Below are 269,956 nucleotides of genomic sequence, written 5' to 3'. Positions count from 1 at the left end.
CCATCTAACCACAGCCCCTCCATGGAATTATAGTCTGAAACCTGGAATCTTTCTAGATAAAAAGGCTTAAGATAGGAAGCATGGTACACTTCCAACAGCACAAAAGGGAAAGTATGTCTCCTGCCCACCCCGTCTCCAGCCACCCACCTCCTCTCCGAAAGGCAACCACCGGTCCCCGTGTCCTCCCTGAGATACTCCATATGCATGTATGCACATGTCTACAACCCCCTTCCATCTCAACCCTGACCACAGCATAGTCAGCTCCCCGGACCAGGGCTCATAGCGTCAGGTCAAGATGAACCTCGGGGGACCCTGGCATCTGCGGAAATGGCATACAGAGTCCTGGTTAGGCACCTGGACACTGTTTCCAGGAAGAAGGGACACGTGAAAACCCCCTGGTCTAGTCCCGCTCTTCATTGTACAGAGGAAATGGACGCCAGAGAGGAGAAGGCCTGCGGCCGGGACCCTCAGCACGGCGGAGCCCCCGCCCCCGCCCCCGCCCCCACGCACCAAGGAGCCCAGGTCCCCTGCAAGGACAGGGTCTCAGAGGGTTGACCAAGGCCCAGGACGCAGCCAAGAAGAGGCCATTCCATTTGTACCATGATGTGGCTTATTGAAGAGCCTGAGACTGAGCCTGGGCTCCCCATGCCTGGCCCGCGCTTCTAAGGTTCCCAGCCCTCCTTTCAGGACCCTTCCTGCTGTCCGGCCTTGCAAGGACCCCCCGCAGCCCCCCCCACCCCCGGGACGGCCTCTGGGGAGGAGGGGTGAATGGAGACAGGGTCTGGGCCTGGGGTCAGCATGAAGGAAGCTGCTGGGGGTCCGCCCACCCGCCGGCCTGAGCATCAGTCTTCACAGCCTCCTTCCCCTCTGGGTTTTGGGGGCCTGGGGGGGGAGGGAGGCAGCCAGTGACTGGGGTCAGCCCTGTGCCTGCACCGGTGGCCTCCCAGCCTGGAAAGGAGCCTCCTGGTGCAGGCACTGGGACACGTTCTGTGCACCGGAAGGAAGGGCAGGGCACGGCACAGCGGGTGTGAGAGGGGCCACGGAGGGTGGGCTGCCCTTTGGAAGCAGAAAGACCCAGACCCAGACAGGGGCAGAGGGGTGGGGGCCCTCCCTTGCCTGGATGCCAGCACTGGGCTGGGAGGGGCCAGGCGGGACACTCCGGAATGTGCTCTCAGAGTCCCACTGAGCATATGCAGATGAGGCCGTCTGTATGCAGATGAGGCCGTCTGTATGCAGATGAGGAGAAAGGGCATTCTCTTCCCAGGGTTACCATAGAGCCCACCCCACCCCCTCCCTCAGGGCCCCAGCTGCAGGGCAGCCTGGGAAGAGGCCCGGCTGGGGAGAGGCAACCTGCCACAGAAGGTCAGACTCCAGGAAGGACTTACCGAAGGAAAATGGGCCGTTCTGGGAAAGGAGCTGAAGAGGAAATGGGGAATGGAGAGGGGCGGCGGGGCGAGCCAGCCAAAAAAGATGGGGGCGGACCATGACAGAACACAGCCAGAGGGGAACAGGCAGGCCGGCGGAAAGCTGGGAGCAAGGCAGTGAGAGGAAGAGCTTGGACTGGGGGCTGGGCATCCACTCCCTGCCAGGCCCGCTGGGTCCCCTCGGCTCCTGCCCATCGCCCCGTGAGCCTTTCACAGACAGGGAGGACCCCCAGCATGACGGACACGTGCAGGACCCCCTGTTTGCAAACGGCAGGGCCCTGGCCTATCCAGCTCCGCGGCAGCTTAGAACCTTCCCCCGCCTTCCGGGCAGGCCGACCCGGGACAGCTCCTCCTACCCTGAGGGAGGGTGAGAGGTGTTCAGGGTCAGGGGCTGTGCCTGGCCCAGGGGCCCTGGCTGGGAATTACTGGGAACTGGCAGCAGAGGGTGGGGCGGGCTGCTGGGAGCAGCAGAGAGGACAGATACCAGGAGGGGGGGACATCAGGGTGGGGGAGGACGCCAGGGTTAACGCAGTGGGGGAAACTGAGGCCAGGACACTGGGAGGGTTGCCTTCCTCCCTCAGCAGATCCAAACCCCAGCTGGGCCCGAACCCCGGGGCACTGGGCCCCCAGCCCACGGCCCCTTCCTGGGAGCGCAGAGGCCGGGAGTGGGGGTGTCTTTGAGAATAGCCTCTCCTCCTCCTCCGGTGGCCCCCGGCCCCCCGCATCCAGTGGTGTAGCCAAGGCCTTTGTGGGGAAGCCGCGGGGAAGAGAGGCCCCCTTGTTGGCCTGTTCATCTTGCCGGAGGCTCCACCAATGCCAGCCCCCGGCACCGGCTGGGCTCTCCTTCCTGGGGGTGCCGGTCGGCCCCCACCCGCCGCTGCTGCCCACTCCCCAGCTCCGTCGTTTCCTGGAGCCTCAGGGCTTTGGCCCCAGTCCCGGCTGGAGGATGGCGGGGAGCCCCAGACCCAGCGCCTCCCGCACCTCCCCTTTCACATACTGGCACCAGAGCCGTGGGAACGCCGGGCAGCAGCTGGGCACCGGTGCCCGGCTCTGCCCACCCCCAGCCCAGCCGACCTCAGGGAGGGGAGAGGGGCAGGCTGCCCCAAAAAAGCCCCTTCAGGACGGGGCCCTAGAAATCCTTAGCACTAATTATGAATCTGGGGACAAACAAGGCATTTGCAAGTCAATTAGTGACAGAACTTTCCCAGGAAAGAGCCTCATCCAGGCTCAGCTTCAGACTGGGCCCCATGCCGGGTCATCTTGTCCCTCCTCCTGTCTCTGCCCTGCTCAGAGCTCAGGCGCAGAGGCCGGCCCGGTGTTCTGCCAGCCCCTCTGCAGCCGAGGGTGCCAGAACCCGGAGTGGGCAGGAGGCTGGGGGGCAAGGCCGTGCTCTGCGGAGGGCAGCCTGAGGTCCCTCCAGCTCTGCCCCCCGGGAGGGACGCAGGTTCCACCTGCAGCACAAGCCCGCGGCTCCTGCGCGGGATTGCAGGGGAGCAGGCTGGCCTGGCGGCGGGCAGGGCTGGGTGGACAGGAAAGGAGGCGTCAGTGTGAAGGGGCGGGGGGGGGGCGGGCAGGAGGCAGCCCAAGGGGGTTCAGCTACACCTATGGGAACTTCAGGTGGGCCGGCCGCCATCTGGGGCCACTTCTCACCGACGGGAAGACAGGGCAGGATGTTGCTCCTCCCAGGCCTGGGAAAGGCGCTCTCTGCCTAGAGGACCCCTTAATTGGGGGAACTGGGGCGGGGGAAAAGGGGCTGTTGGGGCAAAAGCCCTAGAGCTAGCCTCGCTAGCCATCTGAGGGAGATTAAGGGATTACAATTAAAAGGCGTTTGCAGACCGAGCAGGTGGGTTGGGGCTGGTGCTAACGATCTAATTGCCGCCTTGCAGCAGTGCTTGAGCGGGGCTCTAATGAGCGGGGTGGGTTCTCCGAGGGGCGGGCGGGAAGAGGCGGAGTGCAGGGCCCGGGGGGGCGGGGCCTCACCTTGAACGCCCCAGCCCCAGAGGTCACACCGCGGAGACCCCCTGCTGCCCTCCCCAAGGACCTGAGATGAAGCAGCATCACGGGGCTTTGGGGGCGTGAGAAGGGTTTTGGGGCCAGGACCTAAGCGCTTAGGTCCCGACAGAAAGGAGCCGTTACGACAGGGGTTGGTTAGGATGGACTCTGTGTCAAGTATTGTACTAAGTACTTTATAAACATGTATAATCCTCGCAACCACAGTAAAGCCATGTCCCCCTCAGGACGAGACTCCGGAGCTAGGGGTCCCACCGACCAGGGGCCGCTCCCTTCAGACCCGTCCTTTCCAGGAAGGGACAGAGGGGCAAAGCCTCTCCAGACTCTGAGAGACCCCAGGCTGAGGGTCCAAGCGTGCAGGGTGCAGCCCCCAAACCCCTGCTCGGGGGCCCAGTCTCCTCCCCTGACTCTCGTGCAAAAAGAAACCTGGACACGGAAGGTGCCACACAGCTGAGCCCTCGCACGTACTGCTCTGCTTCTGGAGAGCCAGCCCTTCCGCTCCTTTTTAAATGTTTTTAAAGACTTTATTTATTTGAGAGAGAGAGAGAGAGAGAGAGAGAGAGAGCACAAGCAGGGGAGAGGGGCAGAGGCAGAGGGAGAAGCACCTTCCCGCCGAGCAGGGAGCCCGATGCGGGGCTGGATCCCAGGGCCCCGGGACCATGACCTGAGCCGAAGGCAGACGCCCAACCGACCGAGCCCCCCAGGCGCCCCCCTCCACTCCTTTTCTGCCCTCTGAGGGGTCTTCCTCTCTCCCCTCCATCCCCAGGCTCCCCTCACTTAAGGGTTATCTCTGGCCGAGAGGGTGTTACACACATTCAGGAAACACAGGGATGGTGTTTACTTCTAGAAACTGAAGGGCCTGACCCGGAGTAGCTCTGGGAGGATCCTGAGCAACCAGGGATGTGGTTGTTTCTGGGACAGGACCTGGGGTGGAAACTGAGGCACGAGGGAAACTCTGTGCTGTGTAGTTTACCCTTTTGTGCCTCCAAAGTGTAGTGAAGGAATTACTCATTCAGAAACAATTAAACTTAAAATATTAATTGTTGCATCTTTTTTAAAGGCTGGGGAAGGATAGTGTCTCACCCCAAAGGCCAGAGCATAAGCAAAGCCCGAGACGCTTCATCTGGGGGGCGAATGGGATTTCAGTTCCTTCTGTGTGCCTCTCCCTTCCTCCGGCCTCTGGCTGCTTCCGCCCGGGGTGCCTGGGCCTGGTCAGCGTGCCCTGTGCTCCGCCCGGGTCCCCCCAGGGCCTTTCAGGACTGGCCCCCAGAGCGGCAGCACCCCCTCCCCAGCCAGCTGGCGTTGAGGGCAGAGCCTGGACTCTCAACGGCTCCAGGTCCCTGGGCTCCCAAGCCGGTATCGGCCCCGTGAGGGGACAGTGGTGGCCTGGCGGCTCCGGGCCTGCCCCCCGCCCCCGTCGCTGCTGCCTGGCCGGCGTGGGCCCCCTTGCCCTTCCCGCACGTCTGTGTTCCATCCGGGGCCTGGGCGCATCCCTGCCGCCCTTCCTCTCCCGGGACGGCTGCGCTGAGGGGAAAGGGGGTCTGGCCCCGGAGCCTTCACAGTCTCGTCTGGAAAATGGGGCTGCGGACCGTAGCGCTCTGCCAGGGCGGGGGTGGGAGTTAACTGCGGTAGCGGATGTGGAGTGCCTGGCACCGCACGGCCCGAGCAGGGGGCTCCACGACGGCTGTCACTGCTGTTATTAAATGGGAGGGACCCTGTGCAGTGCACGAGCCGGTGGAGGGGACTCCTCATTACTGCTCCGGCTGGGAATAATGAAGCCGTGGTAATAGCCCCTCACACTCCCAGGCCCACCGACAAAAGGCCCCACAAAGTGGGAAGTGAATGTGCATAATGGGGCCCTTGGGGGCTTCGCCCAGGCTGGGGGGCACCAGGAAGGACCCTCTGGCTGTGGCCCCAGGTGCTGAAGGACCTCGTGCCGGCAGGCCGCCCTTTCTCGGCCTCGGCGGGGCCAAGAGCCTGCAGATACAAACCTGGGTCGTGATTGGGGGGGTCCCTGGCTGGCGCACCCAGCCCCCAGCACCTCGGGCCTCCTGAGGCCGGTGCGGAGACCGACAAGAACCCAAACGAATAGCTGAGATGCGTCCTGCCTCTGCTGGTCATAAAGGACCTGGAGAAAAATAGAGCAGGAAAAGGGGAATGACAGGAAGGACTGGGGTCAGCAGGTGAGTCACAAGTTGAAACAAGGAGCTTGGGGAAGGCCTGACCAGAGCTTGTTCAACTTTGTCTTGTGAAAAGTTGTCCATAAGCACGAAAGTGCGCAGGCCAGTGTGGGGAGCCCCCCGGCTCCCCTCGGCACCTACTCCCCGCACCTCCCCCGAGCTCCCAGGTTAGGCTCAGACCCGAGGTTTTGAAGGACGCCCCACGCCTCTCCCTTCACGGATGGTGTGGTTTGAGCTGGAGCAGCAGGGCCGTGGGAGGCAGCCACGGGGCCACTGGGGAGGTGGGTGTTCCAGGCAGAGGGACAGCAAGCCTGGAGCCATGAGCCTGGGCTGTGGAAGAGCGGCTCCAATTTCAGGGGCTGTGTAGCATTTCACGAGTCTCCTAACCGCTCAGAACCTCAGTTTTGCCGGCTGTGAAAGGGGGCTGGTTCCTTATCCCACAGGGAGTCTGGAGGAGCGGGTGGAGTGTGTATCCCTGAGAGGGTTTACCCAAAGTGTGGTATGTCTTGGTATGTGGTATGTCTGCGGCATGTGAAAAATATGTGGTATGTCAGGCATGTCTGACCCCAGAGAAACTCAGTGACTCGGTGGAGGTGAGACTAGACGCCCCCACCCCCCGGGGCACCCAAGACAAGGTGGGGGTCGGGACGGGGTGCAGGGGAGGTCTCCTACAGAAGGCTACCCCCGGCTAGCAGGCTGCAATGATGGGGAGGAGGCCGAGCCCCAAGCTTGGCCACGCCCGTGGTCCGCCCCTCATCCCCACCCCCATGGATGGGCCACCGGATCCCAGACTGCTGGAGACAAGGGGAGCCCGGAGCTTGAATGGCCACTGTTCTCTGAAGAGGCTTGGTCCCCTTTAAAGACCCTTATCACCACCTCCACCTCCCTCCCAGGGTGATTATCACCCAGAGGGGCCTTTCCTAGGGGACATAAAGAGACCCTCAACTCCCATCCTTTAGGCAGGATAATGGGCCATTCACACTGAGGGGACCCCAGCCCCACACCTGGCCCTCTCAGGCGGCCCGACTCCACCGCCCCATTGTCCCAGCGGCAGGGGGGCCCCAGCCCCCAGCTGGAGCCCTCCTGGCCCTCCCCCCACCTTTCCAGCCGCCCGGACTGGGGCTTGATTTGGGGGAGGTGGGCCTGCCATTCACCCCACCCCCTCGCTCAGAATTTCACTCCTCTCGAAAGCCCTTACAGAGCGATGGGAAAATGGGAGGGAATAATTAGGAAAATCATTAGCGTCTCAAGGCCCATCTGAGAGGGATTAAGGGATTAAAAACCTTGCAGCCAATCTCTCCTAGTTTAAGGTTGTTGTAGGGGTTTTGTTTTCAGGACTTTTTTCCCCTCTTTTCTTCTGAGTTGGGGCAGACTAAAGTCTTGGTGGATCCTTCCTTCAAAAGCTAGAGGAAAAAGTCAAGACATTGAAGTCCGAGTGGAGAAGAATGGGGGGGGGGAAGCAGGTGTGTGGGGGAGGGTCTCTTCCCAAGCTCTCCTGGGCCGCCTTGGGCCACATCTTGGGGCATGAGTGCGCGGGGAGGGGCTGCTGAGGCCGGGCTGGGCCAGAGGGGCACCCAGCCCTGCCTGCCAGGCCACCTTCCACCTGCCCCCAGTGCTGGCTGAGGACTCAGCTGGCTCTCCTGCCCCTGACTGGGTCTGGGATGTTCCTCTACAGAGCACCAGGCAGGCGCTGTCCTTGAGCCGCCCACGGTCCATTTGGGGTGAACCTGTAAACAGCTCGTTACAACACCCTGTGAGGGGGGGGGTCTACAGAGGAGGCAGACCCCGGGCAGTCTGGAGGGGTTAGGAACCCTCCCCTGGAAGAGACGGCCGGCTTCTACGTATGGGCGTTCCCGAAGGCCTGGCACCAGTAGGCCTTCCACTCAAGCACATCATCCCCTTTCACGGGGTCTCGCTGTCTCGCCGACATGGTCCCCCAGCCACAGGAGGAGAAAGTCAAATACTGTGCCACCTGCTTTAAGGCAAACGGGGACACTGAGGGCTGCGGGTCGCTGGGCGCAGAGGCGCCCCTGCGCCCGTTAAGTGTTAGAGTCTTCGTGCCTCCGTCCCAAGCCACCCCCGACTGCTCTGGGACGAAAGGTCCTGACGTCACCTGCTCACACCGGTCCTCTCTCTCACACAGTGGCCTCCCTGGTCCCAGTCCTGGGGCTCCCTGGAGTGAAGCTTGCCCCTCCACTCCTCTGGAAGGCCCAGCTAACCCCCTCCAAGCCTCTGTGGCCACCAGCTCCTGCTCGAGGGGCCCAAGGCGAGGTCGTGGGCAGTGAGATGGAGCAGCCCAAGATGGAGGCGGCCGGCGCCCGGCCGTGGCGCAGGAGATGGACGCTGGCGGCATCAATAATCGCGTTTATTAATGGTCTTAATTAGCAACTGCCAACCAGAAGCCCAGTGCTAATTCCGCCAATAATCGAGGCTCGCGGGGCGTGGACGGAAGGGCGGTGCAGGCCGGATGGCTGGCAGGCACCGTGTTCGGCGTTGGGTCCCGCTCGGCAGAAGCCCGCCAGAGCGGCTGCAGAGCCGGGGAGGATGGGGACCCTGCCCCCCGGCTGCTCCCACTCCAGGGTTCCTTGACCCCCTGTGGGGCAGCCTCCTCAGATGGTGTTGGGACAAAATGAAGCGTGAGCAATTGCGGCGGGGGGTGGGGGTGGGGGTGGGGAGAGACCTCTGTGCCTTCAGAGCCAGAACCAGACGACAGCCCGTGGGATGAAGGCGAGTCTATAAAAGGCCGAGTGAAATGAGCTAGAAGGGGATTGGGAACAAGCCCCGCAGTGTCCTGGAGCCACATTCCTCGCTCTGGGGAGACGGAGGAGGTGGATGGTGTGAGCAGGGAAGGAGGGGATGCTGGGGGGGGCAGCCCCTCCAGCTGACGGCTCTCCTGCCAAGAAGAGCAGGGTGGGAAAAGCGAGTTTAAGAACCCAGGCGATGCCCAGGCACAACAAAGCCGCTTCCTCTCCCAGCCTCTGAGCCAAGCGGGGCCTGCTCAGGGCCCCAGAGACCAGCTGAGCAGGCCCGAGGAGCCCCGGAAGTCCGAGCCGAGGGGAAGGGGCTGCTTTGGGGCGGGGAGCTCTGCCCAAAGCAAGGGCGCCATCCACAAACCCCCTCGTGGGAGGGAAGGTGTGCTCTGGGGTTCGGGCCGGTGGGGGCTCCGGCCACGTGTGGAGATGTGTGAGGACACGGGTTTGCCTTCTTCCTGAGGTGGCGAGAGGAGTTTCCATGAGGCTGGGCAGCCCAGGTCAGAATGCTCTGGAGGGATTCTGGGTCCGACCAGAGACCCGGACAAAGAGCAGCTGGGTAAGGAGCTGCAGAAGGGCCCGCTTCCAAAGGTGGGGGCCTGGGGGCGGGCAGAAGTCTGGCTGCTTCCCTGGCCCCGTGAAAGCCCTCAGCTCTCAGCCCTGGTCCCCTGACCCTGACTCTCCTCTTATCTAATAGCGTCCCAAATGCCAGCCAAGGAGGCCAGGGTCCCCCCTACACCCCCAGGATGAGGTTACTGTGCACATTGCACCTGCATCCCCAGGGAGGCCAGGGGCACAGAAGGGAAGAGCTGCACTGGAGACGGAAGACTGGGCCAGCCCAGAGAGGAACGGGCCTAGGAGGGGGCGGCAGGACCCTCCGCCAGTGTCTTCTCCCTCCTCCCCCATACAGCCCTCTCCTGCCTTCCTGGGACTGGAGGAAGTCTGGGTTTCCTGGGACAGCTGTCCTTTTGGTGTTGGCCTGACCGATTCTGCCCTGAGAGCCTGAGGAGTCCCAGATGTATCACTGATTTGAGGGCCCAGCACCAGCTCTAAAAGAGCTTCTCACCTGAGTGGCATTCGCCCTCAGTCATGAACCTGTGTCGAGGTTCAGGAAAGATGGACTCGGGCCCTGCACCTCGTCCAGCCTCAAGCCTGCGTACCGGACCTCAGCCTGCACGTGCCCAAGAGCAGGGCTCCAGGCTCCTCACTGGGATGGACTTTGCGCCCAGAGCTCCCTCGCCCACCGTCTCAGTATTTTTTTAAGTAAACTCTATACCCCACGTGGGGTTCAAACTCAAGACCCCATGATCAAGAGTCTGAGCCAGCCAGGCACCCCCACCGTCCGAGCATTTCAATCCAGGGTTTGACCGGTTCTGTGTGTTAGCGGGACACAGGCCCCTGGGCTGGGGGTAGAGGGGCGCACCCCTTTCACTTGTGGGAGAGGACTGCGTCTCCGTCATCAGACAAGTTTCTTTCAGTCCTGCCATGGTGCACCTTTCTCCCAGGCCAGACAGGGCCCCAAACTGTGGCAACAGCAGAGGGAGGCCTGCACTAGGCCTGGGGCTCGGGGGTCAGAGAGGACCCCTGTGCGTGTCTCTGTCCAGGAACCTGCTTTGGGGAAACCATCAGCATTTCCCTCGGGGCTCTGGACAGGAATCAGCTCCAGGAACACCTGTACAAGTCCACTGGGTCACTGTGACGTGAGAGAATGGATGGAGATAGGGGAGAGCGGCTCAGTGGGCAGGTCGGGAGAATGGGAAGAACACCAGCCACGGGGCCAGGTGTACCCTCCAAGGGAAGGCACCCCTGCAGGCCAAGCTAGTGAGCAGGGGAGGGAAGCTGGGGGCCTGCCTCGATTTGACCCCTGAGTTAAGCCCCTCTGGGGCAAGGGTAGATATGGAGGGGACAGGTTTGGGGCACCCCTGCCTTGGGCTGGGGCTGGCGATCAGACATTGGAGACAATGGTGCTCTGTCCCAGGGCGCTGGGGACGGCGGCTCCGTGTGCAGTGGCTGCGGCCCCTTTCAGGCGGCGGAAGCCGGCCGCCGAGGGGAATTCTCACGGCCACTAGCATTTGCATAGCCGGCTCGCCCGCCCGAGACATTGGCTCGCATTGTTCCCGCCGGCGCTGGCGGCGGCGAGCACGGGCCGGGGCGCGCGGGGCGGGCGGCAGGGCCAGACAAAGGGGCCGGGGCGCAGAGCCGGGAGGCGGCGGGTCGGGGTCCTGACGGTGGGAGAGAAATATCGGGGTGAGGCGGGGCGCCTGCCGAGTCCGTCTGCCCCGGTGCAGCCACCGACCCCCGCTTCGGACACCCAGGCCGTGTCTAATTCCTCCCCGAGCCGGAGCCGTGCGCCGTGATGTGAATCCCAACGGCACAGCTCAGGCCTTTCCCAGGCGGCGCGGTTCAGGCCAGGTCCTCCAGAGGTCAGAGGCCCGGAGGTACCCCGGGAACCTAGCAGGTACCCCCTTGCCGCTGACACAGAACAGTGGCCACTTCCAGAAACCCTTCCCTCAGTTCCCTGCGGGCTTCCACGCTGACCTCAGTGCCGCCCGTCTCCCCCATCGGTGGGGCCCTGGAGGAGAGCGAGGGCCCCATGTCCTCGTCCATCATTGTCCCCAGAGCTCAGGCGCTGGGGCTGGACAGAGTTCATGAGTGGACAAGCATCTGATTGTGCTGCATTGAGAGTAATAATGGTGGTGATCAGAGGGGCTGTTCCTGAGGGGCAGAGGCCTCATTGTCCTGAAGGGGTGAGGAAAGAGCCCCCTTGGCCCCTGTCCCTGCCGTCTCCTTGACCGGCTCATCGTCACCCTGTTGACCCAGCCTGAATGGATGGGCCACCGTGCCGAGGACCAGCGGTGCTGAGCCGGGCTGTAGGGAAGATGGAGGAGGGGCTCCAGGGACACCTGTATTTTCCTGCCCTCTGAGCTCCCCGCTTGACAGCAGTGATGGTACCATCACCCCGTTCCCCATCACTCCCATCTCCCATCCCCCTCCTGCCCCCATCCCCAAACCGCAGGTGATGGCTGGCTTCATGGCAGTCTGTAGGGTGCCCAGCAGCTTGCTGGGCGCTCAGGACCCAGTACCGGAGGGAGAGGGGGAAAAGCAATGACAAACCAGGCCTCTGGCTCGGGAAAGCTCAGCCCTGGACTGAGTCCCCTGAGCCAAGCTCAGCACTGTCTCCAGACCATGGGCGGCTCTGTGGGGGTGATGGAGCTTGGAACCCTCTGTCCCAGGGTGCTGTTGCGGTGCGGTCCCCACCCTGCTCCTCCATTCTCAGGGACCTCTGGGTGGGCCACCCCACAGTTTCTCCCTTGGAAGATGGCTGGCTAGCTGCCTTCCCCCAGAGAGGGGCTCAGTTGTCCCTTCCTCCAGGAAGCCCTCCTCCACTGAGCGGGGAGCAGTGGCTGGGATAGAGCAGGCCATACTTTGAAGCCTGGAGGAGATGTGGCAGCAGCGTGCCACAATTCTGCCCAGACTGAACCGGGGCACGAGGGGCTCGTCCTTTCGCTGAGCCTCCCTTTCCTAACAGGTTTTCAGGTCCCCTTGAGGACTGCTGGGGGCTGGGGGGTGTGTGGGGCTCCAGTTTAGCGGCTGAGGCCCCAGGGGGCAGAGGGGGGTATGTGGCCTTGGCTCTCCCCCCGCCCCGCAGGGGCTGACAGGACAAGAGACCCTATTGCCATCTAGGCAGTCACCCTTCTGCCCCAGCTCAGGGGCCTCCCCACGACACACCCACCCCGGCCAGCCGTGGGCGGCTCCCAGGAGGAAGGAGGAAGCCGATGGGCCTCGTGGGCAGGGATGGGTCCCCTGCAGCGCCTGTCCCTCGGGGTGCTCCCTGTTTCTCCCCTTTCCCTCAGCTCAGTGCTTGGCCTCCTTCCGCAGCCAAACTCAGTCCCCCAAGATTCCTTGCTGAGGGTGCCCTCTGCCCTTGACCCAGGGCCAGGCCCCAGGAACCTCAAGCCCTCACGTCCCTAGGTCTGAGTGGCTGTTGGTCTTGAGGGAGAGGTCTGTGGTGGGGCCCAGCTCCTGCCAGAAGCCTGGAGGGATGCAGGTCAGGCTGGTGGGGGGTGCTTCTCTGCTGCACAAGATCTGAAGCCCTAGAACCTGCCTGCCATCCGGGGGGAGGCTGGGAACTCAACCAGGCCCAGGGCAGGAATGCTGGGCCGCAGAGCGGAAGCAGGGGGAAGGACACCGGATTGGGGAGAGGGCGGAGGGTCAGGGCCGAGGGCCCTGCGCCGGGGCTGGAGCGCGCTCTGGTGGCCAGAAGACGTCAGGTGGCCAGGGCCTGCCCCCGCCCCCCCACAGCCAGGTTCCTGGCCCTTCCCACTGCCCTCGCCTCACACTCACAGGGGCAGAAGGCGTGCCTGGAGGCTGGCTACTTCCAGGGACTCAGTGGCAAACAACCCCTGTTCCCCTTCTCGGCCCCTGCAGGCTCCCGCGCAAGTCAGCAGTGGGAGCAGCTGCCATTCTGGGGCAGGAGGACCTCGCCAGCAGCGCGGCTGTCCCAGGACAGACTTTCTGGGAGAGAATGAGCTCCCTGTCCCTGGAGGCAAGCAAGCCCAGACTGGGCACCCACCTGGTAGAATTTGGCATTCTTGAGGGAGCGCCATGTGCCCAGTGAGGCGGAAGCTTGTTGGCACCGAGGTCCTTCCCCCCGGCCCCTGGCCCCCCCCCAGGTTTCCAACTTTATGCGTTAGAGCCAGAGAGGAACTCCCCACATTCCCAGTGCACAAAAAGAAGTCGGAGTCCTTGGTACGGGTGGTATTTATCACCCCGACTGCAGGGCCTGGCACACACTTCGCTATAACTGCCATGTCGGATGCCTCGCTAAACAGGCCCCGAGGGGTGGTGGTGTGGGGGGGGGGGCTGAGTTCTCCCCCGACCTCTGCCAGGTGCGGCCCCCCATCTCCCCACCTTCCACCGCCCTGGCCCCAGAGCCGCAGACACTCAGCCTTTCTTGCAGCAGGAGGGACGGCCTCTAGAAAGGAACTTCCCTCTGGTAGCCGGTACCATCTTCTTAAAGGAGACCATCCTCTCTCGAGGGCTAGAAGCAAGTTAGGCCCGGGTGTCTGGCTCCTCTGCCCTCAGGGGGCCCTGGGCTTCATCCTCAGGCTCCCCAGGCACCTGGAGGGCAGGGGTGGGGGAGCAGGTGAAGGGGCAGCTCCCGGGGGGCTGAAGACCACAGCTGGGGGGGTAAGGGGTCCCCCAGAGGAGACTGAGCGGGCAGAAAGGAAAGAGGCAGGTGGGATCATAGAAGGGGAGGCCAGGAGGGAGGGCTCGGGTCTGAGGGGCTGCAGGCACGCTCACCTCCCAGTAAACCTGGTCCTCATAGCACTGGGGGTCCGGAGGGGAGCCCAGGAAGGGCAGCCTCAGCAGGAGCCCTGGTGGGGGGAGGGGGAGGGGGAGGGGCTGGGAGGCATGTGGTCTCCAAGGACACCTGCCACAGACAGAGCACAGCCGGATTTGGGGAGCATCTACTGTGCACGGGGCCCTGTGCCAAGGGCTCAGCAAGTCCCTTCCTGAGCACCCACCGCAGCCCCGCAAGTTGGACCTGACCCCCAGGTCACTGTGAAGGAAACGAGGCCAGAGAAGTCCAGCGCCTCGCCGGTTCCTACAGACAGTCATGGGCCCACTTGTGATGCTGCCGCAAACACCGTTCCTGAGCTTTCTGTGGCCTCCTCCCCAGGAGGGGGGCAGACGGTGTTGATTGAGTAAATAAGGAATTACAAGAGGGAACGAATCCAATCCTGTTGGGGAATGAGAATCTGGGGGGAGGAGCAGGGAGGGGTGGGCACACTGAACCGCAGGTTTTATTTTGAAGGCCCCAAGGAGCGAGGCCAGACACCGGGAAGGACTGTCCGACCGGGCATCAGTGGGCAGTCTGTGTGGGTGGACGGATCTGTGTTCCCGTCCCCGCCCCGCCCCCAGCCGGCACCTACCAGGAACCCGAGCTCGGCGGCCCCTTCAGAGCCTCAGCCTGAGGTCGGGCTGCCCTCTGGTGGGTGGAGTGGGCAGTACAGGGAAGCCAAGATCCCGAGAGGGACCCTGCTCAGCCCCTAGGGCGCCCCGCCCTCCTCTGGGCACCAGAGGGAACAGGTGCCCACTTCCAGACGAGGTTACCCCTGAACTCTACAACCCCAGCCCACACCTGGCACAAGGCAGGTGCTCAATGATTATGTGAGCAAATGAACGTCAGGGAGGTGGGATCCGGTGGCCCTTCCCTCCCCCCCAACACGCTCCTCTGTCTTCTGCGTCCCCGGAGCTCCTGCCAGCCCCCGCCCCAAGCCAAGGTCACTCACCTCCGAGGCCCCCCCCCACAGAAGCAAACGTCAGTGTGACAAACAGCCCGAAGAGCTGGTGCATGGCCTGCGACGTGGCGGTGCGCTGGCCCACGGCAACGAGCGGAAACACGCTGTCTAGGCTGCAGGGAGAGGGGGTAGCTGCGGACCCGTGGCTGGAGCACCAGGTCAGCCCGCCAGCGCACTGCACTACCTCGTGCAGCGGCCAAAGGACTCACGGGAGCCCAGAACACCCTTTCACCCTCATGGGCCCGCAGACACCCAAACGCTTTTCAAGACTCAGTCTGAGGATTACTTTTGCCTGCCCTCTCCTCCGACCCCCGATGTGCAAACTGATCCTAAGGGTCATTATCTCTTCCTGTCCTTATCCATGAACGAAGGAATGAAAATAGACACTGCTTTTTGTGTTGGTCCACAAAAGGAGGAAGAGAGGGAGGGAGGTCACCCTGGGGGGTAATGACCTCAGGGCGGGTCAGGGATGGGGAGGACTCACCCTTCTCCGTAAGCTTCATGGGTGGCCAGCCCAGCCACAAGGACCCCCAGGAGGGCTCCCAGGACCCCAGGCATGCCATGGAGGTTGTGGACACCACATGTGTCTTGGACTTTGAATTTCGCCTCAAGGATGGGCTGGAGGACAGGACACAGTCATGAGTGCCCCTCCCCCCCGCCCCCCCCAAGCTGGTGGAGAGGTGGGAGGGAAGGCGCTGAGGACCCCCTGCTCTGCCCAGGGCGTGGGAGGTGTCTATACCGTGAGGAACTTGTACCCCAGCGTGGAGACCGTCCCAGCCAGGAAGCCAGCTGCCAGGGCCCCAAAGGGTGTCAGCATCATTTCACCTGCTGTCCCCACCACAACCCCTCCGGCCAGTGCGGCGTTCTGGATGTGGACCTGGGGGAGCACAGGGGCGGGGGGCACGGGAGGCCCTTCCAGATCGCACGCCCAGTCGGGCCCCACCCAGTCCACCACAGCGGCATCTCCTGCCTCTGGAAGTCCCTCTGCAATTTGATCTCTAACTCTCCTGCTGTCCTGTGGTCTCCTCCTGCGAGGACCCCACACACCTGGGCCCCGGGCCTGTGCCGCGTCCTGTTCCCCTGGAAAATGGGCCTTGCTGGGTCTCAGATCGCTCCTCCCCCGACCCATCCCTCGGCCTTTCCTCAGCCTCCACCCCTACCATGTCCAGCCGTCCGTGCTCCCCGACCAGGGCCGACAAGGCAAAAGTGCCAAGGGTGCTCGCCGTCAGGGAGTAGTATGTGTTGAGGGCTGTTCGGTGCTGCCCGTCCCCCAGCGTGGTGGGCGCAGAGTTGAAGCTGGGCCAGAAGATCCACAGGAAGATGGTGCCTAAATGGGGGGCAGGCCGGCAGAGTGAGAGGCAGCAGGTTGCCCCTGAGCATGCTCGGTGTCCTCACTCGTGACGTGGGGCTAACACCCCCCAGAGCCGGGGCCGCGTGGGGTGACGTGTAGGAAGCGCTCAGCCCATGGCCTAGCGGCCATGCAGTACCCAGCCAGGGGCTGCTACCAGGGGTACTGAGACAAGAGCCACTCCCCTGAGGACCACAGATGGCTGACATTTTCTTGTTAAGCATCAGAACAGGAAAGAAAAACAGGCAAAGGGCGCTACATGTCAGGCACCAAACTGGGAACTTGATATTCATATTAGGGAAATAATGTGCTTTAAAGCCTCACCCACCCCCTGGGGAGGTGGGCCCTACAAGGTGCAGGAGGGGGCCTCTGTCTGTGGGGCACCCGATGGACAGTCCTGCGCATGCTGGGGGAAGAACCCGAGGTCCATATGTCCTGCCTCCCCGTGTGGGGTTCCCAGGCCAGTCCCGGAGGGTGGGGCGGAGCCAGGGGACAAGGTGAGGGGAAGGCTGGGGACCCCATAGGGTCGGGAGGCTTGGGAGACTGCCCCGCTGTCCTGAGTGGTCTTGGGTGTGCAAGATCACTTCTCCCTGCGGCCCCACGGCCTGCCGTGGAATCCAGCACACTCACACGTGTGTCCTCTGAGCGGCAAGCAGGGGGAGGGAGGAAGAGGCAGGGCTTCCTGCCTGGAAGGAGGGGACAGAGGAGAGCTGGGGTGTAAGCCTCCTGGGGAAGCACGCCTTCTTCGGGGAGCCCCGGACTTCTAGCCAAAACATCCACCTCATTTCACCACAGACCTGGAGGTGAGCAAGAAATACAAAACCAGCCTCTCTTTTTAGTGTGGGAATGGGCACTTTGGTCATTATTCAGGACCACCTATGAAAAAATAAAATCTCAATTTCCTTTCCTGCCCCGTTTGTGAAGGCAGAGAGGGGGGCAGAGGCCCAGGTAGGGGCACATGCTTGGAAGAGAGAGGTGGTGGGGGTGGTCAGACCCGACTGCTCCCAGCAGTGACCTGCGGGGGCCTCTGGGAAATCGCCTGGGGGGGGGGCAGTGAGAGGGGCAGAGTCCTGGAGGTAGGAGATGGGGAGAATGGCAGGGGCGGCTAAGTCTGGCTTCTGACTTGGGGTGGGGGCTGAAGAGTTTTAAGCAAGGATTGGTGCAGTCAGACTTGGTTCAGAAAGGCCCCCCCAGGAACGGGTCTGGGGCATGTGCATACTCCAGGGCTGAGTTCCAAGAACCTGTCAAAAAAAAAACTGCTGACAATGATGAGCACAGATCTGGGGCTCTTGGGACCCCAAGGACTATAGGCAGCACCCTGAGACCTCGCCTGGAGGTGGTCCTCTCTGGCACCCCCGCCCCCGCCCCCCACCCAGGCAGGCCTCACCAATCATGGCAAAGAGGTCGGAATGGTAGACGGAGCCCTGGAGATGCTTGCTTTTCTCCAGCTGGGGCCGGTAGAGGACCCGCGAGAGGACCAGCCCGAAGTAGGCCCCGAACGTGTGGATAGTCATGGAGCCTCCTGCGTCCTTCACCTGGGGACACGGAGCGGAGGTGGAGGAGCAGCCCTCCGCCTCCCCCCTGGCCCCATGCTCTCCCTGCTCGGGGCCTGGCCCTGAAGGTCCCCACCCTCACCCCAGCCCCACCCAACTCACCCCCAGGAGACTGAGGAGCACAAACTCATTGATGCCAAACAGCACGGTCTCCAGCAGGGTCATGAGCAGCAGCTGAGCCGGCCCGGTCTTGCCCAGTACGGCACCAAAGGAGATGAGCACAGCCCCGGCACAGAAGTCTGCGTTGATCATGCTGGGGAGGCAGGACGGAAGGGTGAGAAGGGCGGGCGAGGGTGACTCTGCGGGGCTGGGGCTGGGGCTGGGTCAGGGCAGGAGGCAGGGAGCCTCAGCGCCCGGGCCCTTCCCTGGTAGGCAGGGAGGGCTCATATTGTCTTGCTCGGGGACGAGGAAAGCATTCTCAGGGAGGTTCTGTGACATAGAGAGCAAAGCCCACAGGGGCGGAAGAACCAGATCCTGAACCACCAGCGCCTCTGAACCCCGTCCTTTTCCAGGAAGCTGTCCATCCGCCCAACAGCTCTTGGGTAAGAAGGGGCTTAAAGAGACGGGCAGGTGTGGCTGAGTGTGTGGGCAGCCGCGGGAACAGGCCGCACCTGGGACACATCCCCTGCAGGTCAGGGAGCTGACGGACAGGGCTGGGGCTGGCTCCCCCCACCGGGCAGGGGCCTCCCAGCTAGCCCAGGGCAGGGGAGGAGCCGGGGAGGCCACCGCTGCCCACCTCTCCACGCCAACATGGATGTGGCCCCCGTGCATGGAGTGAAAGAAGCCCTGGACGAGCGTGGACCACTGTAGGGCAAAGGCGGCCAGGAGGAAGGTGAAGCCCACACTGCTGAAGCCATAACGCTGCAGGAAGGCCATGAGGAAGCCGAAGCCCACGAAGACCATAACGTGCACATCCTGGAAACCTGCAGGGGACATTCGGGGCTGCTCCGGCCTCCACCCATCCCATCAGCCACCCTGCTGGGGCTGGGAGGGGGGGAAACTCTCACCAGCTAGGGCCGCCTGGAGGCTGGAGCTGAGCCTCTGAAACTCCCCAGCTGCGGCAGGGCCTCCCAGCCTGGGTCGCCCGTGCAGAGCTGGCCGGCTCGGAGCAGTGGGACCCAGACCCTCTCTGCTGTCCCCGTGTTGGAGCCGAGGCTTCTGCTCTCTTCTCTGGCGTGTCCTTGGGTCTCCTACACCTGCCTGGCAGGCAGTCCTGCCCGAGCTCTCTCCTGCTGCGGTCCCTGCCCCTCCAAGCTCCAAATCATCTCCCCCTTCAGGCTTGGTCCAATTTTCCCTTTCTGCTGGATAGTCCTCCTCCACGTCTAATCTCCATCCCTCAGACTTCAGAATCCGTACCTCTCCATTTTTTTTTTTAAGATTTTATTTATTTACTTGGCAGAGAGAGAGACACAGCGAGAGAGGTAACACGAGCAGGGGGAGGGTCAGAGGGAGAAGCAGGCTCCCCGCGGAGCAGGGAGCCCGATGTGGGGCTCGATCCCAGGACCCTGGGATCATGACCCGAGCCGAAGGCAGTCGCTTAACCAACTGAGCCACCCAGGCGCCCCCGTACCTCTCCATTTTGAGGATTTTAAACTTTTTAAAAATAATTTATGAAATAGCTTTATTTATTTATTTACTTATTTTTGGAAATAGCTCTAATTGTGAACAGGGATTTCCTTGGGGACAGGAACGGAACGGAGCGGTGGGGGTGGGGTGCTGCGGGCACACCAAGCTATTGGCGACCCCTGGATTTGTGCGATATAGAGGCTTGGGGAAGGAGGGTTCCGCTTTTCCGTGCATTTCTTTCTATAATCTGAATATGTTAATTTTATAGACGAATTAGTTGAATTTTTTTAAGTGTCAGTGAGGTTCCTGGACAGGGAGACTATAGCCTTTCTGTTTGCTTTCTGTGATGCATGCGTGATAGACGAGGCTAATACAAATCATCTACGGTGATGCTGGAAATGAGATACATACAAGGAGTTCGCTTCAGTATCCGTGTGTTCTGCACCCCTCCCCCAGCCGCCGTGTAAATAGGGTTTGAGACGTGACCTAGTGAGACCCTCAGCCCGCCTGGCCCTGTGAGCTCTGCCTAGAGTAATTCCGTGCTGTATCTTTGGCTTTAACTGAGAAATGCTAGAGAAGGAGTCTCATGAGTGCTGTCAGAAGTCACAGTGTAAATAAGCTATTGAGAAACAGGGTCAACTCTGACCCTAAACCCCCCTTTTATAGTTCCGCGTGAGAAATTTCTCTTGGAACTTAGTGCTGGCAAATGTCACTTGCCCCAGGAAACCCAGCGGCTTTCCCTGCATTCCTGCAACGGAACTTTACCAGGACCTGGAGTGCCAGGCTCTGGGGACACGGCTGTCACAGCAGCCCCTGTCCCTGCCCTCATGGAGCGTGCAACACAGACCTCAGGGACCCAGGGAACCACTCACACGAGCCTTCCTAGCCTCTGATGAGAACACATGATTGATCATACTTCCCTTTTCTCTTGGCTGCCTGGAAGCTCGGAGCCACACTGGCCTCGCAGCTGGGACGACTGAGGCACTTACTAATCACTGTTCTTCATTATTTATGTTCTGCTTCCCTGCTTTTCTTTTCTCGTACTCGTCACGTTTTTGTTGTAAATGACCTCAAACCTCTTGTAGAAAGAGGCAGATCATAAAGGGGAAAAAATTATGGTCACCTTTTTGTTTCATCTGAAGAAGCACCGACAGGCCAAAAATGTATTATTGAACCGTAGAATGTGACCCATAACTTCGAGAGATGCAAACTTTTTTTGCTTTTTTGTGCTGGGTGTGGGCTGACTGGGAACGGGTTTGCAAGCCCCTGGCAGAGGGTTGGGTGGGTGCTGGAAGCGGGGGTCTGCAGCTCAGTTGCCCCCCCCCAGCTGCCATGGGGGGTAAGGGTCTGGAGGCCCACTGGCCTTGCTAAAAGTCCCCAACACCGTGCCACTTCTCCAGCCCTGTGCACTCCCGAATCACCCAGCTCTCTCTTCCCTCTCAGATCTTAAAACCCAAGAGAAAAGAAGCATCACCTATAAGTCAGCCTGCAACCTAAGTTCTTTGAGGCCTCACTGTCTGGCTTCTTTTCTTCTTGTGCAAACAGTAAAGTTCTTTTGTCCAAGGACAGCAGGACAGCAAAGGCGGCTGGGTTGCCGGGCTCTGTGCCCCTGACGTGCAGAAACTGCCCCAGAGCTTGTCTTAAGTGGCAATAATATTTACATCTCCCACCCTGGGCTTGTTTTCAATCAAAACTCAGTCCCTTGACCTTTCAACTGGGGGAGTCTAAACACTAAGAAATCTCCTTCACTGGGGAACATTCTGCAGACTGTCCATCGGCTGTGGCCACCAAACCTAAGCACCTCTGGTTGGAGAGAAGATAAAAGTCCCCTAGAGATACCCATTACCCTCCCTCCTTCCCTACTGCCTCTCCCTGACCCACTGGATGGCTCCTGAACAAAATAACAAGGAACAAGGGGACCGTTAAAGCTGGATTGTGGGTGGGGCGACTGGGTGGCTCAGTCGTTAAGCGTCTGCCTTCGGCTCAGGTCGTGATCCCGGGGTCCTGGGATCGAGCCCCGCATCGGGCTCCCCGCTCCGCGGGAAGCCTGCTTCTCCCTCTCCCACTCCCCCTGCTTGTGTTCCCTCTCTCGCTGTGTCTCTCTCTGTCAAATAAATAGATAAAATCTAAAAAAAAAAAAAAAAAAACCGCTGGATTGCGTGGCCACGGACAAGCCACTTAACCTCCTGAGCCCTGGTTTCCTCATCTGTAAAGTGGGGCTATAAACATGAGGAGCAGAGAAAAGGGAATGGTGAGCTGGGGAGGCTGCCTCCTCTCACACTCTGCTCCCTCCTGCCCTATTCTCCTATTAGAGGTCACACCCCCTCCCCCACGTCTTCCAGTTAGATCCTGATTCCGAAACCCCTGTCCCCGAAGGTAAGGTCTCAGAGGTGTGTGACACAGGACCCGTCCATACTGCTTTCTTAGACTCTTTCTCATGGTTGCTGCTGTGTCCCATCAACCTGTCTTTTCTCCTCTTTCTTATTTTCCATGACTAGCCTCATGGGACAGGAGGGGCTTGCGCAGCTGGGCAGCCAAGAGCCCTGGCTCTAGCCTGGCTAGCTGGCTAGCCCCATGACCTCTCTGGCCATCTCTCCACACCTGAGGGGAGTGGACCAGACGGGCTTTGAGGGCCCTTCCTGCAGTGAGAGGCCAGACAGAGCCTCAGAGCAGCCATGTCCTTGGCACTGGCTAGTCCCACAGCTCAACACCAGCTGCAGAACTCCTTTCATCTCCCGAACCAAAGGGCCGTGGCTACACCTCCCTCTGGCCCTGACCCCTTCCCCTGGACTCAGGGGCAGGGGAAGACCCGGCTCATCAAAGCCCCAGGCTCCAGAGGGGAGCTTCCCTCCGCCCCGACCTTCCCCCACACCAGGGTCCCAAGTCCACAGGGATAGAAACCTAGGGCAGCAAAGAGGTAAGATCCCCACTCCATTCCCTTTCCTGCAGCCCAGGGAGAGCTGTGTGTCCCAGGAGAGCCCCCCCCCCCCGCTGCAGCAGAGGGGCGACAGGCTGGGGCGTTTCGGGGGGAACCTTGAGACAAGCAGGGCGTCGAGGCCTTGAGTGAGGCCCAGGGGAGGAGCAAATGCGGGGTCCTGGCGGGCAGCCAGGTCAGACCCTTGGACAAGAGCTTACTTCTCTCAGCCTGGGGGCTGTTCCCTCCCAACTCTCTACCTGTCTGGACAAATGCACCCCCTGGGAGTCTGCCATCCCAGCCTCTGTGGCTCACCTTGTGCAGACAGGGCTGACGTGAAACATGGGAAGGAGGAGCTGCAGACCCTCTGCCGAGGACAGCTGGGGGCCTGCGGGTCTGGAGGTCTGGCAGTCTGGCACTTCTTGCTCAGGCCCAGTGCCTCTCACCCTCTATGTCCTCAGCATCAGGAACCTCATTGTGTCGGGGTTGAGACTGGGAGAGGGTCAGGTGGGGGCAGCCTGCCACCAGCTCAGCGTATGAAAAGCAGGGTAATGACAACCTGGAGTTTTATAGGAGACTCACACTCTGGGCCTTGTTTGAATGTACATCCCTCAAACTGAGGCATCCTTCTCCCCATTGCCCTGATGCGGAACACTGAGGCTGAGAGAAGCCGTGCCCAGGAGTGGTGATGAAGTCTAGAGATCTGGTATCTTTGGTCCCAGCTGCTCAGGGCCTGAGCTGCAAGAGGGGGGGCCCCAATCTCTTGTGAGAGGCTCTGTCCCCAGCAGGGGATGTTGCTTGGGATGCTTGAGTCCTAGTCCCTGTTCTGTCATTCACCTGGTGGGCGATCATGAGCAAGTCACAAGCCCTCTGAGCCTCAGCTTCCTCCCGGAGGAAGTGGGCTAATGGCCCTGCCATGCTTCCTTCTCAGGACTGGGGGCTGAAGCTCTGCGGCTGAGCTCGGACTCTGACTCTGGAAGGGCCCGTTTTGAGTGGCTGGGGAGGAAATGCCTGAGTGTCACGAGTCTTGGCTGCCTTCAGAGCGAGCACCTGCCATTACCACCTCCTGCACACCACTCCCTACCTCCCTTGCCAGGGAGGATTCTCTTTCCTGTGATCAGGGTGGAGGCCCTGGAAAGGCAGTCTCTGGAACAGCCCTGCAAAGCTCAATTAGGCCAACGGGGAGGCGAGACGGGGAGCACTTAAAAGCTCAGATCTGGTTTTGAATCCCAGCTCCCTCAACTTGGACAGCCCGAACCTTAACCAGCCACGTAGTCTCCTCGAGGCTGGGTTTCCCCATCTTTGTCTACTTCATGGACTAAATGAGATAATGCATGTGCCGCCCTCAGCACAATGCCTGGGACACCGCAGACACCGAGAAAGGCTGTTATTATAAATCTGGGTCACCTTCCTCCCGGAGCCAGAGGGTTGCCCTCCTGGGGTAGATACAGACGCCCGAGACACCGCGGACCTCGGGCTCTTTGCTCCCCGCGCCCTCACCCGCACTCACTTGGGTAGCGAAAGTAAAATTCATTGTCCGCGTTACTGTGGTTGCCCCAGTGCCAGAGGGCGGCGTCGGTTTCGCGGTTGTAGCGGACGAAGACCGCAAAGAGGATGGCGGTGGCGCCCTGGAGGAGGAGGCACAGCAGGGGCAGCTGGAGTCGCCGGCCCGTGGCGCGGCGGGGGGACCCGGCCATGGACAGGGGCTTCCAGTCCCCGGCTCCGACTCCGGCTCGGGCTCCGGCTGGGGCTCGGGCGCACAGGGCAGACACTCCCCCGCAAGGCGGGCAGGTTCCCCCGGAGCCAGGCCCCGCCCACCAGAGCCAAACCCAGCCCCGCGCCGAGGCTCAGCCCCGCCCCCAGAGCCAGGCCCCGCCCCCCGGAGCCGGACGGAAGCCCACGCCAAGGCTCAGTACCGCCGCAGCTCGAAGCCCGAGCCCCGGCAGGTGCGGAACCAGGGCGGCGAAGGCCTGGGCCCAAGGCCTGAGGTGGGGCAAGGGCCGGGCGGGGAGGGGGCGTCAGGACCCCCAGGTCCTGTCTCCCTTGGCCCAGGTGCGCCTCGCGCTGTTCGGGTTGGGACAGGTCCTTGGAGATGGCCTGTGACCTGCCCTGATGGGGCACAGCTGAGGGACCTGGTGAGAATGGGGGGGATGGGGGAGGACCCTGCCCCTCAAACGTGGTGTTAGTTTAGAGAGTGTTTCCCAAGGAATAAGAGGCCCTTTAAGGCGTGGGCCTGGCCCCCTCCAGGGTTAACACCAGAGACAGTTGAGGGATTACTCAATCTTTTCCCAACTGAAAAAGCCAGACGGAGGAGAATGGAGGTAAAGAGGCGCTGTCCAGGGGCGCCTGGGTGGCTCAGTTGTTTAAGCGACTGCCTTCAGCTCAGGTCATGATCTCAGGGTCCTGGGATCGAGCCCCACATCGGGCTCCCTGCTCGGCGGGAAGCCTGCTTCTCCCTCTGACCCTCCCCCTGCTTGTGTTCCCTCTCTCGCTGTCTCTCTCTCTCTCTCTCTGTCAATTAAATAAATAAATCTTAAAAAAAAAAAAAAAGAGGCGCTGTCCAGGCATTGATGATTAACCCGGCCTCAGCAGCAGAGTCTCTCCCCTGGGCCCCAAGCCTCCTAGGCCTCCCACCCTTGTCTGCACCCCAGCACGCCCAGCAGCTGGCCAGGCTGACAGCTGGGCTCCCTGCGCGCCTGCGTGGATATGAGGAGACCTGGCCTGCCTCAGCAGCTGGAAAGAAAGGAAGCTGGATGGAGAAGGGTCTTCTCGGCCCCGAGTCAGGAGCCACCTGCAACATGAGCAAGGTCTACATCGGCCGGGGTCCAGGAAGAGAGACGGTGAGGACACAGACTGACACCTACTGAGAGCCAGGCTTTGGAGATGAACCATATGACCCCTCCCTCCAGGAGCCACTGTGCAGTTGGCAGACCAACACCTAGGAGGGAACTGAATTCGCAGTGGGGTGAATGTGTGACCTTAGGAAGTACAGAGGCCACGGGGGCCCAGGAGGAGAGGCAACAGAACCCATGGCAGCGGGGATCAAGGTGGGCACAGATATGAGCTGCTTCCTGGGAGGTCATGTCTGCAGGCAGTCTAGAAGGACAACCTAGAAATTGGACAAGCAATGAAGGAGGAGGGGACATTTCAAAAGGGGACCTGCAAAGACAGAAGCCTGCCATGGGAGTGTCCAGTGTGTTCAGGGACTGAAGCTGGGGAGGGGGGGAGTCTAGAAAGGCCTTGAAGGTGCTGCTGAGGCACGTGGCCTCTACCCCGTGGGTGCGGGGCCCCTGGAGGGCTCTCACGGGTGGAAGACCCTGGCACTATTGGTTCTGACACCGGTGGGCCACAAGGGGCTTCAAAGAAGAAAAGCTGAGGGGTGTCTCAATGGGGCTGGTGGGAGGGGAAGCCCTCCGTCCACCCTGCTGCCCAGCCTACTCTGAGGGGGCTGTTGTGTGGGAGGGGCTTCTCAGTGTTTGCAAAGAAGTACCAGACCCCTGTGTGAAGGAAGAGCTACCATTCCCAGAGGATGTGGTCTAGGCTCACAGCGACCAGCCACCCCCCAGAGCAGATGCAAAGTGGGGCTCCTGCCAGCAATGTGCAGGGACAGGGGTGACAGTGCAGTCCCTGACCCTCCTCCTTGCTTCCCTTTCTGCCTTTTGTGCAGTTCATCTCCTCTCCCCTTCCTGCCATGGGTTTTAGCCTCCAGCCTAGCGTGGACTCTGGGGGACAGCTGGATTCTAGGTGTCTAGCTTCCTGAACTAAGTCAGTGCCCAGCCAAGCAGGCCTGGAAGGGCAGGGGTCAGCCTCTGTGGTACGGCTCCCAGCAGGCCAAGCAGGCTCTCTGGCCTTCAGTGGCCCCTGGCCCTTGGCCCAGAGGCTCTCTGTCACTACTTGGTCAGCAGGAAGGCTGTTTTCTAGCTCCTTCTGCAGGGGTTGGGGGTGGGTGGGAGATGTCTGGTCAGCAGCCTTTGGGTAATAATTCTTCGACAATTCATCTGGGGTATGCTCCCAGGCCCAGCCTTCTGCCCCAGGGATGCGGCTTGCTTCCTGGGCACTGTCTGGGAGTGGGGGCTACTCTGGGTTGTCCAGGCAGGGTCTGGACAGGCCCTACAAGGGGAAGAGCCCTCATAAGCTGCAGAACCAGGGAGAGCAAGGAGGAGTGGGCTGGGCCCTCCCAGCATCTTCTGGGAGCCTCTCCCCTCTCTGTCTCACTTGTCTCTCTTAGTTTCTGAGTGCCTCTGGATCTCGGATTCCCCCTCCTCTGCTGGTTCATTCATGCATCCAACAACTATTCACTTACTACCAACCTTGGGCCAGGGCCTGGGTCTATGACCCGAGATTCTAATCAACATGCATAACTCAGGGGGGTCCAGTGGGTCCTGGAGGTCGAGAGGGACCTCCACTGGATCTACTGGATGTCGGGAGGTCTAGAGGGAACCCCCAGAAGGGCCAGAATAGGTGGGCCAGCCTGTGGAGAGTAGACATCTGGGCAACATCTGTTTGCCAACCTGTATGGAAAGATCATTATATTTTAACAACTAGTGGTACCAGCTTGGTACTACCACCCCTGGCCCAGCAGAGGGCAAGATCCTGACAGACCTCCCCTTCTGAGGGCCCCCCTGACAGGCCTCCACCTGTGAGGACTCCCCTGGCCCACTACCCAGAAAGAAGAGGCTCCATCCAAGTGACGTCAGGGCCCCTGCCTCCTCTGGGCCTGGAAGCTCTGGTGGAAGGGGGGGGGGCTCTGTTTCTCAATCCTCCCTCCACCTACACCACCCCCGAGGGGCCCCTGAGTCTGCTACCAGCGTCCATCCTGCTGCCTGGGGGTCTGTCCCATCTCGGACCTCCCTTCTCCAGTTCCCACCCGTGGCCAGCTGGGCGCCTGGAGGGTGGCCAAGGGGACTGCCATGGGCTGCCTGCCCCAGGCTGGCGGGGCCTGGCGGTCTGTGGGGACCGAGGCTTGGGTTACTGAGTAACGCAGGGGTGCATGCAGCTGCTCTCCACGGGGGTCACCTCCTCCTGGCTCCCTGTTCTCTCGGCTCAGGAACCCCCAAAGCCACCTGGCTCCTGTAGCTCCCTGAGCTATTCACAGCATCATGGGAGCCAAAGAGACAAGTGGCAAAGCACCAGAGCCTCTAAGACTCGTGTTGGTGCATTCCTTCACCCTCCAGAGCCTCAGCGGGGCCCCGGGCAAGTACTGAGTCCTCTGTGTCCGTTTCCTCGTCTGTAGGAGCGGTTTCGAGGAGGCCCAGAGTGGATGTCGAGTGCTGGCGTCTTGTAAGCTTTGGCAAGTGGGGCCATCAGTACTGTCCGGAGTGGCTGAGCAGACAGAACAAACGACCGACTCCAGCACACTGTGGGGCACACAGTGACTCGGGAGAGCAACAGGCGGAGGGGCAGTCTCCACGCATGCTCCTCTCGGAACTGGAGGGGGTGAGTAGTGGGGGCCAGGGGCCTGGGAAAAGCACATTCCGGAAGGGCCATCCGACCAGCAGCCCCAGTGACAGGACAACTCATGGACAGAGGAGATCCGGGGAAAGGCAGAGCCAGCCTTCATTCCACAAACACACTGAGCACCTGCTGTGTGCCAGGCGCTGTGCTCGGGGTTGGGGGGCGGCTGGAGAGAGAGAGAGACTGAGCCCCTGCCCTCAGGGGATGTAAATGAACTGGCTGGATCAGGCTGCAGAGAGCTGTCCTGGGGACAGGCGGGGGGCACTAACCCGTGGTGGGGTGGTCAGGGAAGGCTTCCCAGAGGAGGTGATGCTTACTTTGAGATCTAGCCTAATTTCACAGCTGGGGCAGAGGAAGGGGTTCCTTTTTGTGCAGCGCTCTAGTATGAAGAGAAAAGAGGCTATATTAGAGAGCTCCTCGATGCCCATTTTCTGGGGCTGGACGAACTGCAGACCTCAGACCCTCCTGAAGACCACCGCCACTGCAGCGCCGTGTAAAACATTGCTGTATTTACATACACAGCATGGTGAAACTTAGACATGGCTTTCTCTGCCCAGGGCCTCACCATCTTAGTGTGCACATAAAAGACCGTCAGATCGTTTTTGCTTAAGCTTCCTTCATCTGTAAAATCAAAATGACAGTACCTTGAAAAAAGTTTGTCAGGAGGCAATGATCTCAAGTCCCGTTTTTTTCATGCATTTAACACTCTACCTGCATTCCTGTGATGGGCCAGGTGCTGTGCTGGATTCTGGGGTTCTGGGGGTTGTCCCTGACGCTCCGCCGCCACCGCACGGGACAGAACTGAACTCTGTTCTCAGGACGCCAAGACGGAGGAGACAATGTCTCAGTTGCTAAGGCTTGACGGTAGCCCTGTTTCCGAAATACAATCCTAGCCTTTCCTGCTGGGGGTCTGGGGTCAATTCCTGACAGTAGAAGTTTTGGGAGACAGCAAAGTGCAGAAGGTAATGGCATAGCCTTGGAACGTGGGGACATAGGTCAGAGTCTCAGCTTTGTCCCAGAGAGATTTTGCACAAGTTGCTTACCAAGCCTTGAACCTCGCCTGTTACAGGGAGAGAACTCACCTCCCAGGGGTTGTTGTGAGGATGAATGTCCATGAAGCACGTGACCCGCAGGGTGTCCTCAGCAGCAGAGCTCATGGTAATTACTGTTGTTAATAAGGAAACACTCAAGTAAACGGTATGGCCATTTCTTTGCCTTCCGTTCCTCCTGCTACCTGCCTTAGGGGAAATCTGTGCACTGGTAGGGATGTCTGGAGGCTGGCCCTCAGTCCTTAGTTTTGAGCACAAAACGAAGGGTGTTCATCTAACCCTCAAGTGCCTGAGTGGGGCCCCTTAAGAGAAAAGCCAGGAGGGAATGTGGCATGCGGGGGCAGGCGGCTTGCTCAGGGTAATGGGTCGTGTGGGTGTGACCGCAGTTAAAGGGGCAGGGGACAGAACACCACGTGTAGTCTCTCCCCCTCCCCCCCCTTCTCTTCCTCCCAAGTGCTCCCAAGGACTCCACCACCACCATGGAACCAACCAGAACGACAGTCCATTCCGGACCGGCCGGCAAAGCTGGCTCACATCCTACCGCTTTCCCCCGCGGGGAGTCCAGGGACTCCCTCTCCTGGGCCAGCCCCATGCTCCCTGCCAGTCTTCCCCAAACATAAGTTTTGACGAACACCTCTCTTGTCTGGAAAGGGAGCAACTGAGCAGAAATGTTCTTCACATATGACCCAGGACGGAACGACTGTAGAGCAGATTTCTGCCCGGGGCCTGGTGGGGGACGTCCACTGCAGGGCGGGAACAGCCGGGATGGAGGTGGTGAGGTGTGTCCCTTCCGTCTGACAGGGGCTGCTGCCTCTAGGAAGCTCCTGGCTGCAGGAGAGGGACTGGACTGGGCCGTGAACACCGGAGAACTTCTCCTTGTCTAGTGCACACTTAGGACAAGGGCTGCCTGCTCTGGGTCTCCGTCCTGCAGGCCTGCCAGCACACCAGGCCCCTGAGACATAGGCGGGATGTGAAATCTGGAGCTCTTGATGCTGGTAAAAGCAAAGTCATAGCTGCTCTGCCTTTCATTCATAGCTGTTTATTGAGCCACACTTTGTAAGGTCAAGCAGGCCTGGCTTTGCCCCTGGGGATACAGCAGTGAACAAATAAAGACACTGACCTTGCCCTCAAGGAGATGCTTTTCTAGAGGGGGAGACTCAGGAAACACACACAAATAGCTATATAAGATGCCCTAAGAGGTTTGATGTAGGTTGAGCGAGAGGATGGAGTGATGGAAGGGAAGGGGGTGTGAGGCCAGATTGCCGGGGAAGTCCTCGGGAGACGCAGGAGATGCAAGCAGGAAGCCGGAAAGGGGCTCCTACAGACCCCTGGGCAGAGGGAACAGCAAACGCACCACCCCTGAGGTGGAACAGCATGGAGGGCAAGGAGGCTAGTGTGGTGAGCAAGGAGGCAGTGCAGGGAGGCATGGGCCAGACACGTAGCACTCAAGGCCCTGGTAAGGAGTGTGACCTTCCCGTGAGGATAATGGGGAGCAACTGAAGAGTTAAGAGCAGAGGAATAATATGATCTGATTTACTATTTTATTTTTTTTTAAGATTTTATTTATTTATTTGACAGAGAGAGAGAGAGACAGCGAGAGAGGGAATACAAGCAGGGGGACTGGGAGAGGGAGAAGCAGGCTTCCGGCTGAGCAGGGAGCCCGATGTGGGGCTCCATCCCAGGACCCTGGGATCACGACCTGAGCCAAAGGCAGATGCTTAATGACTAAGCCGCCCCGGCGCCCCTGATTTACTATTTTAAAGGACCTTCTGGCTGCCCAGGGGGCATGAGTGTAGGGATAAGTGGAAGCAGGCAGCCAGTCCAGAGACCAGCACCACAATCCAGGTAAGAGCCGGTAGTCATGGTAACATGGAGAAGACAGAAGCAGTTGGGCTCTGGGTAGATTTGGAAGCTAGAACTGACAGGGCTTACTGAAGGACTGGACATTGAGTGAGAGAAAAGGAGTCCAGATTCACGTTTTGCATGGGGATGTCCAGTTGTTCAACACTACTAAAAAGACTATCCTTTCTCCATTGGATTACCTTTCCTCCTTTGTCAAAGAGGAGTTGGCTATATTTATGTGGGTCTATGTCTGGGCTCTCCATTGTGTTCCATTGGTCTGTTTGTCTAGCCTTTCACCAATACCACACTCTCTTGACTAGTGCAGCTTTATATGAAGTCTTGGAGTCAGGGAGCATCTCTAAGATGCTCCAACTTTGTTCTTCTTCAATATTGTGTTGGCTATTCTGGGTCTTTTGCCTCTCCGTACATACCTTACAATAAGTTTTTCAATATCAACAAAATAATTTGCTGGGATTTTGATTAAGATTACATTTAACCTATAGATCAAGTTGGGAATGGGGTGCCTGGGTGGCTCAGTAGGTTAAGTGTCCCGACTCTTGATCTTGGCTCAGGTCTTTTTTTTTTTTTTAAAGATTTTATTTATTTACTTGAGAGACAGAGAGAATGAGAGAGAAAGCACATGAGATGGGGGGAGGGTCAGAGGGAGAAGCAGACTCCCTGCTGAGCAGGGAGCCCGATGCGGGACTCGATCCAGGGACTCCGGGACCATGACCTGAGCCGAAGGCAGTCGCTTAACCAACTGAGCCACCCAGGCGCCCTTGGCTCAGGTCTTGATCTTAGTGTTGTGAGTTCAAGCCCCGCATTGCGCTCCACACCCAGCGTAGAGCCTACTTTAAAAAAAAAAAAAAAAGATCAAGTTGGGAAGAACTGATGTTTTATCAACACTGAGTCTTCCTATCCATGAACATAGATTATCTTTCCATTGAGCATGACTTAAACTTTTTTTTTTTTTTAAATTGAGGGGCACCTGGGTGGCTCAGTTGGTTAGGTGACCAACTCTTGATTTTAGCTCAGGTAATAATCTTAGGGTTGTGAGATCAAGCCCTGCATCAAGCTCCGAGCTCAGTGCAGAGTCTGCTTGAGATTCTTTCCCTCTGCCTCCCCCCACCCCAACTGGCTCTCTCTTTGTCTCTCAAAAATAAAAATAAAGGGGCACCTGGATGGCTCAGTCAGTTAAGTGTCTGACTTCAGCTTAGGTCATGATCTCATGGTCCTAGGATTGAGGCCTGTGTCAGGCTCCCCCCTTAGCAAGGAGTCTGCTTCTCCCTTTCCCTCTGCCCCTCCCCCCACTCATACTCCCTCTCTCAAATAAATGAGCAAAATCTTTTTATTTTTTTAAAGATTTTATTTATTTTTTAAAAAGATTTTATTTCTTTATTTGACAGAGAGAAGACAGCGAGAGAGGGAACACAAGCAGGGGGAGCGGGAGAGGGAGAAGCAGGCCTCCCGCGGAGCAGGGAACCCGATGTGGGGCTCGATCCCAGGACCCTGGGACGATGACCCGAGCCGAAGGCAGATGCTCAACAACTGAGCCACCCACGCGCCCCAAGATTTTATTTATTTATTTGAGAGAGAGAGAGAGAGAGGGAGGGAGAGCACAGAGGAAGAAGCAGACTCCCCACTGAGCAGAGAGCTGGATACGGGGCTCAATCCCAGGACCCTGAGATCATGTCCTGAGCCAAAGACAGATGCTTAACTGACTGAGCCACCCAGGTGGCCCAGCAAAATCTTTTTTTTTAAGATTTTACTTACTTGAGAGAGCACAAACGGGAGGGAGGGGCAGAGGAAGAGGGAAAAGCAGGCTCCCCGTGGAGCAGGGAGCCCGATGCGGCTAGATCCCAGGACCCTGGGATCATGACTTGAGCCGAAGGCAGACGCTTAACCGACTGAGCCACCCAGGCACCTCGGGTAGCTCCACTTTTAACTTCTTGAGGAACCTCCACACTGTTTTCCAGAGTGGTTGCACCAGCCTGCATTCCCACCAACGGTGTAGGAGGGCTCCCCTTTCTCCACATCCTCCCAACACCTGTTGTTTCCTGTCTTGTTAATTTTAGCCATTCTAACCGCAGCCAAGAATTCTTAATCCAGCAAGGCTGTCATTCAGAATGGAAGGAGAGATGAAGAGCTTCCAGGACAACAGAACCTGAAAGAATATGTGACTACCAAGCCAGCTCTGTAAGAAATATTAAGGGGGATCCTGTAAGCAAAGACAGACTCCAAGAGTCACATAGACCAGAAAGAAACAGAGACAATCTCCAGAAACAGGGACTTTACAGACAGTACAATGGCACTAAATTCCTTATCTTTCAATAGTTACTCTGAATGTAAATGGGCTAAATGCTCCAATCAAAAGACACAGGGTATCAGATTGGATAAAAAAGCAGGACCCATCCATATGCTGTCTACAAGAGACTCATTTTAGACCTAAAAACACCTCCAGATTGAGAGTGAAGTCCTCTTCTTAATGATTGCTTTCTCTCCTCCTCACCTCTGCATCCCAACCCAGCTCTTTCCCTGCGTTCCATAGGAAAAGAAGGCCTCTGTGGAAAGAGGACCCAGTCTCAAAAGTAACTTGCCAACACATCTGTAAGAAAGTGACGACTTAGTGTGGCTCACGTGGCTAAGCTAACCTCATGTGTCCTCTTCTCAAAGACTGGAAATTTATGACTGGACTTGACCCCTCACTAAAGCTAAACTGACTTCCCAGTGGAGAAACTTCCAGATGCCATGCCTTGCTGTTTCAAGTTCGAAGCTGGCAGTCAGTCGTTCTCTGCAGTATAGCTCAAGATTCACCCACTCTGTCCTGCGGACATTACTTGTCTTCATTTCTAAGCCCTTTATCCAGCCCATGGTAGTTTCACATCAGGTTATCAATTTATGCAGGTCTCTCAAGCGCCATTCTCCCTCCACCCCAAAATGCCTGCCCATGTGGTTTCTATGACTTTACACGTGCCCCGCTGCTATTGGAAAGCTTCCAATGGCTCTCCAGTGCCTCAAATAAAATCAGAGCTTCTAGTGACCGCCGTTAGTACAATTGCCCCGGGAAAGCTACCTTGTCAGTTCTCAGCTGCTCTCCATTCTACCTCACACCCTATATTCGGGGTGGGGAGTGGGGGAAGCCTCTTCTCCTAATTTCTGATGACTTATTCTCCTACCTCAAGGTCTTTGTCCAAGCCTCTCAACTGACATGAAACCACCTTATTTCATCTATCTATGCCCCGCCCCTTCATCACGTGGCACCATAAGACCACTTCCTGCAGCCAGAGTCCAAGATGGGTCCAGCTGCCTCCCCCTAGCAACTCCCCTCCCCCTCAAGGCCCCTCCAAGGACCACTACATTTTGCAACGAATTATTGGTCTTAGCTGCGTTGTTAGACAGTAAATCCCCAAGATGGTCTTTACCGTGATACGTATCCCCAAGTGCCTTGTCCAGTGCTTTGCACCCAACAAGTGCTTACTGCGAACTTGCGAACTAACCAACCATGTGCAGAATACCTATGCCCAGGTTCCACCAAGAGTTTGCTGGGGAGAACGGAGAAAACATACACAGTAACTTTGTTCCACAATTCATTTACTGAACTGGGGCAGGTGATTTAACAACAGATTGTGGGATAAGGCTGGGAGAGAAGAGTTCTTGCTTCCCTTCCCAGGAGCCAGCTGTGTCATGGATGCTTGTAAATTTTCCAAAATAGCCATCTGTTGTTGGGTGAGCTGGATCTGGAGCTGGAGATTGGCATACATACATTCTAGGAGTCCCAGGCATTCCTTGGGCTTGTGGTCAACTCCTGAAGGGAGAGCAAAGGAGGTGCAAAGGGGGCAGGCGACTCTGTAACTGCACTGGGGTGGGGAGGGCTCTAATCTTTCCTGCACAACTCGACACACACATACCTTTGCTTGCCTGTCGCCTACCTGGCCACCCTATTTTTTTTTTTAAAGATTTTATTTATTTATTTGACAGAGACACAGCGAGAGAGGGAACACAAGCAGGGGGAATGGGAGAAGGAGAAGCAGGCTTCCTGCCGAGCAGGGAGCCCGATGTGAGGCTCGATCCCAGGACGCTGGGATCATGACCTGAGCTGAAGGCAGACGCTTAATGACTGAGCCACGCAGGCACCCCCTGGCCACCCTATTTTAACTGGGAAACCATCACTGGGATTTGATACCTTCCTAAATTTTTTATAGAATTTGTGATCATACAGCATGTTCTGTGATTACTTATTTAATTGTTGTTGAAGTCCCCTCTCTAGAACTGTAAGCTCCAGGAAGGCAGGGAGTTTTGTCTGATTGCTCACGGTTGTATCCCCAGCACCTAGAAGCATGCCCTGGTGCCTAAGTATTCAAAACATACTTGATGAGTGAGTGCAAAGATCCGACTGAGGCCCCAGGGAGGCCTCAGCCTCCTTACCTGACACAGTGTCGGATCAGCGGTGACCTGCAGCCCCTCCTTATTGCCTCATTTCAACCAGTCTTGCTGCATTAGCCCAATTTTTTCTCATGTTTTCAACGACATTACATGCAGCCAGCTCCTAGGTAACTTTGGGAGTCATTTGCCTATTTTTTCGTGTATTTATCGGCCTTGACTTCTTTGTCAAACTCTGAGGTCAGCAAACACTGTTGTCACGACTGTCTAGCGCCTGGTTAGGCTCCCCGCCAGTATCCTAAATGCCCACTGATTTCCCTGCGGGAATGTGAATAATTGATACGCGACAAACTGAGCTAATGCCTACCATTCCCTTCCCTAGCCACATTTTAACAACACTAGCAAGACTAGTAAAAGTGCTAATAAGGAAACCAGCACAAATTGGCAGAATCGGGAAGAAAATGAAATGAGTAGACCTGAATAATCAACAAGCTGCCAATGACCCAGAGTTGGCACCAGATCAATGGGAGAAAGCTTAGGCCACTTCCTCCATGCAACCCCTCCCCATCCCACATGGGGTCCATTTGGGGAGCCTGCCCTGCATCCTTACCTGAGGGCAGCTTTGTGTTCTGGATGTTCAGGAAAGTGGCCGGTGGGGAACTTGCTTGAAGATTAATAAAGCTAGGGGAGGGTTTGGCTCGACAAAGAGGCACAACATTACTTTCCTCTTTGGCTGGAACAAAATCAGAAGCAACTAATCAAGAGTTATTTCTAACAATTTCTAGCCTTTCTAACTAGATCTCTGCATTTGGCCTATGAACACAGGTGCCAAGGCCCTGCCCTTAGTAGCTCCAACGGAAGTTACATAAGACAAACAAAAAAGAAACCATAGTCGGAGTAAGGGAAACCAAGCAGGGATGGGTTCAGCTCACACCTGACAGTTCTCATGGGCGTGTGCCACATGCTTTCTCCTGTGCGACACTCGGGCATCACAAGACCTCGAACTCGTGGTTTCTCAGGTACTATCTCTTCGGGAGACAAATAGGGCACTGATGAAATGTGATATATCTCCACCTAAGGACCTAAATGATGCGTCTGACAGTCTGGGTGAAAATGAGACCTTTATTATTACTAAGATTTATTTATTTGAGAGAGAGAATCTCAAGCAGACTCCAGCGTGGAGCCGGATGCAGGACTCAATCTCATGACCCTAAGATCATGAGCTGAGCCAAAATCAAGTCAGATGCTTAACCGACCGGGCCACCCCGGCACCCCGAAACTGAGGTCTTTTATCTGAGTTATCCAAAGTACGTGATTGAACACAGAAATAGATGCTTGTGAAAAGGTGCAAGAGTTCAATATGAGTACGATAGAGAAGAGTCCAGGCAGGTAGAAGATATTTATTGGACCTTGAACACAGGGTGCTTTTGATGAGTGGAAAGATGTTTCAAGTGGGAGAAAAGAGGAGCACAGGAGAGCAGGATGAGCCACAGAAGGCCCTTCACGATAGTGAGTCTGAGACTTCAGGCTTTCTCTTGAATACAATGGAAAGCCATTGAGCCTTTTAGGATTAGAAAAATGTGACAAAAACTGTATTTTGTTAATCTACAGTTATTAAAATAGGCTGGATGTGAAAGAAGTTCTTGATGGGAAAATAACCTTTGGCAAAAAGAATTAAGTCAGAAGGAAAAATGGATTTGTAGGAAGAAGGTCATCAGTTCTATAGAAGACATATGCTACTTTTGTCTCGTGAGCAACACTTCCTCTGGAAAACCACTCTCCCCAGATTCCAGGCCATACTGGTGGGACCACACCAGGCCCTGCTCCCCAGGAGGAAGGGGCGTGTGACACAACACAGGCCAACCCCGGTATCTCATCCTCCTTGGCAACTGTGAATGATCCAAGGAGTAAGCACAATGGGCAAGTTGGGAAACCATATATGGATTCTGTTGTCAAAGCAGCTTGCTTTCTTCTGATCTGCTATGCTGGGAAAACGTAAAGTTGGGGCAGATGAAAGCTACTGAATTTGGCCAGCATGCCGTAAGGAGCAGATACAAGCAAGAGGGTACAGACAAGAGCATAGGAGAGAGATGGACAGACATACAGGTACAGGCACTGTGTCCCCCAGTACAGTCCCTGAGACCCCAGCTCTTGCAGGCCTCCTTCCTGGCCTGTGACCATCTCAGCCTCCCTCCCAACTGCACAAGCCTCTGAATTTCCTTTTTTACTCAAGGGAGTCTGAGTTGGGGCCCCATTAGATTAACATAAATCGTATTTTGGACATACTAATGAGTGGAGACTAGGCAGTCCAGGTAGAAATACCTACAAAAACAGGCAGAGGTGGCACTGAGCTCAGGTGAAAGGTCAAACTGCCAGGCCAACCACAAAGAGGGGGTAAAGAAACTGCAAAAACAAATCAGCTCTCCAAAGTAAAAAACTGAGAGAGAAAATGGGACCTTGGGGAGCTCTTCCTCAGGAGTTTGGAAGATGAGAAGGAAGGGGCAAAGTGTACAGAGAAGCAATGGATGGAGAGGCAAAGTGGCTGGGCCTCTGAAGGAGCCTGCAAGTCACTGCGAGGCCGAGGTCAAGGACAGAAGAACTGAATCCACTCATTCTAGGAGACAGCTAAGTGTCTCTGAGCGTCCCCCACTGACGATGCCACAGCAAGCCAACACACGTGGTGGCGACTCTCACGGAACTGACAGTCCTGAGGTGCAGACCATCACTAAGTGACCAAGCATGCACTTTATTCCACCCCAGAAATGCGAGAGAGCACCTAACCTAGAACCCATCTGTGCAGCCGGGGAGTGTGCTCCCCGGAAGTGATCCTGTCTCTGCTGGGATTTGGAGGATGAAGGTACAGGCTGTCTTCATGGAAAACAAGCCTGGCGGCAGAAGTGTGACAGGTAGGTTGTATGAAGGAAGACATCGTATTCTTGTTCTTAATTCCAAGTGCAACAGAGGAGTGGCCCGGAGCGGGGGGGGCGGGGGGGAGTCCTCACAGGTGCCAGGCTGAGGTGCTTTCTACTTGGAAACTCACTGGGCCTACGAAAATGGAAATCTGTTTTATTCCCTATTACTCCTGGTGAAGGAAATCTGTCTTGTAGGGTTTTTTTAGGCTGGGTTTGTGGATTTTCCAAGCCCTGCTGTAGACCCTCCATCTTCTTTTCCCTTCATCTCATCTGTCATTTGATGGCTCGTGCAGAATGGTAAGGAGACAGAAGCTGAAACTGGGGTCTCGAGATTATTTTCACCACTGGAAAAATTTAACTTTAACTTCCATACAAATGCACTTCTCAACAATTCAGGCCCATCCTAGGTACAGGAGGGTAATTTTCTACCAGGTTGTAAGGTGTGAAGGTGTGAAGGTGTGAAGAATACTTACACACAATGCATAAAGAAACCACACCTCTGACAACACAACAGAGGAGGAGGTTGGGGAGCAGCAACAGGAAGCAGAACATAGAAAATAACAGCAAAAAGTGCTTTATGTACATTATCTATTTCTCACAATGACCCTAAGAACTAGGTAGGTTACTCCACATTTTATTTGACAAAACTTAAGTTAGGAAATTTGCTTAAGATTCCACAACTAGCCACATGGCAGTGCTGGGGTTAAATCTGGGCCTAGGGGCTCCACCATCACGTTCTTTACCAGTCACAACATTCTGTGAAAAGATAGTCGGCCTCTCAGATGGATGGAGTCACCTACTCCGGTGGTGGCTGGGCTCTGGAGTCAGTCCCGCCCCAGGTACTTCCCTGCCCGCTGAGTGGGACCGCCCCCCCCCCCCCAAACAGAGTATCTGTTTACTCTGGTCAACATTATGTCTCCTGGAATCCCTGCACATGAAGTCTTGTTCTGAGTAGTAAGAGGGGAAACAAAGGAAGAATAATGTATTCACTCAACATATCATTGAGCAACTATTATGTAACAGATCCAGTTCTAGACACTGGGAATACAGCAATGTTCCCATCTATTTATTTATTTTTAAAGTAAGGTCTACGCCCAACATGGAACTCGAACTCACGACCCTGAGATCAAGAGTAGCATGCTCTACGGACTGAGCCGGCGGAGTGCCCCAAATCATAGAACAGCTACAAATACGTTCCAATTAACGGAGAAAATGGAAAAAAAAAATACATACAACTAGAATGACTTCCCCAAATTCTGAGCAATTAAGGTCTGGCTTTCATGAGAGAGGGAGCAGGGCCTCGGACACACACCTTTTCCGTTGGGATGGCTAGCATGCTGCTCCATCGAGACACCAAAAGGTGTGGTGCCTGGGGAAGAATCACAGCGTTACAAGACCAAAAACCCGTGCTATTACTTTACTACTGACAACTTCTCTCCAGCACATCCGGGGCTGCACCAATTTGGGGAGGAAGAAGTGTGAAAGAAGATACTGTTCTGTTTCATGACCAGCTTTAAGCGACTGTTGAGTTGTTCGTGCTCCCATGGTCCCTTCACTAGTTTGGAAAACAGAGGTCTGTTACTATTGCTTCCTCTTTTCTGGACAAAGTAGTCATTTAACTGAGCCCAAACCTTAAAGAGTCTCGCACTAACGGGGGTTCCCTCCACTTTCTCTTCCTGCCCCACCAGCCCTTTTCCTGCCCTGCGAAGTAACTTCCACATCCTGGCTCCCCATCATCTCCAATGGGCTGGCAGTGGAGCGCAGGAGGAGGGCGCGGGGCCCGGGGGCGTGCCCCGGGTCGGAGACCGGGCTCGGCCACCGCTCCCCCCGTCTGCGGGTAGCACCTGCGTAAGGAGGGCGAGGGGCGCGCTCGGGGAGAGAAGGGCTCTGCCACCCAGCCGGCCCCAGAGACCAAGCTCCCAAGGTGGCCCGCGCCGCTATTCCTCCCGCAGCTAAGGCTGGAAAGGGACCATCGCGGCCCCGGAGGACCCGAGACGCCGGCCAGCTCAGGGACCTCACCTGCGCTGTTACCCTAAAAGCTTCCGGCCCGGCACCCACCCACGTAGTTGATACACATGCGCGGTGGCGCGCCGGCCAACTGTCCCAGCCTCCGCGCTTGCGCCGACCTGCGCGCAGCACGCGGCCGGGAGCGGCCACCCTACTGCGCAAGCGCCCGCGCCCTCCCCGTTCCATCATCGCGCGCTCTCTATCTAGCTTGCCCTGCCGTTCTTGCGTAGAGGGCGGGGCTGACGAAGTCGATTGGCCGGTCTTCGTGCTGGTCAATGAGCTGGCTGCGGTGATTGGCAGCGACGCGGAGGGTAGCGGGTTTAGGTGTAAGCCCTGAGGAGGCAGCGTTTTCTGGGCTTCTTTCTGGTTCTCTCTCCAGAAGGTTCTGCCGGTTGCCCCAGTTCTGGGTACCCGGCTCTGCATCGCGCCGCCATGATGGGCCATCGTCCGGTGCTCGTGCTCAGTGAGTTGGGGGGAAGCAGAGGCAGCGACCCCCTTTTCGCTCCTTCCCTCCACACTTTGCCGTGTGGCCCCAGCCGGGTCCCGCCCTGGTCCGGCCGCGCAGGCTTCCCGTCGTTGTTCGTTTCGGAAGCCCCCTTTCCCGCGCCTCTCGGTGCCCTGAGCCCGGACCCTTGTCTCCCTGCCCCTGGCCGAGCCGCTGGTCCGCGGGCACTCGGCACTCCCCCCGCCGCCGCACCCCTGCTCGCGTGGTTTTCGGTGCGGGGCTGGAGAATGGGTTTGGTCTGGCCTGGCCTCACCGCCGTGGCCCATGGCTCCATGGCTGTGTGGCCCCGCCGGGTCACCTGGCTCGAGCGTCGCGTCCTTATTGGGGGGCTTTAAAAGTCTTTCCTCGTGGGATCGGGAGGATTAAGTGACAAGTGGGTAAGCTGCCGAAAAGGGGGTCTGCGCACAGCGAGTGGTACCCGTGGTCACTTCTCAGTGACAGCCCCCCGGGGTCTCCCTTCAGCGACCGCCGTGCGACGGGTCCGGCTTGGATGTAATTCATCCCGCGGTGTCCTCTGCGCTGAGATGTTTCCTACTGAGAGAGTTTTCCTAAATTTCTCTCTAAGGAGGACCACTTCCATTGTCTTCCCCTGGGGTGTTCCCTCTTTTTCGCGTAACTTCTGTACCCCATCTGCAAGCTCTTGTCCCTCCCTTACTATTTTCTGTATACGAAATGCAGTAACGCGATTTCTCTCTTATTTTCCCTGTACCCAGGAAATAACTGTTTTCAGGGAAAAAGAATTCACTTAACTGGGGAAAAGCCCTGTTCCTTCTGATGAGTCTACCAGAACAGTCCATGCAGGATTTTGGTTACTGCTGCCTGAAATAGGAGTCTAGATTCTGAGGGTTGTGAGCGTGTAGATTTGATGGGACTGGTTGAAAATTTTACTGATTTAAATTGTAGGGAATGTGTAATTTGGAGAGAGGAGGGAAATTGGCATTATGTTGGTTTGGTTATAGCCACTGGCTTGTCTCCATTGGAAGGGCCCGGGGATGAGTGGTGCATTGTGAAGCCTTTTTCAGGTCTGCATTCATCCCTGGCACTAGTGGCTAGAACCCAGTAGACTCCCTGTTAACATATGTACTCAGCTCTGATGGTAGAGGGGTTATTGAGGCATTCTTACTATATCCAAGCGTGGAGTGAGTGTATCCTGCAAACTGAGGCACTCTGAGAGGGTGTTCTCGTTGCACAGCACACTGGAGGGGCTCTGTCAGTAATTATGCTGGGACTGTCAGTATGATTCCCCCTACCCAAGTATGAAAATAGGAACCTCCAAACTCCTTCCTTTTTCACATAAAGCAGTGATTGATGCTTTTTTTAGGTCGCCAGCCCCTTGAGAATCTGATAGCTGTAGATCCTCTTCCCAGACAAGAACGCAGTATCTCCCCATTTTCTCATAATCTGCAGGAGTTCACCATTCCACTAAGGCTCATTCGTGGACCTCAGGTTATGAATCCTTGCTGTAACTATGTGAATGTTTGGTTAGTGGGAAAGCGATGACCAGGGTTCCAAAGTTGAAGTGTTAGGGATTGTTTGTATGCCAGGGGTTGACATAAAGAAGTAGCCGTAAGTAAATATGCTTATTTTTTTTAACAGTTTTTTAAGGTGTGTTGACATACAATAAGCTACACATATTTAGAGCGTGCAGTTTGATGAAGGTTGATCTTTGTTACATCCATGAAACCTGAGTGTGTTTTTATTTTCAAAGGTCAGGGAATAAATAGTTTCTATACAATGGGCAAATCCTGGTCTATTGCATTTTATTTTATCTATTTTAGGCCAGAACACAAAGCGTGAATCTGGAAGAAAAGTTCAATCTGGAAACATCAATGCCGCCAAGGTACCATATCTTTTAAGTAGTTTAAAGTTTATTAGTTTGCCTCCACCTGCCTTCCCTAGTATTTTTGTATTTGTTTGCAATTAGGCAGAAGGAAAGTTTGACTTCCCTTCTTTGAGGACATTTCTCTGATGGTGGTAGGTAGAAGGATGCCCTCCCGCAATGAGTTAGGCCTAATAGTTTTCTCATATTTACTTGTGCATAATTCTATTAGTGTATATTGTTTTGTAATCTGTCTGTGTTTGCCTCCCATACTACACTGAATTACTTGAGGGGAAGGACTATATTCCTGTTTGTATTCCTAGTGCCCATTGTAGGTCCTGGCTGGGTGTTCAGTAAATGTCTTTTGGATTTAGCATGGTGTGGAGGCCACTATCATGGAAAGAAATACTAATACACGGACTTGCAGTTATCTGAGTTACGGGGACCTGAAGCTCTGGAAGCCACGTCCCCTCTTTTCCTGTGAAAAACTGTTTATGCGTCCACTCTGAAATCATTCCTGAAGGGGAGAAACAGCAGCATCTGGACACATGGTGTCCTGTACCTAACATGTCTTTAACGCACACATTCACACAGTCTTCTGATTGGTGGTTACATGTCTTATATCTCATTTCTGATAGACCATTGCAGATATCATCCGCACATGTTTGGGACCCAAGTCCATGATGAAGGTAGGCCGATCTCTTACTGAACTGTTTGACTAAAGATTTTCCCTTTCTGTTATCTGGAACACGTGTAACTAGGTATAACTTTTGCTTTTGTCCTAGATGCTTTTGGACCCAATGGGAGGCATTGTGATGACCAATGATGGCAACGCCATTCTTCGAGAGGTATGAGTTTTCATTTTGCTTTCTAATAATTTTATAAAGGACCCGTAAGGTTACGTACATGATTGTTAGTTCCTTAGGACCGCTGTGGCTTTAAACAATAGAAATTTATTCTCTCATAGCGTGGAGGCTAGAAGTCCAAAATCAAGGTGTCAGCCGGGTCCTACTCCTCCTGAAGGCTCTTGGAAAGAATCTTTGTTGCTTCTAGCATCCGGTGGTTGACCACAGTCTTTGACCTTCCTTGGCTTGTGGACTCAGTCTCCTTCTCAGTTGTTATATGCCAATCTCCTGTTGTGTCTCTTAGTATAGGGGCAACAGTGGTTGGATGTAGGGCCTACCATAATATCTTGTGTGATCTAATTTGCAGATCTTGATTACATCTGCAAAGACCCTGTTTCAAAAACATTCACATTCACGGTTCCCAGAGGGCAGGACTTCAGCTGTCCTTTTGGAAAATATAATTCAACCAGTGGGTGGGTCTCTCAGTAAATAAGCTATGAAAGAGTACTGTTCTGTTTTCAAGAAACTTTAAGTTGGCATCTGCATTTTCCTCTAAAAAGAGGGGGACTTGGAAAGAGGATTCACTTAGATATTTTGAGGACCACTGAAATTCTTTCAAGCTGTGGTAAAACAATAACGGATAAGGGAGGGAATATGGAAGTAAGAAGCTCGAGAGTCAGGACCGAGGAGAGTGGGTTCCGAAGGCTTGGAGTAGTGCTGATTCCGTGGCAATCTGCATTTTCCTTTTCAGATTCAAGTCCAGCATCCAGCAGCCAAATCCATGATTGAAATTAGCCGGACGCAGGATGAAGAGGTTGGAGACGGGACCACATCAGTAATTATTCTTGGTAAGAGGAGGACGGCAGTGCCAATAAGGGAAAGCGGATTGAAACGCGAAGATTTTTGTCAGAAATAACATCTCTGTCCTATTTTAAGGAAATTGTTACAAATCCACTAATTACAAATATTTAAAATAACTTATTGCTAATTTTCTGTGTATTTTCTCCAAGTGAGCATAAAACATTCATCATAGCGCAGGATGAACTAAAAATCTGGTTGAATAAAATACAGCGCGTTCTTGTCATTCACAGTAAGTTATATTCTAGAGAGTCACCAAAGACACTGAATTAGCAAACACTAAACCATTTCTACTGGGGGAAATAGGGGTTAGGCTCCAGTGAGTCTCTTCACATACTCTTTAACTGATAAATATGAACCTTGTTTTATTTATTTGCGGGGGGAGGGGCAGGGGCAGAGGGAGAGAAACCCAAGCGGAGTTCCCTGTGGAGCCTGGAGCCTGATACAGGGCTCCATCCTATGACCCTGAGATCATGACAGAGCTGAAATCAAGAATCAGGCGCCCCTCTACCTTACTTTATGTGAGTTGTTTTGTCTTACTTATTTTTAATTTTTATTTGACAGAGCGAGAGAGTGAGCGCTAGCAGGGAGGAGAGGGAGAAGCAGGCTCCCAGCTGAGCAGGGAGCCCGATGTGGGGCTCCATCCGAGGACCCCGGGATCATGACCTGAGCTGAAGGCAGACGCTTAACCACCTGAGCCAACAAGGCGCCCCTATTTATTTTTCTTAAGTAATCTCTACTCCCGGGACACCTGGGTGGCTCCGTTGGCTAAGCGTCTGCCTTCAACTCAGGTTATGATCTCAGGGTCCTGGGATCGAGTTCCGAGTGAGGCTCCTTGCTCAGCAGGGAGCCTGCTTCTCCCTCTGCCTGCCGCTCCCCGTTTGTGCTCTCACATGCACTCTCTCTTTCTGTCTCTGGCAAATAAATAGAACCTTTTTTGAAAAAATAAATGAGTAAAAATAAAGTAATCTTTTTTCCCATCGTGGGGCTCGAATTCACAACCCTAAGATCAAGAGTTACATGCTCTTCTGACTGAGCCAGCCGGGCGCCCCTTTTCTGTTTGTTTTTTTGGGTTTTTGTGTGTGTGTGTGTGTTTTTAAGATGTTATTTATTTTATTAGAGTGAGAGAGCACGAGCAGGGAGAGTGGTAGGCAGAGGGGGAAACAGGATCCCCGCTGAACAGGGAGCCCGATGTGGGGCTCGATCCCAGGACCCTGGGATCATGACCTGAGCCGAAGGCAGACGCTCAACCATCTGAGCCACCCAGGCGCCCCTTCTGTTTGTTTTAAAGACACGTTATGGGAGCTCCTGTGTGGCTCAGTCATTTAAGCATCAGACTCTTGGTTTCAGCTCAGGTCATGATCTTATGGGTCTTGAGTTCAAGCCCTGGTCAAGCTCCATGCTGAGTGGGGAGTCTGCTTGAGATTCTCTCTCTCCTTCTCCCTCTACCCCTCCCCCGCACTTGCGCACGCGCATGCACACACTCGCTCGCTCTCAAATAAATTTTTAAATAAAAATAAAGGCACGTTATGTAATATATGTTGTTGATTCATTGACATTGAACTCAGCTGCCAGTAGCACTGTAACTCATGCCTGAATGAAGCTTGTATAATGTGTTGTTTTCTCTGTAAGGCACATCACAGCCTTCTTGCACTTAGGAAAGCTGGACTGTACTTTATTGCTACACTTGGGGGCCAGTTTAAATAGTGAAATCAACAAAATGCACAAAAGTGTGAAACTATACCACATAAAGTATGAGAGCTGAAACAAGGCAGAACATTGCATTGGGTGACTCAAGTTTTTCATCTCTGTACCTTTGTGTGAATGACCATGAAGATGCCCCAAATGCTGATTTGGGGTTCACAAATAATATTTTAGCCAGTAGTTCAGTTGACAGATGAATCTTGACAATGAGTCTTGACCATATAAATTTTAATAACTGATCTTCCCATTTTCTATAGGATCATAAAGGATCACTTTTGAAAATTTGACATTGCCTTTATTTCTCTATATGTTTTAAGTCGGTGGAGAAATGTTTATAATCAAGGCATTTGTTTTTTAAAATCTGATTGCACATTGTTAAGGAAATGAGAACTGTTTCAAGGGATGCCAATTTATAATGTTGTCCCACATGCCTAAAAGTAGAGTCTATACAAAATTATTATATGAACTTTTAAAGTGACGTTTTCGGTCATTTTTAGAATGCGTTGGGTCAGGTAGAGATGTACTGGAGTCACCACCAACTAAGCACTTAGTTATTTTATTTTTTGAGAGAGTCGGGGGTGGGGGGGTGGAGGGGTGGAGCAAAGGGAGAGGGAGAATTTCAAGCAGACTCCCCACTGAGCTCAGAGCCAGACCCAGGGCCCAGGTGCCCACTAAGCACTTCTTTAGACCCAACTCTTTTGAGGAGTGAAAACTGGGTATGGCTAATCTGTGCCTTGAAGAAAAACTTGGGGGATGAAAGGGAGGACAGACTTTATATGCTTTCTTACCATTTTTTGGTTGAAGATGAGCAGTAGTCATCAGAATTTTCTGGCTAATAATCTCAGTTAAATCTCCTGGAGAGATGAGGTGAGTTAAGTATCCATGAGTCTAGGTAGCTCTGAGAAAGAAAACACTGCCATTCCTAGAGCCATTTTTCTTCTAAGTTATCCTGACTGTTCTCTAGCAGGGCATACATATTCTTTCTTTTTTTTTTTTTTTTTTTTTTTTTACATATTCTTTTTTAAGTGAACTTACTCCAACATCTTTTAAAATGCTTGATTATCTTTGGAGGCACCTGGGTGGCTCAGTCAGTTCATCACCTGACTCTTGGTTATGACTCAGGTTATGATCTCAGGGTTGTGGGATCGAGCCCCATGTTGGGCTCCACACTCAGTGCAGAGTCTACTTGTCCCTCCTCCCTTCTGCCTCTCCTGCCGTGCATGCACGCACTCTCTCGCTCTCTAAAAATGAATAAACAAAATCCTTGAAAAATAAATAAATGCCTGATTATCTTTTAAAATGCATGATGGTCACTTAGGAATTAGTGTGAAGTTTTGAACTCAAACATTTGAGCACATGCCAAAGAATACACTTGTGAACCTTGACACTTTTGTGTACATTTTGAAAATCAGTGTTGGTGGGCAGGTAGTACAAGCAATTTGTGCAAAGGCTTTTTTTTTTTTTAAACTAAAAGTACTTCTGTCTCTTGAAACTTTTTTTTTTTTAAGAAACAGGCTTGTGTGTATGTGTGTATCTATGTATGTATGGATTTGTGTGTGTATTAGAAAGTAAAGACAAATTTTTTAGTACAGGGACATTTCACAAATAATCTTTCAATCAGAGCGTAAATTTTGTAAATTTTTGTGGGTATGCTTCCAGACATAAGGTTTTATGTGTGTTTTGTTTTGTTTTGTTTCACTGCATCCTAGGTGTTGAGATGATCATAAACAAGTCCGTTTTCCTTTATGCGTTTTTCCTTCTAGAGTCTTTGAAAAATAAAAATGTCTCTCTTTGTTTAGAAAACTGGTGACAAATACTGATCTCGAAAGATGAGAGATGAAAACTGTACGTTCAGTCTTTGATCACTTAAGATTTGTCTGATAAGGATATTTCCTTTATGAATTGCCTTGTATAAAGTATAAAATTTGGATTACAAAAATCAGATTAACAGATAATTGGCATAGCTTTTGGGACAATCTATTTTAGGAAAAAAGTTAAGGTATTTTTAGAAGCTTCATGAAGTTGCCTTGAAATCCCGGCGCTTTAAAAAAAAAAAAAACATTGTGGCATGTGTATCTTTTTTTCAGCGGGGGAGATGCTGTCTGTGGCTGAGCACTTCCTGGAGCAGCAGATGCACCCAACAGTGGTGATCAGTGCTTACCGAAAGGCGTTGGATGATATGATTAGCACCCTTAAGAAAATCAGGTATTGAGGAGATCAGAAACACACCATCAGCTAAGGGGGGCCTGGAAGACTCGCGTGTTCTGAGCTGGTGCAGGAAGGCCAAGCACATCACTAGTTTACACTCTGATGTCCTGTATGTGAGGAAGAGAGGAGGAGAGCGGAAGGAACAGAGGATAATGGCAGGATGCAAAGCAGACAAAAGGAGCTGGGTTCAGTTCTTCGGAGTATCTTTGGTTACATGCTATTTGCTTGTTTCCCTGTCAGGTGCTGCCGTGGAAAATGTGTAGCAAAATAGACCTAGCTTCCCAAAGTTTAGTTTCCACTGGGGGGAATTAGTTGAAGAGTTAGGTAACTAATTATTCAGGACTTAATACTAAAGTGTCCTACTATCACGTATGATTATGACTGATGCAGTCAGTTCTCTCATAAAATGACGTGGAGGGTGGTAGCCGGCAGTTTTCCATTAAAGTCAAGAGGAGTAGAACTGAAAATGCTGTTTGAATCCCGTCTAGGAACCAGAGAACTTGTTACTTGTCTGAGTACTAATAGGGTAATGATAGGCGTGTGGAAAGGCAGGACTTCTGACGTCAGAGGATGTTAGGTCATGACAGAATGCAGAATGTCTTCGATTTAAAAATTTTGCTTAAAATAAAACCTATAATGTTCTACTCTGATGTGGTTGGGTCTTTGGGTATATAAGTCTCAAGTAACTTGGTGAGCTCTGTATTATGTGCCTGTTAAGAAACAGCATGTGATAAAGTCTGTCCAGCACTCTTAGGAAATGTGGTGTTTGCCTGAAATTATTTTTATGAAATAAGCTGTGTAAGAATGTGGAGCTAACCAAAGGATTTCTTGAGTTTGTGGTGCTGAATTGATAGAGAGTTTTTCTTACCAAACAATAATTGTCTAAATATCTCAGATGATACTTCTAGAGGTGTTGCTTTTCTAAAATCCATAATTCAACAACTATGCAATGATAGCATATTATGTGCCTTACACTGTTACATGAAAATTTGGACAAGATGGTATCCAAGGTTTTGTACAACTTCATTTTTATGGTTGTAAATAGTCTTATCACATACAAATGTATGCTGTTGTTAGGAAAGACTAAACACATAAACACAGCACCATGTGGTACACCATGTAATAAGGTGCTGGATAGAATAGAATCAGGTGTTCAAGGATAGTACAGACTGATTATCAGGATGAGCTCTCAGAATTTTCTAGCTATGGGATAAGGTATCAAAGACAAAATGTGTTTTGACCCAAGTTATAAAAGTTGAGTTTATTTGGGCGCCTGGGTGGCTCACAGTTGGTTAAGCATCTGCCTTCAGCTCAGGTCATGATCCCAGGGTCCTGGGATCGAGTCCCACATCGGGCTCCCTGCTCAGTGGGAAGCCTGCTTCTCCCTCTGCCTGCTGCTCCCCCTGCTTGTGCTCTTTGTCAAATAAAATCTTAAAAAAAAAAAAAAAAAAAAAGTTGAGTTTATTTGGTTGAAGCAGAAGGTAAAGAACACACTATTTTTCTGTAAACCCTTAAGTTTGGAGGGTTGTCAGGCATGAGAACAGATTACTCAGGGATTCGAGACACTTTCCAGGGATGGGTTAGTTGTAATCTTGTTGAAAGGCAGAGGGGGATGGACAGTTCTGCCTGTTGGCCTACTCTGGTCCCCAAGCTGTGGATGAGGGACTTCGTTGAATATCCAAGGTCTCTGCTGAGCATACTACCTGTTTCTCCTTTCTCCAGTACCCCTGTTGATACCAATAACCGAGATACGATGCTGAACATCATCAACAGCTCTATTACTACCAAAGCAATCGGTCGGTGGTCCTCGCTGGCTTGCAATATTGCCCTAGATGCTGTCAGAACTGTGCAGTTTGAGGAGAACGGTCGCAAGGAGATCGACATCAAGAAATACGCAAGGGTGGAAAAGGTAAGCTCTTTCAGTGTGTGTTTGGAAGACAGCTTATTTCCTAGTATGAATCAGCTTACTTGTGGAGGACATAGGTTTATGTCTTTATAATTAGAACAATATTTGCTGCTTAGAAAACAAAAACCTGAAAGAAAAAGGGTACCAAGGGCGTTTTCCCGAAATAGTTGTTACTTTCACTGCTGTTCCTACCCAAGGTTTACAGGAGCTAGAGAAAGGCTTATTGGTGTTTCCATGTTTGTGCGTTTGCATACACATCTGCCACTTGGTGAAGATATGAACAAGGGCTCCATGCTGTCTCGCTAATAGGCCCCAGAAAGCACTCTCCGTTTCTACTCATTTAAGGTCGACAAGTAGTATTAGTAGCTTCTGGCCCATAGGTGGAGCCCCAAGCCTAAAAATTCTGTGGGAATCTTTTCCAGGAAGTAGGAGAGAATCTTTGCCAGTCACTGAATTTCTTAAGAGTTTCAGCTGACCTTCAGATTGGGGTTCTGGTCCATGATTGGTGTGCCTCCTAGAGGGAAAAAAATGTGATTGCAAACTTTTTTTTTTTTTTAAAGATTTTATTTGAGAGAGAGAATGAGAGAGAGAGCATGAGAGGGGGGAGGGTCAGAGGGAGAAGCAGACTCCCTGCCGAGCAGGGAACCCGATGCAGGACTTGATCCCGGGACTCCAGGATCATGACCCGAGCCGAAGGCAGTCGCTTAACCAACTGAGCCACCCAGGCGCCCCAACCATGTTTGTTTTTGACGTTCAAGGAAGAAAGCTATGTTAGAAACCTGAAATAGTGCTCATTTGGGAAAGCTGAGTGTCTAGGAAGGGAGTTGAGAAACTGGCTGTGGATGAAAGTGGGTCTTTTGCTCAGATACCTGGGGGCATCATCGAAGACTCGTGTGTCCTACGGGGAGTCATGATTAACAAAGATGTGACCCATCCACGAATGCGGCGTTATATCAAAAACCCTCGCATTGTGCTGCTGGATTCCTCTCTGGAATACAAGAAAGGAGAAAGCCAGGTAAGGTTCCTGCCCTCTTCCTTGAAGTTGGTGTAAGGATCTGACTGCTGATACGGACAAGGGAAGTAAGGTATGTTCATTACATTGTCTATTGTTGTGTCAGTTAGTGACTTCCATATATATTTTCTGCTTCTTAAGGGAGTTCTTTAACGTAGCTAGTATTGACTTCAGTTTACAGATGAGGGATCTAAAACTCAGAGAAGTTAGGTTAATTGAGGAACACAGCCATATTGACCAAATCAGGATTTGAACCCAGCACTGTTGGCTTCAGTTCCACACTACCATGCCACCTCTCCTAACGCAAGAGTAGGGGGTAATTCAGCTGAGAAATGCCAAAGAATTTCCAGAGGAAGGAGGTTCACCAGGCTCTATTACCTGTGCATAGAATAACTGAAGCTTGTTAACACAGGGATTGAGAACAAGATGTAGTTTATTGGTGGGAAGAATTAAGACCCAGAATTACTATGCACACTGACAGGCCAGAGGTAACATTGCACTGAGGGTCAGGGACCTTAGGCCACAGTCTCCACTGATAGCCTTTGACTTTGAATTCCACTTAATGCGTAATTAAATGAAGGCCTTAAGCTGGAGCGCTGGAGCTAAACTAGCTTACAGAGGGGCGGGCTCCTGGCTTCAGCAGGCCTCTAACGGACACCTTTTGGGGTGCATGAGAGGACTGGGTAGAGGAGCCTGATACTCAGGATGATTCTGAAGAGCTTCACTTGTCCAAGATTTTTGTTAAGTCCATGACTTTCTCCACCACACAGACTGACATTGAGATCACAAGAGAGGAAGACTTCACGCGAATCCTCCAAATGGAAGAAGAGTACATCCAGCAGCTCTGTGAGGATATTATCCAACTGAAGCCTGATGTGGTCATCACAGAAAAGGGCATCTCAGGTAGGACTGTATTCGCTTTCCATCCTCCTTTTGAGGTAGAAGAGGGTGGGTTGACCTCCCCTCCCCCACTGGCATAGATAGCATAGTAAACGTGTGATGGTTTAGGATACATTGAGGATGAAACCAGTTCAGAACCCAGGAATTCTGGCTTCCAGTTTGACACCTCTACTCTTGGGTTTACAGATTTAGCTCAGCACTACCTCATGCGGGCCAATATCACAGCAATCCGCAGAGTCCGGAAGACAGACAATAATCGCATTGCTAGGTGAGTAGGCCACGTAAAAATAAGATTCTTCCTTCCCATGTGTTTCCCTTTTGGAGCTTTATAATGCAGTTACCATTTCCTGAAAAGGTTTAATGTAGGACCCAGTCCGCCAAATCAGGTACAGGTGGGAATAACCTGGGTTTAGCTGTGTGCCCTCTTCAGAAATCCTCCAGTCCAACAATTATCTACTGCAGGAGTCATTTTATACTGCTGCTAACCAGGAGTGATCAGCTTATGCTTAGACATCTGTGGTCCCCATCTCAGGGTCTATTATAGTCTGTTTAAACTGTCTCAGAATAGAGCACAACCAGTGGTTTCCCTGACTGGATCTTCAGCTGCTGTTAATGCAATTTAAGATTGCACTCACCTTAGATGAACCATGAAAGACTATGGACTCTGAGAAACAAACTGAGGGTTCGAGAGGGGAGGGGGTGGGGGGATGGGTTAGCCTGGTGATGGGTATTAAAAGAGGGCACGTTCTGCGTGGAGCACTGGGTGTTACACGCAAACAATGAATCATGGAACACTGCATCAAAAACTAATGATGTGATGTCTGGTGATTAACATAACAAAAAAAACTATTTTGAAAAAAAAAAGATTGCACTCACTTTTTCTGCACTGATTCTGTGTTCACATACCATTCATTTTTAATACTAATTTTTATTTTAAAAAGATAAGTCTACCCCAGTATCACGTATCAGATCCAAGTCGAGTTTTATACTTCTGCTAGTTCTGAAATGGCTCTGAGCATACATGGGTACAAATAGTGGACTGCATGCCCCTGAGTGGGGAAAAAGTGACAGGTTAGTTTTGTGTTCAGTGAAACTGAGTCAGACATACACTAATGTACTTATTTTTCTTTTTGCTTGGCTTTTGCGTTGTCTTTAGTACAGTTCTTTTACCGGCCTTGGGCTCTAGTTGGGCAGTACAGGACAAATTCTATCTAGAAAGGACCGTTCTGTGGTGCACACACATTAGATATGCTTGGGAGCGCGTTTGTGCAGCGTCTAGTACCCACAGAACATACTTGACTTAAACCGTACTGGGTCGCAGTAGCTGCTGTAGGTATATACACTCGCATTTATAAAGCTCTGTTAGTCTAAGGAAACTTCACCTGGATATATTTGAGAATCTAATTCTGCAGGCAGCCAAGACTTCCGAGTTAGGTAGCAGTGTTTTCCAGCAATCCACTTTTGGCCTTATCCCCAGCCACAGACCCTAGGGACTGGGAAGATGAGTAAAACTACCCGAAATCACCTGCCCCCCAATCTAATCAATAGAGCCTGTGGGGCCCGGATAGTCAGCCGGCCGGAAGAGCTGAGAGAAGAAGATGTTGGGACAGGAGCAGGGGTGTTGGAAATCAAGAAAATTGGAGATGAGTACTTTACATTCATCACTGATTGTAAAGACCCCAAGGCCTGTACCATTCTCCTCCGCGGGGCCAGCAAAGAGGTCCTCTCGGTGAGTCTGCCTCAGAAGTGTGACTGTGCGCACTGGTGTGATTGTGTGTCGTTCGGTTTCTCGAGAGAGTCCCAGAGACCTGGAATCCTCCTGTTGCCCACTCGTAGCTATTTGATTTTTGATATGTGGCCACAGATACCTCTCTTTTTTTTTTTAAGGTTAAAAACCATTTTTTAGGGACATGTGGTTGGCTCAGTTGGTAAAGCACGCAGCTCTTGATCTTGAGGTCATGAGTTTGAGCCCCACCTTGGGTATAGAGATTATATACATGCGTACATAATTTAAAACAAAAATCTCATGATTGTCGGAAAAAAACAAAATTTACCATCTTAACCGTTAAATTTTAAGTGTATAGTTCTGTACACATTCACATTCTTGGGCAGTAGATCTTCAGAACCTTGACATCTTGCAAAACAAATAACCCATTGAACAATGAGTCAGCATTTCCCCGGCAACCACTGTTTCCTTATTTTTTAAGTTGACGTTACAAATACCACTTTTTTCTCGGGTTAAGTAACTTACCCAAAGGTGCACAGGCAAGTACCTATACCACGCAGCCTCCGAGGCGCTGCAGTTGGGATGGGACACAGTGGGGTACTGCTTCGTGTAGTCTGACATCGCACCCCCTGGCCCTGTCGTGCACCTGTAGTCCATGTGTTCCTCCAAAATCCAGGACATCTCCTCTGCCCCATAGGGCATCCAGGGACCTTTCCAATTGCCCTCCTTGATGGTTTACCAAACTTGGCAGTTAGGAAGCCCTTGAGTACCTCTGATGTGTTCCTGAGTCATCGTTTTGGCTTCATATTGTCTGTTTGCTTTCCCAAGGAAGTGGAACGCAACCTCCAGGATGCCATGCAAGTCTGCCGCAATGTCCTCCTCGACCCCCAGCTGGTTCCGGGAGGTGGGGCCTCTGAAATGGCCGTGGCCCACGCCTTGACAGAAAAGTCCAAGGCCATGACAGGTGTGGAACAGTGGCCGTACAGGGCTGTTGCCCAGGCCTTAGAGGTCATCCCCCGTACCCTCATCCAGAACTGTGGGGCCAGCACCATTCGTCTGCTTACCTCCCTTCGGGTGAGTTCCTTCCCAGGCTTTGCTCCTGACGGGGTGGGGAGAACTGCTTGGCCTAAGGGGATGGTTCACATTGGTATGTCTGGCTCTCCTAACAGCTTGTGCCTTCAGGTGTCCTCTCTGAACACTCGACCTGTTTGCTGTCATTGTCATCGCCTTTTCTCACTTCACTGTTCTTGGTTTATTATCTAACGTTCCTGCCCACTTCCTTGTTCTTGGTGTCTTTTTCCTTGAACTGTTGACGCTTCTTCTGACCATAGGCCAAGCACACCCAGGAGAACTGTGAGACGTGGGGTGTAAACGGTGAGACGGGCACCTTGGTGGACATGAAGGAACTGGGCATCTGGGAGCCACTGGCCGTAAAGCTGCAGACATACAAGACGGCGGTGGAGGTGAGGCTCCTGGCACCTACGCTGTGCTGCTGATTTGCACAGAACCAGAAACCACGTGCCGGTCTCAGTCTTGAAGGGAGGGGTGTAGACGGCAGAGTGTTCTTGGAAGGTCTCCCGAGGAATCCATCCCCCTACTTACCTTTAGCTTGTAGAGAAAGCAAGGTGACTGCATAAGATGCTTCCTTGCTGAGGGAGAGCTGAATTTTCCACGCCAGGCTCTGAAAAGGCAGATCTCAGATAAAATGCTAATTGTGTGGGAGGAGCTAGGTGTTCTGTTTTAAAGAAAACAAGTATCCCTCCATTGTCTGCTGGCCTCTTTGGGGCTGTGGTTTCTCCCTAGACGGCAGTTCTCCTCCTGCGGATCGATGACATTGTCTCGGGCCACAAAAAGAAGGGTGATGACCAGAGCCGGCAAGGCGGGGCTCCCGATGCCGGCCAGGAGTGAGTGGAGGGCAACGCCAGCTCGAGGCGCCAAGCCGGCAGAGGCTCCCTCTTCCCTGAGCCAGACTGCCAGGGGCACTGTGGATGTCTTTGTTTGGAAGGGACCGGGTTGAGGGGCAGCCTCAGCCCCTTTCTGTCTCAGCTCAGTTTGCAAAAGGCGCTGACATGTAACTCTTCTCTATTGTAAGCTTTCCATTTAATTTAGTTTGCTTCCGATGATTAAATCTAAGTCATTTGAGACGGTGGTTATGTGTTTTGCAACCTTGGGTCGTGTCTCTGCCTCCTCGCAAAGGGGGAGGAGGCAGAGGACCTTGCTGGGGAGGAAGGGAGGTGAGAACGAGGTGTAAGTCTCTGCCTCCCTGAAGGTATTTTCTAGACGTCCCAGTAGATGCCGGTTGGGAAGACTCTTGGAATTGAAAGGGTCACACTTGAAAGCTCAAAGAAGCACGGCTTTGTACTCACAACCCAGAGAAGCGGAGGAGCCGTCCAGACCACAGGTGTCCCATGGGCGGTTGCGTGGAGAGCACCGCCCAGCACGCGCTAGGGCTCGGGCGTTTGTCCTGAAGAACACGAGCATGGGTTGGGTTTTTGCTGTTGTCTCCTCTCACTTTGGGAATCCCTGCTGTCTTACCTGGAGCGCTTTTCTGCCTGACTGCAGGCCGTGCTCTGGCCTGCTGGCTGGTCCTGGTGGGCTCGTGTCGCAGGGGGGCCCTCCCTGCTGGCAGACATGGAAGGGTTAATCGCAGTTCGCACTTTGTTCTTATCAAGGGAGGAAAATAATGGTGGGACGCTGGAGGCCGGGTGGGGCCGGCCTGAGATTTCCTCAGTGTCCTTCCTCTTGGCTCCTGGGCCCTCCACGTCCCCCTGGTCCTTATGACTCATACAGTGAGCCTTTATCTCCTCCCGACCGCAGGCCTTAGTCACGTTGGGTTGAATACCAGGTAGAAGAATAATAGCACACAGTGCCTGCTGCGTAATAAACACACTTTAGTCATGGTGCTCGTACTAACTCGTCCCCGCAAGGACTCTGGGATCAGTAACATCCCCCATCTTATGTTGGGGCATCTGTCTGGCACAGATAAGGTCATGTCAAGGGCCACAAAGCTGGCGAATGGCAGACGGGCTTCCTGTGGGCGGTCTGGCTCCCAGCAGGCCGCGCTCACTGCAGGAGGCGCGAGGGGGCTCTGGAGGCCTCTGGTCTGTCTGCACCTGGGGTACGGCGTCGCCTGAGTGCCCTCAGAGGTCCTTGCTCTTCCTCCGGCCTGAGGGGCTCTGGAGTCAGCCCGCCTGTCCTGTGCTGAGATCCGTGCCTCTGTTTATAATCAATCTTTCAGAGTTCTAGGACCCTAGACGAGAGGTAAGTGACTAGATCTTGACGAAGTGGTGCTCATGAAGACCCTGTGGGTCTTTGTTCCCGTTTGATTTCCCCCGACGTCCACTCTGGCTGCAGTTGTCCCCATCGGGCACAGGGCTGATTGCTGGGGGAGCGTGTGGTGGCCTCCCTGCTGTCGTCGGAGCCCCTTCTCTGAGCACCTCTGTGAGCGGGAGTCCTGGTGAGCTCCACCGGTCCGTACTCTGCCCCGTTCTGTGCTGGCTGCCTTGGTCACTGTGGTCCATGGGCCCGTGAACACAGTTTGCCACCTCCTTGACTTTGGGCATGGCCCTGCCTGCTGTCAGACTCCTAGATTCGCCAGAGCCCATTTTCCTCCTGTGAAGCAGCATCTTTGTGGGTGGCGGGGAGGCTTGAATTCCCGACTACTCAGGCCAGACTCTTGTTTCTACTTTCCCGTCAGGGTCCGGAGTTGATAGCTCCGACGATTCAAGTACTTGTCTCAGAAATGAGTTTTTGCTTTGTTTTGTTTTAAATATTTTGTTTATTTGACAGAGACAGCGAGAGAGGGAACACAAGCAGGGGGAGTGGGGGAGGGAGAAGCAGGCCTCCCGCCGAGCAGGGAGCCCGACGCGGGGCTCGATCCCAGGACCCCGGGACCGTGACCTGAGCCGAAGGCAGACGCTTAACTGACTGAGCCACCCAGGCGCCCCAAAAATGAGTTTTTTGAGAAAACTTGAATTCATCCCAGAGTAGCCATTTGGGGGAAAAATGAAGTCGGGTCCCTACTTCATTCACTGTTTGCAAAATTAATTCTAGGCAGCTGAAAGGTTTCAATATAAGAAGGTGAAACCAGAAGAAAACATGACATTTTAGAAAACATTAGAGTGGGGGAAAATGATGCATACGTAAAACACTGGCATCGTGAAAAAGACAAGCAGTAGGGCATTGGGGGATGTGGGGATAGTTGTCCCCATACAAAAGTTAATTCTTTAAAGAACTTCTAGAAATTAGCAGGAAGAGAGGCCACAGAAAAATAGGCCAAGAGTGTAAATAGCTCAAGGAGTCAACGATAAATGACAAAACACAAGGAGCTGGCTCACCTTATTCGCGGGGACAAGCAAGCGTGGTAAATGCTTAGCGAGGATGTGGAGAAGCAGGCCCTCTGGCACGTGGCCTGTCGATAAACCTCACAGGTCAGTTTGATGTGGCTGTTTATCTTCCATATTTGGATTCAAGTGTGTATGACATGCTGTACATACAGGGATATGCATTTCAACGTCCACCCTAGCAAATTGTAAACTACCAAGGTTCTGGGTAGATGTATCCATGGGACATCCTCCTGTGGTGAAATACTTCAGTGGAGAATGAGCTCCGGGTGCAGAGACGGTCCTCGGCGCGCACATGTAAAAGCAAGCTGCAGAACGGTGTTCGGATGCCGTTGCGTGGCGGGGTGTGTGTGTGTGTGCGCGTGGGCGTTATGCACAGAAGAGCTTTGGTTTTTTTTGCTTTATTTAAAGCTCTACACCCAGCGTGGGGCTTGAACTCACAACCCCGCGACCAAGAGTCGCACGCTCCCCTGCCTGAGCCAGCCGGGCACCCCTGCATAGAACATCTTTGGAAGGACAAACTTACGCAATAGTGGTGGTCTCGGGAAGGACCCGGGTTGCTGGGGAATAAAGATGATACCCTTCCGGACCTTGTGAAGTTTGTGTCATACGCATTATTATTCGTCAAAAAAAAAAATTTTTTTTTAAAGATTTATTTATTTGACACAGCGAGAGAGGGAACACAAGCAGGGGGAGTGGGAGAGGGAGAAGCAGGCTTCCTGCGGAGCAGGGAGCCCGATGTGGGGCCCGATCCCACGACCCCGGGATCATGACCTGAGCCGAAGACAGACGGTTAATGACTGAGCTACCCAGGCGCCCCTTAAATATTTTTAAGCAAAAACACCCAAAAGCAACAAAAAGGGGATTTATTCATCCAGACATGAACTCTTTTTGACAAATTTATTCATCCCGACATGAGCTCTCACCTCTTACTGAAGTACCTTTTCTCCGCAATAAAACTGTGAGCTCTTCTAGGACAGGAACCTGCATACCTGGGGGCCCAATAATAATTGGCAACCATCTGGGGTATGCTGTCTCCCACCCCGAATTCTGTCAAATTCCTCTCTGTCATCCCTACAACACAGCGTATTGGGATCCGCTGGGATCTTGACTCCTGACATAGCGGCCCCTTATGGGCTGCCAGCGGGGCCCGTCGGGTAGGAGAGGTCCGGGGTGCGGCTGCACACCTGTCTAGTCCGGGGTGTCTTGCTTGAAGCCGCACTGGGAACGAAGAGCTCCTAACCTTTCTGTGTATTCTCTTCAGCCTGGATCTGGGTTCAAGGAGGCGGTCTCTTTAAGAACTGGCGTGAGGCCCCGCCCTGCACCGAGATCAGCTGAGGGTGCGAGTCACATGACTCTGGAGTCTCTTCCGCCCTCTCAAGTTGGGGCCCCATGTGCTGCCGCGAGGGGCCCCGCTGGGGCCGGGGGCACTGTGCCCCCAGCCCCACGCTCCTCCTGGGTCTTCTCATGTCTGCAGCCCCGCTTGGCCTGCTGGGGGAGGAGACCCGCCAGGTGAGGGGCCAGAACTGTGGGTGCTTCGGGAAATGCTGCCCTGGGAGGGCACCAGAGCAGCGGGGCGTGGGGCGGGGGCGGGCACAGGGGCCCACGGCACAGGATCGTGGAGCGTGGAGGCTCCCTGTCTTCGGGGGACACCTGCCGGACCCTGCTGGCCCGGGGTGACCCAGGTGGGGCTTTTTCTGACCCCTCCCCCAGCCCCGCGCCCTCATCTGCCGCCAGGGTCAGGGGGGTTGTGGCCCTGCCCACCTCTGCGCCTTCCAGATTCCTGAGCTCCCACACCGCGCTTCTTGCCTCTCTGCATCCTTCCCAAGCGGCTTCGCCCTGTGTCCCTTTCCCGACCCCGTGCCTTTGACCCTCCACGACCCCGTGTTCCAGGTGTCTCTGGAGGTCATCCCTGACTGGCCTGGCGCCCCCCAGAACCTGCTTCACATCCGGGCAGTGGGCACCAACTCCACCCTGCACTACGTGTGGAGCAGTATGGGGCCTCCAGCAGTGCTGCTGGTGGCCACCAACACCCCCCACAGCACCCTGGCTGTCAACTGGAGCTGCCTGCTCTCCCCGGAGCCAGCCGGGGGCCTCACCGTGCTCCCCAGGGACAGCGTCCAGTTCTCTTCCGCCCTTGTCTTTACTAGGGTGAGGAGGCTGGGGGAGAAGCAGGCAGAGAGGCAGGAGGGGTCATCCGGATCGCAGGGAGGGACTGAAGACTCGAGAATGGGAGCCTGGGGATGGGGGCCCGCGAGGGGGTGGGGGTGGTTCCGGGGAGAGCGGGACTCAGCAAGCCCCGTCCCACCTCACCCCGCCCCCCAGCTGCTGGAATTTGACAGCACTAACACATCCGAGGCGTCAGCCAAGCCTCCAGGAAAACCGTATCCCCCGTACTCCCTGGCCGAGTTCTCTTGGAACAACATCACGGACTCCCTGGATCCTGCCACTCTGAGCGCCACATTTCGAGGCCACCCCATTCACGACCCCACCGCGGCTTTTGCCAACGGCAGCCTGGCCTTTAGGGTAAGGTGTGGGGAATCAGAGTAAGTCAGAAGGTGGCTTTTGAGGGTGGGGGTGGCCTTCCAACACAGGCGCCCGCTTCCCATGCCTCCCCCGCCTCCCCCACTCCAGGTGCAGGCTTTCCCCAGCTCCGGCCGACCGGCCCAAGCCCCGCGTCTCCTGCATTCAGCGGACACCTGCCAGCTAGAGGTGGCCCTGGTTGGGGCCTGTCCCCGGGGAAACCGCTCCCTGTTTGGGCTGGAGGTAGTCACCTTGGGCCAGGGCCCTGAATGCCCCTCAGTGCAAGAGCAGCGCTCCGTTGATGATGAATATGCACCTGCTGTCTTCCAGGTCAGGCTTCCAGCGGAGAGGCAGGGGGATGGGGGAACGTAGGAGGAGCCCTGTGGGACCTCAGAGACTCGTATGACCATTTACTAACTAGCAACGTAGTTCAGCTCCTTTAAGTGCTGGTCACTGTGCTTATGAATGTGGCCAGGCCTCTGCCTTCAGTGCAGAAGAGAGAAGGAAGGCGGGCCTGGGGGCCAGGGGGCCTGGGGGCCTGGGGCTGGAGCTGAGTGCAGGCTTGCAGAGGGGCAGGCCTGGGAGAGGACCCAGTGCTCCCGATCCAACTCCGCCTTCTATGGAGGAGAGACTCAGCCTTTGTGCAAGCAGGCTTCGGTCCTGGAGGCAGGCCCAGGCCCCAGGACAGCTAGTGACAGTGGGAGGCAGGGAAGGGTGAGGAACAGAAGGGTCGGCACAGGTCGGTCCTCCTCATCCTGTTGTGTCTGTCTTTCTCCCCAGTTGGACCAGCTGGTGTGGGGCTCCCTCCCATCGGGCTTCGTGCAGTGGCGGCCAGTGGCTTTCTCCCAGAGGCAGAGGGGCCGGGACTCAGCCTTGCCCTGCCAAGCTTCCCCAGTTTGCCTCACCTTGGAATACCCTCTCCCCCAGTCACCCATTGTTCGAGCCTTCTTTGGGTCCCAGACCAACTTCTGTGCCTTCAATCTGACATTTGGGGCTCCCACAGGCCCTGGCTACTGGGACGAACACTACCTCAGCTGGTGAGGGCCAGGGCGGGGCCAGGGCTTTGGGAGTGGACGTAGGGCAGCCCAGCGTCCCGGTCTTCCTGCCTAACCTGCTTACCTGTCTTTCTCACTCTGCTTGCCCTAGGTCGATGCTCCTGGGTGTGGGCACCCCTCCAGTGGACAGCTTGTCCCCACTCATCCTGGGCATCATGGCAGTGGCCCTGGGTGCCCCAGGGCTCATGCTGCTGGCAGGAGGTGTGGTTCTGCTGCTGGGCCACAAGCAGTGCTCGGAATACCAGCCTATAAACTGAGGCCCGCTCACTGGAGGGTGGGACATGAATTTCCGGGCCTGCCTCGCTGGTCTGCTGGATGAAGGGTCAGTTGCTCCCTTCTTCCATCTGGCTTCCCTGCAGAACCTCAGAGACCACCCTCAGCTTCCTGGAGGCCCCCCAGATGGGGCTTCCTTCATACTCTGGGGAGGGACCAGCAACAGGGTGAATGCTAGAGGTGGAGAAGTCCCTTGGTGATGCCTCCCTGCCCCACCAGCCCTATTTCCCTGAATGGGACTCACAGGCCTAAATGAGAGGCCTTCTGACTTGTTGGCTGCCCTGGAAGGCATGAAATGGACTCATTTTCTCCCCAGGGCTCGTCTCTCAGTGTGTGGGTGTTGGGGGCGGGTGTGGCGCTGGTTCCAGGAACCAGAGGCTGAGACGTGGGCGTTGGAGGCACATCTCCGTGTGCGGCCCCCTCTCCTCTCCGGCCTGCCCCTCTCCTGTGGGGCAGGGGGTTCTGGACCAGTCTGCGTCAGACAAGGAAGGGACGCCTGAGAGTGGGGGTCCAACATGAAGGAAGAGCCAAGGAAGACCGTGGTGGTCATTTATTGTCACACACACGTTCACACGGGGTTCACATCAGCCACCGTGCCCTGCAGCCACCCGCAGCCACCACGTGTGTGGGCATGCACACACACACCCCTACCCCTCTCCGGAGGCAGGCTTCCCCTCCCCTCCGCACCTCCACCCCTGGGACAGGCATGTTCTGAGCAGTTTGGAGGTGGGAGGTTACCGGGCCTGACTGGGTTGGAAGGGAGAAGGTATTAGCTCTGGGCTATGACAGCTTTAATCGTCTGGACTGAAGCTGGAGGTTGTGAGGGCCAGCGGTGGTGGGTCCTGAACCCAGGCCCCCAGGAAGGTTTCCACCAAACGTGCAAGTCCTGCGCGATCGGATGCCCAGCCTTTATCTTTGGCACGGGCAATGTTTCCAGTCTCCCTGCGGCCCTCTGCTCAGACCGGGGACAGAAATGGTCAGTCTGGCTGTGGCTCACGGGAGGCTGGAGGGTGGGGCAGAGGCCAGCCGCAGTGGGTCCCGGAGGCAGCACCCGCCGGGGGCTGCTCAGGAAGGAATCTCACCCCTGCTCCCTGTCGTGGCTCCCCGTCCTCAGCACGTATAAGGGACACGGCCGTCCACCTCTTTCCCTGCAAGACACCCTCCCCCCTGACGGCCCCAGGCCCCCGAGGTGAAAGGCCCACTTGGACTCGGGGGAAAGCAGGGGACAGTTGGGCAGTACTGGGGCTCCATCCCCCGAGGCACCAGGGCTGGGGTGGGTACTCAGCCCCAGGGCCGAGGCCTGTGGTCCAAGGCAGAGTGGGCGTGGTCGGGGTAGTCCAGGCGGCTCTCGGCAGCAGTGAGCATGCGCTCGGGCTCCACCACGAACATGTAGTAGAGGTTCCACACCAGCATGGAGAGCAGCGGCAGGAACGTGAGGCCGTAGCCAAAGCCTCGGAAGGAGCGGCCCACGGCGAAGGTCAGCCAGTATATCAGCCTGGGGCCAGGAGAGGGAAGTGCGTCAGCTAGCTGGCATACGGTCTGATGGGGGGGCAATGGGTACGACAGACACGTCTAAACACAGCCCGAGCTTATGCACTTACCGGGCTGGACACCGCACTACGTCAGGGCCACTAATGTAGACATCCCAGCATCTCCATGAGGCGAGTATATTATTCCCCTCCCTCTCTGCTGACTTTCCAAAAGTTTAAAACTTTTGCATAGGCAGGGGCGCCTGGGTGGCTCAGTTGGTTGGGCAACTGCCTTCGGCTCAGGTCATGATCCTGGAGAGTGCCGGGATCGAGTCCCGCATCGGGCTCCCTGCTCGGCGGGGAGTCTGCTTCTCCCTCTGACCCTCTTCCCTCTCGTGCTCTCTGTCTCTCATTCTCTCTCTCTCAAATAAATAAATACTTAAAAAAAAAAAACTTTTGCGTAGGCAGCATACGTCCCGTGGTTCAAAGTACAAAAGCCCCAGTGAGTATATAGTAGAAGGTCTCCCTGTCTCGATCCTCGCCCCTCAGCCCCCCACCTCCCCTCCACCCCTGACTCGGATGTCCAGTATCATGGCGGTTCGTGCGTCAAGCGCTCTATGTATAGACGAGCAAGCAATGGACGCATGTTTTCCTTTTCCCCTGTTTTGAAGTTTGGTAGCACACCATACAGACTGGTCCACACACAGTTTTCCCCTATTAACTGTATCTTGGAGATTAGGGTTATAGCAGTACATAACCAGCTTCCTCATCTTTCACAACCAGATTACATCCCACTGTATTGGTTTCTCCTTTTGCAGACGAAGAAACTAAGACTCCAAAGGGGTTAAGTAAAACTGGTCCAAGGTCGCACATCAGGGAAACAGAAAAACCGTGATTTGAACCCAAGTCCGATCGTCACCCTCTCTCCTGTCACTTTAGAGGGGCAGAGGGACAAAAGAGTAAGGAAGCCAGCTTCAAGAGGGCCTGGAGCCCAAAGGGATGAGTCTTTCCCCTCTTGGAATATCCACTCCAAATACACACCCCCAACGCCAGGAGGGCAGCAGCTTCATCTTAATGGGTGAAGGACCACTTAGTACAGAATGGCCGTGCCTCCGCTCTCACCCATGGGATGAGGGGAGAGCCTCGGCACTGCACCGGCAGGCACAGTGGGACACTAGGTTCCAGCTGCTGAGCCCTTCCCAGGCACCAGACTCCTGCAAGCTCTCTGCATGAAGTCACTCATTTAACCCCCACGCTCTGCAGAGGATGAAGCCGGGCACAAGCGCTTGAGCACCTTGCCCGCGGTAGGGAAGGAAGGGCCCTGGGGACACCCGAGGGGGTGCATTCCAGGCCCTGCTGCTGGCCGGCCTCAGCAGCTCCTCTCCCCTGGTCTGTTGGCTTTCCTGGCTGTGAACTGGGTGAGAAGGGCAGACAAGCACGAGGTCTGCCTAAGCCAACTTCCGTCTGAGGCCGGCGCTCCCCCAGACGGACCTGGGAGGGGGAGTTACACAAGTAGGAACAGGAACGCGTTCATCCGGGGCAACATCTGGGAGAAGACAGGCCGCACCACGGCCAGGAGGCTGGTGGGACAGACGGCCACTAGACTGGTCAGAAGTGACAGCACAGAGATTCTAGCTCAAGAGCAAGAACGTTTGGGGCGCCTGGGTGGCTCAGTCACTGAGCGTCTGCCTTCGGCTCAGGTCATGGTCCCGGGGTCCTGGGATCCAGCCCCGCATCGGGCTCCCTGCTCCGCGGGAAGCCTGCTTCCCCCTCTCCCACTCCCCCTGCTTGTGTTCCCTCTCTCGCTGTGTCTCTCTCCGTCAAATAAATAAAATATTTAAAATAAAAAAAAAAGAGCAAGAATGTTCTAGCAGTGAAAGGGACCCGGAATCCTGCATCAAAAGTAATAAAAGGAAATACGTTAGGGAAAAAACGGAAAGATCTGCATGCGCCTTCAGAAATTCAAAAGTGCTTTCTAGGTTAACAGCAGTTCACGTGGAAATACCCCAACGGGTTTCAGGTGACTTCCAAATGAAAGCAGAAGAAGGAGGCTGCGTGAGAGCCAATGTGGCTCCATTTGTATGAGCAGGAGGCCAATGCCAGTGACCACGGACAATCAGGAGGCTCTCCTGCCCGGAGGGAAGGTCACAGGACACTGAGAGACGAGGACCATTTGGCAAAGTAAACCGTGGAGGAGCAGGGTGTTGGAGTGGGGACATCCAGGGCTGTTGTCAAATATCTGAACTGTCCTGGGCAATTCCAGAGTCAAAGTCAGGACAGCAGTTTACAGCACAACACGAAGAAAGTCTCTCTAGTAACTGGGACTTTTGAAAAATGAAACACCCTGTCTTACACAGAACTGAGCATTGGTCACAGGAGGTGTCCAACTAGAGGCCAAAGGCCACCTGACCAGAGTCTCACAGGGGAGTGCCAGCAATGGGTGGGATGATGATCTAGGTGACCCCCGGCAGCCCTTCCAGTTTTGGGTTGGTCTACGGCTCCCTGAAATCAACTTCCTTTGGGAAGACACAGAGCTGATCACCTGCTACCAGGGGAGGTAAGGTGCAAGGAAGAAAGTGGACTCACGGATCCAGGGTGCAATCCGGGCTAATGCAGAATCCAGAAGGCTCCCTGTCCCCGTCTCCCCAGACAAGATGCCGGGGGTCCCTCCAGCACCGTCCCCTCCCCTGGGCCCCACCCCCCAGCCAACTCACCGGGAGACGGCAAAGAGACCAGTGAGCAGAGGGAGCAGTTTGAGGGTCTCTTGGGGCAGGTAGGTGGAGAGCACGGCCAGGTTGAAGAAGTACAGGATGAAGAGCTGGACCGACTGGGCCACGTAGCGCCGGTGGATCTCCACCTCCCGCCGCGGCTCCCCAAAGGGCCGCAGGGCCGAGAAGCACAAGAGGCTCAGTCCGTACACCAGCAGCCCTGGCGGGGTTGGAGAGCACGCAGGGTCAGCCCGGGAGCAGCAGGCGGGAAGCCAGGGAGGGCTCGCGGCGGGGCTCCCACCCGGCGAGGGCCGGGCGCATGGGGCCCAGGGGAGGGGAGCTCCCGCCCCCAGCCCCGCTCCTTTCTCCCGGCCCGGCTCACCCAGTACGATGGGGAAGGTGGCAAAGACCCCGCAGCGCAGCGTGTAGATGAGGCGGGAGCTCATGGTAGGCAGCCGCGGGGCGTCGAAAGGCAGGAAGGCGTAGGCCCCATATAGCAGGCAGGGGAAGAGAATGAGGGCAGCTCCCACTGAGGCCACGGCCTTCAGCCCCTCACGGCCTCCGCAGCTCCCACAGCCCCCGCAGGAGTGGCCAGGCGGCCTCACCACGGCCTCGGCCCACTTGCGCTCACAGGGCTCGGGCTGGGTGGCCCGGGCCGGCAGGCAGGCCCGGCGGCGCTCTCCCTCGCCTGCCTCACAGCGTACAACCGGGTCCTCCTGGGGCCGCCGCTCAATGCACTGGAGGTCGATGGGCACGAAGGCCCGGGCCGCCTTCTCGGGCAGCAGGTTGGCATCATCTTCGGACAACTCCTCTAGCTTGGTGGGTGGCTCTGACTGGAGGGGCTCGGGCTCAATGTCCCGCCACCCGGGCGGGTCTGGGAATGGGGCACTGGGCTGGGGGCCAGTCCCCCAGGGCAAGGTGGCAGCCTCACTCACTGTGCTGTCGAGACCATCCTCAGCCCCCTCTCCGGCCATGGTAGACCCAGCTGAAGACCCCACCTTGGCGGACTCAGCTCCATGGGACTCAGCCTCACCTTCCCCTTCTGGCTGCCGGCCATTGGGGACCAATGCCTGGGGTGGGCTCTTCTCCAGGGCCTCAGACCCTTTCACTTCCAGCAGGGCCAGGGCCTCAGGTTCTGTCATCCTGGGGCCTCAGTTCTGGGGTCTCCCATGAGGTCCTATCACCCTGGAGGGAGCAGAAGAAAGCTCTGTCAGAAGTTCCTGGCTTCTGGCCCTCGGGACAGGTTGATGGGATTGGAACTGTCTGGGGCAGCTGGTCTCATGGGCTTTCGTCCCTTCTGGGACCTTAGGAGAACAAGGTAGCCAGGAAGGTGTTGAAACAGAAGGAGGTGGGAAGGAAGTGAGCAGGTGAAATGGAGACACCCTTTCAACATCAAATGTCATCCAGCAGGAGAGGGTGAGTCAGGGGGCACAGGCGCTGGCAGCTGTGGCCTTGGCCAGCTCCCGCCCACGCCTTCTACCCCCTCCACCAAAACCCCTGGGGTCATAGCCACCCTAATGCAGAAACGGGAGGAAGAGGGGGTGTCTAGAGCTTTGCCAGGAGTTCCCTTCCCACCAGGGGCCTCCTTGCGTGCAGAGAAGCTGCCTCTTCATTTTCAAACCGCCCCTTCTCCTTGTAGCTCCCTGCCTGGAGCTCTCCTGGTAACTGACACCAATGATCTGCCAACGAATCTGTCCCAAGGATCTGGCAGTGGTAGCGCACCCTGCTCGTTTGTCTCCAAGGTGGGCACCTGGGCAGTCTCCACACTCGTCACCAGCACCTGTCCTCTATCCTCCATCTCCAGGGGGCCTGGGTTGTCCCTTCTGATTTCTAGGTCTAGTCATGGCTGTTCCCCATGCCTCCTCTCCTGCCTTTCTCCCCTCCCTGTTTCCTCCATCTCACTGCTGCTGGATGGGGCTGAGTCCCTTCCCTCCACCTCCTCAAGGGCCTTCTGCCCCTTGCCATGTGGACCCATGACACCCTCTTACTTTCCATCTGGAGAGGCGGAGGGTCTCCAACGTCTGGGAAGGAGCTGCCCGGCTCCCTGCTGGCTCTGCAAGTATTCCTCTCCGTCTCTCTCCCTTTGCCTGTGTCTCCAAACCTGTCTGACCAGAGCAGGTGGGGCCCAGATTAAAGGGGCAGGCCCCGCCCTGCTGAATCTGCCAACAGAAAAAGCATTGGCGGAGGACGTCATCATCCTTTCTGAAGGTGGGGGTGCAGCTGAGCATAAAGGTAAGCATGTGGTCCAGGCACATGGGATGTGTAGGAGCTTGAAGCTAGGGAAAGCAGAGGGTAAAGAGTGGGTCTGGGGCGCCTGGGTGGCTCAGATGGTTAAGCGTCTGCCTTCGGCTCAGGTCATGGTCCCGGGGTCCTGGGATCGAGTCCCGCATCGGGCTCCCTGCTCAGCGGGGAGCCTGCTTCTCCCTCTGCTTCTCTCTCTCTCTCTGTCTCTCATGAATAAATAAATAAAATCTTTAAAAAAAAAAAAGAGTGGGTCTGTACATGAAAGGGTGCTTGGAGTAGGTTGGGATACCCAGAAAAGAAGTGGAATTTCCACATTTAGCCATTCAGTTGTTGAGCACCTGTTTTTAGCCAGGCACTACTCTAGATACAGACAGACGTAGAAGACAAGGTGACAGGCAAGGTCTCTGCTCTCGAGGAGTTTGTTTTATCGGGGTAACAGTTAATAAAGAGCCTGATCAATAAGTCAATTCGAGGAGAGAAACCTGTTTGCCAAGATGACATTTGGGCTGTGACCTCACGGGAAATAAGGAGTGTCCCAAGGAGGGGGCAGCAAGAGAAAGGCCAGCTTAGGTGATTTCAGGAACAGAAAAAACGTTGGTGGCTGGGACCAGGAGGTGGAGGTGGAAGGGAGTTTATGTTCCTATTACAACTTACACAGACCCCCAAACACCTTGCTTTTTAGCCTAGGTGTAAGGTTAAGAAAGCAATCAGAATCCAAGGTGAACTTTCCAAGGCAGAAACGTGAGAGAGTGGCTGCTCGTTCCTGTGGGACCTTACCCCAGAAGACATCTGAGCTTTGTGAGGGCGGGACAGTGTCTGGATTGCTCATCCCTGCATCTCCAGAGTCCAGGCTTGCGGCTGGAAGACAGCAAGTGTTCTACGAATGTTTGCGGGGCTGCAGGTGTTAGTCTTCGCAATGGGGAGCCGAGCTCGGGCCGAGGCGCCCGTTCAAGGCTCAGGTCTCGCAAGGCCTACTCTTGCGTTCCACCTTTCCGAGGGAAACTTTCACATACACTTTTGTTTGTTCAAGTGGGGGATACAATGAGAAGAGGAATCAGCAGTAATCGGAAAGAGGCGCGGCTCAAATAAGGGGGGCGGGGTGAAGGGTCGGAGGGATGCACCAAACGGCCCCTGCGGCACAAAGCAAAGCCTCGCTCTTAGCTGTGGGCCCAAGTGCCGCGACCCAGCCCAGCTTCAGCCCCTCACGGTGTCCACTGTCCATTCTCTGGCGGCTTTGTCAATAAAGTTTTCCGCAAGGACTTGGAGAAGCCGGAAGGAGGCCGTGCTGCCCAGAGTTAGTTCTGGCAACTTCCCGGGAGGGAAAACGAGCTTCGCGAGATTTGGCAGCACTCAGGCCGCCGGCCCGCAGCTGGGCAGCTGCTATCGCGAGACTTGGCGGGCGGAGGAGGAGCTGTCGCGGGCAGCCTCCTCACAGCGATGGCGGCCGAGCAGGGCCGGCGGCGGCGGCGGCTGCGGCTCCGGCCGGACACGGCAGTGGTGGCGGTAGCGGCGGGCGGCGGGGGCCTGTGACCGGGAGCCGCCCCGGACCCGGGCACCATGAGCCAAGGCCCCCCCCCCGGGGAGAGCAGCGAGCCAGAGGCGAAGGTCCTCCACACCAAGCGGCTTTACCGGTGAGGGGCCGGGGCGTGCGTGCGGCCGCCGGGGGAAGTGGGCGCCGCGGGGGCGGGGCCGGAGTGCGGGCCGGGGCGCTGGGAGAGCGGGAGGGCGCGGCCGCGCCGCGAGCGGGGCGGGCGCGGGGCCCGGGCCGCGGCCGGGGGGGGGGGGGGCCGGGCGGCCGGGGGGCGCACGTGGAGGAGGCCCCTCGCCGGGCGCCTGGGGCGGGCCCCGAGCCGTGCGGGCCGCGGAGGTAAGGGTGGGGTCGCAGGCGGGGAGAACCCGGAAGGGAGCGGCTCTCCGAACCTCGCCGGACGCGGAGGGGAGCGCCCCGGGCTGCAGCCCGGAGAGCCGGGTGCTCCGTGTGACCTTGGGCCTCGCTGTCCGCGTCCTGGAGAGGACGGACTTGGGTTGGATACACTCGGAAGTTCCTCTGGCTCCAATTTTGCGGAGTTTGAATGAAAAGAGAGAGGCTGAAGACGAGTTGTGTTGCTCTGGAAGGGCCACGAAGCGCTGTGAGTCCGGAGTGTTCCTAGGTCATGGGAGCCCGTTTCAGGGCACCTGGGTGCTGCTGATCCCGAGCCTCGCTTCCTCCCAGCCTCATGACTGCGGTCTCTTGCCAGGCACCTTCCATTCCCGGTTTCTGGTTTCCGCAGCGCCGCTCGCCCTCCGCAGGTCCTGTCTGCAGCCCCCGTCCCTCCGTTGAGGCCGCTGTGCGCTCTTCCCACACAGGGTCGAGGATTTTTTTATGGGGGGCAGCGGGGACGTGGTTTCTAGAACTGGGGCAGAATGGAGTGAAGTGTGAGACCAAGTTGAGGTTGCTGCTTTCTAGTAGGGCGTAGGGTTTGGGATTTTCGTTTAGCTCAGCCTCTGTTGAACAGGGCCCTTGGAGCGGTGGGCCCCATCTTGGCAGTGAAAGAGTCAAGAGCACGTTGTCTTTTCCTCCCTGGAATAGGCATCCTGCCTTTTCGGCCTTTGTAAGTCAGAGGCAGAGGGGAGTATAGGCTGCTCCAAAAATAGAAAAGTGATCCAATGCAGCAGCCCCTGGGCGCCCACTGTGGGCTGCCCCTAGCCGTCTCAGGCGGGTGAGGAGCTGGCTGTGGTTGGCACATGTGCGGTGTCACGCTGCTGAATGTCAGCGCTGCCCGTCAGAGCGTGGGCCCTGCCTGCAAGATTCCGTACTTGTCTCCAGCTTTTGGTAACGGCCCTGGTCATCCTTCTGATCGTGTGCAGGCCTAGTTCTTCCTCAACCCACTACCCTCACGGGACTGACTGACTTAAGGTGATGTGTGTGCACACATGGCTTACATGTGTGCATGTGGGTACCTCTGCCTGTGATTGTGAGTTCTTGGCTTTGAGCAGGGTGGAAATGTGAGGCAGGAGGACTCTGTTTTTATTCTTTTTTTAAAAGATTTTACTTATTTGACAGAGACAGCAAGAGAGGGAACACAAGCAGGGGGAGTGGGAGAGGGAGAAGCAGGCCCCCTGCGGAGCAGGGAGCCTGGTGCGGGGCTCGATCCCAGGACCCTGGGATCATGGCCTGAGCTGAAGGCAGACGCCTAACGGCTGAGCCACCCAGGCGCCTCTGTTTTTATTCTTTATGAGCGCGGTGGTGACTATTGGAAGCAACTGGGGAAGGAAGGTCTGATTTCTCTGCCCAACATAAATGTGCTGTTAGACTACGGAACTGTCACTCTAAGCTTCAGTAAATTTGGGAAATTCCCACAGTCTGTTTATAGAAATGAGATTCTGAAATGTTTTAAACCCCTCAGAAGAAAAGGCAGCAGTAGAAGGGATGCTGGGTGGGCCACAAACACCAATTAATTAATTAGGCCGATTAACTATTTTTATTTTTTTAATTCTTTTTTTTTTTTTTAAGATTTTATTTATTTGACAGAGAGACACAGCGAGAGAGGGAACACAAGCAGGGGGAGTGGAAGAGGGAGAAGCAGGCTTCCTGCGGACCAGGGAGCCCAATGTGGGGCTCGATCCCAGGAACATCATGACCTGAGCCGAAGGCAGACGCTTAACGACTGAGGCACCCAGGTGCCCCCGACTAATTATTTTTAAAAAACATTTTTGGGGGCGCGTGGCTGGCTCAGTCAGGAGAGCATGCAACTCTTGATCTCAGGGTCATGCGTTTGAGCCCCAAGTTGGGTATAGAGATTACTTAAAAAAAAGAATTTGCAATCAGAACTTCCTAGAGCAATGGTTATTAAGCTTTCTTGGATTGAGAACTAAGGAGAGCCGTGGAGTGGTCCATAAAGACGTGTACACACTCCTGAGATCTGTCCATGGCACGGAAGTTCAGAACCCCTGCCCTGGGGCACTAAGCAGGCCTAGAGTAAAGTCCCTGATGGCTGTCTGATGGCCCTGGCATCAAGGGCCAGGCTGGCTGAAAGGGCTTGGCTCCCTTCTCTGGGCAGCCCGGAGGCATTTGGAGAAATGCTGAGCTCTCAAGATTGCCTGTGGGAAGGCCTGATTACCCTCCCACCCGTGCACCTGGGTGCTGGTGGTCACTTTTCCCTGGGCAGGGCAGCTTTTGCTGGCGTCCCACCTGAGCCACCACGGGGAGTTCGCCTGCGGGGGCGCCCTGGCCCAGTAGCCCATGTCTCGGTATTCTGAAGCAATCTTGAATTGTTTTGGGAATCACCAATCCCCCCTTTCTTTGTTGCTTTTGTGCCTAGAGCTATGTGTGAGTTTACCTGTTTTCACAGCTGCTATCTATCTTCCAGTGGGTTTTACCTTTCTGGAGGTGACACGTATCTCTGGCACTTCTTAGCCATCCATTGTAGAGTTTCCTTGGCTTTTTCTCATGGTGTCTGGAGTCTCCTCCTTAGCCTTATGACAAGAAAGATGGAGGCTAATGTTTACTGAACGCTCCGCATGTACGAGGCACCATTATGAGTGCTTTGTGTATTAGCTAATTTAATCCTCACACGGTGGGTGATAATATTACTCTCATTTTGTAGATCGGAGAACTGGGACATAAGGAAGTTAGATATTTTGCCCAGGACCCAGAGCCTCTAATATCAAACAAAGAATCCAGAAGACCTTGCGACTACGCAGTATACAGCTCAGCCCCCCCCCCCATTTTTCCATACCTCAAGTAATTCAGAAATAGAATTTTATGCTAGGAATGCCTTTCTTTTGTGTCAGAGACAATAAGCCCGTGCACAGTAATTAATTCATGTCACCGTTATTTGTTGAATGGCTGCCGTATGCCAAGGCCAGCTGTAAGTTCTTTCAGTTCATCCTCACGGTCCTCTGAGGCAGCTGCCATTCCTGTCCCCATTTTTATGGACAGGACAGCTGAGGCTTGGAGAGCTCAGATAATTTGCCCAAAATTACAGACTTAGACACAGCCAAGGGTCAAAGCCTGGACCTGCTGGCATCACAGCACAGGCTCTTTCCATTAAGAGAGTCTAGCTTCTCATATCACAGGGTTTCTCTACCTTGACACCTTGGACATTTGGGGTAGGATAGTTAATGTGGTGGACTGTCCTGTGTATTGTGGGGTATCTGGCCACACCCACTGAATGCCAGTAGCAACTCCCCCCACCCCCTCGAATCTCTGCCGCAAGTAGTGATAGTCAGAAATGTCCCCCAGGGTAGGGGGCCTTTCTGTCGGGGGGGGGGGGGAGCGGAGAGACTGTTCATCTTGTTGTGTGCAGCCCAGCCTGCAGCCTTCCCATTTCCCTGCCCCTAATTCTGCAGCTTCTCCCCTAGGATCAGTGGCCCCCTCTCCCCCCCCCAGCCTGCCTGGATATATGCATGGCTCAGGGGCTGTTTGCCTGTATTTCCCTCTAGGGCTGTGGTGGAGGCTGTGCATCGACTCGACCTCATCCTTTGCAACAAAACTGCTTATCAAGAAGTGTTCAAACCAGAGAACATTAGCCTGAGGAACAAGTAAGCTGGAGACTCTAAACCACAGATCCTTACGGTTTCTCTCCCTTTCTCCCCCCGAAACGCTGTCACATGTAGACGCACGTTCTCTCTTACCTCCTGACCTCATGGTACAATAATGGGCTGTGAACTCTGGCCCTCCTGAGAGAGGAAGTGGGGACCCCTCAGTCTCTCTGCAGCTTCTGCATCTAACAGACTGGTGCCATAAGGATGACATTGGAGTTGGGGGAGCTGGCCATGCTACAGAATGACAGGAAAGAAAGATGGGGTTAAAAGGCAGGAAAAAAGGAGAGAAGTGTGCAGGGGAAAAAGAAGATTATTAAAGTTCTTTCTGCTTCCGCCTCTTTCCTTTGGGGCTCCCACTGCTTTCTAGGATTGCTGTTTGTCCCGGGTCATGCAGACTGACCCTGGATGTCCCTTGGGAGGCACAGGGATTTGTTGGGGTGTTGGCAAACGCCTCCTTGCCCCAAGGATGGTCGGTCTCTTGTGCTCCTCCGTACCCTCAGGCTGCGCGAGCTCTGCGTCAAGCTTATGTTCCTGCACCCAGTGGACTATGGGAGGAAGGCTGAAGAGCTGCTATGGAGAAAGGTATACTACGAAGTTATTCAGCTTATCAAGACTAACAAAAAGGTAAGGGGAGGTCCTAGATTTTGAGAAGAAACGTTGTCTAAAGAGGGAAGCTGAGAAAGGAAGAGATAGCTAGGAAGCTGGGCCAGGACGTGGTTGGAGGTAGAGGAACCAAGGAAAAGGTGGCAGGAAGGAGGGAGGGGGCAGATGTAATTAGGATTTGGGGAGGGGGGAGCTTCGTCCCAGATGGGAAGTTCAGAGAAGTGGATCTGAGGGCGTGGGGATAACTCGTGAGTGAAAGGAGAGTAGATGAAGTTTCAGAGCCAAGAATCTAAGTTCACTTCCTCGTGAGAGGAATGGGGTTAGGGAGGAGGAACAGTCCTCTGAGCTTACTGCTTAGCAGCCCCTTCGCTTTCCCGACGTCCAGCACATCCACAGCCGGAGCACCTTGGAATGTGCCTACAGGACGCACCTGGTCGCTGGGATTGGCTTCTACCAGCATCTGCTTCTCTATATCCAGTCCCACTACCAGCTGGAACTTCAGTGCTGCATCGACTGGACCCATGTCACCGACCCCCTCATAGGTCAGTGAAATCTGAAAGGTGGGCTTGAGGAGAAAGGGTATATGCCTCCACATCTGGCCTTCTTAATCTTCTGGGTTCTGTAGCTTGTGACCTACCCAGGCAGAGAGGATTCTAGCAAGACCTTCAGATGGTCCTTGGACTTCAGGTTTATCCAAACAAGCACATGAGGTAGGGTGAAGATCTGAAGGAAAGAAAGAGGTTTCTGTTGGTTGGGACTGTAGACTGAGTCAGAAGGAGGGATGGAATGATCTAGAGCAGGTCTGGCACTGGAGGATGGTATTAATAGCATTTGTTTTCTTCTTGCAGTTGAATTTAGTTGGTACCGTTTCCTTTTTCTTTTAAGTTTTTATTTATTTATTTATTTACGTTATCTCTACACCCAGCATGGGGCTTCAACTCACGACCCCAAGATCAGGAGCCTCCCACCTCCCCGACTGAGCTGGCCAGGTGCCCCTAGCACTGTTTCTTTTAACTTCAGAGATTGTTTCCCAATTTTTTTTTTACAGGTATTGAAAGTTTTAGAAATGTTTGGGGATTTACAGACATTCCTGCAGGATAGCCCCGGTCTCTGTGCGGCTGCCTGAGGTGTCAGCGGCTCTGGCTGACACCTTGTCTGACCTCTGGCCCCTCACGCTCCTTCCCTCCCCTGACTCTGCCCCCGCCGTTGCTATAGACACTCTGGGCCCGAGCTTGTGTCTCTGCCGCCATAAGGCAGTCTCTGGTCAGAAGCGTAGCACCGCATTTGGTGCATTTACAAAACATGATTTAAAAACAACAGTGTAACCTAAGACCGCCCTCACAGACTTTATACCCGATGGCCAGAGAGGTCCAGAGCCCCCAAAAGTGAAGGACAACAAATAATGTCTCACTTCAGAGAATCAGTTCCCCAAACTCCCGTTTTCCTCCTCGTTGATGTTTTTGCGTTCAGCCAACTACGCTGTTCAGTCCGCTTTTCAGGGTGGGAATCACGCAGCCGGCAGTGTGGCTGACGGTGGCGTGGACAAGGAGGGAGGGGCTCTGGAGCCAGTGTGCCTTTCGAATCCTGGCTCTGCCACTTACCGCTGTGTGACAGTCTCCTTGACTGCCGCGTGTGGGCAGTGAGAGTGACCACCTCGTGAGGTTGCTGTGAGGATCCGTTAAATTGACAGAGTGACACGTAGACCAGTACCTGGCACGTGGGAAAACTGCCTCCCAAAGAGCTCAAGCTCTCTGAACTGAGGCTACAAAGTGCTTGGGTGAAGGGGGAATGGAGAGCCCAGCAGATCAGGCTCTGGCCACACCGGTCCTCAGGCATGATAAGCTCAGCTGTCTCCCTCATGGGCAGACCCTCCAGTAGGCAGCCTTCTCCGTACGCCTCCTCCCCAGGGAGAAGCCTGGGGCACCTACCTTGGCCTCACATACAGGTTTCCCATCTCTACTCAAACCTTTCACCCTTATGTGGGGAGCTTCTACCCAAGGCACCCAAGACTGCCCTGACACTTGAGCTTCACCTCTTCTTCCTTTGTAGAAGCCCTCCTATGATGACCTTTCACCTCACCTTCTCCCAGGGAACTGTCCTGGCCCAAGGACCCTCGCCCATCTCCTCCATTTCCTTCTTCTCTTGTGAATGACCCCTACCTGTGAGCCTCTGTCTCTCTACCTGGGTCCTGGATGCGTGTCTTCTCTGCCCCCTAACACTGTTTCAGGACGAGCTGTGGATTCTTGATCTCCTTTCTCCACCTAGGAAAGGTGTTTCCCATTAGGTAGGGGGCCGGGGAACGGGCTTCTGAGTGTCTCTGTCTGTCTTTCTCAGGATGCAAGAAGCCAGTGTCTGCGTCAGGGAAGGAGATGGACTGGGCACAGATGGCCTGCCACCGATGTCTCATGTACCTGGGGGATTTGTGTAAGAATCGGAACCTTTCATTTTTGGTTTGGGCTCCAGGACAGGTGGAAAGCTGCTTCTGTTGTTGATACCACCGTGTATGTGATGGGAGAGCAGGAGGAGTTTGGCTTCTGTAACCGCCCCCATCAAACGATGTGCCCTTGTCACTGCTCCTCCGTGAGCCAGAAAGGACCAGTGACTATGGAAGAAGGAAAATGAACTTTGAGAAAGTCTGGGTGATTAGTCAGTTTCAGTAGCGGGTTAGGAAGACCTTAATTAGATACTTTTCTCCTTCTTTGGGGTTTTTTTCTTTCTTCATGGACTCCTAGAGGAATTGAAGTTAGGTCTCATGGAGGACTTCCCTGCCTGACAAATGTTCTCAGAATGGAGGAGTACTCTCTTGCCTGCTGGCCCCTGGGCCTCTAGTCCTGGTAGCTAAAGGTTTCTCATTAGGCTGTGGGATGCATTACCTTTTGTCACCTGAGGCTCTTTCCCTCCCTGCCCCGCCCACTCCTGGTCCCCTCATGAGCCCTGTGCACAGAGAGAGCCAGCTGCTTCGTGTAGACTGGCCAGGGGTCCTCAGTAATGTCTTCACTTCAGAATCAAGCAGCTATATTCTAGAACCCAGTACCAGGGGTCTTCCCAAGCGGTTACGTCTGCTGCAGGTCCCCTTCATTGGGAGGAGATAAGCAAGAGTCTTTTTACAAACACTGATCGTTCTCTACGTTTTGAAGCTACCAGCAAGGAAGAGAGAGTTGGACAATTTGCACATAGTCAGGCAGAGTTAAGATTGTGCCAGAGGCCCAAGCAGCCTGCCTCCCAGCTCAGGTATCTTCCTCCCAGGCTCTTACTACAGCTCCACAGAGTGGACTCCCAGACAAGGGGAGGTTTTTCTGAAACAGCATCATCACGTTTCCTTCCTTCTGTCTCCTGCAGCGCGATATCAGAATGAATTAGCTGGTGTAGACACTGAACTGCTAGCTGAGAGATTTTACTACCAAGCCTTGTCAGTAGCTCCCCAGATTGGTAAGTGGCACCCCCACTCAGGCCTCCCTACCAGGCAGCATTTTCCAACAGGAAGACAACGTTAAGAGGGCAGGCAGGCCGCACTGGCTTCCCTGGGTCCTTCCCATACTCGGTCCCATCAGACTTCACCTTGCTTGTGCATTCTCCCCCTCGGAACACACGCTCAGGAGAAATGCAGAGTCCTGAGGTCTCTGTAGAAAGCGGAACTTCTGCTTCAGCTGTTCGCATGGCCTGCGCGGCGGGAGAAGGGCGATGGCTCTGTTACAGGCAGAAGTGGGGATTAGCTCGTAGTAGGGGAGCTCAGGGGTGAGAAACCGAGCTGGGGTAGAGGAGAGGGCTCCATGGCATTCCATCAGCCTTGGAGGGGCCGCAGCCACCGCTGACGGAATGGCGCCCCTCGGTGCTGAATCCCTTGGCAGGCCAGGCCAGCAGTGAGTCTGTAGTCAGTCCCCTGGGGAAATAGGATCGGCTGCTCCTCCCCAGGGACGCCGGTGTCCGCTGCAGACCCGGTCCTCCTCCCCACGAGTACCCAGTGCTCAGCAGTGCTGCGTCGTGGTGGCGACGGGTGCGTGTCGTGGCCCCAGACTGCGTGACTTCTGTCTCCCTTCAGGAATGCCCTTCAACCAGCTGGGCACGCTTGCAGGCGGCAAGTACTACAGCGTGGAGGCCATGTACTGCTACCTGCGCTGGTGAGTGCCTGCCTCTCCCCTGTCCCCCCAGCCCGGTGGCCTGCTTCTTCACGCCCCCCCCCCCTTCCTGCGCTGGGCTGAGGTAGCGCTGCTTGTCAGAGATCCCACTGGATTTGTAGGCTCTCGGGCAGCCAACATAGCTACCCGCCGTCTCCTGTAAGTTCAGGATTGCTGTCTGGAAGGAGGAAATACATGGGATGTGGGGGGTAAAATGTTATCAGGGTAGTGGCTGACAAGAAGTGCACAACTGTCGAGCTTCAGTGTCTCACACCACACCGTGGTGACAGTGTGGGAGGACCAGCTGAGCAGCAGGGTGGCCCACTGTTTCCCTGGTGCTGATGCTCCCCCAGAATAAGAAACCTCGGTTTCAGCACAGCTGAGGCTGAGTGGGTTTAGGTCACTGAGTCGGCAGAGCCAAGTGCACATGTGCCTGATAGGTCGGCCGGTGCCTCTGATGACGTTATAGTCAGGAAATAAACTGCCTGGGCCCCCGTGGCAGCCTCATAGGGGTCGACAGCTCCATGAGAAGCCAGACATTTGCAGAAGACACTGCTGTGAACTGGGCTTCAAGGCAAAGGGAGTAAAGTAAGCTGACCTTCATAACTGTACTGGTCATGTGCCAAAGTGTAAAGATTATGCCTTGTAATTCCCTGGGCCATGATCCTTGGTTCACCTGGTCCAGGAAATCTTTTCCCTTGAATCAACACAGTATCTGCTCTTGGGGTGCCCGTCTCCTTTCTTGGATCGGTACAGACTGGCCCCCGAGGCCACTGTTTTCATTCTTAAGTACAGTTACCAGGATTGTAGGTTTCCGTTGCCTCTTCCCCAATTCTCTTGTGCCTTCTGGGGAATGCCCCCTTGGTCCCTCATCACACCCATGACCATGATTTAGGGTGAGTCACTTCCAAAGACAGCCCAGCATGTCCAGGTTTGGGAGGTACCTGCTGAGGTCCTGCCCTACTATGTTAAAGCATTCACGTCTCTTGTCCATGGGTTAGGTATTTGGGTGGGGCTCAGTCTGGCAGTTCTTTTCCCCCCAGTGGCCTTGTCTAGGATCAGTCACTGGTATTCAGCGGCCCTGGAGGGCTGATCTATCTGGATCGAGGCATCTGGGCTCATCCCCCCTCCACTCCATGTGGTCTCTCTTCCTTGGGAGAGACGGATTTCTTATGTGGTGGCTCAAGGCTCCAGACAGTGGATAATGACCCAAGAGATTTAGAATCTGCCATTCTCTTATGACCTGGGCCTGGAAACTGGCAGAGTCACCTGCATGGTGTTCTGCTGGTCAGAGCAGCTGCGTTGCCTGGTCCTCCCCCCGGCCCCCCTGGTCCCCCCGGTTCCCCCGATTTAAGGGGAGGAGACACAGAACCCGCTTCTGAACGGAAGGAGGGTCAGTGAATTCATGGCCATCTTTTATTCGCCATTAACATATATTTCTTCTTTTCTATCCCTTGCTTCTTAACAACGAGAAGGTTGTTTTCCCCAGAAAAGACATTAAAAACGGCCCAGTGCACTGTTGGTGTCCTAGGTACTGCAGTGAGGCAGGCTGGGCTTGGAGATTCTGCTCTAGCTTGTGTTCACCGTGGGCCTGCACAATATTCCTGCTCTTCCGGGCTCCACGTCCTCATGCGTATGTGTGGACAGTATATCGGTATGGGGCCTGGCACATGGTGCACACACGCACATCCGAACCAGTGTCGTGAGCCCTGAAATTGTGTGTACACTCCCTTGTATGCGGCCGGCCTGTTAGATGCCACCTGTTAAGTACTCTGCTTCACAAAAGACGGAGGCTGGTGTATTTCAGGGATGGTAACTTACTTAAGTCCATAACAGAGTAGAAGCAATCATTCCACTTACAGAGGAAGCGAAGGCATTATATGTTCAGTATGTTTATCTGGAAGTTGTGTCTGTGTGTTTTATCCGGAAAGATGGCCTTCACCCTGAGTCTGTATATGAAAGGCGAGGCTGGGGGCAGCGTGCATTGGCCAGAAGCATTGTTCCCTAAAGCGCCAGTAGAGCACCGTCCCCTGCCGAGACTCCACAGCGTTCGTCTGTATCTCCTTCAGCATCCAGTCGGAAGTGTCCTTTGAGGGAGCCTATGGGAATCTCAAGCGGCTGTATGATAAGGCAGCCAAAATGTACCACCAGCTGAAGAAGTGCGAGACTCGGAAACTGTCTCCCAGCAAGAAGCGGTGCGTAGGGCCTGTGGGGTGGAGGGGTCTCTGTGGCTGGTGCGGTGGGACCGGAGGGCTCGAGCTATTTGCCATTTCCCTTGGGCTCCTCTCCTTCCAGATGTAAAGACATCAAGAGGTTGCTGGTGAACTTCATGTACCTGCAAAGCCTCCTACAGCCCAGGAGCAGGTGAGTACAAGAGGGCAGGCCCTTGAGCTGGGTCCCGTGGGTCCCACCAGCGCAGCTCTCTGTGGCCTCCCCCATGCCCGCGGCTCCTTGTGCCTGCCCCAGACGGAGTCACGGACCTCCCTGTCGCTCCTGCCCTTCTGCAGCCCAGTGGACTCAGAGCTGACGTCACTCTGCCAGTCCGTCCTGGAGGACTTCAACCTCTGCCTCTTCTACCTGCCTCCGTCCGCCAGCCTCAGCCCAGCCAGCGAGGGCGAGGAGGATTACGAGGGCGGCTACGCTTTCCTCCCGGACCTCCTCCTCTTTCAGATGGTCATCATCTGTCTCATGGGCGTGCACAGCTTGAAGAGAGCAGGTAACTCCCCGTGCCCTGCCTTCTCCCCCGGGGCGGCTGGGGGCCTCGCTGCCCAACTTCCTCCCACGAGCGTTTGGCTGTGGGTGTGAGGGCCGGGGGACCCTACCCCGAAGGAGCTGCCGGTGAAGGAACAGAGGCCACGGCCCATCCCCACTCCCCCTCCCCTGGGCTCCTCCCAGACACACTCCTGGCCACAGCCCGCAGACAGGAGAGGCAGGGTACTTAGCCGATGACCCAGACAGAATTCAGACTTCGCTGTGGGGGCGCTCGGGCAGTTGTGCGGACCTTTCTGGCAGCGGCGCGCGCGGAGCCGGCTCGTGAGGGAGGGGGCGGCAGGGCCGGGTGTGCGGTGCTTGGGCGCTGAGGAGGAGCCCGCGTGAAGGCGTCCGAGCCGGGGGGGACGGCGTGGGGCTAGAGGGGACGCTTACCTGGGGACGCGCAGAGCGAGCTGATGCGTCCTAGACGGCGGGATAATCACGCAGAGACCTGAGAAGTCTTTTCTCCATAGAAGAAGCTTTGAGAAGTAGTTGGATCCTTGGAAGGGTGGAGACCAGGTGAGACGGGGCCGGAGCGAATGGCACCTCCTCCTCACAGCCCTGGGCCCCTGATGCCTGGCTCTCCTGGCTTTAGGGTGCAAGCAGTACAGCGCGGCCATCGCCTTCACCCTGGCTCTCTTCTCCCACCTGGTCAACCACGTCAATATACGGCTGCAGGCTGAGCTGGAGGAGGGCGAGAACCCCGTGCCGGCGTTCCGGAGCGATGGCACAGGTGCAGGCGGGGGGGGTGTGACCAGGGCCGGGCCGGCCTGGGGCGCGGCGGGGGGTGGGGTGGGGGGAGGGCACGGGCGTGGCTCGGGAGGAGGTGCTGAAGAGCACCTTCCAATTTCGGGGCTCCACTTTGTCCCGAGGCCCCTCCTGACTGTCCTCTCTGCACAGATGAGCCCTTGGAGAAGGAGGAGGTGCCAGGCCCTGAGCCCCCTCCCGCAGCACCTCCCTCAGGTGAGATCAGGAAGAGCCGGAAGTTCTCCCGTCTCTCCTGCCTCCGCCGTCGCCGCCACCCACCCAGAGCTGGAGAGGATAGTGACCTGAGCGAAGGCTTTGACTCGGACTCCAGCCACGACTCAGCCAGGGCCAGTGAGGGCTCAGACAGTGGCTCCGACAAGAGTCTCGAAGGTGGGGGTACAGCCTTTGATGCTGAGACAGACTCAGAAATGAACAGCCAGGAGTCCCGGTCAGACCTGGAGGACATGGAGGATGAGGAGGGGACGCGGTCCCCAGCCCTGGAGCCCGCTCGGCCCAGGTCAGAGGCTCCCGAGTCTCTCAATGGCCCCCTGGGCCCCAGTGAAGCTAGCATTGCCAGCAACCTGCAAGCCATGTCCACCCAGATGTTCCAGACCAAGCGCTGCTTCCGACTGGCCCCCACCTTCAGCAACCTGCTCCTCCAGCCCCCCAGCGAACCTCACACCGTGGCCAGCCGCACGCCCTGTGTCAACGGAGATGCGGACAAGCCCTCGGAGCCAGGTAGCTCTTCGGGCTGCTCTGGTCCGCACTTGCCGCCATCGCCTGCCTCCCCACACGACCACCGGCCCTCGGCCCACCAGGGGACCTCTCCCGAGGCTCTTCCCCACACAGGAGGCGCCCAGTGCCTGCTCTCTCAGGCGCCGGACTGTTGGCTGTTGTCTTGTTGAACTTTCTCAGCACTCCTGTGGGGGAAGAGTTCTCATCCCTCTTCTGAATGCTGCTTCTTGCCCCTGGCCTGTCGCTTGGCTCATTCTTAATTTGCCCTCTGGCTTTCCCTTAGAAATCCCGGGGTCTAGGGTTCTTTTGAGGCCAGGGGAGATTTCCTCCCTGTGGGCTTCTGTAGTCTCTGCCCTGCCACAGCCTCTAGGCCTCTCCCACTCAGGCGTACTTGTCGGTTGGCTTGTCTGTCTCCCCAGCGAGACCATGAGCCTCTTGGGGGCAGGACGTGTGTGCTTGGTCTGTCCTTGGATCCTCAGTTTCTCATGCCGTGCCTGTGTGTGGGTGGGACGCAGGGAACGCTTCAGGGATAGAAGCAGCTAGGGAGCCAGGGTGCAGAGCTGGAGCGGCCTGCTCCGTGCTCTGACCTGCTAGGTTAAAGAGGTAGGAGGTGGGATCGTCCTTTTTTCTTTTTTTTCCCCAAGATTTTACTTACTTATTTGACAGAGAGAGACACAGCGAGAGAGGGAACACAAGCAGGGGGAGCGGGAGAGGGAGAAGCAGGCTTCCCGCCAAGCAGGGAGCCCGATGCGGGACTCGATCCCAGGACCCCGGGATCACGCACGACCTGAGCTGAAGGCAGACGCTTAACGACTGAGCCACACAGGCGCCCCGTTTTTTTTTTTTTTATTTAGTTTATTTATGAGCGTGAGCCTGCGTGAGGGGGGAGGAGTGGAGAGGGAGGAAAGGGGGAGAGAGAATCCCAAGCTGACTCCATGCTGAGCACAGAGCCCGACACGGGGCTCGATCTCACAGACCTGAGGTTGTGATCTGAGCCGAAACCAGGAGTCAGACACTTAACCGAGTGAGCCACCCAGGCACCTCAGGGGTGTTTCTTTTAATTCTGTATGCCTTTTCTTCCCCCCCGACAGCTCCCTTCTGATTGTCTGCCCTGCTTTCTAGCAGAGAGTAGGCCTTTCATAAATGCTGGTTGAGGGAAGAGCTGTAGATCGTCCTCCCAAGTTAGCTTGAGACAGAAAGAACTGTATTTTGTTTGTTTTTGTTTTTGTTTTTTAAGATTTTATTTATTTGACAGAGACATAGTGAGAGAGGGGAACACCAGCAGAGGGCGTGGGAGAGGGAGAGGCATGCTTCCCGCGGAGCAGGGAGCCTGACGCGGGGCTCGATCCCAGGACCCTGGGATCATGACCTGAGCCGAAGGCAGACGCTTAGCGACTGAGCCACCCAGGGGACCCAGAAAGAAACATTTTTTGTTTTTGTTTTTAAGATTTTATTTATCTGTCAGAGCACAAGCAGGGGGAGGGGCAGGCAGAGGGAGATGGAAAAGCAGGCTCCCCACTGAGCAGGGAGCCAGATGCAGGGCTCGATTCCAGACCCCTGGGATCATGGCCTGAGTCGAAGGCAGACGCTTAACCAACTGAGCCACTCAGGCGTCTCAAGAAGGGTGGAGACACCAGTCTCTTGGCTTAAAAGCATCAGGTTAGTGGGCGTAGAAAGATTAAGCAGGAGTGCGTAGCGAGTTCCCGATCTTTCACATTAGAACTCTGCTCCAGAGGGCAGGCAGGGAGAGTATGCCCCCCGGCCTGGAGCTGAAGCCCGATGCCGCGTGCCTGCTGTTCATCCGGGCTCTCTGTTCCCCACCCCCAGCCTCCGAGGAGGGCTCCGAGTCAGAGGGCAGCGAGTCTAGCGGGCGCTCCTGTCGGAATGAGCGCAGCGTCCAGGAGAAGCTACAAGTCCTGGCGGCCGAAGGCCTGCTTCCCGCCGTGAAGGTCTTCCTGGACTGGCTGCGGGCCAACCCTGACCTCATTGTCGTGTGTGCACAGGTGCGGCGCTCCGGGCGTTGGTGGGGGAGCACAGCCAGGAGGTCCCTCAGCTGGTTCCGTCACCACAGAAGTTATGGCAGGCATCTGCTTTGGGTGGGCCCTTAGGCTTTTTACAGGGAACGGATTAGACGTGACCTCTGCCCCCAGGAGCCTGTGGCCTGCGCTGGGCCCCACCGTCCGCGGACAGGGAAAGCAAGAACTGCTCAGTCCACTTCGTGCCCCTCGCACCGGGAGGACTGGGCTCGACGAAGGCGTGTGTGTGAGGGCCGGCCTCGAGCCTGGTCCCGGAGTCCAGAGGGAGGAGGGGGCACCGAGTGGTGCCGGGGAGACGGGACCCAGGGACGGCGGGACCGCCAGACAGGGTGGAGGCGTTGGGGCAGGGGAACAGTGGAGGGCATGGTATCAGGCTGGCGCTGTGGAGGCGGGGGGCCGCGGGCGCCTTCTCCCCAGGTTCGGTCTGTCTTGAGCCTTGAGGGCCCCGGGGTGCTTGTCCAGTGTTGCTTTATCCCAGGAGCACATCTGCTGTGCCGTGGAAGACCCCTCCCCTGGAGGTTGCCCTCCTCCCCAGATGAGATTTGGGGTTAGGGGCCAGGCACACCGTTGGGTGTGTGCTGAAGTGTGCTGGCAGCGGGTTACTCACCACCCTTAGTCGTCAGGTGTGCTAGAGATGGGGTCCCCACACAGGTGTCCCAGGATGGGCACACGGAAGGCTGAACAATGGGGAGAAGCCGCCTCCAGCCCTCTAGCTTTTCCCACTCCCAGAATCCAGAGTGTCCTTCCTGTGGCCTCACGCCTTCTCCCCACGATCTTGCTGCTGGTGATGCAGTCGAGCCAGGCCCGTGGCCCCCCTTCATTCCTCATGGGGTCAGCTCCCTGTTCTCCAGGTCCCCCAGGCGTCCCACCCCTTGGCCTCTAGTTAATTTTTCTATCAGGTCGCTCTAGGCCTGTGGCCATAGCCCCTAGATCCCCCAGGCGTCCTGCTTTTCTCGCCCCCCACTCTGCTGAAGGCCTGCCCTCTCCCCAGAGCTCTCAAAGTCTGTGGAATCGCCTGTCTGTGTTGCTGAACCTGTTGCCAGCTGCTGGCGAGCTCCAGGAGTCTGGTGAGCGGGTGCCCAGCACCGCCCCCCTTCCCCTCTCCCTTGTGGCCCCACGAAGCCCAGCCGCCTCCCTGGTAACCCAGCCTGGGGCGAAGGCGGTCAATGGACTCAATGACTTGCCACCCTGACACACAGCGGCCATTGTGGTCTCTGCGTCTCCGGTTTCCCCCAACACTGCCTCCCTGTGGGCAGGTGGCCTGGTTGGCCAGGGAGTGTGCTCCCCGGGGAAGGCCGTGGGGTGGGCAGGAGCAGAGAGAGGCGAGCCTGGGAGCCAGCCCCCGTCGCTGAGAGTCCTCCTGGGGCTCCAGAGCTCATCCCCTCCTGCCACCTGCAGCCATACCTGTTCTCTGGTTCCCAGCTCTGGCCTCACCTGAGAGGTGTGCATGTCCTCCTCCAGAGCCCTCCTTGGGTCCACCCTGGTGTCGGGGAGCCTCTCACATCAGAGCCCATTGCTCCCCGTGCCTGCCCTGCCCCCCCAACCCCACCAGCTCTGCTCTCCGTGAGCCGTGTGGAACGGCCCCGTGTGCCCATCTCCCTGTTCTACAAGGGGAAGGGCTGCGTTCCTCTGGGGGCTTCCACAGGGCAGGTGGTCTCACGTGTCTTCTCCCCAGGCCTGGCCCTGTGTCCCGAGGTCCAGGACCTTCTCGAAGGTTGTGAACTGCCTGACCTGCCCTCCAGCCTGCTGCTCCCAGAGGACACGGCCCTTCGTAACCTGCCTCCCCTCCGGGCTGCCCATCGACGCTTTAACTTTGACGCGGATCGGCCCCTGCTTAGCACCTTAGAGGAGGTGAGGATGGTGTTTCTGACGCCACCAACTCTGTTGTTCGTCCAGCCCCGCAGTGAAGCAGGTGGCCCTCCCGTCCAGACAGGCAGGGTGTCCTCAGGGTTGGGCTGGCCATGCCTCCTTCGTGAGCCGCGGAGCTTGCTCTCCTTCCTGCAGGCTGCTCCTTTATGGGTGTCTGCTCGTGGGCTTCCCTCCACCATGTCCACCTTTTGCAGAGGGTGGAACGGGGGAGCCATTAGGGCTTAGGAGCTGTTCTCATGCTCTTTTCCACTCTGGGTGCAGTGTCCTGTGCGCTGGACAGGAGGCCGTCAGAGAGCTGGAAGGGGGAATGCTGCCCGCCCAGGCCGGTCACCCTTGCGTCTGCGTTCCCGAGCGGGCCGTCTGGGGACGGCAGGGGAAGCCAAGCAGACAGGCTCCCAGCGCCCTCGCTGGCACACGCATAGGCCTCTTGCTTGTTCCTCTCCAGCCAGAGCACCTTGGCTCTAGTCTGTTTCATGTTTTAGGGTTCTAGAGAAGATTTTTGTTTGATGGGGAAGAATTGTTTTGCCAACCAAAAAAATAGTTCAGTCCCCTTGTTTTTCACATAAGACCCCAAGGAGGGAGGTGGCGTGAGCGCCCGGATCCTCCCGCTCTCAGCCCAGTGCGCTGCCTGTTCTGTCTCCACCTGAGTCCTGGTTCACCAGTCCTGCCTGCAGTCTCCTTTCCTGGCAACTCGAGGCTCTGGGTCTTGGGGCTCCCCTCTCCCACCCCCCAGACCACGGGCCTTTCCAAGGAGCCCCCGCCTGACTGGCTCCCACATCCCCTCACAGTCGGTCGTGCGCATCTGCTGCATCCGCAGCTTTGGCCACTTTGTGGCCCGCCTGCAAGGCAGCATCCTGCAGTTCAGTGCGGAGGCCGGCATTTTCGTGAGCATTGCCCAGTCGGAGCAGGAGGGCGTGCTGCAGCAGGCCCAGGCGCAGTTCCGCATGGTGAGTCGTCCTGCCTCCCCTCCCTGTCTGCTCTGCTCCCGCTGGGCGCGCTGAGAAAGCAGGCCTAAGAGGCCCCGATGGACCGGGGGCCCCTGATGGAAGAGCTCAGGGATGGGGGCTGCAGGGTGGGGGCTGCGGGACGGGCCAGCAGACAGGGAGGGAGCGGTGCTTTGAGTAGAGGCAGCAGGGCACCAGGCCTGTGTCCAGACTGCCTGGGCTTAAGGGCCATCTCTGTCCCCCCCCGAGTCTGAGCTCCTTGCTAAGCCTGCTTCATAGGGTAGTCGTGACGCTAGATTGAGTGTGCATCTTGGGCACCGTGTGTGCTCAGCAGGTGCTCCTGGCCCTTCCTCTCGGGGGAATGCAGACTCGGGCCAGGGGGAGTGGCAGGATCCTTCCCTCCAGGAGCCCCAGAAAATAGGAGGTGGCCGGGGTTACCTCCTCTCCATTCAGAATCTGGTCCCCACACACTGAGCGTCTGCTCTGTGCCAGGCCTGTTCATTCTGTAGGTACCCGGGTCACAGCAGCAAACAAGATAGTCCTTTCTCTTGTGGGGCTGACGCTCGGGGAGCAAAATCCAGGCTCTGCGCCGGGGCTTCCAACGCTCCGAGCGTGCTGTCCTCCCCGGCCGGCTGGCGGTGCATTCGGTGGGGGGGGTGTCTGGCACTGAGGCACGGCCCACGTGTCTCTGCAAACGTCCATGGTTCTTCTTCGTTCCAAGCTGCAGGCCTCCCTGCCTCTCTGAGCACCCCCTTCCTGCAGACGTTGCACGTGGCTGGGAAGGGGCACAGGCTCACCAGAAACTACCTTCTTTGCAATCTTAAAAGCAAGCTCGTTTTGTTAAAAAAAAAACAAACCACTTTTTGTGTTAAGGGTTTTGTTGCTGTTCTGTAGAGGAAGACACATAATTACAAAGATAATCATGGGGAAATTACACAGCTTTAAAAAGTGGTAGCTTTTGGAGGCATTTCCTTTAGCTTAAAGCTCCAGGACTCTTCCTCAGGGACAGGGAGCACCTGAAAGCCCCTCGCAGGTGGTGCTGGACCCCGAGGTCACACTGTCTGTCGGGGCCGCGCCCTGCGCTGCCGGGTGGCACACGTCCACCCCGAGGGCTCGTCCATTAGCAGCAGTTGTGGCCCTCCCCATATTGACAACTGCCATCACGTATCGAGAGCTTTCTGCGTGCCAAGTCGAGTTGGCCCAGGACAGCTCATTCGACCCTGGGCGCAGCTCTGCAAGGGGCGCTTACCCTCTCCCGCGCTCGCCCGGGGGACACAGAACCACGGAAGACAGACCGTCCATGGCAGCGCCAGGGCTCTGAGATGGGGCAGACTGGCTCTTCTAAGCTGCTGTGGGGCGCGGCTTCTCTGCAGGCCCGCTGGGTGCCAGGGCCACTGCTCCTGCTTCGGGACGCTGGCATCTGCCCGGGTTAGGGACCCATCTTTCCTGTGGTTCGTCAGGTGTTCCCTGAGGACGGCAGAGGCCCGCATCTCTGAGCCACTGGCCCAGGGATGCCAGAGCCCGAGGGTGGTGCGGCTCTCCTCTTCCTGGATCCAGATGGATGCCCGCTCCCCCTCCCACTCTCCCACTCCCCCACCCCCCGACCCCCCGGCAGAGGGGCCGTCACAATTCCAATTCCAGCCTGACAGGCTGTTCCTGGGCTTGATTCCTACAGACAGCACTCCCCGTCCTTGTCAGTCTGCCGGCAGGGCCTGCTCGGGTGCCTCCTCTCCTTGCTGCACCCGGGTTTCTCCAAGGGGCCATTCTGTCGTGCAGGACTCTGCAGGGGCGTAGATGAATCTTGCACAACTAAGACGTCGGGACAGGTGCAGTACTGTTAACCATAGATTTTATTCAGTTTTCACTATATTTTCCACTGACGTCTGTTTTCTTTTTTGTTTTTTTAATTACTTGAGAGAGAGCAGGAGGAAAAGACAGCACAGCAGGGAGAGGGGCAGGGGGAGAGGCTGAGCAGGGAGCCCGATGCGGGTCTCGATCCCAGGACCCTGGGATCATAACCTGAGTCGAAGGCAGACGCTTAACCGACTGAGCCCTCCAGGCGCCCCTAATGTCTGTTTTCTTTCCCAGGCTCCCCCATTATGTAGGGTTGTGTGTCTCCTGGGTCTGCTCTAGGCTGTGACGGTTCCTCAGTTTTCCTTTCGTGACCTTGACACTTCAGAGGAGTATTGGTCAATTATTTTGTAGGGGGTCGCTCAACCTGGCTTTGTCCAGACACGGCCATGTGTTCTCGTTGTTAGAATGTGATTATATGCTCAGGGTTAATGTTGTAAAGCACCGCTCTGAGGCTGTCACTTTGCCCATCAAAGAGCCTTCGGTGGCCACCCCTCAGCTGATATTTAAGGATAAGTCCCCATCCTTAATTCTCGTCTATATTTTTTTTTTAAGATTTTATTTATTTGACAGGCAGCGAGAGAGGGAACACAAGTAGGGGGAGTGGGAGAGGGAGAAGCAGGCTTCCCGCGGAGCAGGGAGCCCGATGTGGGGCTCGATCCCAGGACCCTGGGACCATGACCTGAGCCGAAGGCAGACGCTTAACAACTGAGCCACCCAGGCGCCCCCTTAATCTCATCTTTAGTCCACGTTAGGGAATTTGGGCTTCATCCAGAAGACAAAGGGAAACCATCAGAGAACTTTTAATCAGGGCCACCGGTGCACAGCAGATAGTGTCTGGTTGCCGGTGGGGAAGGTGGCTGGGGGTAGGGCCAGGGGCCAGGGAGGAGGAGGTGGGAGGAACCAGCTTAGACGGGGTCACGCAGTGGAGGGGAGCGGAAGGGTGTGAGCAATTTTTAGGCGGTGCGGTCGGCAGGACGGGGAAGTGGTAACTTGGGGAGCCGCTAGGGAATGGTCACAGCCCACTCTGCCGCCGCCTCGCGCACATGGTGGCTGGTTTCCCACGTCAGGGACCACCAGAAGGGGAGCAGCAGGTTTGGAGGAGCAGAGGGGGCTGTGTGGGCTGGAGCTGCGGATTTGGAAGTTGGCAAGTGGATGGTGATAGAAGGTCGGGTATGCGGGCACCGCACGGAGCAGAGGGGCAGAGCAGGAAGCCTGATGTGCAGCCACGGGCACCTGGGCCAGCGAGAGCTTCGGCGCGGGTCCCAGGTCCTTCTCTGCCAGAGGAGTGGTTTGTCTCCCGAGCCTCCCTTTCCCTGTCTTAGCGGGAGCGAGAGAGCTGCCTTCACATGAGGGCTTCCTGTGTCAGACCCTGGGAATTCTTCTCGGATAATCTGTTATACCTCTTAATTGCTGGGGAAAGGACTGTGACCCCAGCTCTTGGTCCCAAGCTTAGCATGTGTTTTGCCTCGTAGGCACAGGAGGAAGCCCGTCGGAACAGGCTGATGAGAGACATGGCCCAGCTGCGACTTCAGGTAGGCAGTCGGGACTCAGCTGCCCCTGCTCTCACTCTGGTCGTGGGCCAGGCCCCACCAGCAGACCGTCCCCCCCAGCCGCTGCCCCCTGCCCTGTGGCACGGCCCCTGTTCTGTTCCGCTGCCTCCCCTACCCCCGTTCCAGTGTGCCCCCCCAGCTCCGTTCCGTCTCCCCGCTGCTGCGGTGGCCTTCACTTTAACCGCGTCACCTCCCAGACCACCTTTCCTCGCCCATGTCCGCACTGAGCCTTGATGGCCCCTTTCTGCTTTCTCTGTCGTCTCTCCTTTCTCCTTACTTTTCCTTCTTCCTGCTCCCCTCTCCTCCAAGGCATTGGTATAGGGAGCCCCCTGCCCCCCTTGCAGCAGAAGACGCCCCACGAGGGCCCCCTTGGGTTCCATCCTCTCCGTCCAGGCTGCAGGGCCCGTGCAGCCCCACACTCTGCCCTCTGTCCCCAGCTCGAGGTCTCTCAGCTGGAAGGGAGCCTGCAGCAGCCCAAGGCCCAGTCGGCAATGTCTCCCTACCTCGTCCCCGACACCCAGGCCCTCTGCCACCACCTCCCGGTCATCCGCCAGCTGGCCACCAGCGGCCGCTTCATTGTCATCATCCCAAGGACGGGTAGGCGTGCTGGGAGGTGGGGGGCAGGGTGTGGCTGGGAAGGGACTTTGGGCCTGCGATGGAGACGCGCTCACGGGGGCCCAGTTGCCATATACCGTGGCCTCGGTCGAGTGCTGCCACCTTTCTGAAGCTCGGTCGCTTCGTCTGTGGGACGCACGTGACAGTCTCTTATTAAACTCTGACTCACGAGATGGGTAGGAGACAGGAGAGAAAAATCTAAGCGAACGCACGTGCTGAAGTGCCGGCTCTGTTGCTCGTGGCAGGCCGTGCTTCGGAAGAGCTCTGGGAGCCGTGTAGGAGCCCCGGGCCCTGCTTTTCTCCTGCAGGGGCGGGGGGGCTGGGGGACCCCCGCGAGCTCAGCCGCTTCCTGCGCAGCCCTGGGCCCCAGCAGTGAGAGCTCAGCTCCTTCACCCTTCCTCACCCCCACCTTGTCCACCAGTGATCGATGGCCTGGACTTGCTGAAGAAGGAGCACCCAGGGGCCCGGGATGGTATCCGATACCTGGAGGCAGAGTTTAAGAAAGGAAACAGGTGGGTGTGGGCCTGGCTGGGCCTCTCCCGAGCCCCGGGCCAGGCTCCCCGACAGCAGTGTTTGCCCCTGGCTCCCCATGGGGAGATGTGATTACAGGTCGGGGTCTCAGGTGTGGGTGGAGGGTGGTCACGGGGGACACTGACTCGCTGTCTTTTTGCTCCTGGGGCAGACACGAGGTCAGCATCAGCAGAGAGATGGGGGCAGGACCCTCCCCCCCCCAGCTCTGGTCTGTGGGCTCCTTGGCAGGAGTTTCTGCCGTTTTAGGGCTGGGCCGTGTGATCAGGGGTACCAGGGTGCTATCCCCGTTGCAGCTAGCGAGGGGCCGGCAGGTGGCGGCGCGCCCGGTGCTCGGGCCCGCACAGGCCCTCCCTTCCAGGCTCTGGGGCTGGGAGAGGAGCAGGCGGTGGGCGCAGTAGAGGGAGAAACTGGCCCCTGGTCCCCGGCTCCCCCGCTGCCTCTGCCCAGCCGGGAAGCCGCACAAAGCCTGCTTGTTTGGACCTTGTCTGCAGAAGTCCTGACTTGAAAAGCATCTGCTGTTCCTCCCTTCTCAGCTCCCCCCCTCCCCCCGGGAGGAGCTGAAGGATCGATGTTATCAGGAGGAGGAAAAGCGAGCTGGGCTCAGTGGCCAGGAAGTTCCTTTGAAACGGCTCCCAACAGAGCTGTGATGGGAGACACTGGGCCCCCTCCCCCTGGGCCACAGCGAGATGCTTTGTGGGAGGCGCTCCACCCCCCTGACCCCCCCCCCACCGCCGTCTCCTTCATAGGTATATCCGCTGCCAAAAAGAAGTGGGCAAGAGCCTCGAGCGGCATAAGCTGAAGAGGCGGGATGCGGACGCCTGGTAAGATGCTGGCCCCGTGCTCCTGGAGCCGCGGCCGGATCGCCCGGCCTGCCCCCGTCTGAGCTCTCCCCGGGCCAGACGGCCCTGCAGCAGCTAGCGGGCCAGCCCAGTCTCGCCCGGCCCGCCAGGGCGTCCTGCACCTGCCCCCTGCGGGGACAGAGAAGGGGCTCTAGCCCCGGAGCCCCTGTGGCCCTGAGGTGCCGGCGCTCGGTGTCCCGCCTCAGTGTCCCTCCGCCCGCTCCCTGCAGGACACCCTCCAGAACCACCGCCCCGGCCGCCTGGTTTCTCGCGCTCCTGCTGCCCTCCCTGTCTCCAGCTTCCCCTGGGCGCCGGGGACCCTGGCGTCCGGGCTGCGCTCACGCTGGGGCTTGGCCCACCTCCTCTTCCTCCCAGGACTCTCTATAAGATCCTGGACAGCTGCAAACAGTTGACTCTGGCCCAGGGGGCAGGCGAGGAGGATCCGAGCGGCATGGTGACCATCGTCACGGGCCTTCCACTGGACAACCCCGGTGCGCTCTCCGGCCCTATGCAGGTAGGTCCGTGAGGTGGGGAGATGGGTGAATGGGGAAGAGGTGCCAAAGTGGACTCCCTCCTCAGAACACTCCACACACTTGCTTTTCTCGCTTCCCCCGTCCCTTAGGCAGCCCTACAGGCCGCTGCACACGCCAGTGTGGACATCAAGAATGTTCTGGACTTCTACAAGCAGTGGAAGGAGATTGGTTGAGACGGACCCCCAGGCCCTGCAGTGGGGCTGCATCCAGATCTCTCCTGCCCTCCCTGGCAGCCAGGACCACCACCTGTAGTCACCCCACCACACGCAGACTCACGCACGCACGCAGGAAGGAAGCCCAGCTGCACACAGGCCGCAGGGAGGGCCCGGGAGCCGCAGGGAGGGCCCAGAGCCGGCTGGGAGGGCGGGTCCCCCTGTCGCCAAGACGACGTCAGGAAAGCGGGGGAAGTGTTGGGAGCAGGAGAGGCCTGTGGGCCCCCAGCCAGCCCTTCTGCCTCAGCCCCCTACTGTCCCCAGGGGCAGGTGGCAGGCATGGGCGTCTGCGTTCCATTGGAGTGGTTTGTGGACCTCTGAGGGGAAGGGACAGCACAAGGGCCCCTCTTCCTCACTCAGGACGCAGGGTGGTTGGCGCTAGGAGTTGGATCCTCCGCTGCCGGGGGGGAGGAATTGGGTAACACCAGATGTGTGGGTGATTCTCTGCAGACCCTTCCCCTCCTGGAGGACCCCTCCCCCCGTCCTCCCCTCCCTTTGCACAGGGGCAGCTCTGGAGCCTTGGGGACTCTTCCAGAAGAGGGGCCTGGAGCTGCCGGCACCAAGAGCAGGGCCAGGGCTCGCCCCCTCCTGCTGCTGTGGGGGCCATGCACCCAGCCGCCCCGCTTCTGCCCTTGCTCTGTGCCTGCCCAGCTTCCGGGGCACGGAGCAGGCCCCTCTGACGGCAGGCTGCACCCCTGCATGGGGCGGGGTGCGGTGCCAGGCCACCAGCCCCCTGACGGTCTGGGAGAGGCCTGCGTGGGGGTGGGCCGCAGAAAGGAGGGGCCCGTAGAGCTGCCTGGTCAGGGGCCTGCTGTCCTGCTGGGGCTGAGCGTGGGACTCGCTCGTGGCCAGTGGCGAGGTGAATGTGGGAGCCGAGATCATGAATCGCTCAGGGCGGGGGGTGGAGCAGCAAGGGCAGGCTGTGGGGGAGGCTCTGGCCAGGAACGCCTCTGCCCCTTGCCCTGGGGCTGGCCAGGAGCTCGTGGGGGGGGGGGCGGGGAGGGGGTCTCGGCTCTGCTGCCCCCACCCCGGCGCTAGCCTAGCTTCCCAGGCTGTTCTCAGAGGCAAGCAGGCTTCTTGCCTCCTTCCTCTAAGACAGCAAGCCTGGGACGACCTGGGGGGGAGTGGGGTCACCCGGACTCCCAGTCCCTGGCAGAGACTGAGACTAAAGTATCACTTAATAAAGACCCCTCGAAGCCCACCCCGTCTCCTGGTGCTGTTCTGTCCGTTGTACTGGGATGTGGGTGCTTTCTTGCTGAAACGGCGTTTCGGAAAGGTTTCTTTGAGGTGAACCCCTCGAAGCAAGAAGCCAGCAACTCGGGCGGAAGCTCTGGGGATGGTTTTGTGGAAGACACAGTCGCGTTCGCTGGCCCTGTGAGCAGCCGGTGCCTTCGCAGGGGTGTTAGGTGCCAATTCTGGTGAAGACGGAAGCTCTTCCTCCAGGGGGCCATGGGCGGGAGCCTAGAGAGCAGCCTCTGGAGCCTCAGCCCCCGTCTTCCTGCGAGGACCGGCCCGTCCAGTGTGTCGGGACGAACAGGCTCACGGGTTACGTGGACTCTGCCCAGCACCAGGCGCTAAGAGGCACCAAAGCCCAGGGAGAGGAGCTTTCTGAGGTCACAAGTCAGGATTTGGATTCCTGTGCCCAGCCTAAGGCAGAGCCCCCCCCCCGCTCCTGGCAGGACCTGACCCCTCCCGCGGCCTGGTCTGAGGGGGGCTCTGCGGCGCCCTGCCTGTTGTGGCCAGTCTGGTGTCCGCGGGCTTGGGTCAAGCTGGAGGGGCTGGCTGTGTGCAGGAGGCCGCGTGAGCTGCCTGCTAATGGGGCTGGGCCACCCCACGCTGCTCCCTGGGGGCCGGACAAGGCTGGGATTGTTCCCCGGCTCCCCTTTGTCTCACTCCCCGCCCGGGCCCGGCCTGCCCGCCCACCCACCACTCTCTCCCTCCCGTCAGCCCGGCTGGCTGGAGCCTGGGACTCTGCCCGAGGAGCCCTGGGCCTGCCGACCCACCGGCTTCGGAGCGCCCGCCAAGGTTCGGGTAAGGCAGCGCACCTGGGGCATGACGCCTGCTCTGGGGCACCAGAAGTAAAGCGCCTGCTCCAGCCCCCTCCTCTGGTCCCATGGCCACGGCACACAGTCCTGCAGAGACCCTAAGCCCTGCCGCTAAGGGAAGGGACCCTGAAGGGAGCTAGGCCCCAGCGTCTTCGCTCCCACCCGTGCCCCAGGGAGGTGGGCAGCACGCGGGATGGGTCAGACCACCCCGATCCTATTCCTGGGAGGGGCGGGGATACCCGGGAGGCCTCGGGAGGCCTCGTCTAAAAGTTCAGCTGGGGCCCAGGGACTGGAGACCAGGTCTGCCTCTGCCCCGCAGGGCTGCCAGCACCCAGCTCGAAGGCGGAGAGGGCCTGGCAGGAGCAGAGGCTTGGGGGACCCGCCCACGGAGTGAGGTCCCCAGTGCGCGGCACACACGCAGACCGCCACCGGGGGAGGCAGGAAGACGGGCGGGGCCGGGCTGTATTGTTGCCGCGCGGTTTTGGCCGGGACGGGGAGGGTCTTATTCTCCCTCCCCCGGGGCGGCTCCACCCGCCCGGCTGGCCCAGCCCCTCCACTGGTGCCAAGGAATGTGCCTGGGAGGGGCGGGCGGGGCAGCGGAGCCGCGGCCGCCTGGAGGCAGCGCACAGGTCTGCAGCTGAGAGGTACGGGTCTCAGGAGGGCCGGGGACCCCCGGGGCACATGAGAAGTCCTTAGAGAAGAGCCAGACACCCCGCTAATTCGTTGCCCCTCCCACAGCCATCTGGCCTCTCCAGGAGTTCTCGGCAGCATCATCCGCTGGCTGTGCTCAGCCCCAGCTCTGTGGGCCAAGGGGCGTTCTGGTGGGGGGCAGGGGGTGCGTGAGCGCTCTCCACACTGACCTCCCCGACTCAGGCTTCCCTAGAGACAGAAACTGGAGGCTGGGGACCCGGATCCAGGGTCTGGGGCTACTAACAGAAGCCGCCTTCGGGCTGGGGAGCACCCTGCGCTCAGTCTGTCCTGGGCTGAAGCCGAGCAGCCCCTGGGGCCGGGGGCGGGGAAACGGGGGTGGGGTGGGGGTGGTGCTGAATAGTCCAGGCCGGGATGGAGAGGGGGTCACGTGGTAGGAGGACGGGGAGGCCAGCTCCCACCCACTCGTACGCGGGCGGGCACATACCACCCTGGTTCCCAGTGACCAGGTCCGGCCTGGACCAGGGTGAGAAGGGGCCTGTGGATGGGGACAGATACCTGATGCCCTCACCCCGCACTTTGTCTCTAGGTCACAGTGTGGAGGTGCCGGGCCACCATGCTCAGTCTCAAGCTGCCCCAGCTCCTTCGAGTCCACCAGGTCCCTCGGGTGAGGGGCTTGACCCACCACCTCCCACTCCCAGGCTACTGACGGGGGCAGAGGCTCTTCCCTTTGAGCAGTTGGGCATGGGTGAGGGGGGCTCCTTCCTGCAGCCCGTCTTATGCCTGCCATCCCTCTGCTCTCTAAGGAACCTGGGGCCACCCCTCCCCAGAGCCCAGAATTCTCCTCCACCCAGAGTCCCCTTCTTCCCCGGCGCCCCAGCCCATCCGTCCTCTCTGGGCCCCTTCCCGCTGCCTCCTCGCTTTCTCCTCTGCTCTCTGGGTACTTGGGACTTGCGGTAAGATGGGGGTCGGATTTGGTTTGGCTTTGGGGCCGTGGTGCCCTCCAGCCCGTTCTCTTCGACGCCGCTTGCACAGATCTCTCACGGGGAGGAAGGAGCGGGCCCAGTGACGCCCCTCCTGTGTCCACCCCCCCCACCCCGCCACGCACAGGTGTTCTGGGAAGACGGCATCATGTCTGGCTACCGCCGCCCCACCAGCTCAGCCCGGGACTGTGTCCTCAGCTCCTTCCAGATGACCAACGAGACGGTCAACATCTGGACTCACTTCCTGCCCACCTGGTGAGCGGCGCCCCGAGGGGGTCCTCGACGGGCAGGGGCCGGCGGGCCCGCGGGCGTGGCGGGTGGGCGGCAGGCCTGAGCTCCTGCCCGCCGCAGGTACTTCGTGTGGCGCCTACTGGCGCTGGCGGGGGGCCCGGGCTTCCGGGCGGAGCCGTACCACCGGCCGCTGCTCGTCTTCCTGCTGCCCGCCTGCCTCTACCCCTTCGCGTCGTGCTGCGCGCACACCTTCAGCTCCATGTCGCCTCGCGCGCGCCACATCTGCTACTTCCTGGACTACGGCGCGCTCAGCCTCTACAGCCTGGGTGAGCGCCCCGGGGTCGGGGCGGGGCCGGGGCGTTCGGGGGCGGGGCCGGGGCGGGCCCCGACCGCTCTAGGGGCGGGGAGGGGGCGGGCCCCGGAGTGCTGGGGGCGGGGCCGGGCGCGGGCACTCGGGTGTGGGGCGGGCGCGCCCTTGGGGACCCCAGCTCCAGCCCCGCCCCTTCCTCCCCAGGCTGTGCCTTCCCCTATGCCGCCTACTCCATGCCGGCCTCCTGGCTGCACAGCCGCCTGCGCCAGCTCTTTGTGCCTGCTGCCGCACTCAATTCCTTCCTGTGCACCGGCCTCTCCTGCTACTCCCGGTGGGTGCTCCGCCGGTGCGGAAGGGGAAGGCGGAGGGACAGGACAGGGCACGCCCCAGACACACCGGAGCCCGGCGATGGCGCATGTGCGCCTCCGGCTCTGGACCGACAGTAGCAACAATGGCCCGGCTTATTGAGGACTCACCGGGTGTCGCTCCGGCGGGCCAGCACCATACCTGCGCTGTCTCCTTGAATTCTCACAGCCAGCCTAGAGGGCGCAGGTGTCTACCAACCTCACAGATGTGGCCATTTCCAGGGGGGTCACATGCCCTAAGGGCTTTCACAGCCACTAAGCTACAGTAACATTCCATCTTGGCCAAAGGACCCCTGACCTTCGGTGACCACCCCCCCGAGAAAGGATGGTAACCAGCCTTTCCCTCCCGCCTCCCAGGTTCCCGGAGCTAGAAAGCCCTGGGTTCAGTAAAATCCTCCGCACGACTGCCTTCGCCTATCCCTTCCTGTTCGACAACCTCCCCCTCTTCTACCGGGTAAGGGAGGCTGGGGCTCCTGCTCTCCCTGCGCCCCAGACCCTCACTCCCAGAGGCCCTCTCCACCAGCTCTGCTTGTCCTCTGCCAGCTTGGACTGTGCTGGGACAGGGGCCCCAACTGCGGGCAGGAGGCGCTGAGCGCCAACCACCGCTACCACCTCCTCTGTGCGCTGCTCACTGGCTTCCTCTTCGCCTCCCACCTGCCCGAGCGGCTGGCCCCAGGACGCTTTGACTACATTGGTGAGAGCTCAAGAGTGGTCCCCATCCAGGAAGGGGTGAGGGGACACAGCGTCCCAGAGCACAGAGTGAACAGAGTAGTGGGGTATCACAGCCAGGGAGAGTGCCCGGGCTCCGGGCTTCCCCCCTCCTCAGATAAACTAGTAGCGTGTGTACCGGGGGCCTTGTAGGTTCTCTTATTCCCAGTTCAAGGGGCAGCCCGCCCAGACAATGAAGTAGGGCAGCTGTGGGAGCGGGGCCCGTGCCCTGAGCCGCCCACCCCACCCCCACCCCCAACAGGCCACAGCCACCAGCTCTTCCACATCTGTGCCGTGCTGGGCACCCACTTCCAGCTGGAGGCAGTGCTGGCTGACATGGGATCTCGCCGAGCCTGGCTGGCCACGCAGGAACCCCCCCTGGGCCTGGCGGGCACGGTGGCCACGCTGGGCCTGGCGGCGGCCGGGAACCTCCTCATCATTGCTGCCTTCACAAGCTCCCTGTCTCGGGCCCCCAGCACCTGCCCTCTGCTGCAGGGCAGCCCCCTGGAGGGGGGCATGAAGGCCAGACAGCAGTGAGGCCCTATCTCTGAGCCCGCCCTGGGGGAAGGCAGAGGCCAGGCCCCGGTGCTGGGGAGGAGCCCCAACCCGGGTCTGACGGAGGTGGGGCACGTCGGAGCCTGGAGCCAGGAGTGGCTGCGGAGAGAGTGCCGAGGAGAGGAGGGGGCGGGGCGGTGCCGAGGAGAGGAGGGGGCGGGGCGGTGCCGGCAGCAAGCAGGAGGCTCAGCAAGGGTGCGCTCAGCGGGGCCGGGGCAAGTGCTGAGGGTCTGAGAGGGGCAGTGCGTGTGTCCAGGCTGGAGCTGGGGGCAGGGAGGTGCCGGGATCCTGACACCTGGTCCTGTTCCTGCCTGCAAGTCTCTGCCAAGCCCGGGGGATCCCTAACACGACTAACCTAGGCCCACCCCGCGTGCTCGTGCGCCCGGCCCGGAGACCCGCGGCCGTCCTCGCCTCCCAAACCGGGCAGCACCATCTCCTGACAGCTCTCGGCCCACCGGGAAGAGTCTGTCTGCCCTGGTCACAGCTGTGTGCTCAAGGTGTCCAGGCCTTTGGGTCTATGTGGGTGTCCCGGGTGGTGCGGGGGGTGGGGTGGGGGAGGGGTGCTGGGCTAGAGGGGGAACCCTAATAATTAGACTTTTACGAAGCTCCTTTCGATGCTTCCAGACGAGGCGGGTACAAATAAATCAGTCGACAGCAGACTTGGGGAAGTACTTTCTGAGACTGAAGAGGGTACACCTCCTTTCCACTCCCATCCACAACCATCCCCCCAAACTCCACAGATGGACAAAGACTCGCAGCCCCACAAATTCCTCTTCCGGAGTTTATTCTGGAGCAGCTGGGATGATGGGGACCCCACACTTGCGGGGCAGGGGGGCCAGGGAGAGGGGAGGGGAGCCGGGGTTGGGGGGGTTGCTGCCCTCTCTAGACTGTGCCATAGAAGCGCTGGTAAGCGTCCTGGAAGCCGATGTGGTCAGCCAGCTCGTCACAGTTGGGGCTGAGCTCGCAGACTTCCCTCTTGGGCTCCAGGGGATCCGGGTAGGGGGCTGGGGCTCTGACACACCAAGACAGCGGCATCAGCCTCCACGACAAATGCCTGCCCTCTCCTCCCATGGCCCTGGGGGGGGGGTCCGCCGAGCCCCGGGCAGGGGGCTGCCCTCTCCCTGCCCATCCCCCAGGCTGGGCCCTGGACAGCACTCACCCCAGCCCGGAGTCCAGGTAACACCGGAGCCTCCTCACCAGCTCGCTGCCCTCCTGCTTGGACACGAAGGCTGTGGAGCAGAAAAGGCAGGGATCAGGTGGCTCAGGGTCTGGGAGGCACGTGGCGGGCAGCCCCATGGGGTGATGCGCGCCCGCCCCTGACCAGGCCCTGCCTCATACCTGCACCTCTGCAGGACTCCACACCGCTGGGCTTCGCATCTGCAAAGGAGAGGGCCCGGTTCACCCCTGCTCGGTCCCTGGGGTTCCCCCACCAGGACAGAGCCTGCAGGAGGGTGCTTGGACCGGAAGTGGGGGGAGGGGAGGCCGGGCCTGAGCCGGGGCACTCACCCGCCATGCCAGCCAGGCACAGTGCGGCCAGGGCCAGTAGGGGGAGGACTGTCACGGGCCTCACGGCAGGAGTGTCCTGTCTGTCCGTGTCTGGGGGCGGCTGCCGGGCTGCTGCTGGGCCTCAGCTGGTCCGATTCTGGCCGTGCGGCCAGCACCCTTTATACTCTGGGTTGTGCCCTGGAGGCGGCGGGGGGGGGGGGCGGCGGCGGCAGCGGCACCCACCATATTGTGGGTGGGTCACGGGGGGATCTGCCAGGGCTACTTGGAAGCCATCCGCCCCAGCTCTGAAGGCCAAACCCCAAAGGATGTTGTGGTTGGAACTAGAGCTGCCTGGGCAGGCCCAGCCCCTCCCCAAGGGGTGTACCCCGTCCCCAGCTCCAGCCTCAGTTTGAGCACCAGCAGGGCAGGCCGGGAGAGGCGGGAGGGGAGCCTGGGGAGAAAGGGGGCTCCAGGTCTAAAATAGACTCCAGTAGAGCCGGGCTGCCTCTGGAAGGCTGGGATTTGCACTGTTGGCCCTGAGGGCAGGAGCCAAACCGCAGGGAGGAAGGGGCCGGAGGCAGCGATGGTTCATCCGGAGGCAGAGGTGCCCTGCCCCTGCGGCCAGCAATGCCCAGTAATGGCAGGCCAGGGACCCGAAACCGTCCGAGGTGGGCTGTCAGATAAAAGACAGCTCTTCTGTTCAGGGCAGTGGGGACCCTCTCCCGGAATCCCTCGCATGGGGGAGAAGCAGGGCCTGTGAGGAGCTGGGAGACGGAGCGCGCCTCTGACCCTCTGACCCTCCTTCTGCCCTGGCGGCCTCCTCGAGGTTAACAACTGTAGGGGCCTGTCTATCAAGACACAGACGTCCAGCCCGAAAAACCCCATCCCAGCACAGCCGAGGGCCACGTCCACTCAGCCCCGCCTGCAGGGAGGGTGTCCTCGAGCCCGGCCTCACTGCCCACCCCACGGCCTGCGGCCGGGCATGAGGGGGGTCTCACGTGTGAATGCTGCAGCCCCACTGGGCTCTGGTCCAGGCAGGAAGGTGGCCAGCAAGGGCCCCCTGACATCTGCCTGAGTGTCCCCAGTGCCCCCAGACAGACCCAACCAAGCCTCCGCGGGGTGAGGCCCTCTCCAGGGAAAACAGTTTTGCGCCCCACGTGTACCCATCCACTTCACCGGCCGGTCAGAGGAAGCGCCCATCTGCGTGCGCGTGTGCACGCTCACCATGCGCAAGACTGAGGGAGGCCCGCCCGGGGCTTTCTCACAATGAGTCCGAGGGGCAAAGAGAAGAGGGTGGGACCCGGGGGTCCTGGTCTCCACGCCGAGGGGCTCGCCGTTCCCCTGCACGTGACGGTCGGGTGAGCCCCCGCCAGCCCAGCCCAGCCCGGAGGCTCTCAGAGCAGCGCTGGGGCCTTGCGGGGGGCCTTGGCCCAGGAGAGGCTGGAGAGGCCCGGCAGAAGCAGCAGCCTCACAGATTACAAGGGAGGAAGTGGAGGAAGTTTATTTATGGATGTGGGGAGAACACGGCACGGTCCCTCGGGCTGACTGGCAAGGGGGCAATCAGGGCAGACCGAACACAGACTCCCGGAGCCAGGTCCGGGGGCGCTCAGCAACGGGCGCGGCAGCCGGCTGGCCCTGACCCGGAGGACAGAGAGCCCGGTGCCTGATTCCCAGCACGGGAGCTGGCCGACAGTCCTCAAGTTAGAAGAAAACAGGGAAGGGTCTGAAAGGGGTGAGGGGCTGCGTGTGTGACCCCAAGGGAGCCCCAAAGCAGGAGAGACAGTCGGGTCTCATCCCCCAGCTCATTCCATCCCTGCTCAGGGACTGGGCATGATTTCAGTGGTCCTCAGAGGCAGCTTGCCCAGGCCCTTGACCCCGACCGCCCTGGTCTGGCCGCCGCCTCCTCACTCGGGCTCCCCCAGCACACCCAGCAGCTCCGTCTGTTCTCTGCGCAGGGCCTGGAAGAGGAGGGGACGAACGCGGCTCGAGAAAACCCAAACGCTTCCTCCCACTCGGCTCGACTCCAGGCCTCTCTCCCCCGGGACGGTGTGGAAGGAGTGGCTGCCTGCTGCCCAGGGCCCCGGAGCCGGGGACGGGGTGAGGACAAGAAGAGCCACTGGGCCTGCTCCTGCTGCCGGCTCTCCAAGGCTCGGGGACCCGGGAGCCAGGGATCTGGGGACCCACTGCTGTGAGGAACAGGAAGGCCCGCCCCAGGAATGGACCCACCAAGTGGTTATAAGTAAACACAAGTCGGCCATCCGGATGACGGAGCGAGCCCAACAGTGGTGCAGCCCCTCGAGCCCTGCCCACAACCCTGGACTGGAGCCACTCTTTGAGAGAGAGGAAGGGAGAGAGGGAGAGAGGGAGAGGGGGAATCTCAAGCAGACTCCTCGCTGAGTGCAGGGCCGACATGGGGCTCGATCTCATGACACTGAGATCACCACCTGAGCCCAAACTGAATTGGACACTCAACTGGCTGCACCCCCCCCCGGGGCACCCCCTAATGTGCACGTTTTAAAGCTCCTGGGGATCGGTCACGTGGAGAACCCCACAGCCACGGAGCACTAACCCTAACGGGAGGAGCCGGTCCCTTGGGCCGGGGACCATGCCTGGGACACTCACCTGCCAGGCCTGCTGCCGCGCCCTGCCCTGCCGCCGCAGCTCCTGCACCCGCCCCCGCCCGGCCAGGACGGCCTCGGCCAGCTGCCTGTTCTCGGCCTCCTGTCTGTGCACACGGCGCTGCAGGGCGTCCCGCTGCTGCACGAAGTAGGGCACCAGGGCGCTCCGCATGTCTTCCTCCGGGATCCCACTGGGGCGCCTGCGATCCCACCGGGGCCAGTGGACGGGGTGGGGGGGCGTGTGTGGGTGAGGCCACCGTGGCCTCCCACCTGCAGCCTCCAGTGGGGCGGGCTTCCACTGGTACACTCACCGGCTGGCGCTCAGCTCGGCGCCCAGGGACCCCCTCTCCCCGCTCTCCCTGCCCACGTCTGCACCCAAGCCGGCCCAGCTGCATGCACCGCCCCCCATGTCTAGCGCTCCAGGACCGGAGGCGACCTTCCAGCTACTGCCTCTGTCCGTGGGACCCTGCGCACCCGCTCCTCAGACAGTGAGCTGGAGACTGGGGGACCCGGAGGGGCCCCAGCAAGTGCTGGCTAACGTGGGAAGATGAGGCAGGCGGGTCTGGAGTCAGGAGGACGGGGGTCCTGAAAGCTCAGAGCGAGGGGATGGGTTGGTTCCAATGGGCAGTGGGGTGGAAGCCACCAGAGGTTCTTTAAAAAATTTGTTTTCAGCTCTAAAACTCATTTCTCTTATGTGTTAAGATCACAGAGCATAAAAAAATTGGAAAGCAAAAGGAAGGTGTTTCCTGGCTCTGGCCTAAGACAGTTCAGGCAGGGAAGGTCGGGGGAGGCAGGAGCTCGGCGTGGGACGCCCCAGGCCACAAGGCTGCCCGCAGGGACGTCAGCCCCCAGGGCAGCAGCTCTGTTCAGCACTGAATCCCAGGCATGTAAAACCGTTTGGGGCGTACAGTAGGTGTCCCCTAAATACTGTTAAATGGACAAGTGAATAAAACCCAGACGCCAGGCCCGCCTGACAGAGACTGCAAATCCACCCTTCCACCTCCTGCCGACGGGCAGATGGGTCCTGAAATGAGCCCCCTGCAAGGACGGCCTCCCCCGGTCGGCCCCAAGCCCCAGACAGCACGCGCCGGCTATGGGGCTCTTCTCCTTCCCCGGAGGGGAGGACGGGCTTGGCACGCCCCCGAGGCCCTTCTCACCAGGCCGGCTCCGTGCGGTCTTTGCCTTCTTGCACGATCTTGTCCAAGGAGCTCAAGACCGCTTCCAGGTTCCCCTCCGCTTTGATCTCAGAGATTTCCTCCTGAAGAGCAAGCAGGAAAGAGCTCTAATGACACCAGACAAGGCCACAGTGAAAACAGACCAAGCCGTGGGCAGGACTCAGTAAGATCTGGGCTGATTCCGGTGTCTTTGTCCCAACATTCCAACTTCCCTCCATGTGACTTTAATAACTAAAAACAGGAAGTATCAAATGGAAAACATTTGAGAAGAGCCTGCCCAACACCTTGGGATGCTGCAGCCCCAGGCCCAGCTGCTGGTGCCACAGACACACCCTGGTGCTTCCTGCCCGTCCCCCCCCCGCCCCGCCCCGGAGCACGAGGGCACGGGAATGGAGCCCTCCGAAGAGATCACCATATTCCTTAAAGACACGAACACAGTCCTGTCATCTTTGGTACTCCCTGTAGCACACAGCTCCACGGAATTGCACAGTTAAGTGTCTCCTCTGCACCTGGCCCTGCACCAGGTGCTGGGGATGCGAGGAGGCCAGGAGCCCCTGCGGCAGACAGCACGGGGACATGGCACTGGACCACGAGAGGAGGGACACGCCGGGGAATGGACGGCGGCCACGGCGGGCAGCTCTGAGCACTGAGGACCCAGACGGCCCGAGCCAGCGCCCCCTGCTGTGTTCCTTGCCACTCACCCGGACAGATGTCTGCAACTGGGTGACGAGCTTGTCATAGATTCGCTGTGTCATCTCAGGCTGCAGCTGGTAGAGGTGCTTGTAACAGTCAGTGAATCTCTGGTAGCTGGCAGGAAGGAGAGACAGTAAGATGGAGGGTCACATGCACAGCTAGCCTGCCCCCCCCGGCCGTGGGGCTCGGGGTCCAGTCAACTCCACGGCCCTGGGTAATGGCTGTGGGTGCGAGAGGCCTCACCTGTCCCCAGGGAGAGAACCCACAGCCTCCTGACTCCAGACCCGCCCGCAGCCCTGTCCCTCAGCAGAGCCCAGCCGAGCTCAGGCCCCCCCCCCCGTCCAACCAGCTCCCAGGGGGCGCTGCTGCTGGTGCGGGCCGCGGTCCTTGAGGAACTCTGGTCGTCCCCGCCCCCTCGCCGGGCTGGGCCAGGGCAGGGCACGCGGCCGCAGGCAGAGGTAGCCTTCGTCCTGGAAGGAGCCACACGGGAGGGATGCCCCTTTTGCAGGATGTGACTACACGTGCTGGAGGCAATGTCTCCAGCTCCCAGCCATCGTGGGGGCCCTGGCCTGAGGGCAGAGTTCATCCCCTAAGGAGGCTGAACGGAAGAGAAGAACTGGGGTGTCTGAGGACATCATCAAGCTGCTGAAGACACCAAACTAGAGCCACCCCACCTTGGGGCTGCTAGTTAGCAGGGTAATGGATTCCTCTTACTGTTCACGCCATTTAAAAAAATTTTTTTTAATAGATTTATTTATTTGAGAGGGAGAGAGCGTGAAAGAGAGCGCACAAGCAGGGGGAGTGTCAGGCAGAGGGAGAAGCAGGCTCCCCGCTGAGCAGGGAGCCCCACGTGGGGCTCGATCCCAAGACCCTGAGATCAAGACCTGAGCCGAAGGCAGACGCTTGACCGACTGAGCCACCCAGGCGCCCCTGTTCATGTCTTTTAGAATCAGGCCTCTGTCACTGGCAGTTGAGAGCTGGGTCCCTGATCCACCCTCGTAGCTGGGAAGGTCAGAGGGTACCCAGGACGCTCCCAGTGGCTTGCTCTCTTAAAAGTCTCTTGCCTTTTGTCTCCCCACTCCCTGCGTTCTTGTGTCTCTACCTTCTCCCTCGGGCCCTTCACCTTCTGCCAAGGTTCGGCGCTGCCTGCTGTGCTGGCCGCCAACCAGGTACTGGGTGTTCTGCGGGGAGGGAGGCTGCACGGCCCTCCTGGAGCTTCAGGCAGAGAGAGATGCCAGCAGACACAGAAACACACGTGACCATGGGGACGGCCACTTGTGGAGGGCGCTTTGAAGGAAAAGGGTCTTGGGATCATCTTTAAGCCGGGGTGGGGGGTGTTCAGTGACCTGCAGGAAGTGTCTGAGCCAGGGAGTCCCCAAGCACGTAACAGCCCACATCTGTGCTCAGCTGTGGGTCCGGATGCTCCTCAGCTGTGTGGTCAGGCTGGGGGGCCATGGGACACACAGGGGATTGGGTCCCTGGAAGCCGGCGCCTAGCCCCCACCCCACCCGGGGAATCACTGCTGGTCCCCCCTTCTCATGGCTCTCGGCCTCCCTGCCCAGGTCCTGCCCTACACAATGTCTGTGGAGCGGGTGACACTCGAGAGCGCACAGGGGCTTGCAAGGGACACCTGCTATGTTTTCAGGAAATCTGTGAGCCTGCTGTTCAACACGGCCGCACTGAACACTAAGTTATATAATCTGGCAGTAAATGTTAAAAGAAATGGTACTAACTACTCAAAACACACGACTTCCTAACGCAGCACATCCTCGGTGCTCTGGAGACAGCTGACACCCTCTGTGTGGAAACACTCTGTAAGGTCCACCACCACCATCTCTCTGGCACTCTGGATTGAGCGTTTACACCTTGGCAACTGGCAAACGCAGTAAGCCTGGGCTTTATTTTTGGAGGGTGGTTGCAAGCCTCTGCCGGTGGCTCCACAGGAGGGGACGGTCTCTCCCTGTTGTGACGGTCCACACTGGACGCCGACACCCCGTGGGGGCTAAACCTTGGCACCCGTGGCCAGGGCACGGGACGGATGGCGGGCACCCTTCAGCCTCGGTGGGGCCCCAGGCATCTTGTGTGCCGCCAGCCCCCCTCGCCACGCAGTCTGTGGCTACACGAGGAATGTGGGGACGCAGGACGCCTGCCCAAGTGGGGCTGGAACTGAAACTGGGTAATTGTGGCTTGAGATGGGCTTGGCTTGGACACTGGAGATCCTGTTCCTCCACCCGGCCCACTTGACGGCAGAGGGTCTGAGTAGGCCCCTGTCCTGCACTCAGGCAGCCAGCAGCGGCGAGGGCCCGGGGCAGGGGCCGGGGGCCAGCCGTCTGCGCGCCAGTGCTGCGCGGAGCTCTTCCCACAGCCCCGATGGGCTCTGAGGACTCAGTGAAAGTGAAGCCCGTCCGCACAGATCCCCAAATGGTGAATGCCTGCTGCACGGGCATGGAGGGAAGGCAGCCAGACTGGAGGCTGGTGTCAGCGAGACAGGAGGACGGGATCTTCGCTTTGTTTCCAGTCTTACTGCGATATAATTGCCTCCTTGTATAAGGCACACAGCATGATGCTTTGACTCACATATACAGTGAAGTGATGAGCACAGAAAGTGTAGTCAACACCCATCACCAGCTCACAGAGACACAAAAAACAGGGAAGAAAAGCTTTCCTCGTGATGGGAATTCTTGCAACAGACGCTCTTCCCAGAGTGGCGTGAGCTGCGGTCATCGTGGTGGACACTGCACGCCCAGGGCTTCCTCATCCTCTAGCTGGTGCGCGTGCCTTTGTCCACCTTCCTCCAACCCCCCCCCCCCCAGGAATTCCCTTCTCGAGAGCCAGGGCAGGCTTGGGAATGGTTTAAATGCCCTTGTCAATCTCCTAAAAAAATACTCTAAGGGAGAAGCAGGAAAAGTGATGCATTTTAGAAAACATGCCGGGCCGCCCTGCCGCCTGCAACGTCACTAGGATCACTGGGATTTCCGGGTGCCCAGAACTGTCTGATGCGGCTGCGGACCAGCCCCGCCCCCAGCACCCTGGACTCCAGGCCAGCAGGCACGCACTGCTGGGGCGGGGGAGCCCTCGCTCATGAGCAGCCCCGGTGGCCCCTCTGCAAGTCCCCTTTGGCTCTCTGTTGGAACGGTGCCCTGGCCTTGGCCTTCCAAGGGTACGCATGGGGCTACCCAGCTGCGTGCTGGCTACGTGCACTGGGTCTGCGGAATCTGGCCTGCCTGTCTGGGTTCAAATCCTACCTCTACCGCTCATCAGATGAGTGATCTGTGACTACTTCTTTACCTTTCCCAGCCTCAGGTTCTGCTCTGTCAAGTGGCGATAGTAAGTGTGTCCGCGCTCACAGAATTACTGTGAGGTCACATATGTAAAGTACTTAGAACAGTGCCCAGCTCACTGACAAGCGCCACGCTAGCTACAATTAGTATCCCTAATTTCAGGAAAACAGTCCTCACTGCCCCCCTCAGAGGTGCCGAACAGTAAGCTGGCTTCCGGGATGGGGCGCCTGGGTGGCTCAGTCGTTGAGTGTCTGCCTTCGGCTCAGGTCATGATCCCAGGGTCCTGGGATTGAGCCCCGCATCGGGCTCCCTGCTCAGCAGGAAGCCTGCTTCTCCCTCTCCCACTCCCCCTGCTTGTGTTCCCTCTCTTGCTCTGTCTCCCTCTGCTAAATAAATAAATAAAATCTTAAAAAAAAAAAAGTTAGCTTCCCAGAGTTGAGAAGTCTCCTTGCAGAAGGCAAGTGCTTTGTAAAAGGGTCCTGGTGGCAGATGCCTGCACAGAAGCCAGCCCAGTGGCAGGAAGAACCCACTGGCCCCACGACAGAGAGATGCTAAGTTGTGCCCCCCGCAAAGAGGGCTACATTTATCATCAAAGTTACTGTTTCAAATGTATTTACTGAATTTATTAATGGATTTTAATCTAGTTTTTCTCTTATACTTTTTTGTTAATTTTTTAAAGTAACCTCTATGCCCCATGTAGGACTTGAACTCACCACCCCGAGATCTAAAGTGGCCTGCTCTTCAATCCTTCCTACACAATATTTCATTAACTGCACTAAAAACTCACTGTAAACTGAGTTATCACACATTTATTATTTTATTTTAAGATTTTATTTACTTATTTGAGAAAGAGGGAGAGAGCACGAGCGGGAGGAGGGGCAGAGGGAGAGGGAGAAGCAGGCTCCCCGCTGAGCAGGGAGCCCGATGCAGGGTTCGATCCCAGGACCTGGGACCATGACCTGAGCCGAAGGCAGATGCTTCACTGACTGAGCCACCCAGGCACCCCATTAGCACATAAGTTTAACTTAAAAAAAATTAACTTCAAAATACTGAAGCTCAGGGATGCCTGGGTGGCTCAGTCAGTTAAGCGACTGCCTGCACCAGGCTCCGTGCTCAGCGGGGAGCACCTGCTTCTCCCTCTGCCAGCTGTTCCCCTGCCTGTGCACACGCGCGCTCGCACTCTCTCTGACAAATAAATAAATAGAATCTTAAAGAAATATACTGAAGCCCAGAACCAAGCCCTCGTGGTCTGTCAAGGTGGGGGTTTGCAGGTGGCTCCGCGGGTTCACCCGGGCTCTGCTGGCCTGGTGTGCAGCCTGGCGGATTGCGGCCCCGCCGAACGCCCCTTCACGGGCTGCCCACCAGAGGGCGCCTTGGTCCCAGCCCAGGGATGGGGCGCACAGCGCCTGGGACAGAGGCTGGGGTGCCCGACACAGCAAAGGTCTGCACACTCCCCACCACCCACCCACGGGAAGGCTGCCCCGCTGCGCTAGCAGGTGCTCTTCGGTCAGCTCCTTCCCGCTGCCCTTCCTCAGGCCCGGGTCTGCTGGGCAGCCCTTGCCTAAGAAAGAAAAGGGAAGCCAAAATGAGAAATGCTCTTTGATGGCAGCACAAGTCTGTGATTTATGACAACCGTGGCAAAAAGTTACCTTTTAAAAATTAATCTTCATTAGGGGCGCCTGGGTGGCTCAATTAAGTGTCTGCCTTCACCTTGGGTCATGATCTCTGTGTCACCCCCCCCCCGCCCCCCGCATCGGGCTCCCTGCTCAGCGGGGAGTCAGCTTCTCCCTCTGCCCCTCCCCCTGCTCATGTGCACCCTCTCTCTCTCTCAAATGAATAAATAGGCCCCCTGGGCTAACCTAACCCTTTATTGCTTGGATTCCCTTTGGAAACTACTAGAAACTTAATAGTGAGAACCTGAAATTGAGATACTTTTTCTGAAAAAGACTTCTGATTTGATAAATATTAACACAAAGATACAAAAAAATTCCATCAAGATAATTGTACAGTAGTCTCCCTTATCCACGGGGATACATTCCAAGACCCCCAACAGATGCCTGAAACTGTGGATAAACCCGACCCCTATATATACTATGCTTTTTCCTGAACATTCATACATACCTATGATAAAGTTTAATTTATAAACTAGGTACTGTAAGAGATGAACAACACTATAAAAATAATTGTTCTATAAAATATACTTATAACAGCATACTGCAATCAAAGTTGTATGAATGTGGTCTCTCTCTCAATACGTTTTTCTTTGGTGGGGCAGAGAGGGATTTATTGGGGTTTCCTGAAGAGAGCTGGGATTGCTGAGGTCTGGAATCACTCATCCAGGCCATCCAGGGAGTGGCAGCGTGTTCCCACGTGCCAGGGGCTGCACAGACCGTGATAAAGATGAGCAGCAGCATTCCGGGCCCGCGGGTGGTGCTCAGTTGGCACGGGGACCTGAGCAGTAAGGTCTGGGTGGAGGAAGAACCACCTACTCCTTGTGGCCAGGCGTTCAGTCACCAGATGGTGGTGGGGGGCTTCCTATGACACACAGTACTCACACACTTGTCACGCCTAGAACCTCAGGGATCCGAGGCATGCCTCCCACCGGAGGCGGGGTCTGGGTCACTGGGAGGTCTCTCTCTCAATATCCTACTGGACCACATTCACCTTCCTTCTTCTTGTGATGCTGCCCAATGATGAGATGCCCACGTGGCGAGATGAGGGAGGTGAACACCGTCAGCATGTGACAGACTGTTGGGCTACTCCTGACCGTCTGGCCGGACGTCAGAAGGAGGGTCATCTGCTTCCGGGCCACGGTTGACCATGACTGACCCCGTGGATGGCCATTCTGGGGACACGGGGGACTACTGTATTCGTGGATTCACCTGACAAACACCGAGCATCGATGGCGCGCCAGGCCTCACTCAACGTACAAACGCACAGATGCCCAAGTAGGATCCCTGCCCTCAAGGGGATACTGTGACAAAGGGAAGACGGGTCCATCCCAGGAAGACAGGATAGCAGAGGGGGCTCACAGGGAGCTCAGGGAAGATGCCTCGGAGGAGGCAAAGTCTGAGACCCAAGCGGGAAGCAGGAGTCGGCCAGAGGACAGGAGGAGGCCCAGGCGGTGGGGGAGCTGCAGCGGACACGTGAGGAAGTCGACTGCAGCGCATGGAGGGAAGGAGGTCCTAGCAGGGAGAAGCGGCCAGTGGAAAGAGCAGATCACTGCAGAGGAGCTCATGGGCACGTGTGTGTGTCCACGTGCATGTGTGTGTGCACCCACGGCCCTGACCACAGCTGAACAGGGAGGGGCCGAGGAGTAATGGCCCCGTGTGCTGAGCTGATTCTGGAAGCCATCCTGAGCCAATTAACCCGTTTAAGTAGGAGAAGGACATGCTTCAAAGTGAGCAGTACGGGAGGGGGCAGGACTGGGGCTGGAGGGCCAGGCTGGAGGCAGTGGCAGCAACGGAGTGAGATGGGGGGCCTGAACCTGAGCACTGGCACACAGGAGGGGAGGAAGAGGCTGAGAGCGAACTGCTTCAACGGGGCTCGGTGGCTGGCTGGAGCGAGGGATTAGTGAGCACGCCCAAACCTCTGGCTTAGAGAACGGGCACACAGTGGTATCTTCTACCAAGCCAGAGACCGCAGAGGGAGCAGCTGTCCTGTCTCCACCATGCTGAGCTTAACGGTTCTGTGAGACACCAAGGACAGTCCGGGAGTAGACTGCTGGAGCCTGACGCTTGGCGGAGAGATGCAGCCTGGGAATCCTCATGGACTCCCCAACTATCTACTGTGTGTCTCCTGGGCGCCAGGCACCGCGATCAGCTTGAGTGCAGAGCGGTGAATCAAACAGACCCGACCCTGTCGTTGTGGTTTACGTGGGGGACACGGACAAGGGAACTGTGCACTGTCAGAGAGCTAGGGGGGCATAAACTAAGGTGTCGTGATAAAGAGAGTAACCAGGGGAGGAAGGTGGCTTTAAAGAGGGTCACCAAGAGATGGAGGAAAACCATTCCTGGCGGAGCAGACCTCAATTGCAAATGTCCTGAGGCAGAAAGCTCTTGCTCTTCCAGAAGAGGAGGAGGTCTCCCCGAGGTAACAAGTCATAGGCGGGGGCCGGAGAGCGCGGGGCCTTGGAGGCCAGTGCAAGGAGCCGTGCAGACACTCAAGGGCTGTCAGAAGCAGCAAGCCATCCAATGAGATGTGATCATTCACGTGTGGAGGGACATGAGGAAGGGCCAGCGCTCACATATTCAAGGACGAGGAGACAAAGAGGAGCCCAAGAAGGTAGAAGGGCAGAGACTGCGGGGAAGCCAAGGGACAGTGTCAAGGACAGAGGAGTGGCTAAGCAGCGTCAAATGCGACAAGGAGAGCAAGTAGACAAAATATGAAAAAATATCCACACTATTTAGCAACAAAGAGTTATTTTTAGTTTTTAAAGATTTTATTTATTTATTTATTTGACAGAGAGAGACACAGCGAGAGAGGGAACACAAGCAGGGGGAGTGGGAGAGGGAGAAGCAGGCTTCCTGCCGAGCAGGGAGCCCGATGTGGGGCTTGATCCCAGGACCCTGGGACGGTGACCTGAGCCGAAGGCAGACGCTTAACGACTGAGCCACCCAGGTGCCCCTAGCAAAAGAGTTATTAATGACCTTGAAAAGAACGTTTCAAGGGAATGGCAGCAGAGCTGCTTCCAGCTGAGACAAAAACCAGAGATGGGGGACTAGTGCCTAGAAGAGAGAGGCCTGCAGCCACAGCCTTGGATGTGAGGGGAGTGACACCGAGAGAGTGACACCGAGGGGTACGCAGGACTGGGCGGCTCTCAGCCAGATCCACAGACGCAGGAACTCCTCCTGGTGACCTCAGTTTTCTCTACGGACCAGGTGCTGGGGATCATTCTCACGGCCAGGGCACAGGGGCAGGGCGCAGGGGTGCAGGGGAAAGGCCTGAGGGGCACGATGGACATTTCCAATAGCTGCTGTGGAGAAGGGGAGAGGACTGGCGGGGTAGGAGGGGCGGGGGTAGGAGGAGAGGCTCCACTGAGCTGCTCCACCGGCTGGGGAAGGGCAGAGGGTGAGGGCGGAAACTGACCTGGGCTTGGCCAGGCGCTGGGAGGAGGGAGCAAAGGTGCAGAGAAGCCCGAACCTGTACAAACAGCTCTTAACCCCAGGCCTGTTTCTCCCCCCAGCTCCTGATGGATGGCACCACCCGCCACCCAACCACCCCAAGGGGGGGTCCTGGGGTCCGCATCCCTCCTCTCTCCTGCATCCCACCCCCAGTCGCCTCCGTCTACCCCACCTCGGCAGTTAGGCACGGGACTCCGGGATGACAAGCTTTTTAGGGTCAGACGGAATGCTTCAGACTTTAAAAAAATGGAATGATTAAAAAAAAGAGCCCAGACTAAATTAATAATTGTCATTTTTAAATGACTATAAAATGTGGGGCGCCTGGGGGGCTCAGTCGTTAAGCGTCTGCCTTCGGCTCAGGTCGTGATCCCGGGGTCCTGGGATCGAGCCCCGCATCGGGCTCCCTGCTCCGTGGGAAGCCTGCTTCTCCCTCTCCCACTCCCCCTGCTTGTGTTCCCTCTCTCGCTGTCTCTGTCAAATAAATAAATAAAATCTTTAAAAATAAATAAATAAATAAATGACGATAAAATGAAACATGTCGCAATTTTATTTTTTTTAAGATTTTATTTAAGGAACGTCTATACTCAATAGACAGGCGTTTGAACCTACAACCCTGAGATCAAGAGTTGCATGCTCCACCCACTGGGCCGCTAGGCAACCCTAGTCAACTGCAATTTTAATACAATTAGAGAAAAATCATATTCATGTGGGATCTGCATGCTTCCCTCCATAACCTGATTTTAAAATTTACCATTATGTGATCATTTTCCCATGATTAGACGTTATTCAAACTAGAATTTTTTTTTTTAAGATTTTATTTAAGAGAAAGAGAAAGCACAAGGGGGGGAGGAGCAGAGGAAGAGGGAGAAGCAGGCTCCTGGCTGAGCAGGGGGCCCGATGCAGGGCTTGATCCCAGGACACTGAGACCACAACCGGAGCAGATGTTTAACCAATTGAGCCACCCAGGCGCCCCTACTGGATGCTTTTTAAAGACATTGACACACAAGGGGCGCCTGGGTGGCTCAGTTAGTTAAGCGACTGCCTTTGACTCAGGTCATGATCCCGGCATCCTGGGATCAAGTCCTGCATCGGGCTCCCTGCTCAGTGGGGAGTCTGCTTCTCCCTCTGACCCTTTCCCCTCTCATGCTCTGTCTCACTCTCTCTCAAATAAATAAATAAAATAAAAAAAAAAAGACATTGACATGAGTTGGAGTCTCAAAAAAAATCAGTCTAGAGCCTCTAGAAAGACCGTAGATAGTCCTGCCAACAATCTATTCCTCTGCAAAGCAGAGTACCTTTAAAGTCATTGTATTCAGAGCATTACAAATAAATGAATAGAGATTTTTAAATCGGTGGAGATATCTCAAACATGAAGAAAAAAAAAAGGATCAGTCATGACTTTAAGAAACATCAGGGGCATCTGGCTGGCTCAGTCGGTACACTGTGTGACTCTTGACCTCAGGGTCGTGAGTTCCAGCCCCATGTTGGGAGCAGAGATTACTAAAAATAAATAAACAGGGGCACCTGGGTGGCTCAGCTGGTTGGGCGACTGCCTTCAGCTCAGGTCATGATCCTGGAGTCCCGGGATCGAGTCCTGCATGGGGCTCCCTGCTCAGCGGGGAGCCTGCTTCTCCCTCTGACCCTCCTCCCTCTCATGCCTTTCTATCATTCCCTCTCTCTCCCAATACATAAAAATATTTAATTAAAAATAAATAAATAAATAAAACATAAATTGTGACTGGAGATTTTGAAAAGAAATGGATGGCTCAATCAAAAAGATTTTCTTAATGAGCATATAAAAGATTTTAATAAAACTCAAAAGTTGAAACTGATAGTAAGTATAGAATTTTACGCCCAGGAAACAGAAACCACACATTCTTTTCAAGCACACATGGAACATTCACAAAAACTGCCCACATACTGGCCATATGATTTCAAAGTGTCAAAAGTTCCCCCCAAAATCAGTGTCATACAGACCATGTGATCTAACCATAATGCGATAAAATTAGAAGTCACAACAAAAGGATAACTTTAAAAAAAAATCACATGTCTGGAAACTAAATAACATACTACTAAATAATCATTGGGTTAAAGAAGAAATCATAAGGAAAATTACAAAGTCCATAAGTTTAAATGACTACGTCCACATATGAAAGAATGGAGTTGAACCCCTTTCTCATACCACACACAGAAACTAAACTCAAAACGGATCAAACATAAGATCAAAAACCATACAACTCATTAGAAGAAAACACAGGTGTAAGTCTCCATGACCTTGAATCAGACAGTGGTTTCTCACATATGACACTAAAACCACCCGCAACCAAAGAAAAAATTCTCTGCAACTTTTTATCTAAATAAATACACATTAATAAGTGATCTAAATTGGACTTCTCAAAATTAGAACTCTTACAAGTTAACAGTAAAAAGACAGCCCACTTAAAAAATGGGCAAAATATGGGGCACCTGGCTGGCTCACTCAGTGGAGCATGCAACTTGATCTCAGGGTTGTGGGTTCAAGCCCCATGTTGGGTGTAGAGATTATTTAAAACTAAATAAAGGGGCCCCTGAGTGGCTCAGTTGGCTTTCTTCGGCTCAGTTCATGATCCTAGTTTCCTGGGATCGAGCTCTGCATTGGGCTCCCTGTTCAGCGGAGAGTCTGCTTCTCCGTCTCGCTCTGCCCCGCGTTCGTGCTTGCTCTCTCTAGCGCTCTCTCTCTCAAATAAATAAAATCTTCAAAGACAAAAATAAAATGAAAAAAATTATATATAAATAAATAATGGGCAAAATACATGAATCAACATTTCTCCAAATAAGATACAAAAATGGTCAATAAGCACATGAAATGTGCTCAGCCTCGGTAATCCTTAGGAAAATACAAATCCAAGGCACTGTGAGATACCACTTTATGCCCGGCTACGGGCTATCATCAAAAAGACAGACAGTGGGGCGCCTGGGTGGCTCAGTCGTTAGGCGTCTACCTTCGGCTCGGGTCATGGTCCCAGGGTCCTGGGATCGAGCCCCACATCGGGCTCCCTGCTCCGCGGGAAGCCTGCTTCTCCCTCTCCCACTCCCCCTGCTTGTGTTCCTTCTCTCACTGTGTCTGTCAAATAAATAAATAAAATCTTAAAAAAAAAAAAAAAAGACAAACAGTAAGGAGCGTGGGTGAGGATGTGGAGAAATCGAAACCCTTGCCACACCTCAAGCTGGTGGAAATGTAAAATAGCACAGCTGCTTTGGGAAAGTCTGGCAATTCCCCCAAAAGTGAAACCTAGAGTTATTACATGAGCCAACAATTCCACTCGTAGGTGTATCCCCAGGAGAGCTGGACACTTGTTCAGTGATGCTCTCCGCAGCATTATTTTAACAGACAATAGGGTGAAAACTGCCCCACCTGGGTGTCAGTCAATGCAGGATAAACGAAATGTGGTAGGGAAAGCCACACAACAGAATACAATTCAGTCATAAAAAGGAGTGACGTATTGACACGGGGGACATGGACAAACCCTGAAACCATTCCTTATGCGAAGTGCGAGAATGTGGACACATCAAGCCAGGTGTGGTATGCTCTGTACAGATGAAATGTCCAGAACAGGCAGAGGCACACAGACAGAAGGTAGACGGGTGACTGCTGGGAGCTGGGATGAGGAATGGGAAGTGACTGCTAACAAACACGAGGGGCAATGAAAATGTTCTGGAACCAGAGAGTGGTGATGGGTGCACAACTCTGTGAATGCGCTCATTGTGCACTGTGAGGGTCAATTTCATGGTATAAGAATTTATATCTCAATTAAAAACTTAAATGACTATGAAATATGAAATACCAGAATTTGTAGAAACCAGCAAAAGTACTCATACGAAAATTTATAGTTTTTTTTTTTAAGATTTTATTTATTTTGACAGAGAAAGACACAGCAAAAGAGGGAACACAAGCAGGGGGAGTGGGAGAGGGAGAAGCAGGCTTCCCGCCGAGCAGGGAGATGGATGCGGGGCTCAATCCCAGCACCCTGGGATCATGACCTGAGCCGAAGGCAGACACTGAACGACTGAGCCACCGAGGCGTCCCTATAGTTTTTCTTTTTTTTAAGATTTTACTTATTTATTTGCCAGAGAGAGCGAGAGCACAAGCAGCAGGCAGAGGGAAAGGGAGAAGCAGACTCCCCACTGAGCAAGGAGCCTGATGATGCGGGGCTCGATCCCAGGACCCCGGGATCAGGATCTGAGCCCAAGACAGCCGCTCAACAGACTAAGCCACCCAGGTGCCCGGAAAATTTGTAGTTTTAAGCACATTTTTCAGAAAACAAAAAAAAGGCTGAAAAAGAAAAGAGCTAAATATTCAACTCAAGAACTTGGGAAAGGACTAACAAACCTAAAGAAATAAAAACAAATAAATAATAAAGATAAAGATAGATTTCAAGGATATAGAGACTCATAATAAACCTCAAAAGTTTTTTTTAAAAGCCAATTCTGTAAAAAGATTAGTAAGACAGAGAGAACTCTGCCTACACAAAGTCCAAAAAAGAGAAACAGCATATAATGGAAAAGGGGAAAATAATAAAAATTTAATTTAAATAAAAATTTAAAACATTTTGAAAAGTCAGAATATAACAGACAAAGGAGACAGATTTGGGTCGGGGGGATGCCTGTAAAACAGCAATTCTGTCACAAGAAGAAATCAAATCTGAGCTGACTTGTAGCCATTACAAGAAACCGCTCCATGCCAGACGTCTGCAGTGCCCTCTGGAGGACACATCCAGCATCACGGCTCTTAACGCCCGCTGTCCTCAACCACGCCCAAAAGTTCTTGGCCTAAATGAGCTCTTGCAAATTTTTTCTTTTTAATGAAAGATTTTATTTATTTATTTGAGAGAGAGAGACAGCAAGAGAGGGAACACAAGCAGGGGGAGTGGGAGAGGGAGAAGCAGGCTTCCTGCCAAGCAGGGAGCCCGATGCGGGGCTCGATCCCAGGAGCCTAGGACCATGACCTGAGCCGAAGGCAGACACCTAACAACTGAGTCACCCAGGTGCCCCTCTTGCAAACTTTTAAGACACAGATAATCCCAATCTTATATAAATTGTTTCAGAAGAGGGAGTACTGTCCAAGTCCTCATACATGGCTAATAGATCTTTGATTCTATAAACAAATAAGGACAGTAAAAAAAAAAATTATAGGTCCATTAACTTACTAGCATACGAACACAGATCTAACTAAATCTAACAGTGTATTTTTGAAAAGATTTTATTTTTAAGTAATCTCCACCCAACGTGAGGCTCAAACCCACAACCCCAAGATCAAGAGTCACACGCTCCCCTGACTGAGCCAGCCAGGTGCCCCCTAACAGTGTATTTTAAAAATGCACCATAATCAAGTACATTTATTCCCAGAATGCAAAGATGGTTTAACTTCCACAAAATCAACCAACGGAGATCACCAATATTAATGAACTAAAGAAAAATTCAAGATCATCTCATTAAAGGAAGAAAACATTTGATAAAGTTCAACATCTAATTATGACTCTTCAGGGGCATTTGGCTGGCTCAGTCAGAAGAGCATGTGACTCGATCTCTGCGTTATGAGTTTCAGCCCCATGTTGGATGTAGACATTACTTACATAAACAAACACACTTAAAAAAATAATTGTGACTTTTTAAAAACCTCTCAGAAAACTAGAAACACACAGGGACTTTCATAATTTTCCAAAAATACGTACCAAAAACTTAAACACTGTGGAGAACTTTAGGAAAAAGGCAAAGATGATTACATCACTGTTTGCTACAAGTCCTTGATGACAATGTGGGTGAATCTCACAAAGGCAATGTCAAGGAAAAGAAGTCAGACATAAAAGATTACAAACCACAGGATTCCATTTAATAAAGTGGGGGAGGAGGGGCGGAAACCCAGGCAAAACTAATGTCTGGTTAACCGAAGTCAGGAAGGTGGTTACCCTTTCAGCTGAAGGAAAAGATGGGAAGGGGGCATACGAGCACTTCCTGGGGTTGTTTCTTGATCTGGGTGCTGGTTACATGGGTGTGCTCGTTCGTGAAAATGCTATCAAGCTGAACATTTATGATTTGTGCATTCTGAGGGAAGTTATACTTTAATAAGAGTGGAGCAAGACTGCTAGATACAACTATCTTACAAAAAGCAACAGTTTCTCTGAGTCATCAGTAACTAATGTTAAAAAAAATAGAGAATATTCACAATAGTAACAGAAACTACGAAGGACTAGGTAGTGACCTAGTAAAGAATGCATGAGTTCTTTTTTTTTTCATTTTTTTATTGTTATGTTAATCACCATATATTACATCATTAGTTTTTGGTGCAGTGTTCCATGATTCATTGTTTGTTCATAACACCCAGTGCTCCAAGGAATGCATGAGTTCTTTAAAGAACTTTAAAACTCTACAGAAGGGGCGCCTGGGTGGCTAAGTCAGCTAAGCGTCTGCCTTCAGCTCGGGTCATGATCTCAGGGTCCTGGGATGGAGCCCTGAGTTGGGTTCCCTGCTCAGCGGGGAGCCTGCTTCTCCCTCTGCCTCTGCCTGGCGCTCCCCCTGCTTGTGCTCTCTCTGTCAAATAAATAAAATCTTAAGAAGATGAGTCTGGGGGCGCCTGGGTGGCTCAGTTGGTTCAGCGACTGCCTTCGGCTCAGGTCATGATCCCGGAGTCCCGGGATCGAGTTCCGCATCGGGCTCCCTGCTCAGCGGGGAGCCTGCTTCTCCCCCTGACCCTCCCCCCCCATATACTCTCCCTCTCTCTCTTTCTCACTCTCTCAAATAAATAAATCTTAAAAAAAAAAAAAAAAAGAGTCCAAAAAAAAAAAAGCTGGAGGAAATGAGTAGGCAGCTGTCGGAAAAGAAAGCCATATGACTGACAAGCGTAATGAGGGTATGTCCCAAGCTGTGAGGCAGCAGGGGTGTTACAACCACCGTGGGGCAGCCCTCTCCACACCTTCAGAGCGGCAGGAGTTAGAATGGTGGACCCCGGTGCTGGTGAGGATGGAGAAGACTGGAACAGCCTCTCTGGAAAGCAATCTGACAAGCCACAGGTAGGTGTAAACCCCAGAATCCAGGGGCCCCTCTCCGTTATCTAGGTCCAGAAATGCCAGCACTTGTGCAAGAGCATGGACAAGGACAGTCACCTGGGCATGACCTGTGGAAGCGGGGTCCGGAGGCAACCAGGGGTCTGTGACCAGGGGATGGGGAAGCGCTGGATGCGAATCATGGAATGAAAAGCAGCCTGAGAAGCCCTGAACCACATGCACTTACAGGACGTGGTAAGATCTTTTAAAAAAAAAAAAAATGGTGTTGAGTGAAAAAAGCTGTATGCAGCTCAATCATCATTCATATAAACTTAAAACATGCACAGACAAAACAACATATTTTACAAGGAAGCGAACATACTCAAATGTCACTTCTTGCACTCATGCTAACCCAGACGCCCCCATCCCACTGCTCTATTCCTTTACCCTGATTTAGTTCTCTTTATGGCACCAGTGCACCTTCTCCAGGAGAGCAGGGACCTTCCTGGCCCCTTGATCACAGGTTCATCTCCAGCTCCCAGAACATAGCCTGGGACACTGTAGACGCAAATGAATAATCGGAGGACATAGAGCCAATAGAAAGTGGGGCCTATGGAGAGGGGAGAGGAAGACAAGAACGAGCGGGGCGGTGGGGGACACTAAAACCAAGAAGGGACCTCGCCTGGACAGATCTTGGTGGTGTCTTATGACGGCTCCATAAAAATAATTACAAATTGTTTTATCAAATTAATTACTCTGGAAACTAGGTCCTGCACGAAAAGGCCGCTACCTCCCCTCCCCCAGCAGACCTGACTACCTCAGGGCCTTTGCACAAGCTATGTCCGTCGTCTGTAGGCTCTCCCCCATCCCTCCCTGCTCCAGGTTCCACTCAGTGTCACGTCCTCGGTGGGCTCCCTTCCCCGAGCTGCCCTCCACGCCATCGCCTGCCCGCCATCTCAGCAAGCGCCGTGCCTACTCTGCCCCCTGCCCGTCTCCACCCACGGACGCGCGCCAGGAGGGCGCTCGTACGTGCGCGGACTGAACCCGCGGGCGCAGGGACGGCCGCAGCTCTGTGCCGGACTACGGCGCGGGCCGCGCGGGGAGCACGGCCACAGCACCGCCCGCGGGGGACACGGCGCGACCCCCGCGCGGACGGCCCACGACCCGCCTGCACTTCCGCCTCGGGTCGTGGACACCCCACACCTCCCCAACCGCCGTCCCGCACAACGGGGCCCGGGCCGCGGGTGAAAAGAGCGCCGAGCTCCCCGCTCCGCCCCCGGACGGAGCGCGCGAGACCACGTGACTGTCGGCACGCCGGCCAGTCACAGCCCGGGCACGAGGCCCCGTGACCAGGCCGCCGCCAGCGCCGCCGCGCCCCCTCCCCTGGGCCTCTCGCACGCCCGTAGCTTTGTGCCCCTTACCTCCCGGCGGCGACCAGCTTCTGGAGGAAGGTATCCACCAGAGTGTCGAGGAGCTTCACCCTCGGGATGGTGGCGCCGGGGGGCCCTGATTCCGGACACGACCCCTCGGGCCCCTTTTCCTCACGGCCGCTCTCTGCGTTGACGCTGCGCGCTGCGGCCATGTTGAAGCCAGACCGCCAAATCTGACGGGCTCGGCCGCCCCGCCCACCGGGGCCCCCGATTGGGCGGCCTCGGCACCGGGCCCCCTCCGGTTGGAAGCGGCGGGTGTCCATCACCGAGCCGCTCGGGGGCGGGGAGCCGCGCCGGCAGCCGCGCGCCCCGCCCCCGCGTGCTCCTTGGGCGGGCAGGCGGAGTGAGAGCAAGCCACAGCTCGGGGGCTCTCGATAGAAACTTTTAATTACGCGCCAGGGACTTCGTACAGTGTAACAGTGAGTGTCCGCCGCTAATGTCCCCGGAGTCCAGTCCCGGCGTCCCACGTTCCGTCCCGTTCGGGCCACGGCCCAGCTCACCCCACGAGTCCAGCTGACGCGGCCTTCGGTCCGCTCCGCACGCCGGCGCCGGACGTGCTGGATGCGGGAGCGGGGGCCCGGGCTCCCCGTCGGAGACGCACGGCGACCTCTCGGACCGCCGGTGCGAGACGGGGGGGGGGGGGGGAGAGCGCGGTGGGCAGAGGGGCGGGGGGGAGGGCTGCGGCACCGCGCCGCACGGGGGAGCCGGGGGAAAGCGGTCCGAGGGCACGAACACCCCACCTCCTGAGACGGGCGGGGCCGCACGCCGCCCCTGCCACGGCTCGGCCACGGCTCGGCCACGGCTCGGCCTGCGTGGCCGGTGTGCGGCGGGCCGCGGACGGGCCTCTGGGGGGGGGTGTGGGACTGAGGCGCTGCGGGGAGAGCGCAGGGGCCCTGGCCTCCATCCCGTGGGGGGCTCCTGGGGCAGGTGGGCGACGGAGGGGCAGGGGGTTCAGAGGCACCTGTGCAGTGGACGGACACCGGGGGACACCTGACAGAGGAGGAGAGGGGACGCAAAACCGAAGGCAGGTGAAGGGGGTTAACCTTCGAAGCCTCGAGGCCCACATGGGCGGCGGTGGCGGCAAAGGTGGAGAAGCAGGGTCGGCTCTGATGTGGCCAGGGCGACAGAAGGGGGGGGGCAGCCGGAAGAAGTGTCAAGGCCTCGGGTAGCTAGCACCTTGCAGGTTGGCACCGTGGCCTCTCCCAGGGATGGGACCGATGAGACGTGGGGAGGCTCATCCAGCCTCACGTGTGCGGTTCGAGTGCAGGCTCTGACAGGCCCTCTGCCCCGGGGCGCCGCACCCCGCATCGCAGGCTTGGTGGCGGCCGGGCATGGGGCAAGAGTGCCGGGCGGCCCCCAGAGCAGCTGGGCAGTGTCGGGCTGGTAAGTGCAGCGGTCCTGCTGCGGGTGGCCTCCTGCCCCGCTCCTTCCTGTCTCCCAAGAATCCCTCGGGAGGCCCGTGACTGGGACGAAGAGATGAGAAAGCCCAGTGGTTCCACGACTCGGAGATTGCCGCTGTGAGACCTGTGTGTCCGTAAGTCCCAGTGACTGGGGTGTAGACGCAGGCGGCCCCACTGCCCAGGGCCCAGAGCTTCCCTGGGCGGCTCCAGACCAGCTGTCCTCTCCCCCCGGGGGCAGCGGGCCCAGGAGGCCTCATCTACTCAGAACTGGGCCCGCCCCTCCAGTCATCCCGGGCCTGTGCGTCCGGGGGCTGCTGGCTCTGAAGGAGCGTGAAAGGGACAAGTAACTGGGATTGAGGGAAAAGCCACGTTTTCCACCTGTCTGAGAAAGGGGTGGGCTCTGACTGCAGGATTGGTGCTTCAGCAGGACTGACAGTACCTAGTTCACAGGTGTTAAAAAAATACACACACAAAATAAGAGTATCAACATTTGTCCCCGACCTAATAACTCTCCAAAGAGAGGACAAGTGCTCTGGAGAACCAGAGGTTTTTCTGCTCCCGCTCCCTATGCAGAAGTACCTGGCACCGTGCCCCCCTCCCCCCGGTGGCAGAGAAAAGCAGAGCAGTCTGGTGGGCAGCTCCGTCCCAAAGTAAAAACAAGCAAGCCTGAGAGATGAAACAGGAAAGGTAGCTGATGGAACCTGGGCTGAAGGCCCGGGAGGAAGACCAGTGATAGTAAGCAAGCTCTATGTACAGCTCTTGTCGGGGTCTCAGGGACACAGATGGCGGGGGAAGCCGGAAGAAGGGTTCGCAGGGGATGGGTTGGGTGGGACTGGTGGGGACGGTGAGTCTCCTTAGGACAGGACTGAGGACCCAGACTGCGCAAGGGAGCCCAGTTTGGCAAGAAAATAAAAAGTAATGGGAGCAGGGGGTCCAGGTGTGGAGTCTCTTAAGCAAGAGCAGTTCAGAGTCTCTGTCACGTCCGAGACAGGCCATCCGGCCTAGGGCAGGGCTGCGAATGTGGTGGGGGCACGGGGTGGGGGGGGGTGCTACCCTCCCCACGCTGCCCCCACCCCAGAGTAGTGTGGCAAACAGCAGGGGTCGCTCCCTGCCACGAGTTACCAGTGTCTTGAGTCCACCAGCTCAGGTCGGAGGCTGAGTTTCTTGAGGCTCTCGTAACCCACCACAATGACAATGGTGGAGGGCGTGGCTGAGATGATTCTGGCCGAGAGGCCTTTCATGAGGCCCCAAGGCCCCTCTTCTGCCATCAGCTGTCTGAAGGTCAGGATGATGGAGCTCTTGCCTTCAACCTGGAAAAGCAACACAGTGGAGGGCCACGGTCTGCAGTCGAAGTCGCTCAGCACAGGCTCCCTCTGCCTTGGGGTCCAGGGGCTGGATTGTGCTTGTGAGGCAGTGCGGCACAGGGCTTCACGTGGGCTCCAGTGCCAGGCTGCCTGGGTTGAATTCTGCTCCCCAGCGCAGCCTCGGGGAACACAGTCACCTCTCTGCACTCAGTCCGTTCACATGTAAGCAGCGGTGGAGCGTACCCACCCCTGCGGTTCTGAGCAGTCAAGGCTGACAGGCGCACGCGCCCCGTAACTGCGAGCTGTCACTGCCGTCAGCAGATCAGCCACTCAGCTGCGGTCCTTGTCCTTACCCTGCGTGCGTCTCTCTGGCCTCAGGGAGACCAGGTGCTCGTGGCCCTGCTGGTCTGTCGTTTCCATTCCAACCACCTCAGTCCCTCAGTCCCTGCAGTTGGGAGTCCTCCCCTCACCCCAGGACCCCTGCTCCCTGCCACACTGGAAGTTTGGCTAAGGCAAGAATCTTCTCTGTTCCTGCCCCTTTCCCCGGACCCTGCCATCAAAGCGCACTTGGCCCCACTCAGACCCTCAGCCAGTGCAGGACACCTGCTCTCCTTGCCGTACTTCCCCGGAGTGGATGATGTTCACAAGGTGATCTCCGGCTCAGAGCATCACCCCCTCCTCCCCACCTCCCGTAGCCCCCTCCTCCACACTCTGCTCTTCCTCTGCAGTACCCTCCTCTGCCCGCCTCTGCCCCCAGCCCTCCCACGTATCCACAGCCGCGGTAGGGCCGCTCCAGCCAGCTTGGTCTCCTCCCGCCTGGGAGTGCCTCAGAAGTAGACACCTGTCCTTTCCCTGGGATCTCCTCATGGAACACTCAAAACAAGCCTCAGAAAAGAACGAGGAGGGAACCTGTGCACTTTATTATTTGCAAACCCATCAAATGCCAATTTATTCATTCAAAAGTGTGTGGGGGCAGCATTCTTTCCTCGGAACAAATATACCTTTAGATTTACCAGCCACCTCCATCCCAGCATCCTGGTTATCCGGGAAGCTGACCTCACCCCCAAGCTGTTGAGTTTCTTTTCCTCTCCTCTGACCCTCACCGGTGACCCCGCTCTCCTGGACAGCTGTCCTCCTACTCTACCCGCCTCAGACATCAAAATCCCCCATTCTCTCCACCTAAAGCTTTAGACAGCAGAGCGCCATTTGTATGTGACACACCCATATTCAGGTTCTATTTCCTTGGACTAGGTGCTGGGGAACTATCTCTGGGCTGAGAGAAGACAGGGACGGTTATCTCTGGACAGCACCACCAAGGGCTCTGTCAGCAGCTCTGCTGAGTCCACATGGCACAGTCTGTGAGGCTTACTCAAGAACAGTCTGTAGAGAACTCAGCCCAGCGGAGAAACCAGACTTAGGGAATTCGTTGGAATGGATATATTTCAAATAACCACAGACCTGCAAAGTAAGGAAAAGGTGTCTGATCGGCTAACAGGAGGCAGAGCAGGGAGGAGCCGGGGAGCATGGCGAGGACAGGAGCAGGGGTGTGCAAGGACGAGCAGGGCGTGTAAGGACAGGGGCAGGGCGTGTAAGGACAGGGGCAGGGCGTGCAAGGACAGGAATGGGCGTGCAAGGACAGGGGCAGGGTGTGCAAGGCCACAGACATCACAGGGAAACACTAGGTGCTTCAACGTGCTCAGCTGGTTTCTGCAGATGCTAACTGACCACAGGAAGGGGACTGGCTGACCCGGACAAGGCCGGCTAGACCAGAAGGCCATGATGCAGAGAAGTCAGGGGGGCGCTGGGGAGCCCCGAGGTCACTCTCCTCACCGGGCTGGAGGCTGGTCTTACCTGCACGCGGGTGCGGATGACGTCCATGGGATTGGTGAGGATGGAAGCGGTGGCCGCAGCCAGGGGCCCCGACACAGCTTGAAAGACAATGTGTGGGCACTCCTTAGGACAGAGGTATGAGAGCTGTTCTGGAATCGAGGGAAAGACAATGCCTCAAGACGTGAGGCGCCATACGGTCTGCCCTCATGCTGCTTCTGTGCCCAACAAGGACGAACCCTCTCCAAGCTCAGCCCCCTTGGACCCCAGAACTCCCATCTTCTCTTCTCTTCCTCGCTTCCATTGGAACCAACAAAACTGAGGAATCTCAGGGCCCTTCTGGAAGCCATGCTGGGTACGTTGCCCACTTTGAACGGAAGATTCCTCCAGAGAAAGGGTTTCAGAACCTCTCTGCTTGCCAGTTCCTTTCATCCGGTGGACAGTAACCGCCCCCGCCACCCGGTGTAAAACACTAATGACTGTTCTCTACCCGTCTCAACCCACGGCCAGGAACGCACACGGCCCATTTTCTCACGTGCGCACCAAATGGCTGGCAGCGCTGGCTCTCCGAGGAAGGGGCAGGGTGACCGCGGAGGGCAAGGAGCCTCTTCACTGCATCCCTTTCCTAACCTTGTGAATTTTGAGCCATGTGAATATTTTATTGCATTTTTTAAATTCCAGTTTGTTAACATACAGTGTTATATTAGTTTCCAAGGTACAATATAGTGATTCAATAATTCTATACACTACTCAGTGCTCATCATGATAGAAGTACCTTCATCCCCTTCACCTGTTTCCCAGTCCCCCACCCACCTCCCCTCTGGCGACCAGCTGTGTATTTTCTAGAGTTAAGAGTCTGTTTTTTGGTTTGTCTCTTTTTTCTTTGTCTTGTTAAATTCCACGTTTGTGTGAGATCCTACGGTATTTGTCTTTCTCTGACTGGCTTATCTCACTTAGCATTATACCATCTACCTCCATCCACGTTGTGGCAAATGGTAAGATTTCATTTTTTTTTTATGGCTAATATTCCATTATGTATATACCCATGTGAATTTTTTTAAGATTTTTAATTTATTCATGAGAGAGAGAGCGAGAGAGAGCGAGCGAGCACAAGCAGGGGGAGAGACAGGCAGAGGGAGCAGACTCCCCACTGAGCAGGGAGCCCAATGGGGGGCTCGATCCCAGGACCCTGGGATCATGACCTGAGCCGAAGGCAGATGACTAACTGACTGAGCCACCCAGGTGCCCCCCCCCCCATGTGAATGTTTTTAAAAATAAAAACAATGACAAAAGAGAAAGTCATATCCAACAGTAAGATGTTTTCTCCAGGCTACATCAAGAAAGAAAAACTCATTTTTCAAAAATGCTGATGGAGACAGTGGCAGAGGACCCAGACTCGCCCATTCCCCGGTCACTGGGAACCCACTGCAGCTGAACTGTTAGCTTTACCCTCTCTAGCGCTGAAAGACAAGAGCTCGTTTGTTCCACAGAGGCTCACTGCGTGGCCATCACCGTGCACCAGCCACCCCAGGCCCTGAGGACGGAGAGTGAATAAACAAGCTCAAATCCTACGCTTAGAAAGTTTTCCGTTCTACTGGGGGAACACAGACAATCCAATGAAAAGCAAAAGATATAGCGATGTCAGAAGGTGATGTGTGCCCTCTGTAGATAAAGCAGGAAAGGGAGACAGGGAATGCCGAGTGTTGGGAATGCAGGGGTTGCCGTTTTAAACACGGTGGTCATGGAAGCCTCTCCAAGAAGGCTGAAGTTTGAGCAAAGACCTGAAGGAGGGTGCAAGCCCTACGGATCTGTGGAAAGAACTTTCCAAGCAGAGGTAACATCCTATGCAAAGGCCTGGAGGCAGGAGCGTGCATTAAGCCTTTGAGGGCAGCAAGGCCTGAGTGCCTGGAACAGAGCGAGCAGGGAACAAGAGTAGACGAAGTCCGAGAGGTAAGTCATCAGGGCCTGGAAGCCACTGCAAGAGCTTTTCGCTCTGAATGAGGCTGGATATAAAGCAGACTCATCATTTCAGAGATTCAGTCTCAGTTTTCTCTCTACAGTTCAGTTGCCATAGAACTTTTAAGAATTTTTTTCTTTGCCCTTTTGGTAATTTGTGGCCACCTAAAGATGAGGGTACAGAAGGAAGGTGGGGGTTGGTGGGGCAGATGTGAGGGCCTCTGGGTCTGGCAGCATGGCAGGACTCCTTACGCCCAGCCAGAAACACCTCTCCCCTGGTTGCTAATCGCCTCCCTCCCTCCCCCAGGGTCAGCAAAAACCGAGACAAAGTGACCACCGCCTCACCCGTATCCTGTTTCTCCTGAGAAGGAAGCATCTTGCGGCCACTGGGAGGTGGCATCTGGCCGGGAGCTGCCAGCCTCCATGGGCCTGTCTGCACTGGCCCTCGGGCCTGCAAGCCACAGCAGGATCCAGGTTCCAACTGTAGTCAGAGACACATGCCATTTTCCTGGGACTTCGGGAGAGGATGAAAAAACAAAGCAAGAGAGTGGGGGAAAGAGCCCCATGTCTTTGCTCTCCATTCTTCATTCAATAAGCACTTACTGGGCACCTCTTATCTGCAAAGCAGAAAACGATAAACCCAGGCTGACTTGGTTTAAGTCCCTCCTGGCTACGTGACTTTGAACAGTAATATAAACGTATATTTATTTAATGCTGCTGGATGCCAGGCGCTGTGTGAGCACAGGACATACAACAGAGAAATGAACAGGGAAGGGCCTTCATGGGAGCTGAGTCGAGGATAAAATGATTGCAAATTATGACAAGTGCTATGAAGGAAACAAGCTGCAAAAGAAAAGAGAAAGAGCCCTTTTGCCAACCGGGTGACGAAGTCTTCCGTGCAAACGTGGCACGGAGGCTGAGGTCTGGGGCGCCCCAGGCTGAGAGCACATTATCTGCGAAGGCAGAGAGGTGAGAGCAGAGCTTGGTGTGTTTCAGGAGCAGAGGGAAGGACGGTGAGGATGGAGCAGAGCAAGGGGAGAGAGGCCCACCGCGGGGCTGGCACAGCAGACGGGCCAGGTCACGGAGACCTGCCCTGACTACGGACACGTTTGATTTTATTCTAAATGCCCAGAAGGTAGCATTGGTAGAGTTTAAGCAAAAGGGAATGACAAGAACCACTCTACTCCTTTAACATATATTTACAAAGCACACGTGGCCCAGAGCCTATCTGGCAGGTAGTGTGTATTCAATAAATGTTAGTTTCCTCCCACTTCCAAGAAACTTTCCAATCAACTGTATCTCAATTGTATCTCAATTAAAAAATGCATTTTTTTTTAAAAGGAACCTTTCCACCCAGTAGAAGATATAAGGCACACACAAATAACATCAAGGCAAGTGATACGTCGCTTCTGGGTCAAGGGCTCCACGGAGCAAGGCAAGGAGGCAGTAGGGAGCACTTGGGCATGTCACGGCTTCCCAGGGCAGGTGCGCCTGGAGGGCCGAGAGGAACAAAGCAGGGGTGGGAGACACGACGCAGTGGAGGATCTGTGCATGATCTGGCCGGGCTGCCTCACACGCCACACTAGGGGACGCTCCTCTGGAAAGGGAGGTGGAAGCCAGACTGAGGAGATGGGCTTGTACTCGGTGAGCAGTGGGAGCCACCGAGCACCACAGCCAGGGTTTAAAGAGTGACTCCATTAGGTGTGTGTGGTAGGTGGGATGGAAGACCAGCTAGAGGGCTGGCGCAGCGCCCAGCAGGGTGGTCGCTGAGGCGTGGTTTCCAGGGAAGGCAGGAGAAATGGACAGAGAGTAGGGAAAGACATTCTGGGGTCACTAGGAGCAGATGTGGGGACGAGGAAGAGGGAGTGACAGTCTCAGGGATGTGGAGAATAATGTGGCCGCTGAGAGAAAGAAGTGAGTCAATCAGCTTGGGATGAAAAATAGTTCACTGAATAGTTTCAGATATAAATGCATGCATCTAAGTCGAGAGGCCCAGCAGTCAGAGTGTCTGTCCAGAGCTCTGGAAAGTTAGTCTGGGGATAGACACAGGTTTTCTGACGTGGCAGAAAAGGACAAGTCAATTGTAAATGAAATCGCATGAGAAGAGAAGGGCGAAGACAGACACCAGAGAAAATGCTCACAATTCCTAGAGTTTTTCTTTTCTTTTAAGAGAGAGAGAGAGAGCACAAGCAGGCAGAGAGGCAGGGGCGGGGGGGTGGGGCAGGGAGAAGCAGGCTCCCCGCCGAGCAAGGAGCCCAATGAGGGATTCAATCTCAGGACTCTGACCTGAGCCGAAGGCGCCCCTTCTGGAGTTTTTCTTAACATTAAGATTAGCAGGATCCATTCCCAAAAGATCTGATGCAAAGGGTCAGGGGTGGAGTCTGGGTATGTGGATTTTACCAAATATTCAGGAAGAAAGACTGTGTTAAACAGGAGAGGGAAACAGAGCTAGCAATAAAGAGGAAGGTACCATCAGGAAAAAGGGAGAATCACAAACGTGTAGTGCCAGAGGGATAGGATGATCACAGATTAGGAAGTCATTGTGAAATTTGGTTAGGAAGGTCCCAGATACTTTGGACAGAAGGCCCACTGCCAAGGCTCAGGAGCCCGCAGAAGGGCCTGGGGAGGCTTCAAGCAGAGACCATCCTCATGGGAGTCTGCTGGTTGCCCAAAGCTGTGGATGCCAAGGGTCACAGGCACGCTCAGGTCCTGTTCTTGGCAAGGCACTCTGCCCTTCCAGAATGAAATCTGGCGACATGTTTATCGAGGCCCTCAAAAATGTTATCTTTGGACCCAGTGATCCATTTCTGGGAAATACTTAAAAAGAAGTAAAATGTCTTATGAACAAAAATACGTTCTAGGAGCGGAGGAGTTCAAGGCTCTATGACATCTTGAATTTAACAAAGCTGAGGAAAGGCATCCAACTTAAACACTCATCTGAAATTTGAAATTTCATCTTCAAATCCCAAATATCCCATGAATTTTGTCCTTCCTCGCCTTCCAATTCTCTACCAAAATTCCACTAACCCTCATTGATTGAAAGGCAGCCAGAACACACTTGATGTTCTACAGTCGTCTACTTTACTCGTCTGAGTCCCCCCACAATAACATAAGCTCCCTGAAAGCAAGAAGCCGTGTCTCATTCATCTGTGAACCTCTTGGGGTCAAATGTTTGCTGAATGAACAGCCCATTCTCCCGTGAAGTCTTCCACTCCAGCGCGCACAGGGCCACCCTCTACCCCCGCTCTCCCGGCCGCCTCTTACCTGCATAGAAGTGATAGAAGGGCCACCAGACAGCACTATTTGGGATGTAGGTAAGCAGTGAAGCCACGTAGCCTCGGTAAAAGCCTCGGAGCCCGTCAGCCCGCAGGATCTGCCTGATGATGTCCTTGGTTTGGCCAAAGGCTACTATCCCTCGTCCCTCGGGGCTCCCTCGCACTTGGAAGCGGCCCATTCTCTCGCCCTTGCGCTGCATCATCAGGTGCTGGGACACCACATCAATTGGCACTGTGATGCTCTGGGCCACAAGGGAGGCCGAGCCACCGGCCACCAGCGACTTGACTGTGTTGCTCTGGCTGTAGTCAGCGACAAACTTCCGGGTGAGCTCGTACGTGGTGACGTAGCACTGGCCAGAGATGAGGGTGAAGGTGTTGACCAGGAACCCCCGGTAGAGGCCAGTCACACCGTCTGCTCGCAGGATCTTGATGAAGGCATCAAAAGTCCCGTGGTAGAGGCTCTTGCCTTTCTGGACCTGCAGCCGGGTGCGGATGAGGGTAAACGGGTAGACGCTGACACGGATCATCATCGTCATTGCTACACCAAACACGTAAAACTTCTTCTTGTCCAAGTGTTCCCACTCGATGATCTGGATGTTGCGCTTGTCCTCCATGGCGCCTGGAGACCTGGAGACGTGAGCGGGCGGGAGGACGTGGGGAAGGAGGCTAGCGCTTCATGCTCTGTCCTGCTGGCTAGGCTCTGAGCCCCGTCCTCAGGCTTCATCTCCTGGGGTACCCACCACCCCAAAGTTTAGATTCCAGTCCGGCTTGGCCGACTCTTGCCTGAGTCTTCCTTTGGGGATCAAGATGCTGCCCCCCTCCCCGCCTCTTTTATCGGCCCTCCCCCAACTCCAGAGGCTGCTCCACACTTCAGCGACTCCTGCAGCCCCACCCCCACCTCGGCTCCCTGCCCAGGCTGATCAAATCACCCACTGCAGTTCCTGCCTCTGCCTGGGCCCTGGTGCCCCAGCCCATGCTCCTCCTCTGCTCACCCAGGCAGAGCTCAGGACGCTGTGTTGCTCTGGCTTTGGTCCCGCTTGAGGGCCGTGCATCCTGCCAGGCGGTCCTCCAAGTGGGACTAAGGGATGTCACTAAGTGATGCTTAGCAGGTTCCTAATGCGGAAGGGAAGTAAGTGCTCCATTTGGGATGCTCCTGGGCCCACTGAGGAGGCATGGCCTTGACCTCTGACCCTCAGCAGGGTGCCTCTTTCGGCACCATATACAAACTGACTTACCTTACTTTGCTTCTGGTTTCCCCGTGCTGGCCCCTCTGAACTCCCCTGGCTCACACTCACTACACTTTTCTTTCCTCCAGTCTGTATTAGAAGAAAACGTGGCACCCCCTCCCTCCCCTCCCTCCAGTGAAAGGAGTTAGAAAGTTAGGGACAAGCCAAAGGTCAGAGTCCTCTTTGGTTATTAGATAACTCACTCTAGAGAAAAAGGAAAGAACCAGCAGAGAGCTAAGTGGTTTCCCTGAAGTCTTGAGAACCACAGGGCAGAGGACATGCCTGGCCCTTCTCACCCCTAAGCACAGAAATCATAACCTCTGTCCTGTATAATGAGGGGAGATTCAAGTGACAGGGAAGATACAGACTCTGCCTTCAAGAAACACACAGTCTGTTCCCGAAGACAACAGCATCCGTCTGGGGAATGGATCTAAGATATAGAGAGAAAGAATCCAGGTCAAAGTACTGTAACGTGGCTCTGAGGTCAAGTGTATCCACTGCCTAAGTTCTCCAACAAAACTAGTACTAATGTAATAATTGTATAAAATCAGGAGCTTCCAACTTAACAACTGTCGAACAGCAGGTCATGATATGTTGGACATATTCTTGGTGACAACATAATGTGTTCCTGGGTAGGACACTGGACGGTTTCAGCCAGAGCGGAAATGGGGACGTGAAAGTGGCAGTGAGCAGTCAGGGGCTCCCCAGGCTTTGGGAGAAATCCCAACAGGCTGGGAAAGGAGGTGGCCACATAAAAGGGACAACTCTAGAAGCTGAAATGTTCCCGAAGCCAGTGCCCTGGCCAGCCTCATGTCAAGTGACTCTGTCTAAACAGAGTCCATCCTCAACCACCTTCCCCAGCCAAAGGTCCCAAGCAGCCTGAGCAGCTTCTCACTTTACCATGGAAGTCAGTGGAGAAGCCCAGTGAGCTTTTCGGCCCCCGCCCCCCAGCTGGACTGTGTCACTGTCACAGAAGGCCAGGCTGCCTGCAGTGCAAGCTGAGCACCTGTGCGTTGAGGGAAAACCTCAGCTTCCAGGTGAGGCAAATGGGAGGAACCCCTGGAGGGCAGAGCCCTTTGAACAGGGCAGGAATGCATGTCAACCACGAAAGCAGCAAACGATGGCTTGGCACAACCAGCTTGGCCCAAACGTGGGATGTGGGCAATGAGCGAGAGGAACGCTGCTGTGTCACTTGCTGTGGGCAAAAGTGGCCCTTCCTCCCCAGCCTCAGCCGGGGACACCCACCAAGCCCAGTGGTCCTCTCCTCTGAGGCTTCAAGAGAACATGTCATTGCCTGCCCTGCCCCGAGTGTTTGCTATCCAGGGTCCCAAGGTCATGTTTCCAACACCAGTGAGCCATGCGCAGAGACAGACTCTAGGATTTTCTGAATACCTATCACCTCACGTAACCCTTACGACTTAACCTGTGCACCGTTAGACACTTCTGCTAAATGAGGACACCGCATCAGGGAAGTTAAAAGGAACGGGTCCAAGGTCACGCCGCTGGTCAGTGGTGGAGGCACGATATGAGCCAAGATTTCTCCTCTACTGACCATGCCTTCTACCCCATGGGAGGTGAGGAGTTCCAACACAAGTCACACTGTTCAGCCTAAAGCCAAGTCACTCCCACCTGTGGGAGGCAGCATTAATGCCCTCATGGCTGCTGCTGGTCACCCAAGGGTTAAGCATAAGCTCCTGGCCCCGCAGATGACCAGAGATTTCTCTCAGCTTTGTTCCAGAGAAACCAAGAGCTGCCCCTGCTTTCCCAGTGTGCTGGTGGAGTGACTGACCGAGCTGAGTGGCTGAGCAGCACGTTGCTGTCACAGGACAAATACAGCTGGGCCCAAGCAAGAGCGCCTCCTGCCGGGCTTGTGCAAACTATGTGCTAAGCAGGACAGAAAGGCAGAGCAGCAGATTCCGTCCCAGGACCTTCTGAACTTGTCAAGCTGAGTCACAAAGTACCAATATCTCTGGGGCCCCTGGGTGGCTCAGTCATTAAGCATCTGCCTTCAGCTCAGGTCATGAGTCCTGGGATCGAGCCCCACATCGGGCTCTCTGCTCAGCGGGGAGCCTGCTTGTCTCTCTGCTGCTCTGCCTGCCGCTACCCCTGCTTGTGGTCGCTCTTCTCTCTCTCTCTCACAAATAAAATAAAATCTTAAAAAAAAAAAAACCAGTATCAATATCTCCTGACGAGAAGTCTTAATTAAGGCAGGACCCAGTGCCCCATTTCTCTGCTTTCCTCCATCACTTATGTGTGCCTGTTGATTTTAAATTCCCAGAAGGATGGCGGGGGACTCTCGAACGCCAAAGCAGGTATCTCCTACCGTTGCCACAGTGACAGGAGAAGCCACTAAGGGTCACGCCTCAGAGGGAGAAGCCGGTACAGCTGAAGGCGAGAGGGCCTGGCACTCACTCCCTCGCCTCACAAGTGGGGTCTCAACCTGCTCTTTGTTACATAACCTCCAGACTTCCTGCTGAAACATCAAAACTAGTTCCTCTTGTTTTACCCACTGGAAAATCCTCTTGGCAGACACCTGTACGCACACTTCCTCCAGCCTTCCCTTCTCCCAACTCAATCAGCCCCCATTCTTTATGGCTCTTTCCCAGACCCTTATTTGTGTGCACAGCTCTGATTCTGAATTTCCTCCCATCTTTTAACAACTGCTCAGGCACAGAGGTTGAGGTGCTTCCTATGGGGACCCAACAGATGACCCAGGATGCCCTGAAGTCATCAAATGAGATGTCAGAGGCAGAGCCTCCCCTACCAAGCTGCACAGGGGAAAGGGACAGATTGGTGGTCTCTGCACATCTCCCTTCCACTTGCACTCTTCCTGAACCAGAAACATCACACCAGACTATTCACTAGGTTCTGAGATAAGATTCTGGTTCGGGATAAGGCAGTGCCATCTGGAAGGCCAGGTCATGCAGTGGAAAGAACACCTGTCCTCAGGAGATCCAAGTTTGAGTTCCACTTCAATTGGTATGATTGGAACCATGTCACTTCATTGAAAGTCAGTTTTCTCATCTGGGAAGCGGGGCCGGTCAGGCCTGCCATGGCTGTATAGTAGTGTGGAGCCACTCACGGGAGGCCATACGTGTAAAAACGTTTTGTAACAGCAAAGCATCTCTATCATGGCACAAAGTTCTACTAGACAATGCTGCTCTAAATCCTGGCTACTCAGAGCAGCACACACGCCAGCAGCACGGACATCAGCTGTATTTCTTGTTAGAAATACAGAGTTTCAGGTTGCAGGCTTGCCCTGCCGAATAAGAGCCAACATGTTAACAAGCTCTCTGGGTGATTAAATGTGCCAGCGTTTGGAAAACACTGCCTTAAATGTTAAGGATTGTCAGTATTACCATAACAATGATACAGCTACTGGAAGAGTCCAGGACCATTATGACTCCATCCTGACTTGTCACCAGAACTGGGCCCAGTGATGGTTACTAGACGCAGGCAGAGCTTTCCGGGCTAGCCAGCCCCACCAAAGTAAATCCCCTTCTGCAGCTCCGGACCCACACCCACAGGCTTGGGTCCCCGATTCTGAGCTGCAAACAAGATCTTTGCTTCCCCCTTCTGTTCCTCCGTTCTCCCATCGCCTCTGCGAGACGCTGCAACCTGGGAGCCACCTCCCCCAGGACGAGCGCGGATACATTTACACGCTTGCCCACCTCTCCTCAGGGGAGGTCCCCGCGATGCCTCCGACCCCTCCTTCGAGGCCATCTCCTCTCTCCGTCACGGTGAGGTCCCACCCAGCTCTCCCTGTGGTCGTCCACTGGCACCCACGTGATCCCTCATCACTGACACCACATGACACCCGTCCATGCAGCGCCTGGCCTGGCCCCCCGCACAGCCGCCCTGGGCCGGGGGCTCGGACCTGGCCGTGCCACGCCTCTCGCCCCGCTCCCTCCGCTGTGCGCTCCTCCGACAGGAACAGACGCCTGGCTGCAGTCGCCCCTGAGCCCCGGAGCTGCGAGGCCGGCTCCCGCGGAGCCGCAGGCACCCGGTGCTGCCGCCGTGACAGGTCCAGGTCCTCGGAGACCGTAGCCGTCAGGCACCCCGCGCCGGCCGTTCCTTACCTCCTCCGATCAGGGAGGTTCCGCCGCGACTGAGGCGAACTCCGAGCCCGGACCTCTAGGCCACAGCTCCCACTCTAGCCTCCATGCCCGGCGACCGCCGGCCCCCGCTTGCATCTTCCTCCATCTCGACCGGGATCCCGGTACTGCCGGAACCGGAAATTGAGACACTGTCATTCCCGCCCCTCGCGTGGGGGGGCGGGGATACGCCGCGGGCAGGTCCACCAATGGCGTGCTGAGCTTTTAGCCCCCCCTCTCCCCCGCCCCCGAGGAGGGGGGAAAATGGGCGGGGCCCGTGGCCATCTTGAATTCGGGCAGAAGCCACGCCTTCGTTGGCTTCGTCGTGCCCTCAGTTCTACGGCGCGTGCGTGTCCTTTCTCGTTCGCAGAAGCCAAGTCACCTGGCCCTTCTTGAGGATCCCGTTGTAAATGGGTCACCTTGTGTTTCGGGTCTATTGGAAATCCAACTTCCAATCTAATCTGTAATTTTTGCGTAACTTTTCTCATCTATGGAGCCAAACAGGCCAATGTGCAGCAGGAAGGACTGAGGTTAGACAACCGATTTTGAGGTTTGAGAACTCAAAAAATTGCAGGAATAGGGGCCATTCTGGAGGTGGAGTGAGTGACATTAGGGTCTCGTCCAGCTCTGAAACTACTTATATTTGGATTTAAAAGGAGAGGAAGAGCTCTTTAAATGAGCGACTGGAAAGCCTGGGGTGGAGAGTCGGTTCATTTCAAATGAGGTATTTTCACAACTCAACAACAAAAGACAAAAAACCCCATTTAAAAATGGACAAAGGACTTGAATAGACATTCCTTTCCTTCCGTCAGTTCATTGGTAAGTCCCCTCTTCCGTTTGCACAGACCAAGTATCTGGGGGCATCCTTGCACGCTCTCCATTTCTCACCCATCACATGTAGCCCGTCATCAGACACCATGGGCTTCATCTCAAAAATATGGCCAGAGCTTGGCCACTCCCCACCACCTCCACACTGCCTGCCTGGCCCCAGCCACCACTCTCACCTGGGTGATTCCAGAAGCTACCTCACCGGTTTCTTTGCTTCCACTCTTGCTCCTGCTATGTTCTAATCAGAAGACAGCAGCCAGGGTGATGCTTTTAAATTCTAGGTCAGATCATGTCCCCTCATCTGTTAGAAATGCTCCAGCAGTTCCCCATTTATTCGGAGTAAAAGCCAATATCTACAATGGCAAAGGCCTACAGGGTCCTACAATCTCCCCCCGACCCTGCACACCCAGTATCTTTCTCCCTTCATCTACTACTCTCACTCCTGCCTCAGGGCCTTTGCACTGGCTTCTGCTTATGTCTGGAAGTTTTCCTGCAGGCATCCACATAGCCTGTACTTTCTTTCATTGTTTCATTGCTCAAACTTCACCTTATCAATGAGACCTACTCTGAATCTCCTATTTAAAACTGTAGACACTCCTTCCACTCAACCTTCTTTCTGCAACTCAATTTTTTCCTTTACAGCACATCACCATCTAATGCACCCTACCTGTGTGACTTATTTCTGTCATCTGTCTCCCACACTAGGATGTATGCTCTATGACCACAAGAATTGTGTCTGCTTTGTTCATTGGTGTGCCATCAGTACCTAACAGTGCCTGTCACATAGGAGGTGCTCAGTAAATATTTGAATGAATGAGAGGATTTCAGCATTGAGAGTATTATCCAGGCACACAGAAACCCAATGAAGCAGCAGCAGTGTATAAACAGGATTATAGTGAGGTGTACATAGGGCCCTAACTGCGTGATAGGTTTGAGAAGAATCCAGAGGGGATGATGTCCTAGGTGGAAGAAACAGCATGCCTCAAGGAACCATACTGTTAGTTCCGTTAGGCAGGTTGTCTGTTCATCTCTGTGTCACCAAGGCCTGAAATAATGCTGGGCACTCAGTAAAGGTTTCCGGAAAACAGTACAAGGTGCTCGGCCGCTGCATGTGGTGCAAGGTGTATATGGAGCAACTAGAGGAAAGGCACACTGTCCCAGGAGGTTATTCTGGAGTTCTTTACTCTGGAGTGAATGAAAAGCCATTTCAAGTTTTTTTTCCTCTTAAAATTTATTTATTTATTTGAGAGAGGGAAAGCAAGAGCACGTGTGTGCACGAGCAGGGGGAGGGGCAGAGGGAGAGGAAGAGAAAGAACCTCAAGCAGACTCCCCGCTGAGCGCGAAGTCTGACGTAGGGCTCTATCTCACGACCCTGAGATCATGACCTGAGCTGAAATCGAGAGTCGGATGCTCAACCAACTGAGCCACCCAGGCTCCCCTAGCCATTTCAAATTTTAGGCAGAATTTTTTTTTTTTTTTTTAGTTAAGTTCCTCTTGACCCAGGCCAGAGAATGGAGTCTGGATGGGAGTGGCAGAAAGGTGGAAGAGACTGGTTAGGGGTCGGCTCTGGTTGCCTTGGTGAGGTGGTCAGGACCTGGTGGGACTGCAGAGGTCCTGAGGAATTCCCGGGCAAGCGAGGAGGGGGAGGAGATGGGGTGGGGACCCAGTCAGTGGAGTGGAGGGGTGGGAGAGAGGAAGTGTTGGGTGAGCCCCAACCCTCCATGTTGCAGTGTAATCGCTAGCATAGGGGAACATGGGAGAGGGAGCAGGTTTGGAGGGGATGATAAATTGAATGTGGGACATGTTGCATTAGAGATGTCTGTGGCGTGTCCAAGTGGAGGTAAGCAGTAGCTAGAAGGGCAGGCAATGCACTGTCCCCCACAAGACCTCTTCCCCAGCTTGTGGCTGGCCCTGCTGCTGTGCTGTAAGCCGTGTGCGGACAGGAAGTAAGTCTGACTCATGTGTCTCCTGCTGTCTAAGTCAAATTCTGGACCACAGCACGTGCTGAGTGCGTGTTTGCTGAATGGATGGATAGATGGACAGATGGGCATCTTTTGTTAAGAGGAGGGAGAGGAAGGGGCGCCTGGGTGGCTCAGTCGTTAAGCGTCTGCCTTCGGCTCAGGTCATGGTCCCAGGGTCCTGGGATCGAGCCCCGCATCGGGCTCCCTGCTCCGTGGGAAGCCTGCTTCTCCCTCTCCCACTCCCCCTGCTTGTGTTCCCCCCGCTCTCTCTGTCAAATAAATAAATAAAATCTTAAAAAAAAAAGCGATGGGAGAAGAAGTAGTAGGCATGGTGACACTGTCCAAGGGAGCTTTTAGCGGGAGAGAAGAGAAGGATGCTCGCAGGAAACAGGTGCAGTGGCAGTCAGGTAGGCAGGTAAGTGAGAGAGCACACAGCCAGAGACCAAAGGACAGGTGTTGCAGGAAGAAATTGCCACCAAGGTCAAAGGCTGCTGAGAGGTCACGTAGGGCGAGAGGGAGGGAGGTTGTGCTGTCACAGATGGTAAGCATCCTGTCGCTAGGGGCGTAGTGCCTCACGCTGCCTGCTGTGGAGGTGGCTTGAGGTGCCTCCTGTCCGCCAGGGTGTGGACAGCCCACTCTCTGTCTCGCATTCTTCTAGTTGGCTCAGGTACCTCCTGAGTGATGCACACAGTGAGTGCCAGGGAAATCTTGGGGGAGAAGAATCGGCCAGGACTTGGGCTGGTTGGGAAGATGGCACAGAGGCGTCTAAACTGTACCTCAGAAGGAGATGAGGAAAGAGAAATTTCCAGAGTGATGGTGAGGGGAGGCAGAGAAGAGGAGAGAAAGGATGTGCTTCCAGAAGCCTCTGGGTCCCCTGGATGAAGACGTCCGGCGGGCTTGTCCTCGTGCTGGCTGGAGCGCAGGAGAAAGCTCGCTCTGGAGCTGCCCGTTTGGCAGTGAGGGATCCGTAACGCTTAAAGCAGAAGGAGCTTCCTGTGCCTTCCTTCCGAGAGGTGAGGGATGGCAGCGCAGACAGGAAAGGTGGGCCAAGTTGCTGACAGCAGCCGCGTCCTGGCTCAGCGCCCTCGGGGGGCCCCACTGCTCTTGGTCTAGAGGTCCGCAGGGGAGCCGCAAGACGAGTCTCGCAGGTGCTTGAACAGCGAAAGCCAGGCTTCGGGTAACAGCACCTTGGGTGACAGAGGAAGATGAGGAAGACGGAGCCAGCCGGGGAGAGAGATATTCCTAGAGAAGCCAACTCACTCCAGTAAAGAAGACACAGCAGACGGGATGCGGAGAGACTTGCGCACCCGTGTTCATTCCAGCAGCGTTCACCGTAGCCAAGAAGTGCGACAACTCGAGCGTCCACCAGCGTGTGAACAGGTGAAGAAGCTGCGGGGCGAACCTACAACGGCAGTGTTCAGCCCCTAACAGGGAAGGAAGTCCACCAACATGGATGAGACTTGAGGATGTTATGGGAGTGAAAAAAGCCAGTTGCAGGAGGCCAAATACTGTGTGACTCCGCTTACATGAAGTACACATTGTTTGCTTTGTGCCGTGTTAAAAATAAAAACATCTTTAAAAAAGAAGCCCCAGAGAAAGAGAGTTATGGGAATACAGTGGCCAAGTGTGAAGGTGGCACAGAGGTCAAGGCCAGGTGGGGCTTACGGGGAGCTTCGGTGAGTCATTTTTGCAGAGAGGTAGGGGAGAAAGCCAGAGCACAGGGCATCCAAGAGGGCCTCTCTGGGGGAGCCATGGGCAGGCAGCCGGAAAGGACCCTCTCTGGGTTTTGGTAAGAACGGGAAAGAGAGCCGGTGGGTGTGGGGGGCGGCAGGGTGCAGCGTTATCCTTTGTTTGGACCCTGCCGAGAGCACCCAGCACAGGGGCTGGTGGGAGAGGCAGGGGTGCTAGGGTGAGGGCAGTGCTGGGGTCTCGGCGGAGAGGAGCCTCCAAACGGGTGCGCACAGAGCGCGGCTCCTCAGATTGTTAGATCGGGGAAGGGTGTGGCCAGGCTGGGGGTGGCTGCACGGTCGCTCTGTAAATTCAGTCCACCAAGAGGGGAGCAGGGACCGTGGGGCCGGCAGCTGCAGGGAGCGGCCACGGATGAGGAAAGGGCTGTGGGGTTGGTTCTGGGTGTGGGCAGGTGGCAGGGCAGGTGGTTTGCCCTTGGAGGCGGCCGCGGCCCCCGCAAACCTGGCGCTCCTCCCCGCTGAGGCCCTCGGCCCCGCGGTCCTCGGCTGCAGCCTGCGGCTCCCACAGAAACCACACCAGTCGTGAGCTTTGTCTTTTTAATAAAAAATAAACTGTCTGTGACAAGCGGTCTTCTGAATCCCAAAATAAGGGAAAGGGGAGAGGAGGGCCTGAAGAGGTCAGCCCGAGGTGAGGCAGGAACAAGGCTCAGATGACCCCTGTCCTTCCAGCGCAGCAGGGGTCGCAGTCTGCCCCGACCGAAACAAGAAGGAAGGTGCTCACTTGCCGGGGGTCAGCGGTGCTGGGTGGACAAGGTGGCAGGATGGGGCAGCTCCCTGCAGGGCCCTGGGACGGCGGAGTCTTGGTGTCCGTGGGGGCGGCTGCTGCCCCCGGCGGGGGGGGTCTCCAGGGACGGCGGGCGGCGGCGTGCCTACTCGTGTGCACCTTGGGCTTCGTTACCACAGGGGCCTGGGGCAGTCTCGTGTTTTAGGGGCTCCTGGAGCGGTATGTTTCTGGAGGGATCCGCTCCAGGTCTTCTTGTTTGGTCCAGGCCTGGGACGGCCCGTTGGAGGGCCCATGTGTGCGGTGGAGGGGAGGCCCACGGGGCGTCAGGCTGCTGGGTTCCAGCCCCGCTGAGGGCCCCGGGTGACAAGGCGGGAAGGTGGTGTGCTGTGCCCCGCCCCCGCCCTCAGGGCCGTGCTGCCCCAGGTCCCCCAGCAGCGCGGCGGTCGCCCCCCTACCCTGCGCCCAGAGTCTACGCCACCTCGGTGCCCAGGTGGTTGTTGTCGGCGTCCACATCGCTGGCGGACGGCCTGCGTTCCTTGGGAGGTTGGAGGGGCTGCTCCCGGCTCAGGGGGGCCTTCTCCCCCGGGGGCAGGGTCCCACAGCCCTGCACCTTGCCCCGGGCTCGGAGAGCCCCCAGTGGGGAGGCGAGGAGGAGGAGGAGGGCTCCTGAAAGCACTAAGGCCAGGAGCACAGTGACTGTGAGGAAGTGGGGCCAGTAAGACCGCCGGGCAGCCAGGGCAGCCCCGCCGCCAACCCTGGTCAGTGGGGCCTCCACACGCTCCCGGGGAATGCCCCCCAGCTCGGGGTCCAGGGCCAGGGGCTGATCCTGGCTGTGCACCCAGTAGGACACCACAGGGTACGAGAAGCCATTCTCCGTGGCCCAGCACTGGTACAGGCCCCCTACCCCACCCTGCAGCAGCAGCACCAGGGAGCCATTGAAGACCGCCGAAGAGGCTTCTGGGAGCTTGGCTGCGCCCTGACTCCAGCGGTACGAGGCCAGGGCCGAGAGGTGGGGGCAGGGGAGCTCCAGGATGGAGTTGGGGACAGCCAGGACTTCTTTAACTGTAGATGAAGGAAGGGAAGGGTTAAGGGAGGGGAGACGGAGGGCAGGGAAGCTCTGCCGACATTTGGACCCTGACTCCCCCCCACCCCCCTCCACCTTCCCGTCCAGCTCCCAAACTCAACTCTGATCCCTCGTCTATCTCCAGTCTGGACCCCAGACCCTCAGTCCATCTGACTCCGACTCTGACACCAAAACAGACTTCAGCCTCAATCCTGGACCCCAGCTTGGAATTCCTGGCCTCCCTCCCGAAGCCAGGACTCAAATCCGCCCCAGGTCTGGGTGTTCAGCTCTCAAGCCAGGCAGGTTCTGTGGGGGGGACACCAACCTGAGCCTTCCCCCACCCGGTTCCACACTCACTGATTTGGGGGCGGCTTTGAGGCTGGAGGCTCCTGCCCACGGGGCCAGTGGCACATGCCCACCCTGGATTCCCTTGTTCCGTGTCCTGTCTCCAGGACTTCCTGAGAAGGCAGGGAAAGCAAACCTCAGGGCTTGAAACAGACCAAAGCGGGAAGAGGGGAGAGGAAGTGGGGGGCAGGGTGGGACAGAGAAGAGGGCAGGTAAACCCAGGCAGGCTGGAGCAGCTTCAAGACTGCAACCCCATCCCAGGAGGAGCCTCTGCCACAGGAGGGAGATCCTGGGAGGGGCGGTGCCAGTCACCCCTGGAGAGAGGAAGAACCCCACATGCCGGGGAGGAAGGTCCTGGTGGGCCAGCCTCCACCGCGGTCCAGGACCAGCACTCACGGGGTGGGGGTGGGCAGGAGACAGCAGGTTCCGGACTCGGGGTCCCAGGCACAGTGGGGGTCCCGGGCCAGGACACAGTCCACACAGCTCCCATAGACGCTGCAGTTGGCTCGGGGAACCCTCCAGATGCCCCCTGAGAAGCCCGCAAACACTGCGCCCTGGAAAAGAGAGGGAGAGTGACCTCTGCACACCCAGTAAGGACCCAGCACCCAAGCCCCCCCCGCCTGGTCAGAAGGCCCCTTGCCACCTGTTCAGGGGCCAGCAGCAGGTTGCGGATAGGTTCGGGATCAGGGAACAGCTGGATCTCCTCCACCAGATGAGCACTGCCGTCCCCACTCACCACAGCCTTGTGGAGGGCGCCTGTGGCTGTGGAGAGACAGGGAGCACGGACTCAGGCTGGTCAGGCTGCTCCCCTCTGTGCTGGGGGGCTGACGGGAAGTCTGTGATAAACGGCTTGGAACCCCTTGCCCCTCTGTCTTTCCTTTGCAAGAACCCGACCCACTCCTCCATGGACTTGGGGCAGTGGACAGCTGAGCCCCTCTGTAGAAACCCCATCAGCATCCACCCTCACCTCCACCAGGTGTCCCTCCTCCAAGGACTTCAGGGAGGTCTGCGCTGCCCGCCCTGTTAAAAACTGCCACCTTCCCAGCTGGCCTTCGGACCCGCCCTCCCTCAAAATCAGTTTCTAGTCTCATAACACATTAAGTCCTCGGCTCATGTCGTATGTTCGTTGTCTGTCTGCATACATTCCACAAGCACTGAGCTTTTGTCTGTTGCTCTCTGCTGGGACCCAATACGTGCGCAGCGGATACAGTGGCTGCGAACGTGTCCTGGAAGGATCGGCGCACCGGTAGCTTTCTCCCATGGAAGCTCGAGGTCATCCCCCCCCTCGGGCCCTCCATACACACGCCCGGCAACCTTGCACATTCCCCCGCTGACTCTCGCTCCTTCTCTCCACACTGACTTTTGAATCCACCCCTTTCTCCTCACACCTCCCCCTTTCCTACCCCTCGTTCCCAGCCCAAGACCCCGTGTCCTCCTCTCCCGCACCATCACAAAAGCGTGTCCGTAAAAGCTGCCTCTGCTTCCTGCCAGACACCCACCCAGCCTTACCTTCTTCTATTCCTTCGCCCCCATCCCAGCACGGGGGCTGCCCCCCACCCGCGTCCTGGACTCCGGCTTCAGCTTCCTCTGCAATTCCCCTGCCAGTTACCCCCTGGCTTGCCCATTTCTTCACCGTCTGCCTCCCTGCTGGAGCCTGAGGACCTTTCCATCTTTAAAAACAAAAGCATGCTAGTGGGACCCCCCCTTCCTCCAGTCACCCCTCCCCACTTGCCCTTCACAGCCAACATCCTGAAGGAGAGGCCCTGCCCTCGCTGCTCCCAGCCGCCCGACACCTGGCAGCTCTTCACGGCTCTAATGTGGCCCTAATGTGGCTTCTCTGGGAGACAAACAGCTCCTGCTAGGGCCAGCAAAGCCCTCTGTGTTCCTGTGTCCATCGCCCTCTCCAGACTCAAAGCTCAGAAACGATGGAGACTGCGTTGTTGGGTAACCCCACCATATCTTAGAGCCTAGCAGGGTGCCAGGCACATAGTAGGTGCTCAGGAAGCATTTGCGGAATGAAAGCAGGAGTGAACGAACTCCAAGGTTTCCCTCTGCAACCTGGGTTGCGGTCCCTGCTTGGTCACTTCGGGATGTCTGGAGACCTTTACTCACCGGTGCCCAGGTACAGGACCAGATGGCTGTGCCCATCGACGCCCTGGGCTGTCTCCACCACAAGCCTTGTGTACTCCACACCAGACTTCACCAGCAGGGGTGTCCCCACCACCTGCTCATCCATCAGGAAATGGTCCTTCATGAAGGTCAAGGCTTTGTCAGAGGAGGGGCCCACGGAGCACTGAAGGGGGAAGGAGGCGCATCGGGTCAGCGCTCTCCCTCCTGCAAGCTCACCGTTGCTCCCCCCCCACACTGGTCCAGCCCGCTGGGCCTCCCTCAAGGCGGTCCTCCTCTCGGGAGGCGATGGAAGCTCTGGGGCTGCCTGGCTTGGCGTTCCAGGCTCTGCACACAGTGCCGCGTATCACCGGCTTACTGTGCGGAGGAAACGTACGGAGACGTGGAAAGTGACATGAAGTAAGAACTCAACAAATGTTGGCTGTTGTCCTTCTCCCGGCCTTGACACCTTCCCCAGGGGTGCCTGGCAGCCGCGGCAAGTAGGATGAGGGACGATGCGCCCATGTCAGTAGCCCCAGGCTTACTCAGCACGAGCCCTGGCACACAGCTGGCGCCCAATAAGTGTTTGCCGAGTTAGTCACTGAATGAAGGATGTCACAGAAAGGGGTGGTGTCTCACGAACCTGCTCCACAAGTCTGGCGGAGCCCCTTCTCCATTCCGGGCCTCCTTTTCCTCACCCATAAAATGGGGAGGGGGGCGGTGGACAGAGGGTGGGCTGGCTGTTCTCTGAAGGCCCTGCCCACACCAGCGTGCCATGCACTGTGTCCTGATCTCGGTCGGGAGCCTTGTCCTCCGCACCCCAGGGCGCTATCTCAGGGCCAGCCCCACTCGGTCACCTGCCACTGTGTCCTCAGACAAGTTACTCCCCTCTGTGAGCTTCCATTTCCTCATCTGCAATGTGAGGTAACAACATCTGTATTTCATTCTGATGCCAGAATGAGCACATGCACCTACTCTCACTTCCTCCTTCCCTGGAAAGGGGGGGACGGGGGGAAGGGAAGACAGCCACTGGGTGAAAGCTGAAAAGCAAATGAACAAATATGGTAAAAGACTGGGCAGGAAAAAAAAAAAAAAAGAAAAGAATCTTCTTAAGCCAGCCCCTGGGTAGCCAAAATGATCCGATTTACAAGGCAGAATTCCTAAAGGTCATGAATGAGCAGTGGGCCAGCTCTGGAAGTGGGAAGGATGGGGCTGCGTCGGGAGAGCCTCTGAAAGTCTGTGCACCTGGCAGGCTGGGATCCCGCACCCCTGTGTGGCCCTGCAGGCCCCGGCCCAGGACTGGAGGCTCCTTCCTGGGGGACGGGAAAGCAGAGGGTCTCTAGGTGAGGGCAGCAGGCAGGGGTGAAGGCGGGGAGGCACAGTGCATGTGGGGACACAACCCCCGGCCCCCTGGTGCCAGCAGCCAGGCCAGTCTCCCTCCAAGCACAAGGCTGGAAGAGGCCTCCAGAAAACTGAGGGCAGGTCAGAGGTAAGCCCTGACAATGTTGATACCAGTGGTCCCCAAGAAAACCGCCCAGCCAGGCCATCTTCTGTGAGCAACAAGGGGCCCACACTGACGAGTCACATCCAGGGGCGAAGCTTCCAGAGAGCTTCACGGTCCCCACTCCTATGAGAGCAGAGAGCCCAGAGCCACCAGGCGTGTGAGTTAAACCATGAACACGAAAGAGACCAAAACAAACCAATGGAAAAAAACAAACAAAAAGCTAAATGATGCAGAGAAAAGAGACCCTCACAGCAAAGTATTACTGCTGTCTTACGAGAGCTGAGCAAGGACCGTGTGCCCGTGAAACCGGACCATAATGCTACATAAGAGGAGTCCCCACGGCAGAGAGGGAGCTGGATGCCACACATGACCTGGAAGAAGACCTACAACCACGGTGAAGGGGTCTTGCCCCCCAGTCAAACTCTGATCTGACCAAGTCTCGAGGCCCAACCTCCAACGAAGGTGTAGGAAATACAGCAACTCCACCACAGAGACCCATAGTCACCAAGATCTGGACTGAGAAAAGTTCTATAGGACAAATAAATGGCAAGAAAAAAAAAAGGGAACATACAGATTAAAAGAGACTTAAAAGAACAATGATCTAAAGGGTGCCCGGCCGGCTCAGTCAGAAGAACGTGCCGCTCTTGATCTTGGGGCGGTGAGTTCAAGCCCCACATTGGTTATAGAGATTACTTAAATAAATAAACTAAAAAAAAAAAAAAAAAAGAATAGCTAATCCAAACTTATATATCTTACTTAGATTTTGATTCAAATAAATGGGATTTGGGGGCACTGGGTGGCTTAGTCGGTTAAGCGTCTGCCTTCAGCTCAGGTCATGATCCCGGGCCCTCAGACTGAGCCTGACATCTTTGAGACTACTGGAAATTTGAATACTAAATGCATATTAGATTAAAGAATTATTCATTTTTACGGTGTGAAGTGGTACTATGGCTATTTTTTTTAAGCCCTTATCATTTGGAGATACTAAAATATTTATGGATGATGTAGGGGGTCGATTGGTGCCCCCCCAATTCGTCCACCTGAAACCCATGAATGTGACTTTATTTGCAAAAAGGGTCTTTGTAGATATAATTAAAAATCTTGAGATGAGCTCATTCTGAATTACGATGGGCTCTAAATCTAGTGACAAGTGTCCTCACGAGAAGTGAAGGACACATACAGAGGAGAAGGCAAAGTGATGATGGAGTGGTTGGGGTGTTTACGAGCCAAGAACAGCAAGGATTGCCAGCCGCCAACGGAATCTGGGGGAGAAACAGAGACATATTCTCCCCCAGAGCCTCCGCCCGGCTGGTGCTCTGACTTCCACCGCCTGGCCTCCAGCCTGCAGGAGGATACATTTCTATTGTTTGAAGCCAGGAGGTTTGTGGTCACTTGTTACAGCAGCCTTACAACACTAATACAGATAAAATGCCATGTCCAGAATCCGCTTCAAAATACCTGGGGGGAGGGGGCGCGTAGGTGGAGCATGGCTGAGACAAGTTTGCTTGGCTATGTGTTGAAGCTGGCTGGTGGGTGGAGGTCCCTTTTACTATTCTGTCTACTTTGTATACATGTGTGACATTCTCTATAATAGAACATTTCTTCTTTCCTTTTTTTTCTTTTAAAGATTTTATTTATTTGACAGAGAGAGACACAGTGAGAGAGGGAACACAAGCAGGGGGAGTGGGAGAGGGAGAAGCAGACTCCCCACGGAACAGGGAGCCCGATGCAGGGCTCGATCCCAGGACCTTGGGATCATGACCTGAGCTGAACGCAGATGCTTAACGACTTGAGACACCCAGGCACCCCTTTCTTTCCATTTTTATTGGATGTTTCCAAATATTTAAAAAAGATCAAGATTCTTAGGCAAATTATCTCAAATGAGACCCTTCGAAGCAATTTAGAACATACACAGCAATCATCCCCCCTTCAGTTTTGCTGTTTTTTAAAAAAGATTTCTTTATTTATTTTAGAGAGAGAGAGAGACAGCAGGGGGAGGGGCAAAGGGAGAGGAAGAGAGAGAATCTCAAGCAAACTCCCCACTGAGCATGGAGCCCAACGTGGGCCTTGATCTCAAGACCCTGAGATCATGACCTGAGCCGAAACCAAGTGCTGCCCTACTGTGCCACCCGGTGCCCCCAGTTTTGCTGCTTTATGCCACTGTGTGATCGACAGAAATGGAAATTGAATGGCATGAGCCAGGTCGGAAAATTTCACCTGTTTAAATAACAACAAACTAGAGTAGAACGTTTTTATAAAAGAGATATTCGGGGGCGCCTGGGTGGCTCAGTCGTTAAGCGTCTGCCTTTGGCTCAGGTCATGGTCCCGGGGTCCTGGGATCGAGCCCTGCATCAGGCTCCCCACTCAGCGGGAAGTCTGCTTTTCTGTCCCCCACCCCCCCTGCTTGTGTTCCCTCTCTCACTGTGTCTCTCTCTGTCAAATAAATAAATAAAATCTTTTTTTAAAAGGCTTTAAAAAAGCTCAAAAAATCTAGGAAATTAAATATTTTAGCAGGAATTAACAATCTGATAGAAGGATTTGAAGGTAAAATTGAGACACTCTCCCAGAAAGTGGGGCAAAACCAAAGGCTTGGGAAACTGGTTGGGATTTAAAGAGGGAGCGGACCAGTCCGGGAGTCCCAGTAAGAAGTGAGAAAACATCCTAACATGAGAGTCTGCTCCATGAGGGAAGGGACTTCTGTCCACTTCGTTCACTGCTGTGTCCCCCAGAGCTTGGAACAGTGGCAGGCAGCCTCGAAAAATATTTGTTAAATGAAAAGATAATAGGAGGAAATTGTTCAAGAAAACTTCAAACTGAAGGAACTAAACTTCCAGGCTGAAGGGGCAGGTTGAACATCCAGCATAATAAAGGAACAGAGTCCCATCAAAGCACAATACCGTGAAATTTCAGAACAGCTAGGGACAAAGAAAAGGCACTACAAGATTCCAGTGGGAACGGGGACTTTCAGAGACTTAAGAATCGGAAGAACTCTAGATGTCCGTCCCCTTGAAGATAACAAGGCAAGCCTTCAAAGTTTTGCAGGAAGATTATTTCTAGTCTAGAATTACATGCACATATCAAACTATCAAATGCAAAAGTGGAATAAAGACATTTTCAGACATTCAGTCTCAAAAAACGTACCTGCCACGTATCTCTTTCCAGGAATCTATGGAGGCTCTGCTCCACTAAAATAAGAAAGTAAGAGAAAGGAGCGCCCGGCCGGCTCAGTCGCAAGAGCATGTGAGTCTTGATCTCAGGGTTGTGAGTTTGAGCTACGATGGGGGGTAGAGATTACTTAAAAATAAAAATCTTAAAAAAATATAGTGGAAAAAAAAAAGAGGAAGCCATGGGATGTAAGAAACATGAAGATGTCACAGAGAGATACAAAGGAGATGCCCAGAATGATGAGAAGGGAAATACCAGGATGGTGGCAGTGCCCGGGACGGAGGTCCAGACTGCAGCAGACAGGAACAATCTCCAGGAAGATGGAACTGTTAGAATGCCTAATGGATCTGTCTTCAGACAGAGGCGGATCATTGAGGAAGAGTTTGGGGTTGAATTAATGTTAAGAGCTTAGAAAACAAAGCAAGCCAAAAAAAAAAAAAAAAAAAAAGAAAGAGAAAGAAAAGAAAAGAAAATTAAGAAAGTAAAAGAAGAAAAAAGAAAGAAAGAAAAGAAGAGAGATAATTACTAACCCCAGGGAAATTCTTAAATTATGCAAAAAGGAAAAGTAATCAGGGCCTGCTCCTTGGCTCAGCTGTGCATGAGTCCTAATCTAAATACTGATCTAACCAAAATTATCATAAAACTATGTTGGGAGATGAGGGGTGGGTGCAGTGGTGTGCTGGTAAAGCAGTTGTGGTGGGGGTCAGGGAGCCCTGACTCGTGTTTGTTGACTGCCGTGGCTCATACTCCCACCATGGCTGGTCTCGGGCCACCAGTGTCATGTCAGCGCACGTGAATTTGGAAACAGATGCCCCCAAACAGTTCTTGCTGGTTGCTACAGGCACATACGTAACTGGGTGGGGGTGGGGGGCACAGGTAAATCCTCACCATCCAGAATGGGAATTCAATAGATCCTGCCTGAAACTGAAACATCAAGAAGTAGCAACAAAAGTATGTTAGAGATTTGGAGATTTTGGTATTTGCCAAAAGTATCAGCTAAGAGAGTTGAAGGTGGTTGTCCCTCTAGAGAGGGAAAAGTGGAAGACAGGGCATAGGGCTGTTTTTGGTAACTGACTGTGTAGATCTATAGGATTCTGTAAAGGGTGGCCATATACAACTCGGATCAAAACACAAAAGTTAAATAAGAAATGCAGATGAAGATGCCTCGGCAGTCCTTGGCACAGCCCACGCTCCCTTGTTTCCCCAGGGATACACCCAGGTACTTGGGGTGCACTTCGCGGAGGGGAGGACTCTGTGTGCAGGATGGGCTGGACACCTGTGGGATGGGGGCCACCACAGCAGGTGCGTATCTGAGCAGACGGGACTGGTTAGGGCAGGGAGCACTAACATTTATTGGACATTTATTGTGCCATGACAGATACTTTGATATGTGCGTTATGTGTGTATCAGTGGGGGCAGAGGGCTGCTCAGTGTTGGGGGTGGTACTCACGCTGCCTGGCCGGGGACTGATCTCGGGGACCCCATAAGTAGTCCAGCGTGAAGTCTCTTTGTTCAACTCCTTGTACTTCCCCTCAAAGACACGCTTGATGTCCTTGAGAGAGAAGGCACAGACGGCAGAGCTCCTGGTCCCACCAATCTGCCTGGGGATAGCCCGAGGGGACATGGTCATCTCTGTTCTTTACCACGAAGCTCCCCCTCTAGCCCTCACCCACCCTTGTGAGAAAGCCCTGGAGGGCAGGAGTGTGGAGGGCCGGGTTGGCCTACTGCTGCCTACTTTCCCCCCAGCTGTGGTGATAAGGGTTAGGAGAGCCCGTCTTAGGATTATCCTTAAGGACAATTAACTGGGTTTTGGGTCTTGGGGTGGCTTCTGCCTGTCTTGCCCAGGCTGGACTGTACCCATGGGAGGGGCGGTGTAACCAGATCCCGACAGGCTCCAGATGAAGCCCTGCTCCTTTGGGCCCCCTGGATTCTTGATCCTCAGACAACCAACCAGAGCCCGACTATGAGGCTACTTCTATTCCTTTAGCCCTGGTCTGTGGAGACAGGTTTCTCTTGTTCTCTTTAACCTGATTGTGGCACACACCATGTCCTCAGTTCTGGATGCCACTGATACCAGCCCCTGCTTACAGCAGATATCTTTGGTACCTGACCCACGGGCAGCAGACACCTAAACACTGTGGGGCCAGATATTTTGATGCAATGAACTTTTCTCAGCCTCCAAGCAATGACTAGTTTTATCTTCGTGACACTGATGGTGTTTCCCTCTTTGCTCTGGCCATTAGGAAGCTCAGAGCTAAATTCGTACCCAGCATCCCAACACTGCGTAAATGACAAACATTTGTGATGTGCTGACCCTATCCCTGCCTTCTTATCCTCCCTTTACTCCCATTTCCTCATCGGTTTGATCTTATCTGGTCTCAATGTTTGCCTTCCGTGAGCTGCCTCCTATCCTTTTTGGAACCGGGCAGGATATAAAGGAGTAAGAACCTCTTTGAGCTTTATTTGTCCCATCTACACGAAGGGCATGAGTCAGATTCCTGGGGCGTGGTGCCCGGCACATGCCTTCCTAGGTGAAGTGCGTGGAGTGAGCGCTCTGGGCCCCACGACCCGCGTGCAGCCCCCGCGTCCCCGCCGCGCTGCTCACCACTGAGAGCTGAAGGCCGCATAGACGCGGGGCTCGGTGGAGGCAGCGGCGGGCAGCAGGACGGCGTGGCGGATGACGTTGAAGGGCAGCTGCCCCGGCTGCGAGCACAGCAGCTGGGCCTTCAAGAAGGTCGTCCACTTCTTCTGCAGCAGCTTGTCGCCGCCCACGTCGTTCTAGGGCCGCGGGGGCGGAGTCAGGGACGCCCCGCCCACCGCGCCCCGCCCCCGCCCCCATTGGGCCCCGGGCGCTCGGTCCCGCCTCTGCCACCTCCCCATTGGCTCCCCGCACGGCCAGCCCCGTCCCCTCCCGGCCGCAGACCTTGCAGACTCTGGCCACCCGGGACGTGTGGAGCCTCTCGAAGAACTCGAACTCGCTGGCTGTCTCCTCGAAGAAGAAGTAGACGAAATGGGTCGAAGGGATGGCTGCCACGAAGGAGGCGTCCGCTGCGGGGCGGGGCACATAGGCTTAGGCTTGGGACTGGAGCGGCCGGCCTCCCGACGGGATGCCCCGCGGCTGGCCAGGGGTGGCCCTGGGGGCGCCTGCTCCCGTCGCTTCACGGGGGCGGGGACTGCACCCCCCGAACAGGGCCGCCCGGCACAGAGGGGGCTCTGCACGGAGGACGGCGGAGGGCAGGAACGCGGCTCTCGGGCCGGGCCGGGTGTCCGCGCTCGGGGCAGGGCCAGACCTGTGCTGGGGGCTCGGGTCCTTACGCTGCAGCCAGCGGAGGAAATTGTCAGTCTTGAGGACGGGCTGGGGTCCCAGCGTGCGGATCAGGATGGGCTCGCTGCCCAGGAAGTTGTTCATGGTGCCAGAATAGAGCATCCCATCTAGGGGAGAGGGCGGGAGGCTTCCCGGTTGGAGGGAGCCTCCGCCCTCCTCAGACCTGCCTCTGACCCGGGCCAGTACCCACATGGGTCTCCGGCCCCCTTCCTGTGCCCTCCACCTTCCTGTGGTGCCCGTAGCCCAGCTGGCAGACCCCACTGAGCACCGTTGTTAGGGAACCCTGCCGCAGGGAAGAGCCACCCATCACGTCCTTCTGTGTGCTGGCCTTGTCCAGCCTTTCTCTCACTGCCCCCTCACACACCCAGCTGAACCACCTGCCAAATAGAATCACTCTTTCTTCCCCAGAGGTGGCTGTGTTTTCTGTTTCCACACCTCGGTCCCACCCCTCTCTTCCTGGAACACCATCCGGGCGCATCTACCTAACTTTTGAGGTCCCAGTCAAAAGCCAAAGGCCACCTCGTCCCGGAAGCCAGGATGGGGAGTCTGTCTGCGAGGACACAGAGGGTGATTTCTCTGTAACCTCTATGGAACAAATGGCCGAAGCTCAGGCCTCTTCTCTGCCCAAGACCCTTACCAGACCCGTGTGAACCCTCTCTCCCTATCTCTCTCCACCTCCTTTGTGGCAGCATCAGCAGGAGCTGGTGGTTGGGGTGCTGAGTCTCCCTCTGATCTGGTGTTCAGAGGCTCCTGGCTTCCGCTCCCTCTGTTCCCTTTCAGGAAACTGTCAGCTTCCATATTTCACAGAATGACCCCGGAAAGCGGATGCCAGGAACCTGATACTCACCTGCCAAGACAGCCGTGTGCTTATGGGCAGGGTCAAAGGGGCTTTGGCCTTTCCCCTCCACAACCTTGTCCTCGGAGATGGGCAACAGGTAGGAATCTTGGAGTTCCTAAAGGGGGGGAGAGGCTGGGGGCCAGAATGCCAGAGTCTCATGTCTGGGAAATGAGGGGTGTGAGGGAGGGAGAGGGACGTGGAGGGGAACTGGGGCCAGGAAGCTCACGAGGGTCCCACATCCGGAAGAGCAGGGTTTTCCAGAGCTAGAGAGGAGGGGGTTAGGTGTGAGAAAGGATGCTTGGGTCTGAGCGCTCGGAGCCGTAACTCACAATGAAGGTACACGCGGGGCTGAAGGCAAAGGTACCACAGGTGTACAGGTGGCTGGCGTTGAAAGAGACCAGGACACGGATAAAGTTGAAGCACTGTGTCTGGGGAGACGGAGAATCCGGGTGTCCGGCTACTTGCCCCTCACACCTGGGCCCCACGGGCTGCCCCCCACTTCCCAGGGGGTAGAGGGCCCGGAATTGCTGAGGCAGTCCCTGGACGTCTTCACAGAACGTGGCGCAGACGATCACCATGGAAAGAAACCTCCTCCACTACCTGCCCAACCCGACGTCATCCAGTGATGGTCTGGGGACTCTGGGGTTCTCCACCCAGAGCCCCCAAACCCCCACCTCCACTTACCTCATGGCTCTTCTTCTTAAAGGCGCATTCACTCTTTTTTTGGTCGCTGGCTGGCCAGGGTATCTGCAGCGGGAGGTCAGGAGGGAGAGGATGTGAGGTCTCGTGCTCTAGCTTCGACCTGCTGTCCACTCCTCGGGTCTAGTTTCCAGCCACCAGCAGGCATGGTGGTCGGTGACATGAGCTCTAATAACATCAGTCCATGACCATGGCTATTATTCTGACGATACTGGTGTTCCTTAGGGCACACCTTTGTGGGAGCACACAGCCTGTGGAACCAGACCTGAGTTCGAATCCAGGCTCAGCCCCTTACTGGCTGAGTGGTCCTAGTCAAGCACACAAGCTTCTGGAGGGCACAGCCAGGAACATAGGTAAAGTACCTAATGCAATGCATGCTATGCAGGGCAGCAGTTGACAAACCACACATTTCCTGGGGAACTTGTTTAAAATGTCAGTTCCTGGCTCACACCTCTGCAGAGAATCTGCATTTTCAACCAGCATCCCATATGCGCAGGTGGTCCACAGACCACACATTGAGAGACACAACAAGGAAGATGCTCAGTAATTGCTCGCCCCTCCCTCCTTCTTTCCTTCCTTCCCCCTTTCTTCCTCACATTGTTCCCATTAGTAGGGTGACTATAATTTAATACAGAAGTTTCGTTGATTTCTACCAGTGGGTGGATATCAGATTATTGATATAATTTGAGTCAGTATTTCTGTCATATGTCAATGATTTCCATATCAGCAATTTTAGCAATTAATATTATTCAGCCAGAATGCATGATACCAGCAAATAGTGAGACCACTATGGTATTTCTGCTCTGTTCTCCAGACTGGATATATGTAGCGGGAGTTGCTGGTTACCGCCGGTTGGAGCTGACAGCACTTGGGCAGTGAGTCACGCATGGGCGGTCCAGGCACGGGGCAGCTGTCAGCCCCCCCTCACCTCCAGCCCACACCCTTTGTCCCCGGCCTCCTCACCATGTTCTTCAGCTTTGGCATCCCTGGGTCCTGGATATCCAAGGCCAGAATGGCCTCTCGAGCCCCCACATAGAGAGTGCCTCCATCACCACTCAAGAGCAGAGTGTCGAAATCCTGGAGGCCCTTCTGGTGGAAGAGGCTGAGAGCCCTGCGTCCCTCCCCTGTTGGGTAGTGATGAGAAGGGGTGAGTGATGAGGAGTGGGTGGGCAGGCAACTGACTTCTGAGATCAAGGTGTGGGGGGAGGGTTGGCAGAGTGTGCTCCCCAGGCCTTGGCAGCTGGACCCGCTCTCTATCGGCAGCTCCCCCTCCCCCATCCCCACCCTGCCTGCTGGTGGTGTAGGAGCTCTGTGTTGAGCCCACACGGGAGAGAAGAGGCAGCCAGAGACAGGCTAATGACAGGCTAATGAAGGTGGCCTGCACCCAAGAGACAGACAAAGGGACAGGAAATAGAGTGAGGCACGTGTCGACACTCTTCCAGGCCTGGAGGGGCTAAGGGGGCAGGGGAAGGATGCGCTGGTCCTCCCCCAGGGAGGAGCAGGGGAGCAGAAGGCAGACAGACACACAGGAAGATACTGGGAGCCACAGACAGGACGGTGTGTTGGGGTAGCTGTGGCTTGTAGGATCACACTCACCAACCCCCCTTCCCCTCCTCTAGCAGGAAACTTCGACCACTAGAATCATAGCCACAGGCTGAGCAGAGCAGACACATATGTCTTCAAAGGCCCCTGTGGACTTGCCTGGATGTCACCGGGGGGGGGGCGGGCGGTGAGCTGGTTCCCGGAGGGGCACACCAGCGACAGGGACAAGCTGCTCCATCCCCTCATGGGTGCATTCGCACCTTGGCCCTAGTTAGAGGACTGCCTAGCTAAGCGTCACCTTTGGAAGCTCTGACCATCTCAGGACCAGAAGAAGTTGGCAAGGTGCTGGAAGGGGGCGGCCTCCCTCAGAGCTGTGTAAGTCCTCCGCTCACCGAGCTGACCACCCTTAGCACGGTTGGCTGCTCACCTGCCTCCCCGCTCAGGCCTGCGAGCACCCTGAGCAGGGCCGAGTCTTGTCTCTGTTGGTAATTCCAGCACCCAGCACAGATGCTCAGGAGACCCTGCCCCCACACCTCCTGCAGAGCCCAAGTCCTTCCCTGAGCCTTCTCCCTGGAGGTGGGAGGGCCAGCGGCCCCCACAGCCTCAGCAAGAAACCAGCCGACAGCGTCCCAGAGCCCGTACCCCAGTGGGCTGCCCTGACTCTCTCAACCCCGGGGTCCACGGTACCGGACACGGTGTGGTCCCGTGTGATCTGTGTGGTTGCCATGCGGCTGCCGGGTTCCGGGCTGCCAGGTCCACGGATGACCTTCTAGCATGGGCCTTGGCTTTGGGGGTGCGTGGGGGCGAGAAAGCAGTTAGGGGTCTGAAGTGCCCAGCTTGATGACCGTGCTGGGAGGTGAGGGAAAGAAAAAGCACCATCTCCGAGAAGCACTCTGGGCCCTCCCTTCCCTCAGTCTTTGGCCACACAGTTTCTTCACTCCTTCCTCAGTCTCTGGCGCTCCCCAAGTCCCTTTCCTCCCCACGTCCCTCCCTCGGGCTCTCTCTTCCATCGCCCCTCCAGGCCGGCACACAGCCCTGCGACCCTTACCTGCCCGGTAAGTGATCCTGGGCAGGGGCTCCTGCGCACCGGCCCCTGTAGTCGGCGGCAGCGGCAGAAACAGCGGGGACAGGAAAAAGCCCAGGAGGCTCCAAGGGTCCCGGCCCGGGGCCAGGAGGGCCATGCTCAGCTGGAGGCTGTCACCGGCCGGCTCTGGGGAAACAAGCACCCAGGCACTCTCTGGGTGAGCCATCCTCACCACATCCCCCCCAGGCACCAATGGGAGAGCCCCAGGCAGCAGAAGTAGGGGTGGGGCTGGGGGTGCCGGGGAGGGGACAGTTTCCTTTGCAGAGTGCCCTCAGAGTCTCGCTTCCATCACGCACGGATGCCAGCTGGCTGCCTCGCGCTCGCCTCGGGGTCGGAGTCCTGCCATCAGGCCTGTCCTGCTCTCTGGCCACCGCCCGCCCTGCTCTGCCTTTTCTCTCCTTACTCTCAGGAAGTCCTTCCTGCTGTCTACTCCTTTCCTTCCCTTCCCCGTAGCCCAGAACCCAAACCCTTGCCTGGCCCCGGGAGGAGCAGATCCCTGCACTTAAAACACAGGTTAACCGGACCCCTGTCTCCCAGCACTTTCAGATCTGTGGACACCCTGGTGCCGCACCCTCACCCCTGCCCTCCGGTGACCCAGGCCTGAGTCGGCCTGCCCTGACCTCTCCCCTCGCCCCAACCGGGCGCAGGTCTTCGATGCCCAGGCCTACCTGGCCCTCTCCTTGCAGGGAGGCGATGCAGGGCCACGCAGGCTCCCAGCACCGCCCGGAGCTCCTGCAGTTGGCCCTCTCCCTGGGCTCTGTCTCCCTGGGTGGCTGCATCTGTGTCCCCTGGACCGTCAACCTCCAGCCACCCGCCTCATCCCACATACCCTTGAGCCAGCCACAGTGCAGAACCCCGGGTGTCCGGACTCTGGGGTGGAGGGGGTCCCCAGGCCCCGGAGGTGGGGGATGGAGGGCTCAGCCGGGCTGGGCCGGGAGCGCGGCCCTCCAGGTGCCCATAGTGCCAGAGCCAGCACTGGGAGCTCCGGAAAACCAGAATTTCCACCTCTCGAGTCCTGACAGATCCCTGGTTTGGGCGGAACTGGGGGTGGGGTTGGGCGGGCAAGGAAAGGAGACTCGCCTCAGCCTCCCTCCCTCTCTCTCTCCATCCATCCAGAAAGCTGAAAAGGCCAGAAAGTTTCTTGGTCATGTCAGCCACCCCTCTGCCCTCTGTCATATGCCACATCCTGTCTGAGCAACCCAGGAGTGACTTCTCTTGCTCAAGCCCTCACAGGGAGGAGACAGGACACCATCTCTGTTCCTCTTTTGGCTCACCCACGCGATGAGGTCTCTTCACTGCTAAGGACTCGGAAGGGCCTGCCGTGGTCTAACCTTCAAACCTCCACTTCCAGCTAGGCCGCAGTCCTGAGAGCTGGCAGCAGGACTTCGGCTCTCACCCGTGGCCGTGCTGACCGAGTCCCTCTGCAGCCTGGTGCCCATCACTCCTGGGCCGGCCAGCAGGCCGGGCGGAGGCCCAGAGCAAGTCGCATCTGAGCTCACACCTCGGGGACACACAGCTGAGGCACCCGAACCCCCAGTGGTGGTGGCTCACCTGCCCCTGGAGGCCCCAGGGGGGAGCCCCATCATAACACAGGGCTAATGAGGCGTCTAGCACCGAGGGCTCACAACCTATAAAGTGGGTAGTTTCCGGCCCACTCAGCCCGAAACTGGCTGGCTGCTGGTTTAGGAGCACAGCCATCACAGGGCTGACCTGCTCCAACCGGGGACCCAACTCCTTCTCAGATGCCCGCTCCTCAGGCAGGGACTCCTCCCCTCCTGCCACCGTGCAGCCCAGGTCGCCCCCTAGATTTCCCCGTCAGGGTCCCTCGCGCGCTTTCCTTGCCTCTCTGCTTCCATTTCCCCTCCATTCGCCTGGGGGTTGGTCTCAGCCAGACCCCTCCTGACAACTGTGTCGACTCCCCCAGACGTTCACGGAGGCTGGTGGCCAGGTCCTTGGGAGAAGCCAGGGGCCAAGCCACTAGAGAAAGTCTTTCAGACCCAAGAGTCCCGGGAAACTCCCACCCGGACCTCACCTTCTGCGCCTCCCCACCTCCCGGCCCAGACTGGGACCTGCCCTGGCCCTGGGCCTCTCTGCCTGAACAGATTAGCTTATCTGGGTCACAGGGAGGAGTTCTGATGGGGGGCACGTGGGGAAGGCAGCTCCAGCTCCACGCTCCCAGCCCGACGCCCTGTTTTTGCCTCTGGAAGTGTTCTATTCAACATGCCGGTCCCACGTCCTCCTTCCCCAGAGACCCAGGAATTTTCCTTCCGACCCAGGTCAACTTTCTCAGGCCCTCCAGCCAACATGAATAGTTTGCATTATTAAGCTTTGGTCCAGCCAAGAATTCTAGCAGCTAGGCACCACCGTGGTCCCATTTCACAGGACAGGAGAGGGAAGCTCAGGGAGGCCACACAGGGAGAAGACAAGTTAGACTCAGATCTGCCTAAAACGAATCCCTTGGCCACCCAGTGTCTGGGGAGGGCTGACTCCTGCGGCCCTCCCTTAGCCCTGGGCCACTTGGACGGGGCAGACAGCTCCCGGGGGTGGGGGTGGGGGGCGGCAAGCTCAGCTCTTCTGGGCTGAGAGCATGTATCTCAGGGGACTCCCGACCCAAGAGGGAACAGAAACCTCTCTGGCCGTAAGATCAAGGCACGAGCCCCACATCCGGCGGGGCCGTCAAGGTCTTTGGAAGAGCCTGACCAGGAGCTAGGGCACCCTGCCCTGCCACTGCCCCTCTTGCATGGGAGGCCCCGGAGTCAGACGCCGCGACCCAAAGCCGTGGCCCCGCTGCAGCTGGGGAGCCCACCGCCAGGCTGGTTTCAGGGGCATGTGACCTGGGCAGTCACGGGAGCCCCCGTTCAGAAGGGCCCACGCAGGATCTGATGCTCTCCTGCTGCCGTCCCGAAGGCGGCTGATCATTTCTGAGCACGGGACCGCCCCCCATCTTCCTTTTGCACCAGGCCGGGGAATGATGTAGCAAGTCCTGCCCGCCGCAGCAGCATCATGGAGCAAGCTCCCCGCTGACAGGGCCCCACCTCGCCTTTCCCTGTCCCAGTGAAGAAACCAGGGCCCAGCAGGTGAAGTTCAGCTCGGGGGGTGGTAAGAAGGGACAAGGCCTTAGGGGCTGTGACATTGCATAGCCCCAATGGGGGGGGTCCCTCAGCTCCTTTCTCCTCAGCCTGGGGACCCCCTAATAACAACAGTGCTGAGTTCAACCCTGTCCCCCACCCCAGGGTCCATCTCCTCTGGGGACACTTTCCCCACGACCCCTAGATCACATCAGATTGTAGCCCCTTCCTGCCAAGCTTTCTGGTCCAGGGTGGGGATCAAGCTCTGGGGGTTAGAGGTGGGAGGGCAGATGGAGATGTTGGTCTCCACCCTACCCCGTGCTCACCCCCTGCACCGTTACCCCAGGCTCACCCTCTTGACCCCTACCCCATGCTCACCCCCTGCACCCCTATCCCGTGTTCACCCCCTTCACCACTACCCCGTGCTCACCCCCTGCACCTCTACCCCGTGCTCACCCCCTACACTTCTACCCCATGCTCACCTCCCTGCATCCCTACTCCATGCTCATCCCCCTGTACCCCTCCCCCATACTGACCCCCTGCACTCCTACCCCCTGCTCACCCCCTGCACCCCTATCCCGTGCGCACCGCCCTGCATCACATCCTGTACTCATCCCCCTGCACCCCTACCCTGTGCTCATGCCCCTGCACCCCTACCCCGTGCTCACCCCTCTGGACCCCTACCCCATGCTCATCCCCCTGCATCCCTACCCTGTGTTCACCGCCCCCCCCGACCCCTACCCCATGCTCCCCCCTCCCTCCCCACCCCGTGCTCACCCAGAGAACTCTGGGGCACTTTGTCTCTTCAGTGCCCCAGGGCACATGGATACCTCACCGAGAGGGGCTCCAGGAGTGGGGAGAAAGTCTTTGCCAATGACCTAGCAGGTCCAACGCCCCCTACCCCCTCTCCCTTCCAGCCTCAAGGGCAGCCCCAGAAGAGCATAGTTGTGGGGAACATCAGCTTCCTGGCTCGCCTTCCTCAGCCCCACCTGCCCTGCCCCTTGTTGCCCTCTTTTTATGATCACAAACAAGTCAAATCAACTTATATTTAGGTGCCTACTGTGTGTAAGGCACAAGGGATGTCCCTAGCTTCTACTCCCCCAGCAACCCCACACCTCTTCCCACCCACACTGTCTCTCAGCCTTCTTGCCACCCGCCCAGCCCAATCCCCCCTAACCCTTTACCCAGGGCCTCCTAGGCTTCCTCCTCCAATCTGACTGTGCTGGAAGGCTGAGCTGAGTACCGCACACAATGGCCCGACCCCTCAGTCTGCCCCCTCCTCAGGGCAGAGCCTGCGCCAGACAATGGCCCGCCCCTTCCCTTCAGCTTTCTGGCTCCCTTACCTGCAGCTTGGGGACGCACGGTGCTTCCCTCCCCCTGGAAAGCCAGGCAGTTCCTGTCTCCCAGTGCCTCCGTCCCTGCCACACCCCCGCCCCCCATCCTCAACCCCATCCCGCCTCACTGGTCCTCAGTCACCATGGCGACCGCATCTCTAAGTGGGAGGGACTAGAATCTCCCCATATTCTTCCTCCTCCTACCCGTGTCCCCCTGCGCCCCACCTTCTGTGGCTCATGGATCCACATGTGTGGGGGAGGTGGGGCTCCAGATGTGGCGGGGAGGCAGGAGGGGAACACTAGCCCCTGGGGGGGTCCTTGCTCAGCTCCCTCTTCCCCTGTCAAGCAGGCATCACCTCACAGATATCCCCCAGCTGGGTTCAGGGGTCATGTGGGGCCAAATTCTCTCTATGGTCAGTTTCTCTGGGTTTCCCTCTTCCCTGGGAACTGTGTCTATGTAAGGGGCAAGGAGGTCATACCTGGCCGCCAGCCAGCCTGACCCCATGCAAACTAAGTTTGCCAAGGAAGAGGCAAGTGAACATACAAATATCTGTGCAAATAAGCTGAGAGGCAGGGTCTCTGTCAAGAAGGCTAAGAAGCTCTCTTCTGTTCTTAGTCTCCCGACTCCCCCGGAAAGGCGTCCACGGCCACGCTCAGCTTCTGCCATTTCTTCCCAAGCCACTGTACCAGAGCCTTCTTTGGCTAGCCCTCTGAGACCTGTCAGGAGGAGAAGGGCTATGCTCTAAGAGGAAGGCTGAGGGCAGACTGCAGAAGGGACTTTCCAAAGGTCTAGAACAGATGGGGATAAAGCAGAGACAAGCCCGAGCTGGATTCTTTCCCACCTCTTGTGGGGCAAGCAGGGGTCTGGCTGGAAGCTTTGAATCTGGGCCTGTGTCCTCTCCCAGCCCCGAACCTGAGCACCCCTTCCTGCTCTCCTGCCCCCAGTGGACCTCAGCTCCCTCCTTGGCAACATGAGCAGTGGACAAAGCCCCTTCCAGGCTGGCCTCGCTGGGCTTGGGGGAGGAGGCACCGGGGGGCCGGGAAGCAGGAGCCCTGGGTCCCAGGCCAGGCCGCCTCGGACTTGCTGTGTGACCCCAGACAGCGTGCTGGTTCTCTCTGATTCACATGGGTAAAATCATAGCTTTCTATCCTACCTGGGAGCAGTTGGGCTCATTTCTAGACTAAATAGCGTTTCTAAGAAGAAGGAAGTAAAGTGTGCTGGTGCCGGCCCCAGGCTGAGCTTTCAGAGGCCCAGTCTGGTTCCCCTTCAGGTCTGGGCGGGGGGGGGGGGGGGGGGGGGGGCTGAGCATTTCCGCCTGGGGTGGGGCCAGTTGGGCATGGCTTGTGCTGAAAGCAGAAGTGGGCTCTGCGCAGAGCTCTATCACCGCCCCCCACGGCAACCCTTCCTCGCTGCCGGCGGCCCCTTGGCCTTGGGGCCTGAGAGAGTGCCCACTCGCTCAGGCTCTTCTCCCCCTGGATGGGGCACATGGTGGCGGGGAAATAACGGTGGCAGGGCCAGAGGCAGCTGAGCTGGTGGTGTAAGAGGAAGGAAGAGGTCAGACTACAGAAGGACTTCCCACCTGGGAGTGTTCCTGGGTCTTTCCTCTGCCTCCTTCCCTTCTAGGGGAACTGGGTGCCATCTCTGGAGCAGAACTGTAAGGGCCACATTTCTGAAATGCTCCAAGGAAGCAAAGCGGAGGGAGCCTGCGAGCTCTCCCACCTCTACTTAACCCCAGGTTATGCAGGCGGGCTTCGGGGAGCCTCTCCTGGTCTTGCTCTATGGAATCGCAATTCCAGGAAGGGGCTAGGCTGCCCTGGTGAGGCGGCGGGGACCTAGTCTCGGGCAGTGGCCGTGGCTGTGGTTAGAACTATGCTGGGGTGAACTGGACACCCAATGCCCTGTGTCCCCTTCTTCCGGGTGGAGAAGGAGGGAGAAGATTCCTGCAGCCTCATCTCCAACTCTCCTGCTAACACACACATGGTTCCATTTCTTCTGGCTTGCCTAGCCTCAGTTTCCCCACCTGTGGGAAGACGGGGTGCCAGGGCCCCACGTCTTTAATTGCAGGAGGGGCAGCGAGGGACTGATGGGGTTTATCACAGGAGGGTTCCAGGAAAATGAGATGGGGGAGTGGAGGGTGAGGAGACGCAGCCTTCCTGCCCCCGGGCTCTGCCCCTCAAGATCCCCGGAGCTGCCCTTCCCCCAGTCTGAGGCCGGAGGGCCACCCAGAAGGACCCCCCATGTTATCCACTGAAGTTGGCACAGACGCTCTCTGCCCAGAGTGCTAGGAAACTGGCATCCCAGCCTCCCATCCCCTCCCCCAGGGACCACAGTCCCCCTTCCCCGCGACTTTCCAGCCTTACCCCCAGCCCAGCAGTGGAGACCCTAACCCAGGCGTCCAAGACTTCCAGCAGAGTCTGTACAGGGCAGGGGGCGGAGCAGGGGCGGGCAGGGCAGGGGGAGGGGGTGGGGGCCCTGCCGGCCCCCTCCGGTGCCCCAGTTCCCAGGCAGCTCTTAAAGGGACCAAGACGAATTAGCTGGGGACAGCTTCAGGGGGTGGCTGTGGAGGGAAGTGGGTGATGGGGAGGGGATTAGACGTGCCAGGGGCAGGAGGGCCAGACTGGGGGCCTGACACCCCCTCTGCTGCTCTGGAAGCCCTCAGACTCAGTTGAGCCTTTCCCTCGTCCCATGGGACCCCCGCGCTGGCCCCCTCCTCGGATCCCGGCCCCCGGCCCCCATCCCCCTTGGGCTCCTGCCCACTTCCTCCCCTCCCCCACACTCGCGCCACCCCAGTCTCCAGCCAGAGCAGCCAGCTGGCACTGACTGGCACCAAGCACAGAGAACCAGCCCAAGGATTGGGAGGGCCTGCGGCCTGGCCCCAGAGGGGGCGGGGAGGCCAGCACCTCCGGGTCCCTCTCCAGGCCGTGCTCCTCTGGCCCTCGGGTAAGGGCACTGTGGTGCTGGGCCTGGGGCTGCAGGGAGGCAGGGCCGGCTGCCTGTGGCCACAGAGGGGCCTGGGCAGCCGAGGGAGATAGGCGGGTAAGGAGAGGACAGAGACACGAAGACTTATAGACAGCAGACAGCGAGCCGGCAGGAAGCGTGGGCTCTCATCTCTTGGGCTCCAACCCCCTGGCTCCGCAGTGCCCACAGCGCGAGCCCCCCCGCCCCCGGCCCTGCTGGAGTTCTGGGGGTGTGGGAAGGCTCCGCCGCAGCCCTCCCGGACCCCGCCTTTCCTCGAGTTCCAGTATACACTGGACCTCCTGCCTGCAATTGGACTATCCTCTCATTTGTACCTGATAGAGTCGCTCTCTTTTTTTAAGATTTTATTTATTTATTTGGGAGCGAGAGAGCACAAGTGGGTGGAGGGGCAGAGGGAGAGCGAGAAGCAGGCTCCCCGCCGAGCAGGGAGCCTGACGCGGGGCTCCATCCCAGGACCCCCGGGATCATGACCTGAGCCGAAGGCAGATGCTCAACGACTGAGCCGCCCAGGTGCCCCCCCTTTTTTTTTTTAGTTTTAAACAATCTCCAACATGGGGCTTGAACACACAACCCTGAGATCAAGCTGCATGCTCCACTGAGTGAGCCGGCCAGGAGCCCCATTGATAGAATTCTTCTTGTCCTTCCCTACCCGCCCCCAAAGAACCCCTTCCTTCGGAAAGTCCTCCTGGGTCGTCCCACAGTATTCTGAGTTGCCACAGCATTTTCTGGGAGTCGGGAGCCCTGGGCTCTACCACCAGCAAGCTGGATGACTTCGGCTGGACCTGTCTCCTCATTGGCTCTGGGGTGCTTCACATTAAGTGGGAAGAAGAACAACAGGTCTCTGCACAATTGCTCACACCGACTGAGTCCCTTCCTGCGCTTGCAGACGCTGACAAAGTACCTGCTGTGTGACCAGGCACCGCACTAGGTGTTGGGGATGTAGCATGAACAAGACAGACCAAAACACCTGTCCCTGGGTGCACATATCTCAGGACAGAGACAGAAAATGAACAAACACGCAAATGCAGTATGTCCAGTGGCGCTGTGTCCTGGGGAAAAATAAACTGGGGAGGCTGGCTGGGAAGTGTTAGGGCTCAGGAGGAGGAGGAAGACGCTGATTTAGAAAACTTTGTCGGAGGAAGCTTTCCTGGATGGTGACATTTGAACAGGGACCTGGAGAAAGTGAAGGAAATATTTGATGGGAAAAGTGGTCCAGGCGGGAGGGGGGCCACCAAAGGCGGGCAAGCACTTGGTGGGTTTTGGGAGCCGGGCGGCAGCCACGGGCTTGCGCGGAGGGGGCCTGGGGGTGAGGGGTGAGGTGCCCGGGTTGTCACGCCGCGCTCCACACGTCATCCGTGCCCTTTGGATCTTACGTGGACTGTTTTAGGAAGGCTCTGGAGCCATAATCCACACAGGAGGCGGGGACATCAGTGCTGGGAGAACGGACTGGCTTCCAGATCTATTGTAAAGAGCTGAGTCTTCTGGGGGGTCTGAATGTGGGGTTCGAGAAGATGAGGGGAGTTAGGGATGAACTCCAGGCCTCAGCCTGAGCAGCCGGAGTGAAGGCTGGTCACCAGCTGACGTGGGGGGGACGACGGGCAGAGCAGATCGGGGCCGTCGGTACAGACATGCTAACCTGGAGAAGCATCGGGTCTGGGGTTCAGGGCGAAGGAACGAGCTGAAGGTGTCCACTTGGGAATCAGCAATGTGTGGATGGTGTTCAAAGCTGTGAGCCTGGAGGAAGGCTGTCCTGGCCCCCATGCAGACAGAGAGGAGCTGGGCCCAGGCATTCGGCCTGTCCCACGGGGAGAGAAGAGGAAGACCCAGCAGTGGGGATTGACAGGCACCAGAGCATCATCATCCATGACAAGCAAGGACAAGGGCGGTGAGGACTGAGTAGAGACCAGTGTGGGTCAGCCATGCGCAGGGCACGGGACCTCAGCAAGAGCAGTCTCTTTGGAATGAAGAAGGAAACAGGTCAGCAGCGGAGCATGAGGAGGGGAATTTGAAGAGACAGGAGAAGGTGTGATATAGGCCTTTGGAGAAACAGGAGGTGAGGCTAGGGACAGGAGGAGGGGGTGGTGATGCCAGGGATGTGTGGTCACGAATTTAAAGTCAGACTAGTGGGGCACCTGGGTGGCTCAGTTTGTTGAGCATCTGACTTCCGGTCGGGTCCTGATCTCAGGGTTTTGGGATCCAGCCCCTGGGATCTCCGCACTCAGCCGGGAGTCTGCTTGTGCCTCTGCCCCTCCCCCTGCTCCTGCTCCCTCTCTCAAATAAATAAATACATCTTTAAAAAGATAAATAAAGTCAGACTAGTCAGCACCAAAACTCCATCATAAGAAATTACCTGTAACAGGGCGCCTGGGTGGCTCAGTTAGTTAAGCCTCTGCCTTCGGCTCAGGTCATGATCATGGGGTCCTGGGATCGAGTCCCGCATCGGGCTCCCTGCTCAGTGGGGAGCCTGCTTCTCCCTCTCCCTCTGCTCCTCCCCCTGCTTGTGCTCTCTCTGTCTCAAATAAATAAATAAGTAAAATCTTTAAAAAAAAATTTTTAAAAAGAAATTACCTGAAGTAATCAAAGAAAAGGCATTCTCTGCAGCATTATTTATAATCACAAAAGTGAGAACAAATCTAAATATCCAGAGACAATTGGTGAAATGAGGTGTTATATTTATACTTAGCAATTTTAAAGTATTTTTATACAATAAACGTCCTTTGTAAAACATTTGCAAAACATACGGCTTAATAGCTAAAGTTGAGGGAGAGAGCTTTCTCCCCTAATCTTAAGAACCAATATGAAAACAATAATCTTCCCAATAAAAACATGAGCAAAAGATAGCAACATTATTCACTCCAGAAGAAATGCAAATAGCCATTATATGTGAATGAAAAAACAATTTCAACCTCTTTTCAAAATGCAATTTGAAACAACAATGAAGTATAATTGTTTTCCTATCGAGTTGGCAAAGATTAAAACCGACAGAAATGTCGGTGTGGGGAGGAGCTCGGGGAACAGTGAGCTTGGCTGCAGGTGAGAATGGGAAGAGTCTAGTTTCTCTGGAGGATGCTTTGGCAATGTTTCCAACAGCCTTGATAATATACACACCTGTGACTCAGCTAGTCCTCTCTTGAAATTTATTTCACGGAAATGCCCAGGGATGCCTGCAAAGATGTCTGCTCTGGGAAGCGTTATTTGTAAGAAGCCGCAGAACGCTGTAAATGTACGTATATATTTGGGAAAATCGGAAACTATACAAAATGCTTGAAGGCCTCCCCCCACAATGTTGATGGTGGTCATCACGTCATCGCGCAGTAGCAGAAGCGTAGATGAAGAACGTGGCTTTCTTCCTTTCCAACCCTCTCCGGGGTATCTCCAAGTATCACTTAAATGAACCGCTAGGAAAAGAATCAGTGTTATTTAAAGATAATGTTTATAAACTTAGAAGTAACATTGGAAAGTGCTCGTGCATGTTAACTGTGAAAAGCAGAATCAAAATTTAAACCACAGTGAGATCCTAACTATGTAAATTATGTGTTCTGGGAAAAACATCTAGAAAGAAATCCATCAGTGGTTGCCTCTGGGTGATTGAAAGGGGATGACTTTTTTCCCCTCCTTTCTATTTACCCGCGTTTTCAGTTTTAACAGAGGGTTACAATCTGACACAAAACATTTTTTTTTAGATTTTATTTATTTATCTGAGAGGGAGAGAATGAGAGAGAGCGCACCCGAGAGGGGGGAGGGTCAGAGGGAGAAGCCGGGTCCCTGATGAGCAGGGAGGCCGAAGCGGGACTCGATCCCGGGACTCCAGCCAGGATCATGACCTGAGCCGAAGGCAGCCGCTTAACCAACTGAGCCACCCAGGCGCCCCGAACATTTTTTTTTTAAATAATCTCTTTGGCCAGCCGAGTGTGGGGCGGGGGGGGCTGCGCTGCTGGAGCTGACACGTAAGCGCGCGCGGAGGCACCTGCTGCGAGGGTTTCCGCGCAGCCGCCTTGGCCCCCGAGGACCCCGCCCGGGTGGCGCTCTGACGCCCTCAGGTGGTCTGCCCGGGAAGTGCACAGGACGGGCCCCTGGCGCCTCGGCCCGGCGGGGAGGGGGTTCTCACCTCAGGCAGGGGCCGCTTCCTCAAGCGCACAGCCCTCCCTCTCAGCATCTCTCTCCCAGGGGCACCTGGCCGCAGCCCACAGGGGACCAGGGTTTCCAGCGGGACTCGGGAGGGCTTGTCCCCTCTTCACGCCGCTTTTTCCAGTCGGTGTCCCCATCATCCCAGACTGTTCACTGCAGCGGGACCCCCTTCCCCAGGGAACACTTACACTTGAGCATCGCTGCTTTTTGTTCAGAGGGGAGCGTGATGTCATAGGAGAAGGGGCTGCTGCCAGAGCCTTGGGATCCTGGCCACCTGCCCGCCGTGTGGCCGTGGGCAGCTAACTCAGAGCCCCCGTTCCCAGGGACAAAGGGGACCTCAAGACCATGAGGGTCCACTGAAATAGGGCGGAGATGCTTTGGAATCTACGACAGGCCAGAGAAAGGTTGCTTACCAGAGCTCACGGTCCCTGTTTGGGCCTCCCTCTCGCTCCAGGCTCCTCATCCCCTCCCAGAGGCTCCTGCTCTGCCTGACACACCCGTTTGTCCACAGCAGCTCCCTTGTTCGGCTTCCACGGGAGTGGAGTCTCCCTGGTGCCCGTGCTGTCCCGAGCTGAGCGCACAGGGACATCAACTGCTTGCTTGCAAAGTCAGTCCTGCTGCCCTGTCCAGCTCGCACACCCTCCTCCCTGCTCGTTCTTGTCCAGGACCCCCAGACCCAATCCCTATCTATGCTCAGGGCCCCCGCCAACAGAAGGCTGTCAGGTACGTGCTGGCTGAAGGGAGGCAGGAAGGCCAAGCCGTCCCTCAGGCTCTGCCTCTCTGAGGGACTTCCGTGGGGACAGAGTCCTGCAGGGGGAGGGCACGGCTTACTCCTGAAGCCTCTCCCCGCCAGCCACCAGAGGGTCCTCTGTGTGCCTGAAGTGCTCCGGGGCCTCAGCTCGGCTCCCCGAGAGCAGGGGTGAGGCTGGGCAGCAGTGAGCGTGAGGATGTGGGGGACCATGTGAGGTCTGCGCGCGCGTGTGTGTGTGTGCGTGCGTGTGTGTGTGCGTGTGTGCGCGCGTGTGTGCGTGTGTGTGCGCGCGCGTGTGTGCGCGTGTGCGCGCGCGTGTGCGTGTGCGTGCGCGTGTGTGTGTCTGCCCCTCAGGACACTCGGTGACGCCCATCGACAAAGACAGACACCACAGAAGCCAGGGATAGAAACAACTAGTGTATTGATCGGGGGAGGAGAGAAGGGGTGCCGATGGGGAATGGGGGGGCAAGGGGCTCTTTAGTGTTTGCCAAAACCACTGACGCACACCCTCGCCCCCTTCTCACCTTCCTTCTCTGGGACGGGGCCACAGCCGGCTCCCGCCCCTTCTGGTACGCTCCCTCTCCCTCCTCCCCTGCACCCACTTGACCTGGACCGAGCCCACGCCTCAAGCTTCCAGGTGAGGCAGAGGCTCAGAGAAACGTTCTTCCCCCTTCTGCCACCTCACATTCCCATCTGTTGTCTAAATAAAATACAGAAAAAGCAAGTGTGGCTGGTGGCGGGCATCGGAGTCACCCCGGGGCCGGGGCGGGGGTGGGGGCTGGGGGCGGGGCAGGCAGCGGAGCCTCAGCCAGGTGTAGGGGACGGATGGGGGCGGCCAGGGGCCTGGCTCAACCTCCCTCCCTCGGAGGCTGGCGGAGAAGACTCCACAACCTGCCTCTCCGGCACCATGTTCACGGGTCCCCGGGGTGGGGGCAGCAGGCGGGGCAGAGAAGCAGAAACTAGGCTCCGTAAAAGCATCCCTTTCCCTTGGCTTCTGGAAGAAGCCCTCTTTGGTTTTAAGGCAGATTTGGAGTTTCCTGGAGGCAGGGGAAAGCAAGGGGAGACTGACATAGAAGGGCTTTTTTTTTTTTTTTTTGGCTTGTGTTTTTCCTTCAGTATAAAACCACTGTAGAAAATAACTTCTCTTAGAAAAAAAAAAAACAAAAACATAGAAGAAAAAAAACCAAAGGGGTATTTTCTTTGGCTTCAAGTCCCCTCCCGCGAGGTGCAGGGTGGGGGTGGGCGTGAGGGGAGGAGGAAGCAGGAGGCCTCCAGCCTCAGCCGGCCCCGGCAGGTCCCAGGTTACATGATGCTGCAGTTCTGGGGGCTCTGAGAGAGAGAGGAGGGAGGGAGGGGTGTGAGCGGCAGCACAGGCCCGTGGCCCTCCCCTCACCCCCAGCCCTGCCCCTGCCCTCCAGTCTGGGGCTCAGACAGGAGGGGCAGGATGCAGGAGCCGACTGTCTAGGATGTCGGGCTGGGGAGGAGGCTCCCGCTCCCCCGGGCTGCGGAAGAGAAGGCCTCCCCGCCACGGGGGCCCCCTCATCCTAACCCTGGGTGTGGAGGCAAAGGGACCACTCACCTGGGTGCGGGGGCTGGAGTTGCCCAGGAGGTAGGAGCGGGTGACCAGGCTGTCCCCGAAGCTGCCACCCCCACTGCCCCCCACACTGCGGTAGCTGCGGGTGACTGTGACACTGGAGGCCGATGAGCCAGAGGAGATGGATCCGCCCACCTGGGCTCCCGGGCCGCTGGCGGAAGCCTTGTCCGCGGGCTGCCCGCACGTCCCGCACAGCACGGTGCGCGAGCGCAGGTTGTACTCAGCGGGGTCCCCCGAGCTGCTGCAGTGGGAGCCCTGAGGAGGAAGACAAGGCTCAGGCCGACACGGCGAGTCTGGGACTGCGCGCTCCTGCACGCGCCGCCACCAGGCGGGAAGGCGGGTTCTGTGCTCCGCGGGCCCGGAGGCAGGGCCCCGGCTGGGAGGAGGGCAGAGGGTCAGGAAGACTTGGGACCGGGAACTGGAGCTGTGGCGGGACTGGGTCCCAGCCACTGGAAGCTGAAGAGGGAGAGGAGAGCGAGCAAGCTTGTAGGGCAGCAGGCGTGCAAAAGAAGTGGGGCCGGGAGGTGTGAAGAGAACATTCTCGCAGGAAACAAGGGGAGAATGGGAGCCGTGCATGCAACAGGAGCGGGAAGAGAAAGGAAATGCGTGCGACGGGAGTGGGGGGAGAGAGGCAGGGCCGGGCGCCCCACATCTGTCCTCCCGTCCCCTTCCTGGGAGACAAATCCAGACCCTGTCCGCCGCTCCCACGGGAATGCCTCACGGCATCGGAAGTCCCCACTCCCGTCCTGACCAGCCGAGAGCACCCAGACACCTGGGCTCCCTGTTCAAGGTGCAGGGAGGAGAGAAGAAAAGCCAGGGCAGCGCGTGAAGTTCCAAAACATTCTTTAATGAAAAGATTTCTGGCAAGGGGAGGCCTGGCTGGCTGCCCGAGTGTGGGCTCGGCCTCAGCGGCGGCTGCCACTCACATGGTGGTGATGGAGCAGCTCGTCTCCATCGTCATCCTCATCGTCCTCAACCACCGTCACGGAGCGCACCAGCTTGCGCATGGCCACCTCCTGCCGAGGACAGGGGACCGGGCCCAGGAGTCAGGGGGGCAGACGCGGGGCAGGGGCAGGGGGCGGCTCCACGCACAGTGACCCCCTGTGGCCTGCGGTCCGCAGCGCTGGGGCGGACGAGCTTTCCTTCCCCTTCCCCCGACGGGCCGCCGTCAGGCTCCCTGGGCAGGAGCGTACATCTGCCCTTAACAATCCCCGCTGTCTCCCTCCCCTCCTCCTGCGGCTGGGGGCAGGGGGCATCTCCGGGTCTGACCACCGGGTGGAGAGTCTGGGGCCCAGGGCTGCACTGGAGGGAGTCAGGACAGAATGGCCATGACCCGGTCCCCTGGGGGAGCCCTGGCCAGCCAGAGGCCAGCCCGCAGCGTACTCACTTCCCCAGTGGAGTTGATGAGAGCCGTGCGCAGGCTGTTCCCACAGCCCCAAGTGTTCTGTGCCTTCCACACCAGGTCGGTGGGGGGGCTATGGGTGGCCCCGGCGCCTGCAGCCCAGATCTGGGGAGGCAGGGTTCAAGGAGGGTGCTCAGTTCAGCGTGCCCACCCTCAGGCCAACCCCCTCCCCGCCCAAGGCCGCCCCAGAGTCCCCTCTGGGGACCTGCCACTCACCGTCACCACCTGCCCAGCCTTCAGGGTGAACTTCGGTGGGAAGCGGTAGGTCAGCAAGGGGTCATCTCCATTCTGGCGCTTGATCTGCCAATTGCCCATGGACTGGTCCTGCCAGGAAGGAAGGGAAGGAGAAGGTGGGGGAGGCTCGTTCAGGCTCCCGGGTCCATGTCGCTCGCGGGGCTGGGCAGGGTCCCTCAGGGAGAACAGCTGAGCTCTGTGGACACCGAGGCGGCACCGGGCACGCTGGGGTCTGGTGGCCAGTGGAGGGCCACCCGGCCCCAGTCGGCCTCTCGGAGGGGCAGCCCTCTGTCCCGGTGCCACCCCTTCCTGCTGGGCTCGCTCCCTGCCCGGCCGTAGCCCCGGCCCCAGCCCGGGCGCCCACCTCGCTGGACTTGTTGCGCAGCCGCACGAACTTGCCCTCCTCATCCACCTCCTCCACGGCCACGCGGCCGCTGGTGCGGGCGTGCTGCGAGAAGCTGCTGCTGCGGGCCTCGGCGGCATCCAGCTTGCGCTTCTTGGTGATGCCGCCCGTCCCCTGTGTCTGGGAGGAGTGGGAGGAGGTGCGACCTCGGCCGCGCTGCGAGGTGGGGCTGGGGGACAGGCGCAGCCTGGCGAGGGGACACAGAGGGGCCTGGTCAAGGCGGGCAGCGGGCCAGGGGCGGCGCGGGCAGCCCCTCGCCCCCACCCGGCCCCTCCCCGCCCCACCTCTCCTCCTCGCCCTCCAGGAGCTTGCGGTAGGCGTGGATCTCCATGTCCAGGGCCAGCTTGATGTCCAGCAGCTCCTGGTACTCGTCCAGCTGCTGCTGCATCCTCGCCCGCATCTCCGCCATCTCCCGCTCCTTCTCGGCCAGCAGCCGCCGGCTGGTGTCGCGTTCGCGGGCCAGTGAGTCCTCCAGGTCCCGCAGCTTCGCCTCCTTGGCCGCCAGCTGGTGAGCCAGGGCCAGGTGAGCTCCCAGGGCCGGGATGCAGCTCCAGGGCCCCTGCCCCGCGGCCCTTCCCCGGCTCTCCGCTGCACCAGAGCCTGCTGGGGCTCTCCCAGGGCACAGCTGGCGGCCCAGAAGCCTCCCCCGTATCTAACCAACATCTCTGCCTGCTCCCCCGGCCACAAACGCGCAGCTGGCCAGAACATCGAGCCTTGCGGAGGGTCAGGAGGGCCTCCATTTTCAAACGGGAACACCAAGGCTCTGAGGAGCGAGGGTCATGCCGGCCAGACCAGGTCCCTGGACTCTGAATCGTAGGCTCCCCGCTCAGTCCGTGGTCCTGGGGGCACATTCTGTCCCTCACCCGTCTCCTCCCCTCCTTGGGCCCTCCCCTACATCCTGCCTGACCCCTGGCCCCTGGCCCCTGGCCCCTGGCCCAGAGTGGGGGTGGGGTGGGGTGGGGGTGGTGCAGCACCTGCTTCTGCAGCTGGCTGAGCTGGGCCGAGAGGCTGTCGATGCGGATGCGGGACTGTTGCAGCTCTTCGTGCGCAGCCCCCACCAGGTTGCTGTTCCTCTCAGCTGACTGCCTGGCGTTGTCCAGCTTTGGGGGAGAACACGGGGTTAGGGCACCCAGAGCTCCCCTGTTCCCCCAGGTGGGCAGAGGTGGTAGGGGTCTGGGCGCGGGGGATGGGATGAGGGGCAGGCACCTTGGCAGAGTAGGTCTTCTCCAGCTCCTTCTTGTACTGTTCCACCTGGTCCTCATGCTGGGCCCGCAGCTCCTGCAGGGCGTCCGCCAGCCGGCTCTCAAACTCACGCTGCTTCCCATTGTCAATCTCCACCAGCCGCGTCTCATGCCGGCGCTTGGTCTCACGCAGCTCCTGGGAGGGGCACAGAGCCAAGATCAGAACTAGTCCTTGGAGCATGAGGCCCAGAGGGCCAAGCTCCCTGCCCAAGCCTACGCCTGAGCTAAGCCACTGTCATCCTCCTTTAACCTGGGGGCTGGGTGCTAGACCTACCCCCCCCCCACTCCCCATCCACTAGTACAAGGCAGTCAGGCAGGCAAGGCCTGCACCCAGCTGAGCCCCAGCCCGCTCCTCTGGCCCACGGAGCCCCGTCCCCACCTCGCTGTAGATGTTCTTCTGGAAGTCCAGCTCCTCCTTCAGGGTCTGCAGCCTGTTCTCGGCGTCCACCCGCCGCAGCATCTCATCCTGGAGCTGCTTCTTGGCCTCACCCAGGGCTGCCTCGAGCTGAGAGAAAGGGGGCCGAGGTCAGGGAGAGGGGCCACAGAACATCAGAGCTGCAAGGAAGCTGAGAGTGTCCGTGTCCAGCACAGCCCTTCATGTGTACAGAGACCGGTGCGGGGGACAGAGAGCCTCGGCCGGCACCGAGGTCACAGTGTCTCGTCGCACACAGAAACCGCTCTGGGCGGGCACTGCATCCCTCTCTGCACAACACAGCAAGTGCTCTAAAGGAGGTGCGTCCAAAGCACAAAGGAACACAAGGCAAGAAACCAAAGTGTGCCTGGGGGTGGGGGGCACTGCGGTGACCTCGGGGCGGGGAAGAAGAGCCTGTGCAAAGCCTGGGGGTGTGAAGGCACACTGTGCCCTGCAGGGTCCTCAGGAGGATCAGTACTGCCAGAGCCGGCAGGGAGGGCCGGGGGATGGCAAGAGGGGAGAGGGGGAGCACCGGAAGGCAGGAGCTGGACCATGAAGAGGTACCCCCTTGTCTGCCACAGAAAGATCTCTGGCGTGGGAGAGGCAGACCACCTTTCCTCGATTTTGGTCTCCGAAAGCCCCAGCTGCTGGGGGGCAGGGCAGAACTGGAGGCGGGGGGCCTGGAGGAGACCGGCCCAGCCCAGGCTTTGCGGTCAGCCCACCGGCCTCTCCCATCTGCGGCAGCAGGGCCTGGGAGGGGACAGAGCCCACGATGGGGGCTCGGCAACTGATGCGGGTCGTGACCCTGCTCTGAGCACGGTGGGAGCAAGCCAGCTTTCCTGGATTCTGTCCCAAGCCTGCGATACAAGACAGGAGGCAGGATGGATGGTGGAGGGTTTTGAAGGTAGAGACAACCACATATGTGCCAAGCATTAAGAACATGCGTCCCGTACGTGATTAGCCCTCCACTCCCGACTCAGGCTCTCTGACAGCACAGCCAAACCAGGAGGGATTGGCCACACACGATTCCTTGCAAAGTTGCGTGGAAGTGGCTGTGGGCTATTTTATTTATGAACGTAAGCTCTACACCTGACGCGGGGCTCCCCCTCACAGCCCCAAGATCAAGAGTCACACGCCGTACCCACCGAGCCAGCCGGGCGCCCATGCTGGATGCCCGGGAGCAGAAGGGGCTGCAATAAGGTGGGCATGGGGGGCCGGGGGCCGGCAGGGGCACGGCCCTGATGCCACGTCCCTGGGACGGGACACACAGCAACTGGGCTGAAAGGCTGAGTAGGGTGGCTGGCATTTGTCCGAGGGGAGGCAGGGTCACGGCTGGCCCAGAGGGTGGCCTCACCTTGGCCACCTGGCCCCGCAGGTCATGGAGCTCGCCCTCCAGCGTGCGCTTCTCGCTGAGTGCAGTGCTCAGTGCGGCCTCCTTGGAGTTGAGCAGAGCTTCCAGGTCCTTGAGCCGCGCCTGGGCGGCCATCAAGTCGCCCTCCTTCTTGGTATTGCTAAGGAAGCAAGGGAAGAGTGGGCTTAGGAGCAGGAGTCTGTGTCCCCAGGGAGAACCAGGGCGCCCCCCCCCCCCCCGGGGGAGCCAGAAGTCCCCTCCCAGAGGCCAGCCCTGCCAAGGCCCAGCGTGCCTGTCCTGCAAAGTGCCAGCAGAGGGCAGCCTCGCTCTTGGCTTGTTTGTCTCTGCCTGCCCCTGGGGCTGGACTCCCACCTCCCCCAAGGTCCCCAAAACCCCCTTCCTGCTTCTCTACCCTTCCCATGCATGACTCAGTGCTCAGGAACGTGCCTCAGGCCAAGGGCACAGCGCAATCCCATGAGATGAATGCTTTTCCCTCTCTCTCCTCCCATTCCTTCCCAAAGAGACAGGGCCACCTTTGTCTCCTGCCCCTTCCCACACAGGGCTTTAACCTTCTCCCTGACTCCACCTACCCTCCATTGGGCCAGGCCTTCCTCCTTGCAGGGGCCCAGACAGCCAGGCTCCCAGCCCCGGGGTCCATGCCTCCCTACCACAGCTGGAGCCCCAAAGTTATGGGTCACTTCTCCTAGCCCCTTTTACACACAACAGGGATGGTCTGGTTAAAACTCAGGGAGGAGGACAGCCACCCATCCCATTCCCAGACCCCGTCTAGGTCCCCTGATCGGGGCCCAGCACAGGGTTCCAGCCGCCCTCCCTCCGGGACTTATCAGAGCTTGAGCGAATACTAAGCCCTACCCTTCAGCAAGCCTCAGCGTCTGGCTCCAGATGTGGCCCCTGGGTCTCCAGGTCCATCTGGGCTCCAACCTGGAGCCTCCCTACTCCTCAAACTGGGTAAAGCTTTAGCCAAACAACCAAATAAACGGGGCTTGCCTCTGCCACCTCCTTCCCTTTCTGGGCCCTGACTGTTTTTGCCAGATAGTGAACTAGACATAGAAGTTCCAAACCTCTAGGAAACCCAAGAACTTTCCAGATGTGATGGTCCCTTCGCCAATATCTGGTGAGAGAAAGCAGCAGCCCCGGGGACGGAAGGAAGGAGAAGGAGCCCAGGGCCTGGCCCGGCTGCCCCCCCTAACTCCTCAGTGCAGAGCATGAGCCACACGACAGGAGGGGAAAGGAAAACCAAATGTGGGCGGGGGGTGGGGGTGGGGGTGGAATTCTGGATTTCTGTCCTGGAAGGAAGAAAAGTGGTCCCGCCAACATTTTTCTCCTCCACAAAAGCCCTCCGCTCCAAGAGACCCAGCGGTTCCGCGTGAGGCCGCGGGAGCCTTAAGGAAGCTCTGCAGGGAGCAGCCCAGACAGGCGGCTTCTCCTGCCACCAGCTCAGGACTTGTCAAACGGAGTCACTGGTCTCCCGCAGGGCCCCACCAGGAGGGGGACATAGTGACACCCAGCTGGGGGGGGGAACGCCAAGACCTGGAGGGGGCGCCCCCCCAACAGGCTCGCTCGTCTGGCCGGCTGTGGCCAGGCCTCAGAACATCAGAACAAGCCGTTTGACGCAAGAGCGGCGGTCTCCCGCGAAAAGAGGCCCTTCCAGCACCAGAGGATGTCTCCCCTCCTCCGTCTCAGCCAGAAAAGCTAAAAATAAAGTCAAAACCCAGCTCAGGTTTTGGCTGCCATCCGGCCCAGCCCCTGGCTGGGAGCACAGCCCCAACTTTCCATGACTTCAGAACTTTTTCGAAGCTGAGCCAGCTGCAGGGGGAGGAACGAAGAAGAAGAAAGCGCTGGTAAAGTGAAGCCGCGCGGCCCAGCAGACTGTGGCTCCTGGGCCGGCTCCAAGGCGCAGGGCCTGCCCCGCAGAGGCCTCTCCACCCTGCAGCCTGTGCGGCCGCCACCCTGGGGACCAGGAGCTCGGGAAGGAGCCGGCGGGACCGCCAGCGCAGGCCCCCCCCCCCCTTTCACAGACGGCGAAGTAAAGGGCTGGGTGCCGGCCTGCAGGCGGTGACCCGGGGCCAGGGTCACAGTCAGTCCTGCTGCCGGGGACCCCCTTCCCCGCGCTGCCCTCCTCTGCCTGGGCTCCCGAGGGTGCGTGCGGGGAACCGGCCTTCCCGCAGGGCTCAGGGCCCCGGGCTGAGAGCAGAGGAGCTGCGCCTGCCCTCCGCCAGCTCCTCGCACCCGCTGCTCGCCCAGACGGTGGTGTTGGTAACAACAGGAACCAGAACGTGAAGGCAGCAAGCGCGCCCGTGGGCAGATGGTGCGGCCCGGCGCCCTCCCCGTGTCACCGAGGACAGGAGGCACAGAGGGTCGCGTCCAGGGGCCGGTGGCAAACGGCAGCAGAGTGGCCAGCAGGGCTGGGCAGCCTCAGCCCGGCCCCGACCGTGGCCTCCAAAGCAACGAGGGGGCGATGTGCCTTTCCCTCCGGGCAGCCGCAGCAGGAAACCGCCAGCACACGAGGGGAGGGGGGCCCTGGCAGTTCTCTCGGTCAGGCTGGGGAGTTCCCAGCCTTGGGGAAGAAGCCACTGTCACCTCAGGAGCTGTGGCCAGGGAGCCACACGCCCACCCCGAGAGACGGCTGGGGGTGGTGTGGAGCCCAGCGCCTCGCCCGCCTGCTCCCCTGGCTTTGCCAGCCTAGGCCTAGGCCCCCACCTGGGGTCTCCAGACCCAGCAGGGACCCCAAGCTGCCCCTGGCCAGGTGGTCAGCCCTTCAGGGGCCAGGGCCACTGGGGCCGGTGGGGAGCGGTGGGCGGGGCAGCCGGGGTGGGGCCGGGGCTGCAGGTGACTCATACTCGGGCAGACAACACCCAGGCAGGGGTCGGGAAGTCCTCCAGCACTCACAGGGGAGACCCTGACTCTGCCCACGTCCTGCGCCAGGGTCTACGTCCAGTCCCCCGAGCGCAGGATGCTCCCCAGGGCCCCTTGAGGCCAGCAGGGCGGGGCATCCTGTTTCTGCCTCCCCCCACAGCTGCCACAGCCCATCTCTGGAGGGACAGGCCGGTGCGGGGTACGGCCGGAGGCTGTGGGTCTGCAGAGTGGAGGTGGTGGGTGGGCCAGGCCTCGGGGGCAGCAAAGGGGCCGGGTGCTGGCCCGCCCACTGAGTCACCCTCCTCAGCCCCGCTCCCACGCCAGATACGGAAGCCAGGCCGCCCAGGCCTGTTTGGGACCCGTTGCTAGGGGCAACCTGCTAGGCTGTGAGGGGGAGGCCCTCATTTCCTCCTCCGCGGGGCTGAGGAAGACACAGGGGGGACAGAGACCTCAGGCCACCCTCCAAATAAGAGGGGGGAGGGGAGGACGGCCACAGGGGCTCCGAGGAGCTGGCCCAGCCCCGCAGGGGCTCCCTCCCGCCCCCTCCGGCCCCTGAGCCTCTCACCGGCACTCGGAGTTCCCCATGGCTGGGCGACCCCAGGACAGGAAGGAGGGGAGGGGAGGGCAGGGTCTCTGAGCCCCACAGGGAAGGGCGCCCCCTGTGGCAGGGCAGGGCAGGGCAGGGTGGGTGCCGAAGGCCGCAGGGAGCTCTTCCCTTTCCTCCCAGGACTCAGACCCGGCCCCAGGCTGACTTCCTGCCAGTGAGGGGCGTCTCCCCTGGCCAGCTGTCCCTTTGTTCCGGCAGCCCCTCCCCTGCAATCTGTCCTTCCCTCCCTCTGTCCATCCAAGTCCGCCCCCCTGGTTGCAAGGCCTCAGCCCTGCCCTGGCGCTCTGCCCCCTCCCCCACCACATGCTCTGCTGTTTTTACCTGCTGGTTGACACTCTGCCCACTTACATTTGGGGCTTTTCCTGTCTGTGCCTGGAATGCCTTCGGGCTATAGCAGTTCACAGGCCCCAGGCTCCTGGCCAGGCCTCCTCCTGGGCTAACCCCTGCACGGTCACAGCTGGGGAAACCAAGGCCTGGACCAGGGAAGGCCTGCCCATGGGGTCACCTGAGGACACTCACAGCAGACAGGGATAGAGCACCGAAAATGGCAGTGCTGCAGCCTGGGGGGGTGGGGGTGCACGGGGTGGGGGGTGTGCAGAGGGCGGGGCTCAGGCACCCAGGAAGCGAGCCTGGGAGGTGCGTCCCCCACCAGCCTCCCCAGAGTAATGCCGCCCAGATGCACACACTCCCACAACCGCGTGCGAAGCCATGGGCTTGGACGTTCCCCATCCCGAAAAGGAACCACTACTTGGTTGCCTGGCTGGGCTGTGGGTTGGCCACCACTTTCTGGTTTGGGCAGGATGTGGGAAGACGGGACACGTGGGCCTCAAGGTACCAGCGCTCACAGGAAGAGCCCTTCAAGAGGAGACCTGAGGTGGGACGGGTGTTCCCGGCCCCGCCCGGCCCCCGGAGCCTTCTGAGTGCCGTACAGCTGGAGAGCAGAGGCGGGCCCCTCAGGGTGGACCCCAGCCCGACCTCCCCACACGGGCACGGGCACAGCTCTGCTTCCACGTGCCTCTCTTGGGTGTGACACCGCTGCTCCTGTCTGGGGTCCAAGGCCCTCAGATCCCCGTCCAGAGCCGCGGGGCTCCGCCTGTCCCCCCCCACAGACAAAGCCAGGTGGTGACTCTAGGCCGGGGAGGGGGGTGGTGGGTAGAGGCAGAGAAGAGGGCCGGGAGGCCTGTGGACATGTTCAGACGCAACTCCAGCAGAGGCGCTGGGGCTGGCAGGGGGCCAGGCCTGAGTCACAGCTGCTGGGTGTATCAACGTGGCATTGTACCGAGGCAGGAGGAGCCGGCGGCCAGAGGCTGGGCCCTGGGGTGCTGCACAGCAGGCAGCCGGCTTCCTGACCAACTGCTCTCTCAAGGTCCCTGCCAACTCCACTTTCCTTCTTCTCGGCCTATCTCTCTGGAAGTCACTCCTGCGTTGTCATGGCAATGCAGGGCTGAGGCCTGGCGACAGACCAAAAGAAGTAGGGACATGGAGGGGGTAGCCTGGGAAGAGGTCGAATGTCCTGGGGCGAGAGGGAGGGAGGCCACCAGCCAAAGGGAGGGGCATTTAGGGGATCCCCACAAGAAGCGGACTCAGAAGTTCCTTCTTTAGGATGCATTAACTCTCCATCTGGTGGCTTATGCTTATTAACCCAATGACAGCAAGAGGGGGTGGAAGCCACACCCCAAGATCAGTAAAGGAAGTGGGAGGACCTAGGAGTTCTGGTCCCACTGCATTCCAGCTCCAGCAGAGGAAGGTGGGACTTTCTCTCGGGGCAGAGGTGTCAGCTTAGAGCTTCAGGAGAAGGGGGGGCCTTGGAAATCCCCATCCTTCCAATGCCCGGAAAACGGGCCCCTTGCTATGAGGGTCTCTAGCTCCTCTGATCCAGTCCTAAAGGGACACGTGGGTTCTGTCCCCCATGCGAGTTCTGCCTTCCTCCCTCTTGCTGCTACTGGGCAGGAGCACCCACTGTGCTTCTCGATAAAAGGCTACCCCAAGCCTTTCCTTCTCTGACCGAGCAAGCTCAGGGTCTCCCGTCCACTCTCCACTCTGCCCTCTACCGTGACTCAGCTCCTCTGTCCGGCCTGGGATCCCAGCCAGAACGAATCCTGGCTTCCTCTCCCACAAAGGGACAGGGAGCACCCCTGCCCTGCCCCCTCCTTCCCAAACTCTGTCCCCTTCCAGGACCTCCTCACAGCCCAACCCCAGGTTGGGGGAGCCGGAGCGGGTGCAGGAAGGGAAGTGGGTAGGCAGCCCAAGGTCAGCCGCACCTCCCGCTGGCTGGCCGGCTCTGAGGTAATGGCGTGGCTCTTCCCAGGGAGGGCGTCCCTGCCACCCCCACATGGGCCCGTGGCACTCAGCCCGTCCTGTATAACACGGCCCCTTCCACTGTCCTGGAAGGAGACGCGGGACGACCAAGTGTCCCTTCTTACTAGCAATAAAAACAAAGCATATACCAGGAACATCATTAACTGCTCGCACAAACTTTCTGTGAGAAATCAGGAAGCGTGCCTGTACTTTTCATTCCACGGCTTGTGGGAAACATTTCTATTGAGAATAGCAGTAGCTATTAATTATATTCACATTAAGTGGATTTGAGTTTAACATTTATAGCTTGGTACTTTAGAGGACTATTTTCTCACTTTGTGGGTCACTGTGCTACTTTGGAACCTGAGGGATCTCTAGGGACCTTCTGCTCTAACCCCTTTATTTCATAGCTGGGGAAATCCAGAGAGGGAAGGCAACCGGCTCAAGGTCACACAGCAGTGTTGCAGCAGGACCAAGCCCAGGACTAAGGACACCGAAGCCCAGGACTGTTTCTACTACCTCATACTACCTGTCATTTTGCTGGTGGGCGACCTCATTAAGGGAGACCCTGCTGCCGTTCTCCGGACATTCCCAAGAACACCAGAGCTTGGCCTGAGTCACTTTCAGTACACTGGGGCTCCGGGAGGCGGGAATGGGGCACACTGCCCTAGGTCTAGGCCTCTGAGCCGGACCTGGGGGGCTGGGGGAGGAAAGCTGGGGGGGGGGGTGGGCAGAGGCACAGCTGGGAGGCGACGGCGTCGCCAACCAGTTGCTCCCCCAGCTGTCCCTGGCTTCAGCCCTGACACTGAACTACTGAATCCCGGGGGTGGGGGGCCAGGGTGGGGGTAGGACTGGGGACGAGGGGCATGTCCTCTGCAAGAGTAAGGCTCAGAATGGAGGCCGGGGGGGGTACCAGCCAGGGGCACTGGTCACAGGAAGGCAGTCGGGAGGCCGAGCAGGAATTACCGTCTCTTTTGTTTCTCTTGGGCTCCTCAAGTAGTGCCCCCCTTTGCTGCCTTCGAATCAGAACGTCGACTTCAGGGTGGGGGTGGCAGTGAGAGATAGCACCAGGGGCTCCCTCAGGTGAGGGACAGGGGCCCAGGTTTCCTCAAAGGCCTCCATCCCTGTTCCCTAGGTCTCTGCCAAAGGGCACAGCCTCCTTTGGGTCCAGGTAGACACTTCCGAGGACAAGTCCCAAGACAGTCCCAAGAGAGGAATCCCCAGCCTTCCAGAGCTCTGTCTTAGGATCCACGGCCTGGCAGGGTCATGGGTCTTTCCAGGGACAGGGTAGAGCTAAGGCTGGGTAGTAGCAGACCCTGGCAGGTCCCGCTGGTCTCAGAGCGGATCCTCCAGACAGCAGGAGTGAGCCCTGGCCACCCCGCCCCCCCCCCCAGGACCCTCCCACCTGTCCTCTAAGCCAGAGAAGTCAGGCTTCGTGGTACAGGCACTCATCTGGAAGTCAGAAGGCCTGTGCTCAAGTCCGGACCCATCACCCTCTTGCTGTGTGACACAGGACAAACCTCTGCACCTCTCTGGCCCAATGAGCGCTAGGATGAGCCTGGGCCTCCACTTCCCTGCCCTGCCCCACTGCCCCCCTAAGGCAGACAATACAGGAAGTTGTCAAGCACCCAGCCTCGTCCGGGGGGAAGAGGAGCTTCTGCTTTGTGGGCCCAGGATCTCCCCACTTCTGACTCAGCCTTCCTCCACCATTGCCACGTGGGCAGGCGCAGACCTCAGCCCCGAGCTGCAGCCCCATAACTGGACTCAGCTCTGGAACCAACCACCTGTTGCACTCTGCCCATCGGGGCCCTGGCTCCAGACCACCAGCAGAGGTCCCAAGGAAGAAGGCAGGAAGGGCTCCCAGGATGCAGTGGGGAGCACAGGGAGAAGATGCAGGCATTCAGGCCCCCATCCCTCCCTTTAAGACATCTGCTGTCTCCACCCTGTGTCCCACTGTCTCTTGTAAAGCCACCAGGGTGGAAGGGAGGGGGGCAGCATCTGAGTCATCTACCCAGCTGTCATGCCTGGGATGGGGCCCAGCTCTAAGCCTGGACCCCAGGGGGGCCCTCCCTGGTGTTTTCAGCTACCCATTCTTGCCACACTTAGGTGTCCAAATACTTTAGACACCAGAATAGACAGAATGTGTGTGTGGGTACTGGGGGGTTTGTTTCTGCTCGGAGCCTATAACCCAGCCCAACGAGAGGGCGCCCTAAAGCCCTGGGTGTGGTCAAGGTACCAGGCTGGGCCAGGGATTGCCAGGGGATCTTACAGACGGCTCTGCATCCCAACCAGACGCCTGGCCCTGAACTCTGAGCTCTAATTAAACATTAAATCAGACAACACCTTCTCTCTAGGCTTCAGTGGGAGGAGTTAGGACAATGCCTTTCTTCCTCTCCCAAATTCTTCATTCTACTCTTCTCTGCCTTGTCCTGGGCACAGCAGACACAAAAAGAAGCAACCAATCTTGGCTCCTCCCACTGGGGGACAGAGAAGGGGACAGACACCCCAGTCGGAGCCCCCTCCGTCTCCACCCTGCCTCCCAGCAGCCCGAGATCCAGGTGTGCAAACCCACCCCCCTCTTCCGGAAGCCCAGCCTCCCCAGCCAGGATCAGAGGGGGAGAAGAAAGGCAGATGGCTAAATATAACCAGTGCACACACCACCCCCGCCCCTGCCCCACGTGCGCACACACCCGCCTGCCGTCCCAGGCCTGGACAGCTGCACCGAGAGGCCAAGGAGACAGCCTGGCGTGGCTGGGTTAGCAAGGGACGGCTGACTCTACTTATCCTGTCTCCCGATCAATGTCCTGCCCACAGAAAGACCTGCTGAGAAGGCCCTTCACAGGAATGGGCGACGGTGGACTAATTTAGCACACTAATTCTCTGGGCACCGCCCCTCCCCCCACCTTGCCTCCTGTCTGTCCTGCTAGCTCAGTTGTTCATATCACTACTGCAAAAGACAGGAGTGATCTCTGTCAAAAGTCCCCCCCCAAAAGTCAACCTGTGTGCCCAGTTTCCACCTACTCTTCAGGAAGGGATGGACCCACCACGCCCACTAGGCCAGGGTCCTGACCGGTGAAGGGCAGAAAGAGCACTGGATACAGACCGGCTCCGAGGAGAGCAAGGGTTTGGAGAAGAGGACTGAAAGGCAGGGAAAGAGGGGAAGTCAAGCCATGGGGCCCCCCACCCCAGGGGTCTCAAGCACCTTCAGTGCTCCTTGGCTTGGGTGTTCATAGAGAAAAGGGGAACGGGGAGGAGGAAAGCAAATTCTCGGAGGCTAGGAAAAGATGGCCTAAACTTCCAGGCTCCAAAGGCCTTTTGAGAAAAGAGGGTGGAGTCAAGTAGGGTGGGGTCGGGCGGGGCAGGGATGGGTGAGGTAGGAGGGGCTTGAAGTGCCGAACGGCTGCAGTTCAAAAGTGTCGCTGTATTCCAGCAGTCTCATAAGGCAAGGATCAAAACCCGCCAGGGGCCAAGTGGATGGGGTACAGCAAAGACTGCTCGGAAGGAAAGGGGCTCACCCCAAGCAGAGAGGCAGGGAGGAGCAGCGCCCCCAAGGGCCAAGACACCAGGCAGAGGGCCCAGGGGGGTTGCACCAGACCTGGGCATACACACAACTTCCTGAGCCGGAGACTCTGCCCTCTGTCTCCCTCCCTCTCCTGCATTCCTGGGCCAAGCAGGCCAAGGGCTGTGGGAGCTGCGGGGGAGCGGTGCTCCTGGAGGGCCTGTCAGAGCCCAGGGACGGTCCCAGACATCCAGGGAGTGGAGGAGAGCTTCCCAACTCCTCAAACCCTGGGAAGAGTTGTGCCGAGGGGGGGTCACCTCCATGTCCCTGCCTGGCTAACCTCTCTCCAGCACCACTGGACATCTGCCAGCATGGGTGCTCTGTCTTAATAGGCATCATGTGTCCAGACACAGGCTGGGCAAAGTTGGCACAGTTCCAAGCCAGCCAAGAAAGTTCTAACAGGACCCTTTCACCCACACTCCAATGTGTCCTGAGTGTCCAGATTTCTCAGACCCGGCAGCGCCAGCTGTTCTTCGCCCAAGCCCCTGACCCTAGCTCCAAATGGCCGGTAACCCCCACCCAGAGTGGGGGCCTGCCAGCAGCCCTTACTCGGCCCTGATGCCCCCACCATTCCCTATACAGGCCACCCTCTGCCAGAGACCCCTCCCTTCTCCGTCCTGTCTTGACAATTTCCCTTGGCACTGCCAGTCACCCGCTGGGGCAGTTCCGCGGAGGGAGGGGACTATAAGGCCAAGTGATCGGCCGGCCGGCCGCTGGAGTCGGACTGTGGCGACGGTCCGCTCACCCCCTCCGCTCCCGCCCCGCGCGCCGCCACCTGGGCGCACTCACCGCGCTTTGAGCTCCTTGAACTCCTCGCGCACTTTGCTCAGCTCCAGCTGCAGGCGGGCGCGCTCCTTGGCCACCGAGTCGAGGGTCTTGCGGGCATCCCCAAGCTCGGCCTCGTAGGCGGCCTTGATACCGGACACCTCGCGGCTGACCACCTCCTCGGACTCGGTGATGCGAAGGCGCAGCCCTGCGTTCTCCGTCTCCAGCGAGCGCACACGGTCGATGTAGACCGCCAAGCGGTCATTGAGCTCCTGCAGGTCCTCCTTCTCCTGCAACCGGGTGATGCGGGTGGGCGACAGCGGGGTGGAGCTGGCCTGCGCCCCGCTGCGGGTGGCGCGCCGCTGGGACGGGGTCTCCATGGCCGGCAGGGTGGCAACGCTGCCCGCGGGGCAGAGGTCCCGGGAAGGGCGCGGGGCTCGGGCGGAAGGACAGAGACTGCTCGGGGTCGGAGCGCGCGGGCCGGCTGGCTCTCGGCGGGCTCCTGCCAGGCGCGGGGTCTGGGCCGGGCGCTGTCGGACCTCGGGATCTGGGGGCGCTGCTGGGACTGCGGCGCTCCCGCGGACACTCTGAGTCACCGACGCCGGGCAGAGGCTCTAATAGGTCTAGGGAGTGGGAGGAGGGGCCGCCGCTCTTAAAGGGGCCGCGGCACACCCGCCGCGGGGGGTGAGGGGGAGGCGAGGAGGGGCGAGGACCGCGGAGCGGCGGCGGAGTGGGGCTCCACCCTGTCCCGCGCACCCGCCCGGCGCTCGGCCTGGGGCTTCTCCCGTCCTGGTTCTGCCTGCTCGAGGGCTCCCAGCTGCAAGCTCGCCCCCACCGGCTCCGGCCTTCCCGGGTAGAAGAAGGCCGAGCCAAAGGCCGAGAGTGGGTGGGCAAAGGGCAGGAGGAAGAGGGAAAGCGGCTGTAGGGGCCGGGGAGGGCGCCAGGCAGGCAGGCAGATCCAGGAAAGGTGGGGGGAGGACGGAGGCTGGTGCCCATCAGGGTGACTCACTCTTCTTCCACCGTTGGCTCCCCCTCTCCTCCCCATAGTAATAGTGAGTCACCCCTACCCCCCTCCACATGTGGGCAGCCCATTCAAAGCAGCATCTCAGTGTGCCAGGGTGGGGTTGGGAAGGAATGCCTGGGCTCCCTGGGGAGCCCTGCTGCAGGGAAATTCTGGATCCTGAGTTCCTTTAACCCTCAAATTTGGGGCAAGGACCAGAAGTTTGGGGTCCCTCTTTTCCTATCTTCTGCCCCAACTTTGCCCTTCGAAACCAAGCATTGGGTCTTGGGACCCCAGCACCAGGCTACAGACCCCCCCAGAAAACCAAGAGTAGAACCTCGGCACTGGCGCCCATCCCCTGCCCCCTTCCTTTGGACCCAAGCAACTGGACAAAGAGGCTGCCTAGGTTCTTCCCCCTTCAGTCCCTTTCTACTCCTTCTACCGCACCCCGCCAACTCCAAGACTGTACTTATTTTAATGGATAATTTGAAACAGATACCAGAGCTGTGCGTGCATTCATCACGTTGCCAGGACACCAGGTCCCAGATTCTTGTGGTTCCCAGAGGGGCCTGAAAGGGGGAGCAGGGCAGGGGCTGGACAGCCAGTGGGGGGTCTCTGTCCTGGTTTCAACCAGAGAGGCAGCACTGGGGGGCTAGGACAGCAAAGACCCCACAATCCTTCTGGCTGCACTTATCCCTACATACCTCCGTGGCCAGGTCTGCTTTGCCACCGGATCACCCAGGTCCCCAGGCGTCCCCACCCCAGGCTCTGGAGCCTCCATCCTCAGGCCTCACAGAGGACTCCTCTGATCAGCCTTCTACTCCCCTCCCCTAACCCTGGCCCTGGTCCCACCGGCCACCTCATCCTCTCTAAGAGAGTGCAGGCCGAGGTTCCAGAACCCACGTGAGGTCATGGCCTGCCCCTGTGCCTCCCATGGCTTCTTCTCTGGTGAAGAACCCAGAAAACTCAATTATGTTGCTAACGCCTACAGGTCCAGGATATTAGGGTTTCTGTAACACGAAAGGGAAGCAGAGCCGGACTGACCCTCTTTCCTGGGTTCTGGAGCCAGGCCTCAGAGTACACAGGGGTTGGAGTGGAGTAGGGGAGGGACTCTGAGTATTTATGGAGGGGAAAAGTGGAGGGGACGCTTGGGTTCCTATCTCTATGAGGGTGACCGGGCATTGTGGTAAGCATCCAGAATGCACCCAAGGGAGGGATCCAGGATATGGCTCCCCTCATGCAGCCCTCTTTCCCAGGGCGTGGCACCCACTCTCAGCTTCCCAGACAAAACAAAAAGTCTTGTTCTGCTTCTCCCTCTTCTGTTCCCCAAACGAGGAGCAGAGGCGGGGTGGGTTAGCCAGTGAAACGTGAGGGACAGGGCTCATGCTGTTCCCACTGCCTCAGCCCCCCTGGCAGCAAGCCCCCCCCCCCCCCAGGTCCCAGACAGGCCCAGCTTCCCTTCCTGGCAGGGCAGGCAAAACCACACTTAACCCTTCCTATCCCAGACCTCCCCATCTTTGTGAAAAAGAGGCAGAAGAAAAGAGGGGGGATCTTACCCCAAATTTCACTCTAGGCTCTTTCCAAAGGGTCCCCCCTCCCTTACCACCACCACTGAAGGTCTCAATCCTAAATCCAAACTTCAAAGCGGGCCCTGATCCTGAATATTCGATCCTAACTGCAGACTCCCAATGCCATCAGTCTGCTCTTCCCCTGCTAGGCCACAGATCCCCAGTCCCAGAAGCAGCAGGAGAAAACAGAGGCGGCCAGGTCCAGAGGAGGGAACCTGACCGGGGTTGGGGGTGGGGTTGTGGCTGGGTGGGGACCAGGTTCCGATCCTGCCTTCACTTGCACTGCAATGACAGATGGGCTACTGAATTCTCTGGGCCTCCATTCCTCAACTGTAACCTGGGCAGGATGCCTAGAAGGGGCAAGGCTAAAGTGCCGGCCCTCAAGGGAGCTGCCCACTGATGGGGAGATGGAGGGAGAGGCACAACCAAGCACAGTGGCCGAAGAGCAGCATAGGACTCTGGATAATGAATTACAGATGGAATCCAGAGGCCCGAGAGTGGGAGCGTTAACAAGTATTATCAGGATATAAGGGTTGAGTCCAAGGGGCGGTTTGGGCAGTGGAAGTGGCGCTCGTCTTGAGGACCAATGACCTTGGCGGTGGGCACAAGGGCATCCAGTGCCTCCCTCCCTCTATGACCCTTCCTCCCAAAAGTGCTGTGAGAGACAGGAGGGACCAAGTCTCGGTCATCTGTGTCCCTAACACCTGGCTCACAAGAGGCGCTCGGTGTTTCTTACCTGAGCGAGTGCACCTGGCCCTGCTTTTCAGGGGAGTGACTCTGGCCTCACTTTCCTGGTCTATAAAATAAGGACGCTGCAAAGATTAAGTGACATGCACTAGGGGGCTCCCGGCCGGCTCCACGGTCAGTAGAGCATGAAACTCCATCTCGGGCTCATGAGTTCGAGCCCCACGTTGGGTGTAGAGATTACTTAAATAAATAAATATTTAAAATATATACACAGTGAGGGGCGCCTGGGTGGCTCAGTCGGTTGAGTGGCTGCCTTCGGCTCAGGTCATGATCCTGGGGTCCTGGGATCGAGCCCCGTGTCAGGCTCCCTGCTCAGTGGAGAGCCTGCTTCTCCCTCTCCCTCTGCCTGCCTGCCACTCTGCCTACTTGTGCTCTCTTTCTATCTCTCTGTCAAATAAATAAATAAAATCTTTAAAATATATATATATACAGTGAGATGATGCTCGACAGTAAATAACTTATACTTTTCCACTAAAGTTCATAGTTGCACGTTTTCTCACACATTCTCAACTTGGTCCACAGAACCACCTTGTGGTTGGGGATGTCCCTGTTTCACAGGTGAGACTCACTTTCCCAAAACTAGATAATAAGTAATAGGCTGAGCTCAGAACTTGGACCAAGCAGCCTGGTCCAAATCCAGGACATGCCTCACTCTCTTAGGCCACTTTGGTGGAAGGCGTGGGAGGTGTGGGGTGGCCCGGTGTCTGACAGGAAGTCTGGGCAAAGGTGCTGAAGGAGGGAAGACTGAGGAGGGTGTTCAGCCTGGCCGGTGGCCTGGAGCAGAGCCCCCAGACACAGAGCGCGGGAGTGTGGAACAAGTGGGGCACCGAGGCAGAGGCCTGCTGTGGGGGTGGGCCGTGAGGGGACAAGGCTGGGGTCAAGGACAGCAGGGAGACAGGGAAGCTAGAGGGAGGGGGCTCTGCAGGAGGCATTCCAGAAGCATACTAGTAATGAGTGGAGCGGGGGCGCGTGCGTGCGTGCGTGCGTGCGTGTGTGTGTGTGTGTGTGTGTGTGTAGCAAGGGCTATTATGAGGTGCTACCTTGTTGAGCCTCCACAATAGCTCTGCAAGCTAGAAACTATTTGTAGCCCTATTTTACAGATGAGGAAACCGAAGCCCTGGAAAGTTAAATTCTTCATTTCGGGCAGGGTCTCCGAACTTTGTCAAGTTGGGCATTTGGGGCCAGAGATTTCTTCGTTATGGGGGGAGGTTCTGTGCACTGTAGGATGTTTGGCAATCCCTGGCCTTTACCCACTAAATGCCAGGAGCACCTCCACGACCAGCTAGGCCAATTAAAACTGCCTTCAGACATTGCCAAATGTTCCCTCCCTGTGAGGCAAAATCTCCTCCAGTTGAGAACTACTTGACTAAGGTCATGTGGTTAGTAGCAGAACTGGAATTTTGACACAGGTTGGCCTGACTCTGAAAGCTAAGATCTTGCCATTAGGATATCATCTCAGGTGGAGGGGGAGAGGAGGCTTCAAATGGGTCCCGTGCTCCCCCCATAGGGGTGGGAAGGGCTGCCTCTTTGGAGGAGGGTCTAGGGAGTGGTGTAGGGTGGGGGAATGATTTGGGGATTCAAGGCTATGGTCAGGGAATCCCTTTATAGTGGATTCTAGAGGGCAGGTCCCTGTCATTCATCCTTTGCTCACAGGGCCTGGTACTCCACAAATGTTGAACTGCTGAGTCAGTCATGCACAGGTGATCAGTATAACCTTGAAGAAGGAAGGACCCGCCTGTTCTTTAAGCGGCTTCCAGGCACCAGGCTCTGGGCTAGGGGCTGCAAGGAGGAGGTCCCACCTACTCTTCACCTCAGCTGATGAGGTGCTGAGCCAGAGCCCAACTATGGTCCCTCACTGCTGCAGCCAGGCCAAAGGGGCAGTGGATAATAGGTAGAGAGCCAGCCCCTCACCCTCACACCCAGGCAAGGTCTCCCCAGTGACAAGCCTTTCACAACCAAGATCGCTATCTTAACCCTCTCAAACCTTGAGGTGCCCAGAGCAAGCACCCCGATCCCCCTCAATACACACGAGGAGACTGAGGTTTGGGCGGGTTAACCGCCTTGCTCAAGGCTACAGAGCTGACAAGTGACAGGAGCAGGCCCCAAACCCCAGGGGTCCGCCTCCAGTTTAACTACACCCCACTTCTCTACGGCCCAGACCTCAAGAAGACCAATCCAACAGCAAGATCCTAGAGTCGGACCCGGAGCTCCTTCCCAACGTTCCAAAACACCCCCCAACCCCCCAACCCCCCAACGCAGACTGGGCCCAGGTAATCGTCCCACCTGCGAGCCTCAGGCTCCCGGAAGCGTCAAAATGCACAGTACACAGCGCAGTGCGCCTTACTACCACACGCACCCCAGACTAGAGCCAGGCGGACAGAAATCCCGCACTGCCCTTCCCTCCTCCCCAGCGCCCAGCTCGGGCCCGGCCCGCCGCCCCCTCCTCCCCCACGCACCTGCTGGAGGTGGGGGAAGGCAGGCGGGTGGGAAGGGGCGGGCCCCGGGACGGAGGAGGGGGGAGAGTGTCCCGGGCGCCCTCCCGCCGCGCCCGCCGGGTCCCCGCCCCGGCCCCGAGGCGGCGGCCGGGCGGCGGGTGCTGACGCAGGCCCTGCGCGTGGGCGGCTGCGCGTGAGGCTGTGTGTGTGTGTGTGTGTGTGTGTGTGTGTGTGGTTGCCGGGGCCGCGTGAGGCTGTGTGTGTGTGTGTGTGTGTGTGTGTGTGTGTGTGTGTGTGTGGTTGCCGGGGCCTCCCCGGCATCGCGAGCGGGGGTTTCCTCTCCCTGTTGCCAAGGAAACAAACAAGCGCCACAACTCCAGGCCCCGGGCTGGAGAGGGTCCCCGGGCCCCACGCCGCTGCACGCTCCCGGGGGGTGAGGCCGACGAGGATTCCCTCCCCGCCGCCCCTCCACCCGAGCCGACCAATCGTGTGTGGGGCCTTCGCAGGGCGCGCCGCACCCACTGGGACGGGCACTGGCGGCGCTAGCCCCTGGCGCGCCCGGGCAGCCCGTCTCCCTACGTGCTCACCCAGTTGTTGTGCGGAGGCCCTATTTTTAAGAGTATGAAAATCTCTGTTTTACGAAGTGTTCGCGGCTCTAGGACCACCCCGACAGGCTCCGCCTTCTTAGCTTCAGTGTAAATCCTGCCGGTGCTCGCGCCCCCAGCCCCTCTGGGTGGCCTTGGAAGGCTAGCCGGGGCCCTGAAGCCAGGGTGTGTCTACTGGTGGAGTGAACTCTGGCAGGGAGGTTGGTGGTTAATTTCCAGATTTCCCGATGGGTGAGGCAGAACAAGGGCACTTTGGAGAAGTGGCAGGGTGCAGATGGGGCTGGTGGATGGGCCTGAGATCAGGAGCTCCAGGAGGGCCCCTGGGGAATGCGAAGTGACTGTCTTGGGCCACCGTGATCACTCATTCCCTAGAAGCCAGAACTTCGGAGCTGGGAGGAGTCTTAGGGCAGCATGCAGGCCAACGGCTCTGTTCTAGACCTGCCTGGGTCCGACTGCCCAGATTCCCCTGTGGTACTCTCCCTAAGCCAGCCCACAGGCCTGCCCCAGAGCAATGCACTAGTCTCTATATGCCCAGTAAGCGGAGCTTCGGGGGCACCCTGAGAGCCAGCCTCATTTTGACCCTGGACCCCAGCAGGGTTCATCATCACAGGGACAGGGGATGGGGAAACCACTGGAGGAGGGGCCTGCCGGGGGCGGGGGGAGGGGGGACACAGGATGCACAGGCTGAGGCTGGAGCACTCTATCAGGCTGCCCAGGGAGGGGCTGAGGGGGCATCTGTTTCCTCTTGGCCATGGTTCCCTCAATCCTACCCCCAGAGGAGGTGCAAATGATGCTGGCTTCCTGAAGAGGAGCTTCCTGGGGATGGTGGATGGAGGATGGACAGGTATTCATCAAAACATCCCACATCCCTACTTCTCTCTCCCCTTGGAGCTTCAGGGAGCTGAGCTGAGGCTTACGGGTGGGGCCGCATTTCCTCTTGAAGCAGAGAAGTGAGGTCCTGGGACTCAGCACCAAGATGTAGCAGAAGGCAAAGCCAGTCTGGGCTCCCAGTAGGATGCGGTGGGGACCTGTCTAGCTCAGGGGTGGGGTCTCACCCAGGTATCGGGGGTGGAAGATGGACTGAGGAGGTGAGCACAGAGGGCAAGTGGGGATGTAGGGAGAGGTCAGAGTGTGGGTGAAGGGAGGAGGTTGGGGAGGAGGTCTACCATGAGGGAGGAGGAACGGAGCCTTGAGACAAGGCAGTAGGGGGTCACACGTTGAGTCCAGGCCAGGGGGCTTTGGAGAGGGGAGCTGGACAGAGGAGAGGCCCAGGAATTGAGGAGAGGGGCAGCTGCACGGGCTGACACCCACGCTCCAGCCCCAGATCCTGGTGGGGCAAATATTTACCCAGCAACAAGGGTTGCTAAGCAAGGAGGAAGGAGGGGGGAGGCCAGTAGCTGGAGGGCCTTTCAGGCTCCTCCTTCTCCCTCACAAAAGATAGCTTGGAGAGAGTGAGCCAAACCGCTCCCCTCAGCCCTCCCCCCGCCACCCCAGCCCAGGCTCAGTCCAACCCCTCCATGCACGCACACCTTGGGGTCACCTCTATCCACCCCCCGCCCCAGCTGGCAACCGGGGGGAGGGGGCGGCACTAGGCTAGGGGGAATTTAATCCCCAGGCTGCCAGGTCTTCCCCCACCGTGGGACAACTCTGGGGGCTCCAACCTTGCAAAAGGCCCCCTTTCCAATCGGCTACTCAGGGGGGCTAGAAAGGGGGGGGTGGTCGGTCTAAGGAGTCAGGATCCGGTGAGGGAGGGGATACTGAAGGACGGAGTCCAGATGTCTGGGGCTGGAGGCTTGGAGAGGGTGCGGGGGTGGAAAGAAGGGGAAGGGGTGAGTTTGTCAGAAACCGTGCAGGGGCAGGACAGAAAAGAGGGGTCGTCGGGGGCACTCCCTGCTCAGGGCCCTGGGCAGAGAAGGGGGAGGGACAGAGGAGAGGAAGATATGCTCAAAGGAAGCCAGATGTGGCCCATGTGCTGTGGGCTGTTGCTGGCATGGGCACCGCGGGGGCAGGATATGCAGCTGTGCCAGGAAGGATTTGTCAGAGGCCTGGAGGGGAGAGGGGAGACGGACAGCTCGTCCAGGACCCCCAGGAAGCAGACGGGTGCTTTCAGGGAGGCTGGGAGGGCTCAGGACCTGCACGGGGGGTGGGGTGCGGGTGGGGGACTGGTCGTGGCTGAGCTTGGGTGTCCGTGTGCAGAATGGGAATTCTGACACCCCTTCCCAGGGCACAGGACAGACATGCAGTAGATTCTCTTTCTTACCCACCTCCTTGGGGTGAGGTCTCTGCTTTGCAGGCTTCTCCCTGGGAGTTGGTGGGTCCTCACACTGAGCCACAGGCCCTCTGGAAAGCGGGGTACAGAAGCAGGAAGGAAGGGCACAGAGAGGAAGCTGCTGAGGCAGAGAGGCCGTTCCCGGAGCCCAGGCTCCCTGGTGGGGATGGTCCTTCTCGAGGGTCAGAGGGTTGGCCAGAGTGGCTGCAGGCCCCATGGGTCCACCCTGAAATGGGGTACATGCAGGGCTTTCACCGTGCAATGACAGCAGAGGACAAACTGAAGCTGCCCCCAGGAGGGACTTCTCTGAGCCCCTCAGAGACACACAGGCCAGCGGGGGAGGGGGCAGGGGTCCCGGGAAATGAAGCCTACCGTGGAGGCGAGACCTCCAGACACAGAACCAGGAACCCCTGGACGACCAGGTCCAAGCTGGTAGCCAAAAGGGTGTTGGTTCCCAAAGTCCCACTGGAAAGTTTGAAAAATACACATGGAAACATGACTCACTGCCCCCTCCACATGGCCCCCCCTTTCCTGGTTTCTGTGATTTTTCTCCTGGGAGTTAATTCAAATCATATTCTCCCAGAAACCAAGTTTAATGAGGGAGGGCAAAGAGCAGGCCGAGGAAGCAGAGAGGTGCTCCGGGAGGGGCTGCGCAGAGAGCGGCTGGGGCCAGGGTGCAGGGACCATCTGCTGGAAGCCCTGGGGTGGGGTACAATTCAAGCGGAAAGGGGAGCCGCTCGCAGCCCTGCAGCCAAACTGCCCTATGGCCCCGGGTGCCCCACGCTCAGAGAGCTTTCTTCTGGCCTCCCCTTTGGAACCCATTCCTGGGGCCACCACTCAGGCCAGAGGCTGGGAGGAGGGAGTGGAGCTCCCGTGAGCTCCCGGCCCTGTGGCCTGGGGAAGATCCAGGTAGACCCGCCCTGACAGGGTGTCTCCGGGCCAGGGATGCCCGGTGTGTGTGTGTCCCTGGAAGGCCAGGGAAACTGAGAGGCTGGCCCTGGGCCCTTCCCTCCAAGCATCCCCACTCCAGGGGCGGGCCCGGGGTTTCCCCACTCGCCATCCCCCCGGCTGCGGGTACTGGACAGAGGTCTTCATGTCTCCCTTGGCCAGCGAACCCCCACGGCCTGTGGACCCCACCTCTGGAATCTCTCTCCAACCTGGGGAACTGCTGGAGCCCCCAAGCCAGTGTCCCTGCCTCCACCCTTGCCTCTGTGACCCTTTCTCCTGTTATCTGTCCAAAACGTAAACCTTGGCATGTTTCCACAAGACTTCAAACGAACAGTGCGGCCCCACAGTCCTGGGGAGAAAGTCCAAACTCTGTGGTCCGGGTTTAAAGGCCGTCAAGGCCCTGGGCATCCGGTGCTGCCTTCTCGATCCCAGCAATCATGACCTCTCTGTGCTTCTAGACTAATCTGCCTGAACGTGGCACATGCTTAGCCCTCTGACCAACCCCTCCTCATCCTCCCGGCGCAGCTGAAAGTACTGCTGAGGCTGGGCTGGGTGTCCCCGCTAAGGCCCCAGCATCTCTCTCTCTCTCTTTTTTTTTTTAAAGATTTATTTATTTATTTATTTGAGAGAGCGAGAATGAGAGAGAGAGAGAGAGAGAGTACATGAGAGGGGGGGAGGGCCAGAGGGAGAAGCAGACTCCCCGCCGAGCAGGGAGCCCGATGCGGGACTCGATCCCGGGACTCCGGGATCATGACCTGGGCCGAAGGCAGTCGTTCAACCAACTGAGCCACCCAGGCGCCCCCCCCCCAGCATCTCTTGTCACACAGAGTGCCACAGTCCGTGGGCGCCTGTCTCTGCCCCTGATTAGGGGACCTCCTTGAGGGGAAGCTGTATGGGTCCCCCGTCCCCCCCCACAGGCACACCCACACCCACGCACGCACGCACGCACGCACGCACGCACAGTGCCTGGAGCGCTGGCCAGGCCAGGGCTCCACCCACAGTTGAGCCGAGCAACTCCTGAACCAGCTCCCTCAAAGTGCTCAGCCTCTCTGCTTTTTCCACACACCCACTCTCCACCACGCACCCTCACGCCTGCCTTCGGAGGAGCTCTGGCTGGGCAGCTGGCTAGCTAGGCCGCCTCCGCACCCAGCCCCGTGGCTCTGGGCTCCCGTTTACAGAGCGCTCGCGGTGTCAGGGCCCGCCCTAGCTTCTTTCCATTCGTTGGCTACTTTGATTCCAAGCTGGAGCTAACCAAAGAAGTGGGCCCAAGAACCTGACTTGTCTGACGGCTCAGCCCCATCTCTCCAAGAGCTAATAATTCAGCAGTCACCTCTTAAAGGACATGGGGTACACGCTAGGCCCTCAATACGTGTGTATTGCGGAAGGAACAATATAACTGCCTGCCTTTATAGTGAGCTCTATCACCAGTGAAACATTATCCCCAGGCAGCCCTTGGAGGTGAACACAGCGGGGTCATTATTCTCAGTTTATGGAGGACTCTGTGCAAGGGAGAGGGAGGGACCTGCTTCCCAGGGCGCACGGTGGTGACCCAGGGCCAGGCAGCTGCCGGGTCCTGTGCTGCTGCCGGGCAGGGGGCCTCGGGGCATGTGCTTTAGAGTGTTCAGGGGTCAGGACTGGGAGGGACCCTTCCATCCAGTGGTCTCAAGCCTCACTGGGCGTCACAATCACTCGGGAGACGGGGCTTTCAAAACCACCAAGCCCAAAGTCTCAGATATTTTGATTCCGTGCTTGGTCCGGGGTGGGACCCAGGCATTTTTAGTCTGCCATCTTACAGCTGAGGAAGCTGAGGTCTGGAGTGGGGGTATTATAACAACGGCTAACACCGAGTGCTCGCAGCACCAGGCCCTGCTCTAAGCGGCACGGGTCCGCTCTCCACCCGCTCCTCAGAGTTATCCTTCGAGGGAGGGATGGTTATTATCAGCTCCATTTTATTTTATTTTATTCTATTTTCTAAAGATTTTCTTTTGGGGGCGCCTGGGTGGCTCAGTCAGTTAAGTGTCTGACTTCAGCTCGGGTCATGATCCCGGGGTCCTGGAACGGAGCCCCGCATCGGGCTCCCTGCTCAGCGGGGAGCCTGCTTCTCCCTCCCCCTCTGCCCCTCCACCACCACACCCCCCGGCTTGTGCGCTCTCTCTCAAATAAATTAAATCTTTTTTTCAAATAAAAAACTAAAAAATAAAAAGACTTTATTTTTAAGTAATCTCTACACCCAGAGTGGGGCTTGAACTCAGGACCCGAGATCAAGAGTTGCATACTCTACCGACTTGCCAGCCAGGCGCCCCATCAGCTCCATTTTCAAGGTCAGAAAACAAAGTACAATGGGTCCAAGGTCACATGGTAAGTGGTGGAGCTAGAATTCAAACTCCAGAGACCTGGCTTCCAAGCCCATACCTCCAACCTTGACCCCATAGCTGTCCACCCCAAAGTTGCACAGGAGCCAGGGGTGGGTCCAGGCCCAGATCCCACGTCTCCTCTGGGCAGAAAAATCAGACAGCCCCTGAGAGCGGGGAAACAGGCCAGAGAAGCCACAGTCCAGATGAGAGACCCTGAAGCTCCTGGCCCTAGGCTCACAGGGGCAGAAGGGGCTGGCATGGGGCAACTTCCCTAGGGGGCCGCCTGCCGCCCTCCCTTCCAGAAGGGGAGCCCTGACCAATCCCTGCTGAGGTGTCACCCTCCCTGTGCTAAGCGATGCAGCCTCCTAATTGCTGATCACAAGGAGGCAATTAAGTCCAATTAGGGAGGGAGAGCTAATTAGTGCTCAGCTTCCCACAGCCTCTGGGCACCCCCCGGGGTCTGCAGCAACCTGCTGTCCACCCACCCTCATCCCCAAGGGAGGGGATTGCTGTTCCTATGGAACACAGCAAAAATTCATACTTCTTCCTTGCTCTCCCGAGGGTCAAGGATCAGCACCTGGCTTCTCCCTGACCTCTGCACCGCAGGGCAGCTCTGTTTCCCAGGCCCACAGGACATGACTTGCCTTCTCTGGCAGCCAAGAACATTCGTGTCACCCTGTAATTCATATGCACTTGCCTGCCCTCTTATCCATCCTCCCTGCAACCCTGGAGGTGGGTTAGCTCTGGGGCTCAGAGAGGGTGAGTGATGTGCCTGAGATCACACAGTCCTCATTGACCCCAGATGTTGACACCCCTGACCACCCCTGACAAATGTGGTCTTTCTGATGATCTCACCTCCACCATTCCTGAGGTCACATGGTAGACAGGTGGGGCATGAATTGTGCACATTCTTCCCACGTGCTACACCACACTCGGTTATCCCAGCTCATCTGCTCTCTCCCTCTGTTCATTCATCCACCCGACTCCGTTCTGAGAACCCAGTGCCAAATTCAAGAATATTCTTCCTGGGATCACAGAATGTAGAGTCAGGTGTTAGGGGATCTAGTTTTCTCTTCCACTAATTCACTCTGCGACCTCGGAAAACTTGCTCTCCTTCTACGGGCTTCGGTTTTCTTCGTGCAAGATGAGAGGAGGCCTGGATTGGAAGAGTCCCAAAGCCCTTCCCACATCTGTCCCTTCCGCTGCAGGGGAAGAGATGGGCTGGGTTTCCCTCTTGCGTGCCATCACCAAGGGCCTGGGGGTGGGAGGGGATACCCCCTTCATACTGAATTTGTGGGGGCCCCATGGCTTATCAAGAACAAAACTGTGATGGGCGCCTAGGTGGCTCAGTCGGTTAAGCGACTGCCTTCGGCTCGGGTCATGATCCTGGAGTCCCGGGATCGAGTCCTGCATCGGGCTCCCTGCTCAGCGGGGAGCCTGCTTCTCCCTCTAACCCTCCCCCCCTCATGTGCTCTGTCTCTCTCTCTCTCATTCTCACTCTCTCAAAATAAATAAATAAATCTGTAAAAAAAAAATAATAATCCTAAGAAGTTATGGAGAAACGAGGTAAAAAAATTAAAAAAAAAAAAAAAGAACAAAACTGTGCTGCCAGCAGCAGAGAGACGGGAACTCCCAGGCTCTAGCAGGGGCCGAGAGTGGGGAATGAGGGGCAGATATGACGACCCCCCCAACACACACTCTCCTGCCCCCAGGACCAGGGGACAGGGAGAGTGATGGGGAATGCGGCTGGACTGCTTTCTTGGGCTTGGAGGAGAGGGAGGGAGGCTGAGGCCCAGTCTCCGGCCCACAGCAGGCACGGCGCCAGCCGCCGTCCTTGTCCGTGCTGGGCTCACGTGGGGCAGGGCAGGCAGGGAGGCCGAGGGCGGTGGAAGGCCCCTTCCCATCTGGTCCGGGGTCTTGGCCGCACCCTGGCTTCCACACCCCTGTTCTTCTCTTTCTGCCTCCTGGGTCTCGCCTGGGTTCCAGGCCTGGCCCTGCCACTCACGTCCTGCTCGTACCGTCCTGGCCAGAGCGACTGTCGCCTTTTCTGGAAAATGGAGTAGCAGTAATCCCAGAGGGCCTTGTGCAAGTGCAGTGAGGAGCAGGGGGCCTGCCCCTTGTCGGGGGGCCGGGGGCGTGCTCAGGTCGCCACCGGGCGGCCGGCAGAGGCTGCGGCTCCCGGGGGAGCACTCGGCTCTCGGGGCAGCGTGTGCTGAGCACTGAGAAGGAGCCGCAGGGCATCCGGGCCACTGCAGCACCCAGTGCTTCCGAAACCTTCCCCTTCCTGCGGTGAATCACTGCTCACAGGTCTGGGGACCCAGGAGTCCCCAGCTTGCCACAAACACTCATTGCCCTAGAAACCGGGCCTCCCCGCCCTCTCACTGATTGATTTCACCACATTGTCCCCCACGGCGGGCCTGGTTCCTGGATCTCAGCTTCTGACTCACTGAATGGCCTCCTGTTTCACGGCCGCTCCAAGCTCTGCGCCCCGAGCCCCTCAGCCAGGCCCCTTCCCCAGCAGCCCTCACTCCCTTCCCGCCAAGTTAGGCTGGGCACCCCTATGGAAACATCCGTCCCTGCCAGTCAGCCTGAGGACCCGTCCGCCCCTCCCAGCGGGCACTTCTGCCGGGGCAGGGAGGTGGCCAGGGGCCGAGCCCCGTGGGCGCTGGCGCCACCTGCTGGCCTCGCGACTGGTGGGCGGGCCCCTGCTGGGGGGGTGGGGCTAGTCCTCCCTCTCAGGGCGGCCAGTCCCGCCTCCTCCGTCCGCTCCCGCGCGTGTATTCTGCACCTGTGCCCCAAAGGGCTGGGGCCCTCGCAGAGCAAGCGGCGAAACTGCGAGGGGGGGGGGCGGGCAGCTCAGGATGCCAGGGGCCAGGGAACCAGCACCGCAGCCAGCCCGCAACTCTGGAGCAGGCCTCCCGGAGGAAGGGAAGACGGAGGTGAGTCGAACACTTATTAAGCACTTGCTGTGTGCACCGGCGCCTGTGAGTTTACACGCCTCTTCCCACTGATCACACAACAATCCCGACAGGTAATTGCGGCTATTATCTTCATTTTATAGATGGCGAAACAGGTTCAGAGAGAGAAGGAATTTGCAGGGGGCCGGCAGGTGGTAGGAAGCAGCACCGCCCGCCGCCCAGGCTGGAGGACAGCCACGCCTGGCTTCCGCCGCAACAGAAGTGTGTGACAGAGGAGGGGACGGCCCCATGGGAGCCTCCGGCTGTGACACTGGAGGAGAGCCGGAAAAGGAGCAGCCAAGGAGGGAGTAAAGAGTTTGGAGAAGGTGGACGGGACCGGCAGGGTCAGAGGTCAGGGGTCACACAAGAGAAAAACTGAGACTGGACACAGTGCCCAAGTGGCAGCAGCCCCGGTCAGTGCGGGTGGGAAGGAGGGGGCACAGAAGCCCGGGGACAGCAGAGTAGTCTGCTGTCAGGGCCTGGCCCGGAGGGGTCTGCGAAGGCTGGGGGCTGGGGGCCACTGTCCACACCTTGGGCTGGACACAAGAGGTGACCGGGGGTGCTGGGGATCCAGTGAGAGTGGGGAGCAGTCTGAGCACCCCCGGGCTCCTGACAGGGGCCCTTGTGCAAGGACGCTGGAGCTAGAGAGTGCTGTGGAGGCACCGGGCCCGAAGCCCGTCGCCTGAGGTGCTGAGCTGCAGGTGGCTTGGCCCCACTAGCCCACCGTCCACACCGAAGTCAGCCGCGGCGACGGACCTTACACCGTGGGAACCGGCAGTTGCCACAAACCCGGGCTTTGGTAAACATGAATGAGCACCTCATCCTTCTACGCTCTCCTGCCCCCACTTTACAGAAAAGGAAACTGAGGCCCAACGATAGAGGCTGACTTGTTCAGTATCATAAAGTAATGTTCTTCCTTTCATTCACTCAGTCATTCACTCAACAAACCTTTACCGGGTGCCTCCCCTGCTTTGGAGAGACACATCCCGGCCTGGGGGTTCAGGCTCTGCAGCCCCCAGAACACGTAAACAGGCTTTGACAGAGCTCCACGCTGACCAGGTGCTGAAGGAGGGGTCCACCGGTGTGGTCAGCATGGGCAGGAAGATGTCCTAGAGGACACGGCTCCTGAGCTCGGCTCTGAAGGGCGAGTCGGGGAAACAGCGCTCGAGGCACAGAGAATAGCAGCCACAAGGGCGCAGGGGCTGGACAGGGCCTGGCAGAAGCACAGGACCCATGGGCACCTGGCACTCTCATGGCTACTGTGTGCGAGTGACCGAGGGCGGTTACGGCATAGAGGTCCCTTCTGGGCCAGAGGTCACAGCGGTCAGCGCATTCCTGCGTTTCTGCTGTGCCTGAGCTCCGGACCAGGTGCCAGAGAGCAGGAGCGGCGAGAGTCCGTGCCAAGCCCAGGCAGACAGCACCCCTTTGGAGACCAGGGAGGGAGGGCTGTGAGGGCCCCAGTGTGGGGCTGGTGAGGGGAGGAGAGAGATGGAGCTGGGTGTGGAGAGTGGCAGGTGAGATGGAAAAGCAGAGGGACAAGTTGAATATTTGGTGGGGTTGGCGGGCTGGCGGGGCGTATGAATGAGCATGCCCAGCTTCCAACAGCAGACACTGACCGGGCACCTCCTGTGTGCCGGGCGCTGGGCCTGGAGCTGGGGAAGCCCGAGTGGGCTAGATCCAGTCCCTGTGCTCAAGGAGCGCCCAGTGGACTGCGGAGACAGAAACGTAAACAGACGGTTATAACACAGGGTAGTGTAAGGGAGATTTCCCAGGGAAACTGACACTGAGGTTGAGTCCTGCGACATGAACCAGCGGTAGGCAGGCGAAGGGCCAGGGAGCCGCAGATGGGGCAGCGCAGGCCGCAGCTGGATGCTGAGCAGGACAGGGTGTGCTCGAAGCCCTGAAGGAAGGCCCGGGTGGCTGGAGCGGAGAAGAGGCGGGAGGGCAGAGCCAGCGGGACAGGTGGGCAGGGCCAGAGCGGAAGGGCATTCTAAACCACACGGAGGAGTTTGGTCTCCAATCTAATGGCAGTGGGGAGCTAATGCAGGGTTTTAAGAAGGGGAGTTTCATGATCCGATTCGTTTTTAAAACGACCTCTCTGGCCACGGTGCGGAATGGAGCTGTGGGGAGAGGAGACAGGAGTGGAGGCGGCTGCAGGCCGGGGACGCTGCCAGCTTCACCAGGAGGGTAGCAGCAGGGGCAGGAAGCCGATGGGTTTGGGAAGTGTCCAGAGGTGTAGCCGGGAGGTCTGGCTGATGGGCTGGGTGGGAGGAAGTTAGGGGAAGGCAGGAATCATGCCGATTCCAGATTCCTGGCTTGAACCACCAGGTGGGTGGGATGCCATCTACCGGAAACAGGGAGCTCAGGGAGGAGCAGGTCCGGGCTGCGGTGGCAGACCCAGTCCGCCCAGCCCAGGGCTCCTGTTTCCCCCTTGGGGGCTGCTGGGGGAAGGCTGGAGGACGTGGGCAGAGGATGGGGGCGGGGGAAGGGCGCACCACCTCACACCTTTCTACCCCACATCCGGCTTTCTTTGTCTTCACAGCGACCACCACCACCGGAACTTACAGGGTGTCCCCGTCTACGGCCTGTGTCCCCACCCCCCCAGAATACCAGCTCCACGGGAGTATCGTCACCTGCCCTGTTCAGTGCTGTATCTCTAGAGCCTACAACAGTGCCTGACACAGCAAGTGTTCAGCATAGATTAACTGGATAGAAACAGTTAACTCCTTATTGGGTACGTCTTACTACCGTCACTCCCCTTCAGACCCAGGTCAGTTGTAGTCAAATGTCGGTTTCCTTAGCCTGTCTCTTGAACAGTGTCTCCCAGGGACTCGGGAGGGCAGCTGGACACGTAGCCAGTTTTAAGCAACTGGAGGGGACTCAGGATGACCGGGGCAGCTGGTGTGACCACGGGCATGCCCAGCCTCAGCCACCGGGGTTTTCACCTGGAGTCAGGAACAGACGGGTCTCCCGCGCATCGGTGCCCTGCCCGCAAAGGGCGAGGTGGAAGCTCCAGGTGACCCCTGAGGAGGCAGGGCTGGGCATGGAGCCCTGGCAGGCGGGGAAGAAACATCTGGGCCCTAGTGTCCAGTCTGGACTGGAGCCGCTCCCAGCAGTCGGCCTGCAGCGCCACCTCGTGGTCGAGGCTCAAAGACGCTGGTCCTCCACCTGAGCCCCGCTCCTCAGGATCCAGGCCAGCTGACCACCTGCCGCACCAGCAGGCCTCCCTGGGCACCTCTGGCACCAACCTCCAGTGGTCCCTCCAGTCCTCTCCCTTCGCAGTAACCTCACTCATCCTTCAGGGACTCCAGATGCACTCCATCCCAGAAGCCTCTCCAAACTGCTCCAGCTTCAGGGATCACTCCCTGCCTCTAGGCGCTCGCTGGGTGTCACCGTTTTCCCTCTGGGGTCCTAAGCTAGGCGGTCCGATTGATCTAGCTCCCAACACCGGAGGGTCTGCTTACCAGCTGTGTGACCTGAGCTAGTTCCTTAACCTCTCTGAGCCATAGGTCCCTAATGTGAGGCAGAGGTGGCATTTCCGGCCTCACGGAGTTGTGAAGAGGATGAAATGAGATCACGTCTGTAAAGGCCAACAAGAGAGCCTGGCGGTCAACAGGCACTCAGGAAATGGCGAGTCCTTTTCCACCCCTGTCTCTGACTTCCTCTTCCCTTTCCTAAAAAAGACCGCATGATGGAACAGAAAGCATAAGAGAGTCACAGGACCTGGGTCCTCCTTCTCTGTAAAATGAGGCCATTAGGTAACTGATGAACGTGTTCGAAGCCCATTCATTCATTCATTCATTCAAATTCTGTTCCACCAATGACATTCTCTGCAACCAGCACGTGGTTTGCATCTGCTAATTCACCTGTGCTGGGCTGTGTCTTACACGTCAGTGTCCCCTTTGGTCTCTAGCTCTGTGCCTGGCATGGAGAGGGTGCTGGAAAAGTCCCTCCTCGATAACCTAGCAAGGGCATGTTTACGGCCTCCACCTCCCTGCCCCAAGAGAGCACCCGGCCCGGGCTGGCACCAGGTGCCCCTCCCCCTCCCCAGCCCGAAACCAGAGCTGGCGCCACTGGGTGAGGAATCTGGGGACCAACTGTCACAGCTCCGGTATCACCCGCCTCCCGGACGCCAGGGTCCAGCCCTGAGTCCCAGAGGGGCCCTGTCAGCCAGCTGTCCTGGGGGACCCTGGCTCCACCCCAGCCCCTCTGAGCTGCTCTCCCGAGGGAAATGAGAGAGTGCATGGGGACCCGCTGGGGGTGGGGTGCTGGAGTGGGCCCAGGGGAAGGGCAGAGGCGTCTGTCCAGGTCCAAACCTCAGACCAGGCTTCAGACCCCTTGGTGACGGGTCCACAACAGTGGGAGGATCTGTAGCGGCCTCCTCGCTCCTGCATCTCTGTAGCCTCCAAGTCCCACCGACCGTTTTGCCCTCACGCCTAATCCTATTTGGCCACATTCTCTGGGTCACATAGGCTAGTTTCTGTGTCTTCCTGAGGACAGAGATCAAATCTGATATTTCTTTTGTGTGTCCTACAGAATTTTACTTAATACGTTCTCATTGACTGAAATTAATGAGTTCGTGTGTTTCAGCAACGGAGAGCAAACCGGCTGCACTCTGGGCAGGAAACACGGTGTTTAGATAGCTGAGTGGACTTCCCCTAGGGAGGGGTACTCAGACGAGAAAAGGGAGACCCTGTAACACATAGGAGAGGAGGCCCCGCCGCCTTGGACAGATGGAGCGGAGGGGAGACGCTAGGATGCCCACGCTAGGATGCCCTCCGTTAGGGCCAGCCAGCGCTGTGGGGCAGCTTTGGTGACAGCGTCCTGTGTCCCCTCCCTCCCTAGGGGGTCTGCGCTAGGTGTGTGCCCCCTCCCTTGGTACTTGCATAGATGATGATAAAAGGTTTGCTCAGAAAAGAGAAGGTGCACAGCTCCACACACACACAAGCACGGTCCGGGTCACCCACCCTGTTCTTGTCCTGCAGCCTCCACACGAACGCTGTGTTCTGTGTTCACGCCCGTGTGGACAGGCAGACACGCGCACTTGCACACAGATACACCTGCACGTACACACGCACTGCACATAGAGCCGATGCAACAACTCCACGGGGTCCTTTGTTCCTTGGGCCTGAGGCTCGGAGGCTGGCCCGCGTGTGCACTCACACGCCAGACAGACAGAGTTTGCCTGCATTCCAGTCCTCAACAGGAATTATTTTTGGAATTCCGTGCTAGTTGTTTGGGATCGTCTTTTCCCTGCACGGCCAGATCTAGAACTGGCTTCAAGTGACCCATGGTGGGTCGGGGTCTCCTCCAGTGCCTGAGACAATGAATGAATGGAAATGAATTATCGAGGGCCACAATTTAGCTAAAGTCCTGCAAGGAGAGAGCAACCAGGGCCAGAGCACTAACACTGACTGAAGGCCTAAGAGGAGACAGGCACTGTGCTAGCGACTTAGTTTTCCATTTCAGAGATGAGGAAGTCGAGGCTCAGCAGGAAATCATTGCCCGAGGGTAAGAACCAGCAAGCAGCATGTGTGCCCCCAGAGGCCTGCTTCTGTCTCAGACAGCATGAAGCATCGCCTGTGCAGCTAAGTCAACACGCCCTTACTGAGCTTCAGCTCTGGGCAGGGCTGTGTGCTCGGCACCGGGAGGCTGGGGTGGAGGAGGATGACAAAGGAAAGACAGTCCCGTCCCCCACGGTCCTGAAGTGGAGAGATATGCCACCCACACACCTTTCTGGTCGCAAGGCAGACAGTGAGGGGTGGCGTGGGGTGGGCACAGCCATCTCTTTCCCAGCAAAACTGCGTAAGTCAGGCCCTCGGCCTTAATTCCGGATCGGGCAGGCAGGTGGAGGGAGGAAGAGGAGGGCCCGTGGGCAGGAACCTAGCTTGGCCAACACGAGTGTCAGCGGAGGAAGGGATCCCCTGAACAAAGGAGGCCAGCAGCCTCCGGGGGGAGGCAGGGAAGGACTCATGGAAACCCCGTCCCACGGAGCCTGGCTCCCTAAGCGCCCGCTCCTGGGCTCCTCTGCCACCTGGGCAGTCTGGCAGTCCCCACCCTGGGGGGACATGGCCCATACGCTCTGCAGGCATATACACAAGCGTGCATGCCGCTGCCACAGACCCGAGTGCACCCACACACCCCCAGCCCGCCCTCCAGGTGCACACCTTCACGCTCGCCTCTCCCAGCTTGGGCATTTGGAGCCCTAGCGGGACCCCAAGCATGGACATGGTGCATGAACACACCCAGGGGGCTGATTTGTCTTTGTTGGGTCTGGGAGGTGGGTCCAGCAGGGACCTCGGCCTCGCTGTCCTATTTCTTAACCTCCCCCTTCCCATGCAGCTGCTGTCCCCCTCCCCACTCACTCACACTTGTTTCTGCCCTTTGTTTTCCACCCTGGCCAAATCCCCAAGGCTCCTTTGGTCATTAACCTCCTGCTTTAATTAGCTTAGTGGGGAGGAAAGGGGAAGCAGGGCAAATTCAGGGGTGGGTGTCAAGGGGGAATCTCATTCTGGTGGGGACAGGAGGCTAAGACCAGCTGGTGACAAGAACGCCTGGCTCACAGTAAGTCCTATGCAACTGTGTGCTACTTTTCTTAAGGTGAAAACTAGCCACCTGGGCCACAGAGTAGGAGCCTCCCCCTGCAAGAGCCCCCAGGCCCCAGTGGCACAGGTGCCCCCCAGTCCGTGTTCCTGGGGCAGAAGACGGGGGACAAGAGCCCACCTCTCCACCCCCTCTCCCACTCAAGCCACAAAGCTTGTTAATGTTACATGGACTCCTCCATCCAGGGGGCACCCCTGCCCCACTCTGGGGCCCCCCACGGGTTCCTCGCCGGGGCTCCCCTCCCCTAGACCTTCTGCTGAGCAGCAGCCCTGCAGTGTGCCAACCCCTCCTGAGGCCCCCACCCTCCCATCGGGGCTCAAACCCACTCTTTCCAAACACCGACTTAGTGAGCTGGGCTTTGCCACTCAGCCTTCGCGGCCTCACAGGTGCGGGCTCTGTGAGGCCACCCCCTCTGCTGCCCACCTCCAAGCAGGACTTTACCTCACAAACCAGGTCAGGTGTTTGGTTTCCGAGGCACTCCAGAAAAGGACACCTGGCCACAGCAGCTCACCCACCCATTCTTATACAATTATTTTGGGAAGTTCTTCTCAAAGCCCAACCCAGAGGCCTGGAGCTGCAGTACCATCCTCTCTGGTCTTGGGAAAGACCCGGGCACAAAAAGGGTGACGAAGGAAAGGCTGGAGGTGCCGGGGGAAGGGGAGGAGAGGAGGCTCATTACACTCCGACTTCCCCGAACTCCCTCTAGAAACACCCAACTGCCCAACTCACGCCTTAAAAACTTACTTTTACTTTCACCCAATGTCCAGAGTCAAAGGAGCTGCATTAACGGGTTTTCAGTGGGGGGAGAGGTGGGTGAGGCCAAGGGGAATGACGGTGGAGGCCAGAGAACAGACAACCCCCCCCCCCCACCCCCAGCCGTCTGCGGGGCCCGGGCCTGAAGGAAGTTTGGGGCCCGAGTCGACCCCGTCTCTCCTCTCTCCTTCTGTCGTGCCCTGAGCTCGGGGTTCTCCCCCGAAACTGTTAAGTCCTATCTTGCCTTTAAGACTCCCCCTGCCTCCCCGCTCCCTGCCCTCCGCTTCCTCCCTCTCCCTCCACACGCCCAACCTCCACAGCCCGCCAGCTCCCCTCTGCCGCTCGGAAGGACGAGAACTAACTCACCTCCCAGTCGGTGCCTCTCAGATCTCCGAGACTGGGGGGCGGGAGGGCATGGGGGGCGGCCTGGCCGCTCGGTGGGGAGCGGACCCCGTCTTTTGCCAGGGGGTCCCGCCCTCCAGCCCCGCAGCTCATCCTGGCCTCCACCGCGTGCACGGCCCGGCGGCGCCCGCATCGCGCTGCGGGCTTTGTCTGCTCTGCGGGGAGGCTGTCCCCGCGGCCCGCAGCCGGGACGACTCCGGGGGAGGGAGGGGCGGGGAGGCAGCGCGCGGGGAGGGGGCGAGGCCGGGGAGGGGACCGCGGCGACCCGGCCAGGCCGCTCCCGCCCCCTCGCCCCCTCATTACCATAAGAAAGGGGGGACCTCGGGCCGGCCGGGACGGCGGTGGGGTGGGGTGGGGTGGGGTGGGGTGGGGTGGGGTGGGGTGGGGTGGGGTGGGGTGGGGTGGGGTAGGGTGGGGGCGGGAGCCCGTCTGCGGAGGGGGCGCTCCGTTAGCCTTTTCCAACCCGCTCCGTTTCCGTCTCCCCGCGCCCGCCCCTTGGAGAAATTAGGGACCTCTTCTTCCACCCCGCCCCCCCGCTTTGCCTCCGAGCGGGGCTAGAGACCGAAGGCACGTCCCCATCCTCCGCGGGGCTAGGAGCCCGAGCTCGCGCCCCCGAGGGCGGGAAACTACAACTCCCGGCATGCCCCGGGCGCCCCCGCGGCGGCCCCCCCCCCCCCGCAGTTCCATGCTGCTCCATCCAGTTCATTTAAAACAAAAGAGTTTGAGCGCTGGAAGGGGCTGGGCTCGACTGGGGGCCACTGGGCGCCGCTCCCGGACCGGGGCTCGGTGCGGGAGCCTGAGGGGGGCGTCTGGACGGCGGGGTCTAGAGCCGCCCGGGTCCGAGGCGGGAGGGGTGGGGGCAGAGATCCCGCAGCCCCCCGCCCCCCGTCACCCCCGGAGAGGAAAGGAGAGCTGCTTCCTCGGTTTTGCTTCTCTTTCCCCCCACCCCCACCCCGGGGGCTGGGGCGAGGGGAATCGGGTTACAGGGTGTTTGGGGAGGGGGGCTTAGGGGGAGGGTCTATCTTTCTATCTCGCTTTCTTCCCCCCTCCCCAGTTCTTTGTTCCCCCCTCCCCACACGCCCCCCTCCTCTCCCCTCCCCTCCTCTCTCCTCTTTTCCCTTCCACCACCTCTCTCCCTCTCTCCCCCAGCTTTTGTTTCGCCATGCCTAGTCTAGTGGTATCTGGAATAATGGAAAGAAATGGGGGCTTTGGGGAACTAGGATGTTTCGGGGGAAGCGCTAAGGACCGAGGGCTGCTGGAAGACGAGCGCGCCCTTCAGCTGGCTCTCGATCAACTCTGCCTCCTGGGTTTGGGGGAGCCCCCCGCCCCCACGGCGGGCGAGGACGGGGGAGGTGGGGGGGGCGGCGCCCCCGCGCAGCCGGCCGCCCCCCCGCAGCCGGCCCCGCCGCCGCCGCCCGCGGCGCCCCCAGCCGCCCCGCCGGCGGCCCCCGCGGCGCAGACGCCCCAGCCCCCCACCGCCCCCAAAGGGGCCAGCGACGCCAAGCTCTGCGCTCTCTACAAAGAGGCCGAGCTGCGCCTGAAGGGCAGCAGCAACACCACCGAGTGTGTCCCCGTGCCCACCTCCGAGCACGTGGCCGAGATCGTGGGCAGGCAAGGTAAGCGGGCGCCGGGGCCGCGGAGAGGGACTGGAGTGGGGGGCACCCCATCCCGGCACGGAAAGTTCACTTCCTCTCTCCTTGCCCGCCTCTGGCCCTGTCCCTTCCCCACAAAGGGGGACCCGCCCCCTACCCCGATTTCCAAGTGCCACAAAGTTCCCTGCTACCCCCAGTCGGGACTGTTCTTCAGATATTTCCTTCCCGAGGGCTCTGCCTTTAGACAAAGAAATACCCTCTCATAGAGAGAGGGAAAAGGGAGGGGATCGGTCTCCCAATCCTGGGAGGCTGTCCGAGGGGGATGTCCACTCCTAGCCAGGAAAACTGGCGGAATGTGCGAAGAGTTACTCAGAAGCCCCTGCTCCGGGATCTGCTAGTAGGTTGGGGAGGGGGCACCCCTGGGACCCCCTACAGCTGGAGTTACAGACTTTGGGGGAGACCTGGCCCGGGAAGCCAGACTGAGTATCTGTCTCTTTGTTGGGCTGAGTGCAGGAATGGAAGGGGGTGTGGCTCATGGGAGGGTCCCAGCCCAGGGGAGAGGTGGGGAGGGGGGCTGCTGGGAGGAGGGAGTCCTGTGGTCACCCACACACCAAAGTTGAATGATCTTTGGGGTTTTGGAAGGGGTGCCTCCAACGAAGTGCCACGTCCTGGCGTGGACCTGTCCTCCTCCCTCTCAGGCTTTTGTTCTGGGCTGGCCACGGCCAGGGGCCAGAGGCCTGGAGAGGGGTCTCTGGTAGTGTGAGAGTAGGGCAGGGCAGGAGGGGGCATGCTGGGGGTGCGAAACCTTCACGTGGAGATCTGGTTGGAGGGCGTGCGTCTGGATGTGTTGTTGGGGGGGGGTGTAGAATTAATCCGGTGTACTGTGTCTGATACCACACCCTCCTCCACTCCAGCATCCCTGGGTGGGCGGGGGTGGGAGTGTTGGTGAGGGTCCAGATTGAGCAGACGGGATCTTGGGGACCCTTCCCTCTCCCGGTTTCCCAAAGGGGAGCGGGGGGGGGGGCGGGATTTGGAAATTGCAAGGGGGCTGGGCTGGGGAGGTGTGGGGTGGGGGAGGAGCAGGGGAGGAGCTGTCCCACCGTGGGGAACAATAGAAGAGCTGCCTTCCGGGCCCGGGAGTGAGGGAGGAGGCCCGCTGCTGGCGGGGGAAGAGGGGAGGCGAGCGGGGGCGGGGGGGGAGCCCTACAGCACACCCCACCTCATCTGTCCCAAGTGTTTGGGGGTTGGGGGCATTTTGCCGTGAGATCCAGAATGGAGGAGGGGAAGATGCCACTCCCCTGCACAGCCCTCATCCCCCTGGGGCGCTCCATCTCTTGAGATTTCTGGTTCAAAAAGTTGGATTTCCTCCTGTTGCCAGAAACTAGGGACCCAGGGCCCTGGAATTGGGTGGGGACACTGATATCTTTTCTTGGGTGTGGGGGTGGTCTTGGGAGGCCCCAGGATTTCATGGAGTCATTCTTCTGCCTCTCAGCAGATGGGCCTGTCTCTCAGACAAGTGGGGGCATTTCTTCTATTCAGAGAAGAGAAGCCTCCCCTTGGTCCTTCAGTACACGGAAGTCCTCCCTCTTGTCTAACCCCCTCCCCTGCTGCAGCGCCAGCACGCCTCTTTCTGACCTCTAGAAAGGTGAAGCCCTGCGGTCTTCCCTTCCAGAGATGCTTCTCCAGGGTTCCAAACCCCAGGATGAGGTCCACCCATTCTGCGCCTCCGGGCCTCCAGCTTTCCTTCTTCCTTTCCTGTCCCCAGCCTGTCTGCCTCACCCCAACCCCAACCCCAACCCCCAAAGATACCCAGCTCTCACTTAAGTTGATGGGCCCAGAACTTAAGAGCCAGCCCCCAGGTGCCTAGCAGAGGCCATGGGAGTGGAGAGCTGTAGGGGAAGGAATCATGGTTCCTCACCCCTCTGTGCCTCACACTTGGGACAAATATTTACCGACATTAAAGCAGCAAGGATGTGGGCTTGACAACAGGTAGGACTTCTCAACTGCCAAGAGGTCTGAAGACAAAAAGGGAGGAGCAAATTCTCCTTCCTGAGGTCTCTTGAAGGTGAGGAGCACTGCCCCCAACCCACTGCATCCTCCCACCTGCCAATCTGGTGGGTTTGGAGAAGAAGCCATCTGGAGTGAAGGAAGGAGAGGAAGCCAATGAGCTCACCTCAGGCCTGTTGCTGGAGGGCTGGGGGCAGAGTCAGAAAGCTAGGACTGCTGGCCTTGGTTTTGGGGGGAAGAGGTCATGTGGTGGGGGGATGAGAAAGGGGACAGGGAGCGTGTACCCGGAGAGAGGTGTGAACATGTGTGCCTGTGCCTGGGGGCAAAAGTTGTGGGTGTGCAGAGGAATGTGCCCTTTGAGGGCCGGGGTTGATGGAGGTGGGAGAGCGGGGTGTGTGAAAGGTCGAACACCGGTCATCCGTGTGTGTGTGTGTGTGTGTGTGTGTGTGTGCGCGCGCGCGCGCGTGTGTGCACCCGGGTGTGCACCACAAGTATTGTTTAGATAAAGGCACACAGTGCATCACGGCTCTGAGGTCCATGTGTGTGCAGACTCACACATGCAGCATGTGCACCCCGAGAAAGCGGGTGAGCCTGGCTGTGTGTGAAGCTAGGGGCAGGGAGAGGGAACTCGGGAGAGGAGGAGAGAGGCTTGGCCAGTCGGCCGTCGGAGGGCTGTAGCCTTCAGAGCTGCTGTGGCCGCGCCAGCCTCCCCGACTTTTCTCTTCCCCTTCCCCCTCTTTGTCTCTCTTTGTCTGGGCTTTCTTCTTTCTCGTCCTGCCTCTCCCTGCAGTCTCCCAGCTGTAACCCACTCCTGCTTCAGAGCACGGGTCCGGGTCGCTCACCTCCTCAGTCCCCAGCCCGGCTCAGCTCTCCTGCCCCCAGCGGACAGGGTGGCCGGAGTGTCCATGGGGTCAGGGGCTGGCCCTCACACATCATTCTTTGCATCTTCATACGTCTTCTTTCCCTCTTGAAACTCTGATTCTCAGACCCTTCCCGGTCTCCCACACTCCGCTAGTTGCTGCAAACTTGCTGGGAATGTGGGGCCCTCTGAGAGACATTAATGGGGGGGATCACAGATCATACAGCATGTGGGTATCAGTGGTCCCTGAGTAGACTGGAGGACACTTCTAATGAATGGAGCTCAAGTCAGGAGTAGATTGTGGGGTTCCTGAGTACGTTGGGGATCTGTGGAAAGCTCAAGGTCAGTGACAAGACTTTCGCGGTGGGAGGGAAGGGTGTGTGATGAAGTGATCTGGAAGTGTGTGAGTGGCCAGGAATCAGTAGAGAAATTGAGGAAAGGACGCATGGGTGGGAGAAGTTGGTCGATTTGAGGTTAGCAGCTTGTCTGGGAGGGTCAGTGGTTATTTTCTGGTTTCAGGGAGTGATTGAATTGGGAGGGGCCTGCATGGAACCGGACGAAAGGCTGGCACATTTGGAAATCTGTGGTTGACGTTGGGGAGATCCGAGAGCGGACTGTTGGAGGCAGGGTGCGTTCGCTCCCGCGGCTGGCGTCTCTGAGTAGCGATCGGGAGCTGACTGGCCCCAGCGCAGACCTTGCCCTGTGAGTTTCCTTCTCTCTCCACTCCCCCCCCCCCCCAATCCCAGGCTGCAAGATTAAGGCTCTGAGGGCCAAGACCAACACGTACATCAAGACACCGGTGCGCGGCGAGGAGCCCGTGTTCATGGTGACCGGGCGGCGGGAGGACGTGGCCACAGCCCGACGGGAAATCATCTCGGCGGCCGAGCACTTCTCCATGATCCGCGCCTCGCGCAACAAGTCGGGCGCTGCCTTTGGCGTGGCTCCTGCCCTGCCCGGCCAGGTGACCATCCGCGTGCGGGTGCCCTACCGCGTGGTGGGGCTGGTGGTGGGCCCCAAGGGGGCAACCATCAAGCGCATCCAGCAGCAGACCAACACGTACATCATCACGCCGAGCCGCGACCGCGACCCGGTGTTCGAGATCACGGGTGCGCCAGGGAACGTGGAGCGCGCGCGCGAGGAGATCGAGACGCACATCGCGGTGCGCACCGGCAAGATCCTCGAGTACAACAACGAGAACGACTTCCTGGCGGGGAGCCCCGACGCCGGCCTGGACAGCCGCTACTCGGAGGCCTGGCGGGTGCACCCGCCCGGCTGCAAGCCGCTCTCCACCTTCCGCCAGAACAGCCTGGGGTGCATCGGCGAGTGCGCCGTGGACTCCGGCTTCGAGGCCCCGCGCCTGGGCGAGCAGGGCGGCGACTTCGGCTACGGCGGCTACCTGTTCCCGGGCTACGGCGTGGGCAAGCAGGACGTGTACTACGGCGTGGCCGAGACCAGCCCCCCGCTCTGGGCGGGCCAGGAGAACGCCGCGCCCACCTCGGTGCTCTTCTCCTCCGCCTCCTCGTCGTCGTCCTCGTCCGCCAAGGCCCGCGCCGCGCCACCGGGGGCGCACCGCTCTCCCGCTGCCTCGGCGGGGCCTGAGCTGGCCGGACTGCCCAGACGCCCGCCGGGAGAGCCGCTGCAGGGCTTCTCCAAACTGGGGGGCGGCCTGCGGAGCCCCGGCGGCGGGCGGGACTGCATGGTGTGCTTCGAGAGCGAGGTGACGGCCGCCCTCGTGCCCTGCGGACACAACCTGTTCTGCATGGAGTGTGCAGTGCGCATCTGCGAGAGGACCGACCCGGAGTGTCCCGTCTGCCACATCACGGCCACGCAAGCCATCCGAATATTCTCCTAAGAGCCCTGCCCCGGCCTCCTGGCTCCCTCCCCGGGGCGGGGGCGGGGGGGGGGTGGCGCCCTGGATCTGTTTTCCACTGGGGCCTTTTGGAAATCAGTGATCTGGGGGCAAGGTGCTTAGAGACTCACTCGATCCATGGGGAGGGGGAGGGGAGGCGACGGTGGCGGGGGTGGGGGGGTGGGGGGTGGGCCACTTTCAGAGCCTCTGGTCACCCCGTCCCGGAAAGGTTGGGAGGGGGCCAGGCAGGAAATTTTACTAGAGTTACAACTCTGATACCTCAACACACCCTTCAGTCTGGAAGCAGCTACGAGAAACTTTTGTTTTGCCAGAGGTGGCCCTTAAGGCATCCTGACCCCCTCGGTCTACCCCCCCATCTGTGTCCCACTACCCCTTCCTCGGTGGAGGGGATTGGGAAAAGGGAGGGGGAGAATTACCATCGGTATCTAGAGATGCGCTTTCCAATCCTCAAGCCCTCTCTGGCCCTGACCTTTGACCTCCTCACATGACCCTTTGGACCCCCCCCCCCCACCGCCATAGCCTGTTTGGGCATCTGCTCCTGGGTTTCCAGTGGTCTAAGGGAGCTGGGGCCCTTTCAGAAGTCTGCACAGATTCCCTGAGGTTGGGGGGCGGGGAGGCATGTCAACCCATAAAAGGGCTCAGAGCTCACCTCCCCACGGAGCTGGGTGGAGGGGTCTGGAGATGGAGCTCCGCTCGGCCCCTCTGGCTGCCCCTCAGCCTCTCTCTCCTCCCGGGCTTTCTTCCGGTTGGGCTCTCCTCACCACTTTGCTCTTCCCACCAGCTCCCCTCTGCTCCCCTTGATGGCTGTCACTCCTGGCTCTGTCCTCCTCCGCCTCTTCTCCCCCTCCCTCCTGCCCCTTCTAGTCCAGCTTGGGGCTCCCCGTCCCCCTGGAGAGAAGTAGCGGAGAAGAGCATTCGGATGACCCCCTCCTTAATTCCTCTTCTGGCATCTGGAGGCCCTCCCCACTCCTCCAAAGAAACACCTCGAATTTTTGTTGGAATGTAGGCTATTCTCAGTGAAAAGTTGAGGAGGGGACTAATACTGGGGTACATCAAGGGTCAAACCTCTGCCTCTACCATCTTTGGGCATTGTATTTAGGGAACAATTCTTGGGCTGGATCTTCTGGCTGCAGGCAGAGGAGAGGCAGGGTAGCGTATCTGCTGTTCAAGGGGCAGGAGGGAGCCTGAGGCAGGTGGGGAGGCTGCTGGACAGGAGGCTGCCCTCCCCTGCAGCCCCCACGCCCTGTGCCCCCTCTCTGGACCTGACCCAAACCCCTGTTAGCGAGCAAATCATGAAGTCTCTGTCCCAACCATGGCGGTTGAGGAGAGAGGCTGTGTCTTCAGAGAGAGCTCAGTGCTGGGTCAGGCGGGGTTAGGGTGCAGCGGCGTCCGGTCCGGCATCGCTAACAGGCCTAGCACCCTTCCTGCACTGCTTCCCAAGGCTCACCCAGGGCTGCCACCAGCCTCCCGCCCTCCTGGTTCCGCTGGCCGGGCCAGGAGAGGGTGGGGGATGGGAGTCCCTGGGGGTCCCAGGAGATTCTTGTACATAGTGGGGTGGGGCTGTTCTGGGTGATCTCTGAGCACTTACGCTCGGGAGTCCCATTCTATCTGATGGAGAGGGGGTGCAGGGATGGGGGTACAGGGGGGATTTCCTCCTCTCCTTCCTCCTGTTGTGAATTCACTCACCTCTCCTCAGCCTACCCCTCCAGACCACCAGCCAGGGAGGGGAGAGGAAGGAGGTCACAGTCAGGAAAGTGGTCTGTGACAACTTCCCTCCTTCCCGCCAATGTGAGCCATCCTGAGATGTCTGTACAATAGAAACCAAACCAAATGGGCGCCCTCGGTCGCCTCGCCGAGGGGGTGGGGAGGGGGGGTGGGAAGAAGGGGTGTCCGTCTGTCGATCCCCCTCCCCCTCTCCACTTCTTACCCACAAAGGCAGAAGACTGTTAGGCTAGGGGGCTCGGAAAATTCAGCCCCACCCTACAAACTGAGCCGAACCTAGAAACCAACGCAAAACACACATAGTGAGAGACAAAACAGAGAGAGAGAGCGTGAGAGGGAGCGAGATAGGCGAACACCACACGGAGGAGACAAAACAAAAATAGCAAAAAAAAAAAAAAAAAAACAGTTCTTTATAATTTAATATTCTATTTTAATAAAGGCGTTTATTACCGTATAAATGTAGCAAAGAACCTGGGCTAATATGAAAAAAAGACTTTTTATTAGGTAATTTATTATATGAAAAGGATATTTTATTTTATGATAAAGTGATCCTTAAAAAAATAAAAAAACTTTAGAAGGTTTAGAATATATGTAGGGAGAGAAGAAGAAAAAAATACATTTGTATTCAGAGTTAAATCTTAAAAAAAAAGTGTTTTTAATATATGTTCGGGTTTACGTTCCTTTTTTCCCCCCACTTTTTTTTGGGGAGGAATGTCATTTGCTTTTCGTGGGGAGCATCCTGGGATATGTGGTGGAGATGGGGGGGCTGGGGGAACCTGGTCCCTCTGGGGCCCCCCGCTAGTAGATTGGATTTCACTCCATGGGCCCCCTCCCCTCTCCCCTCCCCCTCGGGGGAGCCGGCAGAGCCAAACAAAGAAAGGGATTAACAAGAAAGGAAGACGCGCTTGGACTGAGGATCCTGGGCTGCGCCCCCCTTCCCCTGCCCTGTCCCAGGGGCGAGTGGGGAGGGGAAGTCCAGAGCTGAGGCCTAGCAGGCCTGCGGGAACCCTCAGAGAGGTGCAAGATTTAACAGAAATAGTTTTGTTTTGTTTTGTTTTGTTTAACCAAAAATGAGAGAGAGAGAAAGAGAGAGAGAGAGAGAGAAGAAAAAGAAAGAAACCGAGGGGTTTAAAAGAAAAGAATACTACAAAATAATAATTATTAATAATAATAATAATAATTCAAATTTATTTCATATAATCCTAGAGAAAAAGAAAGAATTACTAGTTACTTAGTAGATGATATTCAGATAGCTTAAAGTTTAGTAGCATCGAGGGCCCCTGGGTCCAGTAGAATGTATAAAAGTTGTAACGAAAAGGAAAGTAGATGAGGGAAGCGGTCAAGTCCACCCTGCATGTGAGGAATCCCCCATCTCCAGATACCAGGGTGGGAGCAGGTTGCTAGTTGAGGTTGGAGCTTCCAGTCTGCTGGGGTTGATTCTGAGAATCCTTGGGTTTTTAAATTGTAGGACAAACAGATAAGGGGCTCAGTCCCCAGGGTCTTTGAAAGATGGACATTGGTCATTTCAACCACACGGGAGCCAGGCCGGGGCAGCGGAGAAGGTGAGCGCATTCACCTGCACCCTCCCCTGTGCCCTCGCCCCTGGGGGCCTGCCACCTGGTCCATCCCCAGGTCTCTGCAGAGCAGTCCTTACTCCAAAGTGCTGTGTCCTCTTGGGGCTCTCGGGGAGGGTGGAGACCGCTCAGCTCAGACCCTCCCGGGCCTGCTTCTCCGAGGCCCGAGGAAGTCCTTCTTGAAGTGTAACCTCAATGCACCCCATGAGGGATTGATTCAGGAGCCTGGTAGGTCATTCTAGAGACAGACACGCACACACTTCCCACGTTCGCAGAGCTTCACGAGGACTGGGGGTCAGCCCTCTGTCCTCTCTCCCACAGCCAGTGCCCCACTTAGCTTTTGGACCCCATGGCGGTGGTGGGATTAACAACCTCAGTCATGGCTCTTTCCAACGGCGCTGCGCTCTCCAGGCTTTATTGTCTCACAGAAGTTAGACTCCAAGAATGACTTCCCACCCCCCACCCCCCACGGGGTACAGTGGAGACACTGTCCTTGAAGGCCTGGGAGAACGGCCCCCCTGGGGTGCGAAGGCAGGGTGCGGGCAGCAGGGACTTGGGGGGACGCCGCCCCAAGCCCTGTGCTTCAGCTCCCCTCCAGCTCTAAGGGCTCGGGTAAGGGCCACCCAGGGTGCCCTGGCCGGGGGGCACATCACCCTCCCCACACAAGACTGGGGAGCGTGGCTTTTGCATGTGAGAAGTCACCTAATGTTTTCTAGCACTTGCCTTCTACCAGCCCTAGCTCAGGGCCAGCCTCCCTCCCGTCCCAGGGAGCACGCGGAGCCTGCGTCTTCACACCTGAGATTCCGTCGTGCCCCTCCCCGGCCCTCGGCCCCAAACACATCTCCCTCTCCCCGGTGTACTCTTCTCACCCCACCTATAGGGAGATTCCCCCTGCTCTCTTTGTCCTAGGAACCCCGCTAGTTTGGGAAGGTAGAGTCTGGGGTGGGGAGGGCTTCCCCTTTCCCGCTGGAGGGTGCGGGTGGGGTAGGGTGGGAGGGGAGACAGCCCTGGGGCAGGGGGATGGTCTCTCCACTGTAGAAAGTAGAGTAGGGTTGTGGTCAGACTTAATTTGAGGCATCTAGTGAAGACACGTACAAATCCACCAAGGAAAAATATTTCAAAAGCAAGATAAAGGCGGGAAACAAAACGGACCCATGAATAATCAAGTCAAAGTGATGTTGCACAAAATGCAGAGAAACCAAGAAGGGGGAGGGTTAATGTATTAAATGTGCTATTAAGAACTTAATTTTATTAAAAGTATTATTAATTAAGGCTCTGGCCTCTTTCTCCGCATGTGGGCCTGACCTGCCGTGGGGCAAGTGAGGAGGGGACCACCTCGGGTGTTGTGGGGCGAGGGGGGGGGGCGAGTCTTCTCAAGTGTGACTCTGGGGGCCCTGCCCCCTTGCAGGAAATGCTGGCTCCCACCCGCTCTCCACAGCTCCCTACTTGAGTCTCCAGGCCTTCAGTCCCCTCCTTTCCCCCCCATTTACCACCTAGTCTTCCTGGGGTGGGGGTGGGGGTACAGCCTGCCCCGCAGAGCAGGGGCAGAGCAGGGGCCGGGCAGGCCCAGGCCTGGTGCGGGAGACCCTGCCCTGGCCAGCCAGCTCCAGGGCTGTGTGCCAGGAGACCTTCCCCACTCATCCCACCAGGTTCGGTCCGTCCCTACACCCCACACCCCCTGGGGTTCAGGCCACAAAACTGGGTAGGAGGCTTGGACCGCCCACCTCCCAGGCACACATAGACAGGGCGGGCCCCTGCCTCCCCCTTCTCTCCAACACCTCCCCCTGCCTCCTCCCCTCCACCCCTGGCATTGGAGTGACCTCAGTTCTTGGCACCAGGGCCCTAGGCACCAGATGGTGCCTGAGGGTGATTTCCTTTGTCTCTCCTTCCAGATACCCCCTCCTGGCCATGCTGCCCTCCCTCCCCCACCTGCCCTGGGGGTTGGCAGAGGGAAGGGTGGGCCCCTCCCTCCCCCTTGGCACTGTCCCCAGACCACAGGACTCCAGAGGCAGCTGGCCCTGGGGGGCAGTGGGTATGGTGGGGAGGATGGGGGGCAGGGAGGGGAACACCAGCTCAGAGGGGCCAGAGGTGAAGGGGAGGCACGGATGGGAGGCAGCAGGCTGGCCAGACATTGGTATAAAACACAGCTTTATTTGAAGGCCAAATCTGTGTGGCTGGGGTGGGGGGACGGCAGGTAACAGAGAAACGGGGGTAGGGGGGTTGGGAAGATCTTGGAGCTCCATGGGGCCACTCTGACATGTGGAACCACAGGGCGGGGAGGTCCTGGAGCTGGGGTGGGAGTGGAGCGCCAAAAAGCCAGCAGAGGCAGGGCGGGTGCTAGCTAGGGTCAGAGGCTGACGCAGCAGGCCCTCTTCTCGCCAGGGCCCGGCTCCTGCCCAGCCTGGGCACTGCCCAGAGTGATGGCGTTGGTCCGGCTACTGTTCTGCCTCTGCTTGGACACTTTGCTGAAGATCTCTGAGGGGGGCGGAGGGCAGTGACGGGGTCAGGGGACTGAGGGCCCGCGCCCCCTACACGCGAGGCGCGGACTCGCTGAGCACGGGTGTGACCACACTTCAAGGAGACTTTGCTGGGAGGAAGTGGAGGGGGGGCACCTGCGTCCCTTCTACTTACCTGGGTGGAGAAGGGCTAATGTTTGGCTCCCTGGGAAGTGGAGGCCAGAAGTAGCCTTCTGGTTCCTTCCCCAAGCCTCAGTCTTAGAGTGGGGAGGGGGCACGGGGGAGGCTCTGAGGAGGCTGGGGGCCCACACAGGGGCCAAGGAATCATCTGGGGTAGGCAAGGGCTGGCTGGCTGCATTCCTACCCCCGCAAGAGCCTCAGGGATGGAATGGGGCTGCCAGATGGAGGCAGGGGCTCTAACCTTTGAGGACAGTCTCGAAGGCCAGCTCGACATTAGTGGAATCCAGGGCTGAGGTCTCCAGGAATAGCAGCCCATTGTTTTCTGGCAGGAAAGGAAACACAATAATATTTACCTAATGTTTACTGTGTACATTTGCAATGTGCTAACCCCTTGGCATGTGTAGCTCATTTCAGGCTTGAAACCACCTGTGAGGTAGATTTGAATATGATCCCTTTTTCGCACAGGAGGAAGCTGAAGCCCAGCAGCACAGGGAGGCTGAACAAGGACTGACTGGCCAGGGGGTGTGAGGCTGGGCCATGGGACACCAGAGCCTGCACCCTCAACCACTGCATCTTGCTGCCTCTGACCCCAGAGGCCTCCCGGGGAGAGCATGACTGGAAAAGGTCAGGGGGGCACACCTGCCACACCGCAGATCTCTGAGCATCATGGAATGGCCTGCCTTAAAGGCAACAACAAATAATTGCCCAAAAAGACAATCTTAGGGCAAGTGGTGGGACATGATGAGGGACACAGGGTGACAAAAGGAGGGCTGGGAGACTCCGAGGAAGAAGCGATGCAGGTTGGGGGCCCCATGGAGGAAGTCCAGGCTGGGGCCCCAGGGCAGGAGCAGGGGCTGGGGCGGCGGGAACTGGAGCGCCTGGGGCAGGCTGGAGGGGCGGACGGGGTGGTGGTGGGCAGGCTGGAGGGGCGGACGGGGTGGTGGTGGGCAGGCTGGAGGGGCGGACGGGGTGGTGGTGGGCAGGCTGGAGGGGCGGACGGGGTGGTGGTGGGCAGGCTGGAGGGGCGGACGGGGTGGTGGTGGGTGGTGGTAGGCTCTCACCGGCAAACATTCGGGCCTCTTCAGTGGGTACCTCCCTTGCCTGCTGGAGGTCACTCTTGTTGCCCACGAGCATGACCACGATTGTGGCCTCAGCGTGGTCGTAGAGCTCCTTCAGCCAGCGCTCCACCACGGCATAGGTCTGGTGCTTAGTTAGGTCAAACACCAGCAGGGCCCCCACCGCACCACGATAGTACCTGGGGGGGGTGGGGGGGTGACAGAGGCAAGGTCAGAGGTGAGTACCGGAGATGGAGAAACATGAAGCTGAGGTCCAGGGGCCCACATCTGGCCAGGGCAACTCCAGGCTCTGGGCCTGAAGTTAAGCCCTCCGAGGCTACTGGTAGAGTGGGGGTGGGGTGGGGGGGCTGGGGGGGAGGTCCACCTACTGGCAGTAGGTGGGGCTTCTTCACACTGTGCTGTGTGATTCTTCCCGTTTTATCGATGTGTCAGCCGAGGCTCGTAAGAGCTCTGGTGACTAGTCCAAGAGTGCTGAGAGTGTGTGTGACTGAGCCCTGAACTCCTGCTTGCTGCCCCTCGGCAGCTGCCGTCCCCCGTCACATGCACAGACCACCTTCCTCACATTTGGCCCGCTGCTGCCGGGGTTTGGCGTGGCCTCGGCCTCCTCTGAGTAAGATGTAGCTCGGGGGCCAGCCCTTCAGGTGTGTCGTGAAATGGCAAAGGATGCCAAGTGCAAAGCAGAAGTGGGGCCACTCTCGATCCCACAGCCTCCCCCATCCTGGGTCCCCCTGACACCACCTGCTTGTATTATACAATGCCTCGGGTGCTTGTATTAAGCAGGAATTACTTATAACATCTTAGTCCTATGGTACTTTGAGGATTATACCAAATGCTCAATGGAAAGTGCCTCATACCTCCCTGGACACATAGCAAAGGCTCGGGAAGTGGTCCCATAGCTGCTGCTTGTTGCCCTAGCAGTTGGTACCACTGTATCTGGCCTCAGGCCGTGGGGCTCACAGCCCCTGGGGCTCACCAGGGCCACGGAGTCCTGGGCTCCACCCAGGGAGCACATGGCCCCGCGGCCTCTCCTCCGGAGGCACTCCCCAACTTCCTCAGTGCCCCCCGACCCCAGGCTCACGCGGAGGTGATGGCTCGGTACCGCTCCAGGCCAGCTGTGTCCCAGATCTGAGCCTTGACAGCGGCCGTGCCCAGCATGACTGTGCGAGTGGAGAACTCAACCCCGATGGTGGTGCGGCTGTCATGGCTGAACTCGTTCCGCGTGAACCGGGACAGCAGATTGGTTTTCCCCACGCCTGACTCACCGATCAGCACCACTGCAGGAGAGGAGAAACAGGGCTGAGCTCGGGGGGTGGGGGGAGCACCCATCGGGAGCAGGAGCTGAGCCCAGGAAACTGAGGGAGGAGCCTAGCCTCCTGGCAGAGGCTTCCAGACTGCCCAGGTGAGGGACCAAGAGTCGGGGCTGCAGGCCTAACAGCTTTCTTGGTCTGGTCAGCCTACACTTGTGATGGGGTGCCATCCGCGGGCTGTTTGTGGGCATCAGTGTTGAGGGCTACGAGGTTGGCAGGGTGTGTGGATGTGGACGGGGTGTAGGTCTGGGGAGGGCTCATGTTTCTGGACCAGGCTATGTGACAGCATTGTGCCTGTCTGTGTATGAGCCGTGAGGACGAGGAGGCTCAGTATGTGTGCATGTGTGTGTGTGTGTGTGTGCATGTGTGTGTATGTGTGTGCATGTATCCGTGCATGTGCACGCGCGCATGCGCGCGCTTGTGTGTGTGCACATGTGCGCACGCGCATGCGTGTGTGCGTGTGCGTGCGTGTGCATGTGTGTCTGTGCATGTGCATGCGTGCATATGTGCATGTGTGCATGCATGCATGCATGCGGGCAGGAAGCCGCCACGTGAACACAAATGCAGGGAGGACATTTGGCAAGTGACGCATCTGGGGAGGGGGGAAGTTCAGGGGGGTAAGAAGTTAGGATCCAGCTGTCCCCAAGGAAGGACAGTTAAGAACACCGGGCTGAGTGTGGGACAGGCCTACCCTGACATGCGTTTTCACATGAACCATGGGAATAACAATACTATTTTTTGGATTGTTGCAAGAAGTAAATGAGATATCACCCAGGCTGATAGTTGTTGTTGGCAGGTCAGTTCTTTCATGGCCAGGTTTCTGGGACTGGGATCTACGGGGCAGGGTGGGGGGGGCAGTGAAGAGCCTCTGGGCGGGTGCGCAGCGTCCAGGGCCCAGCTTTACCTGCCACGGGTGAGCTGGGCGCTGGAGTAGGGAGAAGGGGGCTGATGCCAGGACGACTCACAAATTGCACAACCCTGAGCGAACACCCAGGATTATGGGAGGACCCCTAGGCTGGCGCCCTGGGAGCCACATATTCTGGTCCCTGGTCCCTCCTTGGCCTCTCACTCGGCTAGTGACCTTGAACAAGCAGCTCAGCTTTTCTAGGTTTTCAGTTTTCTTGTTATAAAATCTATAAAGCCCCCTGGAAGGTGTGCAGGGAAGGAAGGAGCTGGGAGCAGTGTGGGCATGGGTGTGTGTGTATTCCTGCCTCCCCCCTGCTGAGACCCTCATCCCAGCTCACCCCTGCCAGTGGGTGGGCCCCTCGCCCTGCCTTCACGCCCAGAAGGTGCTCAGGGCAAGGGCTTTGGAGCCCCAGAGACTTGGGTTTGAGTACTGACTTTGTGACCGTTTGTCAGCTACTCATCCTCGTCTGTAAAACGGAGACACTAGGTGTCAACAGTGGTTGAGCACCTACTATGTGCCAGGCACCATCCTGAAAGCCTTTCACGTATTGACTCTAACCCCCACCACAGCACCACGAGGCAAGTACCACGATCACCATCATCCCATTTTTAGAGGCGAGAAAAACAGACACTTGGTGGAGAAGCGGCTGGTACCAGACAGCATGGCTGGCTTCGCAAACACAGAGGTGTGCCACCCCGATCTGCCTTCAAAGAAGGACGAGCCCCCAGCCCCCAGCTCCCTCTGCTCGCCCTGCCCCTCCAGGGCTGCCTGCATCCGGTGCCCAAGCAAGGTGAGGGCAGCACAGCCCCCACCGCCCTTGGCCAAGGCTCTGTGACCCCGTGCTGCAGTTTGGCTTCTCCCTGTGTCTCCTCTCCCTTCCTTCCGCCAGAATAGACACCTTATATCCCAAACTTCTCAGTGTCTGCTTCTGGAAACCCCAACCTGCACGAACTGTAATCGTAATCGACAGAGCTGAGATCTGGCTCCTGACCACTACGCTTGCAAAAGGAGAGACGCGTTTTGGGGTCGTTATGGAGACTAACGAGCTCGGGGCTGGCACAAAGAAGGGCTCAGGAAAGGGCAGCTACTAATAACAGTGCCGCCCCAGCCTCCCCTTCCTGGACAGAGGCCCGGAGTACTGGTTCCCCAACCGGAGTGGCCTGAGTCCCAGCTCCAGTGAGGGTGGGGCTTAGGCGGGGAGAGGCAGTGGGGTGGGGTGGCTGCACCGGGAATCACGGCTCTGCAGTCCACCCTGCCCTGAGGGAGATGTGGAGGTGGGGGTGCACCGGGGCTGGGGTCTACAGGGGTCCCATGCAGGGGCTGAGGGCGAGGAGCAGGAAAGATGCATGCATACTTCCAGGATCAGCCAAGCTGACCCTGTGCCTGGTATGTGGGCCCAAAGGGGCTGCCAAGGGACATCAGACAAGGCCCCAGCCCTCAGAGTCTTCCAGGTTCCTTTTTTTTTTTTTTTAAGATTTTATTTATTTATTTGACAGAGAGATAGACAGAAAAGCACAAGCAGAGGGAATGGCAGAGGGAGAGGGAGAAGCAGGCTCTGCACTGAGCAGGGAGCCTGATGTGGGACTCGATCCCAGGACCCTGGGATCATGACCTGAGTTGAAGGCAGACGCTTAACCATCTGAGCCACCCAGGCGCCCCCAGAGTCTTCCAGGTTCTATAAGACCCTGCTCTCGATCTATTACATCTTCCCTGTCTTCACCCCGAAATGGACAGAGCTCTCCTTTCTCTTCTTTCCTGCACATCCACCCAGAAACAGGGCTTTTTTCTCTCCAGGTTATTCCCTCTCTTCTCAGGAGGGAAGTCCTCTCTGAAGTCTGACCTCCATCTCTTGTGCTGCGCGCTTGACAATTCCTAGGGGTGTGGGCTTCCTTTGCAAATGGAGCAGAGGGGCCTAACGTGGGCCCCACCGGGGAGTGATCAACATCATTATCTGCACGAGTAGAGCACTCCGGCAGCTCCAGAACTTTTGCCCCAGTAACCAGACCCTCCCCCACTCCCTGCAGCTTGCTTTCCTCTCCAAAGGAATGATGGGCCCGGGGAGAGTCCTGGTAACAGGTAAAAAGACAGGAGGGGTGCTCTCTGGCTCTGACGGTCTCTCTCTTTATGGACCCCAACTCACCCTTGAAGACAAAGTTATAATCTTCCTCGGCTCTGTTCCCCATCCTGGCTCTGCATGGAGGGTACAAGTGGCTTCAGGGGCGGAGGTGACAGGTCTATGCCTTGGCTCAGTACCCTCCACTCTCAGCTCTCCAGAGACCTGGATCCGCTGCTCCTCTCATTGGGGGTAAAGAAACTTCCGCAGGCAGAGGGCTTGAGGGCCCACTTGAGGCTAGGCAGGGCCTGGGAGGCTCAGCTCTGGCAGGTGGGGTGCTGCAAGGAAGCCAAGAGGACGGAAGCTGAGAACAGGAAGAACAGGTGGTGGAGACCTGGGGCCCAGGTGGGTGGAGAGATGATGACGTCAGACAGGTTAGGCAGGTTGAGTGTCTGCTCTCAGCCGGTGCTCCCGCAGCGGGCGGGCAGGCTGGTGGGGGGGGGGGACACGGCGCGGGGGGGGGGGGGAGCTGGGACAGGCACAGGACCTTCAGAGAGCCAGCTGAGGACTGAGTGCACGGGGCTAGGGCTCCTGGGACCGGGAACCTACCTGGGCAGCCACCAGTGAGTGAGAAATAGCCTCTCAGGGAGCAGAAACCTGCTTGGCCTCCTGCTTTTCCTTCAGAGCCTCTGGTGGGGGGTGATTGGGGGCACCAGGGGAAAGGCTGCTGGGGAGAGGGGTTGGCGCTGACGGGTGCCAATCACCTTGCTGCAGTGCAGAATTCTGGGAGCGGTGTTGTGTCTGCCCCTCCCGACAGCCCAGAGCCTGGGAAGGGCGGTGTTCCTCACCCTGGGTGGAGCTGAAACTCGCCACCTACTTCTCCCCTGGGACGGTCCCTTCCTCTGGCACTGGGCTAGGGGCTGATAGCTCCCTGTCCACACCTGCTCTAAGGACCCAGGGTAAGCAGAGAGACGGGTGGGGCAGGAGTTTGAGTGCGGAGCAGGATCTGGAGATGCCCCTGAGAGGCCCCCTGACACCCCCTCCCCAGGATCGGGGGTCTCATGGTAAAGCCCTACCGCCTGCAAAGGGCTTCAAGATCTGGAGGGTGTGAGCGTGGGGTGGCCCTGGTAGGTGGCTAGTGCACACTCTTCCAACCCCAAGGGCAGAAAAGGCATCCCCCCAAAGTTGGGACTGAACGACACTGGCCTTGCAGGGCCCTATATTCTCGCTGTCCAATAGGACCCCCAACAGGCCCCCAGCAGCCTGCTGCTTCTGAGGTCGCTCCCAAACGTGGGCCTATCAGGTGGCTGAACTCCTGCTCAGAGGGGCAGGGCCGAGACGGTCATGTCGCTGAGGCGCCCCAGCCGTCAGAGGGCAAAGGGGAGAGGTGGGCCCTCAGGAGTCTCTCCTGAGCAATCCTCTGTTCCACCTCCTTCGGCTCCTCCCGTTCAAGAAATCAGTCATCACGCAAGATAGGAGTTCAAGTTTATTCTTGGAAAGAACAAAGTCTCACCCTCCCCCCACCACCCGGAAAGGCTTCCCCAGGGGGCCCTGCCCCTCCAAATGGTCATTTATCTTTTTTGACCCCAGCTTCAGCCAAGGCTCATTATGAGGCGGCTACTTGGGTAAGGGGTTCCTCCAGGTACTGCACCAAGGCCTGGGCCTGCAAGAGGGGAGGAGAAATCAGGCCCACACAGGATCTGCCACTAGAGGGATCCCCAATCCAGGCCGGCGCCCGCTGCTAAGCACCCAGCCCCCACCCACTCCTGGGAGTCAGCTCTCTGCAGACTCCAAAGAAGGTGGTGGGGTGGGAGTGGACAGTGAGGAGCACAAAGGCTGGGCCCACAGTCGTAGAGGAACGGGTACATACACACCTTGGCCTTGAGCATTCCGAAGCCCACCGTCTCCTTGGCATACATACACAGCAGAAGGTTGGCCACCCGGGTGATGGCAACACGGCCCTCCTGGTGGGGGGTGATATCGTGGGATGTAATGTTCCGCTTGGCACCCTTAGCCCTCTCTTTCCCCAAGGGCTCCTCTTCAGGGAGACTATCATCTTCTTCCTTCCATGCCCTGGGCATGCATGGCAGGGGGCTTCAGATGAGGGGCTGTGGCCATAGCCCCGGACGTGGGGTCCTGAGCTCAGATTCCAGGGTCAGCACAGCCCCCTACTAACCAACCTCCCCCCGGGAAACTCAACCTCGCAGAAACTTGGTTTCTCTGTGACCCCTACCTCAGCCCAGTTGGTGAGGATGCTAGTACACAGGAGGGAGTTTTGAAATTGCAAAGGGCCGTCCAAATGGTTGATATCATTATTATGGGTTCACCCCAAAGACCCTCTGAGGAGTGTGGGAGCAATTAACCTAATGTATGATTCTCTTTTCCCACGGTAAAGTTTTTCAAATTGCAGGTCTGACTCTAGGGTTCCATCAATTAAGGAGGTGGGTCAGTATGAAAAAGAAGAGAAACGGAGTGCACTGCATGTTTGTTTTAGTTGGTGGGGTGTGGGCTCTGACTTAAGAGCTATTTCTTTGGCTGGGGTGTGGACAAGACGTTGGAAAGCTGCTGCCCTACAGCACCAACTCTAGGTTAGGCACCAAGCAGGAGTCATCAACTGAACCGAAACGGCATCCTTGGTTGGGCATGGGGTGAGGATGAGGTAGGCAGCCCTGTTACAGTGGAAATCCTTTGGGAAGAGTTCACTCTTGGGCCTTTTCAGTTTGGTTCAGCGAACTTTCACTGGGCATTTGCTGTGTGCTGGGAGCCAGGTGCTGCACTCCCTCCTTCTCTGGCCTCACGTCCTACTCACCTCCCCTATTCCCATGCTGCTCCAACTACATCAACCTCAGGGCCTTTGCACTTGCTGTTCTGTCAGAAATGTTCTTCCCCTAGACGGCCATATGGCTGGCCAACTTCCCTCAGACCTTTAATGAAATGTCACCTTTTCAGTGAGACTGTCCCTAATATGTGCCTCACCCCCTCACTTCCATTTCACATAGCATTTTCAATATCTCACATTCTAGTGTTTTGACTTACATACGTATTTTACAGCACACATAAAACCATAAGCTTCTGTGAGAAGTTAGGAAGGCAGTTTTGGTCCTGTTTGCTTTTTCCCTAATCCTTGAGAACACTGCACGGACCTAAACATGTGTTGGCCGAACAAATACGAAGGTGAGTGAGACCCTTTCTGTTTCCCGGAAATTCACAGTCTAATGGCTACTTCCCCTTTCTGGGCTGCAGCTCCCTCTTCTGTAAACTGAAGGGACGGGCCGAGGGTCTGGAGACTCTGCTGTGCTTCTGTGAGCCTGTGACTCGGGGTGACAACACTGTACAGTTTACATCCTCTCGTGTCATCTTCACGACAAGCCTGTGTCATGCACTCCTGTTGGGCGGTATTACTGTTCCCACGTTGGAGATGCGGTCAGGAAGTTCAGAGAGCTCAAGTGACTTACCCAGGGCTCCACGAATGACAAGTGGCGTGGCCAGCTGAGGCCAGAAGCCCAGGCAGACACTGGGTCCCGGGCCCCCTCCTCACCACTACTTGATGCACAGGGTCCTGCCTACCGCGGTGCTGCAGCAGACCAACTCTTGGTAGCCCGCGGAGAGCCTGTCCCTGCCCCACCAACCATCCAGGGTGGGGTCCAGGTAGCCCCATGGGGACCCCCTTGGGGGACAGAGGGAGTGGCTCCCCTCTCCATACCATGCAGTCCATGAGGATGAATTTGAGATTGTCTTCGTTAAACGCTTGGTTCCCGTTGCGGTCGTAGGCGGCCCAGATGTTGCTGGCGATAGCCGCGGTGACCCGGGCGTCCGTGTCCCCGTAACCGGAGTAGGCCAGCAGAGAGCCCTCGTTATTCAGCAGCCTGGCGAGCGGCGGGAAGGGACAGGGACGTGCTCGGGGCGGCGAGAAAACGCCTGCGCTCTCGCCCCACCTCCCGCCGGGGCGCTTCCAGGAAGCAGGGGTCTGGGCAGAGCGCGGCCCTTCCCGCCGGCCGCCGCACCTCTGCCCTCCGCCCCCCCCCCCGAGACCCTTCCCCAGCGCGCCACGGGCTCGCCTCCTCCGGCCGCACTCACAGCGTGCTCTGGACACCTCCGGTGTTAGCCTGGCTTAGCACCTGGGTCAAAGCCTTGGGACGCAGCATGCCTGCGGCTCCCAGGCCCGCGCTTCCGCGCCAACCCCGAGCTGCCTCCCGCGGGCCTCCGCGGGCACCTCCCCGAGCTCCCCGCCGCTCCGGAACTCCCCGCGACCCGGAGGTCCCGGCCCGGCTCTGGGGTGGCGACGCAACACCGCCCCGCCGCGGGGGGCGCCGGGAGTTGTGGTTCCGTGTGGCCTCGCGGCGCACCCTGGGAACTGTAGTTCGCCTTTCCCGGGGAACCACGCGGCTGTTGCGGGGTAGAGAGCGGGAGCGAGAGGACTGGGGCAGGACTGGAAGGGCGTTTAACAACCCACTCCCCTCCCCGCCACCCCGCGGAGAGAAGAGCCAGCATGCCCGCTTGACAACCCACGACCAGAAACTGAAAAAAGAAATCCCAGTGTTTGTCAGGCACACGTTTGGTTACTTTTCTGGGCAGTTCCCTACGTTATGCACGACCCTGTGAGATGAGACCAAGGCTCGGAAAGGCCCCTGGAACCGTACTCAGTAGACGCCGGGCAGGCCACGACCTCCGGGGGCATAGGCAGTCCTCGAGATGAGAACTTGGGTGGACGTCCAGACGCGGGGGTCAGTCCGCCTCCGACTCGGGAGAGGCCCGGGAGCCGGGACAACGCGGCGGCGACAGGGACACGGCGTTCTGTCCCGGAGCGGGAGTCACAGCGGAGGCGGCGGGCCGGGGCCGGCGGCGGGCTGTCTCGGGGAGGCCGCCCCGCCCCGCGAGGCCCGGGCCGCCCCGGCTGCAGTGCTCCCCCCAGGCCGCCCGGGGCGCTGTGGGCGCAGTTTGTCCGGAGGGCGGCGCGGCCGCGGAGAGGGGAGGGGAGGGGAGGGGAGGGGAGGGGAGGGGAGGGGAGGGCAGGGCAGGGGAGGGCGGAGGGGCGGAGGCCGGAGCAGAGCCGGCCGGGCGGGCGGCCGGGCGGGGAGGAGGAGGAGGGGCCGGGACGGGCTGGCGGGCGGCCGGGTGGCGGCGGCGGCATGGCGGAGCCGAGCGGGGCCGAGGCCAGGCCCCCCATTCGGGTCACCGTCAAGACCCCCAAGGACAAGGAGGAAATTGTGATCTGCGATCGAGCCTCAGTCAAGGAGGTAGTACGGGCGGCGAGGGTGGCGGAGGAGGGGTCTGCGGAGAGAGGGGTGGCTCCGAGGCGGTGGGGCGGCGGGCGGGGAGGGTGGGGGCCTTGCGGGCTCTCGGAGGGGCGGGAGGGGGGGAGCGGGATTGGGGGCGTCCTACGAGGGGGCTCCGGCCGGCGCGGCGCGTGCGGCGGACTCGAGGCCGGGGCTCGCCTTGTGGCCTGGGTTGGGGGCGTGGCGGAGAGCTGGGAGGGGGCACCTTGCACCGGGGAGGGGCAGGACTCGGGGTCTGAGGGAAGCGTGCGCCCTGAGGACCGGTCCGGGATTCGAGGGGCCGCGGCCGGGCGGCCTCCGGGCTCAGTGCTGCGCCGGGGAGCGGGCGGGGGGCTCCCCCGAGTGCTGGGGCGCGGGGCGCTGGACCAGCGTTTCCCTCGGCCCTTATCCGTCCTACCTGTTCAAATCGAGGTGGTTACAGTGGGCCCTCGGCCCCTCCGGGACTTACGGTGTGCAGTAGGTGCTCAATAAAAGTGTGTCGGCTGAGTGAATGAGGGAACACTGCCTGTGTTCGCCACCCCCTGTGGCAGCTCCAGAATTTCTCATAGGCGGGGCTTAAGATAGGCCATCTGGTTGGAAGGAAGAGATCTGGAAGCTGCCTTGGCTTAGCAAGTGCACTCTTTACTGAGAGTGTCCTGTTTTGGTTTGTTTGGGTTTGGGGGGAGAGCTGATGGATTTGGGGAGTCTGACTCTCCCCAAGCCAGTCTTTAGTGCATTCACTGCTCCCCTCCCCCCTTACAAAATGACTGCATTCCAGAATTTACATGCTCTGCCCTGCAGAGCTCAATCTGAAATCAGCTTTAGCTGAGAGGCCGCGTGTTGGGTCAAGAACTGGGGCTTTGGTGTCAAGACCTGAATTCCAGTCCGCCCAGGGCAAGTCACGTTACTGCTCTGATCCTCAGTTTTCTCATCCTGAAAGTGGAGGTGATAATTCATATCTATCTCACGGGACTGAGACTCTTAACTCCTGAATAGTTGCTGCTGTTAGAGACCATCTGGGGTCTGTGTGTTGTCATTGTTACGCGAAGGCTGGAAGGCAGAGAAACCTGGAGTCTAGAACCGAAGGCTGAAGAGAGACAGGCCTGGGTCCAAGGCTGCTGAAGGACTTGGGACAGAGAGAGCCCCAGGCAGCACCCTCATCCTGGGGAGCTGGAGGGAGGGACCGAGGAGGGAGTCTGGAGAACTGGCTAGGCCTTCTAGGGTGGGAGACGCTGGGGTTGAGCCGAGACAGGAGCCTGTCACGGGTCCATCTCTTTGGTTAACGCGGGAGCTGCTCAGTGCCCCTGGATGGATGGGGTCTCGACTGCAGAGGGGCTTCCCAGACCAGAGGTAGGATCCCTGGTGGGTGGAGCCCAGGGAGGCTCTGCAGTGACCTCTGCCTCTTGACCACAGTTCAAAGAGGAGATCTCCAGGAGGTTTAAGGCTCAGCAGGATCAGCTGGTCCTGATCTTCGCCGGCAAGATCCTCAAGGACGGGGACACACTGAGCCAGCATGGGATCAAGGATGGGCTCACTGTCCATCTGGTCATCAAGACCCCTCAGAAGTAAGTCCAGGAGAGGAGCAGATCCAGCTGCTGGCTGGGCCTGCCTTCCCCTCTGGTCCTCGCTTCCTCACCTGCCCTTCACCTGTCCCCGGAGGGCCACGCCACACCCAGGAACGTGGCTCTCAGAGGGATTGCCAGGCAGCCCTACCGTCTCCCCTACAGGGGAAAGGAACCTCACCTGCCTCTCCCAGAACGCCCTGAAGGCAGATGGTACTAGCTCCGCCCTCCTGATTTCCCCCCCAGCCCCGCCTGAGGGTAGCTTCGGAGGTGGCTTACGTTAGGGCAGGAGCCGCACCGAAAGGAACTCGGTGTCTTCCCTTTCCTGTTCACTTCAGCGAGGACTTTCTTTCTCTGTCCTCAGGGCTCCAGATCCAGCTGCCGCCACTGCTTCTTCTCCCTCCACTCCAGACCCTGCCTCAGCACCCTCCACCACGCCCGCTTCGCCTGCCACCCCTGCCCAGCCCTCCACCTCGGGCAGTACTACTTCAGAGGCTGGCAGCGGCAGCCGGAGGAGCAGTGGGGGGGGTCCCTCCCCGGGGGCTGGGGAGGGACCCCCCAGTGCTACTGCATCCATACTCTGTAAGCCCTCAGGGAGGAGGGCACAGCCCTGTCTGGGGCTAGGGAGGCGGGGAGAGCCAAGAGGAGGCAGAAACGTGTGGTCCCTGCTTCTGGTCGGATGGGGATGGGGACCCCTGGACATGGCGTTCCAGACACTGGTGCTTGGGCGAAGCCGGGGAGGAAGCCAGTCTACTAGGGCCTCCCCAAGGAGGGGAGCATGGATGAGTGTTCAGAGGGAGGGGCGGAATGGGGTTGGGGATGTGGAGAATGCAGGGTGAGGGTGTTGGAGTTGGGGACAAGGGGTGTCCGGCAGCAGCCAGCTGGGGAATATTTACTGCTGATTGAGCAGGCCCCCACTGGTCACCCTCTCTGTGCTGTGCCCGGCTCTCAGCCTCTGCCTCCAGAGAGGTCTCGGTCCACTGGGCTCCCATCCCTGCCAGCAGTGGGGCAGGGCTGGGGCCGGGGGAAGGATTGGAAGGGGAAGTGCGAGAAGCAGGCAAGGCTCCTCATGGAGACCTGAGCGCAGTGGCTGTGGCCAGGTGGGGGCAGGGGCTTGTGGCCGACTGTGACCCCGGCCCCTCCCCGCAGCTGGCTTTGGGGGCATCCTGGGCCTGGGCAGCCTGGGCCTGGGCTCTGCCAACTTTATGGAGCTGCAGCAGCAGATGCAGAGGCAGCTGATGTCCAACCCTGAGATGCTGTCCCAGATCATGGAGAATCCCCTGGTCCAGGACATGATGTCTAACCCCGACCTGATGCGCCACATGATCATGGCCAACCCCCAGATGCAGCAGCTGATGGAGCGGAATCCTGAGATCAGCCACATGCTCAACAACCCAGAGCTCATGAGGCAGGTAGGTGTGAGAGAAGGTTGGGGTGGGGCCGGACAGGACACAAACCCGGAGGGCACCAGCCGGGCCACCTTGTCCTGCGTTGGCTTGTGTGTGTACTTGCTCACCCAGCAGCCATGTTGTGAACACTGGGGGTATGGGTCTGGCTTTCCAGGAACTTCTGGAAAGGGAAGTGGAACTCGTAGGCACACAGTTGTAATGCAGTGGGGTTGGTGCTATCATATAGTCTCATGATCCCCCAGGGGCACAGAGAGGGACTCCTGACCCTGCCCTGGGCCTCAGAGGCGGCCTCTGGAGGAAGTGTCACCCAAGCTGAGACCCAGAGGAGGAGAAAGGGGAGAGCGTTCAGGGCTGAGGGACAGCAGGTGCAAAGGCAGGGGGGCGCTGGGGGAGCCCTGGAGCTGGGCAGGGCCGGTGGCGGACAGAGACCCCACAGAGGCAGTTCCGTGTTGGTCTTTGGGAACTGCGTCTTATGGCCCAGGGCACTGGGGGCCAGGGAAGGACGAGGGCAGCAGGGCTGTGGGCACCGGGGCCGGGCTCATCGGAAGATCAGTTCCTTCAGCGTGAGGATCTGCAAGTGTGTTCTTCACTGTCCAGAGCGGTGCGGAGGTCCCTTGGCAAACAGTGAGGGCAGGAGTCACGGGGTGAGGAGTCAGGGTCCCATCTTAGACATAAAGGTGTTTCGGAGACGCAAGTACAGAGCGGGCTTGGGAGTAAGGACTGGGAAGGCGTCCCCAGTCGGGCATGGACAGGCAGGAGCTATGCGGTCATCTGTGTCGTGGGGGCTTGTCCCCTGGGGCTGACCCGGGCCGGCCCTTACTGACACTGAGCTGTTGGGTCCAGAGAGAAAGCCCCCATGCTCGGGTTTCTCATGGTCTGGCCGGGCCAGAAACCTCGGGCCGGGGTTAGAGGGTGTCGGCAGCACTGTCCTGGCTTGAATGCCTTCCCTCCCCAACTTGTGGTCATCTGCCAGGAACCACAGTGTGATCTTGGGCAGACAGACCCACCTGGCCTCGAAACCTGGCTTCACCGCTCGCTGGCTTCGTGTCCCCAGGGAGTCTCAGCCTATTTTCTCATCAGCAGAATAGGGACAGAAATACCTCCTTGGGACAAGAATTGTGGGGATCCCATGACTTCAGTTGTGCACATGGCTTTGCCGGGTGTCTGTATGTAGTAGGTGCTCAATAGATGTTGATTTCCTCTGCTGCCTCCTTTCTTGCTCAGTTTCCTTTTACTCCCTGACACCTGGGCCTCCTGAACCTGAGGCAGGGGAGCGGTTGCCCTCACCCTGCCTGGGGTTACTGTACCACAGCACAAAAAGCTGGGTGCCCACAGGGAGGCAGGATTGGAGCCAAGGTGACTGTAAGCGGAAGGAAGTCCAACTTACCTGACCCGCTGCCCCTGTGGGGCGGTTCCTGGGCCCTGGCCCCTGGTCCCGATGCAGACCCCCTCCTCAGGGCCCACGCTTGTCCAAGCTTGGTACTGCCCGGTTTCCAGGGTTCTTCCTGTCCCTTCTCCACCAGACCATGGAGCTGGCTCGGAATCCAGCCATGATGCAAGAAATGATGCGGAACCAGGACCGGGCCCTGAGCAACCTGGAGAGCATCCCCGGGGGGTATAACGCCCTCCGCCGCATGTACACGGACATCCAGGAGCCGATGTTCAGTGCTGCCCGGGAACAGGTGGGGCCGGGGGCCAGGCTGTGGGAGGGCTGCTGGGGCTCAGGAGTCCCTCCCCCAGACCCAGGCAAGCCTGGGGTGCTGTCTGCTCCTCTTTTCTGATCTAGCCCTCCGAGAGTGGGCCTTGGCTTGAAGCAGTTCTCACGGCATAGGCAGGGATGGTCCAGCTCTGCCTGGGGCGGGGGGGGGCGGGGTGGGGAGACAGTAGGGCAGAAGGTAGCAGAATTCCCTGGGTATGTGGGGGTGGGGCGGGGCGTAGCGTCCAAGGGATCTGACAGCCTCGTGCAGCAGGGGCTCAAAGGTGGTGGGGCAGATCTGGAGTGAGACAGCCGACCCCAGCACAGTGTGTCTCAAGTGTGGTCCGCGGATCACCTGCATCAGCATCACCCAGGGGGCTTGTCGATAATCCTGGGCCCCTCCTTTGAGCTATTTATTGATTCAGTTTCTGGAATCAGGCTTGGGAAGATGCACTTTCGAAAGTGCCTTACGAGTTCTTCCAACCACATAAAAATTACAGACAAAAATACTGCATTCTTTTGTATCCACGTTGCCCTAACGTGTTGCCGTATATAGAGCTTCAGTGCTTTTTGGCTCTTTTTTTAAGTTTAATGTACACTGAATATGTTATACATTTACACACTTCAAAGTTCCCAAGTTATGCAAAGTAAACAAAAGGAATCCTTCTATTTCCATCTCCCAGCCACCTCTTTTCCACCCCAGAGATAACTAATGTTAGTATTTTTTAGAGTTTCCTGGACACGTTTAATATTTGCAAATAAGACGTTACAGATAGAATTGCAGCCTTCACGTATTCCCTGCCCCATTTTACCCCTTTCCCTCTCCAGAGAGAACCAGCACCCTGAAGTTGGTATTTACCATTTCGATTCTTTTATGGCCTGTGCTCGTATCCATAAATAACTTAGAGCATTGATTTGCATATTTTTAAACCTCATAGAAGTGGTATCCTGCTGTTCATATAATTTTTAACTTGCTTTTTCAAAACGTTTAAAAATGTTTTATTGGAGAATAATATGGCTTCAGAAAGGTACACATATCGTAAGTGTACGGCCCTATGGATTTTCACACACCGAACACACCCCGCAAACCAGTGCCCAGGTGGGAGGGTGGGGTCTCATGTTAGTTACTTTTTCCTGGTGGAAGAGAAAAGCCCTGTATCCTGAGTGGTTCATGCTATCCCAACAGATTTCCTTGCTCATGCTGTCTCTGGCCTACAGCAAATCTCCACAAATAAGTGTGTGTCTTGCTGACTCTACAGGGTTCCACTGGTCTGCTTGTCTGTCCCTACAGTGATACCACATTGTCTTAATTAAGTCTGGGTACCTGGTAGAGTAAACCCCCCACCTTATTTTCCAACATCTTCTTGGTTATTCTTGGCATTGCTCTTTCAAATTTTAGAAGGTGCTTATAGGGTTCAACTATGAGTTTTTTAAAGAATTTTTTTTTAAGATTTTATTTATTTGAGAGAGTGAGTGAGAGACAGTATGAGAGGGAGGAGGGGCAGAGGGAGAAGCAGACTTCCACTGAGCAGGGAGCCGGATGCGGGGCTCCATCCCAGGACCCCGGGATCATGACCTGAGCGGAAGGCAGATGCTTAACCGACTGCACCACCCAGGTGCCCCTTAAAGAATTTATTTTAATAAAAAGTTATATAAAGAAGAAAGGAACTTACTTATTTTAAATTATTTTTTTAAGTATTTAATTAAAAGTATACATCAAAGTAATGCATGCACCTGGTTAAAAAAAAAAATCCAGTAGCTGAGAAAGGCTTCTGACAAGCCCTCTGGCTAATTCTGATCCACACTAGGCCGTAGGAGCTGCTGGAACAGTTGGAGGAAGGGAGATTTGGCGTCAGCAAACTGGGGTTCAGATACTTGGCCACCGTCTTTAGTGGTGCGGGTTTAAGTGAGTTGCTCCACCTTTCTGAGTCTTAGCTTCCACGTTTTCAGACTGGAGGCGACATAATAAAGCAGCGGTTCTTGATCATTTTGGCCTCAGGACCACCTTAGACGCTTAAGAATTACTGAGGACCCCAAAGAGCTTTTGTTTCTTTGGGTTAGATCTATCAATATTCACTGCATCTGAAATTAAGACTGAGAAACGTAAGGAATGTTTATTAATTCATCTTAAAATAAGAGTAAATCAACTACATGTTCACATAAACAGCATATTCTTTTAAAAAATAGCTTCAATTTCCTAAAACAAAACTTGAGCAGAGAGTGGCCTTGTTTTAATGTTTGCAGACTTCTTTACTGCAGGACGGCTGGACTCGCAGCTCAGCTTCTGCGTTCGGTCCATTGCAATGTCACATGTCATGTAGCCTCTGGAAAAGGCCATTGAACACTAATGAAGACAACAAAAGGGAAAGAAAGCAAATAGCACCTCAGAACTACAAAAACAGTGCTAAACCTTACAGGGGTCCCAGGACCACACTTTGAGAACTGGTATATTGGAGGGCTACTGTAAACGTTAGAATAAATGTGCCAGGCACATAGTAGGGGCTCAATAAATGGCTGCCATCATTGCTAGAGGGAGATCAGAAAGAGATTCGGTCCAGAGAACGTGCCGGGAACAACGGGGCCCAGAACCCAGCGGTGGTGGGTGCAGGGCGAGTCACCAGGCAGGATGTCGGAAGCAGGGACAGCGCCTGAGGCTGTGGCGTGCGGACCCTGGCCTGCTGGCCTGTTGTCAGCAGGCATCAGGTCAGGCAGAAGAAGCGCAGTGCAGGGCTGCAGGGTCCTGGGTGAGCTCTGGTCCCTGCGACCCACTTTGAGTAAGCAGGAAGCCCCGTGGTGAGGAGCGGCCGAGGCTGCTCAGGTACCTCCCGCTTAGGCGAGGGCCACCCGGCACCTCAGGAGAGGGAGCCTGAGCAGGGGCATGGGGTGTGGACTCCCGTCAGCAAGCACACCCCTGCACAGAGCTCCTTCCTGGGTGCGGTGGATCTGGAGGGAGGAACTTTGGGGGCTGCCTCGGGCAGCACACTATATAATGGGGTGCAGACCCCGAGGTGGGTGACACAGCCGAGGGGGCCCGTTTAGCTGCAGGAAGGAGGCTGAGGAGGAGGAGACCGTGTGGGGGAAGCAGCGGAGGGAGGGCATGCTCAGCCAGAGATGCGCTCCACTGAGGGGCTCAGCTATGTGCGCCTCGGTGGACAGAATGCCACTTAGGGGACCTGGGGGGGTTCGGGGGGGGGTGGGTGCTGGACCAAGATGGCTGGAAAAGGGGAAGCCTAGAGGCAGATCCGGGCTGAGACAGAGCCGGCTCCCACCAAGCCAACGATCGTTTATTCTAATGTCAGGGGAGGGGTGCAAAGGGGACCTTGCCTCTGCCCCTTGAGAGCTAAGGAAGACAAATATGTCGTTACACAATGGGAACGGTGCACGTCAAGTCCCACAGGGCACAGAGGAGACTAGAGCCCGAATGTTTAGAGCCACCGGGGGAGGCGGGACGTTTCCAGCTACGTGAGGGGTGTTGTGACTGGGTGGCCAGCACTGGCCAGTTCCCACCCTGCAGGATGAGGGGGGAGCTGCCCGTTGTGAGCTGCCCTCCGGGGTCTCCGGCCCCTGTCCCTTTGCCAGGGAGGGGAGGCTGTTAGGTGAGAGGACACAGAGGGCCTGGCCCTTACCCCTGCTTTGTTTCAGTCCTTAACCCAGAACCTTTCCCTCCTCCCAGTTTGGCAACAATCCCTTCTCTTCCCTGGCCGGGAACTCCGACAGCTCATCCTCCCAGCCTCTGCGGACTGAGAACCGAGAGCCCCTCCCTAACCCCTGGAGCCCCTCGCCCCCTACCTCCCAGGCCCCCGGGTCCGGGGGGGAGGGCACCGGAGGATCGGGGACCAGCCAGGTGCACCCGACAGTCTCGAACCCCTTTGGGATCAATGCGGCTAGCCTGGGGTCAGGTATGTCCTAGGGTGGAAGGAGCTTAGTGGGGTCACCAGGGTGGTCCCTCTGCCCCAGGACTGAATGGGGCTCACACTGCTCCAGAATATTGAAGACAGGTGAGACTGTATTGAAGCCACGGAGGGGGCTCTGCAGCCTCAGAGGATGCGGGGTGGTTTGGGCTGTGTTTCCTGTCCCTGGGAGCAGGCTGGGTAATGGCTCACGAATAAAGCAGGCCCACCTCCTAAGCTCTTGCAGCCCTGCTGGAACTATCCAGCATCGTCAGTGGGTCAGACTGGGGAGGAGCGTGTGGGGGAGGACTCGGGGCACACCTGGGGCAGGCAGGTGTGAGGCTGGGGAAGAGGGATGTGCAGAGCTGCCGTGGACAGAAGTGGGGGTTATGCACTGCACAATCCTTGGGGATGCCCCATGTATCTGGACTATGACCATACATATGACCCTGGGGGTGTCTTTAGTAGATGCCCTGACTTCTCTGTGCCCTGGGCTGGGGGGCGGGGCGCACCTTGATCCAAAAGTCCCTTCCCCTCTGTGTTGCTTCAGCTCCCTTATTTGTAAAATCAGGGATTTGAACCTGATCCACAGCTTTAAAATTGTACTCCAGTCCTGGGGTGTCTGGACCATCCCCAGGAGAAGGAAGGACCGAGTGGGAGGGGCTCCAGCCATCCTGCCAGGCTCTAAGCAGACCATTGGCATACTTGGTTTTTGAGCAAGATCTTGGTTTTTGAGCAAGCAAGAAAGGGCCTGTGCCACTAACACAGGTCTGCAAACCACGAGTCTAGGTGACCTCTGTCAGACCCTTTCCAACCCTGACATGGAGCCCGAGTCAGGAAGAGCCCGGGGGGCGTGACCGAGACCCAGTTTCCAACCGCAGCACGGAGAGGGACGCACGCCCCTGTACTCGGGGGCCCGTGTTACTGCTGCCCTCCTGGACTGCGTAACCGCTCAGCATTGCAAGCAGGGAGATGGAAGGGCAGCAGCTGGTTTCCATCTGGACCCCTTTTCTCCTGTTTCGTTGTTTTCCTCCTTGTGCCAGGGGTGTTCAACAGCCCAGAGATGCAGGCCCTCCTCCAGCAGATCTCTGAAAACCCCCAGCTGATGCAGAACGTGATCTCAGCTCCCTACATGCGCAGTATGATGCAGACGCTGGCCCAGAATCCCGACTTCGCTGCTCAGGTACGGAGCTGCCACCAGGGGGGCGCGCTGGGGCCAGTGACTGGCGCCGGTCAGGTCAGTCCCGAGCCAGACCGCGGGGCGTGCGTCTGAGGCCCGCCGCCTCCGAGCTAAGCCCGTTACCGTTACCGAGCCTCCCGGTTTGTTCGTTCGCTGTGAGCACTCATGGCGGTGGCTCCTCCCTCACGGAGTTGTGCGGGCTCAGGGAGTGCATACGAGGAAAGTGCCCAGAAGGCAGCGTGGCTCAGAGTGAGCACCATGAACTTGCAAACACTGCCACCAACACCAGGGGGGGGCTGGATGCCCCGGCTCGCGGCCCGGAGTGTGACTCCATCTCCTCCCGCTGCCCCACGTCGGTCTCCAGGGGACCCCGAGACCCACACTTCCCGCAGTGGTGAGGGTGCCGAGGGAGACTGGGCCGGGGTGATTCTTGGGGAGGGCGGGCCCAGGCCTCCCCTGCTGCCCTCCCCCCTGCAGATGATGGTGAATGTGCCGCTCTTTGCGGGGAACCCCCAGCTCCAGGAGCAGCTGCGCCTTCAGCTCCCAGTCTTCCTCCAGCAGGTGCGTGAGGCGCCGGGAGCGATGGTGGGTGGGGAGGGTTGAAGGGCAAGGGCAGAGCTCCGTCCGGCCTCAGGCTTGGGTGGCCTCCTGCGTCCTGCCACCTCCCACCGCCTTCCTGTGCCTGTTTCCCGCCAGATGCAGAACCCGGAGTCCCTCTCTGTCCTCACCAACCCCCGCGCCATGCAGGCGCTGCTGCAGATCCAGCAGGGCCTGCAGACCCTGCAGACCGAGGCCCCTGGGCTGGTACCCAGGTGAGGGGGAGCCGGGGGGGGGGAGCAGTGAGGTGCGGGCTCCTCCTCCCCGCCCCCTCCCCTGGTGCTCCCTGCTGCCACTGTGTGTCCGAGGGTCTGCTCTCCTCCCTCCGCTCTTCTTCTGTACCTCACACGCCCGTCCCTTTATCGGAGGCTGCCTCCCACCTCTTGGTCTCTCCTGCCTGCAGCCTTGGCTCCTTTGGGATGTCCCGGACCCCGGCACCCCCGGCAGGCAGCAACACCGGGGCCGCGCCCGAGGCGCCCACCTCCTCGCCGGCACCCCCTGCCACGTCTCCTCCAGCGGGGGCCTCCGGTGCCCAGCAGCAGCTCATGCAGCAGATGGTCCAGCTGTTGGCTGGTGGTGGGAGCTCACAGGTACGCGGGGCGGCCGGCGCGGGGCGGCCCGAGCAGCAGAATGGAGACAGCGGAGCGCTGGGAGTCAGCCGGCCCCGCCCTCCTCAGGTCCTAGGCGGCCACTTGCTGGCCTTGGGCGGGTTGCCGCCATCCCCAAGTTCCGTTTCTACAGCCGTGGAGTGGGGCTGGGAACAGTGACCGTCCCACTGGCTGCAAGGCACCGCTCTGAGTGCTCCGTGGGAGCGCACATTTGCGCCGAGCCTCACCACAGCCTTGTCAGCAAGTTGCTATCTCTGTCATAAGAGGAAAACGGAGGCACAGAGAGGTGGAGTGGCTTGCTCAGAGTCCCCCAGCCAGTAAGTCAGTAACAGAGCTGAGATCCCAGCCCCGCATGTGGCTCCGGAATGTGCGCCTCAGCCACCGTGCCCCGGCCCTGGTGCTGGTATCATACGGCGCCTGGTAACTGAAGCGCCTGTGGCTCTGAGGCTGGGGAGGAGTGTCCTGGGGCATGGGGTCACTAGAGCCCTGGACCACAAAGTCAAGGCCAGGGCATTGGCTGAGGAGTAGCGTAGACCTCAGGCAAGGCCCTTCACCTTTCTCTGGCCTCTTCCCTGGCTCCGTGTGTGGACACGGCCGGGGCTGGAGCACGTGTAGAGCATGCGTCTCCCTGACCGCAGAGCGCTCGGCTCCTAGAGTGCCACGGACACGTCCAGAGCGCTGATGGAAAGTGTTAGGAGCGTGGGCTGGTCTGTTTGAAATGTCCGGAAAGATGTGCCCCCCTTCTATTATGCGGTTGTTTCGTGACCTGGGGTGCACCCCTTTGGCCCCCGTTGGCAGCTCACCCCACCCTGCCCACTGGTTGACCCTGAGGATGTGCGAGAAGACCTACTGCTCCCCTTCCCTCCGCCGCACACCTCAGATTTGACTGGGCCCCGGGGCGGGGGGTCCCGCGCCCACCTCACAAGGCCTGTCCCTCCAGGTGCAGACGCCAGAAGTGAGGTTCCAGCAGCAGCTGGACCAGCTCCACTCCATGGGCTTCATCAACCGTGAGGCCAACCTGCAGGCCCTCATTGCCACAGGAGGGGACGTCAACGCAGCCATCGAGAGACTCCTGGGCTCGCAGCTCTCCTAACCGGCCGGCCGCACCGCCCGCCTGCCCCCTCCCTCTGTGCCTGCCGTCCCCATCTTCTCCCCGTCCCTCCAGACAGCAGGCTGGCTTCAGGGCCGCGGGCCTGGCCCCGGAGCTCTGAGAATTCTGGGTTTACTTGCACATCTCTTACAGAGTCTTCTATCTGGGTCCCACTGGAGCGGGGCTGCGCGAGCCGTTTTCCAGTGTCGTGGGCCGGCCCCAGCTCCTGGCCCCGCTGCCGCGCCTCCCGCAGCCTACAGACGCCCCGGTGGTGGTGTGGGGTTGGCAGGGGGACTGCCATCTGCTCTGCGGGGACGGGTTGTTCCTCGGGGGCCTGGGGCTTGGCTTGTATGGTTACTTGTGGGGACTCTTCCTTCCCTCCGCCCCCTCCTCCCACTGGCAGCCTGATCTGAGCTGGGGTCACACACTCGGAGGGAGGGGCAGGTGCACAGGCTGCCGTTTCCTCCTCCCCCGTGTCCTGGTCCCTTCATCCAGGCTTTGTTGGGATGTCCCGAGAGAGGAGATGCCTGTCCTCCTGTCTAAAGAGCGAGGCGACCGCCCTCTCTGTACAAGGAACTGACAAGCCCCGGACCAGCCCCATGATTTGCTAGAGGAAGGGAAGGGGGAGAAGGACCCGAGTCAAAGGCTCAGAAGTTGGAATTGACACTTGGGGAACGGAAGCCCCACTAGCTGTTTTAGGCGGGAGAGCGCGGGCTCAGGCCTGGCCGAGAAGGCCTAGAGATGCTCACAGAATCGGAGCTGAAGGAAGGGGCTCACAGGGGCTCCTACTGGCTCCGGGGCCAGGACCTGCTGGTGTCCGCAGGTACCACTGGTTTGAGCCCCCCCTCAAAAGACATGAAGGGCTTGGGGTCCGTCTCAGCAGTGGGCGTGTGTGTGCGGGCGTAAGCACACACGCGCGGTGAGTTACACAGGAGGGCGGGTTCTTTGTTGATTACTGGTTCCGAGTTCTCTCCAGCCACAGAGAAGTGGGCAAAAGGGCCAGTCTAGGGCGGGAATACACGCAGTCCAGCCAGCCAGGCCCCTCGGCTACCCGAGGGTAGTGCGGTTACCCCTCCCAGAGCTGTCAGGGCTGTGAGCAGCACCCCTCCCGCCCCTCCCCTCCTTGCTGTGGGGTTAGTACAGCAGTCTCTCCCCTGCAGTCCCTGGCCTTTGGAGTCTTCACTGTTTCTTCCAGGCCAGAAAATTCTGTTTGAGGAAGGAAAGGAGAGGGCGGCAACCATGCCTTTGATCTGGAGCTGGACGTCCCTCTGTTGGAGCGCAGAGAAGGCTCTTCTCTCCGCTGCGTAGCCCGGCTGCTCGGAGTTCCCACGGCCGAGCGAGCGGAAGGGAGAGCAGCAGCATCTTCTCCAGATGGGAAAGGGTCCCGAGCAATCCAGAGAGGATGTCTGTGTGGCTCCCCCCGTCCCCGACGTCCACACTGGGCTTTGTAAATAAATGACGTGGTCTTTGTTGTCACGGTGTCTTGGAGTTTGTTTTCTGGGGGAGAAGAGGCTGGCTGACGACAACTTGGCTCAAGGGAGATTTTATAAAGCAGGATCTGGAGGAAGTGGCAGTTGGGTTCAGCGGGCAGAGGTGAAGGGAGAGCTGGTGGAGCTCAGTCGGGGCTCAGGGCTGGGAAGGGCTGCGCGGCACCAGGCCCCATCCTCCGCTCCGGGCGGAGAGGAGTGTAGAAAAGTCCTTCCTCCCTCTGATGAGATGGCAAGACTGTTCTTCCCTCACCTCAGGGGAAAAGGTCAAAACACAGGAGAGCCTTGCAATCCAGACCTTCTGCAAGCGAAGTCTAGGAGCTTTTGGTCTTGAGCTCCGAGACCAAGCCTGGTCGGCGCGTCCCAACGGCTCGTGTGAACTGAGGGAAGTCTCGTGATGGGTTGTCCCGTGCACAAGGTTATGGGCTAGGCCACCGTGAAGCACGACGGCGCGGTGAGTGGGAGGCCCCACTTCGGGTAACGTGGACTGGATGTCCCACACTAGCACTTCCACTACACTTTTTTTTCAAGATTTTACTGATTTATTTGAGAGCGTGCACAAGCAGGGGGAGCGGCAGAGGGAGAAGCAGGCTCCCCACTGAGCATGGAGCGCGACACGGGGCTCGATCCCAGGACCCCGGGATCATGACCTGAGCTGAAGGCAGACGCTTAACGACTCAGCCCCCCAGGCGCCCCAAGGATGGAAGTTTTCCCACCCAGCAAACAGAAGCGCAATGTGTACCTGCCAAACAACTAGAGGGAAAAAAATAAAGTGAGGACTCAAAAGCAAGACAAAATAAATAAATAAATAAAAATCAAGAAGTCCAGGAGATTTTTCAGGATGGGGAAGCGATCGTGTGCGATCCTGCCCTGGTGGATCTGTAACACCACGCACTTGCCAAAACCCATAGAACTTTCCAGCAGAGGAAACCCTAGGGTATGCAGACTGGAAACACACATGCCATCTAGGAGGTCAGGGGACCCCGGGACGGGAGGAAGAATGTAACCAGAGGATCTAACTCTATTATAAATGTATGAAGTCACCTCACAGAGGAGGGGCATAGATGCAGACTCGGGCTACTCGGAAATGAGTGGAATTTGTAAAAGCAAAGACAAAGGAAACCTGGCACTGTGCTCTGGTTGACACGTGTCCCACGGATGTCTTGTTAACAATCCTGATACCACTATAGACGGTGCTAGAATCGAACAACTCAGTAAATGGTGGGTCCCCAGGGGAGCGTGGTTCTCACTGTGGGAGCCGGAGTTATAACAAGCGACGGGATGAGGCTAGAATGACCCATGTCCTGATGGATTAGAGGTGGAGACATCAGCGTGAACTCGTGTTTAGCCTGATACAGATGCAGATAGAAATATCTGTAGATGCACGAGTCAGCACACACCCACCCTCACCTCTGTGGAGAGGGGACCCTCGGCACAGTTGGCAGCACCTGGTGCCTAGGCCGTGGTCTCTAACTCCATTCTCCAGTGAAGGCAACCGGGGCTCCGCGGAGGAATGGCCGATGCCGGGACAGGAGCTGTGCGAGAGGAGGCGGGAGTATCCCGTAGGAAGGGAAGACCCACAATGACGGGGGCATGGCACGAGGGGCACAGGAGCCCCTGAAGGACCTCCCAACGGCCAAAGCTGGAACAACGGGACCAACAAATAAAGGGGCGTAGAATTATAACCCAAAGTGTAAAGTACATACCCATGAAGCTACTGATACAAATAAATAAGTGAATAAAACATAGGTGAAAAAAGACAGATGTGTGCAGAAAAATTCCGCACACATTGACATAAGTTGTCAATATTCTGCCTACAGGAGGTAGAGCTTAACTCCCCGCTCCTCAAGTGTGGGCTGCACAGGCTTCCCTTCCAAAGTCTGGAGAGGGGGCGGGGGGCGGGGGTGACTTTAGAGAGGGGACACGACCTCAGCGTGGGGGCAAGGTCAACGATAATTCATGTTGAAAGCATGTACTCGAGATGATGTGATAAAAACAGCATTCGACCTCTGTTGTCTTCTTCCCCAAACGCATGACCCCCGTCTAAGCACGAGGACACCACCATGCGTACCCCAACTGCGTACTCCCCAGAACTGTCAAGGTCGTCAGAAACAAGGAACGGCTGAGGAACTGTCACAGTCAAGAGGAGCCTAAGGAGACGGGACAATCAAATGTAACGTAGCATCTGGGATGGGAGCCTGGAGCAGAAAAAAGGTATTAGCTAAAAACTAAAGAAATCTGAATGAAGCATGGACTTTACTTAATAACAATATATCAGTAGCAATTAATTCACTGTAACAGATGTGCTATGGTAATGTAAGGTGTTAATGATGGGGAAACTGGGTGTGGGGTATATAGGAACCCTCTTCACTGTAACAGTTTTTTTTATAAATCTAAAATTGTTCACAATAAAAAGTTTATTTATTTATTTGACAGAGAGCAACAGAGCGAGAGAGGGAACACAAGCAGGGGGAGCGGGAGAGGGAGAAGCAGGCTTCCCGCCGAGCAGGGAGCCCGATGCGGGGCCCGATCCCAGGACCCCGGGACCATGACCTGAGCCGAAGGCAGATGCTTAACGACTGGGCCACCCAGGTGCTCCAATAAAAAGTTTATTTAAGACAAGAGAGAGAATATACAGAATAGAAAGTGTGCATAATATGGCAGATTTAAATCCTAATATATAAGTAATTTTATGGAATGTAAATGGCCTAAATGCTTCAATTAAAAGTCGAAGATTGTCGGGCTGGATCAATAAAATAAAAACCTAACTACAAGGACAAGAGATCCTGCACATGGAGGCTTCAGTGGAACCCACAGGACAACACAGTCCACACCCCAGCATTGGGTCCCTCTGCCCATTGCCTGGGGACCCAAGGCCAAGCGCAGGAGGCCCCCAGGTCCACTGGTGCTCTCCTCTGAAGGAGGTGGGGGCACTGAGCCCTTCTTGGGGCTGAGCAGAGGCCAGGGCAGTCCAGGGGCTGGGAGCAGCCTCACAGAGCCCAGGGTGGGGTGGGTGACTCCCAGGCCAGCTGCGCCATGGGGAGAAGCAGCCTTTGGTCCCTCACCACCTCCCGGATCATAAGCCTGCCTGCAGAGAGTGGGCAGGAGGGTTACGGCCCAGACTCCGGGAGAGGCTGGTGCCCCAGAGTCACGGCAAGGGGCTGGTTTCAATCACTCCCTTTTAAGCGAAACATTCTGAATTCCCTGTGGATGAGGCTGGGGGTGACCACAAGACATTTATAGAACATAAGAAAATGGAAAGATTGAACATAAAAGTCTGGGAAAGGATAAACTACAAACACAAGCCAGAAGAAAACTAGGGTAGCTATATTAATAACAGGCCAGACAGAACTTCAGGTGGAAAGCAGTACTAAGAGATAAAGAGGGTTAATTCATAACGATAAGAGGTAACATTCACCAGGAAAACATAGTAATTCTGAGTATTTATGCACCTAATAACATGGCCTCACTCTCTCTATATAATATTATATATGTATATACATAAAAAAGAGGGGCACCTCAGTCGTTACACGTCTGCCTTCGGCTCAGGTCATGATCCCGGGGTCCTGGGATCGAGCCCCGCATCGGGCTCCCTGCTCGGCGGGGAGCCTGCTTCTCCCTCTCCCGCTCCCCCCTGCTTGTGTTCCCGCTCTCGCTGTGTCTCTCTCTGCCAAATAAATAAATAAAATCTTTGAAAAAATTGAGAGCACTACAAGAGAACTGGAAAAACCCTCAATCATAGGTCTGAATACACCGGTCTCTGTAACTGATAGCCGCAGGTGGAGAAACAGTAACAATAAGGACTAACATGTATCATTAATTCTAAGATACAGATTTTTTTTTTCAGGGCGCCCGGGTGCCTCAGTCGGTAGACTGTACAACTCTTGATCTCGGGGTCGTGAGTTTGAGCCCCATGTCGGGTGCAGAAATTACTTAAAAATAAAACATTAAAAAAAAAATACAGATTTTTCCATATTTTAACACCCCTGAAAGGAGGATTTAAAACAACAACAACAACAAAAACTGTTCATGTCCTGGAATTGAATCAGAGTTCAGTTGGTAGCGTTTTAAAACTTTCTGGTGGTAAATAAAGTAACAGTGTGTTATATGTTGGATCGTGTCCCTCAAACATTTATATGTTCAAGTCCTAAGCCCCAGCACCTCAGAATGTGACCTTATTTGGAAATAGGGTCATTGCAGATGGAATTAATTAAGATGAGCTCATTAATTAAGATGGAATTAATTAAGATGAGTAGGGTGGGCCCCCGACCCAGTTAGACTGGTGCCCTTATAAGAAGGGCAAATTTGGACACAGACACACAGAGTTCCTCGTGCGAGATGAAGGCAGAGATCAGAGGGTGATGCTTGTACAAATCAAGGAACACAAAGGTTACTGGCGAACCTCCAGGTGCTAGGGGAGAGGCATGGCCCAGATTCTTCTCCCAGTGCTCAGAAGGAACCAACCCTGCCCACACCTTGGTCTTGGACTTCTAGCCTCCAGACTGTGAGACAATGAATTTCTACTGTGTAGGCTCCCTGGTTTGTGGGTCGTGGTGCTTTGTTAACGCAGTCCTAACAAACAAATATGAGGGTGCTCCTTAGGTTCAGTGAAATACAATATATACCATGTTTCATCCAATGAAGTATAGAATATATGTATTTTTCAAGCATACATGGAACACTCACGAAAATTAAATATAGACTGGGAAATACAACAATTTCCAATGAATTTTAAAGGACAGAAATAATACAAAGTAATGATCTCTAATCGTAATGCAGTTTTCTAGAACTCAAAAAGACTTTTGGAAATAAGGAAATATACTACTAAGTAAGCCATGGGTGAAAAATGAGATAATAATGTCAATTATAAAATATTTTAAAACTAAACAATAACAAAAAGTTATCTATCAACACTGATGGAATATAGTTAAAGCTGCAGGTAGAAAAAAAAAAAACTGTAGCCATAAATGCATGTAATTAGAAAAAGGAAAGGTTGGGCGCCTGGGTGGCTCAGTCATTAAGCATCTGCCTTCCGCTCAGGTCATGATCCCAGGGTCCTGGGAGAGAGCTTGCTTCTCCCTCTCCCTCTCCCCCTGCTCATGCTCTCTCTCTCAAATAAATAAATAAGTAAATAAATAAATAAATCTTAAAAAAAAAACGGAAAACAGCAAGTGTTGGTGAAGATGTTAAGAAATTGGAAGTCTGCACCGTTGGTGAAAATGTGAAACGGTAGAGCCTCTGTGGAAAACAGGGTGGTGGCAGTTTCTCAAAAAATGAAAAATAGACTTACCACACGATCCAAGTTGCACTTCTGCGTCGACGCTCAAAACGACTAAAAGCAGGGTCTTAAAGAGATATTTGTACACCCATATTCATAGTGGTATTATTCACAAGAGCTAAAACGTGAAGCAACCCAGCTGTCCACCAATGGATGAATGGATAAGCAAAATGTACTAGAGGCTCACCGTGTGATATTGCTCAGCCTTGAGAAGGAAGGAAATTCCACCACGCGCTACAACATGGATGAGCATCGAGGACACTATACTGAGTGAAATAACCAGTCACAAGAAAGACAAACACTACATGATGCTACGAGGCGCTCAGAATCGTCAGACCCGCAGAGACAGAAAGCAGGTGGTGGCCGCCAGGGCTGGGGCAGGAGGAACGGAGAGCTCGTGTTCGATGGGGACGGAGTTTTGGTTTTGCAGGATGAAGCGTTCGGGAGGCAGACGGGGACGGTCGTCGTTCAACAGGGTGAATGTATTTAGTTCCCCTGAAGTGAGCCCTTAAACTGGGGAAGATGGTAAATGTTAAGTGGTGTATTTTACCACAATAAAAAAGTTTTTAATTAATGAAATAAAAAACACAACAAAGCAAACAGGGTGGGGGGGTAACAGAATATGCTGTATGATTTGACATATATAAAATTCTAAAACAGGCAAAATTAAACTTTACTTTTTTTTAAAGATTTGATTGATTGATTGAGAAAGAGAGTTCGAGCAGGGAGAGGGGCAGTGGGAGAGGGAGAGAATCCCAAGCCGACTCCCTGCTGAGCACAGGGCTCCATCTCAGGACCCTGAGGTCATGACCTGAGCCGAAATCAAGAGTCTGTCGCTTAATCCATGGAGCCACCCAGGCGCCCCGAAGTTAAACTTTACTTTTTAAGGATGGCTGTCTAGAAGGAAAATCCATTATGCAAAGCAAGGAAGTAATTATCGCCAAGGTCATCACAGTAGTTACCTGTATGAGAAGTCAGAAGTTGTGATTCAGAAGGAAGACACGCGAGTGATAATAATGTCCCGTTTCTCAATCTGAGCAGTGGTCACTGTAAGTTTTTAAACTGAGCATTTATCCAGTTTTATTTTGAAGTAGCTTGGGCTTACAGGGGATTTGCAAAAGTAGTACAGTCTCCATACATCCTTCACCCATCTTCCTCCACTGTCAGTATTTTGCATAACCACGAGTACCATTAACAAATTGACTAACGTGGGTGTGATCACGTTAGCTCAACTACAGACATGTTATCTGAATGTTGCCACTTTGTCCACTGACGGCCTTTTCCTGTTGGAGGATCCAGTCCAGAATACCGGGCTGTCGTGTGTTCTGTGTGACAGCCCTCCGTCCTTCTGAGGTTCGCAGAGCCTCGGCATTCTGAAGAGTACTGCGCAATTACTTTAGATGATGTCCCTCAGTCCGGGTTTGTCTGAAGTCCTCTCATGGGTAGATGGTCATCATTGTGACGAGCACGCCCCAGAAGCGGTGGGTCTTTCCAGCACATTGCGGCGGGGGATGCGATGTCCGAGTGTCTCACGATGAGTTCTCGTGGCCTTGACAACTTGGTGAAAAGGGTGTGGTGCCTGCTGGATATCCCACTGTAAAGGTATCATTTTACCTCCGCAATTAATAAATATCTTGAGGGAGAGGCTTTGAGACTATGCAGATACCCTGTTTCTTAAATATTCATCCATAATTCCACTCTCAATCGCCGGTCCAGCTTGCAGCACTCACGACCGGCTCGCGCTCGGGTTTCCCACACCCCCCCACTCCTGTGGTTGTCGGTGGCCATCCTTCTGGAGGAAGAGCTGTCCTTTCTCCCTTATTTGTGTTTTTATTTTTAGGCACGTTGCTGTAATACACTTTTCAAGCACGCACGGGGCATTTACAAAAATTATGCCCTGGGAAACAGAACAAATCTCAGTGAATTATCGGAGCTGCTGTGATGGCACCTGGGCGGAGCCCTGTCCCCGCCGCACACCCACCCCCAGCTCCTTCCGGGGGGGGGGGCTTGCTAACAGCTCACGGCAGGGACCCTCCATCAACAGGGGGCTGCCCTGCTGCAGAAGGCACCCACCCCCAAACCCTGGGCAGCTCGAAGTGATTAATAGGCCTCAAAAGCGCCACCAGGTTTGTGGGGCTGCTCTTGCTACAGAGCTCCCTGGACCCCCTGAGGCCACAGCCCTTCTCAGCCTTCCTTCGGTGGGTCCCGTGCCCTCATTGCCCTTCCCCTGCGAGCCCCTGTCTCAGCCACCTGCGGGGAGCCCCACCTCACCCGGCTGTATTTCCCCATTTGCCCCTGGCAGAGCTGCCCTCCCACTAGCAGCGGGCGGGGCAGGGGCAGGGTCGAGGGTCCTGGAGGCAAGGCCCCTCTCCCCTCACTCAGGCGGAGGAAGGAGGCCAGGCGGGTTTGGTTGCAGCCCACGCCGGCAAACAGCTTTTGTTCCCATCTTACCATTTACTAAGTGGGGGGCCCACAAGCTTTGCTTTGAGCTGAGAGTCCCCGGCAGAGAGCAGAGCTCTGGAGGGTGAAGGGGCTGAAGAACGGTCCCCCACCCACCCGCGTGGGGGCCTTTGCTCTTTTCCTTCTCGGAGCTGCAGGCCCCCAGGGCCCCAAGGCCTCGCCCCTAGAGACGCAAAGGATGAGGAAGGGCTCAGAGACATACGCGGGGAGGGGAGGAAGAAAATGGGTGTGTGCCCCCCCAGATCAACCTATCCATCATCCAATCCGTCAATCCAGAGACAAACCTGCAATCATGGGGCTGGGACTTGCCAACTTCAAAAATAAACTGGGCTTTATTTATGAAGGATCGTATTCTGGGTGCTCCTGGCTCCAGCCCAGCCTCTCCTGGGCGCGCCTCCGGAGCCCCCTGCCTGCGCTGCCCGTCGACCTAGCCGACCCGCTGCCACCACCCCCACCCCCACCCCCGCCACCGACCCCGGCGCGTCTGGCCCGGACCCCCACGCACCACAGCAGCCGCACACATACGGGTGGAAGCTGGCCAAGCTCCAGCGGGAAGCCCTGGTCTGGGACGTGAGCGTGCTGGGGCGCTCCTACTGCTGCCACCAGCGCGCCCGCCAGTCCGGGGACAGCTTCCGCCCCGGGCTTGGGGACGGCCCGGGCGCGGGGGCCCTGTCGGCCTCGCCCTCCTCCTTCACCTTGCCCTTCCTCAGGCTCCACTTCTGCCTCCGGGCCGGCGCGAGGCCGGCGTCTTCCTTGGGGAATCCGAGAGCGAGGAATGAAGCGTGCTCTCCACTGACCCATCCCGCGACACACGGGACTTCGCGTCTGAGGGGGCAAGTGAGGCAGAGAAGGACTGAGGTCAGAGGGGAGGCGCAGGCCCCTGGGTCAGCAAGGCCTGCCCCCCAGCAGGGGACCACGGGCGAGTCCCCAAACAGCCCCCGCACTCTGCGCTCAGGCATATGCTGAACGCAGGATCCGAACGCAGATACTGTGCTTAAATACAGACTCATTCTGGAAGGCAGATCCTGGCCCGCTAAAGGATCTGTTCTGGAAATTCTGGCTGTCCCTACTTGGGGGTGACGGATATGTCTATCGCGATTGGGGTGGTTTCCCGAGTACGTGTCAACTCGGCAAACTGCACTTCATTTTTTTTTTTTAAGATTTTATTTATTTATTCATGAGAGACAGAGAGAGAAGCAGAGGGAGAAGCAGGCTCCCTGCGGAGCAGGAAGCCTGATGCGGGACTCGATCCCAGGGCCCTGGGATCACGACCCGAGCCGAAGGCAGACGCTTAACGACTGAGCCACCCAGGGGCCCACTTCATTTTTTAAAAATATTTTATTTATTTATTTGAAAGAGAGACAGCAAGAGCGAGAGAGGGAACACAAGCAGGGGGAGTGGGAGAGGGAGAAGCAGGCTTCCCGCCGAGCAGGGAGCCCGATGCGGGGCTGGATCCCAGGACCCTGGGACCACGACCTGAGCCGAAGGCAGACGCCCAATGACTGAGCCACCCAGGCGCCCCCAAACTGCACTTCAAATATGAGCAATTTACTGTGTCAGTGATTGCTGACATAGACAGGCCCCCCTCCAATCAACGAACAGCTAAGTCCCTCTGCCAGCTGTGTTTCCAGCCCAGAAATGTTGAAAGGAAGCCCCGGAGGACCGGTAAAAAGGGGGTCATGAACTGGCAGCAGGTTTGGGGGTATTTGGGGTCAGACACGTGGCTGGGCACCTAGCATGTCTGCTTCTGACGCATGTCATCTTGGGAGAGTTATTTCACTTGCCTGTGCCTCAGTTTCTTTATCTGAAAAATAGGGATAATAATAGTATCTACCTCACAGAGTGGCATAGGTAAGCTGTGCTTACCTATTACTATTGGTATTTTATTCTGGAAGCCATAAATTTGAGCCATGTTTAGTGAAGATGTGAATTGGAAGGATGTAGAGAAGATACGGAAGGTTGCCGCAGGACATCCTGGGGGAAGTACTGAGGGAAATTGCCCATGTGGTGGTCGAGCAGGGGGTGCGGGACCCCAGGGGAGGTGGGGTGTCGGGTGGGGGGCACTCACACTGGTCAGCTCCTGGCTCCCTTGGTAGCCGAGGTCATCAGCAAAGCTGTGGATGGACGTCAAGGGTACGGCAAAGGTGTTAAAGGAGGGATCTTCTGCCCCTGGGGCTCTCCAAGCTTCTTTGGTCTCCTGAGGGAGAGAAGGAGCCAGTCAGGAGGGAGCAGCTCACGCCGAGCAGGACTGCAGGGTCAGTGGCCTTGTCCCGCCTGTGCGCCTGCCTGCCCCCTTACTTTGAGGGTGGAAGATAAAGACACATTCTCTTTCTTCTTCACGATCATAAAGTTCTCTGATCACTAATGCGATGAGCCTCCGGCGTGTCCGCTCCCTGCCCACCACACGCTCACAATTCTTTAGTCTCCATGTCCTCACAGAAGTGGTTGTCGTAGCAATAGGAGGGTGGGGTCCCAGGCCCAGGGTTGGGGGGGGTGCTCCTCTGAGGGGCTGAGAGGGCATGCGTGCACATGCGCACACACACCCCCGCTTCACTTCTCAGCAGGAGGAGGCTGGAAATGCTCACTCCCCAACCCCTACCAGGGTGAGCAGAAGGAAGACCAGGCTTAACTAGAGAGACTGTGGTCCAATTCTGAAAATGGCGCAAACCCTCAAAAGACTTCAAGACAAGGCAGATGCAGACTCCAGAATCCACCTTGGAATCCACATGTGCTGGAGAGGCATTTGGCAAGAAGCGGAAAACAGTCCACTGAGAACTTCAGGTGCCCAGGTTTGTCTGAGATTTTCAAGGGATCCAAGGACTTAGAAGGGCCCCTCCAACGTTTGTGCCAAGAGCCTGAGCTGCCTGGGCCCCTCTCCCTCAAATGCAATGCTGCGATATGTAACCCTTCGTAGGACCCTAGATTCTCTTTGAAAGTCATAGAGGGCGTTTTGGAGAAAATTGAATATGGACTCCACGTCAAAAAATAAAATATTGTGTCAGTGTCAAACTTCGTGGGTGCAATGATGTTATGGTGATTATGGAAGAAAATGTTCTTGTTCTTGGCCAGCACTGGGGGTGTGCCCAGGCAGGGGGACTAAGACAAGATTCAAGATTCCTGCTCATGCCAGTCTCAGCCCGACTTGCAGAACTGAGGAATGCCCTTGAGTATCAAGGAAGAAGTGATGGGCTTGGAGAGAACAACCAAGTCCCCTGTGGCTCCAGAGACAGAGGAAGTAGAGGGAGGGAAAGAGGGGAGGGTCACTATGCCTGGGGAGGCTTGGATAAGGCTGAGGGGGTGTGGCTGGGCTCCGATGGAACCCATAGCCTCAGAGCAGACAGGATCGCATGTCTTAATGGATGCCAGAAAGGAAAAGTATTGATAACCAGGGGGCACCCGGGTGGGTCAGTCAGTTAAGTGATTTGATTTCAGCTCAGGTCATGATCTCAGGGTGGTGAGATCGAGCCCTACATCGGGCTCCATGCTCAGTGGGGAGCCTGCTTCTCCCTCTGCCTCTGCTGCTCCCCCTGCTTGTGTTTGCTCTCTGTTAAATAAATAAAATCCTTTAAAAAAAAATAAAACACTAGATGGCAAAGAAATGTGTACTTTAAAAAAAAATAAAATCATGGATCGCCTGGATGGCTCAGTCATTAAGCGTTTGCCTTTGGCTCAGGTCATGGTCCCAGGGTCCTGGGATCGAGCCCCGCATTGGGCTCCCTGCTCCGCGGGAAGCCTGCTTCTCCCTCTCCCACTCCCCCTGCTTGTGTTCCCTCTCTCGCTGTGTCTCTATCTGTCAAATAAATAAAATCTTCAAAAAAATAGTAAAATAAAATAAAAATAAAAATTAAAAAAATAAAATCTTAAAAAAAAAAAACTCTCCTGATGATTCCTAAGGACATCCCATAGCTAAGAGGAAAAAAAAAAAAAGTATTGATAACCAAGCACCATGCACCTGGCATGTCGGGAGCCCTCTAGAAAATTAGAGGCTGCTCTGGAGAAAATGACCGGGGAGTCCCTGCATCAACAGAGATTAAGTCGCTGCTACTCTATGGAAAAAGGGCTGGAAATAGAAACTAGGTTTGATTACAGAAAAATAAGGTAGTCAACATTTCTTGGGCATCTAAATTTGCATCCGGACATTTAGACTCACTATTTCCGTATTTGATTTTGTTTCACTGAGAATATAAGCATGAATTATTTGTGTAAAATAAAACGAGTTTATTGCATGATTCCACTTCTATGAAGCACCTGAAGTAGTCAGATTCATAGAAACAGGATGTAGAGTAGTGGTCGCCAGGGCTGGTGGGGAGATGGGGCCGGACATTATTGTTTAGTGGGTATGGAGTTTCAGTTTGAGACGTTGAAAAATTTCTGGAGAGAGATGGTGATGATGGTTCTATAACAAACAATGTGAATGTCCTTAATGCTATTGAACTGTATATTTTAAATGGTTAAAATGGCAAATCCCAGGTTAGATATACATTTACCATAATAAAAAAAATGAATCTAAAGAAGAAAAATGTGGCAAATTTGCTGTCATTGCTGTGATTCTGGATGCTTCTTCAAAAGTGGTATGATCCTATTTAATCCATAACCTCTTACAGAATGCCCCTCCAGCTAGCTTATGCCCATCAGAACCTCCTCGATTTGGCAGTAAGGCTCTTTCCGGGTGCCCGCCTAGCCACCAGCCAAAAAGCAGTTAGCCATTTCCTTGTCAGCTTAGCCACACACTATCTTGGTTGCCTTCAAAAGAGAGGCCAGTGGGCAGACTGGGCTCTGCCGTGACTATCCGGGGAAACAGGGCAGGAAAGCAGTGAGCAGCTCACACCGGCCCTGCATGTCTCAGTTCCTGGCACATGGTTCCCTGCACGCCTAACAAGGTTCTACCCAATTTCTTGGTTTGAGGTTCCTTTGAGGATGGCAGGAAGCAACCATATTTGTTTGGAAGTCTTTCCACAGAAACATTTCCCTTAGCAACTGATTGTTGAAATCTCTCTTCTAGTCAGAATAGATTCTAATAGGGAGACTGTAGACAGAGATGATGTGTCTTCACCAACCCAGGCCTTGTCTGAGACTCTCCCATCCACAGTGGGATGTGTCAGGGTGCCGGGGTTGAAATGGTCTGTTAACACAGCATTTTCCAAGGTTCTCTCTGGTTCTAGAGAAAGAAAGGAAAAAGCAATCTATAATTCCAAGGGGTTTGCGGAGCAGACTCACTTGGATATATGTCCCTTTAGTGAACAGTGCTCACCACTGACGGTGGTGGATGTAGGTGTCATGTTCTGTCGTAACTCTGGTGTATATTTCCTTCCCAAATGTCCGCAGTCCACATGCGCACCCAAAGCACCCAGAGGCAGGATTTCTCAGGCAGTATCAACTGCTTTTTTAGAGAACATTATAATTAAAATGAAGAACCCTTATTTATCAAAATGAAGAGAATGTAAAGGCAGACCAGGGCCTTTACATACTAACCTCTCTCAGAACACTTAGGACAGCACCATGAATCTGTTTATCTGTCCCCCATCCCCGCCAGCCCCCCGCCATTTCAAACTCTTCCAAGTGCATATTATATATGTTTGTTCTCTTGGAAACTAGCATAGGGCTGGTGATAGTAAGAAGTCAATAAAAGTGATTGTTTTTTGACTCAGTAACTTGCACTGATCAAAAGTCTGAAAGTGAGAAAGTGGGCAAGAGGGAGTGGTCCGTTTGGCTAAAGCAGAGAGGGGTAGGGATGACAGTGAGGGCTTTGACTGTCGGACAGAGATGTGATTCCATGGACAACGCGAGCCGCTGGTGTGTGCGTATGTGTGTTTTAAAGTGTGCTTGACATTCCATTTGCCTTTTCACTATGGCCATGAGTATATCTCACCCCATCACTAGGTTCTAAAGTCTTGAGGGCAGACACCATACCCTATCTCTGTATCTCCCACAATGACTATCGCAGCGCCTGATGCATGACAGGTGCCCCCCAAAATGGATGCTCAACGTATCAATGAGTGAACAAGGGACTCAACTGGAAGGGGCAGAGGCAGAAGCGTCAGTGCATAAACGCGCAAAGTAAGGCTGGAGACATTTCTCTCCTGAATCCCGAGGGGCTATTGGTAGGGTATCTAGACTGTGTGTGCTGAAGATACAGGCCTTTTGTGTGCAGCTGTGTCTGAGAACCACTTCGTATCTTTCCAAGCCTGGAGAAATTGCTATGAAAACAATGCTTTGGAAAGGAATAAAAATTCCCACAGTCAGCAAGTATTTCTTGAGCACCTCCTTTGTGCTCAGCAGCACTGTAGGACCTTTGGATAAGTGTGCGCTGGAGAAATAGCATCTAATCATTCAGATGGCTTTTTCAGGCCAGAAACAACTGGGACAAAGCATATTAAAGTCCAGTATTGTGAAAGAGCAACGTAGTCTGGCAAAGCCAAGGGATGAGAGTGCCACACGGCCCTGAGCCGATGGGCTGGAGAAGAAAAGAGAAGTAGATTGGAGGGTGTGTGTAGACGAGTTGTCATTGGTTCCCGGCGTCCCCACCACGTGCTCCAGCATGGCGCGGAGCAATGCAAACCTACAACCTGTCCTCAAGGAGCTCTAGTCTGGGAGGTGGGGAACGCAGGGCATGCTAGAACAAATACAGGAAATGTGTGCTATCCCACGAGAACGTTAAGTCCCCAGCAAGGAGACACCTTCTCCGTCCTCCTCGGCACTGTATCCTCATGACCTGGAACAGTGCAGGCACAAACCAGGTGCACAATTAATGCGTGCTGAACGAAGAAATGCCGCAACGGAGAATCAGAAAAATAGCAATATTGATGGTTAGCCTTTACCAAGCTCACACCTGTGCCAGACGATGTGCTCAGAGTCTCACAGGCATTATCTGACTTCCAACACTTGGAGAGTGCTGGAATTATCTCATTGCACAGATTTGAGAACCAAGGCTTCACGGAAGTGACACCTGCCGGCAAGCGGCACACCTGAGACCCGAATTCACGAGCGCGGAACCTCACAGGCAGCCTTTTCCAGGACGCTGTTTGGGGGCATCTGCCTGGCAGCTGACGGAAAAGTGCAGGGAAAGACCCAAGACAGGGCGCGCACCGCAGTGAACACAGCAAACGGTGGTGAGCACGGGCCAAAGCGGTTAAGCCGGCACCGGGAAGAAAGGACTGCTTCTCCGGGACCTCGAAGGGCTTCTGAGAGACGCTCGGGGCTTGGCGACTTCCTGGATGCGGGGAGGACCACGTCTGCCGCCTGGAAGCGGGAAGGATGGCGGTAGCCCTGAGACGAAGAGCTTTCCCGTGGTTCGTAGTTCGCCGGCGCACCGGACGCGGCCGGCCGCTGACCCAGCCCGCAGGGCACTTGCCCGGGGCGGCCGCACGCGCGAGCGCAGGCCCTCTCGGGTCCAAGAGCGCGCGTCGGCGCCGCAGAGCCAGAGGCGGGGCCTGGTCGGGAACTACAATTCCCAGGAGCCATCGCGCGGAGCACCGAGGCTTCCGGCCCGAGCTCACGTCCGGCCTTTGGGCCGCTGACGCTCTCTTCCGGTCGTGGTGGCCCGGGAAAGGCCTGTGGGGTGCGCACGGTGAGCGCCGAGCCCTGGAGGCGCGGGCGGGGTGGCGGCCGGGTCCGCGTAGAGCCCGGCGGCGGAGGGGCCGCCCGGCCGCGGCGGGGACCAGAGGGGCGCGCCGGCGGGGGACTTGTCTTCCTGGCGAGAAGGGGAGGAGGGCCGAGCGGGCTGAGCCCCGGAGGGACCCACGGAAGGGATGGGGCGGCCCGGAGGGCTGGGGCCCGGGCAGGGTGCGTGGGGAGGACCCCCTGGGGCTGGGCGGAGGAGGCCTGTGCGAGGGACGGCCCCGCCAGCCGGTGGCTCCCCGGCCCCCCGACGGGAAGAGGGCGGCGGGGCCCACAGGTGGGAGATTCCGGCGTGTGGGTCAGCCCTGCTGGCTGATGAGGAGGGGGCTGCTGCTTTGGTGAGATTAAGAGAGTTTTGGCGGACTTGGTAGGGGGGCGCTGCCAGGAACATTGAGCTGCGACTGCGTGCTTGAGTTGATGGCCCACTTGGCGTTTTTCCCCCCGAAGATGAGGCTGCTGGCATCGGTGTTGTTGGCCCTGTTTGCTGCTGTCAGTCATGCAGAGGACGGAGCCCGGCTGCTGGCCTCCAAGTCGCTGCTGAACAGATACGCCGTGGAGGGGCGAGACCTGACCTTACAGTACAACATCTACAATGTCGGCTCGAGGTGAGGGGGCCCGGGGGCTGCAGGTTGCGCCCTTTTGAAGTTCTTTGATTTCCCAGCTGGGGACGGAGACCTTGGGGAACACGCAGCAACAGGTGTCAGGAGCGAGTGAACGCACTCCTGGACCTACTTACCATAGCTCCCAGAGACCATCTTCCACTTTTTGGAGCTGGGAGAGTTTCTGAGGGGGGAAGAAGCAAGAATGAGGGTGAACCGGGGAGGAAGACGAGATCCGATCCTTCCTTGCCTCCGGGCTTGCAGGTTTCAGCTTCCTTTCTTTCGTTAACCTGTAAGCATGTGTGTTGCCTTTCTTTAGTTTTATTCGCTTTAATTTTCCCTCCCGTGTGGGTCTTGCTTCCCTTCCCCTTCTGTATATACACACGTACACGCAGAAATTGGGGCAGGAGAGAATGTGGGCCCATTCCGTCCTTGGTGCTTCTTAGGCAGAGAATCCAGTCCTTGACCTTGATTCTTCAGTACAGCCAACCCAAGTTACTGTGTGACTCATATCTGTCTTTTGTAGTTCTCATGTTTTAGGACAAGCAGGCATATTTAATCGCTGATTACCTTTTTTCTTAAGATTTTATTTTTAAGTAATCCACTCAATGAGGGGCTCGAACTCAGAACCGCAAGATCGAGAATCCTGTGCTCCTCCGACTGAGCCAGCCAGGTGCCCCCAGTTGCTGATTCCTTTACTTCTGTATCTGTTACTCACCAACCTCTTTTGTCTCTCCATTTTGTAGCGCTGCGTTAGACGTGGAGTTATCTGATGATTCCTTCCCTCCGGAGGACTTTGGCATTGTTTCCGGAATGCTCAATGTCAAATGGGACCGGATTGCCCCGTATCCTTGACACTGGGTGGTGAAGGCTGGTGTTGGGGAAGACTTGATCACATGGCCAACAGATCGGCAAGGTCACTTCCCATAGTCTGGCTGCATGTGGCCGTTCTTTGTGTCCTCTCCAGAAAAGATGGGATAGTAGAAAATCGAGCGCGGTTGAGGGTAGACCTGAGGAAGGAGGGTCCTTGAGTTCAGGTTATAAGGTGCTACGACATACTGTATGGGGACGAGGTAGATGCTTAGGAGGCCGTTTGTGGCTGGACGAGGATATTTAAGCCGCTTTTAGAAGAAAGTCGGTTGGCTGCTAGCACGGAGGCCCCGGGCGGCCTCCTAAAGGCATTTCTCATTCCGTGGGTCTCTTACCGGCATCCACCAGTTATTTCCCGAGTGGAATTAGATTAACTCCCCCTCCCCCCCCCCGTGAATGAAAGTATTTAGATTTACCAATGAGGATAAGTGTTCTCTTTCGGTTTTTTTTGTTTTTATTTTGTATTTTCAGTCTTCCTTCAGTTAGTGAGTTTCTGTGAGAATGATTTTTCACCCGTCGTATGTGTTGCTTTGAAAGTTGACTTCAGAAAGCCAGGACTGAGTGCAGCGTGAACCTGCCTATTGAGTGTCTCCGAGACCCCTTACTCTTGGCTGGGAAGACATCCTGTTATACCCCACGTTTCAGGCTTAGAGAAAGGTCTGTATTTATCATGCCCGCAGAGGATCGCAGACTGGAAATCACATGTGTGGGCCAGCCTTTTTGTGAACGGTGCATCCAGTCCACACGTTGAAAGGATGTTTCAACCTCGGCTTCATCATCTTGCTTCCTTGACTGTCGGGCCAGCGCTAGCAACGTCTCCCACACCGTGGTCCTGCGCCCGCTCAAGGCCGGCTATTTCAACTTCACCTCGGCAACCGTCACTTACCTGGCCCAGGAGGATGGGCCCGTCGTGGTAAGTTGCCCAGACCTTAGCTGGCTGGGCCTAGAGCTGCTTGCCTTTGAAAACTTGCAGAAACGTTCCAAGGCAACCGCTACATCCTGAGGACGGTAAGAAGGACCAGAAGCTGAGGTGCTGCCCTTGGGAAGGAAGGAGGTTTCAAGTTGTGACGCTCCAGAATGACGCGGTTGAGATGCTGGCAGGGGAGAGCCCTAGCCTCTCTCCTCACCCTCCCTCCGGCGTCGCTTCTAATCTGGACCGTGTGGCTTGCCACGCAGCGTGCGGCCGCCGGTGCCCCTCCCGCCCATCGTGTGCACTCATTCCCAGTCTCCACTGTGTCTGTCCTTCCCTCGCTTGGATGGCGCCTGCTGCAGATGCTCTGGTCGCGTAGCTGTTCTCTGTCTCCAGCTTTCCAGCACATTCCGCCCTCAGGAGGCCGGGCCCCTTCCCCCCCGCCCCCATTCTCATTCTTTCTCCCTCTTCTCTCAAGGCCCAGCTTTGGACTGCATGCCCTTGTTTCTCTCTGCTGCTTTTACACCCCATGGTTTGGTCCTTGCTCTTTCAGCAAACGATTGCTGACTGCATAGAAGCTTCTAGAGCCCTGACGGCCTCCTTCACTCAATTTAACTGTGTGCTCTCTTAGTACCTCTTTTTCGTATGTGTAGGTCTTTACCCACCCCCCCTCCCAGTTTAATCATAAACTCGTTGAGGCCGGGGACTTTGTCTTCGATGTCTCTCTTTCTCTCACGTATAATAGAAAATCAGTAGTAAACAGTCCTTTGATCAGTCGTCAAACGGGTCAGCAGACATTTATTGAGCTCCAGTAGTGTGCTAGGATCTGGGGAACACCAAGAAGATGGGGACACCGTCTCTGGCCGTGAGTTTTGGAGGCCCCTGACGAGATGTCAAAGTGGGCTGAAGGCTGCGTAGTGAATGCACAGTGGGGGAAACACTCAACAGGTCAACCGTAGGACTTAAAGAAATCTAAGAGTCTCTGACCTTTGCTGCACTTTGTGCATTTTTTTTAGAAACCCCATGGAAGCATATTCTCGTAATCCTAGTTCGGTTTTCACATCTTGTGTCCTTTCTGCTTTCAGAAGCAGCTTTAGAACTCTACTTCTACCTGGTAGTTGATAGGTTAAGAGACACAAAATCAAAGGCTCAGCTGCCACTTCTGAGCGAGGCTGTTTGCAGAGCGCTGCAGCTCTTGGCCTACTCTCCAGGCAGGAATGCTGCGGCCCCGGCCCCGCCTCTCCTGTGTGCGTCTGGGTGGGGCTCCGTGCTTTCCCGAATGCTCCTTAGGTCGTTGGAGCCTCCTGTCAGTTGGCGAGGTATGGAAGAGCATTTCCACTGGAAGAACAGGGCAGCCGTTGCCAAGGGCAAGTCCTTCCATCACACCTCGTCCTGCAGAGAGGTCAGGGGTGTGAGCCACTCTTCCAGAGCCTGAGGCGAACAAAGAGGATTTGGTTTAACTTCAGTTGCAAGCCTGGCCTGCCTTGTTGAGAAAAAGCTCATCGTGTGTCTCCTGGCTCCCGATGGACTCCTCGACGACGCACTGAGAATCATGCAGCTCTTTATTTTCCCGCATCTTCTCGAAGCTCTCTTGTGCCTTTGGGAACCGAGAATGTCATGCTTCGGATTGCGTCGGTCGGGACTGCCCTTTCTCACATGAGAAGGACTTGGATTTGCCTTAATGCCTTTCTTGTCTTCCTTTCAGATTGGCTTTACCAGCGCCCCCGGACAGGGAGGAATCCTGGCCCAGCGAGAGTTTGATCGGAGGTTCTCCCCACATTTTGTAAGCTCTGCAGTATCTTCTTTCTTTTCCCCTGGGATGAGCACACCCTTTTGGTCGGGGGAACTCTTGGTCTCCTTAGAAGATTTGTCTAGTTTGTTGGTTCTCGTTAATATCTGTTCTTTCAGGTCTGACACAGACCGCCACCAAATGTCCTGATTTACCCATGATTAGAGATTTTTGGCCATGAGTTCATGATGGCCACAACCAAAAAACTGCCCGTTTTCTCTACGCAGCCCTGAGTCGAGCCCCATTTTGGAGTCCTGGGTCTGTTTTGATGTTTAAAAGAATATGTGCTTAAGTTCAGAGAGTTGCAGAGTGCTGGGAAGGTCGAGTGGGAACACCGTGGCGGGCTAGAGAAGCTTCTCTTCCAGTCTGGGTCAGGTCAGGTGAGGCCTTGGACGCCATAGCTTGGAAGATAGGTTGGTGTGGAGAGAGCCCTTCTGTCAGGAGCAGCCAGAGGGGCCTTTGTGCTGAGGTTCTGCTGAACATTTGGGCTGCGCCGCTCCCTCTCTCGGTGCCTACCTCCCTCCTGGCCCTCCCATGCCCTCATCCAGACTTGTGAGCAGGGCCTCTGTCGTCCTCCACAGCTGGACTGGGCAGCCTTCGGAGTCATGACGCTGCCCTCCATCGGCATCCCCCTGCTGCTGTGGTACTCCAGCAAGCGGAAGTACGACACTCCCAAGACCAAGAAGAACTGAGGGGTTTCCTCGGCCCTCCCTGCCCAGGAGATCCAGGTGCTTCCCAGACTCCGGAGGGTCTCTCAAGTGCAGTCTCTCATCCCCTAGCCTCTGCCACCTTCTGGATCCTGCCTGCTCTCAACCAGAGTGAAGGACCAGGCCTCGGAGTCCGTCCTGAAGCCATACAGGCAGGAATGCCTCCAGCAACGAGCCTCGAGCCTCGAGGGCCCTCTGGTGCCCGCTGCAGCGCTGCAGTGTGAACTCTGACGGGCGCAGGAGGGGGCCCTCGGGAGACTGCCTGGGGACTGCCTGACTCGACCCCCACCCCCGCCCTTCCCTCTCAGAAGAGGCTGGAAGATCAGATGAAGGCTGAGGGACTCTCAGAGGCTACCCAGTCTCTGTTCTGGGTCAGGGGAGCGCTGACCAAATGGGGTTTTCTAATAAAAACAGATGCCACGCTGACCTGTCTGCCTTCTCGTCACTTGGGTGAGCTCAGGCCCTGGGCTGCCCAGCTCCTGGGCAAGTGGGCTGACTTCCTGCCTCCTTGCTGTAGGTGTCGTGGTCCTGTTTGCTCAGAGATGTCTGCCCCCCGACGCCTTTGCTTCCGTCCCTTACTGCCCTCTGTTCTCGCCACTCAGCCCATATCACCCTGACCCTTCCTTGCCTTGAGCCCCTCCCCACAGCGGGAGGACACAGGATGAGAGGAAGGAAGGTCCTCATGCCCCGCGAGACCTTCTGCCCTGATGTACTCGCTGACCTTGAAAAAGCTACTTCCTGACGCCTGGTTCTAGCCCTTTCTCTGTTTAAGAATTAGCTTTTTTTTTCTTTTGTCTTTAAATTATTTAATCTCTACACCGGAGGTGCGGCTCGAATTCATGACCCTGAGATCAAGAGTTGCGTGCTCCCTGACCGAGCCACCAGCTGGGCTCCCCAGGAACTAGCGTTTCTTAGCTTGAGTTCATTTTAATTCCGGAGCACCTGCAGCCCCTGAGCTGTGCCCTCGGCACGGCCTGTGGAAAGGCCGTGGTTCTGGCTGCCGCAGCCAGGAGAAGCCGCTCTGAGCTGACTCCGTCCAAGCCAGGAATGCCGTGGTCCGAGAACGGCCTCCCAGGCAGGAGGGAAGCCCAACAAACGCCCGCTTTGTTCCTGCCACCAAGTTGCCCAGTTTAGATGCTGTTGGGGGTTGCGGGGGGGAGACGGCCCAACCGGTTTAACCTTTCCTGGGCCCAGCAAGCGGAGCTGGGGCCCCAGGAAGGATGAAAAGGACGTGGAGACAAAGGGAGGCTCCCAATGGAGTAGCCCTCCACCAGCTCACCTCCCTCCTTCAGGGGCTGCGGCTCGGACACCCCAGGACTGGCCAGGTCAGAGGGCGAGGACGATATATTGGCTTTGTTCGGTGTGTTCTGGGGGAGACCTGGGACTTAGGAGAGTGGGGGAAAGCAAGAGGTCAGAAGCTTGAGGTTGAGAAGGGCAGGGAAGGAGCAGGGGGCTGGTTGGATGGGCACCGTGCCCCCAGCACTGGAATATGCTAGTGTTTGGAGGAGGGAGCACTCTGCTTTCTGTCCGTGTGGTCTCCGCTGAGAACGGTGAAGACTTCACCTCCAGTGGGAAGGGTTGTGGTTTAGAGAACAGGATAGAGTTCCTAACTCTGGAAGGTGCCACGGGAGGTTTGTCCTTAGCCTGAACACGAGGAGGTACTCCTTTCCCAACAGCTGGGGCTGTCTTCCCGGAGAACTCGGCACTTTCTCTCCTGGCCCTCGGGACGGAGGAGGCAGGGGGGACCCAGGTCTGACACAGATGACAAGAAAAGCACCGTGGAGGCAGTGAGTGTCACAGGCCCCGTGAACAAAGGCCAAAGCCAGACACTTCATCTGGAGAGATCAGGTTCCCGGGAGTCAGGATGGAATGTGAGCCTCCGGACTGGAGGCTGGAAGAGCCCATGAAACCTACAGACAGACAGCGGAGATAGTTGGCCGTAGGACTGAGCCCTTCGAGCTTCTCGAAGAAACCTAACAGGAGAGGACCTGCAGCCAGCACTTCTCCACCCTCATGGAGACCACCCTGGGGAAGTGTGACCCGCAGGCCGTACAGATAGGGACCCAGCCATCACCGTGTTCCAGATCCCCCCTCAAACCAGCCCTCTCCCCCCCTGCAAACCAGCCCTCTCCGCCCCCCTACCCACCGCAAACCGGCCCTCTCCCCGCCCCCCCGCAAGCCAGCCCTCTCTCCCCCCTGCAAACCAGCCCTCTCTCCCCCCTGCAAACCAGCCCTCTCCGCCCCCCTACCCACCGCAAACCGGCCCTCTCCCCGCCCCCCCGCAAACCAGCCCTCTCTCCCCCCTGCAAACCAGCCCTCTCTCCCCCCTGCAAACCAGCCCTCTCCGCCCCCCTACCCACCGCAAACCGGCCCTCTCCCCGCCCCCCCGCAAACCAGCCCTCTCTCCCCCCTGCAAACCAGCCCTCTCCCCCCCTGCAAACCAGCCCTCTCCGCCCCCCTACCCACCGCAAACCGGCCCTCTCCCCGCCCCCCCGCAAACCAGCCCTCTCTCCCCCCTGCAAACCAGCCCTCTCTCCCCCCTGCAAACCAGCCCTCTCCGCCCCCCTACCCACCGCAAACCGGCCCTCTCTCCCCCCTGCAAACCAGCCCTCTCCGCCCCCCTACCCACTGCAAACCGGCCCTCTCCCCCGCCCCCGCAAACCAGCCCTCTCTCCCCCCTGCAAACCAGCCCTCTCTCCACCCCCCACGCTCCCCCCACAAACCAGCCCTCTCTCCCCCCTGCAAACCAGTGCTCTCTCCACCGTTGGCCAGACTTGCAGTTAGCACCGGCTCACCACACACCCCGCCCTGGTGCCAGGAGGAGCCAGGTGTCCAGATTTCCACCCACTTCACATACTACGCCCTGGGACTCTGGCTGTAGAAAGTCCGTGGGCCCGGGTCTAGGAATTTCCAAGAATTTCCAAGAATTTCCAAGAAGCCTACAGGATGGGCCGAGGCAAGGCCTAATCCCTGTGACAGCCAGCCCGCCTCGGGGCTTGTGTCCTCAGCTGGGTGCAGGTTGTTTAACAAGAGGATCCCCGAGGACCCCCTACTCATGAGGTGGGGTCCCCCGTGTTCTTGTGAAGTGAGAAACAGCCCCTGTGGCTCCTGTGGTTTGGGGAAAGGAAAGGGCACGGTTTCCACGTGTGGCAGCGCTGTCCTGTCACCTAAACGAAGAATTCTGGAGCCGGATCCACGGACTGTGGGTCGTCTAACTTAGTCGTCTGCTTTCCCTGCTCAGGAGAGGCCCGGGGAGCAGGGCTTGTTCGGATCCCCGGCGATCGGCAGGGGCATGTCTCCTGCACAAGGGCTGTGGGCCCAGCGTTCCTGTCCCACCTCAGGCACACATGTCACCCCAGGTCCCCGCTGTACGGACAGGTTGCCAGGGGGCTCTGAGGCCCGGCCCGGGGGGCCCGCAGAGCCAGCCACAGTCCTCAACGGCAACGTGCCCTTGGCCACCAGGCCACCCGGCCTGGGAGGAGGAGGGCGGGGAGGGCCGTTAGGTCAGGACGTCCTCTGCCCCAGGAAGCCTGGAAGCCGGGAGGGGACTTAGCCCCCGAAGCTGTGATGGGGCAGGGGTGGGGGAGCCGGCGCCTGGGGAGCCCGGTAGAAGCCCGCCCTCCAGGCTCCCGGTAATCGCCCCTCCCCGCTGGAAGCTGCCTCTTAAAGGGACCAACGGCAGTTTTGCAGCCAAATCTGAGAGTGGGCCAAGGTCCTCCCTGGCCCCAGGGGGACCCTGTTGTCAAGCAGGTTTCCAGCTGTGGGCCTTCCC

The 269,956-nt window shown here is 57.3% G+C and overlaps 17 protein-coding genes and 1 long non-coding RNA gene across 35 annotated transcripts; 7 read left to right on the top strand and 11 right to left on the bottom strand.

Moving 5' to 3' along the window:
* Positions 1–13,405: 13,405 nt before the first annotated feature.
* Positions 13,406–23,747, bottom strand: RHBG (Rh family B glycoprotein). 2 transcript variants are annotated; one of them, XM_028090213.2, is made up of 10 exons: positions 23,561–23,747; positions 18,307–18,493; positions 17,673–17,823; positions 17,405–17,552; positions 15,830–15,996; positions 15,409–15,546; positions 15,154–15,287; positions 14,661–14,782; positions 13,669–13,742; positions 13,406–13,485 (listed from the first exon to the last, which is right to left on the bottom strand). In XM_028090213.2, the coding sequence occupies exons 1-10, from the start codon at positions 23,745–23,747 to the stop codon at positions 13,417–13,419; spliced, it is 1,377 nt and encodes a 458-aa protein (XP_027946014.1). In that variant the 3' UTR covers positions 13,406–13,416. The 2 variants fall into 2 exon arrangements, with proteins under 2 accessions (XP_027946014.1, XP_087885257.1); XM_088029131.1 differs by having other exon boundaries at positions 13,417–13,533.
* A 10,222-nt stretch (positions 23,748–33,969) lies between these two features.
* On the bottom strand, positions 33,970–39,773 carry TSACC (TSSK6 activating cochaperone). The gene is made up of 4 exons (XM_028090214.2): positions 39,707–39,773; positions 39,000–39,056; positions 35,386–35,508; positions 33,970–34,200 (listed from the first exon to the last, which is right to left on the bottom strand). The coding sequence occupies exons 2-4, from the start codon at positions 39,031–39,033 to the stop codon at positions 33,983–33,985; spliced, it is 375 nt and encodes a 124-aa protein (XP_027946015.2). The 5' UTR covers positions 39,034–39,056; positions 39,707–39,773; the 3' UTR covers positions 33,970–33,982.
* Positions 39,774–40,005: 232 nt separating this feature from the next.
* Positions 40,006–55,319, top strand: CCT3 (chaperonin containing TCP1 subunit 3). The gene is made up of 14 exons (XM_028090112.2): positions 40,006–40,157; positions 41,978–42,039; positions 42,657–42,707; positions 42,804–42,866; positions 43,615–43,711; positions 47,513–47,630; positions 49,356–49,542; positions 50,405–50,554; positions 51,322–51,454; positions 51,638–51,719; positions 53,000–53,180; positions 54,006–54,251; positions 54,509–54,640; positions 54,981–55,319. The coding sequence occupies exons 1-14, from the start codon at positions 40,127–40,129 to the stop codon at positions 55,083–55,085; spliced, it is 1,638 nt and encodes a 545-aa protein (XP_027945913.2). The 5' UTR covers positions 40,006–40,126; the 3' UTR covers positions 55,086–55,319.
* Positions 55,320–58,866: 3,547 nt separating this feature from the next.
* Positions 58,867–61,906, top strand: GLMP (glycosylated lysosomal membrane protein). The gene is made up of 6 exons (XM_028090041.2): positions 58,867–59,032; positions 59,414–59,671; positions 59,846–60,046; positions 60,155–60,373; positions 60,824–61,080; positions 61,190–61,906. The coding sequence occupies exons 1-6, from the start codon at positions 58,913–58,915 to the stop codon at positions 61,353–61,355; spliced, it is 1,221 nt and encodes a 406-aa protein (XP_027945842.1). The 5' UTR covers positions 58,867–58,912; the 3' UTR covers positions 61,356–61,906.
* Positions 61,904–69,418, bottom strand: TMEM79 (transmembrane protein 79). Of its 3 annotated transcripts, none has more exons than XM_028090044.2 (5): positions 68,570–69,418; positions 67,537–67,653; positions 65,931–66,733; positions 65,555–65,768; positions 61,904–62,866 (listed from the first exon to the last, which is right to left on the bottom strand). In XM_028090044.2, exons 3-5 carry the CDS (start codon positions 66,688–66,690, stop codon positions 62,653–62,655), a joined length of 1,188 nt encoding a protein of 395 aa, XP_027945845.1. In that variant the 5' UTR covers positions 66,691–66,733; positions 67,537–67,653; positions 68,570–69,418; the 3' UTR covers positions 61,904–62,652. The 3 variants fall into 3 exon arrangements, with proteins under 3 accessions (XP_027945845.1, XP_027945844.1, XP_027945846.1); XM_028090043.2 differs by having other exon boundaries at positions 67,537–67,649; XM_028090045.2 differs by lacking the exon at positions 67,537–67,653.
* Positions 69,206–94,453, top strand: SMG5 (SMG5 nonsense mediated mRNA decay factor). 3 transcript variants are annotated; one of them, XM_088029139.1, is made up of 22 exons: positions 69,206–69,423; positions 73,217–73,315; positions 73,819–73,942; positions 74,307–74,463; positions 76,256–76,345; positions 77,261–77,350; positions 77,961–78,039; positions 80,106–80,231; positions 80,332–80,400; positions 80,544–80,752; positions 81,383–81,526; positions 81,688–82,272; positions 84,097–84,272; positions 85,297–85,372; positions 85,981–86,156; positions 86,963–87,121; positions 90,445–90,504; positions 90,960–91,119; positions 91,559–91,649; positions 92,415–92,489; positions 92,883–93,021; positions 93,130–94,453. In XM_088029139.1, exons 1-22 carry the CDS (start codon positions 69,350–69,352, stop codon positions 93,211–93,213), a joined length of 3,042 nt encoding a protein of 1,013 aa, XP_087885265.1. In that variant the 5' UTR covers positions 69,206–69,349; the 3' UTR covers positions 93,214–94,453. The 3 variants fall into 3 exon arrangements, with proteins under 3 accessions (XP_087885265.1, XP_087885266.1, XP_027945839.2); XM_088029140.1 differs by having other exon boundaries at positions 69,207–69,423; positions 81,383–81,520; XM_028090038.2 differs by lacking the exon at positions 69,206–69,423 and adding an exon at positions 69,627–69,921.
* A 1,400-nt stretch (positions 94,454–95,853) lies between these two features.
* Positions 95,854–99,214, top strand: PAQR6 (progestin and adipoQ receptor family member 6). 2 transcript variants are annotated; one of them, XM_028090036.2, is made up of 8 exons: positions 95,854–95,941; positions 96,535–96,612; positions 97,056–97,183; positions 97,280–97,485; positions 97,674–97,800; positions 98,192–98,288; positions 98,378–98,528; positions 98,805–99,214. In XM_028090036.2, exons 2-8 carry the CDS (start codon positions 96,562–96,564, stop codon positions 99,077–99,079), a joined length of 1,035 nt encoding a protein of 344 aa, XP_027945837.1. In that variant the 5' UTR covers positions 95,854–95,941; positions 96,535–96,561; the 3' UTR covers positions 99,080–99,214. The 2 variants fall into 2 exon arrangements, with proteins under 2 accessions (XP_027945837.1, XP_027945838.1); XM_028090037.2 differs by lacking the exons at positions 95,854–95,941; positions 96,535–96,612 and adding an exon at positions 96,617–96,693.
* A 663-nt stretch (positions 99,215–99,877) lies between these two features.
* BGLAP (bone gamma-carboxyglutamate protein) lies at positions 99,878–122,107 on the bottom strand. Its single transcript, XM_028090331.2, is given in 9 exon segments — positions 99,878–100,109; positions 100,257–100,326; positions 100,436–100,474; positions 100,604–100,768; positions 101,903–101,911; positions 103,201–103,400; positions 104,358–104,458; positions 105,077–105,182; positions 121,913–122,107. Coding segments are annotated over 9 exon segments (981 nt in total). The 5' UTR covers positions 122,074–122,107; the 3' UTR covers positions 99,878–99,979.
* Positions 122,108–122,593: 486 nt separating this feature from the next.
* SLC25A44 (solute carrier family 25 member 44) lies at positions 122,594–137,124 on the bottom strand. 11 transcript variants are annotated; one of them, XM_028090131.2, is made up of 6 exons: positions 136,989–137,124; positions 132,676–133,339; positions 131,673–132,310; positions 126,477–126,604; positions 124,444–124,631; positions 122,595–123,445 (listed from the first exon to the last, which is right to left on the bottom strand). In XM_028090131.2, exons 3-6 carry the CDS (start codon positions 132,295–132,297, stop codon positions 123,166–123,168), a joined length of 1,221 nt encoding a protein of 406 aa, XP_027945932.1. In that variant the 5' UTR covers positions 132,298–132,310; positions 132,676–133,339; positions 136,989–137,124; the 3' UTR covers positions 122,595–123,165. The 11 variants fall into 11 exon arrangements, with proteins under 11 accessions (XP_027945934.1, XP_027945932.1, XP_027945933.1 ...); XM_028090132.2 differs by having other exon boundaries at positions 132,676–132,796; XM_028090133.2 differs by lacking the exon at positions 132,676–133,339 and having other exon boundaries at positions 122,594–123,445; positions 126,477–126,553.
* Positions 137,125–142,063: 4,939 nt separating this feature from the next.
* Positions 142,064–164,752, bottom strand: SEMA4A (semaphorin 4A). Of its 2 annotated transcripts, none has more exons than XM_028090111.2 (15): positions 164,699–164,752; positions 157,900–158,061; positions 156,273–156,433; positions 155,295–155,357; positions 154,940–155,038; positions 154,620–154,725; positions 153,763–153,879; positions 153,371–153,495; positions 153,053–153,225; positions 151,898–152,048; positions 145,785–145,965; positions 144,316–144,434; positions 144,069–144,226; positions 143,685–143,785; positions 142,064–143,326 (listed from the first exon to the last, which is right to left on the bottom strand). In XM_028090111.2, exons 2-15 carry the CDS (start codon positions 158,030–158,032, stop codon positions 142,734–142,736), a joined length of 2,280 nt encoding a protein of 759 aa, XP_027945912.1. In that variant the 5' UTR covers positions 158,033–158,061; positions 164,699–164,752; the 3' UTR covers positions 142,064–142,733. The 2 variants fall into 2 exon arrangements, with proteins under 2 accessions (XP_027945912.1, XP_027945911.1); XM_028090110.2 differs by lacking the exon at positions 164,699–164,752 and adding an exon at positions 158,765–158,980.
* Positions 164,753–170,597: 5,845 nt separating this feature from the next.
* Positions 170,598–195,621, bottom strand: LMNA (lamin A/C). Its single transcript, XM_028090144.2, has 13 exons — positions 195,556–195,621; positions 186,961–187,559; positions 176,834–176,990; positions 175,447–175,572; positions 175,033–175,203; positions 174,801–174,926; positions 174,111–174,331; positions 173,788–174,013; positions 173,406–173,513; positions 173,175–173,294; positions 172,714–172,803; positions 171,773–172,042; positions 170,598–171,522 (listed from the first exon to the last, which is right to left on the bottom strand). Exons 2-13 carry the CDS (start codon positions 187,314–187,316, stop codon positions 171,496–171,498), a joined length of 1,998 nt encoding a protein of 665 aa, XP_027945945.1. The 5' UTR covers positions 187,317–187,559; positions 195,556–195,621; the 3' UTR covers positions 170,598–171,495.
* A 14,641-nt stretch (positions 195,622–210,262) lies between these two features.
* MEX3A (mex-3 RNA binding family member A) lies at positions 210,263–215,887 on the top strand. The gene is made up of 2 exons (XM_088017026.1): positions 210,263–211,193; positions 214,782–215,887. Exons 1-2 carry the CDS (start codon positions 210,740–210,742, stop codon positions 215,885–215,887), a joined length of 1,560 nt encoding a protein of 519 aa, XP_087873152.1. The 5' UTR covers positions 210,263–210,739.
* Positions 215,888–221,548: 5,661 nt separating this feature from the next.
* On the bottom strand, positions 221,549–227,310 carry RAB25 (RAB25, member RAS oncogene family). The gene is made up of 5 exons (XM_028090311.2): positions 227,268–227,310; positions 223,992–224,187; positions 222,899–223,092; positions 222,079–222,159; positions 221,549–221,676 (listed from the first exon to the last, which is right to left on the bottom strand). The coding sequence occupies exons 1-5, from the start codon at positions 227,308–227,310 to the stop codon at positions 221,549–221,551; spliced, it is 642 nt and encodes a 213-aa protein (XP_027946112.1).
* Positions 227,311–228,653: 1,343 nt separating this feature from the next.
* Positions 228,654–231,478, bottom strand: LAMTOR2 (late endosomal/lysosomal adaptor, MAPK and MTOR activator 2). Its single transcript, XM_028090320.2, has 4 exons — positions 231,258–231,478; positions 230,884–231,046; positions 229,055–229,144; positions 228,654–228,843 (listed from the first exon to the last, which is right to left on the bottom strand). Exons 1-4 carry the CDS (start codon positions 231,323–231,325, stop codon positions 228,787–228,789), a joined length of 378 nt encoding a protein of 125 aa, XP_027946121.1. The 5' UTR covers positions 231,326–231,478; the 3' UTR covers positions 228,654–228,786.
* A 798-nt stretch (positions 231,479–232,276) lies between these two features.
* Positions 232,277–245,943, top strand: UBQLN4 (ubiquilin 4). The gene is made up of 11 exons (XM_028090215.2): positions 232,277–232,417; positions 233,849–234,000; positions 234,362–234,579; positions 235,147–235,409; positions 236,930–237,088; positions 240,776–241,001; positions 242,036–242,175; positions 242,650–242,733; positions 242,869–242,984; positions 243,173–243,359; positions 244,318–245,943. The coding sequence occupies exons 1-11, from the start codon at positions 232,310–232,312 to the stop codon at positions 244,468–244,470; spliced, it is 1,806 nt and encodes a 601-aa protein (XP_027946016.1). The 5' UTR covers positions 232,277–232,309; the 3' UTR covers positions 244,471–245,943.
* Positions 245,944–248,944: 3,001 nt separating this feature from the next.
* LOC148162712 (uncharacterized) lies at positions 248,945–256,632 on the bottom strand. Its single transcript, XM_088016808.1, has 6 exons — positions 256,407–256,632; positions 255,967–256,046; positions 255,761–255,892; positions 254,388–254,444; positions 254,198–254,282; positions 248,945–249,042 (listed from the first exon to the last, which is right to left on the bottom strand). Exons 1-6 carry the CDS (start codon positions 256,630–256,632, stop codon positions 248,945–248,947), a joined length of 678 nt encoding a protein of 225 aa, XP_087872934.1.
* Positions 256,633–257,921: 1,289 nt separating this feature from the next.
* LOC114198678 (uncharacterized) lies at positions 257,922–261,081 on the bottom strand. Its single transcript, XR_003607157.2, has 3 exons — positions 260,522–261,081; positions 258,944–259,072; positions 257,922–258,850 (listed from the first exon to the last, which is right to left on the bottom strand). It is a non-coding gene; the product is annotated as an uncharacterized LOC114198678 (long non-coding RNA).
* A 106-nt stretch (positions 261,082–261,187) lies between these two features.
* On the top strand, positions 261,188–266,610 carry SSR2 (signal sequence receptor subunit 2). Its single transcript, XM_028090240.2, has 6 exons — positions 261,188–261,259; positions 261,757–261,914; positions 262,655–262,753; positions 263,583–263,691; positions 265,394–265,471; positions 266,059–266,610. Exons 2-6 carry the CDS (start codon positions 261,757–261,759, stop codon positions 266,167–266,169), a joined length of 555 nt encoding a protein of 184 aa, XP_027946041.1. The 5' UTR covers positions 261,188–261,259; the 3' UTR covers positions 266,170–266,610.
* The last annotated feature ends 3,346 nt before the right edge of the window (positions 266,611–269,956 follow it).

This window comes from Eumetopias jubatus, unplaced genomic scaffold (assembly GCF_037043125.1).
Source record: "Eumetopias jubatus isolate StellerSeaLion01/CBP00866 unplaced genomic scaffold, mEumJub1_p1.0 scaffold_12, whole genome shotgun sequence".
In the NCBI taxonomy this organism is placed as follows: Eukaryota; Metazoa; Chordata; class Mammalia; order Carnivora; family Otariidae; genus Eumetopias; species Eumetopias jubatus.
The sequence above is the reverse complement of the archived record's forward strand: the minus strand, read 5'-3'. Positions and strand labels throughout refer to the sequence as shown.

Excerpts from the sequence above, each read along its gene's own strand:
- LMNA (XM_028090144.2), bottom strand. The coding sequence starts at position 187,316 with ATGGAGACCCCGTCCCAGCGGCGCGCCACCCGCAGCGGGGCGCAGGCC. Across the intron at positions 175,573-176,833 it reads TGCGGGGCCAGGTGGCCAAG|CTCGAGGCAGCCCTGGGTGA; the intron begins GTGAGGCCACCC and ends CCTTTCTCTCAG. Across the intron at positions 174,927-175,032 it reads AGAAGACCTACTCTGCCAAG|CTGGACAACGCCAGGCAGTC; the intron begins GTGCCTGCCCCT and ends TCTCCCCCAAAG.
- MEX3A (XM_088017026.1), top strand. The coding sequence starts at position 210,740 with ATGCCTAGTCTAGTGGTATCTGGAATAATGGAAAGAAATGGGGGCTTT. Across the intron at positions 211,194-214,781 it reads CGAGATCGTGGGCAGGCAAG|GCTGCAAGATTAAGGCTCTG; the intron begins GTAAGCGGGCGC and ends CCCCAATCCCAG.
- SSR2 (XM_028090240.2), top strand. The coding sequence starts at position 261,757 with ATGAGGCTGCTGGCATCGGTGTTGTTGGCCCTGTTTGCTGCTGTCAGT. Across the intron at positions 261,915-262,654 it reads ATCTACAATGTCGGCTCGAG|CGCTGCGTTAGACGTGGAGT; the intron begins GTGAGGGGGCCC and ends TCCATTTTGTAG. Across the intron at positions 263,692-265,393 it reads AGGAGGATGGGCCCGTCGTG|ATTGGCTTTACCAGCGCCCC; the intron begins GTAAGTTGCCCA and ends TCTTCCTTTCAG.
- TSACC (XM_028090214.2), bottom strand. The coding sequence starts at position 39,033 with ATGGAGCAGCATGCTAGCCATCCCAACGGAAAAG. Across the intron at positions 35,509-38,999 it reads TAGCCATCCCAACGGAAAAG|CCAAAGAGGAAAGTAATGTT; the intron begins GTGTGTGTCCGA and ends ATTTTGTTCCAG. Across the intron at positions 34,201-35,385 it reads GAACACAAAGCTGCCCTCAG|GAGTTGACCACAAGCCCAAG; the intron begins GTAAGGATGCAG and ends CTCTCCCTTCAG.
- RAB25 (XM_028090311.2), bottom strand. The coding sequence starts at position 227,310 with ATGGGGAACAGAGCCGAGGAAGATTATAACTTTGTCTTCAAGG. Across the intron at positions 224,188-227,267 it reads TTATAACTTTGTCTTCAAGG|TGGTGCTGATCGGTGAGTCA; the intron begins GTGAGTTGGGGT and ends CCTCTCCTGCAG. Across the intron at positions 223,093-223,991 it reads TACCGAGCCATCACCTCCGC|GTACTATCGTGGTGCGGTGG; the intron begins GTGAGCCTGGGG and ends CACCCCCCCCAG.
- CCT3 (XM_028090112.2), top strand. The coding sequence starts at position 40,127 with ATGATGGGCCATCGTCCGGTGCTCGTGCTCA. Across the intron at positions 42,040-42,656 it reads GAAACATCAATGCCGCCAAG|ACCATTGCAGATATCATCCG; the intron begins GTACCATATCTT and ends CATTTCTGATAG. Across the intron at positions 50,555-51,321 it reads ACAAGAAAGGAGAAAGCCAG|ACTGACATTGAGATCACAAG; the intron begins GTAAGGTTCCTG and ends TCCACCACACAG.
- SEMA4A (XM_028090111.2), bottom strand. The coding sequence starts at position 158,032 with ATGGCCCTCCTGGCCCCGGGCCGGGACCCTTGGAGCCTCCTGGGCTTT. Across the intron at positions 153,880-154,619 it reads GCACACGGCTGTCTTGGCAG|ATGGGATGCTCTATTCTGGC; the intron begins GTGAGTATCAGG and ends CCTCTCCCCTAG. Across the intron at positions 145,966-151,897 it reads TCAGTCCCCGGCCAGGCAGC|TGCTCCGTGGGCCCCTCCTC; the intron begins GTGAGTACCACC and ends TTCCCCCTTCAG.
- LOC148162712 (XM_088016808.1), bottom strand. The coding sequence starts at position 256,632 with ATGACTTTCAAAGAGAATCTAGGGTCCTACGAAGGGTTACATATCGCA. Across the intron at positions 256,047-256,406 it reads CAGCACATGTGGATTCCAAG|AGAACTTTATGATCGTGAAG; the intron begins GTGGATTCTGGA and ends ATTAGTGATCAG. Across the intron at positions 255,893-255,966 it reads GGGGGCAGGCAGGCGCACAG|CAGGAGACCAAAGAAGCTTG; the intron begins GCGGGACAAGGC and ends CCTTCTCTCCCT.
- RHBG (XM_088029131.1), bottom strand. The coding sequence starts at position 23,747 with ATGGCCGGGTCCCCCCGCCGCGCCACGGGCCGGCGACTCCAGCTGCCC. Across the intron at positions 15,547-15,829 it reads AGCACGGACGGCTGGACATG|GTCCACATCCAGAACGCCGC; the intron begins GTAGGGGTGGAG and ends GTGCTCCCCCAG. Across the intron at positions 15,288-15,408 it reads TGGGGTACAAGTTCCTCACG|CCCATCCTTGAGGCGAAATT; the intron begins GTATAGACACCT and ends CCTGTCCTCCAG.
- GLMP (XM_028090041.2), top strand. The coding sequence starts at position 58,913 with ATGTGCTGCCGCGAGGGGCCCCGCTGGGGCCGGGGGCACTGTGCCCCC. Across the intron at positions 59,672-59,845 it reads CCGCCCTTGTCTTTACTAGG|CTGCTGGAATTTGACAGCAC; the intron begins GTGAGGAGGCTG and ends CCCGCCCCCCAG. Across the intron at positions 61,081-61,189 it reads GACGAACACTACCTCAGCTG|GTCGATGCTCCTGGGTGTGG; the intron begins GTGAGGGCCAGG and ends TGCTTGCCCTAG.
- SMG5 (XM_088029139.1), top strand. The coding sequence starts at position 69,350 with ATGAGCCAAGGCCCCCCCCCCGGGGAGAGCAGCGAGCCAGAGGCGAAG. Across the intron at positions 74,464-76,255 it reads TGTCACCGACCCCCTCATAG|GATGCAAGAAGCCAGTGTCT; the intron begins GTCAGTGAAATC and ends TGTCTTTCTCAG. Across the intron at positions 80,753-81,382 it reads GCACAGCTTGAAGAGAGCAG|GGTGCAAGCAGTACAGCGCG; the intron begins GTAACTCCCCGT and ends TCCTGGCTTTAG.
- SLC25A44 (XM_028090131.2), bottom strand. The coding sequence starts at position 132,297 with ATGGAGGACAAGCGCAACATCCAGATCATCGAGTGGGAACACTTGGAC. Across the intron at positions 126,605-131,672 it reads CTTCTATCACTTCTATGCAG|AACAGCTCTCATACCTCTGT; the intron begins GTAAGAGGCGGC and ends CCTCGATTCCAG. Across the intron at positions 123,446-124,443 it reads CTGGTGGACTCAAGACACTG|GTCTCACAGCGGCAATCTCC; the intron begins GTAACTCGTGGC and ends ACGGACACACAG.
- LAMTOR2 (XM_028090320.2), bottom strand. The coding sequence starts at position 231,325 with ATGCTGCGTCCCAAGGCTTTGACCCAGGTGCTAAGCCAGGCTAACACC. Across the intron at positions 229,145-230,883 it reads TCATCCTCATGGACTGCATG|GAGGGCCGTGTTGCCATCAC; the intron begins GTATGGAGAGGG and ends ACCCCCCACCAG. Across the intron at positions 228,844-229,054 it reads TCGGAATGCTCAAGGCCAAG|GCCCAGGCCTTGGTGCAGTA; the intron begins GTGTGTATGTAC and ends CCCCTCTTGCAG.
- PAQR6 (XM_028090036.2), top strand. The coding sequence starts at position 96,562 with ATGCTCAGTCTCAAGCTGCCCCAGCTCCTTCGAGTCCACCAGGTCCCT. Across the intron at positions 96,613-97,055 it reads GAGTCCACCAGGTCCCTCGG|GTGTTCTGGGAAGACGGCAT; the intron begins GTGAGGGGCTTG and ends CGCCACGCACAG. Across the intron at positions 98,529-98,804 it reads AGGACGCTTTGACTACATTG|GCCACAGCCACCAGCTCTTC; the intron begins GTGAGAGCTCAA and ends CACCCCCAACAG.
- UBQLN4 (XM_028090215.2), top strand. The coding sequence starts at position 232,310 with ATGGCGGAGCCGAGCGGGGCCGAGGCCAGGCCCCCCATTCGGGTCACC. Across the intron at positions 237,089-240,775 it reads TCAGTGCTGCCCGGGAACAG|TTTGGCAACAATCCCTTCTC; the intron begins GTGGGGCCGGGG and ends CCCTCCTCCCAG. Across the intron at positions 243,360-244,317 it reads CTGGTGGTGGGAGCTCACAG|GTGCAGACGCCAGAAGTGAG; the intron begins GTACGCGGGGCG and ends CTGTCCCTCCAG.
- TMEM79 (XM_028090044.2), bottom strand. The coding sequence starts at position 66,690 with ATGACAGAACCTGAGGCCCTGGCCCTGCTGGAAGTGAAAGGGTCTGAG. Across the intron at positions 65,769-65,930 it reads CACCTTCCCCATCGTACTGG|GGCTGCTGGTGTACGGACTG; the intron begins GTGAGCCGGGCC and ends CAACCCCGCCAG. Across the intron at positions 62,867-65,554 it reads GGTCTCTTTGCCGTCTCCCG|GCTGATATACTGGCTGACCT; the intron begins GTGAGTTGGCTG and ends TCCTGGCCCCAG.